Source organism: Rhinolophus ferrumequinum, chromosome 10 (assembly GCF_004115265.2).
Source record: "Rhinolophus ferrumequinum isolate MPI-CBG mRhiFer1 chromosome 10, mRhiFer1_v1.p, whole genome shotgun sequence".
Taxonomy (NCBI): domain Eukaryota; kingdom Metazoa; phylum Chordata; class Mammalia; order Chiroptera; family Rhinolophidae; genus Rhinolophus; species Rhinolophus ferrumequinum.
In genome coordinates, this window is record NC_046293.1 from 58,002,180 (window position 1) to 58,290,537 (window position 288,358).

At 35.6% G+C, this 288,358-nt stretch overlaps 1 protein-coding gene across 4 annotated transcripts; it reads left to right on the forward strand.

The window, feature by feature from the left end:
- The first annotated feature begins 67,799 nt into the window (after positions 1-67,799).
- Positions 67,800-220,931, forward strand: SLC16A7 (solute carrier family 16 member 7). 4 transcript variants are annotated; one of them, XM_033117194.1, is made up of 6 exons: positions 67,800-68,009; positions 151,475-151,606; positions 153,927-154,170; positions 213,153-213,296; positions 216,708-217,523; positions 220,152-220,931. In XM_033117194.1, the coding sequence occupies exons 3-6, from the start codon at positions 153,957-153,959 to the stop codon at positions 220,418-220,420; spliced, it is 1,443 nt and encodes a 480-aa protein (XP_032973085.1). In that variant the 5' UTR covers positions 67,800-68,009; positions 151,475-151,606; positions 153,927-153,956; the 3' UTR covers positions 220,421-220,931. The 4 variants fall into 4 exon arrangements, with proteins under 4 accessions (XP_032973085.1, XP_032973087.1, XP_032973088.1 ...); XM_033117196.1 differs by lacking the exon at positions 67,800-68,009 and adding an exon at positions 68,415-68,525; XM_033117197.1 differs by lacking the exon at positions 67,800-68,009 and adding an exon at positions 72,288-72,308.
- The last annotated feature ends 67,427 nt before the right edge of the window (positions 220,932-288,358 follow it).

Genomic DNA, 288,358 nt, shown 5'->3' on the forward strand with positions numbered 1-288,358 from the left:
AATGGTCAAAAAACTTAAGGTTAGTAAGTGGGAATATGTGACATTTTTATGCTACCTAACAGTTTTTATTATCAAAAATATTGTCAAGTACCAGATACCTTGCTACCTATTTCTGATCCCTGCCCACCTTTTTATTCAATCAGGCTTGCAGATAAAGATGCTGGTTGGAGAGGTCTGTTACACACACATTAATTGGGGTTATATTCCAATATTCTTACACTTTGATGCCAAAATACCTATGCCAAAATATCACATTTGGCTCTGATAATTAGTGGCACATTAGAAAAGAAATATGTCTCCTGGCTCTCAAGTGACTTCCCCATATTCCAGAAACTGGTGTAAACATAGCCTTACAATCAAATAATGCTATTTCTCTATCTCTCGGCCTGATCCCTGTTCCCTGGTAAGCCCATCACTAAACCTCGTGCTGAAGCAGTCCATACTCAGTCCTCTTCCCAAAGTTGGCTCATTTAAACAAATACTCTAGCTGTATATCATTCCTCAGTGGACGCATTTCTCAGATAGCATCTTAAGGGCATCCAGCTCTGGTTTTCACCAACCTGGGGCTGTTGATAGAAAAGTGCAATAACTGATTACGATCTACTTTCCGATGGGCAGGTATTCATAATTGGATGATTCAAAGAGAACTGTGGATTCTGCCCTTATCGTTACCCAAGGCGATGAATCATTTCGGAATAAAACAGGTCCGGAGTAGGGCTGTTCCTATGCCCCCACCATGTCCCTTCTGCTGGCAGTCTCCTTAGTGCCTGACAGCTTCCCTTGCACACAGCTCTCCCTCACTAAAGGTTTGCTTAATGAACACTTAGACTCTGGATAGAGAATCTTCTCTGTAACAATGCAGCCTCTGATCGTACCTCTCATCTTAAAGTCATATCCCCATTTCCAGTGAGTATGTAGTGCTTAGAACTGTATAATCTTCTGACTCTATCGTGAAAGATATTCCTTAGGTACAGCTTTAATAATAATATGTAACTAATATCCTTTTCACCTACTGCCATATTCCTGGTGTTGGTATATCTGACCCTTGAAAAAATTCTTGCTCATTTATACCTTCTGATTAAAAACCGCTGGTTGAATTTAACTTGATGTTTTCATTGTTACCTAATAGAGGCCAGGTAGGCACAGGTTGATAGTTTGGGAAATGAGTACCCATTATTTCAGGAGCTATGATCATGAATGTCTTTTCTAAATCATTTGGCCTTAAAAGAAAATCTGAATATTTCCAAAGAACAGGATAGAAAATTTTGATTACACCGTATGATTAGTGGATAATTATTGTCTTGCCTCAATGTAATGTCACCATTTACTGTTAAAGTCAGAAAACATAAACAGAGATAAAGAGAAATGCATATGCACATGTCAGTCAAATATCCCTGAACTCATTGACATATTTGGGCATATACACTTCCGGTTTTCCTAAAAGTAATCAACTGCAGAAATCATCTTTCATATAGCCTCACCTAGAACGGCTCCATAAAAGTAAATGCTTATTCAATTCAAGCTTACAGACAATATATTCCTGACTTACTGTCTGAATCAGGCTACTATCACGAAAGACCACAGGCGGGGTCGCTTCTAAACAACTGAACTTTCTTGCTCACAGTCTGGAGACTGAGAAGTCCAAGATCCAGGCACCAGCTTAGTCCTCTTCTTGCAAGGGCCCTCTTGCTGGTTTATGTGTCCTCACGTGGTAAAAGGAACTACGTAGGGATCTCTCTGGAGCCACTGTTATAAGGCTCTAATAATACCGTGGTTCCATCCTCGTGGCTTAAGCACCTCCCAAAGGCCTCAACTCCCAGTACCATCGCACTGGGCATTAGGATTTCAATATATGAATTTTAGGGGGACACAAACATTCAGACCATAGCACTTAACCAAAATACTTAGTGAGTGAAACTAGGACTAAACCAAGGATTTAAACAGCCAAACTTTTGTATGTGTTTTGGGGTTACGTTAATTACATTAAGGTGAGAAATACCTATCCTGATTAGGAACATTTTAAGTGCCAATTTACATAAGTATATTGTGCCAGATTGTGTATGTGTGTGTATGCGTGCACAAGCATGCATGTGTTTGGCATCTATAATGTAGGTAAGGGAGGAGAGGAGGTGTGGAAATAGATATGAATAAAAACAATTCCTGCCTTAAATACTCTTTTTTGCCTTAGAAGCAATTAAATCAATAAATCTTATTTTCAGTCCTATCCAAGTGGTTTTGATTAATATTTGCTTAAACATTGAAATGGAGAAACAGTCATCGTATGAAAAATTCAGTTGCCTTCAGTGCAACTCAGCAGTTCTTTTACCCACACCTAATTGACTTACTACTGAATTTCCCACCAAAGTAATTTCAAATTTTCTGTGTCTTCTCAAATGACCTGATCTATCCCTGTTTTTCTTTCCTCCAATCAGACAATCACTGTGTTGACTTTCTTGAGGTTAAGATCATCAGATAAGAGCTCCCTTAACTATCTTTTCCTTCCCCCAAAATAGTCCCTGAATTATCACCCATGCGTTTCTTTAGTTCCTCTTTTGAGGAGAGGTGCCCTTCCTGAAATAAACTTTCTCTGTTAATAACAGTCTTGTGCTGATAATCTACGTTTGCTCCTCTCCATCTCTGCATGATTTCTCTGCCTTTCTCTGTCTTGCTCCGAGTTGCAGAAGACTAGCTGCTTCAGACTAACTACATCACAGCTACCCACACCCTGTTTCCAGTTGGGTTTGGACAAGGGCAAGCAGAGGAAGGAAATCAGAAGGTGAAAGAAAGAAGATGCCAGGCAGTTTATGTCCCACCCCTGTTCTTTGCCCTGTGACCCTTTCCTGCTTCACTGCAGTTTTAACAGGGGCTGCAATGGGTTCTGGGTCCCTCTTCCTCTGATTCAGCTCTCACTTGGACTTGGCTAAACCTTTCATTCCTTCCCTTGCTCCATCAGGCCAAAGAGTCATAAGGATTTTCTGCTTTTATAAGCCCCTGGGTGCCTCACCAGTTTTTCTTGTTCCTTTAATCCTGTTCACACCTCTTTAGATAATCCATCTCTTTCAAATAAACCCTTTTGAACATGCCAGCTGTGTCTAGGTCGCACTCTGACTGATCCAGGTTCTTTCACCTCTTTAGGTCCAATCCGAAACTCTTTTTCCCCTTGCTCACAATTTTACATTTTTTTTTGAGTCACACGTGCTACCCTTGCGTCACGAGGTCACAATTTTACATTTTTTTTGCTTTCTCTGATTTCAAAATATGTTCCAATCTTATCACAATGGGGATACCCTCTCTCTCATCCTTCTTACTCTTTCAAGGTGTTGCCCTATGGCAATCTTCCAAAATGTGGTATCTGCTTCCATAACTGTTTTAACAGAATTACATCTTATTTTCTTTACTGATATGTAACAAAGAAAACATAAATGTCCAGAATAACAAATTGATGGTGGACAAACACCCTCTACCCCCATCTCAGATCAAGACATAGAATGCAGCAGATCGCCAAAAGTTTCCTCTCCTTCCTGATCACATGCTCCTCCAACTTCCTGCCTTATTGATTATCCTGAATTTTATAGTATTTACTTCTTTACTTTAGGTTTTACTAGCTACATATGCATCAAAAATGGTTAATTGTATTGTCTTTGAATTTTACATATGAAATCATAGCAGTATTTTTCTTACCGCATTGGCTTCTTTACCTTAATGTTATGTTTTCAAGATTCAGAAATGTTTTTATATGCATCTGTAGATTATTTTCGTTGCTGTTTACTATTCCATCATATGAGTATACTATAATTTATTGGTACGTATATATTAGTGAACATGAGCAAGCATTTCTGCGGGGCTTGTGCCTAAGCATGAAATAGGATGTGTCATATTATGTCTGTCTTCCAGATCTATTAGATATGGCCAATTGTTTTCCAAAGTGATCTTAACTGTTTACACTCCCATCAAGAAACTGTGAAAAGTCTGTTGCTCTATATCCTTGGCAACACTCAGTATTATCACACTCTTGGTTTTTTGCCATTCTCTTCATTGTCAAATTGTATCTTATTGTGATTTTAGGTTGCATTTATTTTCCTGATTACTAGTAAGATTGTATATTCCTTGAAGTGCTTGCTAATATTTTTGCCCATTTTTCTATTTTTTTACCTTTTATGAATTTTTAAATATGAGATTGTATTGGTTACATGTGTTGCAAATATCTTCTTCCTATCTATAGGTTCCCTTTTTTACTATCTTAAGTACTATTCTTTCATGAACATGAGTTCTTAATTTTAATATAGTCTGTTTATGTCTTTCTGTTTTTGCCTAATTCTTTTTGTATCATGTTTAATAACCCGCACTCCACACTCTGAAACTCATTAAGATTATATTGAGAGAATATTATATTCTAGAACTTTCATTTGGTGCTTTTCACATTTAGGTCTATAGTGCATCTGGAATTAATTGTGTGTGTATGTGTGTGTGTGTGTGTGTGTGTGTGTGTGTGTGTGTTATTAGGTGAGATAGGGGTTTGTTGAATTTTGTGTTTTACTTACGGGTAACCAGTTTTTGCAACAATATTTATTAAAAAAGACTCTTTCCCTTATGTTTGACAGAACTACCATTGCTAAAACTCAAATGTTTATATTTGTGTTGGTCTTTTTCTGAGCTTCTATTCATATTTTTGTCCTTTTATTAATACCACCTACTCTTAATTACTGTATCTTTATAGTTATCCTTGATAATTATAGAGTAAGTCCTATAACCTCAATCTTTTTCTCTAACCACCTTGGATATTTTTGGCCCTTTGTATTTCCACACAAATTTTAGAATTTGCTTTCAATGTCCTAAAAATAAATAAATAAACAAACTATTTGGTATTTTGATTATAATTTCAGTAAATCTATATATCAATTTGTAGAGAGTCTACAATTCCAACATAAAAATACTGATTTATGTATTAGCCTTGCAGAGCCATGCTAATCTCTGTATTGTTCTAATACAGATTTGTTAAATTTGGAGAATCAGAGTAGGTGAGTTAGAATTAGAGATGGTAGTCAAAAATGGGCTCCTTGAATTTGAGCTTTTGGAGGTGATTGGTGATAAAAAGGTCAGGATATAACCAGGGGAGTGGGTAGCTGAAGGACAATGGAAGAAATAATTATTAGAGAAGAGAGTCTGACCAATTAGAGTACAGGTATGCCAGAGACCATTTTCAAGCTGTAGAATGAGGATAATAGAAGACCCTACCACTGAGTATCATTGTAAGGTTTAATTGAAATAATCCACATAAAACACTAAAAGTAGTGGGTGGTATATTGTAAGTGCTCACTAAATATCAGCTCTTTAAATCTATATCTATATCTCTAGATCTAGAGATATACATATATAGGTATTCTTATGTAATTAAGTTGGATTTGTTCCTCAGATAGCTTCCTAAGTTATGTACTGTTCACATTTAGGTTTTCTCCTTTGACCCTGAGCTAGACAGCTATTCGAAAAGGGACAAATGAGACATACAGAGGGTACCAAAAAAATGTATACACATTTCAAGAAAGGAAAAAAACTGTATTAAAATTATGCTGATGGTAACCACTTTGAGTACCTCTTGTAAATGCAGAATTCAAATGTGACTTGTATTCATCTTTTGTTATTGTTATATATTGAGTATTACCATTTTAATACAGTTTTTTCCTTTCTTAAAATGTGTATACATTTTTTGGCACCCTCTGTGTGTATATGAACTATATATTTTTAAATATGTGTTAAGCAAAAGTTTAGGGATAGAACTAGATATAGTTTAGAAGATATGTGTTAGACAAGTATACATTCTGTGTATGGTCAACTTCAGTGAACCATAAATAATAACATTAATTCAAAAATATTAAACTGAAAACTACAAAATATTACATAGTGAATCATTTAATATTCAATGTATTACAGAATAGCTTTTTAGATGCAGTGTTCTAAAATAGCATAATCTGTATAAACAGAATAGTTACTAGTGTTTACTCCTCAAGTGATTTTGTTCTTTCTAAAAATTATAAAACAAAAAGACAAAAATCAAAACTCAACTCCTCTGAACACTGCGATAAAAAGACTGATACACAGATGATATAATTTCACTTCACAGCAATTCTACTTTCTAAACATTCTGATTCCAGGTAAGATTAATCTATAATTCATGTAGAGCAGTTCTTAGAAGGATGATCTAAGAGACATACATGCTGATTAAACATGTACCACCATAACAGCCTACAGCTTTCTTAGAAGCATCCCATTTATAGTGTAAATTTAGTGCAGCTTCAGGAAAGCCCCTAAGAATTACATAGAAAGATGGATATTCTAAGTAGTGTCAGCACAAATAAGAAAAACAAAAACAACAGACGAGGTAAGGATATTAAGATATCTATAATCTATCCAGAAGACATACAGGTAGGAAGTTAGATGGGGAACACCAATTTTAAATCCTTTCTACTAATGCATATGGCAAAATCTTAGAGCCACATGTCTCAATGTACATGACTTAAACCTCCCTAGTCATTCTTGAGATCACCACGGGGAAAAATAACCACTGTGAAAATTGTTAAATCAGGAACCAATTTGTGGAAATTAAGGCAAATGATTTCGAGATTAAATTCTCCAGGAGGATGCAAGCATGACAAATTTGGTGGTAACAATTTACTGGCACGCATACTTATTAGGCTGGATTTTCCTTCCTGACCACATTCAGGCGACTACTTGTGAAGCAAATAGCAGCCTTGCCTGGGGAACGTACTAGCACCTTTCCCAGCAACTGGAAGGAAGGAACTCTAAATGTCCTTCTCACCCACGGGTACATTAATATCAGAGTGCCAGCTATATTGCCCTCAAGTCACTAACAAGGACATGTTTGAACCTCATTTAAATATGTAATAACTTTCTTTGTTACTTATGTCTTAGAGCTTTCAGACTGGTAAGTAGCATGTAACTAAATGTCCGACCCTTGTCTGAGTTATTCAAACAGTCTCAGTCCCTTCTGACATTGTTTCTTACTCATTCATTCCTCACCAAATCTGTATTAGGCACCACCAATGTGCTAAGCACGATGTTGGCTGGTAGGTACGTTGGTGCATAACATAGACATTCTCCATGGTTTTACAGAATTGATAGTTTGGGGATAATTCCTCAGTTCTTGTAGCTGGCCTCCTCTCTTACTCTCTTTAGTAGTACATCCTTTAATACGTATCACTACTTCGCAAAGAGTAAATATTTCAATAAAGTTTTGTTCATCTGAGGAACTCAAAATAAGGGGTTGAAAGGGCATTTGGAGCTCAGAAATTAAAGTCACTGAAAGAAAGTTTAAATTGCTTTTCTGAAGCTAGTGTTTGCCTCTTTTTTTTCTTTCTTTCTGTTTTTTTAATCATTCTCTGAGGCTTGGAAATCTGTATTAGGGATGTCAGTGTTGCTCTCCATTAGTGCGGAGAACCACATGCTGACTCTGTGCTCAGACAGGGAAAACCAAACAGAAGTGAGTGTGATTAGGAGTTATTAATTTATTAGTGGGACAAAATAGTCTTGTTATTTTTGCTGATTGCTGCATGCATCTAATAGCAAGAGTCCAAGTACCCATCATTTATTCTTCCCATGGCCCTTAATCTGACTTCAAGTTTGTTAATCTTTTAACATGTATTGATTGTATTTTAAAGCAAATTAATTTTGGTTAAGCAAGAAACTTTCATGAATAGAAAAACATTGCAGGATAGTGATTTTATCTATGGCATATGTGAATTACTTTGTCATTGGAATGCACTCAGGTCTAATCTATTTTTTAAAGTGAAAAATAATGTAAATGACTGGCCTTTGTAATTTTCTATCTGAATATACATAAATATAAAATGAGCTGAAATCAATTTATGTCTCTTAAGTTATTTGCTTTTGTAAAAAAAAAAATCTAGTTATGTTGAATTGAAACAGATGATACAATCTCCAAATGAAGGTGATTTTTTTCTTCCGCCTTCCCTCCTCCCAGAAGATGATGATTTTTAAAAATCAAAGATGTAAGAAGATAATGGAATGCCAAGAAGAATAGTGATCCTACACCCACAGACCTGTCCCTGTGATTTGAGGCCTATCCCTGCATAGACATCCTACACCCTGGGTGGTTACAGGATAAGATTATCCCTGAAGTTGAGTCAAGATCAATTAAACTTGGAAAAGACGAGAGTATTCTCTGGAGAGTTTAAGAATGTAAGGTAGTTTATTTACTATGTGAAAGAAGTCCCAAACACACAGGGGAACGAGTAGGAATAAAGAGAAGCAGAGAACTAGAACAAATTAATTTGTCGATGAGAATTGGTGAAAGATTGCAAAATGAAGCAGCTTATAATTTCACAGAACTAAAAATGACTGGGGCGTGAGGCACAATGGGAATATCTAGCTTCAGCTTCCCACATAGAAGTCTGTCACGTTTTAGGCCCTCTATTAATATTCATTATTCATGAATGAATAATGTCAATTCACTTGTAATGTCAACCCAGACAGTGGCAGACTACAAGTTTTGACTAGTGGCCCAAAAACAGTATAAGTAAAATGATATGAAATGCTGAGAATAGTTGGCTGACACAGGAAGTTATATGTTAAACATTAGTATTGTAGCTATTTTTATCATCATTATTAGCATTACTAGTATTCTCTTGGTTTGGAAAAAAGTAACGTTCTCTGGTGGAAAATACAGTGGCTCTAAAAGGAGCTAGAAGGGGCAACCAGATGGCTCAGTTGGTTAGAGCACGAGCTCTGAACAACAGGGTTGCCAGTTTGATTCCCACATAAGTCAGTGAACTGTGCCCTCCACAACTACCCTGTTTCCCCGAAAGTAAGACGTAGCCAGACCATCAGCTCTAATGCATGTTTGGAGCAAAAATTAATATAAGACCTGGTATTTATTTTATTATATATTATATTATATTATATTATATTATATTATATTATATTATATTATATGTCCAGGTCTTATATTAATTTTTTCTCCAAAAGACGCATTAGAGCTGATGGTCTGGCTAGGTCTTATTTTCGGGGAAACACAGTAGATTGAAGACAATGAGCTGCTGCTGAGCTCCTGAGGGGCGGCCGGATGGCTCAGTTGGTTAGAGTGTGAGCTCTCAACAAAAAGGTTGCTGGTTCAATTCCTGAATGGGATGGTGGGCTGTGCCCCCTGCAACTAAAGATTGAAAACTGCGACTGGACTTGGAGCTGAGCTGCGCCCTCCACAACTAGATTGAAGGACAACGACTTGGAGCTGATGGGCCCTGGAGAAACACACTGTTCCCCGATATTCCCCATCCCCCAAAAAATAAATGAATGAAAATAAAAAATAAAATAAAATAAAAGGAGCTAGGATTGATCTTGATAGGTGACATACAGAAGGAAAACTTGGCTAATTTGGCAGTGTTAGCTAATTCACAGGACCTTGAGCTATATAGTAAAAGTACACTAAATTTCAATACTTAGAAAAACTGAACTTGATTTTTCCACCTATACAATCACCTCATCAGATACTGGATGTATCTTTTGCAAATATTTTCTTCCAGTCTGCGCCTTGTCTTCTAATTCTCTTGAGATATATATATATATATTTTCCCCCCACAGAGCAGAAGTGTTTAATTTTAATGAAGTCTACCTTAATCATTTCTTTTTCTTTTTTTTTTAAGTTTATTGGGGTGACAATTGTTAGTAAAGTTACATAGGTTTCAGGTGTACAATTCTGTAACACATCATCTGTATATCACATTGTTTTATTTCTTTCATGTCTTTAGTGTTGTATCTAAAAAGGTATTACCATACCCAAGGTTGACTATATTCTCCTATATTATTTTCTAGGAGTTTTATCTTTTGCATTCAGATCTATAATCCATTTTGAGTTAAGTTTTGTGAAGGGTGTAATGTCTGTGTCTAGATTCATTTTTTGCAGGTGGATGTTCAGTTGTTCTAGACCATTTGTTGAAAAGACTATGTTTGCTTCATTGTGTTGCCTTTGGTTCTTTGTCAAATATCAATTGACTATATTTATGGGGGTTTATGTCTGGAACGTCTGTCTGTTCCATTGACCTTGTTGTCCATTCTTTTGCCAATACCACACTTTTTTGATTTCTAGAGTTTTTGTAGGTCTTGAAGTCAGGTAGCACCATTTCTCCAACTTTGTTTTTTAGTATAGTGCTGGCTTTTCTGGGCCTTTTATCTCTCCATAGAAACTTTAGAATCAGTTTGTCAGTATCCATAAAATAATTTTATGGGGTTTTTATTAGGATGTCATTGAATCTACAGATCAAGTTGCGAAGAACTGACATCTTAACAATATTGCATCTCTCTATCCACGAACAAGGAATATCTCTCTAGTTTTTCTTTGATTTTGTTCTTCACTTGCACTTTTCCTCATATAGATATTGTACATATTTTATTAGACTTATACACCAGTATTTCATTTTTGGGGCTGCTAATGTAATAATATTATGTTTTAAATTTCAAATTCCACTTGCACATTGTTGGTATATGAGAAATCAATTCATTTTTGTATTGTGTACCTTGCTATAATTGCTTATGTGTTCTAGGGATGTTTTGATCAATTCTTTTGAATTTTCTACATAGATGTTTATGTCATTTGTGAACAAAGACAGTTTTATGTCTTCCTTCCCAATCTGTATGCCTTTTATTTCCTTTTCTTACCTTATTGCATTAACAAGTACTTCTAATACAACATTAAAAAGGAGTCGTAAATGGGGACAAAGCCTTGAGATCCTTACCATTAAGTATAATTTAACTGTAGGCTTTGTGTAGATAGTCTTTATGAAGCTGAGAAAGTTCCCTTCTACTTGACTTAGATTTTTTGGAGCATTTGCTATGCACCAGTCACTAAGTTCTTTACTTGATGTGTTCTGTTTCACTTCAATTCTATGATTTTGGTAATATTATCTACCTTTCATAGTTACTTAGAGATATTCAACCATTTTCCGAAGGTACCAGAGCCAGTAAATTGATCTAGAAAGTTGGCAAACAATACCTTCTCCCCATCATAGTAATCACTGTGTCAACTGTTACATTAATTTTCTGCTTTTATTTTTCCCACTAGAGCAATAAAAAAATATGAAGGCAGGTACTTCTCCGTTTTGTTCACTATTTCATCCCCAGTGTCCAAAATTGTGTCTGATCTTTAAATAGTTACCTAATGAATCAATAAATAGCAAATTGCATGTAAGTCCAGGTATTCAATACTGGTATCTAAGCTCTTAATTCTTGTATACTACCTGTGAAATAGAACCATGAAAGAGTCTCGCTGAATACCATCACCCTATGGACCAAAGGTAATCAGGTAACAGTGCCTTCCTTAGGTTCCTGTGGTTAAAGGTATGGGGGAAGATAGATGGGTCCCTATTGTAGAGCCAGACACCTGGCTTTGGCAACATAGAATTACACCTAACTATTGGTATTGTTGTTTAAACCAGACTGTTCGGATCAAAACACAGAAGGAAAACCTGAAATTAAAAAAAAAAAAAATCCCTTTACATATTTACAAACTAGTTTAATTTAAACCGAAGAACAAAGCAACTTTTGCTATTACTCTAAACTTGTTGGCTGCTGTATATCATTATTACTCTTGAGATCTTTCTGTCATTTCAGAATATGAAGTTAAAATTAGTAAGGGGATTTGAGTCTCTCTATTTCCCAGCTGGATTTTTTTTTTTTATACCTGAATAATTTGCATGTACACACTCAGGGTTTTGATTCTGTAATTTTACTGCCAGTTATGAAATGGTCAGATTACAGCATTAAGTTAATAAGTAGAGACCACAGTAATGTTACAACAACAGGGCCTTAGTGGCATTCCAAAGAAATCAAAGGTAAATTAATTATGTTTGGTTAGATTCAAACTGGGTGGCTGTTTAAGTGAGTTCGTTCTATAGACCTTGCCAAGGTTAGTATAGGTATCTCCCCATTCATGTGTTACTTACTGGATGGCACCTTATAATCATAATTAGCTATGTTGTACTCGATGCAATGGCTGTGTAGTTTCCTGCCAGCTGATACTATACAAAGAAGTTTGTTTAGGGTTAGTTCCATAGCAAAGAGATTCAAGAAGAAATCATCCCTATTAGTTTTGCAAAGTAATGCATGTCCTGAAAGATGTCTGTGGGAGAAAAAGAAGCATTAATAAAACTTGAAATATAACTCATAGTACTTATGTGCTTTCCCAAATAGTTATGCATGGAAACATCTTGACAAACTTAAAGTCTGATAATATAATTCAAATTTATCCTATTAAAAACTCACTTTCTTCACACAGCAAGCCAGAGAGGACATCTCCTTTGTTTCCCACCATAGTAAATGCCAATTACTGAGGACTTATTTACCAATGATTTAATAATGTTATTTGTAATCCTCAGTACAGACATACAAGTAGCAATAATTTTGGTTATTCCTAAGAGGAAGCTAAGGGATTTGCTTAGAGTTACCTTACTGGATTTGGAAGTCTGGTTTGTCTGACTGCAAGGCATATACTCTAATTGACATTCACTTAAATGGAGAGCAAATAGTTTATGATTAGTAAAGAATATGGTGAGTTTTTGTTGTTGTTGTTGTTGTTTTGTTTTTAATTAAGGTCTGCTTCTGGGTAACCTGGAAGATCCGCTATGCATATCTTTTGATGATGATGAGGTCCATGTCAATCATGTGGGGTGCTTTTCTGAAAAGAAACCTGCATTCTCTTCTTATACTTGTTAAGCTATATTTTTAGTATATAACTTTCTTTTAATAATCACACTAAGAAAAGTTAAGACATCAGGGATTGCTTTTCATGAAGAAATAAAATCCAACTGTATCCAACAGATTGAGGAAGAGAGTGTGGATTATTCTGTTGTCACCACACTCCGTTCCTCCATTCATTTAGAACACTCAGTGCCTGCTGTGAACCAGATACTATGCCAGGAAAAAATGCTGGTGATCTAACGTAAACTGTCTCATTCCATCACCTCATGGAAGCTCATGCTGTCAGACAAAATTAGGTAAATATCATTCAACATTTAAGTAAGTATCTATTATCTTGCAAAGTATTGTGGCTTTGTGTTGTAAAATTTTTATAGCCCTTAGAGCTAGGCAGACCTAAGATCCAGTCACTTATAGTTTCCTTTCTTTCTTTCTTTTTTTTTTTTTTTGAATTTCTTTTCTTTTCTTTTTATTAGTTTCAGGTGTACAAAGCAAGGTCATAGTTAGACATTTCACCCCTCACAAAGTGATAACCCTCCTCCCCCAATCTATTGCCCCTCTGACATCGTATATATCTATTATAATTCCATTGACTCTATTCCCTATGCTGTACTCCATATCCTGTGATTTTATATATATATATATATATATATATATATATATATATATATATATATACGCATATATATATTTGTATACATATATAAAATTATAGTTGACATACAATATTGTTCAACTTCAGCTTCAGGTGTGCAGTGCAGTGTTCCAGCATCTGCACTATCTATGAAATGGTCTCCCTAATAAGACATATTCCCATCTGACACCCTACAAAATCTTTACAACATTATTCATTATATTCCCCAAACTATCTTTCATATCCCTATGGCAATATTGTAGTTATCAATTTATGCTGTCTAATCCCTTCCCTGCTCCCTCATTCCCACACCCCTCCCTTCTAGCAACCATCAGTTTTTCCTCTAGATCTCTGAGACTATTTCTGTTTATTTTGCTCGTTTATTCAGATCTTTAGATTCCACATATATAAGTGAGATCATATGGTATTTGTCTTTCTCCGACTGACTTATTTCACTTAGCATAATGTTCTCTAGGTCCGTCCATATTGTTGCAAATGGTAAGCTTTCATTCTTCTTTATAGCTGAGCAATACTCCATTGTATAAATGTATCACAGTTTCTTAATCTGTTCCTTTCTTTTATAAGGTCAACTGAGATAAATTGTTTGACTGCCCTAGCCCTCCATAACCTCATCTATAAAATAATGCTTATAGAATTTAACTGGTGTAATCATTAAATGAGATAGTGTGTGTAAAAAAACCTGGTATGTAATTGATGCTATCATTATTGTAATTAAGATAGAACTTTAGACAGATTCTAGTTAAACTTTCTAAAATTTTTTGGCAAACGCGGTGAGAACCAAAGAGCTTCTTGGTGCTATCTCTAAGTTACAAAGCAAGACAGAGATAACATGGCCTAGTTAGTACCCACGACTTCTAATCTCTATTAGTTTAATGCTGAGCATTTTGTATTTAAAAAAAAAAAAAAAGAAATCTGATGGAGATAGCATGCCTTTAACTAGGGCCAGATTCTGGTTTCTTCTTCCTTCCCCACCTCCTGCCCCCCCACACCATACCATTATACAGAAAATTGAAAGTTGCATACAAATTATCAAGGGGATGTGAGTGTTCGAGTGATTTTTTTTAAATTGACAAACTAATGAGTGACTCACAAATTAGAGAAATAGCTGAAATTAGCTTGCCTCTAACATTGGTGACTCCTACCTTTTTATCTGCCTTCTCAATCTCATATTAACAAGAACAGGCTGCTTCAGAACACCATTAACTGCAGAGGTAATTCACAGCCACACATTATCACTTAAATCTTTCTTTTGCTTCAAAACCCAGGAATGGCAGTCAGTTAATATTAAAGGATCATTTGGAAATGTCTATATAACCTTGATCTCTTCTATCTCAGGGAGATATTATCACTATACTGTCCCTGAATGCACACTCAATTTCAGAGATAGTTTAATTCCTGGGGATCTGGGGAGGTCGTGGCATTGGGGCAGCCATTCTCTTAGAACTAAAGCTTCTTATCCTCAGACCTCTTGCTTCCTTCGTTAGTAAGCAGAAACCCTGGCACTTTCACAATGGAGTCTATTAGGTGCTGCCTTTTCTGTAGATGTTATATCCTTTCTTTTTTGGACTTCCTTTTTTATTGTCCTGATCCATATCTTTTTTTTTTCTCCTTGTAATTATTCACAGCAAAGATTCAAGCCAGGCTCATCGTGCCATGATACATTTTGTTGCAGCATGATATGATGAAAAGTGATGTTTCTAAATTCTGAATCAATATACTACATCCAGACTTGATTGTTAAAGTTGAATTAGATACTAAGGCTAATTTTTCATCTAAAATGCTAAATAAGTGGAAGCTCCAATGAATAATAATGTTGCCAGATCAGAAAATTGTTTCTGGATATAATATTCCGTTTTGGTATTTATTTATTTATTATAGACAAATATTAAGTTATAACTAAGATGCATACTTTAGACATGCCCTGGTCCTTTAATAATCTATTTATTTTTTAAAAGAATATTGGCTTCTTTATAGTGTTTATGGTTAATAAGAGCAATGAAGTTAATTTTTTAATATAGTTTTAGAAATTTTGGAAAAATGCATTCCAGTGATTAAAAGAAACAATTGAAAAGAACAAAATAGTTTTAAGAAGCTTACATTATATTTAGATGAATGGCATACCATGATTACAAAGTAAAGAGAATTCACTTCCATACCTATTCTAATACTCATTCATCAAATGATTTGGCACCTCACATAAAGACTGCAGGCCACCCATCTGCAAAATACATTTCTCCATTATATCTGGAAGCTCAATTTCATTATATTTGATACAGTACTACAGAATGATTTCTTATGGAAACTCTTTAGTCTGAGTTCAGTGACACACATTGTGTGCAAAAAAGTCATCAGAGAGTAAATTGAATTAAGTAAAAAAAAAAAAAAGAAACTTGTTTTATCTATTGGCATAATAGAATGCTATATACTGTGTTTCCCCCAAAATAAGACCTAAGCAGAAAATAAGCCCTAGCATGATTTTTCAGAATGACATCCCCTGAACATAAGCCCTAATGCGTCTTTTGGAGCAAAACTTAATATAAGACCTGGTCTTATTTTCGGGGAAACATGGTAACATAGTGAATGGAAAAGAGCCTGGCTTTGAAAACTCAACTTTGCCACTTAGAATTTGGTGACTTGGGGGAAAAAAGAAATCACTGAACTTCTCTCAATATCATTTTCCTCGGTTTTAAAAATGAGGATAATTGACAATCACTTTTATCTACAACTGTGTTATCCTATGTGCTTTCAGGTTGTACCATTAAAGAAAGAAAAGCAGAGTAAAGGCGTATTAGAGTAAATGCACAGTTTGTAGCATATATATGTCAATCCTTTACTATTGTTCATATGACAGTATTTCGAATACTCAGCCCATTTACTCAAATTTCTGTCCAAAGAATATAAAAGGAGTGAATATGTAATTTCAGAGTAGATTGTCTGAAATTCAGTTAGATCAGGAATTCTACATAAAACAAAGTAATTTTTACCTGAAGCTAGCTTCACAATGCTGCAATCCTTAATTGTCTTAATTAAATGTCTTTCATTCAGTCAAAATTTTACACACATATAATTCTAAGAATGAAAATGCCTTATAAAGGGCATACTGAAATTATCTTCTATAAATAATAATTGAAATAAATTTCCTAGTTAGTCATGCATGAGATGCATATCATTCTTCTTAAAAATTAATTTTAAAATATTGTGTCTACCCAAGTTTAAAAATAAAAATGTATTACTATGTTTATAATGTTAGTAGTAATAAAATATCTATCTTGAAACTTCTTTTCTGGACTGTCCTTCCCTATTTACCAGTATTATTACACAGGGACAACCACTCTCAAATATTTTAGCTATTTCTTCTCATACTTATATTTATTTATTTAAATAAAATATTTATACTATTTCTTCTTAATTTAATTTTAAAAAATCTATTGCCTTCTTCTTATGGTAGTTGAGAAGAGATCTCTCTCCTCCAACTTCACCTCCCCCATTCTCTCAAAATATTTTTATCATTTAGGATTTTTCTTTTGGTTCAAGCAATAGCCAGAATTTACATGATTAAGACAATGTATAATCTGTTCACTCCTTGTTCAAACTTTTCTGTTTTTCCTGTAGTTAACTACTTGATTTTCTCATTCTGTGTTATCATTACAATAGTTTTATGATGCTGTGAATTTGTCAAATATCTATCAATAATTTTCTCCAAATATACAAACACATCAAATAACCTATGATCTGTGTTTGCTTCCTGGAGGCCTCCCTTCCTCATGCAGCTTTTGGCTCGATTTGCAGGTGTTGCTCCCTAGATTTAGTGACCAGAGGCTTTGCAGGAACTTCCTTTTGCTTATTTCCTCTCTTGGATCCTTCTTTTCTGGACCCAATGCCTTCCTTTCTTTGGATTTAATCTTTCCTTTTGCTGCATGACGAATATCCTCTGGTGACTTTAAAAAAAAAAACGATGCTTGGGTTGTTCTTGTTTTTTGTTATTCTTGGATGTCTAAAAACATTTGTATTTTACTCTTAAACAGGATTAATTTTTTTGCCTGGGCATAGAATTCTAGGTAAAAATATGTTTTATTTTTTTGTCTCAAAAGTTTGAGGGCTTGTCCTTTTTCTAATATCTAGTGTTTTTGATTAAAAGTATTATGACATACTGAATCCCATATTTTGCTACTTGATGTATCTTTCACTTTGGAAGCTGCTAGTGACTTCTCTTTATTGTGGTGTTTGCCTTGATGATGTGTCTTCATAAAGGTCGTTTTCATTCATTTTTCCTGGGACCATCAAGACTCCCTTAAGAATGATGCATTTTCCTTGATACATTTCTTTGATAATTCTGTCCCTGTCTCTTTTTCCCTGGTCTTTTTCTGGACTTGTACCTACTCTTAGTTAGATATTGGACTCCAAGAGCAGAATACCCATTCTTTTATTTCTCTGACCTATTTTCCATCTCTTTGTCCTTGTGTTTCCCATTGGGTAATTCCTTGACTGTATATTCCCTGGAAGGGAAGAAATTGACTCATGCCGTTGTGGGCTGTTAAGTCTGAAATTCACACATCAGGCCAGCTGACTTGCAGGTTGGAAATCCTCACAGGATTTGATACTGTGTCTTGAGTCTGAAGTCAGTTTAGAGGCAGAAAAAAAAAAAAAAAAGACCTCAGTCTTTTCTCTTACAGCCTTCAACTGATTGGATGAGGCCTACTTTCATTATAGAAGGTAATCTTTATTTAAAGGCTATTGATTAAGACAGTAATCATATTTAAAAATACCTTCACAGCAACATCTAAATTTGTGTTTGACCAAAACAACAGCGTCTGATAGCCTAGCCAAGTTAACGTTTCCATATGTTAATCCTATCAGGTTTCTCCAGGGATTCTATAGGGGTTTCAGCTCTTCTCTTGTTAGAATCTTCTTGATCTGAAGGTATACATAACTTCTACACTTACCTGACTCATCCACTCTTCTGTCTTCCAAAATGTGTCCAAATTTCTGGACTGCTCTTTTCTTAACTCTTTTATTTAAAATAAATAATAGTATCAGCCTGGTTGTAAGACAAAGAAGAGATTACCTAGTGTCAAAATTGTTCCTGGTTTAATTTGAATTCTTTCTCAGTCCTGTTTAATTATCTCAGTCCTCTTCAATTATCTCTCAAATGCAAAAGAAAATATCTTTTCAAAGATCTCTATTCCCCCCCCCACGCAAACATTAGTGACGTGAATGTCAAATGAATCCAGTTCTACCCTTTGTAAATGATCCCAGCTTAAGTGAAGTTCTCTTTTAGCATATCCCCTTATTTGTAATGTCATTTTAGAAACATCCCATTTATTTTAGTATGATCACAAAGTGATGTTCTAAAAACATTTAGAGAATAACAAACTTTCCCACATTAAACAAACAAGCAAGAGCTTCACAAATCCACTTTTATTTGGCAATAATTTCAGACTTACTTAAAAGTTTCAAAAATAGTACACAAAACAACTTTTACAGTTTCCCTTGATTCACCAATTGTTAACATTTTGCCCCATTGATTTTATCATTTGCTCTCTATACATGTTGTTTTTGTTTAAAACAACTTTTGAGAGAAAGTCGCATACAGTATGGCCCTTCTTCCCTAAATAATTCAATGTATTTCTAAAATAGAAAGATATTCTCTTTCATGACCATAGTAATCAACTTCAGTTATTTAAAATCGATGCAATAATTTAATCTGGTGTTTATGTGCCAATTTTGACAATTGACCAATAATGTCACTTCTAGCATCTTTTTTTTTTTTCCTTTTTTTTTTTTTTTAATTCTCCAGTGCCAGATCCAGTTCCGGGTGATATATTAGATTTAATTGCCAGGCTTCTTTAATCTATACAATTCCTTAATCTTTCTTTGTCTCTTATGAAATTGACTTTTGTAAAGAATACTTCCCTTATTTTTGCAATAAAACACTTACCTCGTTTTTCATTTGTTTTAATTTTTTTTTTTTCATTATTTGACTTCGATAAAGCATTTTGACCTGGAAAGCTACAAAAGTGATGTTATGGCCTTCTCTGAGCATCGAATCTGGAGGCTACTGGTGCTATTCATTTTGATCACCTGTTCAAGACACTATTCAACTTCTTCACTTCATAGTTACTATTTTTCCCTGTAATGAATAAGCAATCTGTTGTGAGCCATTTTAAGACCATACATATCTCACTCCTCATCTAATTCTTCCCACCCAGATTTAGCCTCCATTGGTTTTTCTCGATGAACCGATCCAATGATGGTTTGAAAATGATGGGTTTACAACTCCAGTGTTTCCTCCACATTTACCATTTGACACTTCTCTCCAATTTATTTTTTTTAGTTATGTATCTATTTAATATTAACATGGGTGTTTGAATTCCTCTTTCTTCAATAATTTATAATTATTTCTTTATAATTATTTCATTATATTCTTTAGTTATATCAGTGAGCAAAGTGTCCCAGATTTTGCCAGTTGGAGACTCTTTGGGGTCCTGTGTTCTTGTGACATGCCCCTCTCATTTCGTTGGACAGGTTTTTCATTTCTTACATAACAAGATATTCCCAGCTCGTCTTACTCCTCCCCTGCCCCAGCCCTAGAGTCTGTCATTTTTCTTAGGAACCCTCGTTCTTTGTAGCAAGGAATAGTATTAGAAACCAAGTTCTGGGTACTAGGTGTGCTCATTGTCACTGGTGTATCTTTGGCTGTAATTCCTTTCTATGGAAACAACTAGAAGCTATATGGGCATAATGCACACAACCAAATATATCCACATAAATACATGTATACATACACACATAAATATGTAAAAATACACATGCAATTATACATACATATATATTTTAATGATACCTCCTATTCTAATTCACTATCACAGGTTTTTCTTTTCTTGTCTTCTTCCTACCACATTTGTATCTCCCTTTTTCTACAGTGAAAACCTGGTTTCCAAAAGCATCAATATCTGTATTCACTTGCTTATACTCCTGTAATATATCTAAAATAGATTCCAAATGGCTTCGCCCATACATGGCTATGTAGAGGTTCCCTTTCTGTGCTGTAAGTCAAACTTCAAAGCTAACATAGTTACTTTTTCCAGGACAGTTAAAAATGGTTTTATCAGTTAGTGTGCTTTCAGCAAAAACCCTGATTCAAGTTGCCTTTAAAGTAAGTTTGTTCTTTACTGATTCATTTGACAAATATTGAGTAGTACCTACCATATGCCAGCTACTGATCTCGGGTTTGGAGACATGGCTGTGAACAAAATAATGTCTTTGCTTCATAGAGCTTATGTTCTAATGGGGATGAAGACAATATGTAAGTAAAGAAATGAATATAATGCTATATTATGTAACAGGAAATCCAATGTGAGGTAGGTGCTCCAGGGTTGGCATTTGAGCCGTCAACTCTGCTGCCACTTCCCTTGATCTACCTGTGGCTCTTGGTACTGGTTTCATATTCAGGCAATGTTCACTTACAGTGGCTTTACAGTAATATATGAGTAATAAATAGATCTTAATTGTAAAGATTGTCTTTAGTTAATGTTTTTTATTATACTTTCTCTATTTTAGAAGTCTGTGGATAGAAAAAAATGGATTCAAAGGATTTTTTTACTCCTTTTTTTTTCCACAATAAGCAAACATCTCTTTGAGAAGCTTATTTGTGTCTTGTTTTATTACAATCTTCCTGGATAATTTTTCCTTCCAGTTTCTATTAATTTGAAAGCAATCTAGTCATAAATTTATTACAAGGAGAAGTCATAGATTCAACTAACTTTTGTAATATATTTCAAATATTAGAATTATGTAGAAAATACATTCATAGAAAGGAAGTCATTTAATTTCTAACATGTAGACCATAAGGCAAACTAATTAAATTCAGTCTGATAAACCTGAAATATAGCTGTTTTTTAGTAGGAATGGGTAAGTTTTCTGTATTTGTTGCTGAGAATACATGATTTGTTTTATGTTTGTTTATTAGAGTCCATGCCAATTGAAATAGTTGAAAACTTCACTTGTTTTGCTTGAGTCCATGTTTCATAAATATTACGGTTGGTTTCGATGAAGTATATTTATTACTAAGTATTTTTAAGTAACACTGCATTGGTTACATCTAAGTAATGCTACATTTTGAGGGAAAACAAAACATTGATAATGTCTAAAAGCAAATTAATAATTTCCCACTTTTTAGAAGAGAGTATCTAGTAGAGATATTTAATATTTATTAGATGTCACTCATTTTTATTTCTGGATTTAACATTTATAAAATATGCTAATAGGCTTAACTCTGAAAAATATACATATTTAAGATTATAGGAAAATATGTAGGGAATATTTCTGAGTTTCACTTAATTATGCTTTTCGAGTACTGTAAATGAGTGAAAGCTGAAAATCGAGAGCATGTGAGATCTAAGGAATTGACTGACATATGGATTTGCTTCTAAAATCAATGCACCAATGAAAACCAACATGAGAATACTATACGTATGAAGTCTTCAATGCCGGTAATATTCAATTATCTTTGTTTTGCTTTTTCATGTATTACATTTGAGTTGAGAAGATAAATAATGATATTAATCTTATCAGAAATTTCTAAGTTAGTGCTGTTTTCTCCAAGTAGCCATCTTGGAAGGCAGTGCCCCTCCTTTAGTGATGTTGCTCTTTTCCATATTACTGTTTGCAATGCCTCGTTTTAGAATCCTTTTGGTATACATGAGAAAACAATCTCATCACTTTAAAGTCGTATCTTTTCCCCCACAAATGCTATTTTCCATGCTGATTACCACATGATAATTAGATCTGGATCCAAGGGATATTCAATTCAGTTGGACTCAAAAATAAATATGTGAAATCTATCCTCAGTAGAGGAAAGTTGCTTTTTTGGTAATTTTTTTGAAGAGAAAATACTAATTTGAATCTAATAATATTGAGAGTTGTTGGTAAAAGACTCATTCTCAAATAGTCAAACACGGGACATATAAAAAAAATCAGTGCCATATGTAAATAATTATACCACCAGGAATATTCCATATATGCATATTATTCAGAAGAATGTAAATTATGCTGATAAGGATTAGGTGTGATTTTTAGTACTCGAGACAAATACTAAATAAATCTGACAGAAAACGAATTTGCATGTCTCTTGCTTGGTGTTTTCTTGGACAGTCTTCCAGCTTCTCTGGGGGCTGAGAGGTTTTTTTGTTTTGTTTTGAATACATTTTAATATTTGTGGCATGGAAGTTGGGGAGACAAAGCAAGGACTTCTTATTCTAAAATAACACACACTTTTTTTTTTTCCTTGAAAAGATAGTGCAACAAGATGCAAAATAGGATGATTTCAGTCTCCAACTCAAAATTTCTATTTACTCTACAACAAGACTGTCTATGCAGTACTTAGAAAGGAAATGATGGAGCACTGATTTTGACCCTTAGCTCCTCACTCACTGAGGATTTAAAGTATAGAAGCTAAAATGTTGGTTATTAGAAGATTTGTCCGGCACGTCATCTATGGACTGTGAGTTCCATCCTACCCTCTTAAAGGACATTTGAACCTCATTTTAAGCCTAGAAAAAGATAGTTTAAGAGACCATGTGTTTCTTGGACCTTGAGTGATAAACTCATTAGTGTTGGACTCAAATCTGTAAAATCTGAAGCTTGAGAGTTCTTGCTCTTCAGAGAGCTGAGTAAGATGTTGGAAATAGCCTGCATTCCCAGAGTCTGTTGAGATAAAGGACGCATGACTGTTTCCTGTAGAACAGAAGTGGGTCTGTCTTAGATCTTGTCCAAGGCCACGTGGAAGTATGAGATGCCCCAGGCAAAGATCAGCTGGGAGTGAACTACTAGGTGCATCAGGAATGAGCAGAAAATGTAAATGGCTAGTTGAAACAGATAAAATCATTCATTTCAAGGGATCTGCAAGAGGGAGATTCCCAGTTCTGCGGGGTCTCTGGAGAACCCCAAAATCACCACACCAAAAGTAGCAGTTTTAAACCACTGCCAGACCCAGAGAAGACTAATTCCAACTCATGACTATATCAGTCACATAAGAACTTACCTGCCCCTCACTTCTTCAGTCTCGGATGCAGCCAAATGGTGGCGGAGGGGTGCTGTCAGCAGGAAAATAATGACGAGAACACCAGGCCCCTCTTTCCCGTTGCAGTTAAACTACCTGGCACAGGTATATGCTAAAAGTGATCAGAAAAGGCCTGGACCTTTTTCTGGGTTTTAATCAATGAGGAGTGGCCAAAAAAATACTTCCATGGAACAAGTTTTAGTGTACAGTAGGAAAAGTTCTCAATACTTTTCTTATCACCTTTGTGAGTTCAGCTTATTCTATTTAACTGTTTCAATAGTCTTTTTATTGATATAGTGCCAGAATTATAGTTCTTATACCCAAATCCCAAAGTTATTTCCAGAAGAAGATAATAACGGAAATCAGTGACATTAGTGTTAAACAGCCAACATAGAAAATGGAAGAAGACAACTTGTCTCAAATGCCTACTTTTTGCCAAGTCCTGTGCCAACAGTTTATAGACACTATCTGATCCTTGGGGTAATTTTAGCGAAAAGGTGCCATAATGCCCATATTATCATTGAGGAGATCGAGGTTCAGGGAAGTTCAGTCGTATTTTTTAGGTCAGACAGCTGGTTGGTGATAGAGGCAGGGATTCTAATCTGTGCGATGCTGTCTTTCTTTTTGCACTCTCTCAGGGAACGTGTGAACATTCACCCACAGCCTTTCTGCTCTCTACTCATCTTACCGAATCAGATTTTTACTTCTTTCCCTTACCCTTGGATTTATGTGGTGGTGCAGCCTATCATGCTAGAGCCCCTTCCTTTTAGAACTGGAGAAAAGGACATGGGCAGTATAGAGAAGAAGAAAGCCACAGAAAGACAGCTCTGCCAGAAACTCTCTGACCCTGTATCCAGGTGCCGGACCCTGAGTCTCCCTGACTCTCTTTACTCCAGACACACTGATCCTTTCTTACCAGCAAGTCAGCCACAGCCCCAATTCAGAGCCTTTGCACAGAGTGCTTTCCCCAAAAGTCTGCATGGCTCATTCTCTCACCTCCTCCAAGGTTTTGAAATGAAGGAGGCCACATCACCTGCTACCACCTTCTCTTTTATACCTGTACTGGTCATCCTACTTAAAATTGTAACCTGCTCCACAGTCCTCAGCTCTGATCCCTCATCTTGCCCTGTGTTTTCTTTTAATTTTTTCTTAGAGCATTTATCACTTATCAACAGTTACTTATCCGTTATGTTTGTTATTTATTGCCTCTCCCTTTACTAGAATGAAAGGTCCATGTGGCCATGGATTTTGCCATTGCTGTACCTCAAGCATCTAAAAGATTGCCTGGCACATGGTAGGCATGTCCTGTATGTTTATTGAGGAAATGAATTACTGAATACTGACTTTTATCCACCACTGAAGCTATCACATACCACTTTGACTTGCACTTACTTTTTGTTTTTTTGCTCTGTTCCACTTGCCAGGCTTTCAATAATCATCTTGGAAGGGTCCGTTCTTAAGTCTGCACTTTATCCCATCAGACCTGCCTGGGTTTTGGTTGTAGAGCCCCTTGATGGTGTCTATCCAATACTGACTGAGCTCCTGTCCTCATATGATAGGTCTTTGTCAGAGTCAAGTGACATGAAAAAGATCTGAATTGTCATAGCATTTATATCATCAACCTATTTTAAGGTTTATAAATTATAGCCACTTCTTCGATAGGCACATGTAAATTTCAATTAAAAAATACTATTTTTGATCACAATGAATTTTGATATGTGAGTAAATTCTGGTATTTATTAGGTAGGCCCTTTCCAAAATTTTACATATTGACTTCTGATTCTACTTTATAATTAAAATATAGGCATAACCCAACATTTGCATGTAATATATGGTAGCTGATTTTGCATGAAATTCAGAAATAAATATTTGTATTTGAGATTGGAATAAAATAAATTTAATGTTGTCTATAGATGGGAAATTCATAATCCTTGCTCCTACAATGAGAGATTTGCAGAGAAAATTATCTGTTCAACATCATTGCCATGTGGATCCATTGAGTGAAACTTTACTTGCAAGAATGTGTAAAAAATGCTAATAAACCACATTTCTCACCAGTTTAGGCCTAGCTCTTTATTTGTTTCTGGCTTTGAGATAACTTTGAATAGGCAATACAGTGTCACCATAGGTAATAAATGATGCATGCATGAAATAGTGACCTTAAAACAGCACATTTCTCTTAAAGGAATCAATTTACACACTGTCGCTGCTTAAATTTTACGAGCAATTATGTATCATGTCTTTACTATATAAATGATAGAAAATCTATTTTAATCAACATTACTTTCCATGAAATTGTAACTTGCTAGTGTCCATTAACAGAGGTGAAGTAGATATGGGAAACGGTTTTAAGAAAACAAAGATTAAGGGAAAATATAGAAAAAGTATAGGGAAAAATGCACTTTGCTTCAAAAGTTATCTTTTGGAAAAAATACAGAAAATCCTAGCAATGTGTCTGGGGTATAATTTTACTAACAATCTTGGAAGATTCTCTAAATGTAGTACATACGGAACATACTTGTAAATTAGAAGAGTCTGTAGTACTTCCCTAGTCAGGGAATATTATAATATTACAGGTAACTAGCTTTATAGCATTTTTTTGTTCCCTCAGTTTAAATACTTTCTTTCTTCCAGTTTTAATCTTACAGAATTATGGTTTGGTGCACCATTATTAATTTTGCTTACTCATACTAACTGCAGTAGTTCCTGGTGGCAATCCAGTGGAAGTAGATAAATTGTAGATAAAGTTTACACTCTAGATCTGCTATACTTTTGCAGATGTCCTCAACTTCCTTGCCAAAACAAAACCAAAACATTCTAGCCTTAAATGAACCCAACTATCCCCTTTATTTTGCCTGGATTCATACAGCAAATTATGGAAGAGATTCAATCACAGACTAGGCAGACTGGTATCACTATGCATTTGTTCTCACAAAACTCAAATGAGCACTTATCATCACATGAAAATCCAACCATGTGCCTGTAAGTTTACTCTCCCATTATCTCCAACCACTACTGTCTCTAACCATATGTTTTAAAATCTCCCCTTATCTCCTTTACTATCACCATCCAAGCATCCTTCAGTTGATGACTTTGCCTTATGCATCATGTAGGAGGATGTAATCCTATAGGAAGAAACTCATCTTTCTACAAGCAAGTCTGCAATTCTGAGCTCAGGCTCTGGGTCAAATCCCATTTCATCACTTACTAGCTGTGGGAACTGGGCAAGTTGCTTATACTTTTTGTACCCATCTATAAAATGGTGATAACAATATGAAATGTACAAAGTTATGAGGGAGATTAATATATTAATTTAGTCATTTAATAATAGATGTATGTATAATGTAATTAATAACACACATGTATATCAGAAGAGTCTAGCATATAGTGAAAACAATTAGTGTTAGCTATTATCATAATCATTATCATCATTTGTTATTCTCTCCTATGAGAACAGGAAAAGCGTCTATCTTCTATCAAAGGTGCTCCACATAACCTTATCTTCTCAAAAACTTTTATCCTTCCTTTATATGTTATTTTTCCAGATTATCAATCTTTCCACTTTTTGTATCCTTCCCATTATTATATGACTAGCTCTACTATATTCTGTCTCTAAGAAGTATCCTCCCCTGACTACAAATCTCCAAATTTTACCCTGATTTCCTGTCTACACTGTTACTGCCAAGATTTTCAAAAGTTGATTAGACCTGAAACTGTCCATTGGGTTTGAGCATATGGAGAACACTTTTACTCCTACTCTTGTCAGCCCTTTCTGAAATACTCAACACAATTGACCATCCCATCCTTGAAATTCTCTCTTTTCTTGGTTTCCATAACACCATCATTCTTCTGATTTCCTTCGTATCTCTTTGACGCTGACTTAGACTCACTTCCTTGCTCCTTTGCTGCTTAAGCTCTTGGGTTTTCTTTGTTTCTCATTCTACACTGTCTCCTTACATGAGCTCCTTTATTGCCATGGATTGAAGTACCATATCTATGCTCAAAAAGCCAACATATATATTTTTTTCATCCAAGTGATCCCTTCTGTATTTCAACCTGCTCCTTTATCATGTTCCTTTTCTCAGCATATGGCCCTCCATTATCTCTTCATCCAGTTGTTAAAGACAGAAAATTAGAAATCATTTTCAACATAGCTTTATTCTTATGTTGTCCCCCATTCAGTATGAAGCTCAGATGATTGTAAATCCAAATTTATTTTTAAAATTACTCTCCATATCTACATCTCTGTTGCCACTATCAAAATGTCTTATTCATACTTAACTACTCCATAACCAAGCTGGTCTATCTACAGAATACCCAGAATGACATTTTAGAATGGAAATTGGACTTTCCCTTTCTCTTTTTCCATCTATGTTTTAATGTAGAAGAATTGCCAAGAGTCTTTAATTTTGCCATCAAAGGCCTTAGTGATTTTGTCACTGACTGACTCCCACATCATATTGTACCATTCACTTTTTGTCATCTATGCTAGCCAAACTGTCTCTTTCAGTTCTGAAAGGACCACGTTTTCTTCTGCCTCATAGACTTTTTACATGATATTTCCTCTACCTAGAATGCTTTTCCTCTGACTCTTTACTTTGCTTTCCTCTTCACTCATACCTCACTTATACTACGCGATAGGCCCTCTTTGAATCGCAAATCTAAATTGGATTTCTCCTGTTATTGTCACTCTTATAACATTTATCTCAAATAATGGTATATCTCAATGTATCTATTAATTTCTTAAACTAGTCTGTGACTCCATGAGGGCAGACATGAGGTATACTTTGTTCAACCTCATGTCTAATCCTTTGTAGTCATTTAATATGTAAATACGTGTGAAAATATATAAATATTTGAATAAATGTGTATTTATAAGCAACTTATTTAACCTCTTTGTGTCTCAGCTGTGAAGTTGGTATAAGACTTTCTTCCTTACTAGTCTGTTCTATTAACCAATAGACAAAATGTTTATTATCTTAGGTTTCTGTTTTAAAAAAGCATTGCTTCTTCTGCCCCACCTACCGCCTCCTCCAAGCCATCAGCCTGACATAGTGGCAAGAGTTTTCAAGTTTGATGTAACTAGATTTAATTTCTTATTTTACAGTTAGTACCTGTATAACTTTGGTAAAGTTATTTAATATCTATGAGCCTGTTCTCTCATCTATGAACTAATATAATAATACCTATCCTCATAAGATTGTACTTAGGGTTATATTAAATAATATGTACAAAGCATCCAGCATGTGGACATTCCATAGATGTAAATTCCCACTTCCTAAGTACTTACGATACCATATATAGCGCAATTACCCAACATTTTCATCCAAAATCACATCTGTTTTCCACTTTTAAGCTAAAATTTTATTTCAGAGAGCAAAGAACCTAAGAAGTGTGTCAAATCTCCATTTACAGGAGGCATATGGAGCACCTGGGGAGTTTAATCAAAATGCAAATCCCAGGGCCCACACTCACTGACATTTGAGTCACTAGATCTGGAATGAACCCAGGAATTTGCATTTTGGTAAAGCCAACAAGGTGAATCAGATGTTCCATTAAGTTTATTCTGAATACCAGTTTTTTAATGCATCTGAGTTGGGGACAAATATTTTCAGCCTTCCAAATGTTTCAGTGAACTACAAGTGACAAATGAGCCTATGCTTCCTCAAAGGGCACATTTATTTCATTAAGAGTTGAAGGTTTAGTCATGCTACTTTATGAAATGACTGTAATGTTGAACTTAGGAGATATAGAGAAATTTTTTTCCCAAAGGCTTAGGAAATATGCCTCCTAAGTTGTACATGAATCTTAACTCTTATACCTGTGCTCACTCTCTAGGGAGTCTGTCTACCAATGAGAAGAGTGATATTATAGATTTATGTATGTTTTAGAAATAATGGATTTCCACACACACACACAAAAAGACGACTATATATTTTTTTTAATTTTTTTATTGGGGAATGTTGGGGAGCAGTGTGTTTTTTCCAGGACCAATCAGCCCCAAGTCAAGTCGTTGTCTTCAATCTAGCTGTGGAGGGTGCAGCTCAGTAGCCCATGTAGGAATCGAACTGGCGACCCCAGTGCCATGAGCACTGCGCGCCAACCACTGAGCCAACTGGCTGCCCATGCACTCCATCCACTCAGCCAACAAGCTGCCGATCGGCAGCTCAGCTCTGAGCTCAAGCCATTGTTTTCAATCTAGTTGTGGAGGGCACAGCTCCCTGGCCCATGTGGGAATTGAACTGGTGACTTTGGTGTTATGAACACTGCGCTCTAATCAACTGAACCAACTAGCCGCCCCCAAAAGGACTATTTTTTATAAGCTTGACATGTAAGCTTACATTTTATAAAGAACATACATTAGAAGAAGTATTATTATACAGTAGTAGCCATAGAATATAAAAAGGTCAAGAAAAAGCAATGGAAGATTGATATAAATAGACATTTTATGTAACTTTTCAAAAACAATTTCAAGAAAGTCACAAACATTTATTTATAAATCAGTGCCAAATACACCTTATTTTTCTTTTAAAATAGTTGATATTAAACGTTTTAAATCTCAGTGGCTTTATATGTATAAGCCCTTTAGTTGTCTCTTTTTAAATCCAAAACTGAAAAAGAAAATTGAATATCAAATTAGTAAGACATCCACGGCATAAAAGCCTATAAAGACTATAAGAAATATCCCCCTGGTGCCATATGTAGGCAGCAAACATGCCAGAGTTGCTTCAGCTTTATAAATATATGATTGCTTTCTCTCACTCTATAAAATATATTTAAAAATGAATAAAATGCATAAATGTATAATACTTACATTGGTAAGTATAAATTTAAATTGTAAAACATGAAAGATGAAATTTATATCCTGCAGTCTCGCTGTATAAGGTATGTTTTCCTCCAGATGGGTGGGAATAGTGATCTGAGTTCTGCATTGATAATTAAGATGACTCAAAGACACGTTGTCTTTGGTTCTTGAAGTGTCAGAATCAATATTTGAATTTTGAGAAGTTATCTTAGATTCTTGCTTCTTGCTGCTGAAAGTAAAGCAAATTTCTCTTATGTAATTAAGGGAAATTGAAAAGTAGGGCTGAAAAGAATCAGTTCCTTTAGTGCTTGCTCTTTTCCACAATGCCTGGCTTTGGAAATCTACCTGTCCTTTAGGATTCCTTTAGGATCCACTGTAAAGGCCCCTTTCTACAAGATCAAACCAGTCAAAAGTATCTCTGAACATCTTTGACAAATTTTTTTAACACAAATGCCAATGAGTTGTTCTAAATATCCTAAATGATCCTGTCTTCATTACATACCATGTTAAATTGGTCATCAAACCTGGAACCTCAAAAATGTCTCATCTATGCATTCTCCACTTACCATTCTCACTGGTGTGACCTTTGCGCCAACACTCTCCATTGACTTCCTGAAATAGAACACCAGTCTCTTACACAATCCCTGGGTTTTTGGTCTTCCATATTACCTATTCTGTCCTCTACACTCCAGTCATCTTAAAACTATCTTGAAAGGTGAAAATTGCCACAACATTTCGTCTTTATGATCCCACCCATGCTTCATCCGTCTTCTAACGTGCTCACACACACCAATCATCTTTCTCATCTCATAAAGCTACTCACCTCCCAGGACACCCACAATTTTTTGCTTATTTTTTATTTTTAATGGGTAACTTTGCATATTACATTTTGTCTTCCTGGAATGCCCTTATTTATTTTATTGTTATCTGTCCCCCAACTCTCTTGGGAAGTTCCAATTAATATTTCAAGACCAACCTCAGAATTAGTCACTTGCCTTCTGAGAGAAGCCAAGGGACCTCGTTCAATGAGGCTTATAAACCAGTTATATGTACACTTGTGACATTATGTTGGAGCATACCTATTTCTTCCACAAAAGACCATACATTCTTCCAAGACAGGAAATATTTGATTCATTTTTATATCTTTATAACTATTTCCAGGATGGTGGTGCTAGTTACCATCTAGTGATGACAGCACATTGACTGTAGTCAGCATATTCCTGTTTATTGCCCAGTAGAAGTTACACAAATATGTGCTCCAAGATGTTTCCCAGGCCAATCTAATCAACTCTGTGTAGACAATGACTTTTTCTGGAGCCTAGAATGGGTGTTAGCATCTGGAATATAAAGTGGATACCTGAAAAACTGGTGGCATGGAGGGCAAAGACTACTCACTTAGCCAGAGGGAACAGGAAGAGCCAGCTAAAGATCCCTGCCATCCTGGAACAATTGTTATGGCAGATAATGTATTTAAAACCTACTCTCAGTCCTTCGCTCTAATCTTAACCTACTACAGACGCTAGAAAGCAATGTACTCAAATTCCTACCTTTCTTCACATCGTGGGTGGCCATGGAATATCAGTATGATCAGTAAAATGTAGGTAGAAGTTGCTGAAATAGATTTTCCTTCTTAATAAAAAATGACAAAGTCTCATAAGAAGCATTTGAGTTTTTAAACTTTCTTCTTTCTGCATTCAACATAAATATGATGCTTGAGTCAGTTGAGTTATTTATGGATCTGCTTTACCCTTTAAAAGCTTTTTGTTTTTTGTTTGTTTTTTTTGTTTTGTTTTAAGTTCATTTATTGGGATCTAAAGTAGCCTTCAACTACGACATAACCTATCTGGAATCTTTACAGAATACTGTAAGGATTCAGAGATCTTCTCCTCTTTAACTAGTAAGAACACAAATATTGTTCAGCTCTGCGTGACTTGTGAAAATTCTCTGACTTACAGGTTTCTCATGATTGTGTTTTTCTTAGCAGTTGTTTTTTGCCTGTCCTAGTAGAGTTTCAATGTACATGAACAGATTAACATTTAATCAAATAGTGTTTGGAAGAGAATGCAAACAGACTTTGGGGATTTTTTTTTAATGCATAGTTTCTTCTTGTCTGGTTGTTTATTCCACGAATTCTAGTCATCTTTATCTCTTTAAACAAACATCTTTGTCTCTCAACTCAGCAAGTCCTCTGGGCTCTCTTGTGTTCCTGTTCATGGAGTTCTCATTTGGAAAATATTTCTATTTTCAGGGATTATAGTTCTATGCTACTTTATGTTCAATATCTGAAATCAACTATACATGTATTTTTTCCAGTTTCAAGTTTTTCAAAGTTGAAGAATGAGTCTTGTATTAGTTACTTCAAAGTTTCCTTCTATTTAATTTTTAATATTATTCATTTTGACCTTTGCTATTTTTCAGGTTATCTCTCAATTCTGCTCCATATTCTACAATTGTTAGGATAAATATATATTCCAAGATCTGAGGGTAGATGAATTAATTTGGATTAGGCAGGTTTGGGAAGATGAATTCTTACTTTAGATTTTAAAGGAAGTCAACTAAGGAAGTCAATAATTGAGGAATGATAGACAATAGCTAATCATCTATGAATGACAACAGTGTTTGGAGGAAAATAACTAGAGGTGATAGAGTTTCTTGAATAAAATGATGCATTCAAATATATTTTGTTCATAGTAGGCCTATGGAATTAATAAATTTACTTAAATAATTTAGTTGACATTTACTTAAAATCTTTAAACTTTTTAAGTAATATGTGGGGAGAGGATTTACTGTGTTCTTTGATTGGCTTTAAACTCTCTGACAGAGAGTTTAGGAACAATGTTAAATCTTATTCATCACTGTATTTTCACTATCTGCCAAAATGCCTGATCAACATTCAGCAAAGATGCAATGTCCTTAAAATGGCCGATAAGGTCCTAGATGATCTTTTTGACCTTATTTTTTATTCTCTCCCTCCTTTACTTCAACCACATGGGCTCCTTCTTTATCTCAAATACAGCAGACTTGCCGCTACCTCAAAATCTTTGTATTTGCTCTTTCCTTCCCCTAGAACTCTCTTCACTCCAATATCTATTGACTCCCTTACTTACTTTAGACACTACTCAAATGACACAATTATCACAAGGTCTTCTCTGAAAACTCTCTCTGCATAAAAGCACCTATCATATACTTTAATCTTCCTTACTTCCTATTCATCTTACCCAGTTTTATTTTTCATAGAGCCTATTAACATATGATATATGTGTTGGGTGCTAGTTCATTTATTCATTGTATACTGCTAGAATATAAGATCCATAAGGCACACTATTTGTTAATAGAGTTGTCTGTATTATTGCTAGTAAATGGCAAAGCCAGGATTTCAGTACAGGCTTGATTTCAAAGTGTGTGTGTGTGTGTGTGTGTGTGTGTGTGTGCGTGCGCTCATGTGCCATTTATTTATGAGTTGTATGAAGGAGCAGTGCAATATGCTATTGACATTTTTCTCAATGTTACAATCATTATTTTAACATTATTTCATAATCTGTTTTATGGATGTACCATGATTAACTTCACAATTTCCCTAACTTGGGATATTTAAGTGATACTCAAGCATTTCCCCCCATAAATAGTTACAGGTAGTTATGTAGTCATTAGATTTCATAACAGCCACAGCAATATTCTCATTTTGGTAATATTTATATATCAAGATAGGCTACAAATCCCATTGGTATAATGATAATGAGACTCGTGGTCAATCAGAAAACCAAAAGAACCTCAAGATAGAAATTAAATGAAGCACATATGACCCAAGATGGCCCCACCACTAATTCCAGATTTATTCATCATCTGCCTCTCCAACACCATGCCTTTTGTTCTCTTACGGGGCCATGATCTTTCATGCTTCTGTGCTTTTGTATATGTGACACCCCCTTTCTTAGAAATCACTTCCCTGCTCCCCCACTCCATATGGCAAACTATAACTTACAGTTTAGCTTAAATGTACCTCCTTGATTACTTTTCAGTTCTCCAAATTGATTTAATTACTTCTTCTTCTGTTCTCTTCCGGCAGTTTTTAACCTCAATATTATAGCACTATATGTTCAATAAGAACTAGGACCAGATTCTTCCAAATATCTTATGTACAGTTTGAGACTAGTGCTTGGAGCTAAATAAAATTCAGTGAATTTAAATTGAATTTAATTGGTATAATGTACTAAATACTTTTTTTCCCCTCAAAGTTCGTATGTTGAAATCATAACTCCCAATATGATGATATTATTAGGTAGGGCTTTGGGAAGGTAATTAGGTCATGAGGGTGGATCCCTCATGAATGGGATTAGTGCTCTTATAAAAGAATCCGAGGGATCTCTCTTCCCCCTTCCACCATGTGAGGACACAGCGAGAAGACAACCATTTATGATCCAGGAAGTGGAATCTCACCAGACACCAATCTGCTGGCATTTTTGTCATAGAAACCCAAACAGACTAAGACAATTGGGGCAAAAAAAAAAAAAAAAAAAAAAAAAGGAAGAGAAAAAGAAGGGGAAGGAGAAGAAAGAGAAGAAGAAAAGAAAGAAATGAGATAGGGAGGCACAGAAAGGTCTCATCTTTGAGTATCCTACAGGATGGAGTCATTCACATTTCCTCCAATCTAATTCTTAAAATATTTTTGCTTGTTTTTTCAACATAAAAAAATCTACTTTTTCTGAGCTTTGTGAAAAGCTGTAGCCAATTCAGAACTTTTTCGTCATTGTTGACAAAATGATCTAAAACACGTACAGAAAACTATCTTCTGACATTAAAACCAGCAGAGCACAAACCTGGGTGTGAAAGTGAGGCTGAGGGTGGGGACAGAGCAGGGGAGCAGAAGCCTAATTAAACACTACAGGCCAACTTTCCTTTCTAATCTTCCAGAAGAATGTGTGTGTCAAGAACAAAGCCTATATTAACAATTGGATTTTAGAGTATTGAGAGAGGACTACTTGGTATGATTATTAGGACAAGAAATAACAATTATTTCATTTATTACAGGCAGTAATGAAGGCAAAATTAGAACTAAAAAGAAGACAAAGTCAATATGAAATTAACAGAAGTAGCCCTTCCCACTCTTAGACCAGTCTCTGGGATGATACGGTGTTCTCAGAGTTGTATACTTTGCTTTAGAAATAACAATAAATGAGGGTGCAGCTTAACCCAAGTCTTTAGTAAAACAAGTTACACATTTATTTTTTTATAATAAACTTATTATTTGTTTCAATTTAGAGTTCCTATTTAAGAACCATGTAGGTTTAAGTTTCTTAATACCTAAATGTGTAAGACCCAACCTGATCACTACAATGATACCTCAGAAAAAACTAATTGCTTCCATTTGGTCAATAGTTGTGGAAGACCTAAAAATTGATCAGTGGCAGTTATGAAAGCCTGAAGACTTTTGCCAAGAGAAGCCATATATCTAGATAATTCTCAAGACATTTGAGTTTAATAAGAATGAAATTACTACTGAAAAGTTTTGGGAACTAATGGCATGAGCTAAAATGACACATTCTATTATGTGAACAGCAAGCACATAAACTCTGTTCATAGGTCAGAAATTAAGATGGGAAACAATGAAATCTGTTTCTACTGCAGGATCTTACAGTATATTGTACAAACTAGAGAAAATCTCAGGTCTGAGATTTAAATTCCTTGTGTGTTCTAAAAAGTTTTGCCTCAAAATCATGCACTGTTATGAAAAGTCTTTGGACAAAATGTGAACCTTAGAAAAGGAATACTGCATATTTATGGAGAATAAATTTTATACTATAATTATAAATAATGTCGTATAAATTAATTTGCTATTATAACGTTTTAGTATATTTCTCTGTAAATAAAAGTTCCCTTTATTATGTGTTACATAATACATCATTTTAATATAAAAAGACAAATAGCTTTTTAAAGATTGCTCACCCATGAAGGATTAAAGGACTTTATTTGTCCTTCTCATACACAACTGCTACTTTTTAAAATCTCAAGCTAACATATCTGTTAAAATCTCAAGCTAACATATCAAATCTATCTAATGTCTACAATTTTACATGGTTTAATCTAATAACAATAATCTAATGGATATGATTAAAAACAATATACAATGAATCCAATCACAAACGATAAAAACAATTTTAGAATATATGAAAAGAAGATGACTTCTAAGGAGAGACAAATAAGAATATTGAGGCAGTTAAGCTGAATAATTACAGAAAGCTAAAGGCCAAAATATATTCACTAATATTTATAATATATTCTTGATTATTAAAGTCTTATGGTTAACAGTGTTTTAAAAAACTTAATTATATAGCTGAATCCATGGGTTGCATTTTAAAGTAAAGAATAACTTGATATAAATCTAATTTTCAGTATTTCTTCTGCTTAGGGAATTTAGTCATAAAACTGTCAATATCATCATTAAGTCAACATCAACAACATGATACATTTGTACTTTATGTATTATGTCATGAAGTGGATTTATTATAAATTTCTCAGTGATAATGAATTCCAAAGTATCAGATATGTTTAACGTATTTTTCCTCATATACTATAGAACTTATTTGCAGACATAAGTAAGAAAATTGTACCATGAATTGTGTGAAAAAAAAATGGCTAAGCCATCCTTTTATAAGTCAAGTCATTCGTATTATGAAAAAAATAGAAATCAAATCCCAAATAATAAAAAAAAAATATATTTGGGTATCTGGTTATATATGGTTTAAGAGTTTTTTTAACCCTAAATAAACAGTTCATCTTTCACCTCTCATATTTAGATTTGCGCTATCATCAAAGGTCCTCACCTAAAATGTCCTAAGAAAGATATTTTGTTTTATTTTCACCATATTATAGAAGTTTGAAAGTTTTTCTTTTGCCATTTTTACAAGAAAGAATACCATCACATAGCTACAAGAAGAAAGATAGTATGTGACAGAGATGGCAGAGTAGGAAGGAGACCTTCTGAAATCAGTCAGGTCACTTTCATAGGAAAAACATTTCCTTCATAGAAAATAATAATAGTAAAATTCTGGTGACATGTCACATTTATCTAGCACTAAGTCTTCAAGATATTTTCTTGTACTTTATGTTATATGCAGAGGATTAGATGTATAGTAAGTTACCAAGTGTCAAATGTCAATATGGCAAATGACAGACAAGGCAGTGGACTGAGATGCAAAACAAACTAAGAGAAAGATAAGTAGGTAGGTACGTGATCGATAAAGGACATTTCTTTTATGGATTATACTAGTACATAAAAATTGGTTTACATATATTATGAATTAATGCTCTTTTTATAGACTATATGTAGTCACCAACAGTTAATTTTCTATATTATGTTTTAACACTTACATGAAATAGTTTCCTTCCCACAAAGGCAATTAATTGTCCTTGGTATTAATCATATATCATTAATCAAAACTATCTAACACACATATCATAATCCAGTCATTATAATTAAACATTAAATTTAAAAAGGCTATTTGTGATTGATTATAAAATATATTAAAGCGATTTTCCATTCATGAAATTTATCATAAATATTTTAGAATATCAAAAAGTTGCACCTTGAGAGATTGACTTTAAAAATAAAATTACAATCTTTACTGTCATAGATGAAAAGAACAAGTAAGGTATTCTTCCACTCAGTAATATCACATTTATTTTCTAAGTTAAAAATAATATGAGAATATTATCTTAATAATTTCCCCATTTTATAGATTTAATTTTTTTATTGTGACACTTCTGGGAGATTTGGTCTGTTATAAATCTTATTTGAGAATTTGAAAATATACATTAATTTGATAAACCAAAGGTCTCAATATTATTTTTCCATGATGCCCCACTGACCTTTAGAAAAGATATGTTATTTTCTTTCTAATGTCTTATCTGATCTCAAAAAGAACATGAACAAAAGACAAAAAGCCTTTGCACTCTGAATCTCAAGGTGACATTTAAGACTGACATCCAGCTAGCAGAAGATCTCAAAATTTATTCTTGTCCTGTGGGAATAAGCAAATCATTAATATAAGCAGGTATCAGGCCATTAAGTGCTTTAAACGTCAACCGTAAAACTTTAAAATCAATACAAACCCTGACAGGAAGCCAATATGAAAACTGGAGGACAAAAGTGATGTACTTTGACCAGGTAAGTAGCCTTACACTGTGAATGAACTGAACCTTGGCGATTGATTTATCAAGAAATCGAAACACAAGATGTTGAACCAGTCCAGTCTTGGAGATTATCACATTGCAGTGGGTTCAGTTGTTGAGACCATCTATACAACACACGTGACCAAACCCAGTTAAGGCCTGTATATAAACTTATAAGATTCTGGCAGGTGGGTGCAGAGCTACTACTCCTCATGTGGCCACCCAAGACAAGCCTCGTAATAAACTTGGCTTATTAAAACTTCCACCTACCTATTGGCATAAAAACAGACACACAAATTAATGGACAGAATAGAGAAGCCAGGAATAAACCCATGCCTATATGGTCACTTAATCTATGACAAAGGCAGCAAAAATACAACGGGGTAAAACGTCACACCTCTGTACTCAAATGATGTGCTGAAGAAGGTAAGTAGTCCTTCACAGGACCATCATTTTATACAGAAATCAATAACTGTACTCAAATTAATAATAACATTAACCTTTGTGCAATACTGTAGAGTTCACAACATTCTTTATCAAAAAGAATTCCAAATTCCACATGATCTAGGAAGAAGGAGACTCACAATTAAAGAACATATTCACATGGTTTTGTGCTACTATTATTCCATTAATAAACCTAAAATTGTCGATACAAATATTAAAAAGTGAGAGTTACATGATTCTAAACCTTACTTCTAATTGCAAAATCTCCAGTTTATGGAGAAAAGTTTGAATTCCTTTCCAATGTACTTTTGTCCTTTTGATATCCTACATAAACATAATAATAGAATCAATAATAATAATAGTAATAATAACTAACACTAACTGACCACTTACTATGAGACATGCGTAGACTACTAGTACTACTGTCCACATTTTACCCCATTGTATATTTTTGCTGCCTTTGTCATAGATTAAGTGACCATATAGGCATGGGTTTATTCATGGCTTCTCTATTCTGTCCATTGATTTGTGTGTCTGTTTTTATGCCAACAGATAGGTAGAAGTTTTAATAAGCAAAGTTTATTACGAGGCTTGTCTTGGGTGGCCACATGAGGAGTAGTAGCTCTGCACCCACCTGCCAGAATCTTATAAGTCTATATACAGGCCTTAACTGGGTTTGGTCACGTGTGTTGTATAGATGGTCTCAACAACACCTTATTCTCAGAATGCTGTGTCCTTGAAAACAGCTTCCACTGTGGAAATGGTGGACAGAACATATATTCCAAAGACAGGCAAAGGGGTAAGGAGGGAGCCTCCAATTGCCTGGGTCCAGCTTGTGGATCAACTGGTAGTCATGTCCTCCCGATGACCTTCTCTAACAAGGAGTTTCAACCAAATAGTTATTTATATTTGCTCCTCATTTAGGGTGCAGAGACTCTCATAAATTTTATTGTCTGCATTTGATTAGAACCAGCTTGAATACTACACTCTTTTCTGGGAGAAAAGCCAGTACCAAAAGCTAGGAGCTAGCAGCCTCCAATTATCTCAGAGGCCTATCTAATACAAAATGGTGTTGCTCAGGCAATGAGGAATGTTTGAGTTTGTCAGCCCACATCTGCCAAACCTGCCTTTGCATCTTGCTGCCACACAGCTCTGCAGTAGAAAACTGGCCTTCTGTCATCTCTCCAGTAATGCTGTCTGCACTGTAGTAAAATCATACTTTCCTCAGCTTCATTCTAAAAGGTTCTTCTCTAGAGGATACTTGAAAAAAAAAAAATGAACCCTCTCCTTTTGTGTTATGTTCAACCCAGGCTAAACCCAAACTCTAACTAACCCTTAATGCTTCATCCTCTCAGTGCTCACCTCCAATAGTTATTTTCCTCTGAAGTCTCACTGCCCAAGAAATTCTCTGCCTAGAAAAAGTTCAGTCTAATAAAAACATTAGCCACTATTCCCCTTACCCAGGGATACCACCCAAGGACCTGCTTTCTTATCAACCACTGAAACAGAAAGAGTCCATTCTGCCTCCCTTTCTCCCCTTCAATAAATTGTTCATAGAGGAAATTAACCATTCTTGATTTTAAGGAAGACCCGGACCTTAAAATGTGGAGCGTCCAATTTACTTTAGACATGAGGGTCCTTCTGAGGTGTCCTTTTCTTTCTTTCCATACTTACCACTGTTCTCAAATACTCAGACAATAAATTAATATATAATAATGCTATAATACTCTTGTGATAGAAATAATAGGCTGTTGTAAGACAAGTTAAAGGCCCTGAGGTTGGAATAAGATTGGAAAATTTTGTAAGGATAAGAAGGTCAGTGTTGCTGAAGCAAAGTGAGCAAAAAGAAAGTTGGTTGGAGAAAACTGGAGAAAAACACATGAGCTGTATTTGTAGGACCTGGTAGTCATTGAGAAGCAGTTTGAATTTCAGGTGAGTGTTTTGAGGAAGGACAGGATGTGATGTCAGTTTGTTTTGAGAAAGGCACTTACGATTGTTACTGTGAAATAATTCAGACAAAAATTTGCGAACAAAATGATTATTTCTCACATTTGTTTTAGAAATAAGCTTCACCAATATAGTTGAAGACCCCATGTACATTTTCTTGATCACATCACCTCCTATCCCCTATATAGGTAACTATTATTCTGAATTTGGTGGTTATGGTTTTCATTTCTTTCTATTTTTGGAATATATTGACTATGTTGTATTTTACTCCACTTATTGTTCTGTACAGACATATCTCATTTTATTGCACTTCGCTCTATTGAACTTCACAGATGTGTCATTTTTTTACAAATTGTAGGCAAGACCCTCCACCAGCAAAAAGATTATGACTTACTTAATTATAATACTTGCTTTATTGTGGTGGTCTGGAACTGAGCCTGCAATAGCTCCTATAATTGCTCATATTTACTCAATAATCATCCGTATAGATGCAAGTAGCTCTGGTTCATTCATTTTAGCTGCTACATATTATTCCATGGCTAAATACTAGAAATCCTTTCTCCCAATCAATAATTCTATGAATATTCTTGTATGTCTGTTTATGAACTATATTCTATTTGTGTGTCGAACTATCTTTGCATCCCTGGAATAAATCCCACTTGATCATAGTATATGATCCTTTTAGTGTACTGTTGAATTCAGTTTGCTAATATTTTGTTCAGGATTTTACGTCTATGTTTATTAGGAATATTGGCCTGTAATTTTCTTTTCTTGTAGTGTCCTTGTGTGGTTTTGGTATTAGGGCAATGCTGATCTTGTAAAATGAATTTGGAAGTACTCTCTCCTATTTTTTGAAAGAATTTGAGAAGAATTAGCACTAATTCGTCTTCAGATGTTTGGTAGAATTCACCAGTAAAGCCTTCTGGTCCTGAACTTTTGTTTGGGGGGAAGATTTTGATTACTAGCTCAATCTCCCTGCTAGTAATTGGTCTGTTCAGATTTTCTATTTCTTTATGATTCAATGTTGGTATATTGTATGTTTATAGGAATTTATCCATTTTGTCTAGGTTTTCAGTTTGTTCATATATAATTGTTCATGGTAGTCTCTTATCCTTTGTATTTGTGTGGTATCGGTTATAATATCTCCCTTCTCATTTCTAATTCTGTTTATCTGAGTCTTCCTTTTTTTTTGGTAAATCTAGCTAGAGGTTTGTCTATTTTGTTTATTTTTTTAAAAAAACAGCTCTTTATTTTATTAACTTTTCTACTGTCTTTTTATTCTCTATTTATTTCCACTCTGATCTTTATTTCCTTCCTTCTACTAACTTTAGGTTTAGTTTGTCTTCTTTTTCTAGTTTCTTGAGGTGTTAAGTTAGGTGGTTTATTTGAGATCTTTCTTAATATGGGTGTTAAATATTCTCTTGACATAGGTAGTTTAATTACTATTTGCTTTTTTAATAATTTGAACTGTATATATTTATGTTTTATGTACTTTTTTGTGTGTAACTTAGTACATTTTTAAAAGATAAAAAATTGATGGAAATAACTAAACTCGAAATAAAATGGTTAGACAAAAAGCTGAAATGACAAGAAAATAAAGGAAATTAAGAAATTATATGACATACTTCAAAAGAGATTGATAGACCTAAAAAGATAAATTAATACCTATATGAATACAACATTTAAAAGACCCTTAGGATGTCACAGGAAAATTTTAAGACTTTTTTTGTTTTTGTTTTTCAAATTTCAGTCATCTGAATTATGCTAATATTAACTTCCCTATAATAAGAAACATGTGGGAAGAATATCCTACAACCTGTAGTTTTAAGTGCACCAAAGAAAATTAATTTGTGTTTAACAATGGAAAAGGATTATTAGGAAGTAGAATGAGAGGGGAAAAAATAAAAAAGCTACAACTAGGGAAAAAGTGTTTATAGCATTAATATTACTTTTAATGGTAAATGCAAATGAGGAGTAATAAAGAATCATGATTTTGTGATTAAATAGTGTCTGGAGGGAAAATTGTAGACCATAAATGTGCTGTCCAAAATTGATTAGAGAAGGTAAAAATACATTAAATAAAATGAGCAGAGACTATACTATAAGAGAACAATGAAAATCTTTATATCACATCTTTAAGAGATAGAGACCTGGAATTAATAAAAATTGTATGTGGAATTTCTGTCCATTTCTTCAAGAATTAGAAAATAATTATAAATGTACATAATATTAAATCTTCATTTACAATAAACTGTGAACATTGAATGAAGATGAAAGAAGAAATGATATAGTAGAGGGCTATTAAAAACAAGACAACAGGCCCAAAATGGGGCCTCTTACTCGTACGCTAATCCCAACATCACCAAACTGAGACTTAATTACAGTTTCAGCTCTCCCAGAAGTGGACTGGTTTATGAAAATCAGTCAATCAGGAATTGCCTGATCAGCATGAGTTGACCTGCCTGATAGACCCCTGCCATCCCCTATAGGGAAGTAATCTTGCAATAACCATATTACTTTTTTTGCCTAGAATAACTTCCTTGTTCCCACTCCCTTCTGTCTATAATAGTCTTTCATTTTGTACAACTCCTCGGAGCTCCTTTCTATTTTCTAGATTGGATGCTACTTGATTCATGAATCATTGAATAAAGCCAGTAAGATCTTCAAAATTTATTGATTTTTTTTTTAATCAGGAGTAAAGGAATATTTTCTTTGTTTTCCAAGGCATCAATCTCTATCTTCTCCAACTTCCATGCAAATTCCTTATTTAAGGGGTTTCTGCTCCTCTGCTACCCCTTAAATATGTATCTTTTATTTTCTCCATGGTTCCATTCTTAAGCTTCTTCTATATTTTCTCTATATGCTTTCCTTGGTAACCTCATCCTTTCTAGTAACTAAAATCACCTACATGTCACTGATTCCCAAACACAGTCCTATTTCTTTCTGTTGTTCCAATTGCCTGCTGGACATTTGTAACCAATGCCTCACTTTTCTGTCTCCAAAAAGGAATGCATAACTTTTCTGTTAAATCAGAATTTCTTATATGCTTAATTTTGGCAAACAGCATAACTAGTATGTAGTCATCCAAGTAGAAATCTTGAGAATTTTCTTAGCTCCTAATTCTCCTACATTGTCAACCTTCTCCTCCTGCACACGCAAGATACCACCGTCATCAGCAGCAGCAGCATCACCATCATAATTTGTGATTATCGTCAGCAGTCTCCAAATAATTTTGCTCTCTATAATGCTGCCAAAGTTCCCTTCTTAAAAAGCAAGTCTGACCCTATAATATAGTTGCCTGTTTAATATTCTCTCCTACTCCATAATTCTTCCACTTGACACTTGAGAGAATTTTTAATACAGCATGTAACAACCTCGTTTTCTTTCTAGTTTTATACTTCGTTTACCTGTCTTCATCATAATACAAATTCTTTAAGAACTAGTGATTGGCTTCAATCCCTAGAATGAGCATTATAAAATACAATAAATGTTTATGGCATGAATGCATTTTTTTTTTTGCATAGCTGCTTACTATAGATTGAGCATGGTTTAAAGCAGGAATTATTAGTCTAGGATCCTTAGATCCCCACAGGATCCATGGACAGAATTCATGGGTCAGTAAACTTGGATTAAACATATGTACTCAATTTTCATTAACCTCTGACTAAAGTAATTGTTGTCTTTAAACCATAAACTACAGTAGTACCTATAACTTTGACACTAATAAAATCATAGATTTATTTATATTAGATATGAATTATTGCAGATATTTTGAAATATCCTTAAGCCCATAACTACTTTGGAATATGGCAATTATTAGATCCATGTTATACCATTCTGTGTAATATATTAATAAACACGTGCGTATGTTACTGTATGATAATTTTAAATATTTTGGTAAACATATTCTAAAGGAATACATTTCTCTTGATAATCTTCTGCAGTTCATTTTATTCTTTTAAATCTGAGAAAGAAGGACTCCATAGGCCTTGAGAGATCAACAAATGATTCATGACACCAAAAATGTTAGGAATCCCTGTTTTAAAGATGAAATGCATAGAACATACCACAAGAGATATCTTTTGATTCTTCTATTAGATAAGTAGTTCTTCCTGCTATGTAAGAAATCACTAAAGGTGGACCAGCAAATTAATTGAGGGAAAATAACCCAAATCCAAAAGAATATGAAAACCAGCAGCACAAGCAGACAGGAAGGAAATCAGTGATTGAACACGGAGACAAACAGAAGCATGAGAAGAAAGAAAGGTAAAATATAGAATTAAAGTTAATACATAAGAATTTATAGTAAGGCCTGGAAAACCTTTGTGTAATGGAAATGAATGGACCTTGAGCTATTTGATAAGAATATCTCAGTCTTCTGGAAAATACATAGCAAAAGACAGAAGTATTACCAAAGATAATGGTCTACTGAGATAAAAAGATAAACAAAAATAAAAAATTGAGACTTAAGAATACAAGTGAAGACCAAGAAACAAATAAAATAAAAGACAAAAAAGGCAAAACAAACACAGAACCTACTTGTAAGTTAGTGAGCTGTTATAAATTCCACATGGAAAAGAAATTGGTTGCCAAAAACCAATCATAATTATATATCGTTTTCTTAAATAAAACTGTTATTTTATGCATTTAACTGAACTTTTTAGTAAATTCAACATCTATTTTATTGTCAATATGTTATAGAATTATTTTAAAAATTCCTGTTTTAATCTTTATTAGATTTTATTCACATTTGAAATATAGATCAACCATATGAAGCATCTGGTATTTACCCTGTTTACCAGAAACTAGTAATGAAGTATTCTTGAGTCTTTTACCTGCATCTCTTACTACCAAGGACAAACAGAGAATGAGGAAGAGATGGAAATGGATTTACATAATGAAATGGGCTATTTCAATAACATTAGGAAAATATGAGTGACTATACTATTTCAGGGAAGAGAAAGATGCCACATACGATTTTTTAAATATTATGTGGGCTAAAACAAAATTAATACTTTCCCTCCCACTTTCTAAGTTCTTCTAGCTGGCCTAATAATCAAATTACCAGAGACAGATTACCAGGAGAAAATCCAAATTTTAATACATACACGTGGAGAATTCAGATAAGCATGAAAATTCCAAAGGCAATTTTGGGTATATAAGACATTTTAGACAAAGGAAAAATGGAGGGAATGGGGTCTTAGATTTCAGAAGTGAGAGTGGGAGATTTAGAGGTGGTTGAGGAAGAGTAGGGCATACATGACAGGAAAATTCTTGTAGGGCAACTCAGAAACAATGGGATACAGTGGGTATCTAGCCAACAGGCTTGGAGTCTTCCTGACTAATATGAGGGTGAAAATTCTTAAGGCGATTAAGCCCAGGCCCTCTTCTTCTTCTTCTTCTTCTTCTTCTTCTCCTTATAAATGACAGAATTTATTTCTCACAGTTCTGAAGGCTGGACGTCCCGATGCCAGCCTGGTTGAGTTCTAGCGAAGGTCCTCTTTTGCGTTGCAGATTGCCAGCTTTTCTTTGTGTCCTCACAAAGTGAAAGCACCCAGGTCCCCTTCTTAAAGCAGGTTTTTCTGTCTGAATCTCTTGGGCAGGCAAAGGAGGGTGGGGCTCAAATGTTCCTTCCGAATCTGATTTCTTAATATACAACTTAAAGTCCAGATCCCAAAAAGCAGTTTCAGGGTGGCAAAATTTTCGTTCCCTTCAAATATCGCAAGGTATTTGTGTTGGTCAGTCTCTGTGTTAATTACTGAGGATGGAAAAAAAAAATGACAGACACCATCGGTATCTTCATGAACCTGATATCTAGGGAGAAGGCAGATTTTAATCAAATTGCCATACAATGTATAATTTTATATGATAACTACTACAAACACTATGTAGGAAAGATAACATGGTGTAGAACAGGGAGAATTAGCCTAGTCTGGATCCCTAGGGAAACGATATTTGAGCTGAAATCTGATTGATGAGTTGGCAGGGGGATAAGGAAAGCAAACTAGAGGAGGGGGCAGAACAGATTCAGGATGGAAAAGTACTTGATAAAGACAAAACATGAAAGGTAATTAATGATGTGGACCATGCATAGGGAGGTGGCAAGAAGTAAAGCTGGGCAGATCACATAGGGCTTTATAAATAGGCTGACTGTATATTCCAGTTGCCTACAACAGTCCAGGTTTAAGATAAGTAGTAATTAAAAATAATAATTAGTAAATGATGTTGCCCTTTCCACTCTGAGAAGTGTCCCAGGTTGGTGATATATCATTATTTTACTTCTCTAAATAGGTAGGGTAGGATCATGGCATCAATTAGGAATTGCACCTGGCTGCTAGTTTCCCATGTCAGAAACAGTAAGAGCTTAAAAAACAGATATAGGTTTAATTTTCTCTCATAGAAAAAAAAAAAAAAGGTACAGAGGTAGGAAATCCTGGCCTGATCCCACACAGTTATCTACTATCTTTGTGTCTCAACATTCCTAGGTTATGGCTTATCCTCATGTCATCTCATGCTTCAAAATGACTTCTTAAGCCCCATGTATCCTATCTACATCCTAAGGAAAACATAGGAAGAATTACGCAATGAAAAAGCTCTATACCCTGTTAAGGTCTATACCCTATTAAAGAACCTTCTCTGAAGATTCAGACGGAAAAACTTACATTTACATTTCATTGGCAGGAATTTAGTCATATTGTGTCACTTTGCAAGTCATATTGCAAGAAAGGATAGAGGTAGTTGAGGAAGAGTAGGGCATACATGGCAGGAGGAAAATTAGTGTTTAGCTAAGCATATTGCCACCTCACCAAATAAAATAGGGGTTCTATTATTAAGGAAAATGGAAAGAATAAATATTGAGTAGGGAATTAACAATCTCTGCAAAAGACGTAGTAGTAGTTTTTGTTGTTGTTTGTTTTTTTTGTTTTTAAGTAGTATTCTAAGTGAAATGCAAGCGATGAAGAGATTTATGCAGGGTAGTGTATAACCTGATTTTATATATATATACACACACACACACATATATGTATATTTTTATGTATATATACATATAGATTTTATGTATATATATAAATTTATATACATATTTTAATACATTTTTTAATCCTTTGGCTTCCTTATGGAAAATAGACCATTAAGCTTTCGTTTCATTCAAGTTCAAGATTTTTCTCTTCCTTCAATTTAGGCCTATCTTTTTTCCTGGGGCCCTGCTCTGGTGAAGAAGTAACTGATCTGATCTTCCTTCACTTACCCCTCTCTCTGCCGGTCGTCCTGCCAGGGGCAGAGCAGTGATTGGAGGAAGTAGGTAAAAGTCTTACTTGACAGTGCTATTTAATCCAGCCCTAAGTGAACTTTCTCAGTTTCCAGACATGGGCAAATGCACAGGCTGACCTCTTGCTACCTTTCGTCAGCTTCCATCTCCTGGAGGTACATCATAGAGCTTCTGAAGTAGGATCCCTGTGAGGAAACTCAAGCCCAGGTGCACTCCCTGGCATCTGACTGCCTTGTAGCGTCTTCTGTGTCTTTGCTTTACCAAACGGCAGATGGACAGCTTCAGAAATTAGCACTCTCTCTCTCTCTCTCTCTTCCCTGCTGTTCAAGTTTCTTCACCAGCTCCAGTCTTCAGATTCCTGCGGGCAAGAAGGAGGCATGGATTTCTATGTTTCTGAGTTCACGTATATTTCTAAATATTTGAGAACCCATATCAAACCCTCCCAAAGGTACTCCCCACAACTCCCACAGTGTTCCATTAAAAGATCAGGGAAGGGTCAACAAAAGTCCTCTACTTTTATAATTCTCCTTAAGAAACCTCCTTATACTTTCTAGTCTTTTCACTAAGCTGTGAGACTGTGGCTACTGTGTCCATTTTGTTCATTTTTGTGGGAGGTTTTTCATGGATGTATTCAGTGTTTTTTCCAGAATTCTGAGGCTGTTAGGAAAGTCGATTACATCATGTTATAAAAACAGTCAAGGTTAGGGGTTGACTAAACAGCAGACAGAGAGTACAACAGATATATCAGGCTGCCAAGCATGTGCAAAGTGGAATGATTTGCCTTGGAGAGTCAGAGTCATTCTGTGAGGGATTAGACACAGATGTTTTTGTTTTTAATTGTATTCTGTTGGTATTGTGAGGCTTTTGAATATATGATGGGTGAAGTGACAGATTCAAATCTATTCTTTCAAATGAAAACGAAATTGTGGGTTTTAAGAGGGAGAGTGAGTGTGTGTGAGAGAGAGAGGTTATGGGGATAATTTAAAGGGAGTAGAGAGTGGCAATCTTTAAGAAAGCAAAGACATTTGGATAGTTGGAAATGAGAAGAGAAGGTAGATTCAGGAAAGATTATGGAGGTACAAATGACAGGACCTTGTGACTGGTTAAGGTGAAGAAAGAAATGGGCTCGGTTACAGGCCTGGTAGATACAGGGAACTTCAGAGTTAGTTTTGTGAATCACTATATGGTATGAATTAGAACTGGTTTTGTCACATGTGTGCTATGAATTTGGGTGCAGATATGTGAACCTCTCTGAGTCACAGCATCTTCATTTTAAAATTTAAATCATAATAACTTCCATAGTGATTTAGAGCATCTAAGTCCACCAAAAAAAAAAAAAAGAAAAAAAAAAAAGAAAGCTAATCTTTACCTCTTCTCATCAAATTTTTCTCCATGTTAAAAGGCATTTTTACTCCTGTCTTTTAAGGTCCTGTTCAAAATGTTTCGTTTTGCATTTTTTGTTTTGTTTTTTTTTGTTTTGTTTTTAAACAAATAGACAAATAGTACTCAGCGTGTGTCAGGCATGATTATATCTGCTTTATGAATATTGGCTCTTTCAATTTTCACAATAGCCCTGTAAAACAATTATTATTATCTACGTTTTATAGATGAAGAAATTGAGTCCCAAAGGGATGCCCAAGATCATACAACTAATAAGTAGCAGAGCTTGGATTTGAATCCAAGGAGTTCATGCTTGTAATTACTATACCCTGCTACCTTTCTCTCTCATAAAAAGCCATTCTTGGTTCCTTCACGCACAAGAACTTGCTATCCACTCTAGCCTGAATTGCCAAACTGCTTGATCTGGACTTCTGTGATGGTTATTTTTTCCACCTTGACTTGTAATTACTTATATAAACGTTCTAACTAGATTATCTAGTAGGTGGTAAGTTCTCTGAGGCAAGGACCACTTCTCACTCATCTTTTTACCTACAGCCTAAAAGAGCAAAGCATTATAGCATATTGAGTAATAACAGCACAAACCCTAGAATGAGACAGACTCCAGTAGACTGGATGTTACTGGTTTATTGTGTGACTTGAGCACAATTCCTAAAATGTATATGCTTCAGTCTCCTTAACTGAAAAATGGAATGAAAAATCTTCCTCTTGTGTTTGTTTTGATTAAATAGGTAATGTACATAAATTTTTAACATAGTTTCTGATGTGTAGTAAGCACTCGTGATATGTATATTATTTCCATTTTTTGTTGCACATAAAAAATGCTCAATAGATGTTTATTGTATTAGTGGTTCTGTTTTTGAAATTCCATATGGATCTGGCTGGTAAAAAGCACAGAAAATAACTTACCTATTTAAAGTCATAGGAGAAGTGTCTTAAAATATAATTGTAAGCAAATGTTTCTACTTACAAGTATATTGACTAATCATCCATTCCAGTTTTAACTTGTAAGGGGACAGGTATCAATTATTACCATGTAGTTTTTTCTTGTGCGTTTAAAAACAACGTTCATGAGATGATATCAGATAGGAAAAACATAGGGACAGCTTTGTTTGAAAAGTTATCCAGAATATTATAATATGTCCATCTGAAAAATGAATAATAAATTAAAACTCAAGATTAAGGCTAACTATATTTGTAATTTAGGAAATGAAAATAAGAAATGTTAAGCATGATTGTTCAAATTAAATCAATTGGGACTGAGAACAAATGGGTTCATGAGCTGTTTATTATTCTAAATAGCAATAAGAAAACCTTATATTTTCTAAGAAATGATAGCAGAGCTTGGATCCAAGCTCTTAAATCCAAACTCTTCATTCAACGCTGATTTTTAGACATTATATGTTGTCCTCCTTGGCTTCTTATGTGAAAATCCTTAATAAAAGATGTTATGACTCAATAAGGTGTCGACGTAAGAAACATCCAAACCTGCAGAGAATTTTTATGAGTTTACTTGAGACAAAACTGATGACTTTTCAGAGAGCAGGATCTCAAATATTCCCAGAGAATAACAGTTTTGCAGCTTCTTTTCTTCATTTGAAATTAAGGAGAGAACATAAGGAAGATTACCTGAAGATGGGAGAAAGCAAGGAGGGGATTGTACTTAACATGATAGTTAAGATTATGTGCTCTCTTGAGGGTGGTCACATTTTAGAAGGAGAGGGCTAACAGTGGCATTTCAAAGGTGTGTTAACCTAGATGCACCAAAACAATGGACAGAGCTGCTTATGGCAAAGATAAGCCTTTTACTAAAGAAGGTATAAGTCTGGAGCATGACTACCCACCATGACCTACCCAGTTAGAAATTCATGATCAGATCATCCTGTGAGGTTACTTTCCATGGAACCCTTTTTCATCCACAAAGGCAAATAATATCGCATGATTGTATTTCTTTTCTCAGACGATAGAAAGGTACAAGAACATATGACTTCCTTAAATTTCAAATTACACTCTCCTATTATATTTACTTCTGGCTGTATAGGAAAGTATTATATGAACTACAGATTGTTGCTATAGTGGAAATGCACATATTATATGTCTATATTGTTTCTTCAAGGGACTTCCCAAAATAAAAGCTAGTATATTACATTGGGTGGGGAACAGAGGCATTACTTTAAATGAATCTGCATATCATTTAAAATGCCATGCATGGGACTCTTTAGCCTTCACCTTCTAATGATCCTTCACATTTTTTGGAAGATTTTAACAGGAAGAAAGATAATACTGATAATTTTGCAAAGGATGAAATGCTGAAGGTGGAATAAGATTAGAGGTAGGAAATCATTTCAAAGAGTATTTCAATCATCCAGGTGTAGCTTGATGAAGGCTTGAATTAGGATTAGTTTCTGTAGCTAAAAATAAACTTTTTATCATTTATAATTTTTCAGTTCAAGTTCCAGCAGTAAAGGTATTTCCCATTAAATGGCCTTACAATTTAATGAAGCAGTAAGCCATTTAAATCTAAAACTTATAGGGAGAAAGTAGGTGATATACTCAGAGTTACTAGAGTTGAAACATAAATTCATTTGATTTCATGAGTCCTGGAGCCTCTCTGTGATTACTCAGTTCAAGTGGGGAATCTGAGAAGAGAACCTTAAAGCAATGATCTCTGAGAAGGAGGGAGCTAGCTTGACTGATTGGAAAAGGCAGAAGGTAAAGCCCCAGAGCCAGGTAATGTGAAAGCTGGATTAACACATCATGTCACGCAGCAGCGGAAATTCTCCTCAGGTGAATATAAGATGTTCCAGCAGAAGCAAGTGAGCCATTTCCTGAGGGGCTGCCTTATGTCACTAAATTGGAGTCAGGCTGAAATTCCAGCCATGATTGTGAAGGAGGATGAAATGTCAAGAGAAAGAAAAAAAGTTGCAGTGTGAAAAAAAAAAAAAAAGGAACAGTTAAAAAAGTATAAAACAGCAAGCTAAGTCAGTGGTTGCCAAGGGCTGGGAGTGGAAGGAGTGGATTGACTACTTGATTCTGGTGGAAGTTACAGGACGTACTCATTTGTCAAAACTCATAAGACTGTTTACTTAAAAAGGGTGAATTTTCCTGGAAGCAAATTATACCTCACTAAACTTGAATAAAATATATTAAGAACAAGCATGATTCACTTAGAAAGGTGAGTATGCTAAAAAAAAGTAGAAAAAAAAACCACACGTGATTTAATCCACAACAATTTTAAATCACAGTATGTAGTTTAGGAATTAACCAGGGTTTAAAAAGAGGAAGGGGATGGGAAATTGCATATTAACTTCATTTGTTTTATTGCTGGCTTAGTGATAGCATGTATTCTTTATCTGCAGGAATTTCACATAGTTTTGTGTCTTTAATGTGGACCTTGAAGGCAGAGAGAGATTGCACCTGGTTTGCATTTCTAAACTGGTAGGTCACAGGTCAGGTTTTCCAAAAGCACACAATGACAGTGCATTTTGTGGGCAAGTTTTTTATTAGAGAAGGGAAAGGGGAGTAAGCAAGATTGGGCAGAGGAAGAAATCCACCTGTGATGTGGACCCAACAAAGCCTTGGCCAACTCATCATGGAGCTCCAGAGAGAAATCAGGTGACCCCTATGGCCTCTACTGACCCTCCCTTTACCAGCTGTGACAGTAAACAGGCAGGTACATCCATCCCAGGTCACCTAAAGTGATGGGGTAAAATGGCCAGGCCTTCCACTCTTGCCTTGCTCAGTTACCAGGTGCAGGTGAAGCAGTTTTCTATCGCGGAGGCCACCTCTGAAGGAGGCTATTGCTGAGGACACTCCCTTCAGCAAGTCGTTCTCTAAAGGGTGTCTGGATGGTACATCTTTGTAGCTATCACATGTCACCCTTGGCACCACTGCCATCTACTTCTCCATATATGTTGCAGGAATAACTCTTGGTGGAGCAGGACTCTGGTGGGCCTCTCTTCCAGAGGAGACTCTTAGAAGTGGGAGGTTAGTGAGACAAATGACAGCACCTGCTACAACAGTTGTGCTTGGAGCCACCATTAATACTCAGGTGTAATCAGTCTGCAGTATGCATTCTAGGTTACCTCACTCTTAGCTACCCCTCTGCTGACATCAGTGACTAACCTGGTGGTGTGAACCAGACCCTCATTGTCAACAGGCCTCAGTCCCTGGTCACCATGCCCTTCTCAGCCTGGGGTTGGGATTCCTATGTATGTCACAATTAGGTAAGGGGTTATCAGCAGATGCCTAGGTGAATCACCTGAATCCCACATGTATTCCTTCCTGCTACCGTTGTGTTTCAGCAGCCTTATTTCCCTCTGATGATCAGAGTCGATTACTCCTGCCATGAAAGTGATTCCTCTTCTTTCCTGTTGGTCCTTGGAGATAAGGAAACCAAAGTGGCCAGGCAGTAACCGTAGGTTATCATTCAATAGGAACTTGGCTGTAGCCTCTGGAAAAAGGGAGTCCTTTTGGAGGATCAGGACCTCTAATACAGTACAGCGCAGCATGTGGGGACAGAAGCACAAAGTCTCAGTGTCTGCCTCATGGCCCCTGTATTTATGTACAGAGGACATGATCTTGCTCCAGAACCCAGGGACTTTCAATGGGATTCTCTCACTGGGGTTTGCCACAAACTTCATATGATGTATACTTTTTTTCCCACTACTAATACCACCAACACAATAGAGAGTATTGAATTGTGTTTTTCAAAAAGACCTTTCTGTACCTGGGCCCAACTCAAAGACAACAGCTTTTCAATCTCTCAGTCTCTGGGCCTGAGTGATTTCTATAGGTATAAAAATATGCTGCTTCCAAAACCAAAAGAAGCAAACAGATGGCATGCTTCCCTTTTCATGGTAGGAGGTGAGACGTATAATAATTTATCTTTCCTTTGCATGGGACAGCCTGGCTCACTGTGGAACATTAGACCCTTATAAATTTTACAGAAAAGGAGGGTTCCTGAATATCACTGTGTTTTATCTCCCTCCCACTGGAGTGATGCATCCCGCCAAGAACTCCAGTGTGCTTGCTACCTCTTGCTTATTCCACCTGATAAATATAATGCAATCAGTGTAATGGATCAATATGATATTCTGTTGGATGTCCAGATAGTCAGATCTCTTCATACTACATTATGAGAGAGGGCAAGAGAGTTTGCAAACCCTTAGAACAAAAGTCTAAATGTATATGGTTGTCCATTCCATATGAATGTGAACTGTTTTTCATCGTCTTTTCTGAATAGCATAGAAATAAATTTATTTACCCAATCAATCAGTTTCTAGGGCCTCCAGCTGACTTTTCCCACTTTTACCTCAAAGACCAAGGATGCAATATGGGAGCTGCTCCAACTATCCAGTGTTTAAATCCTAGACGGGAAACGAACACTGAATGGGTCCATTTGAAACCGGAGGCCAAACGAGTCTGGGGCTCGTGCTGCCCACGCATCTCAGCCAATAGACCCACACAGGAATGGGTCATAGAATAAGTGTTTATTATCAGAGCACCGGTGGTCTGAGAAGGCAGCGGGTTGACACCTTCAAATCTGCCTTAACATTCTCAGTCTGGTGTGGGGTATTTAAAAGAAAATCTGGGCCTTCCACCAGAGGCTATGTGATGGTTCCGGGGGTCTGCATGGAGCCTCCCCTGTGGCAATGTGGCTCTCTAGCGTGGTCACCAACACAGGAGCAGTGATGGCAGTAACCTGGAAAGAATGCTAGGCCATAAAGATTGTAATCGGCAAGCATAAGTTTCAGGGTAATTATCTACAGCAGGGAACTGGGACAGGGAACATTTCAAGTTCAAACCACAGGAAGGCGGTTGATCAATTGTTAAGCTCTAGGGCAGGGAGAGGCAAGGCCAGGGACAGCTCAAGGCCTCTTTTGTGGGGGTCCTCACCGGGCCCTGTTTCACACTGATGCAGTGAACCCCCTGTAAGCCGGACCCTGGCAGTACTCCATTTATTTTCTGGAGTCCATATGCTCAAACGCTTAGAAGGGGCGTGATGATACTTTGGGTCTTCAGGTGACAGTGTCCACTCATACATTCTTCCTACTATCTGGTTTCCTTTTTTCCCAGTGAAATGGCTATAGGTTCCTTTGGGGAAAGACGAGAGGATGTATTCAAGTATACTGGTCATGGTGGGGCAAGGTTGTTTTCCTTACAGCCACCTCTATAATCAAAGTGTTCCAGTTCTAAAAACTGGCTCGGATCTAAAACCAGGGCAAATGTGATTTTTATTATTCTTTTTCAGTGGCGTGACTGCTGCTCTCCTAATGATCCAACTTTGATTTCTCCTGCTGGTTCAAAATGAGTAGTGCCCTGTCAGCTGTCCATCTATTATACCCCTTGGTATGTCATGTTCTGTTAGTCATCGCAAAGCACTCTGCATGGCCCCTATAGGATGCCACACCATGTTGTTTTGAGGCCTGATTCATCCTATTGTTCACAGTGACCTGGTTAGGTAGCAGCCTTGCCTGAACTGCAAAGGGGAACGACCATGGAACATTCTAGTGATCCTGGTGCCCCTCTCACCAGCACATTCCTTATGACATTGTTAAATGCTGTGCTGTAAATGCTCCCTGTAGAAAAGAATCATCTGGGAAGTGTGTTGGTCGTGCATAATATATACATTCCTGCGTACTCAGTTCCCTGAGCCTTTTAATGCTTTTCTTCAACCATCTGCCATGGAAATTCTGGCATTCCAACTTTGCTTATTGTGATGCTTAATTTTAAGTATCAACCTGGTTAGGATTTAATAGACAGTTCAGTCAAACACCAGTCTAGATGTCTTTGTGGAGAGAGATACTTGTTAGATATCATAAACATTTAAGTCAGAAGAGTCCTTAAATAAATCCCAATCTCTCTCCCTCTCTCTCTCACTTTCTCTCTCACTTTCTCCCTCTCTTTCTCTCCCTCCCTCCCTCCTTCTTTCCTTCCCTCCCTTCCTCCATCTCTCCCTCCTTCCCTCCCTCCCTCCAGATATATAAAATTTCCTATTAATGCTGCTTCTCTGGAGAACCCTAACTAATACATTCATTATGGGTTATTGCTTTTCCATTTTTCTAGGAGGGTTTTTAATAGAGGGTTCACACCATGTCCTGCAATGGTTGCTAGTGTGTTAACTCCTGTATCTTGAGAAAGCACTGCTCTTTGGTTCCTGTACCCAATTCCAATGTGTGTGTGTGTGTGTGTGTGTATGTGTGTGTGTGTGTGTGTCTGTATGTGGAGGCTTCCCCACACCAACAAGCAATTCTCAGACACAAGCAGAGGTTCCGAGAATTCAATTCAATTCTGACACTTGTGGGCTCTGTACAGTAAGACCCCAGCTTGTTACCCATGCTTCTGACCAACTGACCAGTTTCTCATGACCCTCTCCTTGGGTTTGATTAATTTACTAGAATGGCTAACAGAACTCAGTAAATCTGTTTGCTCACTAAATTACTGATTTATTACAAAGGATTGTGGGAACTAAAAAGGAATAATTTTCTTCCCACCTTCTAAGTTCTTCTACTAGGCTAAAAATCAAATTAACAGAGACAGATTAAGAGGAAAACAAATATCTGAAGTTTATGATGTGAACGTACATTCAGGGGTCCATAAGCATATGAAAACTCCCAAGAGTCATTGGGTAGTCGAGGTTTATATGCCATTTCGGACAAAGGTGAAAGGGAGGGAGGCAGGGATCTGGGATTTCCAAGGGGAAAATAGGCAGTTTACAGGTAGCCAAGACACAGCAGAATGCTGTTGTAAACAAATTCCTGCTAGGCCACCCAGAAACCATGGGGCAAAGGGGGGACTCTAGCTAACAGGCCCCTGCTTGGATCGTTCTAAGGCTAAGGAGACTATGTAAGACCCCCTCCTGGAGGAGGCCTTTCCATTTTAATCTCTTAGGCAGGAAAGGGGGAGGATCAAAGGTTCTTTCTGAGTCTTTTGTTTTTTAATAACCCAGCTTAAAATCAATATCCCAAAAAGCACATTTTGGGGGTGGCAAAACGCTGGTTCCCTTCAGGATATTAAAGAATATGAATTAATAGCCAGATGAAAGGATGCATAGAGTGAAGGAAGTCCTGAACAAAGGAGTTTCTGTCCTCATGGAGCTTGAGGCCCAGCAAGGAGGCCTGCGGAAGTGTTCTGGTTCTCCAATCTGGAAGCTCTTGTTCTCTGAACCCTGTTCTTTTGGGTTTTAAGGAGGCTTCATTACGTAGGCATGATTGATGAACTCGTTAGCCGTTGGTGATTGAGTCAACCTCCTGCTCCTCTCTCCTCCCCAGAAATTGGGATGGGACTGGAATTTCCAACCCTCTATTCCTGGCTGGTTCCCATGGCAGCCAACATCAGTCCTTAGATGCTTTCCAAAAGTCACCTCACTGACATAAACACAGTTGTGGTGGAAAGGGCTTGTTATGAATAACAGAAAAGCCATTTCACTTTATGGGTCTGAAGCATTTTTAGGAACTCAGGTCAAAAGACCAACTATTATAAGAAAAGATGCTCCCATTGCTTTTATCCCGCAGGAAATTCCAAGGGTTTTGGGAGCTGTGAACCAGGAACTGGTCATCTGAATGACCAAAAATATATGTGTTTCTTATAAATCACAATATTGCAACTGCCAAGTCAATCAACTCTGTCCTATCTAATTTTACGTTTTAACTTCCTTGATTAAGCTCCTTCAGAATCCAGTCACACAAATACTCACCCAGCCCTACTTGCCAAATCTTGTCACTGCTTTGGGGTATAGTCCTCTATCCTTATCAGTACTGTGTACTCCACATGTCTAAACACGCTGATACTTTGCTCTCATTAGCATGTATCTTCCATATGCCCCCCAACGCTGCTGAAAAGTTTTAACAAATGAACTACCATGTTGTTTCAGAAGCTATTTGTGATGGGGTCCTCACTGGCAGCCCAGTGATAAACAGTGCAGCTCTACGTGCCTATAGTTACACCTGCTTTCTCAGACCCCTCCTGGTACCAAGTTCCAAAGGTTGGATTACCTAAAAACAGGTTTTGAGAAGTTTGGGGTGCCACGTATTTATTAAAAATCAACTCCTAAGAAGGGACAGGGGAGTCAGCAGGATTGGGCAGAAAAGGAAATCAAACAGTGACTTAAACCAGCAGGTATTTGGAACAAATGTGGCCCACCAGCATATCTCATGTTGGACCCAAATGACTGGGTTTTTATACATCTGCCACACTCAGTCACCAGATGCAGGCTACCCAAAAAAAGGAGGTGACATCAGAAAATGTGATGTCCTGCAGCTAAGGCAGAATGTGCAGTTGTTGACATGTGGAGGCTGCCTGCTAACCATACTCTACACCTGGGGTGCATGTGGAATCTAAGAGACACTATGTCTACCACATGGTACTACATGATATAAAGTTTTCAAAGGCAGGAGACAAAACAAAACAGAAAAACCCAAGAAACAGATAGGAAACCACCTGGCTCTTTCCCTGTATATCAGACCTGATTTTCTAAAGGAAAACTGTAGACAGGTCCATTTACTGTTTAGGAATTTTCTACTGGTATTCTTCTACTGGTTTCCACTTGGAGGAAATGATGCAGAAAAGAGCCAAGGAAGAAAGTGTGGCAGATTGTGTTTTCCCAAAATAGCTGCAACATCTCTCATCCAACATCCTTGCATAAAATGTATCCGTGCTATTCTCCTCTAAAGGTGGAATCTAATACCTCTTCTCTTATGTGTTAGGTAAAATTCCTTTCCAAATATATTCACACTCTAATCCCTGGTTCCTGTGAATATTTTGTCACAGGGCAAAGGGACTTTGCCGATGTAAGTAAGGTTATGAGCCTTAAAATAGGGAGATTATTCAGGTGAGTTCAGTCTAATCACATGAACCCTTAAAAGTAGAGAACTTTATTGAGCCAGAGGCAGAAGAGATGCCATGGAAAGGAAGTCAGAGAGATTTGAAGCATGAGAAAGACTCCAGGAACTGTTGCTTTTTGAAGGTGGAGGGGCATTGTGATGAGGAATAGAAGTGACCTTCGGGAGCTGAAAACCACCAAGGAACTGGGGACTTCTGTCTTACAACTGCAAGCACCTGAACTCTGCAAGCAACCTGAAAGAGCTTGGAAACAAAATTTCCCCCAGATTGTGAGACCCAGAGCAGAGGAACCAGTCAAATTCATTCAGGCTTCTGACATACAGAACTACGAGTTCATAAATTTGTATTGTTTGAGGCCACTCAGTTTGTGATCATTTGTTAACAGCAGCAACAGAAAACTAATACTGACTTATGACCAGCTAGTTAGCATTAGAATGCACTAGAAGAGACACTGAGTGACTTCTGAGTGGAGGCGAACTTCCACCTGGTTCTCGGAAAGGTAGTTGTTAGCAGGCTGCCTTTAGCATAGTCATCATACCGTAAGAATCTAAAACCATGTTTCAGGAGAAATCATGTTTCAGTCACGAGACCCACGTGAACCTCGCCTTTGAGCCATTCTAGCCCAGAAAGGGAGGTGGGATCGGGTGGGGAAGGCCTGCCATCTGTTGATGTAAGAAATGTCCAAATCTGTACAGAATGTTTATAAGAGTTTATTTGAGCCAAAATTGATGATGGTCACCAGGGAGCAAAATCTCAAATGCTCCAGAGAATAACAGTTTTGCAGTTTCTTTTATGGATTTTAAATTAAGGAGGGAACGAAGGAAGATTACATGAAGGTGGGAGAAAGCAAGGAAGGGATGGAATTACAGGATGGTTCAGAAAACAATGTGTTCTCTGGAGGGTGGTCATATCTTCAAGAGATACTACTTCTGGCATTTCAAAAGCGTGTTAACTTAGATGCACAAAAACCATGGGCAGGGCTTGCTTAAAACCCTTTTGCTAAAGAAGTTTCAGGCTGGGGCATGACTACTCACCATGACTTGGCCCAGTTAGCAATCTACGATTCATTACAGCACTCCTTTTTTGCTGCCCCTTTTAACAGGATAAGACTTAAGATTCCCTAAGCTTGGACCCACAGCTGATTCGGCTGTCCACCAGATACATGACCATCCTCCAGCTGGAGGAGATAATAGACCATCTCTGGAAGGAGTGGGATAGACACAGAAAACTCCCTTGAGATCTTTTCATGGCCAGATAGAGAGTAAGGAGAACCTTGGCAAGTCTACGCTCGGGATGGTAGAAGCCAGAGAGAAAACATTCTCACTGGTCATAAGGTGAAGCTCTCAGGACATACAACAGGATAAAAAGAGAAAACCCAGACACAGACAGAGAAACATTAAACTCACTGAGTACTCATACCACGTAACCAAGAGACGAGCTTCACAAATATTTATCCTGCCAATCTAAATTTAGAAGAGAGAAAAAGATGCTCACCACTCGCTCCCACCAGATCCTGCAGGTAGAGATCTGACAATGTGTTGATGGGGTCAGAACCCTTAGCTTCTGCTGGCCTGTGTCAGACACCGTAGGATCTCATCACCTGCAGCAACTTTGTGGGGAAGTGTAGGGATCCAGCCAGTGAATTTATCCTGCTCACAGTGCCAACTGGGGGGAGGAACAAACTTTCCTCTACCCCGAAGTTTCTTCTGGACGATCTAATACTCAAATAGACATGAGATAGATTAGCAAGAGAGAATGACCAAAATTATTACATACATGTGTATGGGAATCCCACATACATGAGAGAGAGACCCCCCATGCAGGAGAGGTGCAGAGACTGAATGGGAAAATGAGTGTATAAAACATCCTGAGTTAAAGATGAGGTGATGCATCTTGGAGGCTTCAAAGGATCATTGCAAGCGGATAAAAAGAGCAAATATTTAGTAAATAGAAGTTTATTGTGCCCTATAGATAGGTCAAAAGAGGTAATCTCTGATAAGCTCTTATTATGGGCAAGATCCCTAATTCGAGTTCTTCTAGGTAGTTGAGGGAGGGAGACAGAAGTTACTTCTGAGCCAGTTGCTAAAGTTGCCTTTAGTTCAAAATGGCCCACATATTTCAGAGGCACGTGTTGGGCTGAGTCATTCTGAGCCCTCACACTTCCATAGAAGATATTTCCAAAGTAGCCTATATGGATGTACACAACATATAAATATAGAAGCAGTGGAAGGATGTCTTTCATATTTTGTACATTCTATGAAACCAGGTCAGAACAATCATATTCACAGCAGCTAGCCAGATACAATCTCAGACACAGTATGCTGCCACTGGATGGCAGGTGCACGTTTGTTTTCACTCAGGCTGAGGGGAGTATTGGTACATTGGCTTTTTTTGTCCTGAGTAAAAACCAATCTATTGTGTGAAGTTTCCAACCTCCACCTTCCCCCCTGCCTCCTCCCCCTTGCCACACACACACACACACACACACAGATACCTACTTCGGTCTCACAGTCTTTCCATAAAAGGCTGTTATATATCAGTTTTGTGTTGTGAGAATATATATTTTTAGCCTTGACTTAAGAACACATTACAGAATTCTCATAAGCTCAATGTTTCATTGGGTCTTTATGCCATTATGATTTATAATCTTATTAAGTAAGATCTTGTATTGGTCAGAATAAACTAGGTTATGTTCTTGTGACAAATAAAGCCTGAAATCTCGGTGGCTTAACACAATAGTGGTTTCTTTCTCACACAAAATCCAGTGCAAGTCAAGCAGCCTTTCTTTATCTTTCAGTGACTGCGTTTTGTAACCATTCCGTCTGAAACATGAGGCTATCAGAGCTGGGAAAGGCAAGAATGAAAGAGGTACACTGGCTCTTAATTCGCTTACCCAGAAATGGCATGTGTCACTTTCATTCGTGCTCTATTAGAACTAGTCACATACTATGTTTCCCCCAAAATAAGCCCTACCCTGAAATTAAGCCCCAGTTAAGATCTCAGCCAGATGGACACGTTTAGTACGCGTTTAGTACATTCTGACAATGTTCCAGAAGAAGACGATATGACTGTCTTTGAATAAATGCAGATTGTTGTACATGAAGAAAATTAAGACATCCCCTGAAAATAAGCCCTAATGGAGCAAAAATTAATATAAGACCTGGTCGTATTTTTGGGGAAACATGGTAGCCCCAAAATGACTGTAAGAAAATCAGGGAAACTATATGTCATGCAGATCACGGATTTTGTGAGCACCAACAGCCTGTCCTACTAGTCTCTTGCCCAAAGGCACACGATTATCTCTTTCCTCCATTTGGCAAACATTATTGGTTTCCTCTGTGGGGATCAGAAGGAGCCAGAGCCAAGATATGCTTCTGTGGTATGCAGATTACTTTGAGATTACTTTTAGCAACTTTAGCCTCAGGTTCAGGAAAACTTCTTCCCCTCTCTTTAACTACCTGGAAGAATTTAAATTAGGGGTCTTGCCCATAAGAGATATCTTTTTTTGATTTATCTATTGGGCAGGGTAAACTTCTATTTCCTAACCATCTGCTCTTATTATTTTGCAATGATCTTTTGAAGCCTTCAACAGGGTACATTGCCTCTTCCCTAGCTCAGGATATCTTATATATCCCAAACCCCCTTTCTGTCTCTGAACCTCTCCTGCATGTGGGGTCTCTGACTCTCTCATGTATGCAGGGTTTCCATACACATGTATGCATTAAATTTGGTTAACTTCTCTTGCTAACCTATATCATGTCTGTTTTATTTTACACCAGCCAGAAGAACCTTGAGGGTGGAGGAAAGTTGGTTCCTCCCCCAAGCCTTCTACCTGCAAGAATTTGTGCTGAATGTTGGAAGATTACAGAAATGAATAAAATGTCATCTCTGCCCTCCAACAGTCTAATAGATTGGGGAGATACACACAAAAAATATTATAGCCATACAGTGAAGCAGAAGGAAAATGCTCCCCAATTCAGGCATACAACAAATTCTATGGGAAGGAGCACAGAGGAAGCTGGAGTTGATTCTTACTGAAGGAATCCTTGAAGCTACAGATGTGATGACATATTTGCTGAACCTTAAAGAAATAAAAAAGCTTAGGCAACTTTGATATGGAAAAGAAAATAGGGAATGAGAAAAGAGAAAAATATGAGATGATATGGCATAGCGGGGAATGAATCAGGGCCAGAAAACCTGGAATATGAGGCTGTGGGTATATATGAAGTTTGCCAACTAAGTTTGTGAACTTGCCACCATGTGCTTACATTGGCAGCACTGTACAAAAAGCTCGGTAAGGTTTCATAACCTTGGTATATCAGTGTCATAGCTGTGTTCATGTTGACATGTGACAGTGTCTTGCTGAGTGGCGTTCATTATTGTTGTGTGTTTTTGTGTGCCATCGCAAGAATATCTCAGCTTGAATTAGAGCAACAAACAGACATTAAATTCCTTGTTAAACTTGGCAAGAGTGGAAGTGAAATCAGGAACATGTTAGTCCAAGTTTATGGGGATAATGCCACGAAGAAAATAGCAGTGTACAAATGGATTCACCGTTTTCCTGAGGGGAGAGAATGTGTCACTGATGAAGAGAGGTCAGGGCAGCCAGTAACGAGCAGAACTGACGAAAACATTGCAAAAATATGTTGAATTATGTGTCAAAATCATTGGCTAACTGTGAGAAGCATAGCAGACCACGTAAACATTGAAGAGAAACAGTTAGGAAAATCTTAACTGAAAATCTTGGCATGAGAAAGGTGTATGTAAAAATGGTCCCGAAAGAGCTCACTGATGAATGAAAGCAAAGGAGAGTTGAAGTTTGCCAAGACCTTTTGGAGACGCAAGATGATGTTTTGGGCCATGTTATCATTAGTGATGAAACATGAGTGTACCAATATAACCCTGAAACAAAGCATCAAAGTGCACAATGGAAATCAGCTAATTCTCCATGACCAAAAAAGTTCCATCAATCCAAATCAAGAGTCAAAACGATGTTGCTAGCATTTTCTGATATCAGAGGGATTCATTCATTATGAATTTGTACCAACTGGACAAACAGTTAACCAAGTTTACTATTTGGAAGTGCTGAAAAGGCTGCGTGAAAAAGTTAAACTATCTGAACTTTTCACCAACAATTCATGGCTCTTGCATCATGACAATGCACCAGCTCACACGGCACTGTCTGTGAGGGAGTTTTTAGCAAGTAAACAAATAACTGTATTGGAACACCCTCCCTACTCACCTGATCTGGCCCCCAATGACTTCTTTCTTTACCTGAAGATAAAGGAAATATTGAAAGGAAGACATTTTGATGCCATTCAGGACATCAAGGGTAATATGATGACAGCTCTGATGGCCATTCCAGAAAAAAAGTTCCAAAATTGCTTTGAAGGGTGGATTAGGTGCTGGTGTGGGTGCATAGTTTCCCAAGGGGAGTGCTTCGAAGGTGACCATGATGATGTTCATCAATGCGTATGTAGCACTTTTTCTAGGATGAGTTTGTAAACTTAATTGTCAGAACTTGTAGTGCAAGACTTTTGGGTTTTATTAGTTTATATGTTATATACTATTACCTAGTTTACTAATTTGTGGAACATGAGTTGTTAGAATATTAAATGTATTGCTATTCTTTGTTTCTCCCATTGTTATTTCACCTTATGAATAGAAATCAAGGCAGAAATTTTACCATAAAACTTTCAAATTCTGATCATATTGTTTACTTTTCCCCTAAATTATATGTATATATATACACACACACACACACATACACACACACACACACACACACACGTTTTTTTTTCTCTCTCAATATTTGAACAACATTGAGACAATAATTCATAGGATGAATAGACTGGCTTTATTCTCATCCAATTTGCCTTTCAGATTCCTTTCTAATCCAACCAAATATTTACATAGCATGCCTAGCCATAGCAACAAGGCGATTTAGAAATGAATTCCCAAATACTAACACTGGGGCAGTAGATAAATTGTAGCCAGAGTTTTAATTGTTGGAAAAACAGGACTTAAAAAGAAAGCTTGCTACAGTTATGATGTAATGCTATGGGGAGTGATGTTTAGGGGTTGGGCAATGAGTTAAGTAGAACTAGGACATGGAGCTGTAAAAAATACAGGACGAAAAAGAAAAATCAAAGATCAGGCAAAGAGAGAATTGGGTCAAAATTCAGGAAATACATGGTCTTTCTTCTTCTCTTCTTTGAAAGGACATAAAAGTGATGAATGAGCAGGAAAAATGTCAACAGCACACACTCAAGAAGATGACCTTGAAATATAGATTTTAATGTTTCTTTTCAAATTTAATTTTCTTTTGTAATGAAAATGAAGTGTTTATAGTCACTGCTAGACATTTTGTCATTATCACATGCCTATTGTATTTTATGCAAATGTCGATTTGCACGTTTTAGCGTTAAAAAAATATAAAGTCCTTTCTAGAATTTTCTGCCGTAATTCCTTAGTTTCCAATCTACCACTCTTTGTAGAGTTGTCTTCCAAACCTTTTGAAGTTATTAAAAATAGCCACCATTTATTTATCTCATATTATATACCATCCATCCACTTACCATACATCATCTCATCTAAATCTTATGATAGCAATAAAAAGTTAATATTATTTGTATTTTGTACCTGCAGAAACTAAAATTCAAATTTTGTCCAAGTTTACAGACAAGCTATGGCAGACGTAAGGCAATGTGAATTTAGCCAAGTGAATTAATTTATCTCTTTCCAAATTTGTAAAATGTGAGTAATCTAATAAGGTTATTGTATTAATTGAGATAATCTATATAAGTACTTAGAACAGTGCCTGACAATGATAAGCACTTGTGAGGGAGAAAGAAACTTTCCTCTACCCTCAAGTTTCTTTTTGCTGGTCTAATGATCAAATAGACATGAAACAGATTCACAAGAGAAAATAATCATGCATATGTATGGGAACTCCACATAAGTGAGAGAGTCAGAGACCCCATATGCAGGAAAAGTTCAGAGACAGAAAGGGGGATTGAGGTATGTAAGACACCCTGAGCTGGGGATGAGGTAATGTACCTTGGGGGTTTCAAAGGAACATTGAAGGTTGATAATAAGAGCAGATATTTAGGAAATAGAAGCTTATCTCGCCCAAAAGAGGTTATATCTGATAATCTCTTTTTATGGGCAAGGCTTCTAATTCAAGTTCTAGGTAGTTAAGGGAGGGGCAGAGGTTTCTTTTGAGCCAGATGCTAAAGTTGTTAGCTCAAAATGGCCCGCATACTTCAGAGGCACATCTTGGGGTGACTTGTTCTGAACCCACGCACACTTTTGGGTTTCTTTTGGGTTGTCTTTTGGGTTTCAAAGCTCTCATTATTTCAGCTAACTTATCTTGGCTTCTTGTAAATGATTTCAGTTCTAGGGTAAATAAGGATAGCTTCTAGAAAGTTATATTATTATCTAGTATTAACATAACATTTTATTTTTTTCACTCTTTAGAAGCATAAATGAGGGGTAGGGTCAGTTAAATTGACAAAAAACAAACAAACAAACAAACAAACAAAAAACTGCAAGATGAGTTCTCAAGTCCAAGCCCATGTTTCTTCTTCTGGATAGTTTCTTTTCCTCTAAGTAGTTATTAAACCTTAAAGACATCAAAGGAACAGAATCAGCTCTTCCTCTTTCCATTTTCCCCAAGAAACATGTTCTAGACAGGGGAGGGAAAATAAAAAAAAAAGGTATAATAAGCCAAACCGATGACTGAAGTTATCATTATCCCTAGCACTGATGTCAGAGAACTAAATCCTTCTTTGAAGAATGAAATAATTTGAGGGACTAAAAATGAAAGCATTTACAGATGATTTTAATTTCCTACCGATTTTCAAATTCTCGTGCTATTTTCTATGTGTTTCCTCTCCAGGTGTCAATTTTATTTCTTCTCTTAAAATGATTTGGTTGGTGAGCCTAATCTCTAGCACTGCCATCCTCACGCTCCCCTCAACCTTCCCACAAAATACTCAGCTGAAAAATGGCCCATCACTTTCCCTCCAACCTAAAAAGGGAATCTTCTAGTCTTCCTGGACTCTGCCAGGCTTCTCTCCTTTTGTATGCTTTCTTTTCCTACAGGGTGCACAACTCCCTGGGGTATCTAAACAGCGCTACTGTGCACCTGCTTCCTAGGTTAAGCTCCAGAGTACTTTGGATAAAGCCTCAGGACTGATCTGAACAACTTCTCTCTCTACCTGACTTTTGGCTTTCTCTCTTGGTCAAAATTAAAACCTGAAGTGGAGTGACCCAAGTCATAAACTGTCTACAGCGTGACATATGGAGCATGCTCAGTCCTCCCTGAGTCACTGGGCGGCAGTTTGTCCCACCTGCCGCTGCTGGTGGGGCTCCTGCGAAGCCGAAGCCGAGGGCGCTGGCCCGAGTCCACCTCCACCACTCCCTCCCCACCCCGCTACCCCCCCACCCACCCCCACCCCTACCCCCACCCTCACCCCCGCCAAGCGAGTGGCGCGTGCTCCAGGGCACCCACAACGCTCTCTGCAGCCGCGCCTCCTCTCCCCGGGGCCTCCTCCTCCTCCACAAGCGGGTGAGGACACGTCAGGGGACATAAATAAATAAATAACTCCATTCACCACCCAGTGACAGCGAGGCGAATCGGCTGCAGCTAGGGGTGAACGCAGAGCTGCAGCGCCCACCCTGTGCCGGAGACCAGGTAAAGTACACCCCGGGAGGCCGGGAGGAGGAGGAGAGGAGGAGGCGCCGGCGGAGAGGAAGGCGACGTGCGAGCGTCTGCTACCGGGCTGCCTCGGGAACCGCACGCCAGTGTAAAAATTAATGGCCCGCCTGTGACAGACGCGCCAACGCAGTTTGCCAGCGAGCCCTTATATAGACAAAAAACCCCAAAGCTGCCTCCGGAGGAGAGCTCGCGTCATCCTGCGCGCGGAGAGTGGCACTGGAGCCACGGGGGCGCAGCTGGGCTCGGGGCACGCGCGTCGGTGAGGGAGGACGAGGGGTCCCGGGCGAGGAGCCTCCTGCACGCCCGTGTGCTTTCGGCCAGGAAGTGCCCAACTTCTGGGTTTTTGCAAGGAGACTCTTCTGACTCTTCCTCCTCTCCTTGCCCATGGGTCTCCCAGGGCTGGTTCCTGCCCTGCGTGCTCTCAGTGCTCTTCTCACCAGCATCCCGCCCCGGGCCAGCAAACACCCCGGGATGGCCTGGCTGCAGCACGAGGTGGGACTGGGGGTTGTAAGAGTGTGTGTGTGTAGGGAGTGCCTTCTCTTTTCGCAGATGATCGGGCTGGTAGAGCTTGGGAGGAGGGGACCAAGTACCAAAAGGGGGTTTTCCTTCTTTTTCGGTCCTCAGGTAGCATGGCGGGGTTGGAGGCGGATGGAAAGGTGTGTGCGGCCAAAGCCTGCGCCCCAGCACAGGGGAACGAGACTTGACCGAGGGCCTGCGCCCCATACTCACACTGCGTTTCCTGGGCCGCTGCGCCACGCCGGGGGCGCCAGGCCAGGTAGCGCGGGAAGCTGGAGAGGCGGATCAAGTGCAAACTGCCTCCTCCAGGCTGATGCTGCCTAGGCAGCTGCTCTCTCCACCCCCTTTTTCTCCCGTACTTCCGCGAAGGGGATTGCAGACTGGCCTGGCAAGGGCAGTCGTGACCAAGGCCACTTTCCCGGTACGTCTGGCAAGAGCATTTTGTGGTCTATGCCAGGGATATTAAAATTACACACACACACACACACACACACACACACACACACACACACACACACACACACACACACACACCCATGCGAGAGAAAATGAGGAGCGGTTTCTCTACAAGTGTCTTTGCCTCCACTTCCTGAGTGGTACTGAGGAGGAAACTGGTAGTATGGAGTGTGCTGGATTGAGTGTGGGCAGGCTGGTGGTAGTAGGGAAACGAATATTTCATGTCCTCCCTTACCGGGTCTAGTAAGAGACGCCTCAGAGGGCATTCGCGGACAATGATGAGGGTAATGTGAAAAAGATCGGGCAGGAGAAAGCAGTGGGCACTAGATGCCTTTTCCTGGCACCCTGTGCTTTATGGCTGCACCCAAACTGAGAGCTCAAGAGGGTTGCAGACCTACAGCAGACACATTAGCTTGAATGTGCTGTGTCATTGGAACCACGAATTCTAAGTGTGCCTTTGGGGGAATGCAGCTGAAAAATCTGAGCTGGGTGGTGGCTGCAGAGAGAGCAGATGAGGCTCGAGCAAGGTGACTCTTATTTAACCCTGGTGAAGCAATCCTAGCTCCACTTTCTGCTTCTGAGTACATTGCATTTAAAAGAATCTAAGTGAGCAGACAATTGACTGATCTCAGTGAAAGGGAAAGATTATTACCTTAGGCAACTTAGTGTCTTGTATAACAACTCATAAAGTCAAAAACTGTTTGTTTTTTTTTTTGCAAAATTCACATCAACAGTTTGCAATTAGGTACTGCTTTTTTCTTTCAGGGAGTGCTTTTCATAATGGTAAGTGATCTGAAATTTTAACACCCTGTTTCCCAATGTCCAGTTAGTGCATCTTCCTATAAATGCTCAGTTTACTTCTAGACATGCATTTACTCGCTTATAATATCTGGCTTCTCTTTTTGTCCTTGAGCCTAACTGGAAGGAAGGAGGGCAAAGTGACCTAAAGAAATATCCTTTACCCAGAGTCATATTTTTGGTTCATGAATCTGAAATAAAAGAAGTACCCTACATTTGCTTTTAATTCTGTATTCATTCACCCAAAATTTTTTTGAGATAGTCACATGGAAAAGGGTAATTCACTTTAGAGATTTCAGGCTCAGTTCTGTACTTTTGTAAGATTAATTATTTAACAATCTTATCATCAGCTTTTCTTATCCATAAAATGGGATCGGTGGTACCTACCGTGAAGTGCTATTGTGACAAATAAAGTATATGAAAAACACCTAAAACAGAGACTAGCTATTTTCAAACCCCTAAAACCATTCCAGACACTGCACAGTGGTTATCAAGATGAATGAACTTGGAATTCTGCTTTCAGAAAATTCACATCTAGTCATCCAGATTATCTTCCTTCTACCCTATTTGCCTTCCATTTCCTTCTCAGTGGAACAGACATATATTCAAAATAGCTTGAAAGGGATTTAACAGTCTAAGAAATGTTTGTACGATACGCTACAAGGCAAATTTGAGACGGGGATCTTGTGTTAGAAACCTGGGTGTTCAGCCCCATCCCTTTGTGCATCGGGAATGACCCCGTATGAACCGATATAGAGGATTTTCTTCTTGTTAGGAGGGGGGACACTCCTTCCCTGAAGGTTATCGTTGCTAATGTATTGATTTCTCCTTCTTGAGGAAGAGACTGAGCTGCAATATCTTCCCGACTTTGGACAGACTAATCTACTCACTCTGAGAAGCCCAAGAAGCGTATCACTATACTAATGTCTCTATGATGCTCACCATGTTTCAGGCACAGTGCTACCACTTGCTGTATATTAACTCCTTCTATCTCTTTAACAACCTCATGAGGTCGGTCTGGCAATATCCGCATTTACGGAATAGGAATATAGGCACGAAAAGTAAAGTAACTTGCTCAAATGGCACAGCCAGTAAGTGACCGAGTTGGGGCAAGCACTCAAGCAGTCTGGCTTTACCCACCAGCTCGTTCAGCTTGGGCCTCACATGAAGCTCAGGGAGAGTGGGGACTTTATCATGTTCCCCATTCCCAGTGCAGTGCCTTTCATGGAATAGTTCTGAACTGATTACAGAATACGCGAAGGAAGGAGGGAGGGAAGGAAACAGAAGTGGAGGGAAGGAGGAAGAAAGGAAAAGTGAGCCTCCTTCCCTGCCTACTGCTCTTAACGTGTCCGGAAATCCCGCCAGGACTCGGCCCTGGGGGCAGGACAGTTGGCCTGCATTTAGTCATTTAGGCATCAAGTGCGAGTTAGAAAAGTATTCTTTCTTTGGACTGACAAATTAGCCAAAGGTGCCTATACCCCATACAGATAAAAAAGAAACCTCAACATGGAGCAAGGGGAAAAAAAAAAGGGGGACATGTTATCTTCAGAAGTTTTGGGGTTCAAATTTTAGTTAAGCCCCTGGCAGACTTTGTTTCATGCCACATGGGGTAATACTTGTATGGTTTTTCCTAAAACCGAAGAAGATAACAAATGTGTCTTCCCCTCTACCTGACAAATAGAATGGCACGCAACAATACTCATTATGTTTTTTTACACCCTTCAGTCCCCTTCTTCCCCACAATCTATCCCACAGAAAATATCCACTCCAGGTCCCTTATTTTAAAGTAATCTCTGTTCATTTGAACTGTCTTGTAACTTGGTCTGGACTTCTCTTAGGCCAGTTATTATATTTTACCTGAATTAGAATTATTTGGGTAATTATTCCCTCTTTCTTCTCTATATGGTCCTTGGGAGTAGAGACCACGTGTGATTCGTCTGGGAACTCCAGTGGGACACAGGTCCCTAGGCCAGGACAGGGCAGAGAGCTCTGAAGTCTGGCCTGTGTGGGTTCTGATCTTGGCTCTGCCACTTACTAGCTTGGGCAAATCGCTAAATCTCTCTAAATCTTGGTTTCTTCATGGGCAAGAAACCTCTCTAAATCTGAGTTTGAGTTTCTGTATAAAAAAGAGAATCATAATCAATTTCATGTATTGATTGTAAAGATTAAATGAGAGGATGCCTGTGAAACACTTGGCACTGTGCCAAGCACATGCCTGGGCGTGACTCAGCACATGGTAGCTAATGTTAGATGTTAAATATTTGGCCTTAAGCCTGTTAGATTGTTTTAAGGATCACTGGTTTATTCTTTTTAACTGATTTTTGGGAACCCTTTGAAATGCCAACTTTCCCCATTAGATGTTGAAACAGTGCTGGATTGCATAATAAACCGTTACGTGGACTCCTTGTCTGAGAAGCTATCTGGGTTGGTCACAGGCTTTCTCAACACTCTTTGGATGAAAGCAATTAGGAAATGTGTTAGAAAACAACTGCACACTAACTCTCAGTAAGTAATAGAACTTTTTCTTTTTTCTTTTAATTTTTGGAGAACCCTTTGTTTTCTCCATTGGTCCCTTAAATGGTGAGACTAGATGCCTCGTCTACCAGGCGTATACCTTACAATCATCATATGAGAGAATAGCCTATTAAGGACCTTTGTCTAGAGGAAGAAATAACCTGTACCACACATGTCTGGCAATTAGTAAACAAGAGGGTGTATGTACATTTAAGTATAAACTCATAGATAAGAACACTGGAAAAAAGTTAACCACAAGTTGAACAAATTGAAATCGACTATGATAAAACTAGTCCACCTAGGACTGAACTAATGGGTGTTTGGGTGCCCCAGAGATGTTTAACATATTCATAAATATCAATGTTAATAAGTGATGCATATATTTTTGAAAATTATTTTCCTGTCCTAATACTAAAACAGTCTTGCAAATGTTCTCATTAATATTCATTGAATCCTAAATGACTTTAGGAAACTCTTACAGGGCATTTGAGTGACAGCAACAAAATGCTGGTGTAAAGATATTTTTGTTAAAAGTTTTGTGCCATCAAGATAGCCCCACCAAAAAAAAAAAAAAAAAAAAAAAGTCTATGTGGTTCATTTCGCTATGTGGTTCAATTGAAATTAAAACAGCAATTTTCAATTGAAAATATTTAGTATGAGTGGTGAACACAAGAGCATGCAATTGTTTAGATAAATGAAGATGTATCTAAAATGTTGGTATATTTTGGAAAGCATTTTATTTCAAACATTGGCTGTTTCCTCACTAATAACACAATGAAATGTATTCTTAATTATCTATATCCCTACTCAGATTTTGGTTAGACCCAATATGTATAATAATTATAATTTACAAAAAGAAGGTGCCCTATTAAGTAATTTACTTAAAAACTTATTTCTTTTGCAACTAGATTAGATGGGAATAAACAATAAGACTAAAAGGAGTTTGTTTGAAAAGCTTCTAAGCAATAACATATTAATGGTATTTACCTTATTTTAAAATCGGTTCTCCAAATTTTCTGAACCTGAAGTTCTATCAGTTCTTCTCAAATATGCAAAAAGTGCATTTAGTGATAAACAGTATCCTGTGACAGTGTTTCTCAACAGGTGCCACCATTGGCATTTTTGTCAGGATACCTTCACCTTCATTGCGTGGGAATGCCTCTTTCCTTGCAGGACATTTGGTATCTATGGCCTCTGTCCTCCTTATGCTGATAGCTTCCCCTTAGTCATTGTAATTACCTAAAATACCCCTTCATTTAATAAACCCCTTGGAAGACTGGTACTAGCTGTGGTTGAAAACTATTGGCCAATAGGATCAAACTGAGAATGTCTAAGGAAATTATCCTTGAGATCAGAGTATCTTCAAATAAGAAATTATTTTGCTCTTCCTTCAAAGGATAAAAAAAAAAAAAAAAGAAAATCTCATGTGAAAAATACTTAGATTTGAATGAATAAGGTCTTTCTTGTGTATATAAGTATTAACATTTACTAATCAGGTTACCATGGACCTCTGCCTTTGCTTTAAATGGTCAACAGCCTGTGTTAGACTCCTCTTTTGGCTTCCATGAGCTCTTTGTTCTCTTACTTCTGACTGCTTATTTATAGCTCATTCTTCAGCTCTCCTTTCACCTCCTACTCACTAAAATACATGCTCCTCAGTTTCTGTTTGGAGATTTCTTTTGCATATATTCTATTGATTGGCAAAATTCATACTCTTTTGGCCTTGGCTTTCACTTCAGTAGGAATAACACCCAAGTCATTATCAGCCTCTGTAGGCTGACCTTTCCAAATGCCTGCTGGACAGCTCCCCTTTACCAGGGGGCCAACACCACCAGCACCCTGTGGTCTCCTTTGAACTTTCTGTCTTCCTTCTTCCTGTTCCCTCCATTGCTTTTATTGGTCTTATTAGTTTATTGCATTCTAGTCTTGAAGCTTTTGAGGCCCTTCGTCCCCCCACCTATCCCCCGGTCTTGTGTCTCACAGTCAGTTGCTAAGACCTGCCAATTGCACATTGAAAATACTTCTTTCACCAGTTTCCTCTTTTTTGATCCTGCCACAGAGTTAGGCACCTTTGATATACTGCCTAGAGTCATGTTGTAGTCTCTTAGCAGATCTTCTCACGTCTAGTCTCTCACTGTACCAGTTAATTCTGTATGTGTCACCAGATACACTAACTGAAGTACATCTCCCTTACCTACACGTAAGTAACACTTTGGTGACTCCCATTACCTGGGTCTAAGGACCAATATTTCAGTCTTTGTTATTTCAAAAAGCTTTTTCAGGGTTATCTACCATGGGCACCATACTCAAATCAAATTGAACTGTTTCCTGTGCCTCATTCATCTTCATGCCACTATACCGTTCGTCATACTGTTATTTCATCTTAAAATACTCTAACTTCTTGCCATGTCCATGTTTAAATTGAACCTCACCTTCACACTGAGTTTAAACACCACCTTCACATTTCCTCTGAAGCCCCTGGATATGTTAGAGAAGCTTTCCTAAAATTTTAGTAACATTGCATTTTTAATCTGTCTTATTCATTTTAAACATTTTATTATAGTTGTATTTGTATACATCTTTGGTTTCTCCATATACTACACATTTCTGGCTGTCAGCAATAATAATGTATTCATATGTACATATCCTTCAACACTTCAGTGGATTATGGAGTTGAAAGGAATTTAGAGGACATCTGTTTGCCCTTTTGTGTATTATTTCTTCAGCATTTTTAATAAACTATCATTTATTGTTTATTTTAAGTATGTATACTGAGACAGCCTATTCTCTTTAAGCCAGTTAAAATTGTGACTCAATTCTTGTTTCTACCTAAGATCCTTACTCAGCTTTCTGGGGCTACACAAAATAAATCCCTTTTTGGGTTGATTGACAGCCTGTACATATGTGGTGACAGCTCACATGTTTTGTATTTTCTCTATTAATCTAACACATTCCATTTTTCTACCTGTTCTTTACAGGACCTGATTAAGCTCTTTTTTAGTGCCACTGTGTTTTTGGAAGCATTTATGTTTAGGAAACTCCAGAAATGTACAGAATGGAAATGATTGTTTATGAATATAAACATTTGAACTCTTGTTCATAACTCAGCTAGCTATCAATATCATCAGATGAAGTCAGACGGTGAGAAATAAAGGTGTATGCAGGGATGTACCTGTGGCAGAACCCACTGTTACCTCATGATTGAACGTTTTCTCTCTGTGGCCCTCAGTGTAATGAATGAATAAATAAAAGGAAGCAAGGAAAGAAGGAAAGCTTACTTTAAATTTTGGTTGCAATTAGAAATTAGCCACACAGTAAAATGATCCACCTTTGTAGATTAAAAGGTAAAACAACAAACATGCTGCGTGTGTATAATGAATGAGTTTATAAATACTGGACCAAAAAAGTGGCTGTTAGGTAAAGCTATAGAGATAACATTTGAGTAAAAATAGTTTGCCTTTATTGAACACTTCAGGATGCTAGGCATCGTTTTACATGTTCATTTTACATATTTTAACTAATTTAATCCTCAGCACCTTATGACCCTCATTTTACAGTTGAGGGGATCAGGGCACAGAGGTTTCAGGATCTTGCCCAAGGTTACACATCAGTAGAGGGGTCCGGATTTGAACCTATTAATCACAATATACATTTTCAATATTAGTAGTTTAAAATATTCACTGCCATTGTAGATTTTCAGAGATTGCAGAGGAAGGAAGTTTGAGAAGTGTTAAAAAAGACTAGTCAACTATAATGAGTTTCGATCTGTTAAACATAGTGTCAGCAGAATGATAAGGCTTCCTTACTGTTTGAAGAAAGTATCTGGCACCAAGTATCTAGGAAGCTTGGAAAATAATGACTTCCTCTTACGGCTTGTGAACTCAGGAAAACTGGAGAACCAGTAGGACCTGAAGGAATGAAAAGTCCACGATATCATCCCTCTAGCGCCAGTTGCAAGGTGGTAGAGGTAGAGTGTGCATGGACTCCTGTGGAAGCCCCAGGCTGTGGACACCAGGGGGTGCATGAACAGATAGGGTCTGGTGAATTCTCGTGCATGTGCATATGTCATATCTGCAGAGAAGAGGGATTTTAAATAAAGCCTCTGACATTTCAAGCCAGAGAATACGATTGTTCTCTAACATCTATTTATTCATTTGCTATGCTCCAGGCACCATTTTAGATGTCAGAGAGATGGCTGGGAATAAAACAGGTGAGTTCTTTTTAGTCCCGAGTCACACAAATAATGGAACATATTCTCAAAGCAAGGTTAAGCAATTTATGTCCTTCAGTTAACTTTTGGTAGATCTCCATTGTCCTCCTGTCTCTGTAGTCTCTCATTCTGGAGTTGTCTCTTTTCCTTTTCTCTCCATCTCAGGGTCACATGTTGGATCAGAAGCTTTATAGGTAGATAGAATTTGATGGAATTTTGACTTAGCCATGTCTAAGCTCTTTAACCAAAGCCAAGACATGTAAACCTTCAGAGGCCCAATTTCCTCATTTTAAAGGATATAAACAATGAAACCTACACCATGGCATTGTTGGAGAGCAAATAAATAATGTAGGTAACCAATAAATGGTAATCAAAATCATTTTGCTTTTTTGTCTACTTCTGTTTTTGGCAGAGCCTCTTTATTCTTGAGGAATTCTCTGCTATGCACAAGTATTTATGAATTATAAGACTGCTGTTCACAGACTGAGCCAATTAAAAGATTTATAAAACAACAACAGTGCTAACTCATTGACTTTAGAATAATGTACATTTTCCCAATATTGGCAAAACTCTGGTTTTTGACACATTCAAGCACTGATATTGATGCTGCAAAAATATTTAAGTGCGGAGTTTTTTAGCCTCAAAGTTAGTAGTGTCAATTGGGATTCCATCCCACAGATATTTTAAGAGGGGAATTCTTTACTTTCCATTTAGATATCATAGTGCATAGAAGCACAGTTAAAAGCTACCTCAAAAAGAAAGACATCATTCTATGCTCATGACTTAGAGATGTATGTTCATATTAAGACACAAAATGTATGCCAAAATAATTATTGATGCCACTTCCATGCCTCCATTAGAAACCATATATATATGTATATATATATATATATATATATGGTTTCTAACCCTCATTATTACCATGTAGGAAGGATTATATTCATTATAGACTAAAGACTCAACAAGGTGAGGCTTCGCATTAAAAAACCCCAAAAGTCAATGCTTCAGTAAATGTTTCAATCAAGTAAGATACCAGTGGCAACTAGATCTTACTTCCGTATCTTAAATCAATTCAAATCAGTAAATAATCAGCAAATAATTAAGCATTGCTATATGAAGTACTCTGCATAGAGACCCCAAAAATAATATGTATAAGACATCTTTCCTGACCCCCTTGAGGAGACTGTAATTTCAGAGATATACTCTGTACGAGGTGTGATCAAAAGATACAGTGAATGTTTAAATTGAAAAAAATTATTACAGTAAAAGACACATTGCCATTAATCCCCCTCAAAATACTCCCCCTCACTTCAAACACACTTATTCCATCGTCTTTGCCACTTTCTGAAGCAGTTCTGGAAGTCCTCTTTCTTGAGTGTCTTTACTTCATCCTCCATCATGACAATGATCTGTGTCCCATGTCCTTCCTGGGATGTCAATTTCTGTCAAATAAAAACATTACAGTGTGTCCTCAATCCACCTTATTCACCGGATCTGGCACCGTCCGACTTCTGGCTCATCCCCAAAGTTAAAATGATTCAGGACATGGAGGCAGCCATGACAGCACAACTAAAGACTTGAAAGAGGACTCCAGAACTGCTTCAGAAAGTGGTAAGAATGATGGGATAAGTATGTTTGAAGCAAGGGGGAGTATTTTGAGGAGGATTAATAGCAATGTGTCTTTTACTGTGATTATTATTTTTTATTTAAACATTCACCGTATTTTTTCATCACATATTTCATGTGCTGGTTAAAGGTACAATCCAGAGTAAGATTAAGTGTCAAAATAAATGAAAGAGAGCAGTGATCTTCTATAGCAAAAGTTGACACACTGTAGCCCTTGGGGCATATTCAGCCAGCTGCCTGTGTTTGCAAAATAAAAATTTCCTAGAATACAGTCACATGTTACTTGTTTCACTATTTTCTGTGGCTGTTCTACTGCAGGGCAGTTGAGTAGCTGTGACTAAGCCTGCAAAGCCTGAAATGTTTACTATCTGGCACTTGGGAGAAAAATATTTGTTGACCTCTGTTCTAGGATTTCAGAAGAGGGAGACTTTCCTGTATGATGAGGTAATCAAAGAAGGCTTTAATGAAAGAAGTGGAAATGTTTTGGAGCTAGTTTTTAACGTGAAACAAGGAGATGGTCATTTTAAGTGCCACAAAACTCAAAAGCAAAAACAAACACTTGGATAAATACAAAAGTCTGCTGAAGTGTAGGAATCATATCATGATATATAATTCACATAATCATTTGTTTATGAGTGTACTTTTTGTAAGTATTCATCTAGAACAGTGATTATTCAACTTAATGAGACATTTGAATCAATGGGTGAATGGTCAAAAAAAAATAAGGTTTTTGTTTTGCTCAATAACCAGTGATACTAAAGTATAGTCCATGTGGAAAATCGCTGATTTAGAATATGTACTCATTTGATAAAATTGATTATTTTCTGTTGAAGACAGAGAATTGTTTTCCCCACATTGCCTCAACCTTGAAAAAGCACATGCATGCTAGACATACACTAATAATTTTTGCTAATCACTAGGTATAATAAAATAAATACTAGATATTGAGCGTACAACTAAGTGCTGGCACTGTGCCAAGAGCTCTTTAAGCCTTATCTCATTAAAAACTTGTAATAGCTCACAAGGTAGAAATTATTATGTCCATTTTACAGAAGAGGACACTAAGGATCAGGTAGAACAAATAATAGACTTAAGATTACAATACTGGTAAATAGCTTCTCTTTATCCAATATGACCAATAAATTGATTCTTTTAAAAAGAAACTTTTGAAACTAGGACATAGGTAGGAATGGACTACAAGTGTTTCTGGAAGTTTTTATTAAAAATACTGACTTTTTTATTGGACTAGAACTGTCATTTTTCTCTGCTTCCTTTCTGTTCTGTCACTTGCTGTCCCCTGCTCTTCTTTCTTTTCCTTGCCTCTTAACATCCAATTGTTTGTATTGTCTGCTTTTCCACTTCCTTTTTCCGTAGTACCCCTTCCTAATATTCATTTAGGTCCCAGTTACTTATTGCGTGATGTCTTCAATATAGCAGTCAAGTGCTTGAACGTATTTTTCCTAAAGGGATGGCATCTTTCAGAGGAAAAACACAGAAAGCATCAATGTAAGTGAATACCAGTTTCTTTTTCTGAACTTAAAAAAACAGCAGGTACTGTAGAAATATTTGCATATCACTAATTCATTTGACAAAATAATATGTAGTTAGGAAAAGGTGACTGATTCAGAAGAAGCCTCAGGGAGTATAAGAAAACCTAAGTCCAACTCCCACGGGCCACATTAGCATCTGTGTGGAAAGTAATCTGGCCACTTGTGCCACAGGGAGGATATTAATTACACACAGTGATGGCCTCCTACAGGAGGATTTACGCACTTCAGATCTAAAGGTCATCCAAAATTATTTCCCTTTTTAATCATTAATTTTCTAAGTAATATATGCATTAATTTAAGAGAAAATACTGTAGCGAGGAGACGTGCAAATTTTTATTGTTTCATTTTATTTTATTTTTATCAATAACACACATTTGTGATTCTATCTTAGTAAGATACTTGGGCCCATTATCTACATTTGTTTACAAATGTTCCCATAAAAGGGCAGAGACACTTCTATAGACCTATTATCAATTAAAACATATATACTTTAAATGCTCAGAAATCTAATTATTACTGTTCATTAGGATACTTCAGTATTTATGACCAAAATTATTATGCATATTTGGTCTATAACTTTCATTTAAGAATAAATGTTCCATCCAACTTTTTTAGTCGGTAAACTATTTTAAATTATTTCACATTTTATTGGGCCTCTTATTTACTAGCTTTTGTCTTGAAGCAATAATACTTAATGCCTCCTCAGCTATACCCTTAGATATTGAGTTGTGGTCTATACAATTTAATTTTAAAATGTATTTTTTTGGTATTCTCTTGGTGTCCTAAGGATTTTCAAAAGGATTTACATACTCAGATTTTGGAAATTGGGAAAGGGGAAGGAAGGCAAGTGACATACTTGGTGCTAGCTGTGTGCCAAAGATATGGCTGTGGGGACTGTATGTATCACCTCACGTAATCCTGAAAGTCATTTTCTGACAGCCTCAACATCCCTATAATATGGCTGTTATTATCACCAATTTAGGATGGAAATGAAGCACCTGGTGTCTCAAACGGGCTAGGTAACAAAGCTCTGTTTCCAAAATCTCCATTTCCCGTCCCCCCACCCCATTTCATGTAGTCTTCCCAGGTAAAGTCCTCCCTCTTTGCACACACATTTTATAGAAAAGGGAAATTATGGGGAAGATAAAAGAAAAATTCTTAGGATTCTACCCTTTTCAAAGGTGCTAATTGAAAAAAAATCATGCTTTTAAGTATCAAAATCACACTTGGAAGTTTTTCTCAAAAAACAAAAGACAAAATTAAAAGAACCAGAGAAATGCTGGCAACATTTTGTTTAGCCCCTTTTCCACATTGTCTTAGTCTGTTCGTGCAGCTGTGACAAAATACCACAGACTGGGTAGCTATAAATAGCAGACATTTATTTTTCCTAGTTCTGGAGGCTGGAAGTCTGAGATCAGGGTGCAAACCTGGCTGGAGGAAGGCCTCCTTCTGGGTCACAGTCTTCTCATTGTGTTCTTACATAACACATACAAGGCACTGGGGGGCTCTGTGGAGTCCTTTCCAAGGGCACTAATCCCATGCATGAGGCTCCGCCCTCATGACCTAAGCTCCTCCCAAAGGCCCCGCCTCCTAATAGCATCACATTGGGGGTTAGGATCTCAACACATGAGTTTTAGAGGGACACAAACATTCAGACCATAGCACAGATACATAATCCTTTTTTTTTCAAAAATGTTAAATGAACTTTGTATGTTAAGGCTGATGTTAAGGCCAAGAAATCAAGTAGACACAGTTAACACTATTGAATTAGGGTTATGTTTAACTAATTGGGATTTGAATATTGTTGTTTTTCTTTTTTGAATATTTGATTATACTTTATTAAGTAGGTACATTCACCTCCATTTATACATTTGTAAAACGGGTATTCAGATCTTTAAATAAAGTTAGTAATAATTGGTTCATTAAAATACCAGAACATTATGATTTGAAATTCAATGTAAAAGCCCATTTTAAACCCATTTCAAAGGGATTTAGGAAGCCCTTCGTTATACACAATTGAGCTCTTCTTAAACGTAGCTTTGTGATAGGACCCTTGAAGATGGCGCTATGATGAAATTCTAGCATACATGTTTAAAAATGTGTTTTTTTCATAGTAACACATAGCTTCAAAATATGTGGTTGAGATAGTACATGTTTCAAAATGTGAGGCAGTTGAGTTGAACGCTATGTCTTATTTATCAACGTTCTATAGTTTCTAATACTCTTAAAATGCAGTGGGACATTTCTTTACAGCTGACAAGAGAATATGTTTGATGTGTGCATTGCAAGTAAAATATCACTTTCTTGACTCCAAAAAGATAACCAAACAAGGAGGTGTGGGAATATCATCAGTTATTATTACTACCTACTGAGTAGCATTTTATAGGAGTTAGTTGATGGGGAAAACAGGAAATGCTCCATTGTTAATTGAACACTTTTATGAACAGATTTAGAGCATAGACCATCTATAGTATATAAATTGTAGTTTACCAAAGCTAAGAGTCTAAGGACAATAATTCAAATAAAGAAAAGTTGTTCAAATCAAGTATTCCTGTGTCATGGGGCATCTTTCATAAAAATGGAACTAGAGATGCAAGTTGAATACATGCTAGGATTATGACCAATAATTTTATTAATGATTATTAATTAGTCCTGAATTAAATAAACATGATATTGCCAGATAATCTACTGGGGTGAGAAAAGTTTTCACATGAATATTTTGGCTCCTGAAAAGGACCATCTTTTGTAATTAACTCAATGATTTCAAAGGGAGAGGTTCTGATGTGCTCTATATATTATTAAAAGGGATCAGAATAATATAAGGTGGTGAAGTGCCATAATTCTACAACTTTATTTCATTAGGGAATCAAACTTTGTTTATAAAAAATAATACATATTTTACCTATATGGTCATCTCCTTTCTACATTCCTGGGGTCTCTCAAATTCCCAGAAATATGAAATTCCCAGAAATTTGAAAATAAAAACACATGCAACCACAGAATTTCTGAATTCTTCTATCTAATTTTTGTTTCAAATATGCCAGTGGTCACTAATAAAAGCTTTCTCTATCTTCCTTTGACATTGACTTTTACCTTTTTTTTTTTTTTTCTTTACGTTACAATCTTTTGTAAGAGGAATTTCCCAATAGGGTTGAAAGCAGATACGTAAAGAGAGGTGTGTGCCAAGATAAACAAACATTCAGATGCTGAATCTGCCGCTTCTGTGAAATCAGTGCACTGTGTAGTCACACACTTGTGCCAGTAATGATACCAGCAAAGTTGTCAGGCATTCTTATCTTTGGTAACTATTCCTGTTCTTGGAGTGTCATGGTGTTGCCATTGCTCCAAAAATCTCCCTTTTGGCTTGTTGCTGAAACAGAGTCCTAATCAACATATACTGACCCTTGGGTAGTTGACACTTGTGTTTTCTGGAATTCTCCTTGTCATAAGATGTGGCTTTATCCTGTGATTCTAAAGTGGCACAGAGTCTAAAACAATGAGCTTGTTGGAGCCTGCTTATTGCCTCATCTTGGAGCTGGGCCTGGTTCTTACTTCATGATTTGACTCTGTTGGTTCTTGGCATTGATTCTGGCCGAGACCTAGTGACTGCTCCCTGAAATGTCCTTCAGTTTTACTGGAAGGGGAAACTACAAATAATAGTCATGGGAACCTAACAGTTGCCAAAAGCAGACTGACAAAAGCATAAAGGACAAGCAACAGCATGATGCCTATAGAAACAGGCTTGTAGCTTTACCACCCTGGGCCTGTAACCTTTAAGTATAAATACATAGAGTAGCGATTTCATTGTACAGCATTTTGCTTGTCATATAACAGAAGAATTGGAGGCACTTAGTAATGTATTTACTGGAGGTAGGAAGTACCTAAATAACATTTTGTGGGAATTCTCTCTTTTGTTTCTGACGAAAACATTTTATCATTTATTTTGAACCAAGCTAAAACAAATTAGACAGCAACAACAAAAATCATTTGTAATTCAGATATTCTGGGTAGACTACTAAGAGTGTCTAAATTTGCTTATATCGTCTGTAAGTAAACTCTTAGTTTTTCCTGAATTTATTTTAAATTTTGAATGTTATTTTAGTTTCTTTAATGAAAAAGTATTGAGTTAGATGTTTTTCACACACACACACAATTCTGAGTTTATTTTTAAGTTATGGTATTTGGATTTTATTCTGTAAAAATAACACCATCATTTTCTTAAGACTAGTTTATTCTGTTCCTTAATTACTTAAATGTCTGAAGTCATTGTTTGGAAGGGCACAGAATAAAGAATGTTCAATAGAATGAGAAAGGGGGACCAAGTAACTGTTAGTCTAGAGAAAAGTGTAGTCCATGGAAGTTAAAGACATTTCAGCATTTCTAGAATAAGCCCATTATATGAGGAGAGCTAAAATACATGCAATGTATTTCCACAGTTCCCCTAACATATATTATTTAAACTGTATCTAGAACTGGTACATTTTTTAGTATTAGCCTGAGAGAGAAAGTTCCTGTGAATTGTGTTCTTTACATTTTTATCCATCTACGAACTGGCAACATTGTTTCTAGAAAGGCAGGTCTTTGACTCCCTGCTAACAGATTCCAAGGGACTCTATCCCTATCCACAGCCCTAGGAAGGTAGCAGCATATACAACACATGATGTGAGCTGAATAAATCAGAAGTGGGGGACATTGACGTTGTATGATATCCTTAACCCTGACCTAGTGACTATGTTGGCAGATGTGCAAATGGAAGAAGCTGCCAGGCTGAGAGAAGAATGGAGATGTGCTCGAAACAAGCAATTATAATATTGTTGCTGCAATGACTTTTAGCATTTATTGAGTGCCTACTATTTCCGGCACTATCCTAAATATTTTACATGTGCTATCTTGTTTAATTCATACACTTAAGAGAGATACCATTATTACTACTTTATAGAAATGAGAACCAAGGCACTGAGACATTAAGTGACTTCTCCCAACGTGCACAAACTTAGTAAATAATAGAGATAGCACTTGAAACTAGACGCTCTAACCCCAGATTCCACATTGTAACACTTGAATCATACTCTTCGCATCTGAACTCTTCTGGGCCCTCTAGAGACAGAGCTGCAGTTGAGTTCTGTGTCGAGACTTTGTTTTTCTCCCCTTTTTCTTAAGCTATGTTGAGTGGATTTTGATTTCTTGCAATCATAGATATATGCCTATGAAAAATAGTTTGAAAAAAAGTAAAAATCGTGTTACTTTAATTTTTACCTACATAGAGAACTCTGAGTGTTATAGATTAGTTGTTGGGATTCTAGATGCAAAGCAAACTTGGAAATTATCTACTGTTTCAAATAAACCCTTTCCTCTGAAAAAGTACAAGTAGTTATTGAATTTATAATGAGCTATGTTTATGAAATATTGCATGTGAAGACAGTACTAGAATTAATATTAAGGAGGCAGGTATCAACCAAGCGGCTTTACCTATGGGTTTAGAACACAGTTTTTGCCATCTGATGCTCACAAAGTTATAATGTTTTCTCTTGGCATTTTCGTTAGCCTGGAAAGTCAATGACTAAGGCCCTTCTAATCATTTTCTGTTCTTGGTTTTGCAAAAAGAACAATGTCTGTACTTTTACCCCTGTGACAACAGGGTAGAATTAGGGACATGTGTCTCCTTTGAGAGGAACCGAAAATGGGAAATTGGCAAGAGACAATGAATAAGAATCTGTGTAGCAGAGGAAGTAGGAGGCACACATTTGTGAGGAAGTGTATAATAAGAATGTACATCAAAGGGGAACCATATGGGATTATTCATCAAACATAAAATTATGCACAAAAGTTTAACCCCTCCAAACCAGGAGAAATATTTATAGTTTTTATTATTCATGGTATTATTTTCTTTTTTTAAATTACCCTTCATGCTAGCGTCTGAGGTTATGGCCTTTCACCTGCTTTACTTAGTTGTGCAAAGTTGACCCACAGATTGTACTTTCAAACCCAGCCCAAATAAAATGTGGTTTGGCAGGCCATTCTGAATAGAATCAGAATATACAGAGGATGGCAAAATAATGTATACACATTTTGAAAAAAGAAAAAACTGTATTAAAATTGTAATACTCAATATATACCTTTTTTCCCCAAAAATAAGACCTAGCTGGACAATCAGCTCTAATGCGTCTTTTGGAGCAAAAATTAGTATAAGACCCAGTCTTATTTTACTATAAGACCCAGTATTATATTATATTATATTATATTATATTATATTATATTATATTATATTATATTATATTATATTATATTATATTATATTACATTACATTACATTACATAATATTATATTATGAAGACCGGGTCTTATATTATAGTGAAATAAGACCAGGTCTTATATTAAGTTTTGCTTCAAAAGACACATTGGAGCTGATTGTCCGGCTAGGTCTTATTTTCAGGGAAACACAATACCGATAACAAAAGGTAAATACAAGTCATGTGTATACATTTTTTTGGCAACCCTGGTATAATTAAACAATCTCTGCCTAGGATCCTAGGAAGTAGTGAGGCTAAGCTGGAATGGAGTTCCCCATACAGTTAATTGGAAGGATTAGCTTTTAGCAGTGTTTCTCAACAACAAATCTGGTTCAAGACTTGGTGTGCCGTGGCTGACCCATGGGGCTCCACTATTGTTCTAGCAAATCTAGACCTCTTTTTTTTTTTTTTTCTTTTCCTTATGATGGGAGTTAACATACCTGCATTCGTGAGCTTGAGTTTTCCAACCAACCCCATTTCCTTCTGTTATTAGGGCTATCTTATGCTTGGATCCACATACTGGTATTGATTGTAGATATATCTGGCTCTCCAGTCCTCTGAATACTGGGACACTGCTACGTTCTTTACTAGCACTTCTGGGAAGAGGAATCCTCGAACCTCAGCCTAGGATCTCAAGCCTTGCTACACTAGAGGGGATAACGTCTGTGGTGACTCCTCGCTTGCCTAGCCTTCAGGCTGTCACCCATCATGCACTCTCCATCCGTTGGGCTAGGATCTTGATTCATAGCATAGACTCTTAATTATTGCCAGTGATCGTCATATGTCCTGTAATATTTAATCTAACTTGATGTCCCATTCTCTGTGCAACCATCGCTATTCCCTTCTACCAGAATTGCCAAGTTACTGATTATTTCCCTCTCATTCTCAGATTATGAGGACCTCGAGAGGTGAAATCATCTCATTGTCTTTTGGGATCCACACACAGTGTTCCCCATTGTGTATTTCTTTCTGATAAATTGAGTCTATTTCTGGAACCATTGGCCCATACTCACACTGCCCAAACCACCACATGTTTCTGTTTGGTAATTTATGATAGTAATTTAGAGTTTAAATTATTTTGAAGTTGTTTAATATCACTAATATTTTATAATATGCCAGAGTAAAGGTCAAAAATCCTCTTAATACTTCTCTTAGAATTTGGTTAAAACTCAATGATAAATTAGACCACTTGGAAATGTGGTAGAATGTAGCTTTGTTTCAAATTTTAAGCTACATAAACATCAGTTTTCAACATTTAAGTTTTTTTAAAATATGGAAACTTTTTTTTTTTAATATATGGCAGCTAGGAAAGTGATTTTTTTTTTTTATCTCGTTCATACATTTTTTGAGCAAGGAAAAAGATGGTGCCCAGAGTAATACCCATTCATGCTAACTCAGAGATGGAAATTTTCTTTGCTTTGAGTAAACTATGTATTTTAGTTATATTTTCAGTATTTCTTCATATATTTATAACTTTATCTACTTTTCTTATTCCACTCTCCAATCACACATACCTTTGTAGTCTCTGGTGCTTCTGATTGAAGTAAAAATGAAATCAATGCCTCAGTCACCACCAAATTCTACACACAGAGTGTAAAGGTGGCATAAACGTACTATGTGCCTCTCAAGTACTCTATTGGGTCCTCAAAATAAGGTAAGGATAAATTGTTAGGTGAACTAGAAAACTATCTTTTAATGAAGGGTAAGCTAACATTAGAAGTATCTATTTAATTACATGTTCAAACATTATTATCAACCTACTTATATGTTGCTGGGCTGCTGTATTATCTAAGCCAGTATAATCTTCCTTCCAAGCTGAAAAATAGGTTGTTGTTCCCCTTTTACTCTTGGTGATTTAAAATAGAACATGGACATTGATAAAAATAAGTCAGGCTATAATTATCTTTTTCTGTCATCAAATAGAATGAATTACCTGATAAGTCTTTAGTCCCTTTTTCTGCATGATTGTTTATCTTTTTATTGCTTACATATGTTCCTTACATATCCCGTGTATTGTGTACATACATATTACAAGTATCTACCTTCGAATTACGGCTTTCCTTTTTTACATAATATATTTTGATAAATGGTTCTGATTTTAATAGCTGAATTTATCAGTTATTTCTATTTTTTATTTGTTTATTTTGTTATTTCTTGCTTAATAAACTTTTGCCCACCCCTAGGTCATAAAGATACTATCCTAAATGTCTCTCAGCACTGTCCAACAGACTTTTCTACGCTGATGGGAAATATTTTATATCTGGTACTGTCCAATGCGATAGCCACTGGCCAGGTGTCACAATTGAGCACTTGAAATTTGATGAGTGTGGCTGAAGAGCTAAATTTTTAAACTTAATTTAAATTAACCTATGTGGTTATTGACTGTTGGATTGGATACTTAAGTTACAGCTTTGTTTTATCATGACTGGTGATTCATTTGGTATTCATTTTTCTGCATGGTGTGAGGGGAAAAATCTAGTGTCATATTTTGCCACATGGTTGACCACGTGGCCTAGAGCAATGGCTTTCCCCTACTGATTGATAATGCCAGCTTTGAAATAAAAAAAAATAAATTGTGTGTGTGTGTGTGTGTGTGTGTGTGTGTGTGTGTGTATTTCTTGGCTTTCTATTCTCTGTTGGTGAATTCATCCATTCTGGCACTACCACCTGTCACTGTCAGCCTGCACAACTTTATAAGCTTTTATTAAATGTTGTATAGATAGTAGCAAGCCTGAGATGAGTCATGTTCCTAATTTCTTAAAGTGATAACATTGAGTACGATGTTATAGTTTTGGTTTATTATTGTTTTTACAGATTTTATTTGTCAGATTAAGGATTTTTATTTCTATTTTTAGGTTGGTAGGGTTTTAAGATGATTTTTTGACCCCCCCTCCCCCGTATTCTATTAATGTGGTGAATTACAGTAATTGGTTTTAAAATTTTGTTTATCTATTTATTAATTATTTGTGTTTTGACCCTCATATTTGTGATGTGCTCTCATCATTCATAGCTATCCTTAATTATTTGTTAATATAAAGAAAACTAATGAACCCACTAGCCAACTCAAAACTTAGATTATTATAAAAAAAAAATTTAAACGTATTTATGTGCATCTCCCTGACCTCATTCTTTATTGCTTGTCCCACCCCCCTTCCCAGAGCTAATAATTATTGGAATTTTTGTATTTATTATTTACTTATTTTGGGTAGGGTTGTTTGGTTTTAATAATAAGTTGTATATGGGCAAAAAGGCTTTTTTAATGTTTAGTTCTCATACAGTTCTCATATTCTCTTACTCTTTAATCATATTTTAATTCTTTCTTGTTTAAAGCATATTTAATTTGTGTTTCCTGGTTGATAATTTTGCTACCTACTGTCTTTATTGACCTGATTCTGCTATCTGTAGTTTCTCCTGGTTCTTGCTTCATATTGTTTTACAAATGAGCGTCACCTGGATCTTTATCACGTGGGAATTATTTGAAGCTTGGACTAGGCTGGATTAGTATTTGAGAGAATTTATATTTCCTTCTGTGAGGCCTAGAACATTACCCAACACTGTACACTGTTAGATGTTTGAGCCACCTTGAGAGTATGAAATTTAGCTGCAAATCATGTGAGGAATGGCTTGCTTATGAGTCCTCAGCTAATATTTTTTGTTCCCCTTCACTCGTGCCAAGTTTAGAGACAGACTGGTTTTTTTGCAATTGCAGTTGTGTATAGTGTGTTGTGTATGTATGTTTGGGTGTGTGCCTGTGTATGTCTGTGTGTGTATACAGCTGCAAACTTATGTCTGGTACAATGACAACACAGTTTTATTGAGTCACAGGAAGGCATATCACCTTTTAGACTTTCCATCTCTGGCTGGCTTTGGGCCTTGTGACCTACTGCAAGCACCCTTTGGGCTGTGAAGTCCAAGTTCATCAAATGTTCCAAGAGGAAACCTGAATAAAGTACTCCTCTTAACCATCTGGTATCCCCTTTCAGTTAGTTTTATTCTCTGGATATTCCTTTCTTTCTATCTACTTTTTGTATTTTATATTCAATTCTTAGTTGTTTTCAATGGAGGGAATTTTATACTACAGAGGACACAAATTAACTCAAGTAATAAACACAGTAATTGGAAATACAGAGGAATTTCTTGGAGCCTAATTTCGGGAAGTATAGTCAGATCTTGCTGGAATGGTTTTCAGGGCTGGTTTTCCCTGGGGCCTACCAATTTTCCATTCTGTTGCAATGCCAAATGAACTCACACTTCTAGTGTCCAACACAGTCCAACTGACTCAATCTCTCCATGCATACTTCAGATTTCTTGAACTAGAAAATAAAATTGTCTTAGCCTCAACTGTAGATGGTAGTAAGGTGGTCTACTATTTAAGGACAGTATACCATATGGTTAGAGCTCAGGTTCTGCTGCTGGACTGCCTGGATTTGAATCTGAGCTCCAAATCTTGCCAGTATTGTCATGTTGGCAAATTTTCTTAAGGATTCAGTGACTCAGTTTCTTTGTCTGTAAATGGGATGATAGTAATAGTACTACCTCATAGTTGTGATGAAGGATAAATAAGTTATTACATGTGGAAATTAAAAAGTAAAAGTAATGCCTTGGATATAGTGGCTCATCAGTAAATATTGGTTGTATTGTTCCCTTCACTTGATGTAACTCCTGGTCTAATTGGTTTGGCCTCGGGTTACGATCATGTGGTATAAGCTTGTCTACTTGGGTATATTCCTTCATCATCAGTGAGAAGCAAATTGAAAGGAAGCGAGGCAATAGCACATATGACTAATGTAAACTGGTGAAATAGAAACAAAAAAACTTGTCAATTTGGTGAAACATTTAATATAATTTCCTTCATAGAAAAAATATACTTGAGTGATACAATTGTTACCTAAAGAGACAGATGTTTTTAAAAAAACTTACATTGACTGAACTATATTATGTGTAACATTTCACAACCGAAAATTTTCCTGTTTCAATTTCTCATATACTTATTGACAGTCTATTGTGCATGAAACATTGTATTATGTGGGCAGAGCATAAAGGAGGTAAAAACAGAATATATTAGTAGGTACAATTACAGATTATAAAAGTAGAATGTTGAGCATTTTACAGAAAAGTGTCTCATTTTTCACCTAAGTCATTTTAGGAAAACCTTACACATTTCAAGGAATGATTTTTTTCTGTACTCCTTTTAAGTGCCAGAAGGTTTTACTGTTATTGTTTTGGGTATTTTTTTTTTTTAAGGGGAGAACATGTGACTTAAAAGTGAAGGTTGAGACTCAGCTAATGTCCACAAATTAATACATCCAGTTATGTTCCGGGTTATTTCCAGGCCCTTTGTAACTTAAAAATGAATAAATAAAACTAACAGTGCTTTTCATTTGTAGTCTTTTACAGTGAAAACAGTGGTTTCATTGATTCATCTAATTAATTCAGTGAAGCCAACCAATACAGTAAACCTCTCCATTATACAGATGAGTACAGCTGAGGCTCAGGGACTCTTCAGTGACTCACTCACAGTCACATAACAAATACAGAGTAGAGCCAGACTCAAACAAAGGAGTCCCAAATTCAAGTTTGAGATTCTTCTCACTACTTGCCATCAAACAATCCTGTCACAGAAATGAATATATGCTATCAATGTATTAGAATATACTCCTGAACTCAGAATGACTAAAATACTCATTTCTACTCATTTTCCCTTTGATTATTTTGCCTCTGTACTTTCAGGATCACAGTGGATGACAACTTGGTCAGACTGAGTAATAGGGAAGTCAATTTTGTATAGTAAAACCAAAAAAAGATGTAGATTGTAATCAGGACAGTTTTAATTTCTTTGCCACTGAGTAAAATCAATTTAAACTTTCCATCTGAATGTATATCATGTGGGAGTTCAACGTGTACCACTAAGAGACTTTGTTCTTAAAGCATTTATAAATATTATTTAATATAGCTTTTTCTCTACTCTCAAGAACATGGAGAGTTGTTAAAAGTACTCGACCTTTAAATGCAGTGTATAAATTAATTCATGTTATTACTTCAGTTTCACGCCTGACTTGTCTTGTAAATAAAACTTTCCTTCATTAGAAATGAAGCCCATCTTGCAGTTCCCTATAGGTCTCATATCGCTTACACCAGGCTATGCTTCATACATTGACCTGGAACCCAAGAGAATTTATGCACAACTGGTGAATTAAACCAGAAATAATTTCCTGTGGCATTGTGTCACAACCTCAATGATGAAAAAAATCCATTAATTTCTTTTGCATGTAATTAGGAAAATTTAAATGAATTCTTTCAGAAGTACATAAAATGATAGGCCACTATTTAGATTTCTTAGGTTGTATAAAGTACATGTCTATTTCTTATGTAAACTGTTGTCATGCTATTTATCTATATTTATATACCTGTCCATCTAGCTCTGTATGTACCCTCCTTTTGATTTTTATTCATCATTTTATGTCTCATTTTACTGTTAATTTTCTGGAGAGAAACTTTAGCCTCCTGAGGAAAGATTTTTTTTTTTTTTTTTTTTTTTTTACTTTTAAGTGAGGATGTCTTTCGCCCATAAAGTTTCAGAGGAAGTAAGATTAAATATGAGGACTTTCTCTGGATAAATCTATCTTTACTCAGTTTCCATTTTTTTATATACATTTGATAATCTTCCTCCCTACTTTTGTTTCCTTCACGGACTCTTCTTTTTCTATCACTTCACACTATTTCTGAAGCCTCTGCTTTTTTCTTTCCTTACTCATTTTTTTCAGTGCCACATCTGTCTTCAGAGTTTCAACTCAGCCCTTCTAAGCTGATGGTTTCCCTGCCCTGAACTGCAGCCCTCAGCGATCTCTTCTGCTGCCGTCCTGTACGGCCATTGCCTGTATGATATTTTCCCATTCGCAGTGCTCCACATCCCTGAATATCCACCCAGATCTCCCACGGTGGGAACGCTGGGGTCATTCCTGCTCTCTTCCCTGCTCTCTTCCCATCTAACATCCAAATTTTCATCAAACCCTTAAGGTTCAAGATATATTCTTGAATCCAACATCTTTGTTCCATTCGTGTTGCCACTGCTTTAGTTGAGCTCTTTAATAGCTTACATCTGAACTATTCCACAACTCCTCTCTGCTCTTTTATATAATTCTCCACATTGCCCTCAAAGCAATTTTACTAAAAAAAAAAACAAAAAACAAAAAACAACCTAATCATATGCCTTCCATGCTTGAAAACCTGTACTGACCTCCCTTTACTGGCAGTGCTTTCACTGTCAAGCGCTATCATACATGGTCAGTCTCTGCCCCTTCTGATCATCCATCCAGTGATTCAGGGCCATCACCTGTGAGGCCCATCAAGAATTGTGTCTTTGAATATTCTGTTCTTTATGTGTGAAATGACCTGTCAAACCTTTTCCTCTAACTGCTTGTCTTTCATGACTTAATTCAATTTTTACTTCTTGTATGAAATGATGCCAGAGTCCCATAGGAAGCATTTATTGACTTCATAGGAACTCAGCCTACTCTTGATGTAGCTTTTAGCACATGTGACTACAATTAAATGCTTATATATCTATCTACCCACTCTAGTATGTAGTGAGGGGGAAACACAGCATATTCTTGGGTGTGTGTGTGTTTTAACCCCAGTATATAGCTTAGGGCCTACCATATGGTTGGTTTTCAATTACTGAGTAAATAAATAAATCAATTAATCAATGTCCCACTGAACATTCAGATTAAAATTTCCCATCCTTAGAATAGAGATAGAAATAATCTCTTAAGACTACAATGATTTTTAAAAGACTAGAGTCTACTCTTCATATCTCCAAGTCATCTTGGAGGTCAATTTGTTTGTTAGTTGGTCTGTCTACTTACCTATTTATCTGTCTTAGCTTGGGCCATTAAAACAAAATATCATAAACTGGGGCCTTAAACAACAGGCATTTATTTTTCACTATTCTTGAGAGTGGGAAGTCCATGATTAGGTGTTGGCTACTTTAGTTCCTGGTGAGAGCCCCTCTTCCTGGCTTATAGGACATCTTCTTGCTGTGTCCTCACAGGATGAGAGGGGGTAGAGAGTGGGGGCATTTGAGAGCAATAGAGCAAATTCTCTGGTCTCATTAGGGCAACTGATGCCATCATGAGAATGTCATCTCCCCATGACCTCATTTAAACCTATTTATCTCCAAAGGTCCCACCTCCTAATGCCATCACATTAGGGATGAGGGTTTCATATGAATTTTGTGGAAGACAAAAACATCCTTCCTGTAGCATTTTTCATCTAAATGTATCTATTTGTCTCCATCTGCCATGTACAGTGGTAGAATGGCATTTGGAGAACTCAGTTTTCTCAAATGATAATCAAATTTTTTATTGAGAAGCTATGTGCTGAACTATTAAAATGGTATGTTCATCTTGTACTCGTTTAAAATATTATATTATGACCAGTGTACGTTATACATTAAATGATGAAAATGATCTACTCCTAAGTAATAAGATGGAAGAAAATAAATTGTTTTTAATAGCAACTTTTAAATGGAAGTGGTATTTACATCATTGATACACAACCCTTCTGCTACAAGCATTTAAGAATGTGTACCTAGGTAGACTTTCTGAAACTTTATATTTTATTATTTCCCAAATATGCTATACGAATATGCCTTTCTGTGTGCAAACTTTTGATCTCTCAGTTTCGTATATTTTCTCTTATAGCGTTTACCTATTGATATTTAGCTTGTTCTTCAAGAGCAGCTCAAATTCCACCCTTTTTAATAGTGCTGATCCTGATACTTCAGCTACAATAATCTGTTTTCCCTTTTGAATTTTCTTAGTAGTCACTAATGGAATAATACTTTTGAAACTCATTGTATATTATCTTGCTTTTTAAATTTTTTATGTATTGCATGTAAGCTTTTTGAAGAAAAACATGTTTCCATCTTTTAATGCTATATAATAGGTATTAAAGTGTTTCATATCTAGTAGGTCCAAATCATCAACTGTTGAAACAGAGAACGAAGAAATGAGAACTGGATTAGCATTGTGGGAATCGTGATACTTCCTGATTCTTCCTTCCTTCTCTTTGTTTACACCACTGAAAATCCAGCTTTCCTTGATGTGGTGCATTTCCTCTTGGGGAAGCTCATCGTCCTTGTTGGACTTTGAGCATTACTGTAGCTTAACATCAAGTTGTATATATTGGTTCATTAGTAGAACACTCTTAAAACATGAGCAGATTTTTCTGCCTTTCATAAGTTAAAATGCAATCCGGAACACTTTGTGGATAGTAGTAGTTTGACATGGCCGGAAGACCATGCTTTAGAAACACTGTATGCCAGTGGTATAAAAATTGGCAACTTGCTTTACCACTTTGAGGCTATTTCCTCATCTACAAAAGGTGGGTGGTAAAACCTCTCTTAGTCGCTCTGTGACCTCAAGTTCCCAGTATTGAATGAAGCAAATATGGAAATTACTTGGCTGATGCTGGTTGCTCAAAACAACCAGCTCCCTTCAGCTCCCTTCTCCCAACTAATGGCTGTGGACCAAACAATTAAAATGGTTCTTACTTATCACAGAATCAAGTTGCACCCTGAGAAAACCTAACATAGTAGCTCAAGTTTTGAAACTTATTATGTCAGTGGAATGAATATATATGCATTTAATTTTCAATGCTTATTTTTTCCACACTAGCTGTTTTGTAATAAACTTGTAAGATTAGTATTTAATCTTTCCAGGTGCTAGTTAAAGGTTAAGCTCATTCTCTGATAAGAAGATTAAATGATTAAAATCAGTGATTTCATGGTATCCATAGGGGGAAATCCTTCAGTTTTCTTTTGGAAGTCACATATTTAGAAATAAAATATATTACATTTGTTTCCAGGACAAATAGCTGAAAAATTTGACTGTATATGTATTGCATTCTTTTTCAAAAGGAGTTGTTTGTAGTTATATATTAATGACTTAGGTGATCTTAGTTTATTTTTGGTTAAAATTCAAAATCAGAAATGTCTCAGAATAGTTTTAAGGTCAAGGGTGAGGTAGAGATTGATGGAAATATGCTTTTAAGCTGCATCAATTTGGCTTCCTGAAGAGTTTGACGTACTACAAGGCTATTTCTTCAACTGTTATTAGGAATTGGATTTATTTTCTTCTTGAATTTAGGCTTATACCTCAGGCAAAGACATGAGCTCCTCTGTTGCTGTAATAGGCCTTTGGGAAGAAAATACATTCTGTCCTATATTTTTATTTGTAGCAAAATGTCAAGTCAGTTACCCACAGAAGACAAACCTCAAGAATTCTGGGATATCATACTTGAAATAGATGGAGACATCTGCCAGGAAAGAAAACTGGTACTGGCTTTTAACAAGGCCTAATAAAGCAATGTTACATTTAGATTCAGGTTGATACTAAGAAATTGTACAGTTAATGCTGTCTGTTTTGTATTATTATGTATTTCTGCCTCATCGATCCATTTTAAACATACATTGAGTACTTTATATGTTCAAAGCCCTGTTCTACATCGAGATGGTTGGGAAAGTAAATATAAAGAAAACCTGGGTCCATGTCCATACGGATGTTAAGTATGTGTGTATTTGTGTGCATATTTGCACGGGTGTGTGTGGGGGAGTTAAATAAGCAAAGAAATGACTGTAATGTAATACAGGACAGAATATAAGGACCACAAGGGAGAGAGACAAATCTGAGAAGTGAAGGGTGACATTTTGATGGGAAGATGTAAACCAGCAGGTACTTTTGCTGGACCTCAAAGGTAGATGGGATGCATGAGTGACACAGGAGCAGAGGCAAGACTGAAGCCTGAGCACAAAGGCTAGGAAGGAAAGGGCGGGGTTAATTTAACTTCACTGTAGGCTATATGACTAGGAATAAAGTCCATGAAACCTAAATGCTAGAGTTTGGGATGATTTCACTCTTAGGCACATTTAACATACGTGTGGTTTTTAAACTTGCAACTTTCAAGTGGAATAGGGAGGGAATCAAAAGTTTCCATCCCTGCTTTTCTTTAGCTTCTTTAAACCAGTGTGGGTTTCTCAACCTCAGCATCATTGATATCTCGGACTGGAGAATTCCTTTTGTGGGGGATGTGTAGCTGCATCCCTGGCCTCTACCCAGGGCTGGGACCAGGCTGAGGCTAGGCCAGCAGCTAGGGCACAGCCTTAAGGAAGCACTCATTCTCGGGGCCATGTAAATTGTACTCTTGCACAGGCATGACCCCACAGGTGAGTGAATGCCTCCTTAAATTTTGAGCCCTAGGCACCTACCTTGCCTCTCACCACAGTTCAGGCACTGTCTCTATCCACCAGAAGCTAGTAGCACTCTCCCAGAGGTGGCAGCCAAATATATCTCAAGCAATGCCAAATATCTGTCCCCCACCCCTTGAGAACCACTATGGTCTAAGTGGAATAACTCAGCCTATTTCTTTTTAATTTGTAAACTACCAAGAGGAACAGGTAATTAGTGTGACCTTTTTTGTACCCAACGTAGCAACTAAATACAGATGTACTTTGAAACCTGCTTTTGTATTCATTCAAGGTAGTAACTAAATACAGATGTATTTTGGGCCGTGGGTAAGCAGCTGAGGCACACTTGGGGAGTAAGAGTTTGAAGAGAGAATTGTGGAAAGAAACTGTTGTGATTGATGGGGTGATGGGCATTAAGAAGAGACAAGGGTTTGTGTGAAAGTTACGTCGTGGAGGAATCCCTCCTGCTCTTAACACACCTGACTTCTAGGCCTTGGCTGCACTGAAGGATGATAATTCTCCTATCTGTCTTGGGGTGGATATGACAAGATTTCAAAGAACCTTTTCCTGGTCTTGCTTAAATGCTCAAAAAAACTCTAATGCACTTGTACTTTATTTTCTTTTCACAAAAGGAGGCAGTCTTCTTGGTTAATCCTCACTGTGCTATTTGTACTTGCTATTATCAATTCTACCCTGCCTCACTCGATGCTCTTTTCTTGGGCTTTGGGAAAGCTGTGGCTCTTGGGGAGCCACAGTTTGTGTCGTGTAAGTGCCAGTAAGATTATAGACACATCAAACTCCAGGGACTACTGATCATATCAGTTAGTCTGAGGTCACAAAGCCGCGTCATACAGTATGCTGTCCATTTTCATGGTAAGTGTGAAACACTTGTAAGAGTGATATGGTTATGCAAATGTTTAGCAAGAGAGTTTTAATCTCTAAAATTCCAGTTGTCTCTCAATCAATAATATGTCACCCAGCACGCTGCTCCCTATTTTTTGTGGCATATACTACAAAGGTTGGTACATGGCAATAGTAACAAATTAAACAGCTGACTTTCATAGCTCGCTAACCTCTGCCAGGCAGTGTCTTATGTGTTTTATTTGCATTTATTGCTCAGTAACCCTTGGTGGTAGTTGATATTATCATCCCCAGTTTTCTGCGTATGGTAACTAAACTTAGGTTCGTTAACTTGCCCCACCATCACATGGTTAGGGTCATTTGATTCCAGATCTGCCAACTCTGGAGTCTATGTTCTTAAATATTACTTAAGCGCTGCCTGTAAGTGGCCTTGCAGATTGCGGTGGGTACCACTCCAGGTGGCGCCATACAGACTTACGCACTGTGAGGACACAGATTATATTGGTAGGTGTGCAATAAGTACCAAGTGAATTCCACTGCTTAATAGTGTTATTTACTCTAAATTTTTGATTGAATGGTATACAGTAAGTGATGGGAAGGAATGTGGGCAGTGATTTCTCTCTCTCTTTTCTGCAAGGACATGTCTAGATGTAAATTCCATGAATGAAAAGATGAAATTCAACTGCAAGGTTGTTCCTTGCCTTTTCTGATTTTACATATTCTAGTGCAGCTGAGGCACTTACAAGAATGAAACTATCCCTTTAGAGCTCCTCCTTCAGCTAGTGTTAGTGAAAATTGTATAATGCCACCGGAGTTTTTTTCCTGAGGCCTGAGGCTAGAATATTCCGTCACCATTATTTATTATTGTCACGGAGCCATTAGCTTTTGGCATTAGAAACTATACTTATACGAAAGGTGTTACAGCTGGATGTATGTGCTCCAAATTCTCATTACATGCTGCTGACCGCTCCCTATAAATCTCAGCTTGGAGTTATCAGCTTTCTACTTGTTGGCCCTAATTGGAAAGTTCTCTGCTATATCCAGGTACAAAATATACTATCAGAGCTTGAATTTCTGCCCCTTATTAACATTGCCTTTGTGACTTATTTCCACAATTCTCTTCCCATTGGCAATCTGGCTGAAACAAATTCCTCGGTTTTATATACAAGTGAGCTTATGGTAGAATACATTACAGATCATGCAATGCAATGAACGAGCACACAGTCTAATACTTGCACCTCTGGAGGATATTAAAATGTCCTTTACTTATTAATTACTTGCATACCATCTTCTCACTTAATAATCTAGAAATAAATTCATGTATTTTTCAGCAGTTTGAAATTCATTTTAGTTTGAAAATCCAAGCATCAGCTACGCGATAGTAAATTTCATGAAGAGTTTGCAAGGAGTTGTGTTACAATTACCTGAAACCTATCTACACTTAAGACGGATTCTTATTTGACAAAACTCACTCTTGTCTAATCCAGAGGTAGCAGAGTGAATATTTGTGACTTGATTGATCTAACAGAAAAAAAAAATTTTCCCTAGGAGAAACCTTCAGATTTCCCATATGTTTAAACTGGTGGATTTCCCACTGGCCTATCCCCTTAAGAAGGTGGAAGCCGATATACTATATACTAAGAAACTCTCCAACGCTCAGCATCTTTATTCTAGATTCCTTACATAAATTAGTAATGACATACTAAAAGTCAGCATTGCTCAGAAAGATTCATCTTAAGTGCATACTTCAAAGTATTTTTGTTTTCAGTACATATTTAAATATTTAAATAGTTACTTCACTAATTTCAGTTAAATAGCTCTTACTTTGATACAATTGTGTAGAGTAAGCTGAATGTGAACTTTGTTCCCTTTAGGTTTTCTTTTTTCTATTAAAAATTGATTAAACAGTCTTCAAATAAATGAAACTTGAGCTTCATGAGTTCATGAGGCAAAATGATCAAAACTATATAGGTTCTAAATTAACGTCTATGTAGAATTATGATATTCCCAAGAAATTAAACATGAACACTTCTTTTTTTCTCAGATAAACTTATTTTCCCCCAAAGCTAATGTCAAGAAACAAAGAGGAAAAACTTAATTATAAAATTTTCATCATTGAGATTTGAGGTTAAATTATCATCCTCTTTTCTCTAATTATGGAACAAAAGTTGCAGCCCTTTTCTGATTAAGTGATTCTGCAGAATATTCAGACTGTGGTTCTCTTGATTTGGTGACAAAAATATGTGTAGTAAATAGTAATTTATTATTAGATACGTTACTTTAAGAGTTATAGGGGTAGTGGGTAAATTCAGCTGGGGAGACGTGAAAAGATAAAATGTAGCATATTAAGAATTTTGAGTTTATTTGAGCAAAAATGGATCTGAATTGGGCAGCACCAAACTGGAAATGATCAGGTTTGCCCCACCCACAGGAGCTTGGGGAAAGTCTTATAGAAAAAAGGCAGAAGCCAAGTAAAGAAATTATTTGATTGGTTTTAAAGCCTAATTGGCTGTTTGTGATTGGCTATCCTAAGCATTTCAACATCATAACCTTGAGGCATTTACAGGCTTAGATTTTGGTATGCTTAGGTAGACCACCATGGCATTAGAGCCACATCAGTCTAATGGCCTCTGTGTTTGGTTAATTTAACAGGTAGTACATACTTTTGGATATATATTATGACTTTAATTATATAAATTTAAGATCAGAGATTTCAACTTTCAGTAGCAGCAGACACACTGTGTTAATCCAAATGTTACTCTCTGAGCACATAGACTTGACATATTATTTTTCAGATATTATGTAGCTTATGAGAAAATAATTTCTGATTTCAAAGAACTTAGACGATTTTGTTCCTGTTTCCAATATGGGTCTGTACCAGTAAGTACCACTGACTTCTTTGCTCATTCATTATAAAGTAAAAGGAGACTAGGATAAGGAGAAAAGGTTAAGACTGGTCAGCTTCCACTTAAAGAAGGAACTAACAAGTCACACCATTCAGTTGTAAATGTAGTCTTTCCTGGTTTAGCAGAAAGGTTATTTTTGTTTCAACCTCAGATTGCCCTTAGTAAAAGAAGCAGCTACTGCTTGACTCTTTTTGTGTACACATTGGAAGACAAAGAAAGGTGTCACAAATACTTAAATTTTTCAAAGGTATGTCAATTTAGGATAGCAGAAAATGTTAATCTCAAATCTGTAGTATCTTGCCCACATGCCTAGAGCTCAAAGGACACTAACAGAATGTATTTTGGGGCAAGAGATTTTTTCCCCCAAATATTTTGAATAATAACCTGATATTTTATGGTGACTGGCCATTTCCATCTCTTTGTCTTCTTGTGGCCTCCCTGCTCTATTGTTCTCTTTCTCTGTTCCTCCCTGTTACTTTCTCTGTTTCCTCCCTGTTTCTGTTTTAGTAACCCCTTATGTATAAATATAAATGTATCCTATTTTCATGGTCATCACCATTTTTTTTGTAAGTTGCCATTATTTTCCAATCTTGGGTTTCTTATTCTATAGGAATTAGAATTCTAGGCAGAGGAAGACTTGTAAAAATAAAGCTTTTAAGAACACTCTCTTTTCTGTTGTATTTCAATGGCTTAGTCTCTTTGTTACTGGAAAAAAATATATAATTAATAATGCTACTATGTGTCAGGCAAATGCTAAGCTGTCCACAAGTGCTACAGTATATTGTTTTATTCTTTCTGTAACTTATGAGGTAGTCCTATTTTAGAAATCAAAAAACTTTGATTTTCAGAGGTTAACTAAATTTTCTGAATTCACAAAGCTCATTAGTGGTTGACCTAAGAAGAAACAGACCCTGACACTTAGTTCTTAAATATTCTACAAGTAATTCTTAGATAGAATTAGATATCTCCTAAAGATTTTCTCCAGTCCATTAAGTATAAACACTAAAATCTCTTCCATGATAATCTTCTAGAAAAAAAGTTTTACAGGTTTCTAAAAAGTGGACTAGAATCTCTGATAACTTTGTTTGGTTATAATTAACACAGGAAACATAGTACTTAGTACTTAATGAATATCAAATTATAAAAACAGTATAGGTATTTTCATGTGTCCTGATGAGTTATTACATAGTTCTGTACCTTTTCTATTAATACTTGAGGAACATTATACCTTAGTTATTGGACATGATCTGACTTAGAATAGTTCATTCTTATTTCAGTATCAAATACTGATTTAATAGCTTGTGATCCTATCCAGTTTTTATCTATCATTGGAGAGTCTGAAGTCAGTGATACACACATGAGCAAATTTTATAATCCTTTTGGCTCATGGGTTTTGACCTTGAAGCCTTAAAAAATATGTTGACTTTATTTTCTAAATATTCTTATTAATTCCAAGACTTGATTCAGGAGTTGAGAGCTAATTTTTCATAATGCTCTTGTAATGTGTCCATCCTTCTTTGGTTTTATCATTCTCTATTCTGGGAATTTGTTTTTAGTTTGCTCCATCAATTTTTGTTTGATACAAAACCGCGTGTTTTGCTCCTGTCTTATTCCTCCTCTTGTAATGTTCTTACAGATCTTATTGTTTATAAGCAAGTAAGCAAACACAAAAACAACCTGAAACTACAATACAAAACTTTTTGTGATAGCAAAGGAGTTGAAACCATTTTGTATAAACAAAATGGTGTAGCAAAAGGCGGTATTGCCAATAAAGAATGCCAGTTATTTTCACCGGATCATTCTCATCGTGGGTTTACAAATTTCATCCCTACTTGGAGCAACATTAACAGATGTTGACCTATTTCTCAGCCTTCTGCCAAGTTTAAATGGTTTTAAGGAAATTCAAGAATATTTCTAGAAACAAAGGAGGCACTGGACTTACATAATTAGTAAGCAGACCAAAAGGAAAAATCTCTGATTTACTCTTTGTTTTTTATAATTGACTTTTGGGAAGAATTTAATTTCAACTTGTACATTGTCTTTAAATTTTGGTGAATGTTCATTTTTTGTCATTTGAAATGAAATCTTACGCTAACTTGACCTCTGTACTGTGACAGAAAAAAATACTTTAGAATTTCATTTTTCCAACCATTGTGATTGTTACTTTTGTTTGCTATAAGAAATTAAATGACGGAGATGTTGAAAAACAAAAACAAACAACCAAAAATAAAAAGTGGTGCTTTTCCTAAAATAGTCTTGGATTCTATTTACCCCCATAACGGGAGGATCCATGCCACTCTTAGTTACTAAAACCATTTATCATGCCAAGTTTGCAATTGTGTAGGATTTTTTTCAATGATTTTATTTTGTTTTTACCATTTGATTGACAGATACAATGAATATCATTGGCAGCCCCTATCAAAATCAAGTGCTGCCATGTCCCAACAATTGAAAATACCCACCTTTCTTCTTGGCAGCCTAATAAAGAGGCTGATATTCTAAATGTCTTTTCCAAAAATTAAAAAAAAAAAAGAAGAAAAAAAAAGAATATTTTGATACTTAGGCAAAATTCCTTCAGGAACCTGTAAACTAATATACAGGATTTTCGAGAGACACTGTATGTATGAAAAATAGACTTCTTAATTTACCCATGTAAGTCAGAAAGATTTCAAGTTGAACAGAACATTGAAGGCAACATTTGTATAGAATTTAAATATATATATATATATATATATATATATATATATATATATATATATATCTCCAGTATAGGTCCATTGGATAAATATATATATACACATATATATGCTCATATTTATTTATATACAAAACATTATTTGAAACAATTTTGTGTAAACTCTTTAAGCTTTAACTTCTCTGTCTATAAGTTGGAGATACCGTGTGATAGCCACCAGGATACGCTGTACTGAGAACTGCATGATACAGCACATACAAGCTTCTTACCTAGGTAAGCCTCTATCCTTCCACCCCACCTCTTCCATCACACAGACCTTCCTTAAACACATTAGCTAAAAGAGCCATTTTCCCCACCCTTTATTTCTATGATCCTTTTTCTTTAAATTTCATACAAAGCAATTCTTTTAGTTTGTCTTTTAATTTAATGTGTATCTACTGCTAAAGCAGAGACATTGTGTGTTCATTTGCTGCCAAATTCTCCTGAATCTAGTCTTACATGCAACATTCATTCATTCATTCAAAAATATTTCTTAGAACTTACTTTGCTTGAGTTGTGGAAAGTGCAATTAACAAAAATGAAGTCCTTGCCCTGATGGGACACAAAACTACTTGTTGTAGTAATAAGTAAGTTTTTTTTTTTTTTGATGAGTTCAGATTTATTCTATAATTGTGTAATAGTTTCTAGGGCTACTATCATATATTTGTGAGAATAGAAAAAAAGTCTGTTTTTTCCAAAATGGTGCCTTTTATACTTTCTACATTTACATTCATGATAGTCATTTTAGCATGGATATTTCTGAATTGGAGAGAGTCACTGAACATAATCAGGTCTCACTGCTTCTTACTTTCTCCACTTGTGGAAAGAGGGAGCCGATTCCCATGCTTTTCTACAACCTGTGGCTTAATGAACCATTATCAATTGTGCCTTCCAATGGATGTCAGTTTGTGACCTCTCTTAGATGTCATTAGTAAGACAGTTTAGAGCTTGTCTTTGATGGGAAGGTACAGTAAAGCTAATACTCCACCACTTTGGAATATCAGTACTGTTCCCATGTGTCCTGAAACACTGAGTAAAATCTAACAAAGCAGATGTTTCCTACTATTGTTTTATATGGTGTGAAGAGAAAAGTGTTTGAATTTACAGATTTAAAAAATATTATAATAATTCATTTTAACTTAAACACAATCCAAAATAAACCCTTTCCTACACATTTCCATTGCTGCCCACATACTTTGTGAACTGGTGCACCTAGAGCTTCAAAACAAATTTGCTGTCTTAACGTTTCCTATGTGAATACATTATAATTTGTTTTGGGGCTTCGTACTGACGCTCAGGCCTGGAATGCCCTTCCTCTTGTCCTTTTAGTCCATTGATTCCTCCTCATCTTTTAAGAAACATTGCTTTTCTAGAATTCTCTGTCTGTCCTTTACTTACCCCAGCCTGGGGAGCTATCCTTTCTTAGTGTTTTTATACAGCTATGCGCATGGTTATTTTGCTTACCACGTTTCATACTTATCTATTCCTAGGTTTGTATCCCTTAATTAGATAGTGAGCTGTTTGATACTAGAGACCTTATTGTGTTCATCTTTGTTAACTCTATGACCCGACACAGTATCTGGCACATAGATTGTTTGAGTTTGTTCAGGCTTTTGTAACAAAATACTGCAGAGTGGGAAGCTTAAAAACAACAGATATTTATTTCTCACAGTTCTGAAGGCTGGAAGTCTGAGATAAGAGTGCCAGCATGGGGCAGCTGGTTAGCTCAGTTGGTCAGAGTGTGGCTCTCTTAACAGTAAGGTTGCCAGTTCGATCCCCACACGGGCCACTGTGAGCTGCTCCCTCCACAACTAGATTGAAACAACTACTTGACTTGGAGCTGACGGGTCCTGGAAAAACACACTTAAAAAAAGAGAGTGCCAGGTGAGGGGTCAGGTGAGGGTCTTCTTTTAGGTCACAGATTTCTTGCTGTGCCCTCATGTGGCAGAAGAGGCGAGCGAACTTTCTGGAGCCTTCTATAAGGCACTCTCTTAGCACCATGCCCCACTTCCTAATACTATCACCTTAGGCATCAGGTTTTCAACATACGAATGTTGGGGGACACAGTCATTCAGATCAGAACATAAATGGTGCTCACTATAGGTCCATTGGATAAATGAATGAATTAATGTTAAGGATTGAGATTGGACCTGATTCTTCCATGTAGAGGATGGAGCCTCAAGGAAGGTATAGTCCAGAAGGGAGACAACATTCAGAGAAGATTGCTTTCTGCAATGTGATAGTGGTTGACGTGATGGAATATAGTGGTAATGATAAAATGACAGTTGATTGAGGAAGAGCATGCAATGTAGGCCAGAGAATTGAAGTAACTATGAATTAAGATTGTGGTTATGAGACCCAACTGAGACAGATTCCCGAAATTCTGTGAAGAATTTGGAAATAGTATACAGAATAAAGAATGATGAAAGTAACTTGATGAAACAGCTTATTATAATTGGGGAAATAGGCATGAAGATGTTGAAAACCTCATTTTAATGCCATAAATTATTGATGAGGTATCACTGCCAACATGTGCTCAAAATAGATATTTTGTCAATTTTTAAACGCTCTTGGATACTTTAATATAATACATGTAAAAGCTATATGAAATATTAATAAGTAATATTACCTACCACATTAAGGCCTTACTCCATGCTTTGGATTGTGCTGCATATTTTTGTATTTATTATCTTTACTACTTAGTACAATGCAATTGTTTACATTTTACAGGTGAGAAAACAGAGGCTTAGAGAGTTCAGTCTACCTGTCTTTGATCACAGAACTGTCAAATACCATTTTGTTTGAATTGAAAGTCTGTGCTTTGCTATACTACACTGTACTAGGTCCCAACGAGTCTCCGAAATATGTGTATGTTTTCAGCATGAGTATAAAGTGACAAGCATAAGTGTATGTATACATTTAGTTCATTCATTCATTCATCAAACATTTATTGGCCCTGTAGGCACTGTGCTAGATACTGCATATACAACACATTCACATGCCCTTGTGGAATTTATGTCAAAGAGACAGGCATTAGAAATATAAAGAACTGTGTAAGAACAATTTTGATAAATGCCATGAAGAAAAATACAGTGAGTGCCTTTTGTTAAGTAGATTACAGAGCAGGGTTTGCCTGTACTTATTTTCCTGTGTGCAAGTGTAATTAGATTTGCAATACAGCTTACTGTAACCCAAGAAGATGCTTAAAATAGCTTTAGATAAGTGGTACCACACCAGTGTAATCAAGCTGAACAGTTTGAAAACATAGGTCTTCCAAGCAGCCTTTCCACAGCACAAAGGGAATTTTGGTGAACTGAGAAAACTGTGGCATTATACCTAGCAGGTTTTGAAAATTTACCAAATGCCATGTCTTTATTTCAGTTTTGGAAGGTGACTTTGGAACTATCTTAAGAATGACCTACTCTGTTCCCCCAAAACAATACATATCCATGGAGATGATGATGTTGACATTGCCCTTTAGAGAACAGTATCTCTCTTGCTATATTTCTGAGCATATGAGAGATTTTGTACTAGAAATATTTAGAGTATTTGATAAATTTGAATATTTGACTTTATGCATTGCTTACATTTGGCACAAAATCTAGCTGTAAAACAGGAGAATTTATGTCATTTAAGACTTGATTAAGCTGGATGATCAAAATAAAACAACCAATCAAACAACCAAAAACCAAAACAGAACAAAACAAAGACAAAAACAAAGCAAAACAATGACACTTTACCAAGTATTTATACCCTCTAGGCTCTGTCTTTATTGTAGTTTATAGGTTATAAAAGGTTATAAATCCTAAATTTCAGTTTCAGAAGTTACCTTACACTTGTAATGAATGATATTGTAAGTAACTGGTACGTAAGGAATTTGTGAATATTGCAGAAAAATCAGTCAATGAATGATCTCTGTTTATTTGATTTTGCTTGTCTTGCCAACAAATGTGTGCTGTAGCTAGACTTCTCTTTCCACCCTTCCCTTTCAAAAATCTCTATAATCATATGAAAACTGGTAATTTTCTTACAGTTGGAGACATTTTTGTAATTATCTGCACATCTGAAAGGCTTAAGGCTCTATTTCTTATCTGTCAGGGAGCAAATGAAATGCTTTTCATGAAGTAAGTATAAATGTATGTGAAAGATAGAAAATAATCAAGAAATCTGATATCATAATTGAAGCTCATTATCGCAATACACATATTGTGAGGTTTCCCTATTATCACCTTTCTTGGAATTTCCTTATCCTGTCAGTACCTCTCATCATCCTTGTGTACTGCTCTCACAAAGGAGGACTCTTACGTTGGGTCTTGGGGAATAAATAAGAGCTTGTCTGATAGAAAAGTGAGAAGAGGATTTTTTATTTTAAATAGTATAAAATAATTGTATTTTATTTTTCCAGAGGGTACCACATTCTTTAATATCATACAGGTAAAGAGAGCATTATATTTTCAAAGTACTTTCATGTGTCGTGTGAACCACAAAACAATCCTAGTGACCTAAACTGTCTTATCCTAACTTTTTAAAATTATTATTAAAGCTGATTGGGGTGACAATTGTTTGATAGGCATTGACACGCACTAAGACAATAGAGACATGAAGGTATGAAATAGCATAGGATGAGCTGGAAATGAGTTAATTCAGTGTTGTTAGAGCATATAGTGTAAGGGAAGAAGTGACATTAGAGGACTATGAAGGGGAAAGGGCTAAGATCAGATGGCAAAACCATCAAAGGTCAAGAAGAAATTATCCCGAAGTAGGTGAGGACCTATTTGGTGACTAGAAAGGGCCTTACCTCCACTACCAGGGCAGGAGTGAATGAATGAAGGACTAATAGAGATATAGGAATGTGTACAAGTCAGAGCAAGACATTGTGAGATTTTATGCCTGGTCTGATGGCTTTCATTTTCTCTGTGAACAAGAAGCCAGCTTAAGTGGTAGAGGAGGGTAAACAGGGTCAAATATATGGTGATGGAAGCAGAACTGACTCTGAGTGATGAACACACAATGTGATGTACAGATGACATATTACAGAATTGTACACTTGAAACCCATCTAATTTTACTAACCATTGTCACCCCAATAAATTTTAATTAAAAAAAAAAAAGATGAAGAAGAAGCCATGTCAACTACAAGTGATAACTAAGGAACATTAGGGAACTTGAGGAGAGGGGAAAATGTTTAGAATTGTGATGGAAAGGAGAAGATACCAAGAGGTGTGAGAAAAACTTACTGGAGAGACATTGAATGTCCTGCTAAAACCTGAAATCTATGAATGTGCAGTGGCATCAATCTGTGCAGTTAATCCATTTTTCTTTTCAGTTCTACTCAGTACTATAATTGTAGGGTCCATTCTGAGTTTGGAAGTTTCGGGGTTCTTTTTGCAGGAAAATAAATGCATGAGCGACTCAAGGATGTGGGTGATTATAGGTGACATTAATATTTATTGAATACTTAGAATGTGCTAGGAAATTTACTTAGCACAGTATGTAGATTGTCACGTTTATTCCCTTCTTTCTCATGAGGTATAAAAGTATCATTCCCATTTTAAAGAAACAAATTGAAGATCTAGTTAAGTAATTTTACCAATAAGTAGCAGAACTGTGATTTGAATGAAATCAACATTGCAGCTGAGTAGAGAAAACATTGAGGTTAGGAAAGGGCTACTAGTTTTGGAGAAGATTTAAGTGTCAAAAGAGTGGGAAGTTTCAAGGCAATTCCAGAACAGGATTGATGGAATAATATTTTTATGGTTGCATGAAAGATAGGAAATAGATTTTCGGTGTTCAAGACTGCAGTAATAGAGGCATTCAGAATGGCTATGAAGTTCAAGTTGGAAGCGAGTTACTGAAAGGAGAGTGGAGATGGAGGTCATGAATTCTCTGACTAGGTTACTGATTGCAGTGCATGGGTATTGATATGGATATTGATTATGGTGGGATTTTGGAATGAATAGAAATGAATTTTGAAGAAATGACTTGAAAACTTATGAGTCCCAGTATTCAGGTTGATATAGCTTGGTGAAATGAACTCAAATAAAGAAAGATTTCTTTGCCATGAGTTGAAGCAGTAATGATAAGAAAGCCACAAACTGGAACTGAGATTATGCTGAGCCTTTTTTCTGGACATGAAGGTATGGAATTAGCATGTGTTCAAGAGGATTTCACTTAAGTCAGGTCCACAAGGAGAAAAGAATGTGGAGACAACACATTTTCCAGGTTAGGAATAAGGAAGTATGTTTGTTTTAAAAAGTGGGAGCTCTAAAGGATACAATGGAAAATGTTGGGAAGGACATCAAAAGGAGTGTGGTAGTGTGGAGACTATGATCCAAATGGGAAAAAAAAAATACACAGCTGTATTGGAGGAGATTGAGAAAGAGAGGATTAGTGATTAGAGGAAACAGTCTATTTAGAGCTTGACAGAGAGACAAGAGGCATCAGTGGAATTTGATGGCTTCAAATTTGTAAATGGAGCTTTGGTTTAAAGGTATTTTGCTATTTTGTTTTGAAATAGTGCCGTGACCTGACTTCAATTACATTGATGCTTGAGCTAAATGAAGGTTGCACTGTCTAAAGTTCTGTAGGTGTTGGGCTGACACACATACCTTGTTGGTCAGTTCAGTATCAAATCTGGATAAAGTTAACTGGATTTATTCCTCTGGTTTTGTGACCTTGCTTAATAGTGTTTTATTTTAAAAATTCTAAACGACATTAGTGCATATGTTATAGGCATAGTTTTCTAATGTTTCAAATCATTATACTATAATGATTTAATATTTCCTATTTGGGATTTATATATCATTATCTTTTGATTATTAGGACAGCTTTTTGCTTAATGATATTTTAATGGAACATTGCTATATTTAAAAACGACACAGTCTTACCTGAGCCCTTTGATAACTGTAACACAAATTTAAAAATTTAAATTGGGTCTGTAGATGTACCTTCCACAATGTATGAAAAAGAAATGTGGCTTATATGAAATGAAAGAGATATGCCATTTTCAAGTGCATTTTCTCATAAGAGTCATCAAAGTTTAGCACTGGAAGTGTTTTTATACATCACATAGTCCATCAGTCATCAATGGCTGATGCATGCATTCAGGGGCTTCTCATGAAAAAGATGTCATCTGACTGTATGGCCATTGTGGAAAGGGTGAGCAAAATCGAGGTTGTAATATTTGTTCCTGCCCTTAAAATTGTATAACCCTGAGAACTTGGTTTCTTCAAGCCAAGTATTTCCTGTTCTTCAAAACGGAGATGCTAATATTATGAAAGAATAATTGAGAGGATTGGAACAGCCTATTTAGGTTTTAGATTATTCTCTGACTCTCAGAGGTTATATTTATATGGAACAAAAATCCATCTAAAAAAATCTATCTCTCTGTGAGGCAGCCAAAATAAGAAAACAAATAAATACATCCCAAATGCAACAACAGGAGAGAACTCCAGAAAAAGAACTATACAAAATGGAGGCAAGCCACCTACTAGATACAGAATTCAAAACACTGGTTATAAGCATGCTCAAGGAATTTAGTAAGAACTTCAAAACAAAAAGATAGCAAGCATAACAAAGGACATAAAACAAACAAACAAAAGAATCAGCCAGAAGTGAAGAATACAGTAACTGAAATGAAGAATGTACTAGAAGGAATCACCAGCAGACTAGATAAAGCAGAGGGTTGAATCAGTGATTTGGAAGACAAGGTAGTATAAAGCACCCAGTCAGAACAGCGAAAAGAAAAAAGAATTAAAAAGAAAAAAATAAGGATAGTTTAAGAGACCTCTGGGACAACATCAGACATAACAACATTCGCATCATAGGGGTACCAGAAGGAGAAGAGAGAGATCAAGGACTTGAAAATCTATTTGAAGGAATGATGGAAAACTTTCCTAACCTGGTAAAGGAAATAGACATGCAAGTCCGGGAAGTGCAGAGTCCCAAACTAGGTGAACCGAAACAGGCCCACACCAAGACACATCATAATTAAAATGTTGAAGAGGTTGAAGACAAAGAGAGATCCCTGAAAACAGCAAGAGAAAGGGAGCTAGTTACTTAAATGGAGCTCCCATAAGATTGTCAGCTGATTTCTCAACAGAAAATTTGCAGGCCAGAAGGGACTGGTACAAAATATTCAAAGTGATGAAAAGCAAGGGCTTACAGCAAAGAGTACTCTACCCAGCAAGGCTATCATTTAAAATTGAAGGACAGATAAAGAGCTCCCCAGACAAGAAAAAGCTAAAAGAGTTCATCACCACTAAACCATTACAAGGAATGTTCGAGGAACTTCTTAAGATGAGAAAAAAAAAAAAAAAGATAAAAAATATGAATAATAAAATGGCAATAACTACATATCTATCAATAATTACTTTCAATGTAAATACATTAAATGCTCCAATCAAAAGATTGGGTGGCTGAATGGATAAGAAAACAAGACCCTTACATATGCCTAAAAGAGACTCATTTCAGATTGAAAGACACACAGAGACGGAAAGCAAAGGGATGGAAAAAGATATTTCATGAAAACGGAAATGGAAAAAAAAAATGGGGGTAGCAGTACTTATACCAGACAAAATAGACTTTAAAACCAGGGCTATGTCAAGAGACAAAGGAGGACCCAATAATCCCACTTCTGGGCATTTATCTGAAGAAACCCAAATGCTACTTCGAGGGGACATGTGTATCCATATGTTCATTGCAGCATTGTTTACAATGGCCAAGATGTAGAGGCAGCCTGGTAGTCCATCAATAGATGAATGGATAAAGAGGAGGTGGTACATATATACAATGGAATGCTTGTCCAGGAAGGGAATGGGTTCTTGCCTTCTGCTGTGGCATGGATGGACCTGGAGGGTATTGTGCTGAGTGGAGTGTGTCAGACAAAGACAGATGCAATGTGATTTCACTTATATGTGGAATCTAAAGAACAAAACAAACAAATAAAGTACAAATTAGTTGTTAACAAAGTTGCCATGGGGATGTAGGGTATAACAAAAGGAATATAGTCAATAATATAGTAATAACTATGTGTGGTGTCAGATGGGTACTAGATTTGTCAGGGTGCTAAATGGGAAATGGGTTGGGGTACAGGGTGAAAAAGGTGAAGGGATTCAGAAGTACAAATCTGTAGTTACGGAATAGTCATGCGGATGTAAAATAAAGCATAGGAAATATAGTCAATAACATGGTAATAACTATGCTTAGTCCTAGGTGGGTACTTGACTAGTCAGGAGGATCACTTCTTTTTATTATTATTATTATTAGTTTCAGGTGTACAAAACAATGTAGTAGTTAGACATTTACACCCCTTGCAACGTGATACCACCCCCAATCTACTACTCCTCTAACATCATATATAGCTGTTACAATTCCATTGACTATATTCCCTATAGGGAAATCACTTCTTAAATTATACAAATGTCTAACCACTGTGCTGTATACCGGAAATTAATATAAAATAATATTGAATGTTAACTGCAATTGAAACATTTAAAAAGGGGGGGAAAGATAAAGGAGAAAAAGAGATTCAAAGTACCAGGTATAAAACAAATGTGTTAGGGATGTAGTGTATAGCATAAGAAATATAATCAATAATATTGTGATAGCATAGTACAGTGTCAGATGGTGCTGGACTTATCATGGTGATCATTTCTTTAGGTATATAACTGTTGAATAATTACGGTGTGCCCGAGCCTAATATAATATTGTAATTTAGCTATATTTTTAAAAATAAAAATCTTAAAAAAAACAAAAAACTTTTTCTTTTTAGTTTTCTAACTCATTTGCTGTGGTTCAGCATCCTGAAACTACATAAGGAAGCTGAAAATCGTCCTAAAACTAAGTTTCACACTGAGTTCATTTTTTTCCCCTTTTTTATTAGTTTCAGGTGTACAAAACAATGTACTAGTTCACATTTACACCCTTCACTAAGTGACAACTCCCCTCCCCCAATCTACTGAGTTCAATTTTTGATGTTTATTTAGCTCATGGGCTTGATGACTGAATAATAAGAGTAGTTTATTTTCCCCATAGATAACTAATGAATATCCAGCATATGCCCGGCAAGGTTAAATCAGTCATCAGAGGAGTCCCCTATATTCTAGGAATAATCGACGTTAGTGTCCCTGTTGGCTTAGGTATAGGCTGGGAGCAGCCGGCGGAAGTCTGTGCAAATCCAACAGTGGATTTCATAGCTGAATAGCTTGGGCCCCTGCTCAGTTATACTCCCTCTCTTAGAGGTCTTTAAGGCACATTCTTAAGAGCACCAACCCATAATTGTGCACCCTAATCATATGTAAAATTTTTGCTAAAAGCCCTGGTGTACAATTTGCTTCATAGAATAAAAAATATAAACTTTTCTAATGTGGGGGAGATGGCAACTAATAGAAGCTCCAATCAGTTTGGCTCTCTTAACATTTCCCCATGCAAGCTCCCCCGCCCCCCTTCACAGCCCCCACCTTCCCCTGCCTCACAGAGGTATGATAAACAACATATCAACAAGACAAGCTCAATAAGATGCTTTTGTAGTGTGTTTTGGCTTTGTCCCTCTTCATAGTTAATTTTCAATATGGTACTAAGGAAATTATATTAATATTTGTTTTCAATGCTGATTGATTTTTCTTTCATCTTTGACTTCTGCAATGAGAGGGGCAGACGATTTATATCTCCGTAACAAAGATGTGTTAACAAGATCAGTGCTTTTAATATTTTTGCTAAAGTTCTGCGATCAAAACTATTTATCCTAGTGTTTTCTCACTTTATTTTCACTCTGAGATGGTGTAAGTCATTTCCTTAGATTCCACTCAGGTAATTTTATTGCACTTGTTCAGAAATCTTAGGTTATACTACTCAAGAAGGAGTGCATTGCAACTTCTGGAAGTTGGCCATGAACATGGCTGTCTATAGTGGTTGTGTATAGTGTTTCTGTAGTTGTATGTAACAAAGCTTTGGAGAATCTGTCTCCTGTGACTTTCAAAATCACCTTTGGTGGTGGTGTAAACTTAAAACAATGGATTTGTTTTTGGATATCTAAGAGCGTAACGTGGTGTGTTGTCGTGTGCCTGTCATGTAACAGCAAAATAAATGTTATTCTTCACCTTTGCTGTAATGTCCTCACATGCTTCAACCTTGGGTTAGTCAGCCACTGATCAGCTGATGGGATTTTACATTTTTGCCTTGGTCGTAATCACCGTTAAGTTTTCTTTTGCTTTCAAAACAGACATGTTTCCTGGGCCTGTGAGGTTAGAAAAAAGAAATTTAAAATGTTAGATGGATCTTAGTTATTTTTGGCTTTATTACTAATGCTAATTACTGCCATCAAGTATGGAATTATGAATGAATCTTTTATTCAAGAAATGTTTTCTTAATCTCTAGTGAACACTGACTATTTACAAATATGATTGGATGGTGCTGTTAAGTTAAAGAGAAAAAATTTCACTTCTAAGAAAGTAGGATTATCTGCTGTTTCTCCTAAAAATTTGAGTGTGGATTTACATAGTGTTAAATATTCCTTTTAACTTTATGTTGATTTCTAACACAGTTCCTCATTTTAGGAGAATTTTTTGTCTCTCTTGTCAACTATATCAATAAAATTATTTCAGCTGATAAAATTTTTCATTTTTATCACTGGTGGTAATAACCAACCATGTGTAAACTTGAATAATATATTTCTCTCCTCTACATCATACATATTTAGCTTCTTTAATAAACACCTTTATAAAATATATTTTATTTATGTCTTAATTAAAATTTGTTCATGTTAGACTAGATCATGAAACCTGGGTAATGCGTTTGAGTTGCAGCTAAAATTCCTAAGTCGATTAATTATGATATGACCATACACCAGACATAGAACTTTATGATACCACAGAACATTAAAAAAGCAGTATTGAAGCAACTGTTGGTTCTTTCTAAAAGCATTGCCATTTAAATCACCTAAATAATGGCCTCTGAAATTACAGAAATAAAAATATCATATTTTTTCCTACCTGATATTTGGACAAGAGATTGGACATTAACATAATTTTCTAGAGACTGAGAAATTCCTGTGTTTACTTATTTATTTTTTTGCTTCCTCTTTTTATTTGTGTTGATTTTGAGCATAATGCATCAAGGAATTTCTCTTAGTTTTTGGACTTTCCTAAGCTTTTAGTATTGGGTTTATATTAAGGGAATTATAAAACAAGTTGTTTTTTTCAATAAGTGAAAGTCTTGGTAAAACTCTTCCATGATTTAGACATGCATAATTCACAAGGTCATGTATACTAACTTTTGTACAAGGTGAAAGTAATTCAAAGGTCAAAAGGCATGCCAAAACAAATAGAAAACATTTTATTTCTTTTTAACTACCTCTCTTATTAGAAAATCCTTATTTAATAGATGTGATCATGTAACTATAAAATTAGTCCTTATTTTTTTACATATCAATCCACATACACATACCTTTTAAGGTCTTTTTTTTTGTTGTTTTTGTTTAAATAAGTTGCACATTAAAGCAAATGAGAACTTTTGCTGCCCTATTTTTGTAAATAGCAAATAATGCCAATATCACATCATCCCTGTAAATGAAATGAATTTAGAATTATGTATTTCAGGAGTAGTCACTGAAGCAAGAAAGAAAATTAGAGTAAGATGTTATGTCCTTAAACATGCTAACTTTCTTATATAATTTTACTTTTTGTGGTATAATAATATCAGTGATTTTGTAAAATATATTTTGATTTGATTCTACATTCAAATAAATTTGATTATCATTACAAGGACGTTCTTGGCTTGGGGAACTGACAAGTTTTCATGTGATATGTACTAAATGAGATAGTTACGTGTGCACAGTCTGCTTATTATAGTCTTGGAACATCCACAGTAAGCAGATTCACTGCCAGTTTAAGGTTCCTTTCATGTTAGACTACAATGTCAAGTGTCAAGGTTCTCTGGTCAAATCAGGTCATTGCAAGTGCTATTTAAATTACATTGTGTTACCTCTTTTCTCTCCTCTTAGTCTCTGTTCCTGTAAAATATATTTAAATAATCTTTACACTGAACTATGCTAGTGTAAAACAATCTGATTTTTCTGGATCATATCTGAAAGTTGATTAATTATATTGGTTTAATAATAGACAAGTATCTGGACTTGTACACTTAAGTCTTGTATTTTTTAAGTTGGGAGTCAGCAAGTATCTTAATGTTTATTCATCTATGTAAACTAACAGTTTTTCACTGTCTTAAGTAGCAATTATAAAAAAGAATTGTTCTTATTGTCATTCTTCTTATTATTTTGTTGCCAAACACTGTGCTAGCATTTTACAAATATTAACTGACTTAATTTAATAGTAACAATTATGAGTTAAATACTACTATATCCTCTTTTTTTCCTAAGAGGATTACAAGAGAAATCAAAGGCTTGTTTCAGAGTTCGTATAATCAAAGAACATATAAGAATTGATGGTCAAACTTTGATGATCTTTTTAAAATGTTTCTGTTTTATTATTATACCTTAGAAATCTTACTGAAATGCTGGCTCCAATTTTTGCATTAAAATTAAATGTAATAGAGTTTTAATGTATTTATGTAAAAATTTCAAGTTCTCGTCTTATAAATATACACATATGCATGCACTTATACATTATCCTACCAAAAGTGGAGGGAAAAGTCTCCCAAAAGTTAAAAACAAGTTATTGTTTTGGAATCCCAAATACACTGAATCGAAGTGAATCTCTTTGATGTTTTTGTAGGATAATCCTCTCCACTTTGGGAAATATAACTTAGGACAGAAAATGTAAAGACAGGCACAAATAAAGACAGGCACCATAGTTACAAATGGGCTTAGTGGTGATGTGAAGTGATTTAACAATTTGTCCATATATAAAGGGGGCCTTCAAATAAAACTTCGGAGATTTAGAGAAGGCACACAGCAGTTTCAGCAAATAAAATAGAAAGCTCCAGTTATTAAGAGATGGCATTGAATACCTTTTTATTATTATTGTTTTTGGCTTTAAAAAGATACATTTATATTCTCAGTTCTGGATGGAGGCATGACCTTCAGGATCAAGGTGTTGGCAGAGTTTGGTTTCTCCTGAAGCCTTGGTCCTTGCCTGCACATATCCTCCTGTCACTGTGTCTTCACATGGTCTTTCCTCTGTGTATGTACATCCCCAGTGTCTCTCGAGTTGGATACCTTTTTCATTGTTTTTTCTTTTCTTTTTCTTTTCTTTTCTTTTTTAGCATGAATCTCAATATTTAATGGTTACTCTATTTCCAATTCTTCTAGGAGTCAATCTTAAGATGTGATGCTTTCCTCTGAAACCTTAGTCGTGGGAATCTTGGCCACTAAAGCACTCTAGGACTTTGTGCCCATAGAAGTGCATTGTGAGTACCCACAGTGGGTAACACATTTTCTTTGTTCTTGTTATCCAAGTCGTACCCAGTTTGTGCTATTGGCGGATGGTGACGTGAATGGGAATTTTGGCTTCTCTGGCATTTAAACGTGTGTTCAAAAATAGAATGGATTTTCAAGTTGTCACTTTTATCCTTTAGTCATTCTGTGAGTTCATATTCTGTGCAATCTTGATTGAGAGATTAAGCTTCAGTTTTTCTGTATATAAATAGAGCTAAATATAAGCCCTTCATTAAAAGGACACTATAAAGGTAATAAATGATAAAGTTCAATAATAGAAGAATTATATTATTATTACTAATGTGAATGCTGGCTTTATAAATAAATGTGGAGGCTATAGGTATTAACTTGTGTTATTTATCTTTATCCTTGGTGCACTTAAAAAAATAACTTCATTTTAAACAAAAATGATGATATTTGGATTTCTTATAGTCACATTTTATTTGTATAGGGCTTTGTTACTAAAAGAGTTTCCACACTCATGATTTAATCTAATTTGATCCTCAATACAATCCTGGTATAAAGCAGATCAGAAATTATTATCCCTATTGTGCAGATGAGAAAACTAATGCTCAGAACTGTGTATGTCTTGTTCAAGATTGCATAACTTGTAAGATAGAGAATTTGAAATCAGATGTTCCCATAGCATGATTTTTTCAGAAACTATATTTAATTTCTCAAATTTCCTTTTTGCATTGGATTGCTACATATTTTAACTGTAAGAGTAGTGTGATAAATTCACCAAATTGTATTACCTGTTTGTGATGAACAACTCCTAGACTAAGTATACGGTTGTATTCCATATACTTGTACTTCAAGATCATGAGCAAATCTTGGTATGCCCATGAGGAAGGCAGAATTAAGGCACACTACATCCTAATCGCTGCACTCTATGAAAATGCTATGTTCCATGGTGAGGGAGAATTAAAGTTGCTAATTAGATGTCCTTGAGACTATCTTTGATTAAGTGCATAGGACCAAAGTAATCATCAGGGTCCTGATAAATAAAAGAGAGGTGATAGCATGAAAAGGATTCAATCTGACCTTGATGGTTTCAAAATGGAGGAATGTAGACTTAAGCAAAGGAATGTGGGTGACTTTTAGAAGCTGGAAAAGGTAGGGAAACAAATTCTCTCCTAGGCTTCCTAGTGATAACTTGATTTTAAACCTGTGAGACTTTTGACCTACAGAATTATAAGATAATACATTGAGTTGTTTTAAGCCACTAAGTTTGTGGTAGTTTGTTACAGTAGCAACAGAAAACTAAAACACTGTGAGATTAGAAGTTTGAGAGTTGAGTGGTTTATGCCAGGGTGTCATCAGGTCAATCATGGGGTATTTGGCCCTTTGATTTGTTAATTTTTGTCTCATTCTAAGCATATGATTGTTGAGGTCCCTTGTAATGCGTCATATGGTTCCTTCGGATGCATGTTTATTAAGGAAACTGGTTTGTCCCTGCCTATTCCTTATGAGCTAAGACAGTAGGTTGTGTATCTTGAGCATCAGCTGCAATCACAGGCCTATTGAGTATGTGGTTAAGAAACAGATACAGGTAATCACCTTGTGTGCATTTAGTTAAATGAGATTTCCGTTTTTCCTCAAATACGTCTTGCATCTTAGCGGTGCCCTTCAGTCAATTCCTTCAACTGGTATTTTACAACCCCATTCCTTTCACACTTCACTAATTAGCATTTCATCTGCCTGGATACAGCTAAAAATCACAGAAAATTAAAAAAAGGTTTTCTCCAGGGCACTTAACTGTGTGGAAATATATGTAGATCTTCATGTGGTCTCAGAGAAACTTTTGAACACTGACCCTACAAAGGATATCCCTCTTTCTTGTTTTTGCCTTAACCTTATCCAGCAGTTGACAGAAGGGTAGCAGGAAAAAAAGAAAAAGAAATTATTTGAGCAAAATAAGTCACTGGAATGAGAGGAAGGTTTTAAGTAAATTACACATCAAATACCTCCTTGACTTCTATATGTCTTTCTACCTTGAAACCACAAAAAGAAATCACTAGGGAGGTAAACAGAGCATGCACAGCAATATTTTTCCTATTTAAAACTTCCACTAACCTACTCTCTGTGTTGTCATTTGTTTCACATAGATTGTGGATTCTGTGGGTTGATGTCAATGCTGATGACCAAATGATTAGGCTTTTTCTTTCAGTCTGAATTGGCCAGTTTTATATACTTTTGGCAGTGTCTGTAACCTAGGAAAAAATTTAAATTGAACGTTTAGTCTTCTCCGTACATGTTGTGGTCCAGAAATAATGAATTGAGACTTCCTGTTATGACCAAATCGGTCACACTTGCTAATGTGTCCGTGGAATATCTGGTTAATAATGAGTACATTTGTTTCATATACAGGGGGACTTTTCTATGCTATTATCCTAATAATGAAATCTTAACATTGCTAAACAGCTTTATGATGTTATGGCAGAGGCCTTGAGTAGCTTTTATGATTTTGATTCTTACCTGTAGGATATGTGAGGTGATGGGTTAAAGTATGCAATATACTATATTATATGGCAACTCTAGTAATACTTTATATCTCTATTTTACCTTTAATGATTTTGGCTTGTTAACTGTATATGAATCTATCTTTCATCCTTAGCAGAGTGACTATTTGAGAAAAGAAAACCTATCTTATTTTTTCTGGCATCTGTACTATTCATAACATAATAGCTTTTGTATGCTAGCTGCTCACTAAGTGTTGGTTAAGTTGATTCATTAACATAAGGGAAGAACTAGATTCAGCTAGCCCCCTCGTCTCATCTATTTGATTCTTAAAACTGATGCTAAAGTGGAGAGTATGGCTTGGATATATGGTCAAATAGAGATTCTAATTTGAACTTATGTCCAAACTTTAGGCTTTCCTTTTGTATGAGCAGAACCTTCTCTAGCAAAATTACCACATGGTATTGACCAAACCAGAACGCACCTTCCTCCATAAGAAGGCACATATAGAAAAGAAATGTCTGTACTTAGTTTTTGTTTGTTTGTGTTTTTCCTTTCAAATTCGTTAGTCAGACGTGGAACAGACTGAAGTGCTATTTGATCAGAAGTGTCTACATTAGGACATATGAAACCAATAGGTAGGTGAGAAGTCTGAGACTCAGAGAGGTTAAGTAATTTGTTCAGGGCAAGAAGTAGAGTGTAGGTCTGAACCCAAGCTTTCTAACACTAAACACAATACTTTTTCTTTTTCTCAAGAATCCTTTAGAATAGAGTGAAGAAGGACAGCAAGGAATTACGCTACACAATGTGGGAAATAGCTTGTTCTCCAGGGGATGAGGCTGGAGTCTGTCACAGGGCCAGACAAAGGCACAAAATGTCCATATGTTCGTTGTGCTGCTGAGGACGACACCAAGAGCATCTATTTCACACAGGGAAACAGAGAAGAATAAAACAATTGAAGCCATAGGACTTTTATCAAGTCCTAGGGCATAGTTACGACTCCTACAAACTGCTTTTGCCATATGACTTCACATTTCTTTATTTTTCCCCAGCTTTACTGAGAAAGAGATGACACATAATGTTGTGTAAGTTTAAGGTGTACAATGTGATGACTTGAAACACATGTATATCGCAAAATGTTTACCACAGTAGGTTAGTTAACCATCCATCACTCACATGATTGCCGTTTTGTTGTTATGGTGAGCACATTAAAGCTCTACCGTCCTAGCAACTTTTGAGTATACAATACAGTATTATTAATTATAGTCGCCGTGCTGTGCCTTAGGTTCCTGGAACTCACTCATCTTATAATGGAAGTTTGTACTCTTTGACCAACATTTCCCCATTTCTTTCCCCATCCCTCAACCTTTGGCAACCACTGTTCTACTCTGTTTTCTATGAGTTCGATGTTTTTAGATTTCATTTGTAAATATAGTATTTGTCTTTCTCTGCCTGACTTATTTAACTTAGCATAATTCCCTCAAGGTCCATCCACGTTGTCACAAAGGACAGAATTTTCATCTTTTTTACATATCTTTATCCATTTATCTGATGATGGACCCTAGGTTGTTTCTATATCTTGGTTATTGTGAATAATGACGCAATGATCATGGGAGTGCAGGTATCTCTTCAAGATAGTGATTTCATCTTCTTTGGTTATAAACCCAGAGGTGAGCCTGCTGGGCCATACAAGCAGTTCTATTTTTAAGTTTTTGAGACACTTCCATACTGTTTTCCATAGCGGCTGTACCAATTTACATTCCTACAAACAGTGCACCAGGGTCCCTGTTCTCCACATCCTCGCCAGCATTTGTTATTTGTGGCCTTTTTGACAATAACCATTCTACTTTTCTTATTTATATTCCATGGCATAAGCATTTGAAAGCTTTATACTTTTATTTAAAATAACTCAAAAACATTTAAAGGTTTTATTACCTTTTACTAAAGATAAAAACTTATATTGAGGTGTGTAAGAATCTCATTTCTGGTGAGGAGTGAATAGGTTAGTAGATGCAATGTTGCCTTACACTCTATGTATTCACATTCTCTGAATTTCTAATGCATTTGTAGTGTTTTTAAAACCAGGAGAAATGATGGGTTTTAATAGCAGTAAAAAAACAAAACAAAGCACATTAAAACAACTATGTTGGTATTATTGGCTATAACAATAGATAGAAACTAAACACTTGATCACATTACAAAATAACACACCCCTGTTATTTGTGTGTGAGTGTGTGTGTGTACACACGTGCACACACATGCACACGTGGTGGTGTGTGGGTGTTGGAAAGGGGAGGTGAGAAGTTACCAGTTTTAACTAGGAGCATGTCATGGTCGGAGTTTATATTAACTATATGATTTAGGCAAAGATACTGAGGCTTTATTCAAGTTGAGAGATTGCATGCTGGGACAGCAATTGGGAAGATACAAATTTATTAAAATTAAGTGGTGCCCGTGGGAAAGAAGGAAAAGAAATAGGTTTGAGTCCTTGTGGAATAGGATCTACTAGGATTGGCAACTTTGATTTGATAGCAGCGAGGGGGAGAAGGTGTTGCTGGCTCTGAGACTTCCAGCCGAGTCACTGGCAGAATGTTGGTTCATGTAATAGGAAGCTGTGAGGCCACAGTGCATACGGAGGGTGATGGCAGGGAGCTAAGAGAAATCAAAGGTTCCGGGCTAGAGGATATTTTTAAAGAATTCTCTTTCTGAACATGGCTCCTGTATTGTCTGAATATAGTAAGATCTTCTATCGACTGGATAACAGTCGAAGAAGAAAGGGTCTTAAATGTTTCATGTACTCAAATCACTTCTAATAATTATGTTCTATTCGAGAGCCACTGTCGTCAGCACAAAGGGGGAAATCTGTTGAAATGGTAGAATACTTTGCTCCCATTCTATGTTCCTGTGATCATAAAAGAATTCTTCCATGAAAACAAATGTAACGAGACTTTTTTTTTCTTTTATGCTTAACAAGGTTAAAAAAAAAAAGTCCTTTTTACATTATAACTCTAAGGGTTAATTAAATCAGGGAATAAACTTGGAATGCTTTCTCCTTTATATGCCAACTTATAGCTCCGTTATAATTCTAGAATTCATAAAATAATATGTTCACAGTCAGTTTTGCTAAATGAATGCTAAGATTATGGTGCTTTTTCCAGGAAATGAATATGGAAAAAATATGTTATCCCGATGAGAAAAGCAATGCATTAGAAGAATCCCACTGTATTTGTGAGGAATTTTATCTTTGTGTCTTCTGACTAGTTTACTGCATTTTCTCACCCAAAATATGCACCTGAAATTTCTGCCCTGTGGAATATTTTTGCACTTTTATTCAGATGAAAAATTTGGGTTTTCCACATTAATTCCGTTCTCACTCCTTCTTCATAATGCAGAAAACATCACAATCTTACAAGGAAAATGTGCAAATGCCGCCTGGAACTTGGGAATAATACTACAAACAAATTCATTGCCAAGAACTTATTGTTGTGTTTCGAATGCAGAATTAGTAACCTGTTCCAAGAGCACACAAGCTATTCATCAAGGTTCTCCCCTGAGACTTTATTTCCAATCTCTCCTGTGTACCCACATTATTGGAGAATTTTGGAAATTGGAATATAAAAAAAAGAAAAAAAATCCAAACTCACATTATCATATTTTTTTGGAATTGCTCTTGAGAATTTGTAACCTTGGCAAAGGTTAGTTACCTTCAGATCTTTCCTCCCCAGGGCTCGTGGTAAACAAGCCCTTTCTGCATTTGGCTTTTCCTTTTTTAAAGGTTTATGTAGCAAACAAGACTGTCTGTATTTATTTCACGTCCCACAGAACTCAGTTCTTTAATGTTCATAACGTGATTTCTCTGTGATTTAACTAGGTATATTCCTTATTAAAAAAAGTGAGCTAAATTGTAGTTTTACTGTGATTGCACAGGTGTCAAACGTTGCATATTAAAGTCAGTTAGTTGTATTTGCTATTTTTTTCAACTTCAGCAAACACTAATTTAAAATTAAATAATTTTGAATTTTTGGTAGATGTGCTAAAAATGTATATTTAAGATGTTAAAATAACTTAGTAGGATAAATATCTTATGTGAAGAAAAAGAAATTCTACGTGTAGAAAACAAATATGTAATTTATAATTAGAGCTCTTTAAACTTTTCTAACAGGCTCTGTAAAGTTAACAGACCATGGTTTCCATCACTTGGATAGTAAGTTTTTAAGGGTTTAGTATTATAATAACAATAAGCAAAATCAGTCCCAAGCTTTCTATATAAAATGTATCAAATAAACAAATAAATTTCGGGGCTATTTTAAAAAACAATAAGCAAAGTGAAATAAGTCAGACTGAGAAAGACAAATACCATATGATCTCACTTATATGTGGAATCTAAAGAACAGAATAAATGGGCAAATAAAACAGAAATAGACTCAGAGATATAGGGGAAAAAAACAAAAAACACTGGATGATTGCTAGATGGTATGGGGGTAGGGATGGAAGAGAGGTGAAGGGATTAGAAAGTACAAATTGGCCGTCACAATACAGTGACGGGGATATGAAATACAGTATGGGGAATATAATCAATAATATTGTTAAGATTATGTAGCGTGCCAGATGGGTACTGGGCTTATCAGGGGGATCACTTCATAGACTGTGTAGATACCTGACCGATGTGCTATACACCTGAACCTGAAGTAGAATAATATTGAATGTCAACTATAATTAAATATACATATAGTCACGAGATGTGAAGTACAGCATAGGGAATATAGTCAGTGGTATCGTAACGGCTATATACGATGTCAGAGGCATAGTAGATTGGGGGGGTTATCACTTTGCATAAATGTCTATTACATTGCTTTGTACACCTGAAACTAATAAAAGAAAAACTAATAAGCAAAACATACAAAATAAGTAAAAAATATATTGTTGACACTCCTACATTCTAATTTTTATAGATCTTATGTTGTCATTACTTTCTTGATAATATAATTTTTATATAAGCAAACTTAGGCATATCTTTGTGTTTGTCTTTTAACTTTAAAACTTTTATGATAATACTAAGAAATTAATTATACATATAAGAGCTTTATAAATTTGCACTCTTGTAATTAATAACAGGTTTACTTAATAAAGTTAATAATCATTTATTTGCATAAAATATAGTCTTATTGTCATATTTACATTATATCCAAGTAGTTGATAAAGCAAACAACGTCACTGAGATTTTATTCCTCCACTTTTTTTGGTAAAGAAACTCCTTTGAGGTGTCCCTACAGAGTACAAAATGGAGTTATAGTTAGTCGATTAAACACCTAAATTATATCAGCTAATTTTACCCCAAATAAATGTATTGAACACTTGCTAGCTACTAAGCACTTTGCTGTGTTGGGACAAAGGTATTTGAAAAGTTCTCAGTAAAGGTGTTGTCTGTTTTTGATTGTCAGATGTGCTATATAATTGTACAATCCATAGCACGATTTGTTTGGTGTACGAGTATTACAATCAGTGTATGTTTAATTTTGTACTAGGCAAAATTTCCTGATGCTTTTATTTTATTTTATTTTATTTTATTTTATTTTATTTTATTTTATTTTTTGAACTAAAGTTTTTAATAGAAGAGACGGAAAAATACTACATCTTCTTTTATAAAAAATATTTGCTTTATTTGCTTAAATTAGATGAAGTGTCCAGAGATTATTTATGATAATACATATGATATTATTGTAACTGTTATATACATTTAGATACGCGGCTTATTAAAATCTTTGGGAGGCATATTTTACAACTATTGCTCAATGCTAAATATTGGCATCTTTCACATGAAAAATCAGATTCCCCTCACCCACTGACCACAGAAAGCCTGGACTGATGTTCAGTGGAGAGGAACATGGACCTTGGATCCAGACAAACTAGGATTGGAATTCAGGACCTAATATCTAGGCATGAGCTACCTGACCTTACATAAGTAATCAAAACTCTTTGAGTTTTTAGTATCCTCATACTTAATATGTATCATAATGTCTATCTTATATGGTTCAGAGAATGATCATGGATGTAAATTGTTTGGTAAAATACCTACCTAGAATACAAGAAATGCTCAGTAAACAATAGCTCTTTATTTTTCCAAAGGTTACTGTAATTTCTTCAAAAACAAAAGTGGCAACACTGACCTATCATCAGATTCACCATCACTCTTAGGGAGGACTGTTGTGATAGGAGCATGTATTTACAGAATGATTGGCCAAGTTAGGAGTGACATGTGTGATTAAGCAGCAAAATGAAACTATTAATAAATGACTCTCAAGGGATTCAGCATATGACCTTGACCTCTTTATTATTGTTTATAATGTACTGAGTTATCTAGTCTGAGACATGGTGAAGATTCACCGACACATTCATGTATATATTATAGTGCTATACTTGATATTAAATCATGCGATTGTACATACACTTGAAAATGTGGCTATATCAACATCAGAGAATCAGAAGATTAAATTTAGCAGTTCGGATCGCCAGACTTGCTCACCTTCTTTGACCCAGAATATAATTTAAGCCAAGTTAAATTTAACTGTGAAAAGTATGAACTAATTGTGCATGTCAAAGTTAAGTTCAAGAAGAGAGAGAGCTACCTTTCCCCTATTTGAGAAACGAAAGAGGGAAGGGCAAAGCAGAGAGTCTCTTGAGCTATGTATGCAAGGTTTCTTCTGGCTAAAAGTTAATGATCAGTTGCCTCTGTTTTCAGCTCTAAGCCCTGAGAAAAGTGCCAAATCCATGTTCTTTATCTATTCAGGTAATTTTTAAATTATACAAATTATAGCCATGTTAAGCTATACTGTAGATTATAGACATGTTTTTTTTTTTCAGTCCTTTAATATCAGTGTTAGATTTCATGCTCTAAGCTAACAAAAGAATAATAAAAAACTCTATAAATGTTGGCTGACAAAAAATATTTTGCTTTTGAGTTGTACTGAGTTAAAGCTAATGAAGGATTCTATGCTTGTATTAGGGAAACATAATTTTTAAATATTTTTTTATGAAACTATTGTCATTCTTAAACCTCTTGGCTAACAGATGTATTAATCACAACTTAAAATAATATAGTATATTATATAGTCTGCCAAGTCTTCATTAGTCAGGATAATTTTAAAGTTTGCCTAACATTGAAATTTTGAAAATAGCACTGAATCTTGAATCACTAAAATTTCATGTTTACTTGATGTTATATGACAATATCAAAAGTAATCTTAGTTTTCTTTTTCTAAATCATAATAATTTATAAATATCTATGTGTACTTTGCTGAAAAAATTGTAAAATTAAATTGGGCTTTATTATGGGGGTTAGGCAATTTGTTCCCCAAACATTTGGGATTGTATTATGGCAAGATATATAGTTATATTTCAGGTGATGCCATAATTTAGATGTAATTAAAGACATTGCTTACTAAATTTTTCAGTTTTCAAAGTTGGTTTCTAAAAATAAGAGTATCTGCTTTATACAGAGTAATCATATTCTGTATCAAGTTCCCAACATAAAGAGATACATTGCTTAAACCACCAAAGCCATCAATTAGATGAATTCATATAGAGAATTTCAGTTCTTTCTAGAGTATCTGGTTATTGTTATCTTTATTCAGCAGGTATCCAAGGCCAGGGAAACTTGTTTTGGTTGTATTTAGACTCAAGTGATAAAGACAAGCAAGCATCAAAAACTAAATGTTATTGTGGTTAGATATGCAGTTTTCCATTTATATTTCTCTTGAACTGAAATTAAATGTCAGACAATGATTGATGATTATATAATTGAAATGTGGAGCTAGCAGGAACCTTGAAGAACATCACATTTTACAGACGAGGAACTGAGTCCAGAGAGGGAAAGTAACAACAGCTACTGGGAGTGCTGGGACTAGAATTAAAGTCTCTATTTACCAGCTGACAAATAGAATTAATGGTTTATTAGTCAATGTTTATGCTGTTTTTGAAAGGGAAATCATATTTTATTCCTTACGACATTTCCATTTGGAGGTGTAGCTAAATAAGCACTGGCATTTAAGGTGTAGTTGTGGAGTGATATTTTCCAGATTCATCCTTGGCACTGCTAAAATTTACACATATTAATTTATTATAGTTTATTTAATCTAGTCCTAATATCTGTATATAGATTTGCTTATATATTTATGTTCTCAAGATTAGAGAAGAGAATACTGCCAGTTTTTGTTTTGATACACACTAAATCCATGCTGACAGATTCATAATTTATAAGTTAAATGTTTAGGTGGCTGAAGTTTCACTAATTAAGGAACTTTAAAATATGAGTCAAATCAAAGTATACAAATAAATATGAAGCGTCTTCATTTAAAGTTCGAAGCTATCTGCATACAGTCTAAATCTACAACAACTATTTAACTTAACGATGATTACAAAATTAAGTTTGAGATCGTATCTATTAAGATAATGTTTTTTTAAGTTCAATATGTATACATTTCTTATCATGTTTTTAGTAGACTCTTCAAGTCATCTTTTATTATTAGATACTTACATTCAGAACTTGGCTTACACATGTTACTATGTAGGTGCTACTCACTCCGTTGGATAGTCACCTATTTCAGTTTTCTATTAAGACTATGCAAATCAGGTTACCATCAAAGAATTTGCCTCTCCTCTTTTAGCCCATTATCAGATGTATTCCATGAATTGCTAAAAAGTTTACCAAGGCCCTCTGTCAGTTACCCTTAAATATCTCTCTCTCTCTCTCTCTCTCTCTCTCTCTCTCTCTCTCTCTCTCTCTCTCTCTCTCTCTCTCGCACGCACACGTGCATTCGTATACAAACACACAAGGTCTATCCAAAAAGGAGAATGACCGAGAGTACCAGTATTTTCAATGTTGTAAAGGTGTCGGCAAACCGAGCTCAAAATCCCAGCATCACAGTTAAGTTGCTTTGTCGACATGGGGAAATCACATAACCTATAAAAGCCTCTGTTAAGTGTGCTATGACTAGGAGTTATAACAATAGTAGTAGTGCTTCTCTCATTTGTTTAGTATGAGAATCACGTGGACATATATAAAACTACCTTGTAGACTATACATCCTTATGGAGCCCTTCCCTGGGCTGTCATAACAAAGAACCACAAACTAGGTGGCTTAAAACAACAAAAATTTATTCTCTCTCAGTTCTGGAGACTGGAAGTTTGAAATCGAAGTGTCGGCTGGGCTGTGCTTTCTTGGAAGCTTCTGGGAGAGGACCCTTCCTTTCCTCTTCTACCTTCTGCTAGCCCCGGTTTGTGGCAGCATAACTCCAAACTATGCCTCCATCTTCAGGCGACATTCTCCGTGTTTCTGGATCTTTACATGGCCATCTTCTTATGAGGACACCTGTTATATTGGATTAGGAGTCCACCCTACTTCAGCATGATCTGATATTAACAAATCACATTACCTATTTACAAATTACGTCACATTCTGAGGTATTGAAGTTAGGATTTAAATATATCTTTTTTGAGGGACACAATTCAACATAGCAGTCTGCTTTCTGACCCATCTCAAACTCAAGTTCTCCCCATGCAAAAAATACGTGGACCCAATCCCAACATCTCCCAAAGTCTTAACCATTCCAACATTGGCTCTAAGTCCAAATTCTCAGTCAGTTTTGGGTGACACTTGGGGTATGGCCCATCCAGTGGCAAAATTCCATTCCATCTATGGCCTTGCAGCCTAGAAAACAAGTCGTCTGCTTCCAAGATACAACAATGGGACAGATATGGAATAGACATCCTATTTCCAAAAGGGAGAAATTGGAAGGAAAAAAGGGTCACTGATCTAAAGCGAGTTTGCAGCTTAGCAGAGCAAATTCCCTTAGGTTTAAGGCTGGAAAACAGTTCTCTGTGGCCAATTCTCTCCCTCTCTGTTCTTGCTGGGGTGGTCTCACACTCAGCCCTGGCGGCTAGAGCTGAGGAGGTAGCTCCACCCTCTGGGACTGAAGAGGTCCTTATCCTAGGTCTCTGCACCTATGCTTCTCCCTTCAGTCACTCTTTCTTCATTTCATCCTGTCTCTGTTTCTTTCAATCAAGGCAGGCAGTGTTTGTGCTGGTATAACTTTTTTTTTTTTTTTTTTTTTTTAAAGCCTTTTCCACCTCTTGTGCAATTCATGGGATCCAAGCCATCAGACCAAAGGGTTCGCCACAGAGCTTTCCTGGATACTTGCATCTCTCTCCCTCACTTCTGCTAAGATAGATGATTGGACCCATGAATCACACACCAAATCCTTTTAGCAAATGGTTGTTCTTGACCCTGTTTTTAGAGCACACTGTCTGTATAGGCTGAAAATTTTCTAAATCGTCAAGTTCCGGTTCCTTTTTGCTTAGCAATATCTACTTCAATTTATGTCTTTCATCTCCCATTTTATTATACACAGCAAGGAGAAACCAGGCTAGACCTCACGCGTTTTGTTGGAAATTTCCCAGCTAAATATCCATGATCATTACTTACAACTTCTACTTCTACCCAGAACACAATCAGCCAAGTTCTCTGCAACTTTATAAGAAGGATCACTCTTCCTTCAGTGACCAATAGCATGTTCCTTATTTCTATCTGAGACCTCTTCAGAAGTGCCTTTTAATGTTCATATTTCTAGCAACATTCTGTTCAAGACAATGTAGGCTTTTACAATTAAGCTCCTCAAACTTCTTCCAGCTTCTCCCCATTACCAAATTCCAAAGCCACTTCCACATTTTTAGGTACTTATTACAGCATTATATCCAAGTTACAGTACCAAAATCTGTATCAGTCAGGGTTCTCCAGAGGAGGAAAAATAAGATTAATTTTAAGGACTTGGCTCATTCGATTATGGGGGCTGACAAGTATGAAATCTGTAGGGCAAGCAGGCAGGCTGGAAATTCATATAAGAGTTGATGTTCCAGTCTGGAGACCAAGTGCATAAGATCAGCCAGCAGTCTAGAAAATCAGGCAGGATTTCTGTTACAGTGTTGAGGCAGAATTCTTTCTTCCCTGGGAAACCTCAGTTTTTGCTCTTAAGGCTTTCAGCTGATTGCAGGAGGTCCACCTACATGGTGGAGGGTAATTTTCTTTACTTAAAGTCAATTCACTGTAAATGTTAATTGCATCTACAAAATACCTTCACAGAAATATCTAGACCAGTGTTTGACCAGACAACTGGGCACCAGAGCCTAGCCAAGGTGATACATAAAATTAACCATCACTGGTGGGATGTGTAGAAGAGGGGATATGGAGAAGCATTTCATATTTTTCTGCAGTGTTTCTTTCTTCCTTTCATTTATCTTCTTTCTTTCTTTCTTTTTTCAGATAAAAGAGAGTTGACTGAAAATTTGGAAAATTTCTAGGGAAAACTAATATTTCTGCTTTTCATAGTTTGTCTCTTCAACTTTCCTTCCTTCTTCTATGACTTATTCTCTTCCTTCTTCTGTGACTTAGAGGCTCTTGGAGACTTGAATTCATATACTGAAGACCTGAATCCATGGGTCATACATTTCTCTGTTTCCCACTTAACCAGATAGTTTTGTTAAAATAACTTTAACATCATAACTATTCTTTGCATAGCTTTTTATTGTTTACAGTGTGCCTCTATATCGATTTCCTTTTGGGCTTGCCAGGCACACTGCAACCTCAAGGACTGCGTATGTTCTGCCACCTACCAGAAGCCCTTCCTCCAGACATCTTTTATTTTTGTACTCACACCTTTCTAGATATTTGTTTAAATGTCACTTTCTCAGTGAGGCTTTCTCTGTAAGGCGTTCTCTGACCAACCAGGTTTAAAATAGCACCATCTTACATCCAGCTCTTACTATCTCCCTTTTTGGTTTTATTTTACTTCATAGTGGTTGTCATCATGGGAAACACTTTGCATTTTCACTTATTTGTTTCTTTTCTGCCTTCTCTTCTTTACTAGAATGCTCTGTGAGAGCAGAAAGTTTTTAGTCTTTTAGTTGTTTTGTTTATTACTTATTCCCAATGCCGAGAATAGTGCCATGCCCATAGTGTTTAGATAACATAGTTATTGATTAAATAATTAAATCTTATTTTAGTTACATAAGTACTAATGATTTATGGACACAGACGGAGACCCATACTTTTCTCCTCTCTAATTGCTCCCCTTCTCTCCTTCTCTGTTCCTCTGAATTTCAGGATCATCATTCTCATTCATGGTTTTATACTATTACTATAGATGCTTGCTTTCACATAATATTTTTTAAAGTTTTATAAGTTATCAGACTGTATATGTTGGTATACTGAATTAGTCCTTTTGCCACATACTTTATTTGAGATGGCTAAAACATATAGCTTTAGCACATTCAGTTTAACTCTGTATATTTCATTCTATGAATATAGAATGGAATATAATTCTTCCATTGGAATACAAACTTTTTCTATTTTGTTATTGTTAAACAGTTAAATTTTTCTAATTTTCTAATTTTTTGAAACTCTTGTGTTTGTGCTGCTATAAACATTTTTTTAATTAAATGTATTGGGGTAATATTGGTTAGTAAAATTATTAAGGTTTCAAGTATACATTTCTATAATACATCATCTATATCTCGCATTGTGTGTCCACCACCCACAGTCAGTTCTCCTTCCATCACCACGTATTTGATCCCCTTTTCCCTCTTCTACCAGCCCTCGCCCCCTGTACCCTCTGGTAACCACTAAACTGCTGTCTGTGTCTCTGAGTTTTGTTTCTTTATTTGTTTGTCTTGTTCTTTTGTTACTTTCAGTTTTATATCCCACATGTCAGTGAAGTCATATGATTCTTGACTTTTTCCTGTCTGACTTATTTTGCTTAGCACGATAATCTCAAGAACCATCCATGTTGTCACAAATGGCAGTATTTCATCTTTTTTTTTTTTTTAACATGTTTTCCATGTACACCTAGGAGAGAAACTGATGGTTGTAATATATGCACAGCTTCAACAAGGTGATTTTTGAAGTGTAGCAGAGTTCCCACTGCTCCACATCCTCTGCTTGTTTGGAAGCTAAAGAAACGTAGGATTTAAACCTGGAAGGCAGACCCAGACCAGCACCTGGCCTGTATCAGTGAGCCAGATTCTCTTGTGTCCCATCTTACTTGGAACACTCTGTCCCCTCCATTATACAGAACATGAACTTCTCTGCTTCACGGACTTCTTCTGGTTCCAGATTCCAGCAGACTCATTGTTTTACCACAGTGTGGAGATGTTTGTTGTTGTTATTATCATTTTGGTTAGTTATTTAATTTGGATTTCTCTTTTCAGATTTTACTTTTCATCACCTTCAGCAGAGGGGTTATATATATATATATGTATATATGTGTGTATATATATATATATATATATATATATATATATATATATATCCAAATACAAATTTAGATCTGCTTTGTATTCTAATTGGATCAGTTGCAAACATGGCATTATTATATAAAAATTAAAGAGCCTTACTTGTGTTCTTACCTAGATGCAAGGCTGTGCCAATCTCTGTACCAATATTGTTCTGCAAGGGTGCTTTATAGTAGTCCAAGGACTTTAATTCAAATGTGGTTTTGGATCTAGTCAGCGATTTGAACTACAGCTTTAATAAAACCATGGAATTCTGTACTATGAAGCATAAACTATTTGACTATGACTAGGGATATTTTGTAGGCAGGAAGATTCCATTTCTGTCACCTCTATTATAAAATAACTTACAAGGCTCTTATACAATTTAGAATCTTTAGCAGTATAATATGTATGTCAGGATGATTTTGCTCCATAATACTCCACCTATAATGAAGCTAACCATTAGTTAGAGAATTTTTGGCATTTTATACGTGAGTATAGAAGAACATCTACCAAAAATGAGTTAGTTTTAGCATAATTAATATGGAGCTGTTCTTTCTGATAGTAATTGATTCAGTTGTTACTTGAGGCTAGATCTGAAATTTACTAGTAAGACCATGTCTTCAACTTAGACAAAATAAATATTGAAGATGAGAATCCCATGATGTTGAACAAAATTAAACCTAACTCAGTGAGGTAATTCACTTTGTTACTTATAGACTAGACAAGTTGCTAGTGAATATGGGTTTTTGTGTTTTTTTTTGTCCAATGGTAATCCTTATCGTATTTAATTTTTTTAGCAATAAAACATTTACATTAACATTTAATTAATATATTTTCTTCTCTTTGCTGTAGGTTAAAATCATAGACATAGTAAATAACTGTCTCATATAAGGTAGGAGGGCATCCACAACAGTGAAGAAAATAACACAATATCCATTTCTTACCCATAACACAAATTTAATATTGGAGACATTTTATAAGGATGAAACTATGTGTTTCATTTTGTGTATCAGTTTTTTCGAGTGACTTCAGTCTTTGTTGGACTTTATTGTAATGTTTTCTGGGGCATCATTGGTTGTCTAACAGAAAGAGTCAGTTTTATTTGTTAGTTCTCCAAGTATGTCAGCAACTCTCTTACCAGGAACCTTTGCAAAAAATATTCTTGGATCATTTTTGTCTTTTCTTTTCACTTGATTAAATCAAGTTCTTCATTCAAAACTCAACCAAAATATATTTATGATCTCCTCAGGCTGGTTTAATTGTACTTGCTAATACCGTAGTTATTACTATAGACAGATTTTCTCATCTAGAGTTTGATGAGAAAATTGCACCTCAATGCCATATGTTTCAGAATGGATTGAATTAATTTCCCTCATATGCATCGAGGTGCATAATATTTATGTATCATCATTGGGGAAACAGAGAGTAATCATTCAAATCATTTTCTGTGCTTGATGGTTCAGATAACTCCAGTTGAGTACAGCTTCCACAGAGTATTATAATCTCTCCCCTAATTTGTTGTTATCTCCCACAGAATTTTATATTCTGGGAAGGCATGGACTGCATCTTGTTCTATCATTGTACTCCTAATTCTAACACATTGAACTCCTTCTGTGTAGGAGTTGTTTGATAAATATTTGTGAAATAAAGGATAGAAGAAGGAAGCTTCTTCTAGCAGAATTTTGATGGTAGACCTGTTTGAGGTGACTAGTAATTCATATCACAATGTCCATGAGGGATACGTGAGCCTAGATCATATGTGAACTAGTGTTACTATTTGGAAGGTCCAGCAGGTGAAGAAGAGTGGGGCTAATCTGTGCTTACAATTGTCTCAGGGAGTGGTTGGACTGATCTTCAGCTCTAAGGTCATTTTATACATAACTGAGCCAGTGTGGGACAGCAAGGGCAAAGATGGGACAAGACCGCATGTCTCTCACTATCCAGCAGGCTAGCTTAGGTTATTTATTGGGTAGTAATGACAAGGGTCCCAAGAATAGCAAGAGAGCAGGGGCTCACATGCACAGATGGTTTTCAAGTATCTACTTCTTTTCATATTTGCTTTTGTTCCATTGGACACAGTGTTATGGACTGATTGTGTATGTCCCCCCCAGATTCCTGTGTTGAAGTCCTGCGCCCCAATGTAGTAGTATTTGGAGATGGGGCCCTTGAGAGATAATTAGATTATGAGGGTAACAGAAGGAGCACTGTGACACAGGCATGCTAGGAACAAAGTGTGCAGTAACCCACACACATGGAGACCAAAGAACACTGCACCCCAGGTCTGCTGCGCCCAGGAGTTCTGTGACCGAGACACCCTGAGCCCACAGTCCAAGGCCCTGATCTGATGGAATTATTGCCCTTATAACAAGAGACACCAGAGGGCTTGGTCTCTCAGTCTGCACGCATGCACAAGATAAGGCCATGGAAACATTCAATGAGAAAGTAGCTTTCTACAAGCCAGGAAGAAAGTTTTTACCAGAACCCAACCATGCTGGCACCCTAATCTCAGACTTCCAGCCTCCAGAAATGTGAGACAATACATTTCTGTTGTTTAAGCAACCAAGTCAATGATCTTTTGTTGTGGCAGCCCACACAAACAAATAACACACAGCACGTCTCATGGCCAAGCCTAGAGCAAATGTGAAAAGGAACTATTAGAAAGGTGGGTACAAGGAAGGGAATAATTTGTGGCCACTTTTGCAATCTACCATAATTGCATCATATTTTTTGAATAAATATGATTTATTGTGACATACTTAAAATTGTATAGGTATCACAAATTAATAAATTATGCTTCTTTTGATATAAAACATTAGGAAAGAAAGCTATCCCTTCAGAAAAAATGACCTGGAGTCAGACATTCTGATGTTATTCAGGACTCACACCATGCACTTAATTATTAAGTGTACTTCAGTGCTCTCATATGTTTTACTAGCTTTGCAGGCTATGTCATATTTCCCAGTGGATATATTCATGAGGCCAAATGACAATGCAGGCTAAATATTCATTAAATTTGCCTTCATATAATCTGTTCAAAATTTAAAATTTCTATTATTTCATTGTCAATTGACCTTCAGGCAAATTGTCAAGAAATTTATGAGGGTAGCAGCATGAATATGTGTTCCGAAGTGTCTCTTGGGTAAAATATGACTCATGGCTTTCTTGCTCCTAAAATGATTAAGCCTCAAACCTGAAGTTGACAGCAGAATCATTGTACAGATTGATGTTCTCAATGACTCACATTTGACAGAATTTGCTTCTGATTTATTATGCTTCTAGGTAAAAAAATTTACCTCATTTTTTTTTCTTATAGTATTTTTACTATGCTCTTTCACTAATTGGATGAAAAATTCAATTTCTCTTATACTGAGGACATATACATTTAGAATTTTAAAAATTTTTATTAAACTTTTATTTTTTAAAATGTGTAATTTCAATGTGTTTTTTTTTTATTTTTAGTATGCTGGTATCCTACTCTTTTCTTTTTTGAAGTCAAGTAGCTCCTGATTTTTTAAAAATTTGTATCGAACAGTAACACTAATACTTAAACAAAAATCCATTTACTAATTATTGGATTTGTATTACCATTATCTAGTCAAGCACAGCAAATATACTTGAAAAACAATCATAGATAATTAGGTGCAACCCCCCTAACTGAGGTTGTAATTTGTGGAAAATAGAAAACAAAGAAACCACTTTTCTCTTACTCCTTAGGAATACATTGAATAATTATAATATTTTAAATTTAATTTTTAAAGAATTAAAGTATGTCACATTAAAGAAGGAAACAAAACACAATAAATGGAAGCAGGAAGGATAAAATACAATTCCTTTCTACAATATTTTCATCTATGGAGCAGATCAAAGAACATTACTATTTATTATATATATATATTATATTTCTATATCACATATATACTTGATAAACACGAACAATTTTAAGTAACATTTACTTAAATTAGAAAACAGATTAATATAATGAATATCCTGCAGCCTACCATTCAACTGAAGAATTTACTAGAAACATTACTGGAAATGGTTTTAGTCCTCTTCTGCTTCATCCCCAACCTACCCCGCCCCCAAAGAGGTAACCATTATTCTAAACTTTGTATCCATCCATTGCTTCTGTGTGTATGTGTGGGGGAGTATATCTGTGCTTCCCAGCTTTGTTGAGATATAACATTGTATAAATTTAAGTGTAAAACAGGATGATTTGACACACATATATGTGGTGAAATATTAGGGCAGTAGGGGTAGTTAACACCTTCATCCCATTACTGGATGTTAGTACCCTTCATCCAACATCTCCCCAATTCCCCAACTCCCCAAACCCCTGGCAATCATCATTCTACTCTGTTTCTGGGAGTTTGATGTTTTTAGACTCCACATATAAGTGAACTCATATAGTATTTGTCTTTCTTTGATTTATTTCACTTAGCTTAATACCCTCAGGGTCCATCCAGGTGTTGTCATAAATGGCAGAATTTCCTTCTGTTTATGATTGAATAATATTCCATTACATACACACACACACACACACACACACACACACACACACACACACACACACACTCCACATTTTCTTTATTCATTCATCCATCATCCATCAGTGGACACTTGGATTATTTCCATGCCTTCGCTATTGTGAATAATGCTATAGTGAACATGGTGTGCAGATATCTTGTCAAGATAGTGATTTCATTTCCTTTGATTATATACCAAAAAGTGATATTGTTGGATCATATAATAGTTCTATTTTTGATGTTTTTGAGGATATTCCATGCTGTTTTCTCTAGTGATTTACTAATTTAGAGTCCAACCAACAAAGCACCAGGTTTCCCTTTTCTCCAATCCTAGCCAACACTTGTTATCTCTTTTTAATAATAGCCCATCTAGCATGTGTGAGGTGATATCTCATTGTGGTTATGATTTTCATTCCCCCAGTAATTAGTGATATTGAGCTCTTTTTCATATATCTGTTAGACATTTGTATGTTTTCTTTAGAAAACTGTCTATTCAGGTCCTTTATACGTCTGTGTTATCAGTTATAATGTCTCCTCTTTCATTTCTGATTTTATTTATTTGAGTTTTTTTCTCTTTTTTCTTCTTTAGTCTAGCTAAAGATTTGTCACTTTTGTGTATCTTTTCAACAAAACTGCTCTTAGTTTTATTGATCTTTTCTATTTATTTATTTATTTATTTATTTATTTATTTAGGTCTCTATTTTTGCTATGATCTTTATTTCTTCATTCTGATAATTTGGAACTTAGTGTTTTCTTTTTTGTCTAGTTCCTTGAAGTATAAAGTTAATTTGTTTATTTGAGATCTTTTTATTTTCTCAACATAGGTGTTTATCATTATAAATTTCCCTCTTAGACTTATTTTTGCTACTTCCCATAAATTTTGGTATGTTGTGTGAACATTTTCTTTTGTTTCAAGATATATTTTGATTTTTCTTTTGATTTATTTCTTTGACTCATTGGTTGTTCATGTATTGTTTAATTTCCACATATTTGTAAATTTTCCCATTTTTCTCCTGTATTTCTCTCTAGTTTCATTTCTTTGTGGTCAGAAAAGACATTTGGTATGATTTCAGTCTTCTTAAAATTGCTAGGACTTGTTTGTGACCTAACATATGATCTGTCCTGAAGAATGTTTCCTGTGCAATTGAGAAGAATGCGTATTTTGTTGTTGTTGGATAGAATGTTCTGTGTATGTCTGTTTGGCCTATTTGGTATAAAATATATAGCAAGTCCAAAGTTTCCATATTGAGTTTTTTGTTTGGATGAGCTATCTATTGTTGAAAGTTGTATTGAAATCCCTCATTATTATTGTATTGCTGTCTTTTTCTCCCACAGATCCGTTAGTATTTGCTTAATATAGTTAGGTGCTCCATTTGGGGGTTCATATTTATTTAAACTTTTATGTTTTCTTGATGAAGAATAGTTTAGTCCATTTACAATCAGAGTAATTACTGATAGGTAAGGACTTATTAATGCTATCTTATTGTTTGTTGACTATTTTCTAGTGCCCTTATTCCATTTTTTCCTCTCTTGCTGTCTTCTTTTATGAATTAGTGATTTTCCTTAGTGGTATGCTTTGATTTCCTTCTCTTTATCTTAGTGTATCTTCTGTAGGTTTTTGCTTTGTGGTTACCCTGAGGCTAACATAAAACATCATATAGATATAATTGTCTAGTTTATGCTGATAACAACTTCGATCGCATACAAAACACTACCCTTTACTCCCTCTTCCGCCACACTTTATGTTTTTGGTATCACAATTTACCTCTTTTTATATTATTTATCCATTAACAAATTATTGTAGGTATTGTTATTTTTAATAAATTTGCCCTTCTCCTCTCTGTCCTCATGGCTACTGTTTTGTCATGGCTTACTGGATTACTGCAATAGAATTTCACTACTTTGTTGATATATCCTCTGTCTCTTTTTATCTATCTTCTTTACCCTATCTCCAGTATCATTTCCTAAAATGTAAACTGACTAAATCATTCACTCACTCAAAAAGCAGAATAAAAATTTTAAAAAAACCTTGAATTCTCTGAAAAGCATCCCACCAAATATTTCTGAGTCACATGAGATCAGAGAGAGATCAAATGAATTTTTCCGCTACTGTTTCTCTGGAAACAACAACAACTACAACATTGCCTATGTAAAGGATCATGTCTGATGCTCTCAAAGTAACTGATTCTCAAAGACACAAAGCTGAGGAGCAGGCAGTAATGGAAAAAATGCCCCCTGTCCAAATCTACACCAAACTTTATCTTCTGAATCTTAAAACATCACTGCATCAGAGCCTCCAGTCTTTCAGGAAAACAGTTTCTTTAGCTTCTGTCTTTAAAATCTTTGTCCACTGGAATCCCCTTATTGCTGTTGGACCCAGGTTTGAAATGTTGTCATTCTAGTGAGCAGGGCGGAAAGGATGGCAGCTTGTTGTTCCTATCTCAGCTGCTTGTCACACTGTCTGTTAGGCTGGGGTGTGTGGTATGGGCAAACAAAAGGTCAGAGAAACAGAGTGCTCTCTTGTGGAGCATAAAGGATGCAAAGGAAACATTAGGGCAAGGAAGTGAAATCTTCATCCAAGCTGCAGCAAAGTCAGAATAAACAGGAATGAATGAATCACCTGGAGCAGAATGGTACCCAATCAGGCAGGAGAATCTCTGGTATGGGGCAGTGGGTGGATGCCAAGATGGATGAGGAAAAGGCAAGGTGGAAACAAAATTAAACTCATAAAATAATTAAAAGGTAGAGAAATTAAATTAGGATCAAGATGATGCTTGGAAGTATGGATGTCTTCTCTGCCCAGGTGGCAGCCAAACCTGAAAGAGGGCAGCCTACAGGTCTTTAGGAGAAAGCTAATGGGGAGGAAAAAAATGGATGCAATGTGCAAAGGTGAACAGTTTGTAGTAATTTTGTTACTTCTAAGTTGCTGTGGCACAAGTATGTCATCGATTCCCAGAGAACTGTCTTTGTTTGTTTATGTAGTTTGTGGCATTCGCCCTTTCGACTAGTCCAGTGAGAAAAGGGGAAAGAAGCTTTTCTTTTCTCTGCCTTTGTGGTGATGCTTCTTTCTGCTGCAGGATTGGACTAACTGATTTATTTTCAGCAGCTCCTGTAACTCTCATCTAGGCTATTTTAGCTTTGGGTTCATTTTTATTCCAGTCAACACTAACCTTATTATCAGTGTTCAGTGAATGTTACAGAACAATAACATCTGATTTTAAGTACAAGGGCTTGAAATTGTGAATTCTGTGGAACTCACAGTGAGGATCTTTCGAGTGAATCTTGAGCCTGTCATAAAATGTGATGAAAGTGACCACTTTCTGCTCCGCCTCCTATTTCAGCTAGCTTGTATTGATCTTTTATAAGAAATGACAGCAGTTAACAGTCTCCACTGATGTCAGTCTCATAAAATTTATATATAAGTTTGACAAGAGCAGTACCTTTTGGAATGTTTGTATTATAAATAGCCAACTCTATAGATATCAGATATGATATCTGTAGTGACTATTTAAATTCTATTTAACATGATATTTTTATCGAACAATCTTTAATTGACATGATTCCTGTTTGGTCGTTGTATAGCATAATTTTTTAATTTAAGGGTATATAATTGAGACAAATATGGGAAATGCAAATGTACAGTTTATAAATTGAAATATTACATACTTCTTTAAAACATTTTGAATATATAATATGCTGTTTTCATTCTGTCTTTGAAAAGTATCCTCATGTGATTTATTTGCAACATTGAACTAAACTGTCCCACTTTTATGGGAGTATATTCTGTTAAAGAACGTGAAAATATGCTTCAATAATTTAATCTTATCTGATGAATGAAAAACTGTTCAATCATGCACCAGATACTCTGAGGATCCCATACAATAACTTTTATGGAAACAAAACTGTGATTTGGGAATTGGATAAAATTCTAAGCACACTTGAGGAACTAATGCTTGGGCCCTTCGTAGCCTCTCATATTTAATTAAGCACAAGGACTTATCAGCCTGCATAATGGAAGTCCTTCACTTGGTTCTTTCAAAAGAACTTTTCTCATTCAGCCTAGTTTTTAGAATCTTGGAAACCCTGCTCAAATAATGTCCATCTGTTTATTTCTAATTTTTTGAGTGAGTGGCAGTAGCATTTTCCCAGAGAAAGGGAAAAAATTGTTTTTCACATGCTAAGAAAGTCTATAAATAGAACTATTTTAGTGTCATAGAATCAAATATGAGCTGAAAGAGACCTCAGAGAACACTTAATCCTACTCTATTTTTTAACAAATAAGGAAAATAAGAGCCAGTGTGAATGTCACTTGATCAGAGGGTTACTACAGTTTATTGTAATACTTTGACATTTGTTGTGATATATGTATTTAAGTTTCTCATGGTACTATATCTCTGTACATCACATAAAGCAAGCTACCGGATATTGGAGTCATTTTAATCACTCAGTCATTTTACATTTCCAGCATTCACTGTTCCTTCTTGTGCAGGCTGGTAGCACATTTTATGGTATAACCTTTTGAAGAATATTTTTAAATTATTTGGCTCCAGTTAGTGCAAATAGTAACACTCAGTTCTTTGTGAGACATGTCTCTTTAAATATACTTAATAATAGAAAATTCAAGTTTATTAGACCTTTAGGGGCCACATCATTGATCTCTTCTCCACTCCCACTCCCAACTATTTTTCAAACTGAAAGAATTTACTCGTGTCTGACTTAAACCTGTAAGAGATTTTAAGAGAAGGTACTAAGGCTATGCCCCTGAGAATATTTTACTTGACTAAAGATAGGGCGGAAAATGTATCTTTCAACCCTGCAAGTCCTGTAATACGTAGGTTGTCCCTTTTTCCTTTTCATCCCTGCTTGCAAACAGGTCTCAAATTTACTATGACCTCATTACCTCTTCTAGTACTTATTAAACATAACTAATAATAACCACTTCATGGTACCAACATTCTTTCTCCAAATCTCTTGCCCCAGAACCCCAAATACACTGTGCATTTTCTGCATTTCAAGGTATTACAAGCAAGAGTGTTACCAAATATTTGGCTACTGCCTAACAGAAGTCATTTTTCTAACTTCTTGGAACAGGGTCCTCACCACCAGCTGTCTATCCCTAAAGCCAATGTCGTATATTTTAGGATTTTGTTTTACACACTGAGCCTGAGATGTTGTTGGTCTGCCAACCAACTCCAGTATCTTAGGGTTTACAGCAATGGCTATGTATTTCTTGTCAATGCTACTTGGAGGCTATGGGTCAGCTGTAGCTATCGTTGGCTCTGGTGGGTTCGGCTGAACTTCAAACATATTCTTGTTTTCAGGGATCCAGACTAAGGGGACATGTTCTTATATCAAAAGATAAGAACTACAGATGTAAAGTCGGAAGAAACAAACTCATTTTAAGCTTACTCTTGGATATGGCTTATATGTCATTGGCTTAGAATCCATTGTCACATGGCTTAACCCAAAGTCAGTGGGTAAGGAAGCATGACAAGAATAGGTAGGGAACGAATAATAAAATTCCTGATTTAATTCACTCATAAATGTATAATAGAAGACACAACTCATAACTTGATTAGGTTCCTAAGAGTTCCACAGCCCTTCCCCTGGAAGTGCCCCTGACTGATACCATTTCTCTGAATTCGCTGGATGAAAATTCACTGGTGAATTTTCATGGGCCTCAGTTTTAGTTTCTTCTTCTTTTTTGTCAATTACCAACTAACTGAGTGTCTCCTGAAGTCTCTGGGGAAGCGCACAGAGGGAATGGGTGGAGGGCAGAAAACCCAGGCAACTGACCATATATATGCAGAGCAAGTATTAGAACAGGCAAAATATAGTAGGGTAGTGACTGTAGGGTGGCAATCTGAACACTTCAAGCAGTTCGTGATGGAAAAGTAACATAACAAGAAGACAGTAGGAAGGTGTAGCCCTTAACTCTACAGGAGCCTAATCCTAGAGTGAAACAAATGCTGCAGGTAGACTTAATACAAGATATTTGACATGGTTGAATTTCAGTTTCATTGTTTGCAAAATGGAGGTAATAGCTATGAAATAGAATTATGAGAAAATGCATGTTAAAGTGTCAGGTGTCTTAATCAGTGATGTAACATAAGATGTAAGGTAATTGTAATTTATATAGGTAATTAGTAATCAGCAAATATAATTTATATCTAAATTTATGCACGGGGACCATCTCTGGGTACCCTCTTTACAACTTATATGAGAGTCTCATAATTTTATTTAGGTATAACAAAAAATAAAACAATATAAAACAAAGAAAATGAAACTTAAAAATAGAAGTAAGATCTCTAAATAAAATACAACTTCTAACTTTGCTCTATTACCTTACAATAACCATATTTGAATCAGTTGTAGACAAGTTAAAATTAACCCATTTTTCAAAGCAGATATAGAATACAGAATTAGAGCAAGTAGGTAAATATATAATATTAACTTAAAGTTTATTTTATGTATTAAGATATTATAATAGTATTATCCCAAATTATTATAATTAAGGAAATATAATTTTTTATAAGCCTTACCCTAACACTATGGCATATACATATATACACACACACACACACACACACACACACACACACATATATATATATATATATATATGCATCTCTTTTGTCACATACACTGTTTTGAATTTTGTTATCATACAAAGGTTAGATCATCCTTTTTTTCCTGAACATTATATAATAGACATTTCCCATGTTATCACATAATTTTTATGATCATTTATGTATATATGACAGTCTATCAAGTGGATGACAGTAACATATTCAACCACTTCCAAAGGTTGGGCATCTAGGTTTTCTTTATTTTCGCATACTATAAACATGATTACTCAAGGGAGTTAGGGGACAGAGGTCACAGAATGAGAGTAGTAAAGCTGACAGTGTTGGGTGGCACAGAGATATGTCATAGATAGAACTAAATATGTTCACGATTTTGAAAAGAGTGGTGGTTCATAGGAAGCTTCAGCTACTTGGTAGCCAGAGGAGCCATAGACCCAGGAAGCTTATCTTTGTGAAATGGAAGACCATGGTACTCGATGCCTCTGGCCAGATTGATTCACCTTGCTGTGATACCGTTTCTTATTCCTGCCCCCAATGCTATTATATTTTATAGAAATTTCTAAGGGATTCTAGCATATCTTTGAATCTCATCATTAGTATCAGGAGATCTTAGGAAAAAATATTTTTCTTATTGCATTTTTTTTTTAATGGGCTTTTAAATAGAAAAGTGAGGAAAGTATTCTCTGGCCCTGTAATTTTCCTAGAAACATCAAAGTTGTTTCTTTTTTTTTTTTTTTTACTTCCTTTCCCTAGTGCCAGTTAATGACCTTCTTTTCAAATTGAGGAAAAAAAGAAAACACCAGAAAACCTTTGAAGACTAGATGCAAAATGGAAGACCCCAAATCTCTTAAATATAATTCCATTTTTCTTCAGGTTGCTCAGAGAATGTCACTAAATATGAGTGGTGAGAAAGATATTATAAATGGCTTTCCAACTGTGCTCCAAGGAATTCTAAGCATTTTAAGAGGAACCCCCAGGACTATTTCAGGGAAGGAGTCAGTAATTTTTGAACATTAATGTGCATCAGCATCACCTGGAGGACTTGTGAAACTACACTTTTCTAGGTCTCACCCCAGAGATCAGAGATCGGTAGATCTGAGATGGTGTCCCAAAATTTAAATTTCTAACAAATTACCAGGTAACACTTATGCTGCTGAACTGGGGCCACACTGTGAGAATCCTAGATAAGATTTATGAGCAAGGGTCACTGTCTTTTACCTTAGTATAACGAAAATTTAGCTAACAGGATGAAGCATCAGAAATGAAAGATATGAAACATTAAACCTTAAGATTCAAGAATGATCTTCTTTAGTGGGATGCTACTGGTTCTCAGGGATAGCCCTGCCCCCAGGGCTCCACTGGGAATCTTAGCTGGGGCTCCCTGCAGTAGCACCCCCCCTGCAGTGGTTCTCTGCCTGGGCTGTGCCTTTGCAGGATGGGGTCGTGTATTCATGGCTCCCTCTGAATGGCATCCTGAGCTTGCAGCTCTGTCAGGCACCTTTTGAATCTAGGTAGAGGCAGCCATGCCCGATGGCTCTTGCATTCTGCACAGTGACAGAGATGGTGAACAAGTGCAGAAACCACCAAAGTTTGCAGTCTGTGTCCTCCATAGGGGTTGCCATCTTGGCACCATACTGGGCAACTGTACCTGGGGCAGCCAGGGAGCTCAGTGCTGGAGTGCAGAGAGCAGAGCCCATGATTTGAGGCAGCACATACCGAATTCCCACGAACTCAGATGGCCCCTGTGAGACCGTTCTGCCCTGGGGCCCTGGTGGTCTGGGGTTGTGATGGGAGACACAGCCCTTATGATTTCTGAATTGTCCTGGGAGTTATTCTTCCGTTGTCTTGCAACAAATAGATCCTATTTCTGTAGAGATGTCTGACTAATCTTATCAAATGGTGTTTTGTCCACACCCTTAGTGTTCTCTTCTGATTGCACTTTCTCATTCTTTTCAGTATGGATGGGCTGAATGTTCTCAAACATTTAAGTTCTGCTTCCTTTTTTGAGTAGCACTCCTATCTTTTCATTTCTCTCTTCTAACTTTTTACTATACGGAGTCAGGAGAACCAAAGCCACTCCTTCAACACTTTGCTTAGCAATATCTTCAGCTAAATGCCTGATTTCATCACTCACAAATTCTACAGAAGTTAGAAGATGAACACAATTCAGCCAAGTTCTTTTCTACTTTATAATAAGGATTGTCTTTCCCCCTCTGTCCAAATAACATGTTTCTCATTTCCATCTGAGATTTCATCAGAATGGGCTTTACCTTCCACATTTCTACCAACATTCTATCCAGGATGACTTAGGTATTCTCTAAGATTGAGGCTTTCTCTACAGCTCTCCTCTTTTCTTTCTGGGCTCTTACTAGAATCACTCTTAATGGTCCTTTTATGGCAATAACCTTTTTCTAACATGCACCTCAGAACTTGTGTTACACAGTTCCAAAGCCACTTCCACATTTTTAGGAATTTTTACAATAGCATCCCACTCCTGGTACCAATTTTTATCTTAATCTGTTAGGGCTGCTAATAACAGAATGCCACAGACTGAGTGGCTTATAAATAACAGAAATTTATTTCTCACAGTTCTGGAGGCTGGGAAGTCTAAGACTATGGTGCCAGTTAATTCATAGTCTGGTTAGGGCCATCTTCCTGGTTCACAGACAGCCATCTTTCACTGGGTCTTCACACGGCGAAAAGGGTGAGGGAGCTCTCTGGGGCCTTATTTATAAGGGAACTAATCTCATTCATAAGGGCTTCACCCTAATGACCTAACTGCCTCTCAAAGGCCCACCCCCTAATACCATCACCTTGTGAATTAGGTATCAGCATATGAAGTTGGGGGGGACACAAATATTCAGTCTCAGGACCATATAAGGCATATTACAGGTTCTGGGAATTAGGACAGGACATGGACACACTTTCTGGCAGGCACTACATAATTCTACATAATTCTAAAAGTATAGTATTAGAAATCAAGGGTATGGTATGGGATGTTAATTTCCAATTTTTCATAAAAGATTATGTGCTGGTTCATATTAGTTTTCCTAATTTGCACATTATAAAAACATCTTTAGTTAGTTTGACTCCTATTACAATTAGCATTGTCAGATCCTTTTAACTACAGTAATAATTTGCATCTAAAAATAGGTTTTTTTTATTACTGACATTTTGCAGGCCGTGCACTATTGATATCTCTCTTGTCTAGTTGTCAAAGTAAATCAGTCAATAATATTTAAAAGATGGTCCACTTTGAAAAATAAAATAACCTCCCAGGATTGGATTCCAATTTTAATTCAGTTACGTGTTGGAAAAGAGAAGATTTGGTTCAGTTTAATTCCTGTTATAATATTGGGTGAGTTGTCACCTAAACTTAAATATTTTACATTAATTTGACATTACTGTATCCTTTTATATAAGAAAGAGGAAATGGCAAAAAGACTAGTGACTCATTCTTTAAGGAACATATTAACTCCTTTAGATGAAACCATAGTCCACTTTATAGGTAGGTTGTGAAGAACAACTCCTGCTTTCTAGACTATCTAGAAGAATTTATAGTGAAGGCAATAGTCTCCTAACAACTATTGATTTAATTTGGGACTTAGTTTGCTGAGCACATTGTTTCTGGGCTGTATTTTGAAACATAAACTTCTGGATGGCATAGGCTATTGATAAGGGTTCATAACATTGATGTACCCTGATTTAGTTTTGGGAAGTTGAAGAAATAATTATTCACAAAATATATAAACATCCTGATATTCTGTACAACTGAATGAGAAGGGGCCTGGAGAGTCTAACCACTGACCATTGCTAATCCTACATCTTGTACTCCACAATGTCTCAACCCTTATTGATTTCTAGAAGATAAGACATAATTCTTGGGCTTCAGCTCATCCCACCACATAAGTTTTTGAAAAATACTTGAAATAGCTAAATGTTTTCAGTAGTCATCCAGTGTCCCTTTTGTTAACAACAGTGATATAGTACAGTCTATATATTCAGAAACATTATAAAAAGACAGATACAAATAAACTGGAGCAATGATGGATTTCTAAAGGCTTGGAGCGATAGTTGGGGTTTAGAATACCAAAGGAGAAATATTTGAATTCCAGTGGACAAGACAAGCAAGGATGTGTGCAAGAACTGAAATTTGGGAGTCCACTATAGAAATAAAACTGAAGGAATATATTTGTAAGCAGAAAGAGCAGCCTCCAAGCTGGTGTGTTAAAGTGGACCAGTAACAATGGCCCTATCAAAAAGACGCCAGTCCTGGCACCAAGTTGATAACTTACTGGACATTAGTTACAGTTTTGAAAAGTCACTTGGCCCCTCTGATTTTTTATGCTCTCATCTGATTAATGTGATTTAAACTGCCACTTCCTCGTAGGTCATGAGATTATGATAATTTGAATCTTTAGATAAACATTGAAAGTTCTAAAGCTTTTTTTTTTTTTCATGTACCCTGAAAAAAGTAAACCCACACGTAAACCAATAAGTAAACCCATCATAAAACATGTTGCATAAATGTGAACTGCTACTAAACCAAATCCGCTGATACCATAGCCCAGCTGCTAGCTATGATAGTTAACACTGCTTTTGTAGGAGCGAATAAGCTTAATACTACCTGGACTCCAGGAAACAGTTTCTAAAATGGTTGCTTTCTCAAATTAAAGGAAAGCCTTCCTACTTGCTTTAAGGATTGGTGGTCTTTTCCTGTTTTCTTCATCAGGCACGCACATTCTAAAATACTACCTTTCATTTTTAAAACTAAAGACCAATATATGCACTGTGTAACTATATCTGCCTAAATGTGTATAGAATATACTATGTTAATTGATGCAGAGAAAGAGATGTAAAACAGATTATTATTGCTATTGCTACCAAGTAGAGGGTTTCTGGTTTATTGGCCAGTTTGTTGAAAAAAGCCCTGGTATGGATTGGTATTTCTGGAAGAAAATAGACCACTTCGGTTAAGGCACTGTGAAAATTTGGTAGAAATGTTGGTGAGCACTTAGAATGCGGACTTGTCCAGATCTCTGTTATTCTGTCCCCTGTGCAGGCCTCCATGAACCCTAGTAATGATCAGCATAGACTGGAAGGTCAAAGGCAAATCTTAAATGCCTCAGGCTTTCCTGTGTGGCTTTGCCCTGAACGCAAGGCAGCTCTCTCTGCCAGAGGAAATGGACAGAAAATATATTTCCCCAAAATATAAACATGGTTTTCTAGTTGTGGATGGGCTGGTTACTTGTGGTAGGACGGAGCTGCCAACCTTGAATTATCCAGCTTAAAGAAGTCACAAAGGCTCCCAAGACTCCTGGTAAGACAAGAGTGGATGTGAGCCACTCCCCACTGCTGTTACCCCAGACCTCGGACATCCATTTATGTGAATTCTTCGTTCTTAGCAAAAGTTAAAACTTTAATTTTAGCTTTATCTATTTCTCAGATTTTATCCATGACTTTCTAATTGTTACCAGTCTTCATTCTACTCCTTACCCTCAGTTTCTCATTGGCTTGGTAATTGGAACACAGACTGGCCTTACCCTCTCTTACAAACCTCATCAGACCTGGTGGCTGCATTGCCTTCAGTAAGCACTTTAGGGTTGGGGGTCTGGATGCAAGGCAGGCAACTGGCTATTTAATTGAAAGAGCTGACTTGTTCTTAGCTTTAATCTAGACAAAAGAATGCTTGGCCCAAACAAAATAAACTCTTAAGTTCTAGCAGCTATAGGCTCATCACCAGATTTAAGGTGAAATAAAGGTATTTGATGTATTAGCAAGATTTAGCAGGGTCATATACCACCCAGACCTGATTAGGAAGCGTGAATTCTAAATCAGAAGATCCCACAAATACTTTTTTTCCCCTTGTCTCAGACTAATTGTAAGATGTGTATATTAATTATAGTATTTCTAATAATTATCTTTTTAATTTTCTTCTTTCTATTGTCAATGGATATTTTATTTAACTGAATTTTAGAGCAAATTATTTGAAAGACTATAGGGAATTATTTGAGTGACAGCTAATGAATGCTAATAAATTTTCTTCTCATAATGGTAGATATGTAATCTATTGTTATTTATTAGAAAACCCTAATTCTTCATTTTATATTTTTCATGTTTATCTCCTGTATACATGTTGATCATTTTGTTTAAACCTTTATAGTCCTATCAATGGATTGAGAAAGATATATATATATATATATATATATGTATCTATATCTATATATATAGACCTATCTATATATATATACACACACATAGATATATATAGACACACATATATCTATGTATATATTCTTACATATATGTGTGTGTGTATATATATATTCAATTTTGCTAATTATTAAACCAGGGTCACAATTTACTGGGGTGAGTTATTGCTAGGGGCCCCAGTGAGGCTTGTGGAATTCTAGTATATATGTAACCCTTATTTTTCTATTTCTTTAGATAATCGAGAGTTTGTTACACCTCTCTTCCATTGTATTGCCTTCAAATATCACACTTCAAGGACTAGTGACTGGACTTAATAATTTCACATATAATCCAAAGAAGTCTGTTCCAGTGAGCATCTGTCAACAGGTAAAACTATACTTTCAACTCTATTTTTCTTGATTATGCCCACAAATAAAAGCCATAAGTTGTATAAAATATTCCATAATTGTGCTCAGGGAAAAAACCATGATGCCGGTGAGTGTGTATGAATGAGATCTTGACTATTAGTCTACTCGAGTTGTTAATAATGAACAGGTGACAATCTTGGAATTAGAATTTTTTAAGGCTATTATAGTTGGTTCTGGGTTCACTTTGCAATGATTTAGTTAAGAGATGATAAGATGTCAATTTATATGGGAGAAACAAAACAGGTAGGAGACAAGGAAGTGAAGAGGTATGAGGAGAGACTGATAACCTGGAGTATGTAGTTTTAATTAAAATTTAGTAAATATGCTGGGAACAGAACAAAAGATCATATACTGAGATAAACTGGTAAATTACATTAAAAAATAACCGTATAAAAAAGAAAAAGGATTGAGAAAAAAATAGCTCAATCATATAATGCTTCTTTTTAAAGGTCCCTTTCTGTGAGCATAGATTTCTGTCTTAAAATGGAAATCTCAACATCAACTTAGCTCATTAGTCAATTTCAATATTAATACTCATAGCATAATTTGAATATTAGTAAATTTCAAGATTCATATTAATATAGTTATTTAAAAATATAAGATTATTTTAAAATGTTTATGATTTTTGAAAAGGTTGAAAAATCATCCAGTTGTATTTTTAAGTATTTACCATATAGCAGATGTGATAAAAGCTACAATAATTTAAACTCATGAATTAGTAATGAAAGATTTTTTTCCCCCTTTATACAGCAGGAAAATTGCAGTGTGAGGACTTTAAATCTCATAATTGTTTTTACACTTTGCTAATAAAACAAAAAGTGGTTTACCACATAAATGCTCTTTGGTAGTTCCTCAGTATTCTTCTAGATTTTTAAAAAAATATTTTCAAGGAATAAGAAAGTTGACTATTTTATAACAAAATTCAATAACATATCAATTCAGATTCTTGAGACAACTTTCAAAGACTTCTGCTTTCAGCTGGTTTAACTAATATGTACAATCTGTCTCTTTTTTTCTTTCTTTCTTAAGTTTTATACTTTTAAAAAGATATTATTCCAGTGCTCATGTACTGTAAATCTACCGTGTTGGGTTAATTGATGGCCAAGGAGAAGGCTAACTTCAAATTAAATATATGGTTAATTTTTGTTGTTTTCAAGAAAGCAAAAATTATTACAAAAGCAAACTGTAAATATACTGAAGACTTGCAAATCTTTTCATTTAATCTGCATGTATCAATTAATAAATCAGGACAAGCAAATGGTGATTAAGCACTGGAAGTCCTACTCAGAGCAATTAGGCAAGAAAAATACATCAAAGGCATCCAAATTGGATTGGAAGAAGTAAAATTGTCTCTATGTACAGATGATATGACCTTGTATTGTAGTAAACCTTAAAGACTCCACCAGAAACCTGTTAGAATTAGTCATTGAATTCAGTAAAGTTGCAGGATTCAAAGAAACATTGATGTTAGGGAACAAAGATGTTTTTAATTTAATATCAATTGAATTAAATTGTGTATGATCATTACTTCCACAGGAGAGTGGGTACTCTATATCATAAAGCTAGCCATTAAGTGTTTCTAGCCATGTCCAAAAAGAAACTATCATTCTTTTAATGAATAATAACATACCACCCATTTGATTGAGAGAATTTCACTGCTACAAAAAATACGTAAAAGGTATTTATAAAACGGGTGGAGGTGGCACCAGTTTTGGATGTGCATTAAAATTAACTTAATTCGTTAGAACCATACAATTTCTAATCATACAAGTTTAGAAAAGAAATCTGTGCTGAAATATTTTTACATATTCTCAATTATTAAAAGTGGAATTCTAAATTATATATAATTTAATTCTTTAAAATTTATTGGATTAATAAATAGTTATTTTTAACATTTGTATTAAAAAAAAACCTCAAACATTTTGGATTAAAAAGTGTCCTATTCTAAGTGATGACAGCTCCATTTCCTTATACTTAGAAATCGGATTGTAATAGCTTTTATTTTTTGGCTGGTACTTCAGTACAGAGCTGAACACTTAACTTCTTGAGTAATTTTGTTTCCAACGCTTTCAAGTTTTAGCCCATAGCAGTCAAAGTTACATACCTAACTCCATTTTTTTTCTTTTTTTGGTAAATTTTCTGAGTGTAAGAGTATTAAAAAATATTCATGAAAAATTCTATAGTTGTAGTTATAACTGGAAAATACAATTTTGGTGACTATTAAGAGTGATAAAAATGAAAATATGTTTTAAACCATTATTTTATTATTTTAATCGTAGGTTACTTGAATTTCAAATAGAAGAGCAGAAATGCCACCACCAGCAAGTGCCCCACTATATCCACCTCCTGATGGAGGATGGGGCTGGGTAGTGGTTGGAGCATCTTTTATCTCAATTGGATTTTCATATGCATTCCCCAAAGCTGTCACAGTATTCTTCAAAGAAATTCAGCAAATATTCAATGCTACCTACAGTGAAATAGCATGGATATCATCCATTATGCTGGCTGTGATGTACGCAGGAGGTAAGATTCTTTGGAATAAATAAAATTCTGGATTAAGAAGACAATTCCTCCATGCCATAGTTTTACATATAGTGTCTTGGTATAGTAAAGCCCTGTTTTCATATTATTTTCACTTACAATCAACTAAAAGTGTAATTAGAACTGAATTTATAATAATTTCAGTGATTCAGCATCTTGAACTACTCACATCATTCTGATACTGACAGGAGTATCTATTTAGATGAGGATTTCTTTGTACAAACTAAGATTTACTAAACTATGGAACTTCTGAAAGAGGCACCTTTCCACTTTATTTGGAATAAATTATGTACTGTGGTAGAGCATAATTTGTTACTATTGCTACAGTTGGTAGAAATGTTTCCTCTGAATGAGAAAGAAATTCAAGTAATTGACAATCTATAAGCCTAGGAAGTATGTGAAGTACTTCACTTTAAGTTATAAAAAGGGAATGTTGTCATGTACGTTCTGGATCCATTCAGGTTTGTGTGATAGAAATAATTCCTTGTATCTGTAGTACTTATTAAATATGACATTTAAAAATTTAAATGGTTGCCTGACAGTTATCTTGTTACATTCCATGTTCAAATGAAGGTATGATTCATGAGGGATAATGAATAAATCAAAGTACCACATCACTTCTGAATGCTAAATATATACATATATTGGAATTAGTGCATTATTATGTCACCTATCTTTTTAAAATCGATCTCACCAACAGACCAAACTGTCTTATAGATTTTTTAAAAGTCATTACTTAAAGTATTTAGATTTTTTTTTCATTTTTCAACTATATATTTGACTTTAAGAGACAGGTATAGACTCAACATATAAACACTTAAGGAAATCATACAAATCATGTACAGTGTACACTGTAGTGCAATTTCTTACTTTACAGGGGAAGATAGAATAGCTCTCATAGTGATGGAGCTATACCATTAGAAAAGATATCTAATGTTTATTAGTATTTACTTTCAGCTAAGGCCTCTCTAAATTCTTGTTATGTGTCATATGACCTAATCCTTTAACAGTCTATAAAATAATTACTATCTTCTCTCCATTCTATAGCTGAGGAAATAGATAAAATAGTTTTCTTAAGTCAAATAGCTCATTACTGACGGTGGAAATTGATACCCCAAACATTTCATCACTATGCTCTTCTGCATTTCTCATACCTCTAGGAAGTGACAGCCAGATCTAGGCCAGGCTTTCTACAGACCTGATGTAGTTGCTTCAGCCACCAAGGTCATTTATTTAGTGACCTTGTTTAGTTATTCTTTAGAATATTGTCTCTTCGTTGTACTACCAAGGTAAAAATTTGATCCTCCAGTAATTCCGTGTGTGTGTGTGTGTGTGTGTGTGTGTGTGTGTGTGTGTGTGTTTTCCACTTTCTGTATATCAGCAATTTTACATTAATTCAGTATATGTCTCCCTTACCCTTTGGTTAGGTTAAATTGATGCGTTTTTGTTTCCAGTACCAACAGGTATCTTTAAAATGCTATTTTGGTATGTCAATGAAAAATTCTGCTTCTCAAATACTTTCTCCGATTCTGCTTTGGACTGTTGCTTTAAGGATTATAACTGTTATTTCTGATGACTATAGAAATAGTAGATATTGTGCACAGTTTTGTTCCTTTATCCCATGGGTCAGGTGTTCTTTAATAATGCTCTGCTAGAGCAACACTCAAAGCCATCGTGCCCATGAGCTATAAAATGTGTTAATGTTAAGATATGTAGTTTTCCCTTTCTTAAATACAGCTGAAACAGATTCCTATGGTGAATTAATTTGTCTGTTAAATTTGGACCTCAGGTCCTATATATTTAAAATTTTCTGTTGTGTAGATAGTTGACTAACTTATAAGCAGGACAAAAAATTTATATAACTTTTTAGTTAAGTCAAGCCTTAATTGACTTTATTAGTTTTAAGCCAACAATCTCAAAGTTCCAGGGCCTTAAAGCAATACAAGTTTATTTGTTGCTCAAGCAAGGTTTCATCCAGTGGCTATGCTATCACCTAAGGCTTTGTAGTGTTACCTGAATCTGATCCACCCAGCTGGACAGAGAATGAATGTAGGTGTCATGGCAGATCATATGAGATATTTTAGGGGCCAGGCCTACAAAGGATAGACATCATTTCTACACTCATTCGACTGGTCAGAACTCTTATACTGCCCTACCTAGAGGCTGGGGCTGCAGTTGGGGTTGCTGGAAAATACAGGAAGAAATCTTAGAGGAAGAAATGGAATAGGATAGCATCTAGTGAAGTCTCCGACAGCACTTGATCCCAATAATCATTCTCCATCAAATGAAAGCAAGATGTGTTTATAGACTTGTCATGGTCATTTGACAACCTGCTATGCCCTGGATGGATTTAAAAGGAGGCTGAGAATGAAGAATGATATAAATTTCTCAAACCATTAAATCTCGGTATCAAATTATAGTAAGTAAATACCTGTAATATATTTATCATTAAATAAATGTTTTCATTTTATTCATGTTCTTACTTTTCTGTTTTTAATACAGTATAAATGTTCAAAAACACAAAACAGAACTCTTTTGAAGTTCATTAAGAAAGTGGTAGTTTGGTTAAATAGTTATCAATTTAGAAGAAAAAAACTACCTTAAAATGTTTAGGGTGATAGATGAAAAAAACATATCCAGATAAAAGATCAAGAGGGATTTTGTATCTGGTTGTTTCAAGAAAGCAATACCAGATGCATGAAAATACTTAATATATGGTAATTGATAGTAATATTGATAGTGATATTCCAAATAATTAGTTGGCATATTACTTGGAACCCTTATTCATCAAGGCTGAGATATTTTGTATGTCATCTTTTGCCATAGAGAAAAGTCAGGAATTGCAGAAATTCTACTACTCTCTGGTCTTTCTCTTAAAAGTGGAAAAGCAATTCCAGGCCTACTGCATACTGGATAGAAATGTCACTACCTACTATGACCCTGGTGAATGGAAACCTCATACACTTACATGGTTTGTTGGAAATAACGTCCATGTCTTCTCTGGATAATTAATTTTTAATCTTTTATCAAAAAATATTTGGTACATTTAAAAATATAATCTTAATATGAAAACAATTCCTCTTATATAGATGCAGATAATTTTTTTCAGGAACATACTAACTATTTTGAACAAAGGTCTGATAGATTCAGTTAATCTAAGACACCAATATCGGTCCTGCTACTCAGGTGGAAGTGTTTTTTCAAATGTGGTCCACAGATTTTTCTGCTTCTGAACATGGGTTGCTTGTTAAAAATGCATAGTCCTGAGTCTTATCCCAAACCCCCTTTTATCAGAATTTCTGTTGTTCAGAAACTTGCATTTCAATAAGCATCTCCAAAAACCACTTCCCTTTATATGCAGCATAGGGATTCACTTTTGTAGAAGAAAATCAATATTTTATGTAAAAACATTTAAATTTTCCTTTAATATTTGAAAGATCTCTATTCACAGAGGCCTTTTAGGTTGATGATGATAAAATAAATTCAAAGACCATAGGGTGACAAGGCAGATAATGTACTATAAAGTATGAATGAATCTCTCTACGAAGTGACTGAAATACTCTGTTTAATGTAATGCTAATTACATTAGCTTAGAGAACATCTAAGATCTGGCACGTTCATTAGGGCTTAGCATTCAACCTATTAATCTGCACGGTGGGGTCACCGGGTACGATGGAGGGTGCGCAGAGGCCTGGCCTGTGATGTCAGGGCTGGAGTCTCTTGTAGTAATTAGTTGGCATCTGGGCCTTGGTAGCAAGGTATTATCTTCCGTTCTGATGTCTGAATTAAAAATGAAACTAATAAAAGGTATGCGGGAAGGACGGAAAAGAATGCAAATTATGTTTATCCCTTGTTTCATCCTTAGAATAATGGCATTAAATTACACAACCCATCTGGCCATCCATATGGTCTGCTGGAGCTCTAACGGATTTCAGCAAATAGGTCAAGCAGAGTGGTCACCCCATTAATAAAGCACTAAGGAGAGGTAGAAAACATATTACAATTTAAACTTTCCACATTGTTTAGATGGATATAGGGATTTATTTTGTAAACAGTAATTACATAGGATTATCTTTTACTGCAATGTTTATCTTTGTTACTCTATCAAAAGATAATGTGAACATGCTTAGCTATATAATTACTGAATACAGATTTGAGACTGCCAGCCTCTGTGAGTAATACCTCAGGTTATGTTTCTGTTAATATCTTTTATGATTTGGAAGAATCAGCCATTCTGGAGAGAAGAGTTGGCTTTGTCTCCATGGGAACTTACTCTTCTGTTTTATGTAAGCAGTGACTGCCAATTGTGTTAAAGTCATGGTGATGGTTTTATGACGGACTGCTTTACACAGGGGACCAAGCATTAGCCCACCTTTTCTGAGGCCAACAATCAAAAGGTTTTAGGCATAGGAGGTTGGTGGCCATAATACACAATGTGTATTTTTCTATTCCTTCTTAAGTCTAAGTAAGCACACTGTATTATTTTGCTTTGTGCTCTAAATATTTTGCAGAATAAAAGAGACCATTAAAGTAAGTCATATAGGGCTGTATCTTAGCAGCAATGATAAGTTCCATTTCTGTGTTTGAGATAACTAGGGCTGTCATCTTAGCTTTACATAAACCAGAAAGTACTGGGTACACTGGGACAGTCCTGTGCGCGCAGGCTGGCTACTCCTTATACCTATGCCTTTTTTGATTTTTTTTTTTTTTTTTTTTTTTTAATCCATGAGCGTGGATATTGCTCAAGTTTTCCTAGGAAATACAGTACGGTGTGGCAGAAGCCATTATGCTCATCATCGATCCATGAGCTTCTGTGCATTTTCCAGCTTCTTTACGCTTAGGTTGAGGCCAAGTGACTAGTTCTAATCAATAAAATGCAAGCGTGTGTCCACCTGGACACCCTGACAAGGCAGTTCCAGCTGGTGCGCATCTTACGTTTCCCTCTTCCCGACTGCGTCAACTTTTCTTCACATGACGTGGCTACTGGGGAAGATCCTTGGCCCACCTTGTACTTTGAATGAGTAGGAAAGACAATTTTATTAAGTTTCTGTGGTGTGTTAATGCAGAAAAACCTAGATCGTACTGAGTAATACAAACATGAAAGCTTCAATTGTTGTATAACTATAATAACAATTATGTAAATTATACGTGGGCCCTAGAACAGACTATGAGATGCCATTTAGCATATACTATGCCATAAGAAGGTTGGTAGATGTGTTACTTCTTCAGATCTCTGTTAGGGAAGAGGAAGCCTTTAGAATCTCAAATGAAAAAGGAGGTGTAAGTGGAAATCATCACTGCCAGTTTCAACGGGAATAAAAGTGAGAGGCAGGTAGTTCAAGGCACAGACTTAGGGGTCAACCAAGCCCATGCAGCTTCTTGTGATTGAAGGTTCATTTTCCATCTCATGACAGGGATGGAAGGAGGCAGAGATCAAGGGCAGATCGCAAGTACATATGCTTAGGTCTGTGAAACTTTGCCAGGAGATACTTTCCCTCTGAAGCGCTGGTAATCAGGTCCAACTAATATTGGATTATTATTGCATGTTATTTTCAGCAGCAAATAATTTAAGAAAGTGTATTGAAATCTTTTTTTTTTATATGTGTGCTTTAGATAGTGAACATTCCACTTACTGATTTATAAAAAGAACCTCCTTAGTAATACATGGCCTGTCAAGAATGCCTTTTCTGGGTTTTGGCTTGAAATTCCTCTAAAATATTATTATATCATTACCTATTTTATGCAGATGTGTTTTGGTGGCAAATGACAGAAACCTGATGCAAAGGCCTTAAGATCTAAGAGAAGTGTTTCTGTGTACAAATCAGAGGAGCAGCACAGGTACTAGTGCCTTCCAGGTCAACTAACACCAGTGACTTCTGTTTGTCTATCATGTCACTCTCCCTCCTGTCTCCTCTGCTCCTTCTAGGGAGAGTAACTTTGCTTATTTATTTTGATATCCTCCCCCTGACACAGGAAAGATGATTACCAGGATCTCAGTTTTATGTTTCAGTCTCAAATTTGACAGAGAGAGACTGGGCCTCTTCCCTAAGTTGTAATTTGACAAATTCTGGGGAAGATTGCTAGGACCTGGCCTACTTTACATCTGCCCCTGCAGGCAGTGGATGAATGGGGGGCAGCCTGATCATTGGCAGCCTGAGTGGAACTATGCATTTGGGTTAGAAAAAGAGCAGTCCCTTCAAAGAAGGATGAACGGCTCCCAGAGAGGAAGGAAGGTTTTTGAAGAGACTAAACAGGTGCTCGCTACTCGACTTTTTTAAAAAAACAGACTAATACATGATTTCCCAAGATTAAAACTATGTGTTACTTCTTATACTAATAACTCATGGGTAATTTTGCATTTAGATAATTTCTCTATAGCCAAGTAGTTAGCTAGATATATCTAGTTAGCTAGATATGTCAAAATGCATATACTGTATTTAGAAACTCAATCGCTTAATGAAATATAATACTTAGAAGCCATCCAGAGGACTCAGTTCCACCTTACAAGCGTTGGTCCCTTGAGAGGAACTTAGATATGGTAATTCCTGGGATCTCAGGAGGGTTTATTAATAGTTTAATAGTCCAGTGAGAGGCACATGAGCATTGCCACTAAAATAATGAGCTCCAAAATAACATATGAAATGTGGGCTTTGTTGTTTGGGCCACCCATTTGACCTTTGGACCTTCAGTTTCCCCATCTGTGAAATCATAAAAGAAAAAAATACATTATGTATTTGTACATGTGGTATCTATTGCTCGGGGTCGTTGTCAGGAATTATAATAGCAGGATTATGGTGTATATAAAGTACTGAGTTTCATGCGTAGGAATTTTTAGTGTTTGATTCATGGTAGCTGTTTCTTTTGCTGTCTCCAGAACTCTGAGAAATAAATTTCTATTGTTTTAAGACATTCAGTCTATTATTATACTATTTTGTTATGGGAGCACAAGCTGACAAGTGCAGGTAGCCTTCAGCTTGATTTTTTTGATCTTCCTTAATACTCTGAGTTATTGTTAGTTCTCATTGAGTGCTTTCTTCTTTAAGTAGAATCCATATATGATAGATATGTGTGGGGTTAAGTTCCAGAAAGGTCCTATTGAGTCTTAGTGAGGTTTAGCATGAAATAGTTTCCTGAACTGTATAGGTTAATTTGAAAACTATTTCTATGGATGTTTCTTTCAAAAGAAGGAGCCATTGTACACCCCCTCAAACAGCATTTATATTAGAATTGAGAATATGTAACAGGTTTTTAAATTAATTATTTTAAAAGGACCTTATAAAAATAGAAATTTTATATTTTCATATGCTGTGAGTGATTTAAGTTTGATAGATTATATCAGGGAATTGGAATACCCTTTGAATATGTCTTTCTTCCTGTATTATAACAGTAGTGACTGTGGCAGAGTAATTGCACTATTCCAGAGACGTTTTTAAATAATTAATCTAGATGTCTGCCCTTGAGTAAGAATTTGCTCATCTGGTTAGAATTACATATGTACATATGGGGTAGATAGATGTAACCCTAAAAAAGGCCTCTGGCTATGGCAAACGCTGATCTACCCAGTTATTGCACAAATATTTATCTGTGATCATCAGAGGTGGGGATGCCTAGGTAGCTGATTGTTATAACTGGGGAGAAAACCTTACGTAATTCCATTCATTCATTTATTTACCCTACAGATATGCATTGAGCATCTGTTGTTGCAAAGCACTGGCTTGGCACTGGGAAAACTACACCAAACTATCAGACTCAGGCTATGCTTTCAGGATATGAAATAGCTATTTTCACCTTTCTTTATATAACTGTAGTTATGATACATATGAGTAAAGGAACACAGTAGTGCCATGAAACTATATAAAAACAAAACAGATCTTAAATCTGAGCGATCAGGAAATGTTTCTTTGAGCTGAACTTGAAGGATGAGGATGCTGCATTAATCAAATGAAGGGAAGGATTTGAAGCAGAAGATATCGTATATGTGAAAGCCTTAAAGGGGAAGGGTTAGAGAAGTCTAGTAGCCCAAAGGAGGTGAACTGAGTATATGACAGCAAGATGAGGAGAGGTGTAGTTGATGACCTAAGATCTACCAAAATTATCCTGGGCAACATATTTTGTGTCCATGCAGATACAAGAGAAGGGAATCAGAAGATGGGAGTCTAGAGTACCAAGACCACAACTCTGTGTACTGTCCCCCATTTTGTTCTATTTTAGGGGCATATTCATAATTCCAAATGTGTTCAAGTACAGTCAGTTCTCATTGTTTTCCTTAGTTATGTTCTATGGAATTTCCATGGACACTGAGTTAATGAGCACTGAACTCTTACTCCTGGGGCAGTGCAGGGTTAGGTTGCTATGAGGCTCTGGTCACATTTTCATTAACCGATCAACACCTAATCTTGTTTTATGTGTTTCTGTTTAAAGATACTGTATTTAATATATACTTTTGATTCCCTTACATTGAACTCACGGCAAACAGCACTGTAACTCATGCCTGAACAGAAGGTAACATATATATTTTCTCCACAGGGCACATCACAGCCTGCTAGTGCTTAGGAACACCAGCTAGCATTTAAACACTGTACTTGAAGGCCATTTTAAACAGAAAACTCACCAACAAAAAGTACAAAAATGTGGGAAACATGGCACTAGGTAGAGAAAAGGACACTTGTCTGCAGTATGAGAACTGAAACAAGTAGGTGGAGTGTCACCTCATTAGACCTCAGCTGGGAACATGCATGTCAGTCAGGTGGTTCCAATTTTTCCCCATTCTGCACATCTCCACACGTGACTGAGAAAGCACAAGTATTGATTTGGGAGTTATGAATAAATTTTAGTGCATAAGCGAGTTCAAAAACATGGAATTGGAAGACAATGAGGATCAGCCACACCTGTAGACTATTCCTCTGATAGAACTAGCTTCCGGTGCTGTATAAAAAGATTTAGAGTTATGGTTTTATTATGGTTTTATTTGTTGTTTCTAAGAGTGGGATAAGTGTGCACAACCTCAAAGCTTATTTACATTAGGATTTATGTAGATAGACATTGATTAGCTCCCTGGATTTTACTGGTTCTTAATAAAGGAATACAGCTTTCTCATGCTTTTAAAGTAACAATAGTGACGCTTAGAATCTTTTTAGTCACTATGAGGGCATTAAGTGTAAAGCTTTGGAAAGCTTCTTTGGAAGCTTTGATAGATTTTTGAAGACAGATGCTAAAGTGATGCCCCATAGCCTTGCACTGTTCTGATTAAAATGTGCTCTGCATACTATGGAAATGTCTGATGACTATAGTATTCTGTTGGTCCGCGTTGTTCTTTGGCTTCCCCTCTCATGCAGTCAATGATTAGTTTAGAAATTCATGTGAGAGACCAAATGGAAGCAAGCTTTATGTTTTCTCAGCACTCCAGGAATGAATGAATGTGCGTTCCTAGAAGGCTGAAAAGGAATAAATCCAGTAAATAGAACTCTGAAATGCTTCAGACTCATCTGTTCTCTTCAGCTGATGAGTAAAATGAGTCTGTAAATAAGACTCTGGGTGAAATCTAAATAATGAACAAAGGGGAACAAAAAGGAAAACATTATGTTTAAGTTTCTTTTGGAGTTTCTTTTAATTTTTCCAAGCTTCTACCAGATAATCCAGTGTTCATGTCCTTAACTTACATTCATATAGAAGCATAAGAATCATCCATAGACCAAAATCATGAAAACATCCTTTTAGTCCTTCTAATTAAGAGAAAAAAAGTATCATACAGTAAGTTAAAAATATTTGAGATTTTTTTCTCAACTGGTGTAAGCTGTTGTAATACTGATGGGAAGATGAAATGGTGTGTGCTGTGCAAATGAGAGTTGTGAAATCTATGTGGCTCACATAATAGATGGTTGCTTATTTGACTTTTGGGCAAGAACTGGGCTGCGGAAACTGTTTTTGAAACAGAGGTCTGTCTCAATACTTCAGATTTCTGTCTTCTTCCAAAGCGTGGACATGGATGTAGAGATTGAGAAACTTTTTAAAGCCTCTGTACATTCCCTGTCCCTTGTTGTCTGGGACAAACTTTGTTTTTTTCACCTCTCAGAAATATGCAAAGGGTTGAATTTTAATAACCTCAGTTAGAGTGTCCTTGAGCATTTAGAGGTTGTCATTAACCTTCCAGATACTTCTTGGGCACAAAGAGTATTTCATGATTAGCTTAAAATACATGTAAAATATCTATGTAGAGTTAATTTTGCCTTTTTAGACAAAGAAAAACAAGTTTAACGAGATGACTCAGATAAAATGAACTAAAGCCTTTCTCATGAACACTGCTCCTATCAAGAAATGATATTAAGTAACTTTATGCTTTAGTATTACTTAGAAGTGTTCCTTCAATCAAACAGGATATGTTTTAGAAGCTGGGTAAAACTTTACAAGGGCAACATAACCTCTGCTTCTTAAAGTTGGTTCCCATATTATTTCAAACACAACTGAATAGAAGCTTGAGGTAATTCATGAGTGCTTGTGAAACTGCTTTCCCTGACAAAATAGCTTGGTCCATGCAGACTATTAACATTCCAAACTATGCTTGTGGCACAAAACAGGAAAACGTTTTTATTCATTTTGTGTTTTAATTTATTTTTGTGACCTCTTATTTTGTCTCTTTGACTAAATTTATTCTTTTACAAAAAAAAAATGAACAAACTAGCTGTTAATGTTGGATAATTATTGTATATAGATTTTTAAAAATCTATCTACTTGTGAAGAAACAGTGAAAAACAAATGCTTGTTGTCTTCTATATTTTCAGCATTAATTCTCCCTTGGGGAGTCAGTAGTAGTGGCAAAAACACATCTGACAAAGAATTTGAATTCCTGTTTGGTTTCAGACAATACTTTTTTGTTGCTTTAGCTAAATCATGTTTATTTACCATAGCGTGAATTTAATAAGATTCAAATTAAATTAACTAACCCTTTTAATATTATTGTTACCTTCAATGATATTTATATAACATTCATGATTTTCCTACTGTAACTTTTTTTAAGAGGTGTTTTTTTCCTACCAGCAGTCCATTTCACTTATTCTTTTGTAGTGTATAATAATTTTTTTTTCTACTCTTCATTTTTTAAAAATTAGTTTCAGGTGCACAAAACAATGTAATAATTAGACACTTATCATTTATATCCGTCGCACAGTGTCAACCCCCCTCCCCCCATCCGCCATCCCTCTGACATCATACACAGTCATTACATTTCCACTGTCTCCACTCCCAACGCTGTACTCCGCTTCCTGTAACTATATATATATATGTGTATATATATGTATATATATGTATATGTATATATGTATATATATATATATAAACTTGTAGTTGACATTCATTATTGTTCAGTTTCAGCCTCAGGTGTACAGTGCAGTGATCAGGCATCTACATCATCCCTGAGGTGGTCTCCCCAATGAGACAAGTGTCCACCGGATACCCCACAAAATCTCTACAACGTTATTGACTACGCTCCCCAAACTGACCCTCGCAACCCTGTGGCAATCTTGTGGTTACTGACTGTGCTTTCTAATCCCCTCACCTTCCCCCCTATCCCCACACCCCCTCCCATCCAGCAACCCTCAGTTCCTCCTCCATGTCTCTGAGACTGCCTCTGATTAGTTCATTCATTTATTCTTTTCTTTAGATTCCACATATAAGTGAGATCATATGGTATCTGTCTTTCTCTGTCTGACTTATTTCACAAAATCATTGGTTTTTTAGTAAACCTGATTTTTTTGACTAAATTTCTACACAGAGGCACCTTTTTTTTTCTTTTCTTTTTTTTTTCTTTTTAGAGGTAATGGAATAGTGGTTTAGCATGGGGCCTTGGATTGGCTGAGTTGAGATTCCAGCGCTGCCCCTTACTAGCTGAGTAGTTCTGGCAAGTTTCTTAATGTATCCCTCCTTCAATTCCTTATAAATAAAATATCCAAGCTTCTTTTCATGAATATATATTTCTGAACTCTCTGTTGATTCTTTTCATCTCCCCTAATTAAACACAAGAAAGTATAGTGTGATTATCTGGGCAAGCATAGTTATCACTTAAACCTGTGTATATTGAGGTACTGTTCCAGCATTGAGCTTCCTCAAGGTGTTTTGAAAATTCAAAATTATCCAAAGAACTGGACAGTATCTCCAGTGTGGAAACTAGGAAAAATGGAATTAAGAAGAAAAGAATCATATGGTATTGCCAATGTTGTCTTAGATTTCAACCTAAAAGAATTATAGAAATAATAACATCCATCTTTCTATTACTTAGATGACATTTTGCCAATCTTTCTTCTAGTCATTGTCTAAATTTGATGTTTTAACTTTTAGTCCTTGCTTTATTCTTTATCTTCTAGGTTTCTTTCCCCAAATTTCTTATTTTTTTAGTGAAGTGGACTAAGAAAATCTACCTGATGTGGGAATAAATAGGTTGCAAAATCCATTGTAATTGTAGAGACACCATTATTTTATCACCTTTTGCTGTGAATGGCTGTGTATTATTTTGAAGAGACTTGAACACAATATGTGCACAAAATTAGCACCATACTCAATAACACAATACAGCCAGAGAAAATTCAAAATAGAGAAGCTAAAATGATCAGAAACACATATTTTTGAGTTTGTGTTTGTTTTTGAAATAAAGAATACCTCTTCTATCAAGACAGACAAATCAGATTTTGTCTTTACAGGGTAGAAATACCAAGTCTAAGAAGAGATATAATAAAACAATATGAAGTCCTGAAGGGTATGGATTATGTGAATAGATGTGTTAACTAAATTCCACGATATTGGAATTGCAGTGAGAGATGAGAAGGAAAAACAGGGCCCAAGATAAGCCTGAAAAATATAAATTTTACAATATAAGAGAATGATAATCCAATAGAATTTATGATCCCAATAAAAAAATGAATGAGACCAAAATTTTAACAGAATCAAATAAAGTTTTGATAAATTTATGAATGATAGATCTAGATATAAATAGAAACAAAGGTACATAATATATATATACCTTATCAACCCAGTCTTATTGGAGATTGTTGAATCATGAATTTATTAAGAATAAGATAGCATGCTAATTTTTAAAGGAAATACTGTAAATAGGATTCAGACCTCTGTTTGACTTTAAAGTTCATATTTCTGTTCACTTTCATGTTTAGTGATAAAAGAATTTCTTGCCACTGTACCTCATTCTTTACTTTCCTAATTTTCGGGTTTGGGTAACGTGCAACAGCCATATATTCCATCAAATCCGTTATGGCATTGCTGTCAAAAGAACACGGAATTGGAAGGACAATAGATTTGTCCTAGTTTGGAATTTTCTTACATTATTGTTATTTACGTATTTGTAGTTGACTTAAATTTCTTATTAGGTCACCTTTTTATTTTCCTTTCTTGTAGCACACATTCATGAATTTGGTCTATGTTTAATTATGCTTTAAACTTATGAAGGCATAATTAGTTCTTATGTTAATAGAAATGTATCTTTCTATTATTTAAAAAGGTCCAGTCATGGTAATGTGAACTTCGTATGTTACTAAAATAAAATAGAAAAAAAAAGTGATATTTTTTAAGTCAAGTGGACCGAGGAATGTCCTATTTCCAATATCTCCTTAAGCATGTTATCTATCCCCTCTGAGCTTTAGTGCTTTCTCTACAAAATGGGAGGAAATTATGAATTCCAACCCAGACATTTTGTTTAATAGCAAAGGTAATACACGAAGTTGTCATCATCACCATCACCATCCAATCCCTCTTCAGTGAGAGACTAACTCCCGCGCTTACATCCTTAAACTTGTCATTAACAATAACTTTTAAACCCTTTATAATCTCAGTTTTTTAATATCCTACTACTCACCACCAGGTCCTATTTTCCAGCCCATTTCCTCCAGGTACCCCAACTCTACTAATCCTTCAACAACCCTGGTGCTATCATCTATTGATACTGCCACATTTATCACTGCTCCCCTCATGCCGTCTTTACCCTCCTTACCTAACGAGATGTCAGATTCAATGAGTATCACTTCCTTGCATACATTCTCAACTTTCATACCCACCACTCATGTTCCTGTATCCCTAGCTGAAACCAGAGCTGGTTAAAGCTTGTTGTCACCTGCTCAGTGCCTACATCTGCGCAGCTGAATGTAACTGAGGGAAAATGTACTACAAGGTTGAATGTTTTTGTTTTGTTTTGTTTTGTTTTAATTCATGATCAGTAATCTCAAGTAGTCCCTTAAGCTGCCTTGTAACCATACTCTATATTTTGTTGCTCTAACCCATTTTCTCTCCCATTCTATGAGATGATTATTTGTTTATTGAATCCTCATGCATAAAATCCACTATCATCTCTTTCTTCATTCTTCACCCCAGGTGATAAATTTAATTCTTATTTCATTCAGAAAATCAAAGTAATCAGAACCATCACATGTTTCTTATCTGTTTACGTTTGGGCCTATATACTTTACCTTCTCTCCTGTACTGTCTGCATCCTAGCTAAGGCCAACTCCTTTACTCATGAGTTTTATCTTACCGCTCACCTGTTGAAGGTCATTACTACAGATGAAATTCTTTTTCCCTTCCCCAATAGCAATAGGTCCTCTTACAACAGGATAATTCCCATAGCACATAAACGTGATGTTATATCTTCCAACTTAGGAAAAAAAACAAAACAAGACAAATAAAAAACATTCTCTAGACCCATATTTCCTGTCAGCCACAACCCTATTTATTTCCTTCCTTTTATGCAAAACTACTTGAAAGTGTTGCTATATTTATTATCTCTAATTTCTTTCTTCCCAATTTCTTTACCCCCACTTTCCAATCATATGTTTGCTCTCACCACTCATCAGAAATTGCTCTTTTTTAAGATCCCTCATGACTTCTCTTATCAGTTTAGTGGTCATTTCTCAGTCCTCATCATACTGGACCTTTCAGCAGTATATGATATACTCTGTTTCTCCGAAAATAAGACCCAGCTGGACCATCAGCTCTAATGCATCTTTTGGAGCAAAATTTAATATAAGACCCGGTCTTGTATTATTTTATGTAAGACCCGGTATTATATTATTATATTATACTATACCCGGTGTTATATATTATCTTATATTGTCTTATATCATACCATATCATATCATATTATATCTGGTCTTATGTTAAAATAAGACCGGGTCTTATATTAATTTTTGCTCCAAAAGACACATTAGAGCTGATGGTTCGGCTAGGTCTTATTTTTAGAGAAACACAGTAGTAGTAGATCACTCTGTCTTTTATTAAATACTTTCTTAATTTTGCTTGTAAAAGACCACACTTGTGTTTTTTTTTCTTTTGATGCAATTAGACATGTCATTGTAATATTTTTTCCTAGTGTTTCTTTATTTTCTTAAACTATCAACATTGAAAGATCAGCTCTTGGATCTTCTCTTTTCCATATGCACTTGCTCCATAGGTGACTCATACTTTCTCATGACTCGAGTTATTATTTATAGGTGAATGACTCCCAAATTTATCTCTCTACTCCCAGTAGTTCCTGAACTCTAGTCCTGTATGTAAATCTCCTTTCAACATATCCCACTCAAATACCTAATAAGCATCTTTAACTTAGCCTATCTAAAATTGATCTGATGATATTCTCCCCCAAACCTGTTGATCAGACCAAAAAGGTTGGAGCGATTCTTGATTTCTCTCTCTCTTTTTTTTCTTAATCCCAATTAGCACATCTTTTGGTTCTATCTTATAAATAAATCCAACATCTGATCATTTCTCATACTTCTACTGCCATTACGTGGTTCAAGGCACTATTACTTATTTATTATTTGTAGCCTATGATTTGGTTTCCCTGTTCCTGAATATGGCTGCCAGTAAGATCCTTTTGTAACCTAAGTCTAGTCTTGTCCCTTGTGCAAACTTACCCAAGGATTCCCATCTCACTCTGAGTATCTAATCTCCCCCATTACTTCCCTGACCCTATTATTCTCTGTCCTGCTCATTCTGCTGTAGCTATACTGTTCACCGAGTGTTCTGAGAAGATGCCAGCCATGCTTTCCTCTCAAAGATTTGTCCCTATTCTTCCCTTTACATGGAATGATATTCCCTTGAATTTATAAATGGCTACCCTCGTGCCCCCACTTCTTTCAGATTTTTACTCAAAATTCACCTTCTTAGAGTGGTCTTCCAGAGCTATCCTATCCAAAATTTCAACATCAAATCCACACAGTTCTACGCTCCTTTCTTGCATTAATTTTTCCCTGTGTAGCACTTATCATTACTACTTAGTTTTTATTAGGATGGCATTGTCCTGTAGAGCAGCTTTCTGTGATGATACAGATATCTTTAAAATTTGATTGTCCGATATATGTTATCTACTAGCCACATGTGGCTATTATTAAACACTTGACATGTTCAAATTAACTTAAGAAAGGAACTTATTTTTTATTGTATTTCATTGTAACTAATTTAATTTATAAAACCCTCAGTTGGCTAATGGCTATCATATTGGACAGTGCATATTTGGAAGGTAAACTTTCAGTCCACCACTGGAATATAAATTTAAGGAGCACAGGGATTCCCCTCCCCCCCATTTTGTTTGCTCTTGTATCCCTAGTGAGTCCATATGCCCTGGCACATAGTAGGTGCTTAATATTTTTTGAAGGAATGAACAAATGGATCATTATCAACATTTTTGTAATAATCATAAAATAAGCTGGAAAGACTGGGTTCTGTTCCTAGCTTATGCTACTGTATAATGGTATGAGTTTTCAGGAGTCATTTCCTTTCTTGGAAACCAGATTACTTCATATTTTTTCTTTCATTTCGTAAATAGGTATTGAGTTTCCCCTATGTGCCAGGAATTATGCTAGATATCGATGTACAAATGTGAAAAAGACATGGTCCCTGACCAGGAGTTTCATCCAATGAGGAAGAAAGAGAAGTGAAAATGATTAAATCTATGTGATAAATTTAAAGAAAAAAATATAAACTGCTTTTGGAGAAAAAGAAATAAAAGGCAGCCTCAATGGTCAAAGGAATACTTGGTGAGAAGAGGAATGGCAAGACTTCCTGCAGGATAGTGAGGATTTGTAAGGTTTAGAGTCAGTCTCTTAATTTAAGGGTGACAGAGACCATATTTGAAATTCCTTCCTATAGCATAAAATGTGGAAATATGGGATATTTGAGTGTGAGGCATTGCATAATATGACTTTATGTGCTATTATGAGGTTGCAGTGTAAATGTGCAGAAAATTCTCTTATAAATTCTGAAATCCTTCAACTACTTTTATTAGAGTTCGAAAATAATAGTTATTTGTTTTTAATTGTTGTTCCTCTGTTTGCACTGCTTTTTAAATTTCTGTTGCCTTTTCTTTTCATGTATATCAGAAGTATTCTGCTTATAGTGAATATTTTACAAATCCTTCTTTTTTCATTCCTAAACAGTCATGCAGGTTATGAACAACTGACAATAAAAAATTTAATTATGGAGATAAAAAATACATAATATCATTATATATAACATAAGGCATATACTATATATGACCTTAATATTACAGACACTGCATTAGCTTCTAAGCAGTCATGACACTTTCCAAGAAAAGTTTAGCGCAGAAAAGGCTGAAAAGTCCTGGAAGTGCTGAGCAGCTTCTTGTAGATGATCAGGGGAATACAGCTTTTGTGTCCGTCTCTTGTTCTAGTGCTGAGGATTGGGTGACAGTGGAATAAAGAGCACAGTGAATGTGGTAAAGCTGGGTGCTGTTTCACCTTTCACACCAGCCAAAGAGCATATCAGGTGTCTCCCCTGAAAGCTTAGCTTGTTGTCATAGTTTAATTATCAGTTTTCAGGTGCATATATCTATGAAGAAAGACGAAAATAAGATTATTAAATAAGAATACTAACATTGATATTCATAATATGCTTAAAAAGCACATGACATTTTTCTCGAGGTTAGTCTTCAGGTTTTTGAATCAATGATAGACAAAAAATTATGATTGAGCTTGCTAATCTAATGTATTACTTACCAAATAAATACATGGTGTGCTTTATATGATAGAATTTATAGTAGACTTGCTGGAACCAGTTGGGTGCTTATATCTGAGATGTTTGCCAAGCTGCAAAACAGAATAAGGCTAGAATTTAAGACATAAATGTGACTCTGTAATTTAATTATATAGAACATTATTAACTAGTTAATGGTGTCATTTTCATTAAAAGTATTTCAAGAGATGGTGGAGATATTTTTTTATTTGAGGAATAATTTCTTTTTATAATTGAGATGTATATAGAATTTCTGCATTTAAGAATATAACAATAACAGAAAGTCCATATCAGTTTTTTAACCTGTGAAACGAAAGAGAAAATAGAAAATTTTTAGTTTAGGAAAATACCAATAGATTAGATAAATTATGCAAAGTGTAGTATGCTTCCTCCTGTATAATAAATTACTCAAAAAAATAATAGCTATTGATATTCCAGTGCTCAAGAATATCAGTATTGTTGAATAAATGCTTTCCCTCAGGAGCACATCCATATATATTCACAGAGATACAGGGAATAAGTTTTGCTTATAACCGAAGAGATAGAATGTTGTGGGTGTGTACTTAGTGTCATGTTATTGGTATAGCTTATCATTAAACAGCTAGAATCCACTTCCAACTCCATGAATTTAATATTATTTAAAAAAACACTTCAAACTTTGAATCATAATTATATGTATTCATATGTGTTTACAAAGTGAAGTCAAGTCTCCTCCACTGGACTGCTGCTTTACTTTACATATAAAAGACAAATTAAGAAAGTTATGAGTTGTCCAAAAACCATAGAGAGTAGAAGTGGTAGGATAGAGAGCATCTGTTTCTGACTTCCAGGCTTTTGTGGTGCCATCTTTCAGGATTATTTCTCCTTGTTAGGCCAGTCTCCATCTTTCCTATTAAAAACATTACATGACATTGTTCCATTAGAAATAACTGTCCTTAGTCAAATTATTTTCACCACAGAAAATGTTTTATGGATTTAAAATAATTTCTGTGCTGCTTAATTACACTCTGAGATATGTGAGATGTATTTTGAAAACTGTACTAAAGAGACGTAAGCTACATAGTTATTATGATTACCATCCTACTTGGTGAATAATAATCCTTTAACTTTTGAACATGTTTGAGCCTTTGAAAAAAATATGAGCAGGTATTCCATCGCCCTTCTTAGTATCGTTTGACCAAGCCACTCATTTTTTGTTCTTTTAATCATCTCTCATAAATCAGTCCCTTTGCCTTTTAGACATTTCACTTATTTCTCCCTGAACTGCCTCCTAGAAGTTCTTATTATTGTAATTTATTTTTTGAGTGTTGACAGTTTACTTGGCACTGTTCAAAACATAGCATCTTTCTTTTTAGAGAGGTGACACAAATTGCCATATTGTGTTTGGTGTGGTCTCAGCAGACCATAGAAAGAATGTGGACTAAACTATTTCAATCAAGTTCAGGTTATGAGGAAGGGATCAAAACTATTAGTTAGTAGGTAGAGTTCAGAAGCATTTCTTCACCTCAATTTCATTTTTTCCCTGACAGTGTTTAAAGTTATCTCACTTATAGTGAAGAATGAGTCTATGTGGCTAATTTGGGTTGCCTTGAATCTATGGATTTCCAGACTGCCTCCATGAACTCCAGTGGCTTTCATGTAGGAAAAAAGAACAACTTGAACCTCTTTAGGGAAAGGCCTGTGGAACATAAACAATGGCTATATTCAGTTAGCCAAAGTGTGTGGTTCTTATTCATTATTTTAATAACTGTTTTGAATACAGAATATCTAAAGTTTTTAGGTATAGATTGATAGATAGTCTCATCACTATTTTCATGGCCCTTGAATACTGAAATATAAGGTCTAAAATCTTATTGGCCAATTTCTGATCTACTGGATTTGAATAAATCTGTTAGTAGTGAGCAAGTTAAGACATGACACTGAAAATGAAAAGGGTACAGAACTGGGCACCAGGAAATCTGACTTCTAGTCTTGGATCCTCCATCTTTCGTCTGTCAGAGTTTTGGGCTGTGATGGTATCCGTTGTGATCTGTGTCACCTTCCTGTCCTAAGATCTAGCACCCACAATTCAACTCCTTCAAAAGCTTTCCACTCAGTAATCATTACCTCTTAAAAAAAATTAGCAATTTTGTGATACAATACTTTGAAAATAAGATTGTTCAGAGATTTGTACTTTATGGCCAGTGCATAAATGGATCAGAATTGAGAGATACAAAGGTACCTTAAATAATAAGAAAGGGTCTGTATGTAGTCTGTAATAGTAATTATAGTAAATCCATTTACTTGTCCAAATAAGGAGGATGTTCAAAAGGAATGGTCAGGAGGCAAAATTATTAATACCTATCCTAACACTGTCCTGTGGTGTAGGAACTTTAGCCAGCTAATATTGAATAGCAATTCTGTTTGCAAGATTATTGATAATAGGTAGTGGATATAAATGTTGTAGTGAGAAGGAATAAGAGTGCATATTCAGGTAGAGTGAAGTATTTGGTTATGGAAAGATGAGCTAATCCTTGGTGATGACTTCTCTGGTGTTACCGCAGACTGACTGTGAGAGGTGGGTACTGGCAGAGTGAGGATAGGTGCTTTGAAGACAGAGGGAGTCATGTGTGAAATCTCAGTCAGTGGCAAAGCTAGAGTATTTGAAAATCATATAGCAGTATTGGCACACTGTTGAGATTATATTTGAAGCTTGAGATCATAGAATTTAAAGACAGTCATGGAATGTATCAGTCAGTATAGTTCTGTGATTTTTCTAATTTTCAGGTGTTTAGTGTAAGTGTATGAAAAAGGTTATCCTGGTTTAGTTATTTTCTAGACGATTTTTATGTAGGGAGAAAAAAAGTGCATCAAGGATGCTTTCAGAGGAGTTGTTGTAAGAATTAGCCATCCAACTTTAAGTTCTACAAGGGAAAGAAGCATTGGAAAACTTGATATATGTTAGAGGTTGGAGGGGAGCTTAACATCTTTAAACTGGAAACCTGATGAGACTGACAAATTGCTAATAGTGAGAGTGAGAGCGAGTGAAATGAAAGGTCCCAGTTGGTGAGGGGGATATTTACATTTGTATGGGATGGGAGAAGTGTCATGTTGGTTGATGACAAATTCCAACATATGACTATTCGGTCCATCATTGAAGTAGAATGCAACAAAAAAGAGAAAGACAAAGGATTAGAGGAAGTGAAAAGGTCAAGAAACCGAGAAGCCACATATATATTGATGTCCCTAAGAAAGATGACTGGCATTGAAGTAGAGCTAGACTCTTGGCCCCAAGCCAGCCATGGAAGTGTGAGTGGGTGAAAGACCTGGGTGCCAATGGATAAAAGCAAGAAGGCGGTTGGAGAAAGTGCTATAACTTGATGGTAATAGCTTGAAAGAAGTATGAAGACTTATAAAAGAAAGGGCAAAGGTAGAGAGGGAGTTGAGAGGTTGACAGAGAAGAGAGAGAACTCTTATGCCCCTTTCTGGCCCTGGGTGGGAGATAAAATAGTTCCCAATGGAAAGAGTGGCAGGGAAGGAGTTTTTGTAGTGAAATAGCCATGACACTCCAAAAAGCCTAAACAACAAAAAAACAAGCAAAAGATTTGGAGCTCCGTATTGTACAGTACAAAGGTAGAGAGTAGAGAGTATTGGGTAATGGCTTTGATAGACCAACATGGATATAAAAGATCACTTGTGGGAGGATTAGAGTGAACAGGAATTTGAAGCATAGTGGGAGTAGGCCAGACAGAAGAGTGTGGACACTCACTCAGATCTAATTCTCTGCTCTAAATATTTCCTATGGTGACATAGGGGCATCCACTCTGTATTCCCCTCTTAACTACGAACAGGGATATGGCCCTGATGGCTGTGAGCAGCTCTTTAGGCAGAATGTAACCATCTGTCAATAAATGATAATTTCTTGAACTAGCACGGCAAATGGTGAATACGAGTTTGCCCCAAAAAGATGAATATGCTCTGAGATTACTGACAAAAATAGTATTTGAGCTTTCAAGACTAAGAATCTCTCATTCAACAATATTCTAGGTAATGAATACCACACTCACACTGTGCAACCTATGAAATGATGTTCAGCCATAGTTTCCCCAGAAAGGACACACACTTCTATACATTGTGGTGTACTTTTCTTTTTCTATAATACAGGAAAATAAAAACCTAGAAAATCTGAAAGTTCACTAGCTTCTGAAATAGGGAAGTATCTAATAGGTAGGTGTCCTATGTAGATATTTGGCTGAGGTTATTTTTCCCGATATGTCACATTTTAATCTTATAGTTCATTTTTTTGTCAGTTAAAAATTGCAAAATACATTTCCACTTCAGATTATTAGTAGTGTCATTAAGTTGGGTGAAAGTCATGCCCCATATATATCATCACGGATACTCAACACGTTCTCATTAATCATGCCTATGCGTGGTTTGGATGATTAAGTTCATAATTACCCACTTTTCCCCTTAAAGTCATTGTTTCTTAATATTGAGCATACTGCTAAAATCTACAAAGTTTCATAAAATCCATAGAATGTGAGGGCATCTAGTAGTATTATAAGTCACCATGTTCATTACCATGCAGATCAGGGGGACATTTCCTTTCCTTGTCCCATCATCTCTTTATAGTTTCTTCCTTCATGTAAGTCTTCTGTGACAAGAAAAGAAAATGTGGAAAAATGGTGTCCTTTCTCTCTCAGTCTCACTGTCTGTCTCTCCTGTTTCTCTTCTTTATTAAACGGCATTTTCTGATTCCCGTGTCATTACTCATTCAACATTTTTATTCCTCTCATTTGATTATAATTTTATAGGCTTAATTCTTTAATTAATTGTGAACACTAAAGCTTTTATGACTCACCTTTCTCTACAAGAAGCCCAACTTTTTTTTTTACATTATGAAAAAAAAAGTAGTACGTTGTAGTACAGTTGAAGAGTTGTGTAGATAGAGGGTTTTACTAATCACATGCTTTTGTGGTCTTATTAATGATTATATAACAAGGGGTTGGATGCTCACTTTGAATGAGTTTAGTTTCATTAATTTTTTGCCTGGTTGTTACTTGTCATTTAAACTTGGCCTGTTAAAAATGTGCAACTGAACACAGAATGACAGTTTAGGAAAAACTAAACACAGCCTTCAAGTAGCACAGTGAGGCTTGTTGACAATGTAGCTCACTTTCGTATCTGAATAGTGCTATCCAGCTGTCTGCATGTGTGGAAAAGTTAAAAGTTCTAGGACGAGGATCATTCTTTGAGATTATTGATAATTGTTGAAGATCTACTTTTGTTGTAGTAGCAGGTGGCCTGCAAGCTTTCATGTTTGCAAAGAGACTCTTCATTGTCTACACAGAGCTCCATTATGACCCAACTACTTGTGGAATTCTAGATTGCATTTTCAGGACAAAGGAGCTCTACCATTAGGTCAAGATCTCCCAGGAATTATTGAAGATTTACCTTGCACGTGTCCATAACATTTATTGCTACCACCTTTCCTTATTGCTGACCGTGGTCTTTGAGATCCCTAATACAAAAGGCGAAACAATCCTCTGACACTTACTTAGGTACATCTCTGTTGGCACCACCTACCAAAAAGAACTCTTAATCTTCTATTCCTATCCACATTAATAGTCTTATGTCTGCTCTAAAAGATCAGGCTCTCTACGATTAGAAATAACCATGAAACACGGCTCCTAAAATGATCAACTGCTGGAGTTTCTATAATTTCCCCGATTTCTTGTGCTAGTATATAAATACATTTTAAGTGTGGTAATTAGGTATGTTAGCATATAGATATATATTAGATTTACTCTTCTGTAGTTGTAGTTGAGTAAAATATTGGTACAACGAAAGCAATATTATTTAATAAACAAACAAAGTCACTAAAAGACAAAAGGAATGAGTTAGTCAAGGAGGACTAGATTGGTGGCCATATTGCAGAGAACATTTTCCCTGAATATCTGGGCAAAGTCTATCTATTTTACTTTTATTTTCGTAATTTAGTTTGAGATGTATGCAGATTCCAGGTGGCATTTTTGTGTTGAAATACATGTTTTTCAGAATGAAATGTTTTAGTAGTATTCCATTCTAAAATATGACTGTTATTAGGTTGGTGCAAAAGTAATTGCGGTTTAAAAGGTTAAAAATAATTGCAAAAACCGCAATTACTTTTGCACTAATCTAACAATATTATAGCTCTAAGCAACTTTCAAACTCTGAAGTCTCTTCATCACCTATGCTTATCTCTGCAGCCATGTTTATCCATCCAGACTTCCCACGAATATCCCAAAACCCATAGAGACCTTTTTAATAGATTAGAAACAAAAGGAGAGGAAAAGCATATCACTCCTCAAAACAAATAATCAACGAAAATCTAAAGCAATACATGTATTAAATTTCTGCCCAGACAGGTCCTAAATATCTTTATGCCAAGTGCCTTTCTTCTTGACCTTGTCTAACTCTTATGTAATACATTATTAATAATGAATACTGCACATTAAATTAAACACAAAATATGCAAGCTCAAACATGTTTAGATTTTTACATTTCATCCTTATGTAGGTTCAAAACTTATGAATCAAATAAGAAACTACCCTTAAGACTTTTTCAGAAAATCTGAAATGACAAATACCAGTAATAGTTTATATGTGTGTCATACTTTAAAGTTTATACTGTTCCTTAACATGTCTTACCTCGTTTGAATTTTAAACTACTTATGAGTTTGGGGAAGGATATAATCATTATTTTCTAGATTACAGAACTGAAGTTCAGAAAGGTTAAGTGACTGGCCGGAGATCACAGGACCAGTCCGCAGGAAAGCAAGCCCTGTCGCCCCAAGCTCAGTGCTTTGAAGTGTTTGACAGCAGGATAAGAGTCCGAGATACAAGTCATATTAACTTTTATCTCTACTTTTTCAAATCCTTGAGTTCATTGGCTATCTAAGCACTTTGATTTAAAATAAAAAGACCACATTCTAGTCTTTGCTCCATTATTTGTTACCTACGTGACCCTCACGCAAGTCACCTAAGCTCTCTGAGCCTGACTTCTTTATCTGTAATGTGGTTATAATGTAGCTCTTGGCTCAGTGCAAAGAGGTCATATGACTCACACCCAAAAGGGATAGTGCTTGGAAAATGAATGAGTGCTGCTATAAACTACAAACATATACTGTTTCATAATATCGTGGCATTTTGTGATGAGGATTTCACCCATAGGTAAAGACAGAGGGTCAAATCTTAAGTCCACCATTGGGAGCTAGATCCTATGCAAGTTCTTGAACCAATATGAGAATCTGTTTTGGCCACTGTAAAATAATGATTTTTGAGTGATATTTATATCACTAATATAATGATATTTATATATCACAGATTTTTATGAGAAGTCAGATGGGTTAAACAAGAGTGTGAAGGTCTTTATACACTGAAAAGATACTATGCAAATACACATATAAAGAGGGTGCCAAAAAATGTATGCACATTTTAAGAAAGGAAAACTATATTAAAATTGTAATCCTCAATATATACTGATAACAAGAGATGACTACAAGTCACATTTGACGTCTTCAATTACAAGAGGTGCTCCAAGTAGTTTCCATCAATATCCAGACACTTCTGATTATGGTGAACTACTGCTTGAGCAACGTTGACCAAAGTGTCCACTTATATACATGTTTTTTGTCACCCCTGGTATATGGAGAAAGCCTCATTGGCATGTAGTATACTTAAACATGTTATACTTTTTAGTCCTATGTCAGAAAATGTAGTGGTTCCTGAATCTTTATCAATTCAAAAAGAAATGAGGCAAAGCAGATATATGAAAGGGTTCTATGTACAAAAAGACCAGATGAGACAAAAACTGGCTTATGTTCATACCTTTTCTTTTTTGCCTTTCTCAAGTTTCAAACTCTTTTTTCTTTATTTCTTAATATTCTCAAATACTCAAGATTCTCCTTTTTTTGCTGCTTTATAAGGGACTTCATAAAAGTTGAACTGACATTCCATACTGACTCCTGGCTTCATGTATAATTCATCACCCCATGCACTCCATGAAAGTGACTGCATGCGTGAGCTAGATCCAGTCAGACTTCTAGCCTCATCAGTCTAGGCCTCCTTATCCCCTCCCTGCCAACACCAATTTTGCAAAAGAGGGTATTATTAGATGAAGGGTTGACTTCTGTGAGAGTTGACCTAAGAGATCACTTTATAAATTTATTTGTTGAAAAAGTATGCAGTTCATTCTCACAGGTATGTGAAAAAAATCCCCGAGGTTGCCAGAACAAGGGAGACCTAAGCTGGGCTCTGGGAGGTAAACAAACATATTTAATAACTATATACCCTCAATGTGAAAATTCTGTGGATTGTCTCAATTCAAACCTGACTTTCTAGTTATAGAGGGAATCCACAGAATCACCTGGGAAATTCAGGTTAGAATCACAAATATTCCACATATCAGTGAAATCATATGGTTCTCTACTTTTTCTGTCTGACTTACTTTGCTTAGCATAAAAATCTCAAGATCCATCCATGTTGTCGCAAATGGCATTATTTCATCTTTTCTTATGGCAGAATAGTATCCCATTGTGTATATATACTACATCTTCTTTATGTGGTATGTAAAACTAAAAACAACAAAGGAACAAGACAAACAAATGAAGAAACAAAAACTAATAGACACAGACAATAGTTTAATGGTTACCAGAGGGTAAGGGGGTTGGTGGTGGTAGATGACGGTAAAAGGGATCAAATATATGGTGATGGAAGGAGAATTGACTCTAGGTGGTGAACACATAATGTGATATATAGATGATGTATTACAGAATTAGACACTTGAAACCTATGTAACTTTACTAACCATTGTCACCCCAATAAATTTTAATTAAAAAAAAAAGAGGAATCACAAATATTCCTAACATTCCTTTAATATTGTACTTGATGATGTGGATTTGAGGACTTCAATGACTTCAATAATTATAATTTTTAATTTTATTTATGCAATTAGATATTCTTTAAATGTTATATTCTAAAGAAAAGTTATGAAATGAAGAGATTAGGAAACGTTTCATTCAGTTTATAATATTCTTTAAAAAATCCTCACACAGTGCTATAAATTTATACATTCATGCAATACTCTGTAGAGTTTCTTAAAATTCATCTTCAAGTTTCCTTTTCTGTGACACCAACAATAAAACCCAGTGCATTTCCTGTATAATTAAATCATCTTGAAAACATTTTAAAATATGATATAAAAATGAATGCAAATTTGTCTTTTATAGCTCATGAATATATTTTGAACGTTCCCTTTGTGCTTTGTGATTCAGGTGGCAAACAACTGAGGTATAAAGAGTATACCACTACAAGGTTCCTGAAAAGTCATTTTGATTTGAGACATATGTAACTTCTACCTCAAAAACATAGTCTTTATTCTGGAATAAGTGTATTTTTGATACTAGGAAACCTAGATAATATTCTCATCACAAGCAAAATATGCTGCACCCTTCCTGAAGTCAGTATGTTCCATTGGATCATTTTAATGTGCTTTGGCTTAAGAATATCAATATCACTCTTCAGATGAAAGGTAGCTCCAGTAATGCCTGATGTCTCAACATCATTTGTAACATGTACAAATGGTGGGGAGCCTGTGGCTTAATGGCCACTAACTTAGTTTGAATTTATGATGCATTGCGGCCATTAGAAAGAAATAAGCCACTTTAAAACAGTGCATGGAGGATAAGAGTTCTATTTGTGGTGGATTTTATTTCTTGATGTCAGATAGGAAAATATACCCATTTCAAAAGAAAAAAAAAAGGAAAAAGTCTACAATAAGATGGGTTTAGGGTACAGTCTGCTAATTTTATGTAACAGTTCTCATACATCATGCTTTATGACACATCATTCACTGTGCCTGATCATAACTGACCATGAGGGTGTGGCCCTGTTGGTTTTGCATTATATTCAAACTTAAGTTTAGGATGCAATTTCCACTGTTTTTAAAAACACTTTCTTAATAAATATTTATCATGAAATATTTCAAAATAAGTAAAATATTATAATTTTATGGTAATGAAGATTGCCATAAATTTAAATACACATCAACATTAGAATAAATTAAAACTCTGAAATAACACTTATCAAGTATAAATAGTGCTCTATGATTGGTATTATAGAAAAAAAGAGAAGCAGAATGCATTTGTTGGCCCTTCAAGGAGATTACCATCTACCCGAAGTAACAAGATTTTGGTAGAAAGAAATATTTTAATGCATAGCTTTAATAAGAAGTCAAGGCAACAAGTGGCGAGATTTATTCCCAATAAACAATTAAGAGATTTATTCCCACATCCCGCAATAGATGGCATCAGTGGTTAGAAATGTGAGATTAAGGCTCCAAAGACAGACCCTCATGGACCATGTGGAATTTAAGATGGATTTAAACGAAAAGCAGAATATGAGCTAGTACAACATGTGCATAAAACGTGGTGGAGGCAAAAGAATAAGAAGATTTGCTAGAGGCTTGATGTGATAGCAAATGGTTTATCTGGGAATAGCTATTTCATAAATATGGAATAATAGAAGACAGAGAGCAGGCTTGGGTGAAGCAGGCTTTAAATGCACATGAAAAACAAAAATACAACACGGAAATTCCGAACTACAGTAGCCACTAAGGTCCATTGAAGGGGAGTTCCTGTAGTGAATTCATGCTCTCCCCACCCTGCTCCAGCATCACTTTAAGGCTGAATTGGTCCAGGAACCTACAGATGGACCCTCATTGCACTATAAACTGTCACAGACACTGCAGCCATTGCAGTTAAATACGTAATCCCATCGAAACAGCAGTCTGAGAAGACATCAGTTTAGGACCCTAACAAATGAACTTTTGACCAGCCTTATTAGGATCTCTCAGCCTAGTTCTGCCTGGCAATTAAAACCATTTGGTTCCTTATCTCTGTCTGACCTTTAGTACTAAATATAAAATCCTTCTGATCACTTGTCCTCCTCGTATCTTTCTCCACATACTGGCCTATGTTTCTCTAGTCATTTTTAGTATCACATTGACATCGCTCCCAGTGCCTCCCACTGAGCTCTCTGGAACTGCTCTTAACTTCTTTTACCTCATCCTCTTTCAGTGAACAAGGCCTCTGGCTCCTTTTTCTAAGCAAGTCCTGGTTTCATCGCTGACTCCACTTCCTCTCAAGTGGAAGCTGCATATTGTGCCACAGTATTGTAACAGAGAGCCATCAACACCCCCATAATCACCCCAAAACTCAGTGTTTGAGCTTGTGTACTGAGGCACAATTGCAGGTGTGATAAGCGGGAGCATTGCAGGTCAGCATCAAATAGGATGCCTAACTCCGTTTAACTCATCTACCTAATTCTCTCCACGAGGCTATCTTCTCTGAAAGAGCTTTGGTACGTACCTAAAAGCTTCGAGTATAATAATGAGGCTGCTTATTATCCTATGAAATCATTCACAGTTGTTGGAGTTCTCAGAAGGGATTAGTGCTTAGTAATGGACCTTTATAAAACACTCAATGCCGTCTCTAAAAACCCTGCCCTCTTGTAACATCATTAAATAATTTTATTGCTAACAAAGTGTTGATGTTCCTTAATTGCTCTGGCGAGGATAAAAGTGAGCTGCCTTTTTGAGTAACTGGGAAAATTGAATGGGAGTTTTCCTAGTGTTTCTAATACCATTGCTGTGATATGAAGAGACTGTCCTTTGAGGTGACTTGGGCTCTTCACCTTAAGATTTTTCCCTGTCGCAAGCTTTCCCGTATCGCTGAACTAATGTTCCTGTCCCTCGTAGAACCATATAATTACTGATATTTTGGCTATGATTCTGTTTCCATCTTGCCAACTCATGGACCAACACAATCAATGAAATAGATCCTTGCTTCTTTGGTGTTTTAGTACCTTAGCTTCTGTCCCATAGTCATTGCTATAAACTAAGATAAATACGAGGTATGACAATTAAGTTCACAAATTTGTTGCAACGATGTTGCTAGCCTTTTTTGATATCACAGGAATTATTCATTACGAATTTGTACTCACTGGACAAACTGTTAACCAAGTTTACTATTTGGAAGTGCGGAAAGGGCTGCGTGAAAATGTTAGATGAAAACGACCTGAACTTTTCGCCAACAATTCATGGCTCTTGCATCACGACAATGCACCAGCTCACATAACACTGTCTGTGAGGAAGTTTTTAGCCAGTAAACAAATAACTGTGTTGGAACACCCCCCACACACACACACTCACGTGATCTGGCCCCCAATGACTTCTTTTTTCATTTGAAAATAAAGGAAATATTGAAAGGAAGACATTTTGATGACATTCAGGACATCAAGGGTAATGGGACGACAGCTCTGATGGCCTTTCCAGAAAAAGAGTTCCAAAATTGCTTTGAAGGGTGGACTAGGCACTAGCGTCAGTGTATAACTTTCCAGGGGAGTTGTTCGAAGGTGACCGTAGTGATATATTCAGCAGTGAGGTATGTAGCACTTTTTCTAGGATGAGTTCGTGAACTGAATTGTCCAACCTCATATAAAGAGCTCATAAATGGCAAAAATTAGTAATGCTTTGCCTCTGCAGTATAAGTTAATGATCATCATTGTCATATTTCAATTCACTATTTGTGAAATTTTTATCAAATTATACCCTTAAAGAGCTCTATTCTTTGCATTCTCCTGGTGCAGATATTATCACCAATATTACATTTGGGGAAAAAATGGGTTTACAACAATCCCATGATAGATATGTGGCCTAAGCTGGTGAACTTAACACACCGACCACATTTGATTTGGGAGGTTTCAAGTTGTACTTGAAGAATCACTTTAGCAGTCTAGGTCACACCATCACAGGAATGAAATTTTTCCGCCAAGGAATAAATTTAAAATTTATTTACCAAGTATGGAACTATAAGATATTCAAAGATAGTTCACTTTTTACTAACAAATCTTTAATTCTTTAAAGCATGCGTATGAATGATTATGAAATGCAATTATAAATTGAAACTGAGTAAGTAAAATAGGTAAACTGAAAAATAAACTAGGGTGTTAAATATTGCAGAATACTTAAACTTCAATCTTCTTAATATTTTCTGAGTTGGTAGGTTGCAAGAAAGTTTGTGGGTTTGTTCACCGGAAGTTGAAGTATTTCTTGCTTGATGTCTTCTATTTTCTCCAAGTATTTAGGGAAGGTCATATGCTGAGTAATGGCAGAGTGGGAAAAAGAGAGGCTTTTACATTGTGAGAGACTTGGCAAAAATATTATAATAGCAATTGCATATAATTTGAGTGGAATAGGGTGGCCAAGCAGCTTGGAAATAGGCACCCCTCTATGAGATAGGTGACCATGAATTTCAATTGATAACAATTTCTTACTAAACTTAAAAGAAGTAAATATTAGTCAACATGAGATGACTACCTCAGTTCTAGTGAGTTAACTAGTGACGTCAGAAATCTGAGCAGGGCAGCTTGCTATTGGCAACAGGACAAAGAATGCATTCAAGCTGCATTTGTAAAGTGAGGTGAGTCAACAATGGGAAGACTTTTTGCTTTGAAAACTTTCCCAGATGCATCAAATTGGAGGATTAAATTATTTTCAAACAATAGCACTGCACTGGCTTTTAGATCTGATATGGGATACGTGACTTGCTTAGTCATACTCTTCAAATATAGAAATGCAGTATTGGTCAAAATGGGTATCTTACCCTAACAAAAATGCAATGGCTCAAACAAATATCTGGAAGAATTACTCTTGGCCCATGTTCTCATTCAGATTTTCCTTCCTTATCTTCTTATTTTCTCCTGCAGGTTTTAATTTTTTAAGCGTAAAATGCTTTTGAATTTTATTTTATTGTGGTGAGAACACAGCATGAGAAGTACCCTCTTTGAGTGTATAATACAGTGTTGTTACCTATAGGTACCGTGTTGTACAGCAGAGCTCTAGAACTTGTTCATCTTGTTTAACTGAAACTTTATGCCTATTGATTAGTAACTCCCCATTCCCCCCGTCCCCAAGCCCCTGTCAACCATGATTCTATCCATGTTGTCCAATCTTACAGAATTTCTGTCGTTTTATGAAGGCTGAATAACATTTCATTGTATGTATACGCCACGTTTTTTTTAGCCATTCATCCAGCATAGGACATTGAGGTTGTTGCTGTATCTTTGCTATTGCGACTAGTGCTTAAATGTATATGAAAGTGCTAATATCTCTTCAGTTTTCCAATTTTAATTCTTTTGGGTAAATATTCAGAAGGGGATTGCTGGGTCATATTGTAGTTCTATTTTAATATTTTGAGAAACCTCCATACTGTTTTTCTATAGTGGCTTCACCATTTTACATTACGGCCAACAATGTACGGGGTTCCAGTTTCTCCACCTCCTTGGCAACACTTGTTACCTTTCTTTTTTTTTTTTTAATAATTGCCATTCTGACCATTGTGAAGTGATCTCATTGTGGTTTTGATTTACATTTCCCTGATGATGAGTGAGGTTGAGCACTGCCAGAACCTTCTCCTTCTTTGCTCATGTTTCTGGGTTAGTCCTAGGACCAACGGGCTTGCTTAGGTTATGTAGATGCTTATTAAAAATAAGACCGAAAAAAAAATAAAAGAGCACTAGAGATCTTGTTTCCCAGCATGTGTTGTCGTTTGGCTCTCATAAACTCTTATAAAAATTGAATAACAACAACAACAACAAAAGAACAAATAGGGCAAAAAAATTCAGAGGTACAATGAAAGGTAGGTTCTTTTTTCTTCCAAGAAAAATGAAGGTAAGTTGTCCTAATGCAGTCACTCTTCTCTGCTACCACCATCCTTTCCACTCAGTTTCAGAGCTCTTTCAAGTAAGAAAGCATTCACCCGAACCTCAAAAAAAATCCCTAGGGACTTTCGAGGCCAGCCAGTAGCTAAACGCAGTAACTTTATGCTATTGATTAGTTGGTTCACAGCTAATTTTAGGGCACAGAGGAAAGAGGCTCCTTATGTGCTCACTTTGCTGCCAGCCAGTCCTCCACAGTGTCTCCAGACAGTAACTTAGGAGGGTAAGTGAGAGATTACTGTGGAAGTGCAGAACTCCAAAGAGTGTTTTACAATGGAAAGAAAAATTAAAGACAAGGGGAAATATCCTAAAGAAAATTGATGGAAATGGAGAAGTTTAAAACAATCAAGCATCAACAGAGATTATCATGATCTAAAAGATAAACTCTAAGGGGAGACATACAATATGAAGAGTTTATAGAACAATAACAATTATAACAATTATAACAATTATAAACAATTATTATTGTTATTGTTCTATATGAGCTTCTATAGATAGCGTCTAGGCCATAGGAAAAGTAAGGAAGGGGAGTGAATGATGTCCTTGGGCTGCATCTTCATCAATAGATAAAAATACATTTTGGAGAGTCCCTCTTTTCAGCATATATTTTTCTCTCTCTATAAATCTTCAGTTATCTTCACAGTTAACATCAATTAATATTTTTTTCCACAATTTTCCTGTTTTAGTTTTGTTTTGCTCGCCAAAGCCACATTTATTGGATGTTTAAGAAAGGATCTTACCACCTGTAAGAAAGCACATGTAATATGTCTTTAAATTGTTGAACAAGTAGATGATCTAGTTTACAGAAATTATTCTGACAAAGAAGGAACCACGCTTTCAGAGCTTAATACCCGGGGTGCCAAAAAAAAGGTATATACATGACTTATATTCATCTTTTGTTATTGGTATATATTGAGTATTACAATTTTAATACAGTTGTTTCCTTTCTTAAAATGTGTATACATTCCTTTGGCACCATCTATATGTAGCACACTAGGCTGCAGAAGGAGCAATGCTTGATACCAGAGTGAAAATACATATGAATACCAGGTGGACTCACTATGCTATTTAACTAGTAATTAGCAACATTGCTTCTAAGAAAAATGTAGGAGCTAGCATTAGAGAAAAATAAGTTAATATATTTACTAAGGAATCAGCACAAAGCAAACTTTGTAACTTACTTACCTCTACACTGAAATACAGTTTTACTGCATTGATTTTCAAAATCACCAAAGTTGTATTCACAAAACGTGTCATTTTTCATTTAATTTTATTTGTCTTTAAAATTCATTCAGGCAATTTATTATGTCTGAACTAGAGAAACATGTGAAGAGAAAAGTTGACAACATCATAATTTTGCATGACAAGCCCTGCACTTTTAACAGCATTTTACTCTTGGAGCCCTAAGTAACTCTTTTCTCCCATTTCATTGGATCTAATTAGTTTAATTACAATCCTCCCCATACCATACCCGCAAGAAGGAGGAGATCGCTGTCACTGGCTTACAGTCCTATGCTACTGGTCTGGGGTGGGGATGCATGTTGGAGAGTTTATTGCAGTGTCCATTATAGTTGTGACAGTGACAGTGGGGGTGAAGGGCAGTGGCCCTAAAAATTGAGACAAGTCATTAAATTTCAAGTTAAGATTTAAGTCAACAAATACAACAATGGAAGAAACACTACATGAGCAACAATGTAGAAATTCTATGGGTGAGTCATCAAACCTACTATGAATGACACTAAATAATTCACATTCTAGTGAGGGAGGCAGATGTATCAGAACCAAAGTAATAGAGGTCATAATAAAGAACTGTACCAATTATGGTACATGCACCAATAAAGAAGCAAATATGTCTCCCTGGGAAATAAAGTATACATAGAGGTTACCTTTAAGATGGGTTTTGGAATTTATATAGACATTTTCTATGTTGTCAAGAAAGGCATTCCAGGAAGAAATAATTAGAATGAATGTGCTAGGAGAATAGGACGTTTAATTTTCTTTTGTTCATTCTGTATCCTTAATGCCTAGAATTATGTCTAAAACAGTAGGCTCTCAATATTTATAAGATGTATTAAATGAACAACATTCCCAAAGATAATAGATCATGAGAGAAAGTAAAAAACAAAGTGGAAAATTGTGAAGATGAAGACAGGTAACACGATGAATGGGCCATACCTCTTTTTAAACTATTTAGTTTTTATTTTGAAGCTGATAGGCAGTGAATTAAAGGTTTTAAGAAGAAAAACCATAATCTATAATATGCTCTTTGGATGATCACTCTGGTCATCTATTTGTGTCCAGTGGAAGGTGGTGTGAACTTCACGTTAGGAACGAGAAAAAGGATGAAAAGAAGGAAATGATATATTTAGGAACTAGAATTGCCAGTACTATGTAATTAATTTTATGTCAGATATAAAACACAAGGAGTAATCTAGGATGATGTGTAACTTTCTGGCTAGATTGAATGGATAGAAGTGACACTAAATGAAATCACGAGTACAGGAGCAGAGCAAATTTTATTTCAGAGGCTTGAATGAAACAGTATTTGTGACTTGACTGATTTGAGGTGTCAGTGATACACACAGTTGAAAAATACTAGAAAGGCCTTGTTCGTCTTGTTTTATAATCATTAAAGAGTTCTAGTGTAGAATTTTGAATTTGGTAGTTAAAGTCTGAAGAAAACTTAGAGAGTAGAATGAGAAGATGGTTTCACATTCAATGTTGAGCCAAGCCAAAGATTATGTTCATGTATCATTACTATCGTTTCCTTCATCAAGAGCATCCTTAAGAATTCCCCAGTTTAGTTCTGGCCGTACTGGCATTCCTGATAGACTTTACCCCATGCATCTGAATCTAGCAGAAAATTATTTTTATTTTCTTTCAAAGAATATTGACAAAGTAGACAGCAAGATAGTTAGGGATTTTATAGATGAAGATGTCCTTGCCATCTGATCTTTTTCCTCAAAATCAAGTAGGCAATATCTAATGTTCTTTATGTTTAAAATGAATGATAGTTCACAATCGAGAAATATACATACAAATTGTGACATAGTAATATGAAAGAAAGGCCCTAAAAATTAAGTTACTATTTAGGCAGAAATTACTACCACTACTAGACTGTTTTATAATAAAGTTATTATTGTGCTATACATTTGAATAAATCAATTATTAAATATTGCTATAGACATACAGCAATAAAATTATCTTTAAATATAAGGATTTAAAATATCTCTGTACAAAAACATAATACAATATAGTTTTAATTATTATTTTCCAATTATAAAAATTGTAGGAGATGTTTCTAATTGTTTTCTCTTTATTCCAATGAATTAACACTAGATTGTAGCCTGTTCCCTGGTCCTAAGCACATATATAGATCTAGTGATCTTACCCCCTTCTGGCTAGCTAAATGGAGGAACAAAGTCCAGTAAGAAAAGGAGACCATAGAAGTAAGACATCATAAGTAGAGGGGGCCAGGTGCTTGGTTCACACATTTTTTTATTTTTTTCTGATTAGTGGATGAATTAGCCGGGACTAAGATTAGAATTAGTTTTTTGTGCATATGAATTCTCTTTATGCCCTTTATACTTAGCAAATTAAAAATAGACATATCCAGTTGAATATGAACTGAGTCAGTAATGATTATCAAATTTATATGTACATAAGACATACTTGAAAACCATAGTCCTCTAATTTGAGTTTTTAGTAGTATTCCTAGACTGTACAAATTTAGCACATTTTTCAACTGTGATAATTGTCCATCGTTGGAATTCCTTATATGCATTTTTGTTTCCCTCTGTCTTCAAATAAGTCTGTACTTCATAGTTGACTTGTTCTTGGACATTGATTTCTGAAAAATAAACACATTCATTTGTCAGACTGCTTTAGAATAATATTTTAATGAGTATTTTTGTTTTCATTTTTGAGTCTTTTTGCCATTTTTAAGGCTGGCAAATTTATTATATAATTTGATATAAACTATATTCTTGGGTCAATCATAAATTTTTATAACTCTTCTGGATGGATCTTTAATTTCAGAAATTACTGCAAAATGTACTTGTGTTTGCAGGTAGAATATGTGAAACTTTTCTTGATCTCTACAGGCTTTATTCATTGCAGCTTAGAGTAAGTCTTAGGGACTCATTGTTAAATAATCAGTAGATAGGATTTAGTGTTTTTTTATTTTCCTGTGTTAGGACTATTTGTGATCTCTCAATGCCTGATAAGTTTCTAATTCTTTTAATATTTGTGTTGATACATTTACAACTTAAGTTCAACTTGGGGGTTATACAAATTCTTTATTATTTGTAAAGGAACATACAAAATCTCAATGCATTTGTGATTCACTAGTAATCAATGTTATAAAGATGTAGAAAATAGTGATTTACCTTAAACTCTGTTGTATCTGAGTCTATTTATTCAATACTTTTACTTCCTTTACCTTTGTTTGGCTAACATAAATTGTTTTATTTCTTTTTAACAGATCATAATGATAACCAATCTTAGTATACAGTTTTATTTGAAGCATAGATTGCTCTCTAAAAAGCATACAGTGTGTATCAATGAACGCTTGTAATTTGGCATTTCAAGTTAAACAGTTACTATTTCAAGTGAACAACACACATTCTTGGCAAGAAACAGAAGGAAATGCCTGATGCTGAGCCATAATTCTGTGGAAACAATGCCAAAGTGCCCAAGGAAACTCTTGGCAAGACTATACATTTTCACTTGTTTCTCTATTTGTTCTCTTGGTGTCAAGTCTCTAAACAGAAACTCAGATCATTTGCATGGTGTCTGGGCATAGTTCCAATATGTACTCAAAAGAAGTCCTGAAGGTAGTCATTCTGTGAGAATAAGTAGGATGAGGCGTAGGCTATAGGCTGTTTGATCTTACCAGTTGCGCTCTGTACTCTCTTAAGGGGCTTCTTTCTGTAATCCTTTGGGCCCTCTCCAGGTTGCCATATAGGATAGGTGATGCACTTAAGCTCTGGCTGAATTGTTTTCTAACATAAGTTAACTCAAGCTAAGTAAATGAAGAGGGTCTTTACCGATTTATTGCTTTTTGTGAGTTGTCTCTAACTCTGGAGTCAAAGTTGCTCTGGCCTTCACCTGTTATTGGGGAAATTCCATGAATTAAGTATCTTAAACAAGAATGTCAAGGATGAGTAAGAAGCTATTCTCTTTATATCCTCCCTTTGACCTCATCATGAATAGCTTTCTTATTAAGTTGGTTCAGTCTACCTTGAATATCCAAATGGAATGTCTCAAGATAAATTCATAATTACATTTCCTTTATTATATCATGTAAGGTCTGACAATTAAGTTCATGAACTCATCCTACTAGAAGTGCTACCTACCTCATTGCTGAATATCACTGTGGTCACCTTCTAAGTATTCCCTTTGGGAAGCTATGCACTGACACCAGCACTTAGTCCACCCTTCAAAGCAATTTTGAAACTCATTTTCTGGAATGGCCGTCAGAGCTGTCATCGTATTACCCTTGATGTCCTGAATGTCTTCTTTTCAATATTACCTTTATCTTCCGGTAAAGAGAGAAGTCATTGGGGGTGAGATCAGGTGAGTAGGGAGGGTGTTCCAATACAATTACTTGTTTACTGGCTAAAAACTCCCTCACAGACAGTGCCATGTGAGCTGGTGCACTGTCATGATGCAAGAGCCATGGATTGTTGGCGAAAAGTTCAGGTCGTTTTCATCTAACATTTTCACGAAGCCTTTCAGCACTTCCAAATAGTAAACTTGGTTAACTGTTTGTCTAGTTGGTACAAATTCATAATGAATAATCCCTCTGATATCAAAAAAAGGTTAGCAATATCAGTGCAAAAAGTTTGTGAACTTAATTGTCAGACCTTGTATGACATTAGCTGAATTATATGTAAGATTGTATAAAATTTTGAAAAGCTGTGTCTTTGCTTATGTATTATTTCAATGTATTTTTAAAATTAGTTAGTGGTCATTCAGAATTCACCAGAGACACAATCACTATCAAGCAACCGTTCCCAGAACTCAAACAAGTCTAGACGTTTTTCTTTCAATTTTCTTCTTGCTACAAATTTTTGTACAAGAAAAGTATAGAAATAGTGACTTCTTTCTGAAACAACAATGTAATCTACATATTAAAATGATCTGATGACCACTATCATTTATTTAAAAAATAAATGAATGAATAAACATAGGACCACAAAATGGTAAATTTTGCACTCAACTCTTATTTAAACTTACATTTTCATTATACTTCTGTAAATTATTTTCATGTTTTTAAGTACTTTTAATCCCTTTTTTCTTTCTTTACAAAAGTATTACATATAAATATAAGTTATTATGGTTTTAAATTTTCTGGGATAATAAGGCACTACATGTTAATAACATTATTCTGATTGAGCTTCATTATAATATTGTTGCAGCAGATTTGATAAAATAAGATAAATATTTAACAAAACAAACATCTAGTGGAAAGGTGTCTTTTTAATGAAATAAATGTGTACCTACAGATGCGTATGCTTTATTGATAGCTAAGCAGATACAGGTTTTGGTTTCAATTATATTCCTTTTTTGTTTTTTTATAGATGTAAGCATTAAATAAATTGTCCACATAATACGTCCACAACACAAATACAGTAGATAACAATGAGAAATATTTGATTTTATAAACATCAGTCAATTCTTTGAATTTGCCCCAAATCACATAATGATATATTATCAAAAATTGTCTGTAATGATCTATTAGCTAACAACTCAATTAAGTCTTCCCTCAATTTTAGAAAAGCAGGGAATTGGAAACCATCTCAATGACAAAAGGAATATCTTCCAGTCAAGAAATTTCTCAACTTCTGAGAAGTCTACCAAAAACGTTTACCAAAAGTCAAATAACTATACTTGCTCTTGCATCATTTGGTGCAAATTTTTAATCCAATAAACTCATAAAGTATAGAGAAATTAAAACACACATTTTCAATACAGTATTTGTAAAGGTTTTGTCTGTGACATGTTTGAAGTATATATTTGTGAAAACAGAGATGCAGACTTAGTTCGTTCATCCTGTGGGAAAATGATGCCCTCTAAATTAAGTAGCAAAGCCAGTCCCTACTCTCAGACTAATCAGCTAAATCAGATTAAATTTCAGTCAGAAAATGTCTGAATTGATTTTTAAGTTCAAATAAATATTTTAATATACATTTGGGGATTATTGTAAAAGTACTGAAAATCAATTATAGGATGCATATTGTAAAAGTTAAGTCAAAATAAAATGATGTTGGTCTAACATTTATGTATTTTTGCAAAGCTTAAAAACAAAAACAAATCTATAGGCTGTTTCTAATACTTAATTTGAAATAATTCAGTGTAATATGCACCGAAGATTATTATTTATTTGTGAGGTAAGAATATCTCAAAAGGCACAATATTATATTAGTAAATAATTATCCAAAAGTGTTTTAAGAATCAGGTGTAAATATGCAGAAATGTCACTTTATTTTTATATACATTATTATGAACTTTGCCTGTGAATTTAATGAAAGAGAAAGTATATGCTGCTAAAATATAATTAGTCCATTGGCTACTTTAGTATTTATTCATGAGTTTAACATACAAATTTGGGACCCTAGTAAACATTTGAGTTATAATTAAAAGAATCAACTTCAATGATATGAACTGCTCTAGCTGTTCAAAGGTGCTTTTCTTTCCAACTAATGACATATTCTAAGAATGAATAAAGAGAGTAGCTGAAAATAATTAAGTTTTGAAACGATCATTTTTATCAATGCTTTCTTCTTCTTTGAGGATTTTTTTTTATTAGTTTCAGGTATACAGAACAATATAGTGATTAGACATTTATATAACTCACAAAGTGATCAGCCCAATTAGTCTATTACCCATCTGCCATTGTACATAGTAGAATATCATTGAGTATATTCTATATGCTGTACTATATATCCCTCTATTTTTTAAAAAATTATAGCCGACATTCAGTATTATTTTATATTAGTTTCAGGTGTACAGCATGGTGGTTAGACATTTACAGAATTTATCTGTAATGATAAATTCATTTACATTTGATCATTCATTTACATTTGATCCCCCCAATCATTTACATTTGATTCATTTACATTTGATATTTACAGAAATGATCCCCCTAGTAAGTCTAGTATCAATGCTTTCTTTACATTGTTCTCATCAGATTCTCCCTCAAGGACAATGCATTCTTTGAGTACAAATAGAACTGAAGTCATTGAACAAGAATTACCATCACTTCTGTTACCCACACTACAATGTATATGATTTCTGAATACTTAGATAAGACCACATGTCCCCCGAGTATAAAGTATGCATATCTTCAACAGTAATATGCATAAGACAGGAGGCATCATAGTGTTTTTTTTTTTTTTTGTGGGGGGGTTAGGTGGGTGGGGGACTTTGTTAATCTTTAAAAAGCATCTAAGACAATTCTGTAATTGTCTCTGAGGCCTTGGGGGTTTTAATACCTCTGAGCAGTGGACTCTTGGGAAAACAGAGGTAGGAAAGAAGAACCTACATGATACTTGGATTTAGTACATATGGAAATTGTGGACTGAAATCATTGAATCCTTAAAATACCAACACCCAATATTTTTGGGAACATTTCCTTTACCTTCAAGAGTAAGTACACCTCTATTTGACTACCGCTTGCTAGAGCAGTTTTAGTTGGTTGACTCAAACCACACGTTGCTCTATCTAGAATGCCTTCCTTCTTACACACTGTTGAGTTTCCCTGACTCCCGGAGGTGACCTTACATGCTCCTTTCATATAACTGTTTTGAGCCTTCCATAATAACAACATCAGATTGCCATTTTCTCTAATTATTTCCTTATGTGCCTGAACCATCCTCATTTACTAAACTCTGAGTTTCCTTAAAGTATAACCCCCAACCCTTTTTAGGGTAAAGTAGGGTCTTTTTAAACCCTAACAGCGAAGGAAGCTGTTAAAATGTCTGGCATATAAAAATCACTGTCTATATAGTATTTGTTGATTGAATGAATGAATTCCAAAACAAGTTACCAAACCAAAAGATTGTCAACATTTATAAAGAAAGCTTAAAAATCACTTAGTGTCATGGTTTTCAACAATCATTCAATCAAGTAAACCACTCTTTTTGACAGAAACACTCGCTTTTCCTGAGAAACTGTTTAGATGTGAGAACCTGCGTCTCTTTGAAAGTAATGTCTCCATGACTGCTTGAGCAAAGATGATTGATTGTTTGGTAACTGGAGATATTCAGAGATAGGCCAAAGCTGGAGAACCATAACCATTTTTTTTTTTTTTGCCACCTTACTAAACCACATTGTCATTTATTCATTTATTTCTCCATTTGCAATGAGAAATAATTTGTAGAGAAACCAGTCCTCTACTACATAATTTCCGGGAGTATCCCCCTCATACCTTACCAATAGAATGCTAAACATCTAATTTTTTTAATTAAATTTATTGGGGTAGCATTTGTTAATAACATTATCCATATAAATTTCAGGTCTGTATACTCAATTGTGAGCTCACACCAGAAGTCTAGACTTCCTCCATCACCTTGTATTTGTCCCCCTGTACCCTCTTAGCCTTTTCTCTCTGGTAACTATTATTCTGTTGTCCATATCTGTGATTTTGGTTTGTTTGGTCATTTGTTTCTTTTTGTTCTATATTCCATATGAGTGAAATCATATGGTTCTTGTCCTTATCTGTCTGACTTATTTCATTTAGCATTATACTCTCAAGATCCATCCAGGCTGTCGCAAATGCCAATATTTCATCTTTTCTATGGATGAATAGTATTTCATTCTTAAACATCTAATTTTTGATGAACAACTAGAGTTGATTCTTATTAATTTAAACAGGATTAACTGTGTTTGTTTCAGAATGTTGAGATTTACTTGCAACTTTTTAAATTTCTGTGCTTTTCTAGCATTCTTTCATTATCATGTTATTTAAAAGTGCTATAAATAAATTATAATACATATCATGAATGATGACTGTTAATACTAAAATACCAAAATCAACAAGGTAGAAAAGCCAGTTTAGCACTTTACCTGATAATGTGTCTACAGATTGCATGTTTATTGTAGGAAACAATTTTTGATAAGTAATATGCATTGCTTTTAAAGAATGTAAGCCTATCTGGTAGGCACCATAGCAATTAAACTTAAAAATAGTGTCAAAACTAGACAAGAATTAGTCATTTAATAAATTTGTAATTTAACATATTTTAAATTGTAGCTTTTATTTGTAAGATACATGAAATATTCTGTTTGGAAATCTTAGAATAAAAACAACCACAAATGTTTGACCAACCTGCAGTTCTTAAGTCACTCTCCAATATTCTTAATATGTGGTCACATAAATTTTACTTGAACAGTTTAAAGGTGAGTAACTACCTTTTAAAGAATTAAGAATATCTTTCTTATACGAAATCAACCTTCTGTAACTTCTGTCCTATCTAATAACTCGCTCAAAAAATTTTCAAATAATGAAAGGAAGCTATTATGTTTTTCCTACGTCATATTTTTCCTAGATAAATATATACATTTTTTTCCAACTATTCCTCATATAACATTGTATCAAGTGTTCATGTGTAAAAGAACTCCCCTCTTCAGGTAATCTACTTCCATTTATCTAGCCCAGAGTATTGCAATGGGAGCTTAATGGAATTTAGGATTAGGCAAATCTTTGTGTTGTAGGTCTTGCATACTGCAGGAAGTGTAGGATCTCTGATCCCATCTACCAAATATAATACTAGCAGTGCTTCAAATTTCTGTGGAAACAGATGTGTTCTCTAACATTTCCAAATGTCCCCTGTAAGAATAGATTTTACCTCAATTAAGAAGCTCTGATGGGCAAAGGACTTGAATTAGACATTTTCCCAGAGAAGACATACAAATAGCCAACAGGTATATGAAAAGGTGCTCAGCATTACTAATCATCAAGGAAATGCAAATCAAAACCGCAGGGAGATATTCTCTCACACCTAAGGTTTTCTGTGAAAATAAGACCTACCCTGAAAATAAGCCCCAGTTAAGATCGTCAGCCAGACGGACGCAGTTAGTACTTTATGACGATGTTCCAGAAGAAGATGACATGACTGTATTTGAATAAATGTAGATTGTTGTACGTGAAAAAATAAGACATCACCTGAAAATATGCCTGAATGTGTCTTTTGGAGCAAAAATTAATATAAGACCTGGTCTTATTTTGGGGGAAACACGGTATTTGAAGGGCTATTATTAAAAAGATGAGATAACAAAGGTTGATGAGTATGGGGAGAAAAAGGAACCCTTGTGCACTGCTGGATGGAATTTAAATAGTTGCAGCCATTATGGAAAACAACATGGAAGTTCCTAAAAAAGTTAAAAATGGAACTACCATATGATCTGGCGATCCCATGGCTGGGTATATTATATCTGCACTCCCACTGGGGTATTGTTCACAGTAGCCCAAATCTGGAAACACCTAAGTGTCCATCAATGGATAAATAAAAGAAAGTGTGGTATACATATAACAACCCTAAAAAAGAAGGAAACCCTGTTATCTGCAACCACATGGATAACCTGGAGGACATTATGCTAAGTGAAATAAGCCAGACACAGAAAAAAGAATACTGCATGGTATCACTTACATGTGGCATCTAAAAAAGTTGAACTCATAGAACCAGAAAGTAGAACAGGGGTTGCCAGGGTCTGGGGAGAGTAGAGAAAATGAGATGTTGGTCAAGGGTACAAACTTTCTGTTATAAAATGAATAATAATTCTGGAGAGCTAATGTACCATATGGTGACTATAGTTAATAATAATGCATTCTATATTTGAAATTTGCTAAGAGAGTACATCTCAAGTGTTCTCACCACACACATACACACCCACAGACACACAAAAGGTAACCGTGAGGTGATGGATATGTTAATTAACTTGACTGTGGTAATGATTTCACAATGTATACATATAGCAAAGCATCGTGTTTCACTTCTTAAATATATATAATTAAAAAAAATAAGCTCTGATAATGTGGATGGATTTTTTGGGGGAGGGGAGTATTCACAAGTTCTCTATTACATAAAGTCAGCATAAAAATGTTGATCTGAGTGAGACTTGCTGATTTTAAATGGTAGACCACTAAAACACTTCCTATAAAATTGGTTAATATTAATCATTAGCATTCTCCTAATACACTTATTAACCCTAAATTCAACACATATTTTCCATGTTGTGTCCTAGAATTTCATTAGAGATATGATAAAATGTCTAGAAAAAGATTGGTGTACTATTTTCTGTATTTCTTTGACCAAAATACAGAAAGAAATGAGTTTGGCTTTAATTGATAAACATGCTGGGTGCTATTAATGATTGCTTCCTTAAAAAAAAAAAAAAAAAAAGTCTTTTAATGATCTATTACAATTTTTCCTAGAAACCTTCAGAATTTATGTCAAAGTCATTAATCGATGAAAAACATTTTTGTTTGTTTCTGAAAAGTGGATTCATGTTTCCCTGACTCTGCTTGTCTCTAACATTTTCACTCTTTTTTATACGTTATCCTAACACATTGATTCGATTACCTCATCAGCATTTATCAATGCTTAGAGATACTCTTTTCCATATATTTTCTCATAAAAATTTTAATTTCCTGAGGTGTGAATCCCATAGCTATCCAGTATCTCAGGTGTTACACATTTGCCTGTCCTGCCCTTTTTCTGAGTTACTCTTCATGAATGTAGTTTTAATTCCCTCACCTGCGTATTATCACCCTGCTCCAGAGTTTCCATTTCTTTTCTGGAAATCTCCACTGGCCTTCTATTTAGTGATATTACACTTATTAAAAGTAATTTCTTACTTTTCTCTATCAAATAATTAATATAGTTCCAATTTTTTGGTTTTGGTTTGAACTTACATTTACAGTTACTCCTTCACTTTTTACATTATTTTCTATATTCTGGCTAGGATTTTTTAAAATCAAAATATACTGCAAGTACCTTCCTCTTTTCCTTAAGCATTTGACAAGCTTGTTTGTGGAAACCAAAGTTTGTTGCCGATGTGTCCAGTTACTCCTCTTTCTGTGGACCATCATTGCAGGTGTTGTTGGTACAAGTAGTATGTGGTATTCTTTGGAACTTGTTGATTCCTCATTCAAAAAGATAGGAATAGCATACACCATTTATTGTTAAACAGTGGGTTTCATTCATTCATTCATTCACTAAGATAGCTGGTTCTGCTCATAGAGGACCTAGATAATGCTGAACGATATGAAATGATTTATTGTGACTTTTCTTATAATATTGTCTCCTGGATTAATAGCAGTGTTACGTAGATTAGAGCATATATGTCCTATAATTAAGAATAAATGATGAGATACAGACCATTCTTAACCTTTCTTAAAATTTTATTGTGAATCGTGTGTATGGGTGTGTGTGTGTGTGTGTGAAGATAGTATGTTATTAAGAGGTTAAATATAAGTGAAACACAAAGACAGATCTAGACAACATCATATATTTTATCTAAATCCCATGAAGTTCAGAAAAAAACAATAAATTATTGCCAACTTAAAGTTCTCGTTTAATTTATGAATGCATGCAGTGCAGTGTGTGTGCCACTTATTTTGGGGAATCTGTAAAGTAAGCTGTTAAACAAAATACCCAATTCTTCAAAGTAAAGTTGAATGACAGCTTGTCAGTTAGACGTGATTGAACAAAACTTTTTTGTTATAATTACTCTTGGTCTTTCCAAATCTATCCTTAGTTATACCACACTATTTAAGAGAAAACAACCTATTTTACTGCAGGTTTATCTGCTGAGATGCTTTCAGTTTAAACACCCCATGGACTTATGCACTAAGTAAACATATTGCCTCATTTAGCAAGAATTTTAAATACAGGGTGACAGAACGGCATCATTAGCGCTCCAAGTCCACTTCACTGTGATGCTCTTAGAACTACTAGCTTCTGTGTTTCAGCTTTTTCTTCAGGCCAACTCTCTTTATGTTCACAAGACAGCTGTTGTGGTTCAGGGCAATCTAGCATATAAGATAATGTTTAGCAATTTCTTTGTATCTCTTTTGAAGAAAAGGAGAACTTTTCCTAGAAATTGCTAGTAGCTTTCCACTCATGCCTTAGTGGCCAGAATTGTAACGTAAGCCCAGCCATAAATCATTCAGTGGAAAGGGGAATGAGTTTTCCCTGATTGGTTCTCGTAGTAGTGAAACAGGATTGATTCTCACCTCAATATAGAATTTGATTCAATGAGCATATGGCTGCACAGAGAAAAGCAGACTCCTGCAGGGAATCCATATTCTTCCAAAACAGAAAGCAAGAGAAAAGGGATGCACAGTTGGTAACCAAGAGTATTAGCCAAGGGAAGACTCATTTAAATATTAGTTATTATTTGTTCTCTGGAATAAGTAGAGAATACTAATTGTTACTACTCTGTAGTACTTTATCCCTTATAGTATACTAGAACTTATGTCAAAGGTACACGCAGAATACTAAGAGCACATTCTCTTGGTACTAAGTCCCTTGGATTCAAAACACACACACCCACACACAGATACATCTATATGTATTTGTGATATATATATATATATATATGTATATATATATATATATATACACACACACACAGACAGGACAGATATTTGTACTATATATACACATATACTATATATACTGTAGTAGATAGTGGCAAGGGTGTTGGGGTAAGTGGACCTCAAAACTTGAGTGAGGAACTTTGTTTAAAACATCTTTACTCATAAACTAAGGTATTTTTAGAAAGAGGAGTTAAGATGAATGGAGATCCTATACACATCCTCTAAAATGACCTTTAACCTGGCATATGTATTGTATTTCTGTTTTATTTATGGTTTCAATAAGAAGAGAAAGCACTTAGTAGATTAAATATCCTCTTACAGTCTTGTCTTCTGTGATGAATACTGATATCATGCCATTTAAGTGATGGTAGCATATGACAATTTTAAATCAATTTAGAAAATAATTTAACATAGTTACATTTAAAATAATTACTATCTACTTTATGAAATAAGCTGTCTCCTATGCCTAAGTAAATTATAAATATGTATAAAATTACACCCCTCCCCTCCAAGAGTTGAAACTCTAGTGATTGATGCAAATATGCAAATAAATATACCACAAGGTAGAATATTATTACTGTCTTAAAAGAGGAACAGAGTAGTAGTTAAAAGCTTAGGGGTTACATTAGACAGATGGGTTAAGAGAATGCATTATGGCAGTATTATTTAAAAATAATTTTGAAGAATAGATGGAAGAAAAAAATATAAAATTTCAAAAGACTTCATGCAATATTCTATGTACAATAAGAGTTATGAAGAAAAAATATCCATGAATGGAAACGTATTTTAACATCCTTTGGAAATGGTCATATTGTTTATTAGTTGCCTAAGACAGATATGAATTTTCAATTTACAAATTGAATTTTCCTTACTGGTTAATGGAAAAAATATATATATATATATTTTAGGGTACATTCTGAATTACATATCCACATTTCAAAAATCTCATTGAGATTGAACTATTTCAACATTTCATTGAGTGTAACAAATTGGAAACATATCAGAATCACTTTAAACTTTCTGTAGTTAGGACACACTGAGATAATTATTTGAAACTAGGTAAACATTCAAACTATGGAAGAGAAGCAGGTATTTAGTAGATGTTGACTACGTTTTCCTGTGTGATAGTATTAACAGATTTTGTGAAATTTTTAATAGAAATTGAATTTTTTTCTCTTATCATCATAGTTGTGATATCTTAGACTGTAAGTAGGTACAAGTCCAGTGTCCATTGGTAAACTAATAAGGAAATTTTATGATATCGTATCACAAGAAGTCTACAGTAAGGCTGCTCCTGGCTTGGCTGACGTATTGGCTCTTTGATCTAATCACGGGCTTAGATACCTGACTAATCCTCAAGCGAGAACCTCCGTGGACCAAAGATGACTGTGGCACCTCTAGATATCACATTATCATGAAACATTCAGAGGCTTTATATTGTTTTATGAGACTGAAGAAATACTTTCTCAGAAGTCCCCAGAAAACTTTACCCTATAAAAATTGCCCCCAAATGCTGATGTTCAGACCAGTATTTGGTAATGGGAATGGTCCAATCAGGATTGGCTTATAGTGCTTGTGATTTACTCGCCACTATTGGTCCTGGGTCTCACAGAGGAGGTTAGGTATAACACAAAATCAAGATTCAGTTAGGAAGAAGGAAGAAGGCATGGCTCGGGGGGTAGGCAACTAATAGTTTCTGCAAATACAGTCTAATTTTTTTATCTTCTTAAACATTATTCCAAAGAGCAGGGAATGTCAAGTATAAATGTTGTGTAATGTAATATTACATGTACGTTTTTGTTTTTAGGAATGAGCATCATTCATGTAAAAGAGATTTAATCATTCCTCCCAGGAAAAATGACTCTTCGCAGGAGTGTACACAGCTAGCGTAGGCAGTTAATCGCAGAGTGCTGGAGCATTACTTAAAAGTTATTACTTTGCTCCTCAGTTTCCTGGTACATAAAATGGGAATGAAGAAACAGTACCAACTTTTACAGGGGTTGTAAGGATTAAGTGTGATTTTCTAATGTGAAGAGCTTAGAAATCTGCCAAAGTCCTCAAGAAATGTTATTTTTATTATGAAGCCATTGCACCAGCCTTAAACAAATGAGAATGTCTTTCGTGGTTGAGAATAATGTGACCTATAAACATGAAGTGCTTGGCACTTCCGTCCTTGGGCATAGAGAATGGTCACTTTCAAACCCTTTGATATATATTAAAAGATTTTGATAAGATGTCAATGTGATATATAAAATATGGGAAATGAGCTATAGATTTATAGATGCATTTTTAAAAAATGGCATTTAGTACCTCATTAAAGTTTGATAGCTTCATCTATTGGAATGATGAGCAATCTCTCTGAAGAGCTGTTATATCTGCAGATACCTGCGTCTGAGAAAAATAAACCATTTACATATAAAGGGGAAAACATTCCAAACAGAGGAACAACAAATGCAAAATGAGCTTGTAGTGTAGATCATGTCACCCTCCAGTACCCACTGTCCCTGTTACGCACCAAGTATATCTAGCATATTAATCAATCCCTCTATTGATTTCTACAACTACTCAGGCCACTGAGTCAAAACCTTTATGTACTTAAAATACTAGTGGAATGCCGAGTGAACACACTATGAGTGTCTTCAGCTGAAAAAGATTCCTTTTTTGGAGCTGGATCAGCTCTAGTAAGATAAACTGGGGCATTTGTTGAACAATGTGCTAATTGATGATTTATCTGGGTTACATTTATGTCTTCATACTTTCTACAAGCAAATGCAATACAGATGCTTCCTAAGTATCAGAGACTCTCCCCTCATGTTTTTCACGAACTTAAATGAAAGGACATCACACGGAGAGAGAAACCAGGTGGATTTTTTTTTGCTTAGATTTCAGCTTTTTTCTTTTTTTTTTTTTAATTAAAATTTATTGTGGTGACAATGGGTAATAAAGTTACATAGGTTTCAGGTGTACAATTCTGTAATACATCATCTGTATATCACATTGTGCGTTCACCACCCAGAGTCTTTCTCTTTCCATCACCATATATTGGATCCCTTTAACCCTCCTCTGCCGCCCCCACCCCCCTCTCTCCTTACCCTCTGGTAACCACTAATCTATTATCTGTGTCTGTGAGTTTTTGTTTCTTCATTTGTTTCTCTTATTCTTTTGTTGTTTCCAGTTTTACTATATACCACATATCAATGAAATCATATGATTCTTGACTTTTTCTGTCTGACTTATTTTGCTTGGTGTAATAATCTCAAGATCCATGTTGTTGCAAGTAGCATTATTTCATCTTTTCTTATGGTAGACTAGTATTTCATCAATCTCAACTCCAGTGCAAACATAAACCTCAGGCAAACAAGTAGCTAATGAAGAGGATCCTGCCCTCTGCCCAACTTTAAATAGTAACAGTTTTCTAATTCAAAAAACCTCTTGGAAAAATATTTCAAGTTTAGAAAGTCTCTGTTAGTAAGAAAAATACCATGGTAGTAAACACAGATAGATTTCTGAAATTGCAAACAACTATCTCCCAGTCCTGCCCTAGAGCTTTCTATCATTTGATTTGACAGGATACTACATATACAAATTGGAAATAAAGCAAATGAAAAATAAATTATAGCAGTTTATCATTTCTTCTGTTAGTGTTTATACTATGCATAAAAATTTTTAGGTAGCTCAAATTGATAGTCAATTTCAATTCATGGTTTTAGATTGATCAAATATATTTTATGAAATGTTCATTACATAACATACTTTCCAAATTTTCTCACAGAATTTATTATGTACTCATGCAATGTACAAAAGAAATAAAAACAAGCACTGTGAGTTTATGTCTACAGAACAGAATAATAATATACAAAAGAGTAGACCTGTGTTTATGTGTGTGTGTGTATGTGTATGTGTGTACGTTATACATTTTTTAAATGTGAATTTAAAAAGCCATCTGTTTATAATTCGTTAGGAAGATTCATACAACTGAACAACGTCTTTTTCATGGCCATAGTTTATTACAATGAAAGGGTGCAAAACAAATCAGGAAAGGGAAAAGCACATGGGGCAAAGTACAGAGGAAACCAGTTGCAAACTTCCAAGAGTCTTTCACAACAGAATCACAAAGGATAGGCTTAATTCCTTCAGCAACTAGTTGTGACAACATGTGTGAAGAGTTGTTTAACCAAAAAGCTAGCTCATTAGAGACTCAGTACTTAAGATTTGTGTTGGGTTGCTGGTCACACAGGCATTCTCCGTCTGATATGTACCAAAATTCCAGACTTCCGGAAGGAAAGCAGATATTAAGCATAAACCACATCATCTGTAACATGTTTTAAGCACCGTGAACCACTCTTATCAGCTAGGGAATGTTGGGAACACTTCTGAAATCCATATTCCCAGATGCCCCGCAAGAGCCCACCTTGCAATCAGACCTTTTTTAGGGTGGTAGGCTTAGCCCTGCCATGTCAATTCTTTTCTGCACAGTGGTTAAAAACACAAGTTTTATAATCAGATAGTCCTGGGCTAACATTTACATTCTACCACTTTTTGCTGATGTGATCTTGAACAATTTATCTAAACACTTTGCACATCTCAGTTTTATTAACTGTTACAAAGATTTAATCAGGCAGTCATATCATTGGATTGCCATGAAAATCATATACAATAATGCACATACAATTCTTAGCACACTGCCTGCAAAGAGTAATAACTCAATAAATGTTGATGAATAATACCAGTATACATGACAGCTACCTTCACAGATCTTAGAATAGAATGTATGAACAATATTCAAACAAATGAAATGGAGAGTAAATTAATGCTTTATTGTGTGTGTGTGTTAGCAACTATAAGTGCAATAGGAGCTCTAAGAGTGGGCAAATCCTGTAATTTGTAAGAACCCACAAAAGCTTCCTTGCCAGAATAAATATTCTTTTGCTAAGTGTTATGGAGCCACAACCACAAAGGACAGTAGTAGCTGACAGAAGTAGCTTTCAGAAGATAAAACCGTAGCTGAAGTATGGTGACAGTATTGGGATCTTTCACCTCTCTCTGATGAAGCTCTCTTTTACAAATTCATAGCTAGAATGAACATGGCTATTACACTTGACACAAAAACTCTTAGAATAGAAAACAGGATCAGAAGAAATAGTCTGATTTAGATGGAATCTGATGCTTCTGTGAATATTTTGGAAATAAGACATTATTATTCTTACACACCATTTTTTAAATAATTGCTTGACAAGTAAATAAAACGAAGAACTTGGATGAACAATAACTGCTCGCTTAGATATGGGCTCAGATATAACTCTTATCAGGTAGAGAATTCTCTTTTTTGACATAACTAATGATTAAACTTCACGATTACTTGAAAAACACATGCTGAATAAAAGCTTCCGGAATGACTAAATGAATGAATGCATGAGCTCAAAATATAATTAGGCCTATGATTCATTAAAAAGGGACCCCCGTGAAGCTAGCTCATGTTTAATAAAAATCACATGTGATGAGAATTTATTGATTTATTTTTTTGAAATTTCATCTGTCTTTTTAATACAATAAACTAAGCTGCTTGGAGGATGGAGCGAGGTAATGGATGGTGTTGTGTTTTACAACTAATGTTAGATGCCTCTTCAAGCTAATGCACATTTAGATGTTGTTCACAAAATAAATATATTTTTATATCATAATTTTAATTTTTATCCACAACTATTACAAAGTAGAAATATTTTATGACATTTTATAAGTATTTAATATTAAGGACCAAGGAGCTTTGATTATTTCCGAATAATCACTTATAAAATATTTTTTTTACCAGAAAAAATATTATAGATGAATTGTATATCCTTACAAGATATCATTTAACTAATGTATATAACTTAAACTAAAATTATTTGTTAAAATTAGAACTCTTACTGTATCTTGACTGCTGCCAATGTAGAAATTATCAAAACCTCCTCAAAAAAGAAAAATAAAAAATGTCAACCCCTCTAAACTTTTTCTTTAGTGAATACCCTGAATTACTCACAGTAATGGGAGAAAGCCTTAATGTGGTTATTCCAATCTATAGATATAATTATTTCCTATAAATTGCAAATTTAGCTGTGATTCATAGCCTATGTTCCACTTTAAATTTACACATTTTGGGCAGACACATTTATAAAATGTATTAATCCATTTGTTAGTTATCCAGGCACCACATACTCATAGAAAATAATATACATAATATCAATGATCCTGAGAAGAGATTGTTGTTATTAACCTAACTGGAAAATGCCCTTTAATTAATTCTGATCGTCTAGTATTTATCAAAGCATCCATCACCATTCTTAAAATAATTTGTTGATTATTTCTTCCTCCAGACTATAATGCATTGAGGATTATAGTTGTGCTTTTTGTTATTTTACCGTTGGTATGTATCAACTAACTTTATACTAAGAGCTCAAGAAATATTGAAGTGATTTGAGTTGAATTGAATTGGTTAAATAATTTTAAGAAGACCAGTGTCCCTCGTTTCAGATAAAATATAATTTTAAATTAAGAAGGAAATGTCAAATCAAATCATTTACAAATTGACAGGTTTCATAAAATAGTATTGACTTTCACTGACTCTAAGGTAGCCTCAGTGTTCAGTTGCATTATTCTATAAAACACCATTGGAAAAAAAATGCTATGCATTAAAATAAGATGCAATACTTTATTTATATTTAGAACTTTAACTTTATAATTAGAAAAAGTATTTTTTATATAGTTAAACAGATTATTTTAATAACTCCTGAATATTTTACACACACACACACACACACACACACACACACACACACACACTGGAAAATGTACGTCAAATAAATTGAGTCCCGCATTCCAAAACCTTCTTCCCATCCAGTATCTAGCGCTTCTAAATTAGTTTTTGAGTCTGAGTCCTTGATGTTCATGTTTCACGCAGAAGATTGTTTTCTTTGCTGGTGAGGAAGTACATTTTAATTGAGAGATCCACCATTTTCTCTGGTAATTTCATTTAAACTACTGCATCCATTTGGTAAATTTGATGCTGGTACTTTCTTGACCTTAACAGAATGTGTCAACAGATGATTTTTCAGACAATAATGAGGATTCCATTTTACTTTTTCAAAATGTCCTTAAATGGTTGGATTTAATGTGAGATATTATCATTATCCAACCAAAATAACAGAAATAACAACCAAATTTAAGCATGCATAGGCCATGATAGCTACATTACTACCTTGACTGCCATCTGATGGACAGGGATTTTTAAGAGACCATTAAATGTAAGACATCTTTATTTCTAATATAATAAGTTATGGAAACAATTGGTGTCTTAGAATCAAAGAAATGTGGTATTAAGGAAAAATCAGGAATTTGATCCAAGATGGCAGAGTAGATAAATGCTGTGCTTGCCTCATCCCATAAACACATCAAACTTACAACCAAGGTATATATCAACCAACCTGGAGAACCATCTGAAGTCTAGCTGAACAGAAGTTTTATAAATAAGGATATAAAGAAGAAGCAATGTCATGGCTTGTAGGAGGGGTAGAGATGTGAAATGGTCTGGCCCCAAACCTCCGTGTGGTGGTTGAGAATCGGGAGGGATATCTTAACTAAGGAGGTTCCCCCTGGAGGAGTGAGGGATCCCAACCCCATACAAGGATCCCCAGCCCAAAGTACTGGTGCTGGGAAGAAGAACTCCCACAACATCTGGCTGTAAAAAAACATTTGGGATTGCAACTAACTGGGTGGGATAGAAGGCTGTGAGAAACCCAGACATCCTCTTAAAGGGTCTGCACGCAGACTCACTCACAGGTACTCACCCTGGGCTTTGGTGGAAAGACAGTGACTCAAGGGGTGGAAAGACTGACTTTGTAACTTTGAGGTGAGGACTGTAAGGAGAGTTGCCATTTTCCCTGTGTGGGCTCTCTCTCCCATGAAGCCAGCAGGTGGGCACCATCTTTCCTTTGATGAATCCTCCCTCCACTCCTAGGGCCAAATCTGAATCTGAATTAGTCTAGTGAGCTCTGTTCGCTCCACTCTGGTGACTCATTGAGACTCTGCCACACCCAACTCATATACCACAGGAGGCTTTATCAGTGGCTGAACTTTATGGGAGACAGTAGGTGGCAGCAAGCCTTGGAGTGTCCTGGCTTTTTGTGGAGCTACTCCAGGCCTGGTACTGGTGGCGTCCATCCTTGCTTTGCAGCATGGTCTTTCCCATGCACCTCAAAGTCCAGCACAAGAAGCGACCAACTGTGGATTGCTTTGTAGTTCCTACCAGGTAGTCCCCGTCTAGTCACAGGCAGTGGTCATAGGCAGTGGCTGATCTGGACCTGCACCAGAGCACTTCCCAAAAGGCTGCAGAACCAAAATACTTGGAGGTTGGCTTCAGACCACAGCAGAGTACCTCTGAATTACGCCCACAAATAACATACCTGAAAGGTAGTCTCAACAGACACCAGAGCTAGCTGGGGCAAATCCCACTCCATGGGGTAAGCCAGCTACACCGTAGCCCATAAGTTGTGGACATGTCTAAACCACCCAGCCAGTTAGTCTGAGGGTCAATTCCATGCACTGATGTGCCAACAGCAATCAAGGCTCAACTGTAACAGGAAGGCACAACAACCCATACAAGGGACACTCCTGGAGCACCCAGCATGGGAGACTGTGCCAGGGCCCCACAGGGCCCCTACTACATAAGGCCACCTGGCAAGACTAGAAGACATAGCAGATCTACCTAATACATAGAAACAGAGAGAGGTGGCCAAAATGAGGAAACAAAGAAATATATCCCAAATGAAAGAACAGAAGAAAACTCCACAAAAAGAACCAAACAAAAGGGAGGCAAGCAACTTACCAGATACAGAGTTGAAAACACTGGTTATAAGGATGCTAAAGGAACTTAGTGAGAACTTCAACAAAGAGATAGCAAGCATAAAAAAGGACACAGAAACCATAAAATGGAACCAGTCGGAAGTGAAGAATACAATATCTGAAATGAAGAATGCACTAGAAGGAATCATTAGCAGACAACATGAAACAGAGGATTGAATCAGTGATTTGGAAGACAAAGTAGCAGAAAATACCCAATCAGAACAGCAAAAAGGAAAAAGAATTTTTTTAAAAAATGAGGATGGTTTAGGGACCTCTGGGACATCAAGTCTAACAATATTTGCATAAAAGGAGTAACAGAAGGCAAAGAGAGAGAGCAAGGAATTGAAAACCTGTATGAAGAAATAATGACAGAAAATGTCCCTAACCTAATGAAGGAAATAGCTATACAAACCCAGGAAGTACAGAGAGTCCCAAACAAGATGAACCCAAAGAGGCCCACACCAAGATACATCATAATTAAAATGACAAAAGTTGAAGACAAAGAGACATTTCTAAAAGCAACAAGAGAAAGTCTGCTAATTACTTACAAGGGAGCTCCCATAAGTTTGTCAGCTGATTTCTCAATAGAAACTTTGCAGGCCAGAAGGGATTGGCAGGAAATACTCAAAGTGATGAAAAGCCAGGACCTACGATCAAGAGTACTCTATCCAGCAAGGCTATCATTTTAAAATTGAAGAAGAGATAAAGAGCATCGCAGACAAGGAAAAGCTAAAGGAGTCAATCATCACCAAACAAGTGTTACAAGGAATGTTAGAGGGACTTCTTAATGGAGGAAAAAAAAAAGATTAAAAATGTGAATAGTAAACAACATATTTATATGCAATAACTATGTATTTATCAACACTTTGTTTCAATGTAAATGGATTAAATGTTCCAATCACAAACATAAGGTGGCTGAATGGATAAGAAACAAAAGCTTTACATATGCTGTCTATAAGAGACTCATTTCAGAATTAAAGACACACACAGACTGAAAGTAAATGGATGGGAAAAGTTATTTTATGAAAATGAAGACAAACAAACAAACTGGGGTAGCAATACTTATACAAAACAAAATAGATTTTTCAAACAAAGACTGTAACAAGAGACATAGAAAGACCCAGTAATCCCACTGCTGGGTATTTATCCTAAGAAACCGAAAATGCCACTTTGAGTGGACATGTACATCCGTATGTTCCTTGTAGCGTTATTTACAATAGCTGAGATGTACAGGCAGCCTAGATGTTTTTCAATGTATGAATGGATAAAGAGGAGGTGGCACATATATACAATGGAATATTGTTCGGCCATGGGAGGGAATGGGTTCCTGCCATCTGCGGCGGCATGGATGGATCTGAAAAGTATTGTGCTGAGTGCAGTATGTCAGACAGAGAAAGACAGATGCGATATGATTCTGCTTATATGTGGAATCTAAAGAATAAAATAAACAAACATTCAAAACAGAAACAAACTCATAGATACTGAGAATATTTTCATGGTTGCCAGATGGGAGGGGACTCGAGGTGGGCGAAAAAAGTGGAAGAGATTAAGAAGTACAAGTTGGTTATTACAAAGTAGTCATGGGAATGTAGGATATAACATAAGGAATATAGTAAATAATATTGTAATAACTGTATGGTGTCAGATGGATACTAGATTTATCAGGGTCATAGATGGGATGGGATTTGAGTGACAGGGTGAAAACGGTGAAGGGATTAAGAAACATAAATTGGTAATTACAAAATAGTCATGGGAATATAAAGTAAAGCATAGGGAATATACAGTCAATAATATGGTAATAACTATGTATAATGCCAGGTGGGTACTAGACGAGTCAGGGGGATCACTTCTTAAATTATACAAATGTCTAACCACTATGCTGTACACCTCAAATTAATATAAAACAACACTGAATGTCAACTGTAATTGAAAATTTTAAAAAAGGGAGGGGGAAGATGACAGGCAATAAGAAGTCCAAGTTTCCAAGTATAAAACAAATGTCATAGGGATATAATGTACAGCATAGGGAATATAGTCAATAATACTGTGATAGCGTGGTGCAGTGTCAGATGGTTGCTGGACTTATCATGGTGATCACTTCTTTAAGTATATAAATATTTAATAACTATGGTGTATACCTAAAACTGATATAAGGTTGTATGTTAGCTATATTTTTTAATAAAAAATATTTTTTAAAATAAAAATCATAGTGGGTTATAATTAAAAAAATTTAACTCTAAGAGCATGTATTGTATGTTTGCATGCTCACACACATTATTATTCTAAAAAAATAAAATTCTAACACAAGTCATTTATATAATCCCTAGATTTTTGTTACATAAATTTACCTGCACTTAAGATATTTAGACAGTTTAGCTATGTGTTGTTGAAGAACTTTTCCATCAAAAGTTGAATGACTATGTTCATGAAAAACTGTATGTTAAACACTTCTAACTTACGATTTTCTGTGCTTTCACATATATGGTTAAAGATAACCAGTCAAACTGATTGGAAAGTATTGAAAAATCTTCATTATATTCTATGTGAACTATTATTTTTCTTTGGTCATTACAATACGCTTTCTTAGCCTTCAAAATGAACAAATATTAAAAATAAATGACCCAGTAACTGAGTGTTTCTTAATCTCCTCTCTCCCTCAGGTCCCATAAGTAGTGTTTTGGTGAATAAATATGGTAGCCGGCCAGTGGTACTAGTAGGAGGCTTGTTATGCTGTCTGGGAATGGTCACAGCGTCTTTTAGTACCAGCGTAATAGAGCTTTACCTCACTGTCGGATTCGTTGGAGGTAAGTTTTGTTTTCCGCTTATTGTCTTCTTAACACTTACCATGTTTCCCAGAAAATAAGACTGGGTCTTGTATTAATTTTTGCTCCAAAAGATGCATTAGAGCATATTTTCAGGGGATGTCTTATTTTTCAATGTACAACAATCTACATTTATTGAAATACAGTCATGTCATTTTCTTCTGGAACATCGTCATGACGTACTAAATGCTTTCATCTGGCTGATGATCTTAACTGGGGCTTATTTTCGGGGTAGGTCTTATTTTCGGGGAAACATGGTATGTTGCTTTCAAAGCTCTGTAGGAAGCATGAACAATAGAACATTATTGTTTTCTCTGAATTTCCTTTTTATAGCAGATGTGATCTTAAATTATTTTAATCCAGTACATTGAGATACTAGCTATTGACGTCCAATTAGACTCATTTCAAGTAATGGAAGAAGAAACAAGTTATCAGACATGTGATGTGCTATGATATAAATATCGAAAACACAACAGCTTTGGTCTGCTTTTACTGTTTCACCCTTTTCTCTTTAGCCAGTTAAGGTGGTTTTGTGGACAGAGACTTTCTGGCATATAAATAGTTTTATTTTTAAAAGTTCATTTTTCATTGCTTGTTACTATTTAGAGTATCTGACATATCACTTAGAGTAGGTTAAAATGGTGTCAAAAAGATGTTTTTCTGGATGCACTATTCAGCTTTAACAATAGAGTTATTGGAGTCTGTTTTCTGATTATTTGTAGAACTCTGTATTGCTACCTCATTTTTTTCCTTACTGGAGGATTCTGTTTAAAAGCTCCTAAGGCACATTTCCCATTAAACACAAATATTTTCAAATGGCATACTGTCATTTGATTATGTAATAGTTGTTTCTCATGTATAATGTCTCTAGACCTCAAACTGGCTGTACTATGTAGTTTGGAAACTACTTTTATTAGCCTCAACAATAAATTGAATCAAACAGATCTATACTCAGTTTTAAGAAAAATTAGACTTTAATATGTAAAGGAATTAAATATTTTTCTTATGCCCAAATATAAAAAGACAAATATATTTCTCCTTTTATCATGATTTTAGATCAGTCTAACCTAGGACTTATGTATCATTTGATGAAAAAAAAATTAGATGTATTAAAGCCCGCAGTCAAGATGTTAAAATCTTTCTCTTTACCTGGTGGCAACTCTTTCTTTTTGATATGATGAAACACCTTTTGTAAATGAAAATCTTATTATAGTTAAGAATTGTCATAGTGAGAAAATACTCTGTCCTTCGTGCAGAAATACTATATATTGCATTTAACCATAGAAGTCAGACTGGGCCTACGAGTAGATGCATTAGGGAAAAGATGATTTTGATATCACTGTATCACAAATAGCAGCAGCATTATATGTTATTCTAACTTCAATTCCATTCCTTTTGATCTTGAAGGCCTTGGTGCTTCTAAAGTCAACCACTAAATATACCTACACAGGATTTATCTTTTTTTTTTTTAATTAAAGTTTATTGGGGTGACAATGGTTAGTAAAGTTACATAGGTTTCAGGTGCACAATTCTATAATACATCATCTATATATCACATTGTGTGTTCATCACCCAGAGTCACTTCTCATTCTATCACTATATAGTTGATCCCTTTTAAGATTTATCTTAAGCCATTATCAGCCAATATTTTTGGTATCTGATATCAGACAGGTCTTGTTTTTAAACCTAACTCAGCACATATTAGGTTTGTGATCATGAGCAAATTAACCTCCTTATGCCTCAGTCTCTTTGTGTTTAAAATGGAGAAAATGATAGGTCTTTGGGAGTTGTTGGAATGATTAATGTAACAAATTGATATAGAGTACTTTACAGAGTACCCAGCATTTTGTTACTTTTAAATAAATGTGAACAAATAATGATAATCACAATGTCTGTTATAAAACATCTTACAGTTCTAGAATTTAGTTTTTTGGCAAACCCTTATTTTAGTTGTTGAGGGAATTAGAGCTTAAGAAGTCTAAGTGTTTTGCCCAGTAGTACACATAGTTAAGTAGCTGAGACAGATTTAGGTCTTTTGATTTCACATCTCATGTTTGCTTTGCCATGCCAGAATAGGAATTAGATGACTGATATCTCCTAAGGAGAACTTGGATTAACATCTGAAGGCAAAATTTCAGGTGACAGAATGGAAATGGGGGGAGATAGCACAAGATAAAGAAACTTAAAACACAATTCAAAACACAATTCCTGGGTTTTCATTTCGGTTCTTCTACTTACAAGCTGCTGGTCAGTTTCATTATTTTTAAGTTGGATCTAATTCTATTTTTTATGAGATAGATTCAGAGATCATACTGCCCTGTTACTCTCCAAAGCATGTTCTTGGTTCCTTTCAGTTACCTTTTAGAGACCCTCCTACCCAGAGAAAATACTTGTATTAAATGTTTGCAATAAGTATTTGTAATCAGAACTGAGTGTCCCAGAATCTAAACACTTAACCACTTCATAATATTGTCTCAATTTACATAAATTGGTAAATGCAAAAAAATTTCCTACTTCTATGGCCCCTAAAATAATATAGAGTAAGACCTAAGCTAAAGGGGAAAGAGAGATAAGTTTATATAAATCATTTTCATGTAATTTTTAAACAAGCGTATTCATTACATTGCTAAATAGTACCTTGGCGAGCTATAAGAAGCAATTCATTTTTCAAAGGCTATACTTAGCACTGCCAAGGAGTTCCCTAGACAGTAGGAACTTTTGACTTTTATAAACAATAACGTTTAATCTCTGAAATAAGAATATATTTGAAGCCAAAAAATTATATTTTATTTAACACACATGTGCATCTATATTCATGAAATGTGGAATGTGCGGGATGTAGAGCATGAAATTAATGGCATGACTTTATTATTCCTTTTTATTATTTGCATGGCTTTGAAAGAATGTCTTTGGGGAGACCTAAGACTGTTTATAAGGGACAAAGTTTTTAGTCTGTTCAACTCTGAAAAGAAGGCATTCGCATTTTAAATGCAGGCTTTCCCACAAGGGAAAAATATCTATCCTATATATGTGTATGTAAATAAAGAAAGGTTAATTTATCTGTGGAACTAAATGATAGTAATTAAGAACTAATAATTTTGTCCTAGTTTCAACCTATTCTACGATTATTGAAAAATCAGTAGAAGTTCTTGGTTTTATTTTTGTGCTTTAAAATGAAAGGAATATGAAACTGTCATACATATCAAGTGTCCAGTTATGGGAACCTTTTAGTTTATGCGCCATTCTATTGATATTTATAATTAGGAAAATCACTACCTGCTGTTGCATTTTTAGGTCTGCATTACCCACTTAAATGTACATTTTGAAAAAGTAATTGATTTTGTGAGTGGCATAATGTTTGTGTTTTTCTTCTTTTTGTTTTGTTTTTCTCAGGTTTAGGTCTAGCCTTCAACCTGCAACCTGCCTTGACAATCCTTGGCAAATACTTCTATAAGAAACGACCCGTGGCGAATGGACTCGCCATGGCAGGAAGTCCTGTTTTCTTAAGTACCTTAGCTCCTTTCAATCAGTTCCTTCTTAATACTTACGGCTGGAAAGGAAGCTTCTTGATTTTGGGAGGTATATTTTTGAACGCCTGTGTGGCTGGGTCCCTCATGAGACCCGTTGAACCCAAACAAACTAGTAAGTCTAAAACTAAGGTTTGCGTAAGAGCAGATGATTCAAGTGTGAAGAAGAGCCACATGAAGAAATCAACATGGGAAAGAATTAATGAGTATTTAGATTTTTCCCTCTTCACGCATAGAGGATTTTTGATATACTTATCTGGAAATGTCATTATGTTTCTAGGATTTTTTGCTCCCGTTATATTCTTGGCTCCATATGCTAAAGACAGAGGAATTGATGAGTATTCTGCAGCCTTCTTGCTGTCTGTGATGGCTTTCGTTGATATGTTTGCTAGGCCTTCCGTAGGGTTAATTGCAAACTCCAAACTTGTTCGACCCCGAATCCAGTACTTCTTCAGTTTTGCAATTATGTTCAATGGACTGTGTCATCTTCTATGCCCACTGGCAGAGGACTACACAAGCCTGGTGCTTTATGCTGTATTTTTTGGCCTTGGATTTGGGAGTGTTAGCAGTATCCTCTTTGAAACTCTCATGGACCTTGTTGGTCCTCAAAGGTTTTCCAGTGCTGTGGGACTCACCACAGTCGTGGAGTGTTGCCCAGTTCTTCTTGGCCCTCCTCTTGCTGGTAAGAATATTCCCCAATAAGGAAAGCAAAAAGCATAAAGTCAATAGCCATTAGTCTAGACTTTCTTTGTAGTATATAATATGGTTTGTAATAATAAATACTAATAGCCTGAAAGACTATGGGTGTGCTAATTTTAGGTTTTATTATGTATTTTTAAACTTTGTAATTAATTGATTTCATGCCTAAATTTGTTTCAGAGCCGAAACCTATGTACTTAAGAATTTAAGTTAGACTGATAATTAGTAGCATCATTTTCAGGTTTTTACCCAGATCAGTTATTTTGGGCTTTTAAAAAAGTATCATAAAGTTAAAATGTCACTTTTTCTTTATTTTATCATTGGTGAATAGCTTTCTCTTCTGCTTATATTAAAATGAGTCAAAATTTTAAAATAATGCTCTCAAAAGGACAGGATCTATTTTCGTAGTGGAGTGCATTGATTATATTAATATGGAACTTTTTACATACCTATGGAAGAAATACTTTTATAATATCACTGATAAAAACATCTGTACTATCTATATCTATATCTATATGTCCATCATGGCTGTCCTCTGGTATCTAGCACAGATGTTGTGGGTGTTATGTCTCTCAGTGTGGATATACCATGGCACCAAAACTGTTGTCAAAAAGGGTGAAAACCAATTGGTCTTATTTGTTAGCCTCTTGATTATATAAGACAAGTACAATAGACCTATCTTCTCATACAGAGGCAATTTTACCAAATGGGTTTTAGAAACCTATTCATGAGCAATAAAATTTGCAGTATCAACAGAGAAAATTGTATTTCACCAGCCATGGTGGGATTAAAAAAAAAAAAAATCAAGTCAGGTCAACAGATGTAGTGAGTAGGCTCTAAGGATAAAAATAAAGGAATCTGATTTGGCTACTTCTACTTGAGCTGAGAACCTGTATCAATAATATTGACATCAATTTCAGTGTCCTTGAATGCTTATTGTGTTAATAATGCCAAACAATTGCACCAGTGGTGCCAATGGCAGTAATTGTTCTGTGGCTGTCTGTTGAAGTTCTAAGACTGTAGCCATAATATATCCATTCTTTTATTTCATCCTTTTTCTGCCTTCTGCTTCCCCTGACACTCCATGACTTTCAGACTGGTTTCTCCTCTACAGCATTTGGTATCAGCTAGAGTGGTGTCTGGCATATCTTAGGCACTCTAAGTAATTCTGAATGAGTGGGTATCGTTGTAGTTACTTCTTACAGTTGCTGTTCCTCCTACTACTCTTATCTAGGAAAGCAGCAAAAAGTAGGGAGAGTGTGATTTTTATTTTTATTTTTTTCAGCCCAAACTTTTACTGATGCACTCACAAAGAACTGAAGCTTTAGTTTTGGAAATCATATGTGGTTTCTTGAGGATGATAAAAAATTCCCCAGTCAGAAAGTATGTTGAGATGGCAGCCTAAAGTGATATTCACTCTGATGGTTATGTATTTAGAAGTATAACAATCATTGCATGGATAGAAATATTTGACTTATAATGGAAAATTAAATTGTGCAGTTTCTGTTAGGCTTATGTATATGTCATATTTACTCAAATAAGCCTATTCCACCATTTACCTAATTAAAACAGGGAACTTTATTCAAATAGATAATTTCACACATAGCAAAATTTAATACTGAGCCGCTGACTAGATTTTAGTTAGAATGAGAGAGATGATGACTAAACAAATAGGTCTATATCAGAATCTCCTGAGATACACAAATGATAAACAATATAGATTTATGTAAATTGAATTTTGCTGATAATGGTGTTAACAATTAGGTACCTGCATAAGCAAGAGGCAAAACTGTAAATTGAAACATTTTAAAAAGTCAATGAACCTTCAGATGATTTGGCAGCAGGCTAGTTCTTCAATGTTGTCAAAATCGAATGGAATAAATATTTTCATCCTGAGTAGTTTGGCCTTAATAATTTAGATTCATGTAAAGTAAGCAACAACAACTGTGATTAGCCCAAGAAGTGACATAAAAATTAAGAGGTTTGGTGAAGCCATTTGAAAGAGTAGTTAAGAATATCACATTCAGAGAAACATGGTTAAAATCCAGATTCTGCCACTCACTGGCTCTGTAAAAATTGTTTAGCCTAGTGCTGGCCATAGAAAAAGCATTTGGTAAACATTATGCCCTTCAGGAGCTTTATAAAAGCCTTTGGGTCTTTCCTAAAGAACGTAATGTTTCCCTCTTTATTGAAAAGCTAGGCAGCATGGAAAGGATGAAGTAATGTTAATGTGTTTCCTGTAAATACATAGAGAAATATATCTATTTCTACATTTACAGATACAAAAAATGGACCTCCTGCATGTATGTATTTATGAATATGTACCTCAAAACATATATATACTTACTTTCTCTTGGTTGTAGATTTTTATTCAGGGAAATCGTTTTCAAGAATTTTAATGTGCTGGTAATATGAATATAATGCTGCATGCATGCCCTTATTTGCGTATATAGAAGTCATAATCTAGAATATTTGTTTTATTTGTTAAAGTCTCATTTATATTAACTTAAATAAGAAATAAGTACATACTTTGTGGAAGAATTTATTTGAAACTTTTATCATTTATGACTCTTTTATTATGCTACCTTAAAAGATGCTTTTTGTCTCTTAGGTAAATTGGTGGATGAAACTGGAGAATATAAATACATGTATATAGCCTGTGGAGCTATTGTGGTCCTAGCAAGTGTGTGGCTGCTCATTGGCAATACTATAAACTACAGATTGCTTGCAAAGGAAAAGAAGTTGGAAGAAGAAAAGAAGAAAACGCATAAACTTGAATCTGGAGAATCTGAACCCTTGAGCAAGTCTAACCAATATGATGCTAAAGTCCAAAGCATGAGAACAGGGAGTAATCCCTCAGAAAGAGAAACTAATATATAACAAGAATCACACCTCTGATTTCAGTGTTTATGATTTTCTTAGGAGTATTTTTTCCCCCAAAATATCTGAAAGGTTCTTAGTTGAAATAAGGCATCATAATTAAGGATGGAGATGAGATTTTCCTCAATGGATAATTTTAAATGTTTCATTTTTAAAATTAATTTGGGCAGTAAAATTTTGAGATTATGTACATATAAAAATCAATGTAACCGATTTGTTTCCATACATAACTCTGGTTGTGGTCGTTAAAATAATTTTAAAGTCTATGGTTTAAAGTCTTGGTTATAGAGATCTGAATTCCAAAATCCTGGTTTAAGTAGTTAGAAGGACTATGTTTAATCCTATAAGAATGCCCTCTCCACATTTCATTTTTTATTTGATATTAAAGTGTGAGATGGAATTAAGGGAAAATGAATTTTACACACACCCATGTGCGCATAGACTATCTGGAGAACAACAGACATATAAGTTAAAAAAAAGTATTGTCACCGTACTACTTTTATTTTTTAACTTAAAAAAAAAATCCATGGAGAAAAAAAAAGTATTACATCTGCATAGTACTTTGCAATGTGGGTTTTAAAGATAAGGACATGGATGAAAATGGGATGATCTTATTATGAGAAAATGCAACTACTGTTGTAAAAAAAAAAAAAAGCATTCGCATGTTTATAATAAAATTGAAGAAAAGAAGATACTCCATTTTAAGCCATTATTTCTGAGCACTGTTAGATTTGATTAATGCCGGCACATGATTTCTTTGAGGGGGCCATTAGTACCTGGTGCTAGAGACTAGCATGCTCCAATAATTTTCAGAATATTCACCTAATACGTAAATTAAATTAAAAGCCTAAATAACTCCAAGCAATGAGCTATGTCCATTGATTTTAAAAAGGATTTTTGTTAGTAATCCAGAAAGTAATAACCAGGGATTTTTCTTAACTCATCAGACACACTTTCACAGTGAGACATCAAAGTAGAATCAACCAGAATTCTCGTGGACAGGCTTACAGATAGGCTGAATTCTAATTTTTCTCAACACATACACAGTGGTGACCAGGAGGTTACTGTTATGAGTAATCCATGTGAGTAAAGCTAAGAATGGGAGGTGCTTTTAATCAGCTTTCTAAACGCTCTCATTTCCCTCCCTTCACCAAAATGCAAAAGCGAAAAAATAGAAACCACGAATAGGCTTTTTACTCAGCCACTGAAAAATATCTCATTATAGGAATGGCAGCCCTGGAAAATTCTGCCCTCTACTGGTTGGACTTCCTGCTGCCTGTGAACATAACCAGGAGACTGGTAGAAAAGGCTTCTAGAACTGGATGGAGGCTGTGTGTGACTTGGTATACACGTGTGAAGTGTAGGTATCATGTATAACAAGATAGCAGGAAGCTTTCAATACTGTAAGCCAGGTTAGTTTAGCAGTTTCTCATTTTCATAACTGTATGAAAACATCTGGGATTCTGAATCACTCTTGAAAACGGAGGCATATGATAGTTGTGTGCATTCAGAACTACAGATACCATTTTGAGTGAGAAAGTAATTTTAAACAAGAAAGACATTGTGCAGCATGGCTAAACTTATAAATATTTACATCTACAAATCTGAAGTTTAAGATCATGATTAATAAAAAGCATTTAGTGCTTGATTATTGAAGTGATGTCACTCTTAAGATGTCAAAAGGAATTTGCCGTTTTTTTTTAAAATTATTATTATTGCAGTAGAGGCAGGTGCTATTCTTATTTCCTATAAGATTGTACCTGGATACCAAGCTTTTGTGATAGTTAATGTTAAGGATTTTATTTGTAAAATTTATGCACTGTTTAAGCATGAGGCTCATGTTTAGGAAGCTATATACAATTCCATATTTCATTTAACATTCACTTTTTGCATGTGAATAGATATTTGTATTTCTCCAATATTAAGGAAAACAATATGTGCCAATACTATAGGTCAATCAATCAGGGAAACGTGGCAGTGTATGGCTGTATTTAATTTGATTTCACTCAGTCTTGATTCTGGAACGAGTTATTTTCATATTATTAGTGCTTTTGTATTTAACTCTGACTCATCATGAGAATTGCAACATTAGAAATTGTGTAGTAGATCTCCAAGTTTAAACATTTTCAAAAAATATCTTGAATTCTCTGAAGACACATTTAAATTAATATAGATATCAGACTCCCAGGGGGAATAAACAGCAAAGTAATGATGGTGGGGTTTTAGGTCTAAGGCTGTAGTCTGTTTTATCACCTGCTGGTAGAGACATGCTGGTGGGTACATTGCAGTGGCTTTCTCCATGAAAGGAGATTTACATACTGATGACTTTCTTGTCACGTCAAATCCAGTTCATAAGTATTCCATTGCTCTTTGGTCATTTTCATTTCTAACACTGATTATATTAAATTGTTAAAAAAAGAAAAGGAGGGAAGTTGCACATTCGAAACACATGATGTGATGTATACAGTGATGCTTGGGAGCAGTGCTGCACAAAGTTGCAGATATGCACACATATAAATCCCCGTACATAAATGTGGAAAATTAAATCAGAACATACTGAAAACAATGACATCAACTCATTCATGTACAGGGTTCAGATTGTTCCAGGGTAACAGAAATTTTGCTACTTGTTCACTCTTCTCACACCCTTGAGCTTGTTAGAATATTTGTTGCTTTAACAGCATCTTTCAAAGATTGAGAAGAGAATATCGACCTAGAGCATTCATTTTTCTATAGTCACATAAATGGAGGAGGGAATATAGTTGACTTCTGTGTCTGTAACAATTTCTTCCCCTAGGGAATGATACATTTTAGGTATTTAAGATATCGTGAAGTAAAAATCACAGAACACCAATAAAGTCCCTGTCAGTCCCATTCCTCTATCATGAAATTGTACATAAAGAAGGTTATCATAAACCGGGATACCAAAATATTCATGGTCACTGGCTAGTTTATTTTTCCATTTGGGATAACTGATCACCCTGTATTTTTCACCATTTAGCCTTAAATACTTGTATGCCTTCACTAATTTATGAAGAGAATATTGGATATAGATTTGTACTAACCTATTTCCGCCCTCTTTCCAGATTATTTTTGGGTCCAATCAGCACACATTTAGGAGGCAGTGAGTCAGGCTTTAATGTACTTCACATTGGAAGACATGATTTCTCAATGCAAATTCATCACTCAGATGCAAATTCATCACTTTCTTCCAACCACCTTATCTCACACCCCCCCACCCCACCCCAGACACTAGGAAATAAATAAAATCATTAGGTTTGATATATTTGAATGTGTACTTTAAAAATCTCGGGATTTTTTACACAGCCTTTTCTGGCTATACATGACAACTGGTATAGAAAAAAAAACAAAACACAAGATGTATGATGTAAGTTTTATATTGATGTTATAAAATGTACAGATATCCTTAATCAATTAGTTGAAACTTATTTTCCATCCAAAGGTATCTTTAAAAAAACCCAACAACCTCATTTGTATAATGTTGCAGACTTTAAATAAAATGAAAATCATGATTGTTAAACTCAATTTAATAGGGAGAAATGATAAAAACAAGGAAGGGAACTAATATTTATGTATCATGCATTTTGCCTACCTTAATATTCAAGCCAAATCATAAGTAGAGGCTATTGGCCTGATATCATAGATGAGCAAAACCAAACCTAAAACAGACGAACAAAGAAGTTCAGCAAATTGCCCAAAGTTAAAAGGTAATACGTGACAGAATCAAAACTAAAACTCAAGTTTATCTAAAAGCAGAGAGAGTCCCTGGTGTGTTCACTATTATGTTGCCTTCAAATAGAAACTGTAGAAGCAAAGCTAGATAAAATATAAATACAAAAAATGTAACCCTTATATGGTAAACCAATTAATTTAACTGCAATTTGTGTTACATATGATTTATATAGTGCTATTAGAGACTACATTGCTATAACCTGAATATATAGTTTCAAGTTGCCTGCTTTTCTAGCCAATGGAAATTATTCTAAATCATGGTAATGATTATATAATAGCCATAATTGTTTTAATGTGATTTTTTTCGTATAATGACATATTTATATGACTCAAGCATAGTATGTTTTCCCTGAGGTTGGATTTAGAAGAAAAAAATTATTTTCTTTATGGATAAGTAATTCCCATATTGCTTGCTGCTTATTATGATTCAAAAATAAAAAGTACTTACTATGAAACATTATTTTCAGAATTATAGTGATTCCCATTTACAGGTGTATCCTAAATTACAAACAAAACAAAAACAAAAACAACCAAAAATCTTTTAAAATGTCATGAGACACAATTGATTTGGTTCATCTGTGCAGCATGTATTCATTTTCATCATTTAATGCAATGGCCCCTACACCTTAACTCATTTTTCAAGTTATCTTGAACATCTGCGTTATCATTTCTGTCCATTTATCCTATATAAAGAACAAGCGCCATTGCTTCTGCCTTCTCCATCTAGACTTTCGACATCCTTAGAATATTGTTCTCCTTAGCTCTATTTCAGATGGTACACTTCTCATGTCTTTCATTTCTCACAACATCACCCGGCTGCATCTGCTTTTATTTTTATTTTTTTTTATGTGCAGCAATGGCCATATTCCTGGAGTCAACAGTATATACTTTTGGCAATGTGCACTCATCTTCACAAATAAGGGAACTGGTGTGACTGTAGGTTTGAGGTTTCTTGAATAAGGAAGGTGCTCATATTCTGGAAGATTTTTTGTTAATATGAGTCTTCCTTATGCATGATAAATAAATAATTGACTATGATTTTTAAAAATATACTGAAAGTGATCTTTCTGTCCTTGGCCCTTACTATCCCGAATATTTCCAATTAAAGTGCCTGACAACTAGGGAGAAACAAGGCTTACCCTCAAGCATAGCACCATAACGTCCATCCTGTAGGCTCTCTCAATGCAATGACATCACTGATACATCATACCAGATAGATTCCTTCTCACAACAGTTCACCATACCAAAGAGCATTAACATTATTGAGATAATTGAAATTATAATCTTTCCTCATGTCATTTTTTTTTTAGGTTTTGATTTCTACATATGACCTCATGTTTGAGAAGAGAAATACACTTAAAAGCTGAGAGGCCTAATTATCAGTAACTATAACACTTATATACTCAAAATCATAAACTATCTCTGTTGATAACTGAAAAATGAATAATTTGCTGAGCTCATTTTTTTTGTTTTTTTGTTTTTTTTGTAATTCTGATTTTCTCTTCTTTGCTGTCACTTGTTTATACACTCTAGCTTTTAACTCTTATGGTCCCACGATCTGGTTTACTTTCGTCGTCTGTCCCCCACTGCTTTCCTTTCACCTTATTTGACTTATATGCAACCCATGAAAAATTATTATAGTAGTATTGAGAATCATAATTTTAGGTCTCTACCTTAAGAGGAAAAGTAGTATTGCAAAGAGAATATTTGACTTTAGTGGAGCATATGGGAGTTTTTTAGAGCACATTATTTCTTCCATCCCAATTCCATGCTGCTCTACCTTCCCTCCTTTTTTTTAATAATTATTTTTAAAAATTATTTTCTTGTAATTGTTTTTCACAATGTCTATGTCAACTTTAGCATTTTTCAAATAATTATGGCCTTTTTCAGTACAGAATTTTTGTTTCTTTGGCAGGTTTAGTTGACTACTTCTATTTTCATTACCTCCATGTTATTCACTCTTCATATGTACTTGTTAGTAAGGTCTGTAATATTCAGTATTAGAATAGGCAGTTATTCAGTGATCATAGATTCTTTCTTTACATGGTAAAACAAGCTTTTTGTTTCTTTATTTTAAATTCAAATATGGCAAAATAAGCTAGAAAAGTTCTGTATGAAAACACTGGTACTCAACACTCTATTGAGGCGTAGGTTGGTTAAAAGTTTTGGTCAGGTGAACAAAAGAATGGCATTCTTATCTCATATGATTGTCAGAACAAAACTTTAAAACATTCTTCTAAGTCTGTAATTCTAGGTGTGTTGTTTTACTTTCATATGCATCTAAAAAAAGTTTTAAGTTAGTCCCAATTTATATAGCTTGTTCATTAGAGTATAAATTTCTGACAGACTATTTAATCTTTATTTTCCTACCACATGCTATTCTAAGTATGGATATTTCTGGATTTAGTGAGAAAGGACATGTAAACTGCAGTGTTTACTTTCGAAACATTATATGTAATTTTGATTTTTATTGTATTTTATTTTGAATGTATCTATGTATCAAAGATATATTTAATTAATTAGTCTCATCTTCTCAGCCCTCTAAATTAGGTTTGTTAGATATTCACAGTTTTATAGACTAATACTAGAACAGGTTAAGGGCTTTGTCTAAACATATATCTATCCTCGGAGTAAATGACTGCATAAACCATCCTATTTGTAACAGTGAATTTTGTAGAGTGAATACATACTTTCCTGGAAACGCATTCTAACCTCACTTGATAAATCTTTTATTTCTAATGAATATATTTCTCCTAACTGAATCATAGTTTACAAAATCATAGGGAAATGAATGATTTTGCACAATATATATTTTTATAGCAATATATAAGTCACTAAAAATACTCATCAATAATTTGTTTATAGAATGCATGTGTCAGTATTCCATTAATTTCTTTTTTTGGCTTATGTTCTCATGTGATTTTAGAAGAATTATTCATTTATTTGTTTCCTAAAAGTATAATGCCAGAGCACAGAATACACAAGTTTGTTAAATGACTAAGTCGTATGCAAGAAATTTTTGCCTTTGGGGAGAACACCCCAACAATATTTCTTGACCTAAGAATCTGAGGATGGGTTAATAAAATGATTAGCATAGGATCTGTGTCAAAAATTCTTGCTTTTTAATTAATCATTTCTCCTAGTTAAACAATACTAAAATCTATAAGAGGTATCTGGCAACAGTAAAACTAGAGTTTCTTTTATCTTAGAGAAACCATCTACCTCCATCCCCATTTTATCTAGATAGATATTGTTTCCAGATTTTTCCCTTTTGATTCCATACCAGAAAGAGAAAGAAAAAAAAAGTCACTCCTATATAAAACATCCCTGGTGAATGGGAAGAATACTTGCTATTCTCACTGTGAAAGTATAAAAACAGTAATCTGTACTCGGTATTTGTTGCTTAGTTCATCAAGGATATTTACCCTAAGGACATACTTTAATAAAAGTTTTGATAAACAGATGTGTCACAGTAAAATCTTTCATGAATAGGACCCTAAACACATTTTCAGTCAGTGATGTGTTTGGTTAGATTCAGCCAAATTGACATTCGTATACTGAGTTTGCATTGTCCTTGTGACCTGGGAAAAGCCTCAGTAGCTGCAGTGAGTCTATCAGCTAAATATAAGGTTCCTTCTTTGTCATGAGAAAAATGAAATCACATGTTACATAGATATGAGTCACGTATAGAAATTCATATACTGTATTAAAAATGGAAGAGCAGTATCTTTCCTTTCATTGGCTAAAATTTACATTTGATTTAAAGCTTTTTATTTACAAGAACTTCCCTCCAAATATTTTAAACTAGTGTGTTGATTAATATTTTCTAGAATGAATAATTTCCCATTTTTGAGGAATTAAAAAAAAAAACATTTTATTTACTACTTGTATTTCTTCAACAAATGTGTTTTTCTCATCCCACAATTACATTTGGGCAAGTATTTAAAGTAAGGTTATTAGGCCAAAACTTATACATAATGACTTGTTGCTAATACAGATATAAGACATTCCTTGGCAATAGCCACACCTAGCTAACTCTTGCAGGGATTCTTTAGGGATTGGATTTAGGGGTCAATCTTAGAAATTTTTAAAAGTATAAATTATATCTTAGGCTGTAGTTTTATGATTTTTAAGTAAAAAAATATAAATGTAGTTGATTTCTTAATAAGCATCTTAAAGGCCTCTGAACAAATGACCATACATACTATCACATGGTCTATCAACTATGGTTACTACGACAATGAAATAAAGAGAAAAATAGCTTTGTCTGACATCTAAAATAATCCAGTCAGTTGTTTTTGTATGACTTAAATCATGGCTATATACATATTTCATTTTCAAAAAATCAATAATAATTGAAAAAATCAATATAATTAATTTAAATGCCTGTAAAAGTTTAAAAATATATGATAAAACCCTCTACTTTTGCCTTCTTATGAATGAATGTACTTAAAATGATTGTGATCTGATCTTGGAACATATATGTCTGTTATTTTTGTATATGTAGTAGTACTAAACTTGGCATATAAAACACGTGGAAAAAAATTAACCAAAAATGAAAGAACTGGCATTTTCATACAGTATATGTTATGTCTTTAATTAAGCATAATGTAGATTTATTTAAATCAGGAATATATGGTTGATCATTTAAAAATTCTATTCAGTTTAATATGTTCCTACTTCTTCATTTTTAAGCAAACTTGTTTGAATAACTGAATCATTTACCACTTAACTTTCATTTACACTACAGTATTAATTGGACTTAATATTTTAGAAAAATCTCTGTCCTAGTTTCTAACTTTCACTACATAACTAATTTAAAACCCAATGTTAAATTTCTCTGTGAGAGTACATATTTGCCAGTGGTTCTGAATATATTTCAAAGTGATCCCTTTCTTAACTAGACTGTGAGCTCCTTGTGGACGAGGATGTTATCTTAGTTACAATAATAACTTGAATGCCTAGCAAAGTGCCTGGCACAGAATAATTCCTTTGTTGAAATAAAATGATGGATATAGATTAATAAATGAATACTACAGTATTCTATGATACAGGCTGAAGGTATATTAGAAGAATTCTCTGACTAATTTTCAAAGATACAGAAAGCAAACACTTGTTGCATTTTATCTTAAAATTGATAGTCTCTTTTGAAGATTTCATTTTTATTTTGTCAGTAAACATTCTATGCAAATGCTGAATTATTCAGGAACTATGCTTCATGGTACATGTTAACTAGTTTTATTTTCTTTACAAAATCAGAAATGCTCTGTTTAGTCTTCCTGAAGATAAATGTTGACAATCATTTTATTGACCAAAGGTGCTACTTATTTTTCAATATTTACCTTGATCATAAGTCTGCTGAGCTTTATTTCTTTTTTTTGCAGGGGGTAGGGGGAGGAGTGCAAATAAATAAGAATAAAATTTTTGCCTGAATTATGCAATTTATTGCTGTATATCTTTCTTTGTACTCTATTATTATGGTATTTTCATTATTTCTTACTGCTCACTAATTTTTATTGTAGGCCTATGCTGTTTCTTAGAAAGTAGATGCATATATATTTATATAATATGTAAGAAAAAAGCTGTATTGCTTATTAAATGAAAATTTAAATGACAAATAAATGTTCATGTTAATTTTTTGAAATGAAATCTACACTGCTTTTAAGACCATTAAATGCTATGCTTCTCTATGCTAATCAAAAGATAATTTCAACAGCTTAAATGTCAGGGAGCTACTTCTTTTTTTCTGAATGTTCATAATTGATTAATGTCAATGGAAGTCAGAAACAGTCAAAATATAAGCCATTCTTAAGGGCTGAAATGAATGTTTACAGTTTGTTTTTTCATGAGTATACAGTTTAATGGGTTTACAGAGAAGGAACACACTCAGTTCAAAAAGAGAACATTACCTGCACCACAAAAGTTTCCCTCAAACCACTTTTCAGCCTATTTTCCTTCATTAATTTTTTAATAGACTTTATTTCTTAGAGCAGTTTTTGGTACACAGCAAAATTGCGTAGAAAACACAGAGATTTCTCATATATGACCTGTCCCACACGCAACTGACACATTGTTATCACCCAAATCCCATAGTTCACACTGGGGTTCACTCTTGGTGTTGTACGTTCTATGGGTTTGGACAAATTAACAATGCCATGTATTCACGTTTATAATATCATATGGACTAGTTTCATTGCCTTAAAAGTCCTCTCTGTTCTACATCCCTCTCACCTAATTCCTGGCAAGCACTGATATTTTACTGTTTCCCTGGCTTTGCCTTTCCCAGAATGTCATATTGTCATATTTCGGAATCATACATAATATAGCCTTTTCAATATGGCTTTTTTCACTTAGTCATATGCATATAAGGTTTCCTCCAAATTTTTTCAAGACTTGATAGTTTTCTGTTTATTTGTTTTTGGGTGTTTATGTTTATTTGTTTGTTTTAGCACTGAATGATAAATCGTTGACTTGATGTAACACAGTCTATCCATTCACCTACTGAAGGCCATCTTGGTTGCTTCCAAGTTTGGGCAATTATAAAAAAGTCCCTATAAACATACACCTGCAAGTTTTAGTGTACAATAAATTTTCAACTTCTTTGGATGAAATACCAAGGAGTGTAATTATTGGATCATGTGGTAAGAATATGTTTGCTTTTGTAAGAAACTGTCTTCCAAAGTGGCTGTACCATTTGCATTCCCACCAGCAATAAGTGAGGGTTTCTGCTGCTCACATCCTCATCTGCATTTTTTTTTTTTTTCAGTGTTCCAGGTTTTGGCCATTCTAGTAGGTGTATACTGGTATTCCGTTATTTCAGTTTACATTTCCTTGATGACATACTCGAAAGGCCCTATTTCATTCGTCTATATGTTGATATTCAGTTTTCCTACGACTATGTATTGAAGAGACTATTCTTCTCCTTCTGTATGTTATTTTTACCATTGTCAAAGATCAGTTGGCTGTAGATGTGTGTATTTGTTTCTGGGCTCTCCATTCCAGTTTAAGACACAAAGCATCTCCTCCTAGCAGCTCCCTTGTAAGCCCTGGGATTCATTCTGATTGTATGAATTTGGATCATGTGTTCATCTTTCAACCAATTCCTGTGTCTAAAGCATCTCAGGGCTTTGTTTGGCCAGGCTAACTCTTGAATGCAGTCTTGGATTGAGCCCCTTTTGAACATTGTTGTGTGAGTATAGGTGGAGTATATTTCCCCAAAGAAGAGTTGAGATGCTGTATCAGAGAAGAGAGGATGCTGGGTAGGCAAAAACAAAAATACCTACTATATATTGAAAAAGAACCAAAAAAACTGGTGACTTCAAGTTGCTACATTTCTATTTTTTCATTTCTAATTTGCTTTAGATGTGATAACTGAGACCTCATGAGGTTCAAATTAAAAACATCATTATATTATCATTATTGTATCAACCTTCTTGACTTCTATATGAAAGTCTGGTAAAATGAAGTTTGCTCATTACCCGAAGTTGAAACTCATTTAAGCATTTATTTTAGGGAATAATTGACTACAAAACATAACTATATTCACTATCACAGAGAGAAATTTCATATTGTATTTTACTATTCAAGCTTAATTATCAACAAGAAAATCTTTTTAGAGCAGTTTTCTACGTTTTATTCTTCATAGAATTTCCTTTATAAATATTGTTTATACAACTTTTATTTTAAAATCAAGAAGTGAATTTAAAGTTTGGGGTTATTAATTTTATATAATATCAAAACTTGATATTCTATCAAATGAAAATTTAATGGAAAACATAAGGATATGACACAAAATATTTGAGTATTATTTTTAGAAACATATAACCAAAATTTCATATTTACATTAGGAAAATGGTGATACTGCATATTACTGTAAAGTGCTAATATTCTGTCACAGATTTTTTTATATACTATATTAGGTAAAGGATGCTTTTAACAAAATTAGTATGAGAAGAATGAAGTTATCTAGAGGTATCATTAACAGAGCAAAGTATCATAGAAAGATGCAGCTACTTCATGTTTATATGTATAAAAAAATAACCTGTGAAATCTAAAATAAAAAAGCCAAACTCAGAGAGTAGAAAAGTGTTCTTGGAGTTGGAGAAATAGGGCGAGCTTGGTAAAATGATATAAACTCTCGGCTATAAGACAAATGAATAAGGTCTGAGGATCTAATGTAAAACATGGTAACTATAGTTAATAAGACTGTTGTATTATTAATTTACTAAGTGACTAGAACTTAAATGTTCCCACCAAAAAATTTTTAAAGATAAATATGAGGTGATGGTAATTAACTAAATGGAGGCAATCTGTTTTACAATGTGTACCTATATCAAATCACCATCATGTACTTTTGTGTGAGAATTATACCTTAATAAAACTTAAATTAAAAAAAAACAAAACAGGCAAACATATGAAGTATAATGTATGCTTCGTCCTCAGGAAGATTTTCCCAGTGATTTTCCCAGTGTTTTGCAGATACCAAGGCCTTTTTGTAGAAAGAGGAGGAGTCACCTCTGGGACAAAAGAAAGTCCAAGAAGGCACCATGTATAAGACCAGAACTCTCATTACCTGCTTGAATCCAAGCAACATTTTTTGGGGGGTGGGGTGGGGTGGGGTGGAAATCCTCCTACTATTACATTTGAAAAAGGTTCCTCTGCTTTAAACAAAAGTTTGAAGATCAAAACAATAATAATATTAAACTCTTAGTCATTGTATTAACCATTTCAATTACAAGTGATTGGAACCCAACTCGATCTAGCTTGAGTAAAAATAAAATTTATTGACAGGGCATAGCACACTTCATCCAATTGAAGTAAGACCTGTAGAATTGTTAGGGAATCTCTGGCATATGGATACTTGACATTCTTAGGCTCGTCTCTGCTGATCCTCATCTCTGTTTTTCTCTATTTGCATCTTCATCCTCTCTGTGTGATGCAGGAATACCCTCTGGTGGTATAGCCACACAACTTATGACTACAGAAAACAGAGCTACTATCCTCCACCCCCTACCCATACATGTGTATAACAGCCCCAATTCCAACACACGGACTTGTTTAGTTCCAGTTTAAAATCCTGGGGGGTGATTCCAATTGTCCTTTCTTGGATTCCTGCCCACCCCTGGATTAATCTTGAATCCAATTTGCGTGTTATAAATCTCTCAACTTGGGTCACATGACTGCCCCTGGGATCAGAGAGCAGATTCTGTGAGCAGAAGGAGGGAAGAAAACTCCTGGGCAGACAAAGACATTAGGTACCACAATCACCAAAGAAAAAAGGTTACTTATAATAATTTGAGTAACTTCTTTAATTCTCTATTGTTTTTGCTTTCCTCTGAGCCAGAGGTATAAAAAAATAATTATTTAAGTGTGTAACAAGCTTTAGGGTTAATTAGGGCAAGGCACGTGGGAAGTGAACAAGGAGAAAGGCATGTTGGAATCTTTAAGAGCCAATTTAATTTCGAAAAATGTTTTAAAAATTGTCAGTACCTTAATGTTTATTCAAATATTTAGTATCTTGCGATTTCAAGTCACATTAAATGAGAGATTAATATTTTTATCGCTTATTAAAATAGACCACGGGCTTGCAAAGATTTAGAAAATTAGCGTAATGGGACTTGTTCTGTTGACAAAACATAAACTCTGAAATTGATTCCAATGTAATGCTTGGAAACAAATTGGCTACAAGTCAGCAAATGAATAAGGATTAATTTTCAACTCATCTGCCATCGTATATCTAGGGAATGTTTAGTAAATCCTTTGGATATTGCTCAATGAACTCTAATTTCTAATTGGATTTGATATAACATCTTCAATCTCTTGTCTTTTGTCCTAGTTTCATCATTACTAAGAAAGATAGAAAGCTCAATATTAGCAGAGTTCCCAACAGATAAGATTCTCAAATACTTTTTTCCAGTGAAAGAACATTCCTTGCCCTTCTCTGCAAAATTTCTAACTTTACCAATTTACTTTAATTTTTATTTATTGAAGATACATACTATGGGAAATATTTTAATGAGTCAATCTATCTCCTGAAATAGTTAACAAATTTTTATGCATATGTTTGTGCTTGCTTTTGCACACATACATGGAGAGGGGACTCAAAGCTTCTGTTAGAATTTCCAAGGCATTTGTGCACCAAAAAAGCTTAAGAAGGGCCAATAAAGAATATGAGAAACAGAAAGTTATCACTTATTTGAATAGAAACATATCAGCAATTTTAACGTTTTGGTCTTAGTTCATTCCACTGGGGACCTACTAAACACACTGACATCAGTACTAGCAATACTCACAAAGACAGATCAATTGCTTGCTGTAAGCTGGCCCCTTACATTCCATACATTACATAATTTAACACGTGGCATCAGCACCCTGTGAAATAAGTGTGATCATCCCCACGTTGTAGTGGAGAATACTGTAACTCAGAAAAATGAAATACTTGCCTAGAGTCATATCATAGTGAATGAAAGAGCCAGAATTAGAATCCATTTCTGGTTCTCAACCCCATTATCTTGCTAGGAATAGGGTAGACACTCAGAAAACATGAATTGAGTTAAATTAAAATTTTGACGTAAGAAATGCATGCTACGATAAGAATGGAACATATTCACCTGTCATTAAACTGTCCTTTGAGTAAATAAACTATAATATTCCTTCTACTTCATCCTCATCTCATATTCTTTTTTTCTAATCACTGAAAAAGTACGCGATGCTGATTTTATTGAAAGTCATCTCATCATTTTGATATCTTAGACAAAATGTGTCCCCAAAGTGAGGCAGAATTGCTTAGAAGTGCAGAGAACAGTTAAACTGTCACATTCTTTCTTCTGGGCACTCTACTTCTCTTAATGGTGCATGGGCCATATTAGCCTCTCAGTCACACATATCACATTATTAATTATAATCAAGGAAATCTAACTCATTTTCATATGGGATTCTGTAAAACTACATCTTCTTCATCTATATACTTGCCATAGATTTTTGGACATAGTTACAGTATTGAACACTTATTTTGATGATGTATTAATGTTAGATTCAATTCAATTTAATGCTAACCTATCAAGAAGTTGAGATGCTGACTGCTACATCCATGATATTCATATTCTTTCCTTTTTTAAAAGCAAAATGATCAGATTTATAGATTAATCCAAATCAAATAAAAATGCAAAGGGAGAAATTATGATGGTTATCTTTTTCATTTTGTAACTACTAATGATGAAATTAATAAGCGTTTATTTAGATAACACCTCATTTGCCATCAGAGGAAGAATGATGAAATTTCTTTACCTAGTAGAATTAGCCAGAAAACAACAGATTTCATTTCTTCTTGCTGAGGACAAAAAAAAGAAAGAAAGAAAGAAAAATTGAAGAAGAATGAGGAGGAGATGGAGTAGGGAGAGAAGAAGGAGGAGAAAGGAACACACTGTTGGAGAAAATCTTTATTACTCTAACCCAGCAGTATATATAACCTGCTGTCACTGAGGTGAGAGAGAAGGCTGTGGTAAGGATATCACCTATGACTATTTTCTTTCAATCCCTGCTATAACCCTTGAGGAACCCAGACAATTGGAGCTGATTAGACTTTGTCACATTTTAAAACTATGTGAGATGACCTCTAAGGTCTGATTTTGTCACTGATTCTCTCAATGTCTAACACATGAATTCAATTCAGAGGGCATTATTTATATTATACAACAATCATCATTATATTTGATGATAAATGATGAAATCGGGCACATTCAGGGTGATTTGGCCATAGACTTGGTGATAAATGAAACCACAGTTTAGGAATATTCTGGTTGCTCCTCTTAATACACATTTTCAAATGTGTAGACACTCCAGAATATTAATAAGGTAGATGGAATAAATATACCAAAATTTGTCTATAGGAATACCACGTCATGCTGAAAATAATCATCATGATAGATTTTAGATTTCCATAATGTAGTATATGGAAGTGAAATTTTTCTATTACACCGTGCTTATAAAACATTACATTTTGTATTTGTATTCTATAGACATAATGTGTGACAAGTGTCATACAGACAAAGAGAAGAAAGAAAGAGACAGGTATTGTAGGAAAAGGGAAATGCATAATCATAAATCTTGCACCGGGCTAAGAAGTGAAGATTATCTCTCACTCAGACCTCCCTCCTATGCAACAAAACTAAACTTTTCTAAAAATATTTTGTTTTTCAATTACAGTTATTAGTTTCAGGTGTACAACACAGTGATGAGACATTTACAAAGTGATCACCTCAATAAATCCAGTACCCATCTGACACCACACATATTTATTACAATACTACTGATTATGTTCCCCATGCTATAATCTACATCCCCATGACGATTTTTTAAATACCAATATGTACCTCGTAATCTCCTTTCCCTTCACACATTCCCCCAACCTCTCCATCTGGAAACTATCAAAATGTTCTCCATATCTATGAGCTTGTTTCTGTGTATGTTTTTTTTTTTTTTTTTTAATTATTCCCAGTCAAGAAAAAGCTAAAGGAGATTGTAACCACCAAACCAACATTACAAGAAGTATTAAAGGGACTGCTTTAAGAAGGAAAAGATACAAATATGAATAATAAAATGCCAGTCACTACAGATCTATCAACAATTACTTTCAATGTAAATGGATTGAATGCACCAATCAAAAGACATAGGGTGGCTGAATGACGCTTACTTATGCTGCCTACAGGAGACTCACTTCAGATCCAGATCAAAATACACACACAGACTGAAAGTAAAAGGATGGAAAAAGATATTTCATGAAAATGGAAATGAAAACAATAAATGTTTTCACAGAGTTTTGAGACCCTCTAAATCCAAAATGATGTCTTCATTACATGAAAATTAAAATTAAAAAAGCAATGCTTATCTGAAAAAAAAAAAAAAAAAAAAAAAACTATGTGAGAAATTAAACTATTAGAGTCTTTCCTGGAAAGCAACTGAAACAAAATAGGAGATCATTTTCAGTACATCCTGAGAAAAAAAATGAAGTCACATTTAGAAACCTGAAGAAAATCTTCCAAAATTTTTCTTACGCCTTGCAATAATATGGTAGGGCACTAAAGCATGTCTTATGAAAATCATCACTCTGGCTTTTATAAGTTTATATAAGTTTATAGAAATCTGACTGGAAATATCTTATGCCAACTTGAATCACCAAAATCTCCTGCAGGCAATAATGGGAGTGGAGATGAGATCTGAATCTGTCATGGGCCCAGGGGCTCCCCCAGCCCAAGACACAAAAAACACATGTAGGAAGAAAAAAAATCCATGGAACTAGTGTGAGAATCACATTTTACCTGTTAAATAGTTGTCGGTTGTCAAGGGGCGAGAGCCAGAGAGGAATAAAATGGGAAGGGTTATTGTATCAACTTTTTAGGTGCCTCCTTTTAAGCGTGACTAGGAAAAATGATTTTTTTAAATGCACCCTGCCAAGATAAGATAGGATGTTGGAGAGACATAACCTTTGGGCATAGATAGTGAAGTATTGTCAATCTTAAAATGAGAGATTTAAAATCCACAAAATTAAGAATACATTTTATTAAACATCTTCTAACTCTCCTTAATATCCTGTCTTAATACTTATCTGAAAAACTGGCTTGGAATTGGGAAATGAAGAGGCAGATGGTTGAGACTTATTTTAATTTGGAGATAAAGATAATCTCTTGATTTAAAATGAAATTGGAGCGAACAGTAACTATAAATTAGCCCTGTAATGTGATATTTCTATCTAATCTTGGTATTTTAAATACTATTTACCTTTCAGCATAACTGGATTTGGGAAGGGACAATTGAATACCATATGGAATTGCACATGTATGAAATATGTAGCAAGTCCACATTGGTTAAGTCTTTTAATCAGTTAGAAATGGTCAACGGCCTATTTAATAAAATCAAGGCTTTTAGCACTGTGCCTGTGGTAGATGCTAAAAAGATATAATCTCACATATTTCCTTCACATTATTTTAAGATGAGATAAATAAAAAGATTTCACTTATAGGTGAAATAAATGGAGCAGAGAGTGGTTACATGGCAAACCATATTTGTGAATCATGGAAGAAAAAGAATTTAAATATCCAGCTTTCTCCCAGTACAAAAAAAAATTTCCTCAGTTTCTTCATTAGTTGTATATAGTTGCCTTTATTCTCCATTAATTGCATATTAGAAAAGGATAAGAGAGTGACATTATAAAAAAAAACCCTGATCTTTATTTATAACTCATAATTGACAGAAATATTTGCTTTGCTGTCTAAAGGAAAATGTTTACGTTCTTTTGTGATGAAAGAAAATAGTAATAAAAAACTAGGATGATCAAGAAAAGAGAATATTGGGAAACTTTAGAAAGAAATACATTAAAGGAAAATTTCTACATCAATTAACTTTTGTTTTTGTTTTTTTTTACATCTATGTGTATATAGCTCTAACAAGAGCTATTTGTGTAGCCACATCAGAAGCAATGTATCTATAAGTCTTACCTCTTAAACTCTTACTGGGGAGCCAAGCATTAACACATTAATATTAAAAATCAAGTTCCTGTGGTGCTTTCCAGGTAATAATCTTTTGAATTATCATCTATTTCATTAGTTAATAACACATCACTAAAAAGAATTATCTTGTTCAACTCTTAAAGCTTCATTCTGTAATGCAAAACTGGTGATTTAGAATTTGTTTCATCTTTCAGATCTCTCCTCATATACTTCAGAATTCTACTGATTGATTTCATCAATCAGATATAAGTAAAATGCTCAAGGATAAAAAGACATATCTCTAACTCATGAGTACACAAGAATTGTGTCTGATATGAGGCATAACCTGTTAATAATAATGCTCTATATTACATTTGAAGGAATAGAGGAGGGAGAAAACCTTTTTCCTCTACCACCTTAGGTTCTATGGCTGCATTTTGCAAATTAGACTGACAAAAGATTAACAAGAGGGAAAAAAAAAGCAAAAAAAATAGAGTTTACAAATGCAACACACACACAAAGAATTCAGTGATGAGTAACTCCAAAGTGTGGTTAAAATTTGAAGCTTATATACCATCTTAACACAACGTGATAAATTTGTGGAGAGGTGACAAAACAAAGGAAAAGGAGTCTGGGCTTCTAAGAGCTGTAAATCGTGGGAAGATAAATATATGGGGGGAAAAAGAGAAGAGACGCAGTATTTTAGTATTTTAGTTTGTGCAGACTTATTTGATGCCAAGTTTCTGTCTCCAAGATAAAGGTTGTTTTCCTCCTCCTGGTATGGGCAAAGGGAGGAAGAACACCTTCCCAAAGGGAAATTTATGTTATAGGGGAAAATCAAAGAGCTTTTTCTACATTTTGCTGCTTCTTAATTGCCTTCAGCTCAACATAATTCTGATGCCAAAGTGGCACATTTTAGGGTAGTAGTGTATTCTGATCCCCTTCAAACCCTATTTCTCATACCTTTTAAGAAGAGTGAGTGGAGAAAGGTGAAGGACATGACAGTTAAATTATGTGACATTGAAAGTAATATGGTGTCAGTGAATTCTTCTAAATGATTGTATGTTGCCAGAAGAATTCAATTTATTCTTATGATCTAAATCATAATAGTCTATATGTTCTCTTCTTGGTGCCATATAACAAAGTAAAGAAAGAATGATGGGGATTATGATGAATTAGATATGCAGATACTGATAAATCGGATACTGGAAAAATTTTAGAACAAAATAGATGTATTGATCTTCCAAACTTTTCTTGGAGATATGCAATAACTAATAGGAACAGGAAAACATCGAGTTATAGATATAATTGAATGTGACAAAATACTTAAAATGTGAGATTTAAATAGTTGCACATTGTATCAGTCACTAATTATGCTATAGTAGTAAACAACCCTCAAATCTCTGTAGCTTATTTCCCATTCACATGACATATATTTTTGGATTGGCTGTGGCTCTGACCCACAATTATTTTTCATTTCAGGATTTAGACAAGAGGAGAGCTCCTATATAAGATACACTGTTCTGACAGAGGGAAAGAGATTGATGGAGCCATAAGCCGGCTATTTAGGTTTCTGCTCAGAAGCAGCATATGTCACTTCCCTTCATATTTCACTTCTCAAAGCAAGTGATATGATCAATACTGAGGCTAATGAAACAGGAAAGTAAAATCTTCTTAAGAACATAATTTTGAACAATAATGCAATCGGTCACATAAAGACAAAATTATTACTCATCACAAGTTAAAATTTATTTCCTTCTAATTTTCATATAGTTAGTAAAGTCTATCATTTCTCCCTACAAATGTATTCTAGGATCTTCTTGTTTACACTGTCACCATCCCTGTTCAGCAAACTTTCATTGCTTTCTTCAACCATGAAAGCAGCTTCCTAGCTGCTTTCCCCTCTTTATTCCTTGACCCCATCTCTGATATACTCTCTATACTCAAGGGTCACCTCCTTGAAATATGATATAATCATGCTAGTGTTTAAAACTCTATAATCATTTTCTTTCACTCATAACAAGACAAAAATTCCCCCCATAATGAACAATGCCCTGTATGATCTCTTTCCTGCTTCTTTCTCTATATTCTCCTCCTGTGCTTTCTCCCTGTCTCTAGACTCTCAATATACACTAACATTTTCCCTCTTGACTCTTCAAATGACTCGTTCCTTTCTTTTATTTTGTTGTCAGTTTAAATGTCACCTGATCCAAAAAGTATTCCTCAATGGCTTTATCTAAATTTGAACCCCTTCACAGTTGCCACCTTCCCTGTTATTTTCTATTTTAACCACTATTTATTTCTTTTATAGCATCAATCACAACTTATAATTATTTCATGCATTTGATTATTTTCTTGTTTTGTTTTCTCTCCCCTAGGAAGTTTCCATATTAGCAAAGATCATCTCTATCTTGCTTAATCATTCTATCTAAGCCTTTAGAACTGTGTCTAGACTATACCATATTAGTTATTATAAAAATATCTGATAGTTTAATTAATACTGTAACAAATTCTATGCAATTAACACTGATATAAAGGAAAGATATTTTCTTAGAATACAATGGGATACAAAAGACAATTAGTAAATGACAGATCATCAAAGTTAAGATCTTCCAAAAAAAAGAAGAAGTGTATAGGTAATGTCGATCTTCCACAATTACACTTGGATAGAAGATCAGCTAATGCTATAAAGATCCACTCAGAAAACTCTAGAATGGACTCCAGTTATAAGGAAGGAACAGACAGTTACTAGCATTATATTCAGTCCCATTACATTTGACCCAACCACCCTGAAGTTATGAAGCGATGAATCATGACTCTGAGGGTAAGCAGATAATTAATTAATAACCCAAAAATGCTACTCAACCTGCAATAAATGTAAAAGGATCCTAGGTTCATAGAAAATTTATGGATGCTTTAATAGCTCAAAAGATCCAGAAATCAGTTTATGCGGGTCTGGTTGAAATTTGAAGATGATTTATTCAGACCCCATCTGTTTGCCTTCCTCTTTGGATGATAGAAGCAAGCAGAATGGGACAAAAAAGTATAGAAAGAGTAAAAGGTACAATAATACATATCTCTATATTTACCAGTATCTATGTGGAAGTGAGACAGGTGTTTGCATTCTTTGTGTAGTCATGGATCTCGGCCATCCCAGCACACACCTGGTCTCTTTATTGCTGTACTCTCTCATCGATACCTTCCTCCTCTTATAACCAATAACCATTACATTTTTTTCCCCAGAGGACAAGTATGCAGAAAGGAGAGTGTTCTTCTTAATTTCAGGTCTCAACAATCGTGCTCCCATTAGTTACTCTATATATACCTCTTTGTCAATAAAACAAACCAGGTGATCATAGTAAAATAATAATAATAATTCTTTTGTAACATGTATTTTTAAATTTCTTATTCTTTTCTTATCTCAATACCACTGTGAGATAAATAGCATGTGCATACCTCATTCACTAATTTATTTGCAGACTCCCTAATATGTGTCAAACACTGTTCTGAGGACAACACATGTCAACCAGACATGGTTTTCTCATCCTCAAGGAGTTAATGTTCTAGCAGGGGAGGTAGAGCACAGATCATCATGATAGGACAATATTTAAGCAGTTGGCCTTTAGTTCTCCACAAACTCCCCTGAGAGGAGGCATTTGTTTATTTGGTGTTTACAATATAAAATCAGATGGAAAAGAGGAGGCATAAGACGAATGTTTCCTTAAATGCAACAATGATCAAAGACTGAGCCACAGGTGCACAGTTTCAACTGGGATACACAAATAACAATAACAGGCAGTGGTACTGCAGAGGCAGAGATAAGGATTACGGATTTTCAGAGAAAAAGATAAATATTGCAACTTGAGGTAATGGGGAGGTCTGTGGTAGAATACAGAAGACTGATGTGGGAAAGAGAATAGCGAAAGCTTGATAGGTAAGGTAGCATTTTACCAGTCCTTGAAAGACCTGTGGTAAAGCACTGACACAATACTGTTGTGCCCCAAATTGTCATAATACTTTGATCTAGGATCAAGGCATAAGTATAGAATTAGGCCTTTTGCCATTACTCCCAGAAACCCACTTAGAAATACGAGGTTGGACAATTACCGTGTTTCCCCCCAAATAAGTCCGGGTCTTATATAAAGGTTTGCTCCAAAAGATGCATTAGGGCTTCTGTTCAGGGGATGTCATCCTGGAAAATCATGCTAGGGCTTATTTTCTGGTTAGGTCTTATTTTCAGGGAAACATGGTAAGTTCACGAACTTATTGAAATGATGTTGCTAACCGTTTTTTGATATCTGAGGGATTATTCATTATGAATTTGTACCAAATGGACAAACGGTTAACTAAGTTTACTATTTGGAAGTGCTGAAAAGGCTGCATGGAAAAGTTAGATGATCTGAACTTTTTTGCCAACAATTCATGGTTCTTACATCACGACAATGCACCAGCTCACACGGCTCTGTCTGTGAGGGAGTTTTCAGCCAGTAAGCAAATAACTGTGTTGGAATACCCTCCCTACTCACCTGATCTGGCCTCCAATGACTTTTCTTTACCCAAAGATAAAGGAAATATTGAAAGGAGGACATTTTGATGACATTCAGGACATCAAGTGTACTATAACAGCTCTGATGGCCATTACAGAGAGTCCCAAACTTGCTTTGAAGGGTGGACTAAGTGCTGGGGTCAGTGCATAACTTCCCAAGGAGAGTACTTTGAAGGTGACTGTGGGGACAGAGCCAGGAGAGCAGTTTCCAAGCTCTCAACCTCACGTGGAAATGTGCTGGCTTGGGTAGTAGATGGCCATCAGCAGTGACTAGTTGGCCATCAGCTGTAAGCAGTTAGCCATTAGCCACTGATATAATTGCCATGGCTATGCTAAGGGGTTGGTTGGTTGGCAGAGAAGCGGACAGCAGATTGTGGCTTCTGCTTCCTCTGTCTCCAACCCAGCCACCAGAAAGAATATAGTGGTATGACTCCCCTATCTATGGCTCCGTTGGTGTTCCTTTTTGGCCTCACCATATCCTACGTTCTTGTGCTGGGAGCGGGAGCTGAGAACCTGCATGATAGTGACCATAGTGATATTCAGCAATGAGGTATGTAGCACTTTTTCTAGGATGAGTTCGCAAACTTAATTGTCAGACCTCATATGTCTTTTCCATCCCCACAACTTTAGTTTCTGCTGAATTAGAAGTCCTTATTTCCCAAGACAGGAACAATTTCACCACTGGACATATTTACTGAAATTGTCCAGTGTGAAAGTGTTCCTGTCTTGGGAAATAAGGACATTGAAGTTACGACAGTCCTATGATCATTTGATGTATTATATGTCAGTAGTCTAGTGGACAAAGCAAACAGTTACCCTGCCCATAAGGGGAAAATTAAATCTCATTATCAAGAACAGCTAGACATACTGCTACATAATCAGAATAGAAACTTGGAGAGTTATTAAAACATCTCTGGGAGCTTCTATCCCCGATAAGAGTAAAAGGAAAATTGCATCTTCCACAGCTTGACAAGAGCAAAACAGCCAAATGTTTGGACCCCTCAGGAAGAAAGGTCTTCATCAGCCCACCTGGAATATAAAAACTTAATAGAGCATTTCTCAGCAGCCAGGCTTGATAAGAAAAAGGCAACCAAAGTCTTAGACTCCTCAGGGAGGAAGACCTCCATCATCTGACTGGACAAATACCTAGACCAGCTACTGGGCTGGACAAAGGTAAGGGCAATCTAGAATGGGTGGTAGAGAACGGAGCTAATGAAGGTTATTTATGGCCTCAGGGAAAGCTGCAGCAGTAACCCTAATTACTGAGTCTTGTTAAGAGAATGTGGTTGGTTCCCACCTTGAAGACTAATTGAGTTACAAGTAGATCTGAGTGGTGTAAGTATAGGTTAGATCAGAAGCTTTTGCTGGCCTGAAACATCTCCTCTTACCTCACCCCTACTTTTAGCTGCAGTCATGGTTGACCCTTCCATGCATGCTGATAGCACCCCTCCTCCAGCATGAGCTGTCCATTGTGCTGTATTTCTGCTTCATAATTGTCACTGAAGATGCAGAAGCTCACTCAGTTCATATGTAGTCATTGCCTGGTGGTGCAGGAGTGTTAATGCTGGAGGGGTTGGGACCCGATGCATAAATACCCTAGCTGTCCTCTGTATGGATGCTGGAGGCATTCTGTTTATTTATCAGACAACCTGGTGGCTGAGTTGAGCCCCTGTTGCCTACAGCTGTGACCTCAAGAATATGCCCTTTATTGGCTTTTCCTATCTCATGTTATGTTTTCCCTATTCTCTCCAGCTTTCTGGAATGGACTTCCAAATAAAATACCTGCACCAAAATTAGCATCTCAGGTTCTACCTATGGGAGACTCAAACTAAGACAATTATGATGTAACTTTTGAAAACACATATCATTGTATATATAACAGATTGCGTATAACAACTAACTCAAGTGTTTAGGTAGCCAAATAGTACAAAGAATAGCAAAGTGCAATTATTCAGCTGCAGTAAAAAGAGTTTTACATTACATAAGTTGGATAGCCAGGAAGAATTTTAGTGTTGGGAAAAAGGCCCATCTGTCATTTGTGTTAAGATGCTTATTATTAGACGTCCTACATTGCTGTGCTTTATGTACCAAATTAAAGTGGATTGAGCAGAACTGTATGACTCACTTATCTCCAGTTTGTTGTTTTTTTAAAAAAATTAGTTTCAGGTGTACAAAACAACACAGACATTTAAACCCCTCATAAGGTGATAACCCACCCCAAGCTACTACCCCTTTGACATCTTATATAGCTGTTACAGTACCATCGACCATCTTCCCTATGTTGTATTCCACATCCCGTGACTATATGTACCTATATATTTAATTATAGTTGACATTCAATATTATTCTACTTCAGCTCTTCAAGTGTACAGCACATTGGTCAGGCATCTACATAGTCTATGACGTGATCCCTCTGTTAAGTCCAGTGCCCATCTGGCACCTTACATGTTCTTTACAACATTGTTGATTATATTCCCCATACTGTATTAACTATCTATTTATATCTCTTAGTGCCTTCACCTTTTTCACCCTGACCCCAACCCTGTTCCCATCTATCACCCTGATAGATCTAGTACCTATCTGACACCATATTTAACTATTACAAAATTGTTTACTATATTCCTTATGCTATAACCTACATCCCCATGACTACAATATAACAACCAATTTGTACTTCTTAATCCCTTCCCCTTTCACCTGTCCTTTACCCCCCTCCCATCTTAAAGAAGTCCCTCTAAGAGTCCTTGTAATACTGGCAATGAACTTCTTCAGCTTTTTCTTGTCTGGGAAGCTTCTGCCCTTCAATTCTAAATGACAGCCTTGCTGGATAGAGCAATCTTGGTTGTATGTTGTTGCTTTTCATCACTAGGAATGTTTCCTGCAACTCCCTTTTGCCTGCAAAGTTTCCGTTGAGAAATCAGATGACAGTTTTATGGAAGCTCCCTTGTAGGTAACTAACTGCTTTTCTCTTGCTGCTTTTAAGATTCTCTCTTTGTATTTAACTTTGGAATTTTAATTATGATGTGTCTTGGTGTGGGCTTCTTTGGGTTTATCTTATTTGGGACTTTGTGCTTCTTGGGCTTGTATGTCCATTTTCTTCACCAGGTTAGGGTTCATATAGGTTTTCAATTCCTTACTCTCTTTCTTCTCCTTCTGCTACCCCTGTAATGTGAATGTTGGTACGCTTGATATTGTCCCAGAGGTCCCTTAAACTCTCCTCAATTTTTTGGATTCTTTTTTCTTTTTGCTGTTCTGGTTGGGTGTTTTCTGCTACCTTATCATCTACATTGCTGTTTAGATCCTCGGCTTCATCTAATCTACTATTGATTCCCTGTAATATATCCTTTGTTTCCATTATTGCATCCTTTATTTCTGACTAGTTATTTTTCATGTTTTCCATCTCCATTTTTAGGAGATCATTGAGCATTCTTATAACCAGTTTTTAGAACTCGGCATCTGATAGATCACTTATATACATTTCGCTTTGTTCTTTTTCTGGAGCTTTGTTCTGTTCTATCATTTGGGACATGTTTCTTTGTCTCCCCATTTTGGCTACCTCCCTGTGTTTGTTTCTATGTATTAGGTAAGGCTGCTATGTCTTCTGGTCTTAGTAGAGTGGCCTTATGTAGTAAGTGTGCTATGGGGTTCAGTGATGCAGTCTTTCTGGTCACCTGAGCCACGTGCTCCAGGTATGTCCCTTGTGTGTCTTCTTCTTGTAATTGAGCCTTGATTGATAATTGCACATCAGTGTGAGGGATGGCCCTTGGACTCACTGTTTGTAAGGACTGGCTTTGACTACAGTGGGAGAGTTGTTGTGCAGGGGCTGATCCTACAGAGCAGAATCTGCCTCAGCAGGACTCTGGTGCCTGCCTAATCTGCTCCTTGGGTGTGTCGTACTTGGAGATGGCTAGGTGATGCTCCAGCTTGTTTTGAAGCTGGCCACTGGGGGTGCCAGCCCCAGGACCACCTTGGAGGGGATCTGCTGTAGATCTACTTCAGCCGCAGCCCATGCCCCACCTGGGGCCACCTAGCAGGAGCCAGAAAGAAATTCGCAGATGGCTGCCACCCGTGCTGTGCTTGGAAGTGCCTTTGAGAGGCCAAGCCATGAACCAAGTCTAGCTGCCACTAGTACCGGCTTAGGGCTGCTCAGCCAGAGGTACAGGACATGCTCAAGCCAGATGCTGCTTGCCTGGTTTCTGTGAACCTTTGAGAGACCCTAGGAAAGTGCAGCTTGAGCCAAGGCAAGTGGCAACTGAAAGCAGCCTAGATGTGCCTGAAAGTTGGGCGGGGCCAGATAACTCAGTTCCCTACCATTTGTCCCTCCCTCCTTTCCAGCTGCTGCCCCAGTGCTGGAGCTCAGAGCAAGTCATTTCATTGGTGGGTAAGTCTGCACGCCGTTTCTTTAAGAGGAGCGCCTGCGAGTGCAGCTGCATTCAGTCTCACTCAGTCACAATCTCCGCTGTTTTTCACAACCAAAAATGATGGGGAATTTTCTCCCCAGCACTGGAACCCTGGGCTGGAGTGGGGCTGGAATCTCTTGCTCCTTTAGGGGATAGGGAGACCGTCACAGCTGAAATAGCCTTCCCGATTTGTATGGTCACACTTGGGTGTGGGACCAGCCCATTCTGCGTCTCTGCCCTTCCTACCAGTCTGGAGGTGGCTTCTTCTGCACGTCCTTAGTTGAAAGGCTTCAGTTCACCTTGATTTTAGGCGATTCTCAATAATGGTGGTTTTGTAGATTTGTTGTAATGTTGATGTGGTTGTGAGAGAAGGTAAACACAGCGTTTACCTGCTGCGCCATCTTGGTTGTCCCTCCTCCAGTGTTTTTTTTTTTTTTTTTTTTTTTTAATACAGCATTTATTGCTTGTTTTCCTATATATATTCATCATAGAAAATTGGGATATTACAAAAATATATAGAAATATTACTTGTAAGCTTACCATCCAAGAATTACCATCAGGTAGTGTGAAACAAGTTTAAAGTTGTATGATATATATACCATGTTTCCCCGAAAATAAGACCTAGCTGGACAATCAGCTCTAATGTGTCTTTTGGAGCAAAATTTAATATAAGACCCAGTATTATTATATTATATTATATTATATTATATATTATATTATATTATAGACCGGGTCTTATATTATAGTAAAATAAGACAGGATCTTATATTAATTTTTGCTCCAAAAGACGCATTAGAGCTGATTGTCTGGCTAGATCTTATTTTCAGGGAAACACAGTATGTGTATATATAGATATACATACATATATATATATATATATATATATATATATATATATCAAAAAAAAAGTATACACATTTTAAAAAAACGAAAAAACTGTATGAATATTGTAACACTCAATGCATACTGATAACAAAAGATGAATACAAGTCACATTCGACTTCTGCAATTACAAGAGATGCTCAAAGTGATTACCATCAGCATATTTTTAATACGGTTTTTTCCTTTCTTAAAATGTGTATACAGTTTTTTTGGCACCTTCGGTATATATTATGTATGTTATATTTATATTATATAATATTTGTATCATATATTGTATATAATATTATAATTATATATATATATATATTCTGTAAATATAAATCTATGACTGCATTTATGCTATGTAAATAGGAAATAAAAAGTCCACATCTCAGACTGTTTGTGAATGTGAAGCTCAAATAAACTAGTCCTCTTCTCCTTTACTCCTTGTCTAATGGCTCTTCCAAAGGGTCCAACTGTCATAAGATTGATAATAATATTTCATCCTACAAATTTGTTATGGTTTATTGACCTAGTCTTAAAAAATCAGGATTGGTTTTTTTATTTTACTTTATTGTTATTATATGGGCAAATCCACAAAGAGACTAATAGGTGAAAAGTTAGAAACACTTCTTATTTTTAACATTATTTCCAAATTGCTTTTCTGAAAGACTAAGTCAATCACCTTTCTACCCACCAGCAGTGAGTGAATCCCTCCACCCTCATCAACACTAGGTTTGGTTTTGTTTTTTAAACAGTGATGAGCCTGGATCATCAGGAGAGACACATTAAGAAGATATTGCAGTAAAAAATAATTTTAATAGTGCACTACTGGGCCTTACCAGGTGCCTTACGGAGAGAATGAATCTGAACACCTGATGAGATCTTCACATGGTACTACCTAGACCTGAACTAATCAATGGGATCTACATCTAATTCATAATTAGCCATCTTTGCATGTATGTTTTTGGTTTTACAACACAGAAATCTATTTTTAAATGTGACCCTTAGAGGTATTATATTTTAATAAGAACTGAAACTTTAACTTAAAAAAAAACAACAGATCATCCTCAATGCTTTTAGCCTACTGAGTCAAACCCAAGCCCTTCCTCATGAGTAATACTGTCCTCATTAATTTGTTTTCTGCCAGATGGCTTGCTAATTTAAAATCCCTGAAGTGATAGGTGTTTTATTATAGACAACCCACTTGGCTGGGGAAAGTAAGACTGCAGCCTTTCACACCTTCACTGAAGTTAATGAGTTCATATCAAGTTTCTGCTTTTAATCTCTTGCTTCTCCAAACCACTCTTCATACGGTATCACAATAATACCCCACCCCCCAAATGTCTCTAATATTATGTAACAGATAAGTATTTAAGGTCCAATGTCCTTGGCCTATCATTCAAGTCATCCATCCTTAACTTACCTTTCTCGCATTCTTCTGCGTAAACCCTGCACTTTTGCCAAGATGAGTCCACTCACAGTCCAGTTATGTTAATTTTGATCAGTTTGACCCTTTTGTGTATATTTCTGCTCTCAGTTTACCTCCTTTATTTCCTCTTCTAGTGGTTATCTACGCCTCTTCTGAGCGCTTACAGAACTTGTTTTCTGTACCCCCAATGGGCAACAATTTATGTGTTGTCTTTTATTGTAGTTAGGTAAATTGACATGTGATTACTGCAGATTACAAGTTACAGGAATGCAGGAAACACGGCTTATGAATTGTGTACTTACCTTACTGTACTTAACAAAGAACCTTGCAAAGAGTAGATGACAAATGAATATTTATTAATTACAAGTCTAGATGTATTTTCCAGGTAATGCTAATGAATATTAATTGACTTATAATAACACCAGTAAGTTGCTTACCAAGAAACATTCCACTAAAAATTTAAAAATGTACTTTCTTACTGTCACTGCCAAGGTGCATAACTTAGTTTTCTAATAACAGATCTAATTCTGGCATATGACTAATTTTAAAATTAGAGTTTAAGTATATGCTTAAAATAGCTCTGATCAAGATATGGCATTAAAGGAACAACATACTATGAAATTAAAGCATCATATGAGCTTGTGTACCTCAGTGGTTACAAGTGGAGAAGGTCATGCTTAAGAAAATTATACTATTTCAGTTAAAGGAAATTGTGTTTTCTTTCTTTAGTTTACTATAATGGACAGGTTCATAATTTTTTCAGAAAGTATTTAGAGGGCCTATATATCTTTCAAACCATTTTGGGATAAATCTATTCTAATTTATGTATTAATAAAATGGTTAAACATGTAAGGGTTCTGCCTCTTTTTCCTACATCATTTAAATCATTATTCAAAAATTGCATAACATGTTAACTGTTAGTTCTTAATGAAATATCAAGGTGAAAATATAGGAAACTATTTCTTTCTTTCATGAACTTTGAAATATTCTCCTTGTTTATCAAGAACTTAGAAAATTAAGGTTGTCAAAAATTCATTTAACAACAAATAGTTATTGAGCATCTACTATGTACCAGATAGTATTTCAAATGGCAAAGTATTTCACATGTAAACAAATAGACAAAATTTCTGACCATATGGAGTATACATTGTAATTGGGCAAGACAGACAAAAAAGTAAAACATAATAAATAAGTAAATCGTATTATAATATGACAAGTACTTAAAATAAAAGAAATAGAAATAAGGTTAAGAATTTAGGAGACGTACAGCTTACAAAATATCTCATTTTAAGTCTTAGTTGATGAACTCACATAGTAACCCAGTACGAAAACAAAGTGAAAAATAGCATTGTTATGTTATGTTATGCTATGTTATGTTACGTTACGTTATGTTACTTTATGTTACGTAGTCCTGAGAACAGAAATTAGTCAGCGAGATAAAAAAATTATCTTAATCACTTATAGTTTATTTATGAAATATTCATTGAACACTTACTTTGTATTTGGTACTGTCGTAAGTGTTTAGAGTGGAGTGGTGATAAAAAGACAAGTTGTCTGCTCTTCTCAATCAATAATCAGGAGAAAAACATAAAGACTTAAGTAAATAAATAAGCAATAAAAAATCATAGGAATAACAATATTGTACCATGAAAAATATTATTATGTGTATAAGATAGAGAATAATTAGATTGTTACCTAATTTCAGATCGTTAAGGATAGACCCTTCTAGTGAGTGAGAGGGGGCATAGTATCAGATCAAGTCAGACAGTTAAGCAGGGTCAGATGCCAGAAGCTGGTAAGCAGGGGTATATAATTAATATAGTAAATAATTACATTTATCTTTTAAAATATGACTTTGACTGCTATGAAAGAATAGACTGTTGGGAATATAGAAGGCAACTATAATTATGAGGCAAGAGATGATGGTGGCTTGACTAAAGTAGAAGTTAGAGGGAGAAGTTTTCAGATTAGTATTATGTTTTGGAGACAGAACCCATAGGACTTGCTGTCACGGTGAGTAACAATTAATGAGAAATCAATTAAGACTCCTTGGTGACTTAAGCCAAAAAAAGTTGCCATTTTTACTATCCACTGGGAAAGACTGAGAGAAGTGAATAGAGGAGTTTGGTATAGAAATTAAGAATTCTGTTTTACATAGAGTAAAATGGTGGTCACCAGGGGATAAGAGGTGGTGGGATAAGACTGATGGTGTGTAGGGAATACTAGACATAGAGATCTAATGCACAGTATAATGAATATAGATATTATATTGTACTATAATTATGTGATGTGACAAATATCGCTACAATGGCAATCATAATACGCTATATATGCATAAATGTGTCAAAGTAATACACTGTACACTTTAAATTTACAAAATGTTATATATCTTTTTTTTTTCAATTAAAAAGAAAGAAATTTGTTTTAGCTGAGTTCAGTTTGTTAAGCTAGTAGATACCCATTTCAACAGGTCAGGTAATGAGTTAACCTGGCTTCTGGGAAGAAGATAGAGAATGGAATGCCATACTGAAATCAGTTTTCTAAACTAACTAAATAAATTGACTTCAAATTTAAGTTAGAGGTTTTGTTAGAAATTATATTACTCTGATTATATACTCCCATAACTGCACAGTATGTGGGAAAATGTGAGCAAGAGGCATTTCCTGGGAGAAGATAATCAAAGGCTATCTTTTAAATTGAAACCACATGGTGGAACTGAAGAAAGCGGTTTTACAATCTGCAATTATCCTTATCGCACTTATTGCCTCAGAATATAAATGAGTTATTTGTCTAAATTCAATCATATTTTATAGAGTCATTAACAGTTAGATGGAAATTTTTAATTTAAACAATCTTTAAAATTTTTTTGCAGGGAAAAAAAAAAGATCTTAATTGAGGAAATGTAATCAGTATTATCAAGACCAATGGAGAAGCATAGCTAAAGCCTTTTTGACCCTATCTTATAATGGTTAAATCTACCTGCTTTTCTTTTCTTTTTTCCTTTGAAAGAAAGTATTACATTCTAAACTCATCAAGGGGAAATTGTGTTCATGTATGTGTTCATTATTCAGGATATAAGAATTACTAATACTGTCAGGATTATTTTTCCTAATTAATCACATTAAGTTTTATATTCATCAGATGTATCACTTTTTTTTTCTTTTTTTTTTTAAATACACTCTCTAACCACAGACCAAACTAGTTTGGGAACACATCATCATTATTCTACTCCTTTCAGTTCACTTCTGTTTGATTGACTCCACAAAAACAAAAAATCTCATTGCTGCTAATTTTCAAAAACTTAATGGCTGTATACTCTATCACTGTCATAAAGAAAAAAACAAACTGTGGAATATATTTAGAAATATAGCTACCCTGATTTTGGTAACTGATATCATTAGCTTGCAAAAGTGAAAATTACATCTTTTATATGTGTTATGATTTACAAAGTTCTCCTTTTAACTCCCGAACATTCTATAAACTGTAAAACTTGGGGAGGGGAAGACCTAAAATAGATGCGAAAGAAATAATGTGTTTGATATATTTAATTCCTTTAAACTTACTATCACCAAAGGTATAGTTATGCTAATTAATTAATGGCTATGAAAAAAGATCTGAATAATGGTAAAGTGCTAACACTGCAGCACTCACCTTGAGTATAGAGCTAATGGAGCATTTTAGATTCATTTTGTGAAAACATGGATGGATCTTGAGAGTATTATGCTAAGCGAAATAAGTCAGACAGAAAAAGTCTCACCGTATGACTTCACTGATATGTGGGATATAAAACTGAAAGCAACAAAGGAACAAGAAAAAGAAACAAAAACTCATAGACACAAACAATAGTTTAGTGGTAACCAGAGAGTAAGGGGAAAGAAGGGATGGTAGAAGAGGGTAAAGGTGATCAAATATGTGGTGATGGAAGGAAATCTGACTCTGGGTGTTGAGCATACAACGATATATAGATGATGTATTATAGAATTATACACTTGAAACCTACGTAATTTTACTAACCATTGGCACCCCAATAAATTTTAATTAAAAGAAAATTCCTTTTAATCTCTGCAGCAAACGCTTGCTCTAGCATTGTCTAGCTGGACCATGCACTTCTACCCCTCTTTCTATTTTTCAACATTATGCGTTCTATATTCTACTACTTTGAACCCATTGTGAAACCCTTTGAAGAATCAGGACAATGCAAATTTAATATGTATATGAATGAGTCCTATTTTGTATAGAGATAGATATTTTTCTGCGAATTTTTATTTCAGCTACTCTTTTTGTGTACTTTCTCCCCACAGAAGATATCAATTTTAATGCAAGTCGGTAGTATAGGTACAGAAAATTTTAGTTTTTTTTTCTTTTTCTTTTTTCTTTTTTTAGATATCCTATTTGATTTTTTTAAATGTTATCTGAGTAGCCTTAAAAGTCTTATCACAGATGTCAAGATATGAGATGTTAGTGAGATATGGTATGTTGGATATGCAAGAGAAATTAATTTTATCCCTATTAAAAAATAAAAATGACTTTTGTAGTTTACTTTTCCTGAGGAAAAAAAATCAGAGATTTAGACATAGCTTGCTATTTATATATCATCTTTTTTCTTTTCATAAAGAATACAAAATAACATGTTTCTATTAAATAACTGGCTTAAGTCAAAATACAATTTCCTATTTCTAAAGGTAGATTTAAATTAAATAAAGATTGTAAGTTGATTTTAATTTGTATTATTTACAACAAAAATATTAAAATTGTCAATATTAATATTACTTTAATAATTAATCTACTAAATGCTTTTCCAAATTAATATGACTAAAAATATAATGTTGGGCTAAACTTTTTACAAGACTGTAAAAACAGTTTTTTAAATCAGGTTCAAATATAAACCTAGCAATTATACAATTAATGTGTATATATATATATATATATATATATATATATATATACATGCCAAAAAAAATGTATACAAGTGGACACCTTGGTCAACGTTGCTCAAGCAGTAGTTCACCATAATCAGAAGTGTCTGAACACTGATGGTAACAACTTTGAGCACCTCTTGTAATTGCAAAAGTCAAATGTGACTTGTATTCATCTTTTGATATCAGTATATATTATTACAATTTTAATACAGTTTACAATTTTAATAGTGTTCCTTTCTTAAAATGTATATATGGTGCACATATATATACACACACACACACACACACACACACATATATATACACACACAGATATATCTGTGTGTTAAAATATCTTCTATAACAACACACACATACAAATATAGAAAGCACTATTTTTGAAACCAAAAAAAATTAATTTACATCTCTGTTAAGAAACCCGAGCATGTTTTTTGCTGCATAGACAAGTATACAAAGATCTCATTTTCAACTGAAATAAGATAATTTTTATCCTAACACTTGATTGTTGTTAAGAATACTGTTTTTCCCTGAAAATAAGACCTAGCCAGACAATCAGCCCTAATGCGTCTTTTGGAGAAAAAATTAATATAAGACCTGGTCTTATTTTACTACAATATAAGACCAGGTTTTATAATAATAATATAATATAATATAATATAATATAATATAATATAATATAATATAATATAATATAATATAATATAATATGTAATATAATATAATATAATATAATATAATATATATAATTATAATATAATTAATATAATATAATACCAGGTCTTATATTAATTTTTGCTCCAAAAGACGCATTAGATTGTCCAGCTACGTCTTATTTTCAGGGAAACACGCTAAACTTGCTCACACTTCTGAGGGTTGTACACTGCAGCAAATTGTCCAGTGCTTTCCTGTGAATGGCAAGTTACTCTCCTTTCACAGAAATTGAGAACTTGTCTTAGGACGGATTGGTACATTTCATCTTAAATGCATGAACAGACTGCAGTTGACAAAGTTTTTCCTCTTTTCTCCAAGTTCTCAGGCTGAGAATATTCAAAGGAAGCGTCGTCACCCTGGTATGCACTTATGATGAAATGGAGTCGTTGGGAAGTTACATTATTTTACAAGAGGTGAACTGTTCCTTAAAGCCAATCATTAAAAGGGCCCTATCACTACAGATGCCAACCTAGTTCCTCCAAGACAAATCGTTTGTTTAAAAACTTTAAATATATCTTGTCCTTGCCTGTTTCAGTTCAGTTTTAACTGTGGTTCCTCTGGTTTTCAATAAGACTTGAGATCTACCAGTATCTTTCTTCACTCTCAGGACCAAGTGGCAGTGTAAACATTTCAAGATTTCCTTTTGAAACATCATTTTTTAAATATTCTGGTTTATTTTAAATCTAAGACTCTCATCACTTGAAGTCAAAACATTTCCTGAAGGGCCTATGGGGACTTGTTCAACTGGTTCATGTGATACACACACACACACACACACACACACACACACACACACATATGTATATATGTATATATATAATATAATATATATGTATATACATATATGTATATATATATACATATATGTATATACATGTGTATACACACACACATATATATATATAATATATATATATATATATATATATATGCTAAGCAGATAGGTTTCTGTAGCCATTTTTCACCTTCAAAACACTCAGCAACATCTACAATTTACCTTTCAATTTAAATACCCTGTTAAGAATTCTCTACTAAACCACCAGCTTTTTGTATGCAGCAGGAGAGTAATTAGCTTTTTTCCAGGTTTTTCCAAGATTTTTAAACCATTCACAAGTGAATTTTCATTGTTTAATAAGATTAGTCATTTTTGTAGCATCATCCAGAATTTTTTAGAAATTTCATTTCTAAAAATTTTTTGGCAGTAGCACCTGTCTGTGAAGGAAGCAATGACATTATTTCACAAGAGGTGAACTGTCCTTAAAGCCAATCATTAAAAGGGCCCTATCACTACAGATGCCAAACTAGTTCCTCCAACACAAGTCTTTTGTTTAAAAACTTTAAATATATCTTGTCCTTGCTTGCTTCATGCAGTTCTTTGCAGCAGAAAAGTTTTCTTGAGTTTCAACATCATTTACAAATCCTACAAATGCTATAGCATGACATTTATTGGTGAAATCTGTTGACTCATCAACCTGGAGAGAGAAGCTGTTGTTTTTCAGTTTATTATATCCAACCTTTTCAGCATGATGTGACACACCATCAATACATTAATTTATTTGCTGTTTAAAAGTGGAACCTTTTCGTTTTATCATACTGCATCTTAGCATTTTACTCACAAAAATTTTACATGTTGGCAGTATTAGTTTTATTTTTCTGAGCAATAAGTTTTGCTGCTACTAAGTAAATTGCTGCCTAGGCCTTTCAAAACTAGGCTTTATTCTGGTTGTTTTGGAATTCCAATACTTGTTTAAAATACTCAGCACCATTATTTGTCAAATTGCTGTGAGTCTGGTGGAGCCACTCGTGTATTTGAAAGTTGTATTCCATAGACAATGGACAATGGAATGGGAATACTTGTATTATCAACCCAGTAAAATGCATTCCTAAGTAAAAAGGTGATTTTGTGTCCCCCATTCAGGTGATTTTGTGTCCCCCATTCTGTTACTGCAGTGAAATGACACAAGATTTTAATTTTCCATCATTATGCTCATCAAAAATTCCCCAGAGGCATAAGCCTAGAATCCTCCTCTTCTATCTCACACCTTATCTTCAAAATTTGCCTCATTGAATCTCAGATATATTTGCAATATGTGTGTCATATGATATGTAGCTAATTAAATGTAAAACGAAAGGGCATAACAACAACCAAAACAACTGCAAAAAAAAGAAGAAACGGAAACGAAAACAACCTCACCAAATCTTCAAAATGCAATTTACTTTTAACTTACACTATTTACATTTTATAATATTTGAGTCAACAATAAAGAAATAGAGAAAGGATGGGTAGGGAGAGCAGCTGAATCATGGCACTTAAGAATTCCTTCTTTACAATAAAAAATTCTGTCGGGCCTCTACTCCCACAAAGCCCCTCTTAGTTGCATGCACTTTGGCTAAAATCAAATATATCAGTGTCCTGTGGGTCTTGCTACATTGATAAACGAGTAATGGAGGAAGACAGGCATTTCATAAAGAAGCCCCAAGTATTCCACATTGTTTAAAGGGAGACTACTCTAGAAGTCGATGGAAATTTATTATACTAGCAAACACCTCTTAGTTTCCATTGCTTCAATAAGATGGACTTGGAATGTACAAAATTCCCTATAATTTTGCTCCTTTGTCTCAATAGGATATGTAAATATATCAAAGGGAGTAAATTTCTCCCTTTATTATAAACTCAGATTTTGTAAAACATCCCACCTGCTGCTGCATTAGAGAATTTCACCTCATCCATTTGCTCTTTGTAAATAAGAAGACATCTTCTTTTGAACTGTGGTATGCAACCTGAAGAAATGAATGTTTTGAAGTAGCATAGAGAGGAACAGTAATAAGTGAAGAAGTGTCACAGAAAATTAAACAGAATAAATATGATGATAAAATACTTGGAATCACTTCTTTCTACTACAGTTGTGCATTAGGTTTCAGATTCTGCATTTTCTCATCCTGAAAAGGATGTGGGGAAAATATCATTTGAAATGTGCCTTTCACGTAAGTATTCAGCCTTTTTATCTAGGACAGTCATATCGTGGCCCAACCCTCCTGCAATACCTCAGAATCCACGAATAAATATTCAGCATCTGTTATACTCCCCCACACTTTATTGTTGATTGGAAGCCAAAACAATCATGCCTTCCTCTCTTCACACAACAGAAGGTATACTTTTGGCACTCAAATGTTAAATAATGCCATTATAAAGAATGTTATGTATGAAAAGTAATTAAAAAATAAACTCATATGGTACTTAAAGAGATTTTTTAAAGGTTGTGCTTTGGTAAAAACAAAGAACTGCTGATCACATTTGAATCTCTCCTAGGTGTATTAACCAAAAAAGCAGGAGCTTCAAAGTTAAACTTCATGTTCTAAACTTACTTTTTGACCACCAATTCAACTCAGATTCGCCCTTTAAAAACACTGAATTATTTATATTCATTGACATGAATAAAAGCTGGAATGTCACCTCAGACATCCCTTTCTAGCTCTAAAATCTAACTTTTAAAATTAAGAATTTAGTAGTTGAACTTGGATGATATTCTGACAAGTTCGTTTATAGTGGCTATACAGAGGTCAAGCAATGATAAAGGTAATATCCTGTGTGTTTTTATATTAATTCGTTAATTGGTGACTGGAACCTCCATTTTAAGTCATAGTCTTTTAATAAAATTTGCACCAGTAATTGTCATAATATACACGTAAACTCAAGTATTAGAATGTTGATAAAGGAGAAGTTTCAAGCTTATAGGATAGCAATGAAGAAAAACTCCGTTGTCAGGTATACTGGGTTTGAATCGCAGCTCCATCTCTTGCATGCTGGACAAGTTACTTATAGTTCTCTCATCCTCAATTTGCTCTTTGTAAAAGAGTGTGACTAAGTCCCTCTCATTGGGTGGTTTGTGGATTAAAGCACATATGTATCTAAGGCAGGGAGTATACTTCCTTGCATGTAGTGTGCAACCTTTGGAAGCCGCTTTTATCTGCTGCTCCAGATCACAGAGCTTTGTAAAAAGAGCCAGTCGCCCAGCAACTGTTGTATTCTCATTGTATAATGCTGCCTGGCACGCAGTGGATATGCCCCTGGTGTGTTTTTCAACACACTTTTTCTATTCTTTCGTTCCATTGACATGATATACACTAAAAATAAAAGTACTTGCTGCTACTATGCTTTCTTCATCTTTTCTCCTCCGATGGAGAAACATAGAGGCATATTAGAAAGGCAAATGCTTATTTTTCTAATAAGGGGCATTCTAGAGGTGTAGCCCAGCAGTTGGTCTCTAGCAGCTTCTGGATTCACTTTCTTGAACACTAAGCATAAGAAATAATATTCTCACAACTCGATGCTGATAAGGACAAGAAGATATTACATTTCTCCCACCTATACAGCTCTAATAATTGTTCTTTTAAATGTTACCTTGATTGTGAATCTTAGATATCAAGTGTAACACTTGGTTACAAACCTGCAACGTATACTTAGCAGCAGCAGGCCACACTACTTCTGACACCTAGAAGCTCAATGTCAGTCTAAATGGTAACAAATGACAAAAGTTAATTGGTAGCCAAAACCCCCTTTCCTCTTGTGTACCCTAATTAGCATCCACACTTTATAGATAAAAGTCTTTTTTTTTTTTTTGGAGGGGTGGGGTTCCTGGGCAGTTATTTCTTAAACTTTCATGGCCAGTGCTATGATGGCCAGTGCTTTCATGGCCAGTTTAATGGCGGAGCTACGGTGGAGGCTATTAGGACTTTCATCTAATCACTACTGTTAGTAAAGATGGAGGAGTGTTTCTCTCCCCACCCACTTCTGGGTTCTGTAATGTTCAGGTCTGTATTCACAGGTGCCTAGCAGAGCATACGTGCATATGGAAATCTGCCCCACACTCCACCAACCAAGATATGTGTTCTGCTCTAGGCTGTGCCAGCTTGGAAGGAAGACACCTTGTTGCAATTTCATAAAGGTGCCTCCTGGGCTAATGATGTGCCCGGATTCTCTCTCTGGGACGTCAGCAGTGGAGTAAGGCTATCTTTCAATGGATTGGCATTAAAATCACAAACCACTATTTTTATCTAATCTTTCTTTGTAACTCATAATGAAAGCTTTTCCTCCCCCATTTCCTAGTTTGTCTCAGTGCCCTAATTTTAGAGGCAGAATTTTTCTTATTTGAGGGAAGTTATTTGATTAAACGCTTTCTGACACAAATTCCTAGTGCAAATGTGCTTCAAAGTAACACAATTTCGTAATTTTTATTGGAATTGACATTGAAGATATTAAATATGTCTTCTCAGTTTCCTTCCTAGCTTGCCTTTTCTCTTCTCCACAGTAAGTTACATACAAAAATAGACAAGGAAAAGATTTTGGACATAAACTTTTTAGGTTAATTCAGAATTCTTGATTCCACAAATGTTTTATAAAATTATTATGTACATTTTGTTCTCATTTCAAAAATTAACAGAGGTGATACCTCTATCTCTATCTCTATTTCTGTCTATCTATCTCTGTTGTTTTGCTTTTCTCAGTTAAGCTCCTTAACACTATAATTTTGGACTCCCTGAGAAAAGTGTTTTTCATTATAAAAAAATTGTACAGAATAAACAAACTATTGTGTAAACCAAGAATTCGGCTCCATGTGGATTCTCGGTTGAAGTTCAGCAGGATAGAAAGACAGCAGTTCAAATTGGAAACCCACAATTGTATGTCCCAGTTTTTAGTATCCTTACCTTATCCTCTAACCAAGATAAGGGGGGCATTTTTTTAAGATGGGAAGGCTCCATGTAAATGAGAAGCTTACACTGAAAAGAAATTTATACATGTCTTTAAACATTCCACTACATGCATCATAGAATGCTCAACAGATCCATTTACTGACATAACACTGCTCTCAGCTTGCACACTTGTAGCACTCTTAGAAAGATCTTTCATATTCTACAACTTGTGTCATTAGTTTGCAATACAAATAATATTGTACCTACTTATTTTTACTTGATCATTCACCAAATCCTCGTCTCTCCTCGAGTGGGAATGCTTCTTTTCCCTCCTAAGGATCCCTTTCCTCAAGATAATCGAGAGTACATTCTTAGAGGCATCTGTATTTCATGAGAAAATCCCTAGACTTTGTGCTGGAGAGGGAGGTTTTATTTGTCCCTCTGGGAATGGAAACCTGCTACTAGAAGCTGGCTGCCTGTGGGATGCTCTTGTGGTTGCGAAGCCTGAGGCCGATATCACTGTTGATTCCCAGAGTTCTACAGAACCCCTCTGCTCATCATTGGCTGGAAGGCATGATCACCATCGGTAAGATGTAAAGAACGACATTCCTCCCCACTGAGGCTGGGACGCAGAGGGGTGCCCTGCAGCTAGATGACTCACCCTGGCTACCTGAATCTAATTGTTCTATGTCACAAGTGGACTAATATCTGAGTGCCCTAGTTCTTCAGGGACACATCACTTTCAGTATGATCTATCTCTGCCCACCCCCTCTACCTCACTTACACACACACACACAATTTTTCCCATAATTTTCTGTGACTTGTGACCTCAAGTCTACTACGTCTCTCAGCCGTGGGAGCCACACTGGCCTTCTCATTTCTCTCTGAGCATACCATGCATTCTCCTATTTCTGGGCATTCCACCCAAAGCGTCTCCTGGAAACGTGCTTCCACCAGATATCCATCCATACCCATTTCTACCAAAGATATTCTTTCTTCATCTTTGTTAAGCCTTTATTCAAATACAGCTTTTCAGTGAAGCCTACTCAGATCACCCCACTTAGTTTCAGTAGTCTCAATATTCTCCTTTTGCTTTATTAATTTTAAATTTATGCATATTATTTAATTCCATAAGTAATGGTACATATATTGTACAAATAAGGTTTTTACACTGTTTTTAAAATTTTTGATAGACTATGTTTTAGGTTTACAGAGCAGTTTTAGGTTTACAGAATTGAGAAGCTAGTCCAGAGAGTTCCCATGTACTCTGTAGAGTTTCCCCTATTAACATCTCCCATTAGTCTGGTACATTTGTTACAACTAAAGAGGCAATAGTAATTATTACTAGCTAAAGCCCATACTTTACACAGATTTCCTTATCCAGTATCCCATAAACAGTACCACATTACATTTAGTTGTCATGTCACTGTAGGCTCCCCTTGGCTTTGACAGTTTCTCAGAATTCCTTATTTTTGATGATCGTAACAGTTCTGAGGAATACTGGTCATGTATTTGGTAGATTGCTCTTCTATTGAAATTGGTGTGATGTTTTTCTCCTAATTAAACGAGAGTTATTGTCTTTGAAAAGGAAGACCACAGAGATAAAGCATCATCTTCATCCACTCCTTACAAGGGTATATACTATTCACATGCTTTATCACTGTTGCCCTTGATCACCTGGCTGAGGTGGTGTTTGTTAGGTTTCTCACCGTAAAGTTACTCTTCTTTCCCTCTTTTCATACTATACCGTCTGAAAGGAAATTACTATGCACGGTCTTCACTTGTATAGTACTGTTGTATGTATTCCCCTGTTGTATGTATTCTCCTTGATTGCTTTTGGCCTGTCAGTGCATGGGATTGACTCTTGGGCTGATAGCCTTTGGTAGTTTTTCACCATTCTTAGGACTCAGCTCAAGGTCATCAGCTGGCCTGGAGAGTCTTCTCTGACCGTGCTCCAGCAGGGCACATGCATACACACACCTGGGATTGTCTTTCTAATGAAAATGGCCTAAACTTGATTTGTGATTAACATTGTGCATACTTTCTTTCCTCAACATTCTATAAGCTTTCACCCATTTCCCACTTCCAATTTAATAATCTCTCTTTTCTCACTCTGGCAAAAAATTCATTTTAAGAGCTTGTCAGGCAAATATCTGGAAATATATACACTATTTATTTTATCTCAGCCTTGGGTTTGTGAATTATAAGTATAGTAGTTTAATATTTTATATTTAAATGCATACATTTTCTTGACATATCCTTCTCTCCCTTGCTTTGGATAAAAAGTAGAGAATTGACATTCTTCCAATTAAGTGTATTCTTAAAGACTGTTTATCTTGTAAGTGTCCTTAGTCAAGAGTTGTGAAAGCTTTATTTGGTCTTGTAACTCTTCTATATTCTTTCAAACTCGGGTAGCAATCTCCACCATGCTCAATTGTATTGCCCTCTATAAAAAATCACTCTGTTGGCTCAGTGAGTTTTCTTTTTAAGCATTTCCCACTAAAACCCAGGTTTTTATATCGAAGATCCTAATTTGGTTTTCCAGTTCACTGTCTTACTGACTAAATATGCTTATGCAGCAAGCTTTTTTTAACACAGCCTCTTGCTTAAGTCTGAAGCCTTTCTCCTCCTTTCATAACGACCTAATTTGCTGACTTCATTCTGAACGATTTGTTTTCATAAACAGGCTACCACATAAAGGTCAGCAGTGAGAGCCTACACATTTTGAAATTGAGCACATGATTATTATTTAATGCATTTCTTTTTCTCTTATTTATGTATGAAACAATCCTAGTTTGGAGGTAGGATACAAGAATGTTTTGTTTTACCATATGCGACAAATACATTTGCTAAGAGCTTGGGGCCTGAATGCCTTTAATCTCAGAATCAATTATAGATGGGCAGAGTATCTCCATTCCACAACTATCCTAGACAAAAATAATAATGCACAAATTGATGCTTTCTGTATAAAAAAAAGTATTTTAAAATAAGAAAAAAAACTAAGGGCTGGGAATAAATGCCAAATGGGCCATCATTTGGCCTGCCTGTCTTTAGACTAGAATGGGCACATAACACTGAAATCCGTAAAGCAGGCTGTCCTGCACTATTGTGCGTTATGCTTGAGTCCTGACCCAGAGGGACCATTGCAGAGAATTAAAGGTCTGTCCATTTTCAGTGACTGTTGATTACTTAGCTGCTCTGTTGAGGACTTTCAATTACAGTGTCAGCTAGAAGGCACACTCCAGTTCACTGGGTCCTGCCTTAAGGCATGTTTGATTCCTTCAACAAGTCATTAAACAGGTATCTGCTAATATGCCACTATTTAGCCACTATTGCTCTCAGACAGATTTAAGCCAAACACAAGCACTTTGGGAGTGCAGGACCTGTGTCAATTGTCAAGGAAATTTATATTATTCAGTTTTGATAAAAATAGATATTGTAATGGTCAATGGAAAAGCAAAGTCTCTTTAACATACAGTCAGACAATTAAGTTTGTGAAGTTTTTCCACAGTGTATGCACTTGGTGGAAAGTTCATGAAATTAATTGTCCCACCTCGTATGAAAAACTAGAGTGATATAAGTGAAAGTATTACATTTCACATTTGCTTATATTTTTGTTTGTTTGTTTGTTTTTGTTTGATTTCCCTGAGGAGATCAATAGATTGAAATGAGATTAAAATAATTAACAACGGGGCTGAAATTCTGTCAAGTAAACATTACTAGCTATTATTTCTCAAAATAATCTTTGCCCTTTGGCATCCATGGTGTCTTTTTCTCCCACATTCTTTCATCTGCCTGAGCTATCCTTATATTCCCACCTCTTTCTTTCTTCTTCCTGCTGATTTCCCTGACCTCTCTCCTCCCTTGTTTCTGTATTCTTTTAATGTTTATTACAGGGCATAAACATCCAAGATGGAGCTGATTTGGATGCTCTTTCAGTTGCTAAAGTTGGGAATTGCTTGTACTGATAATTAAATTTAAGTAATAGCAATAATGATAGCTAGCACTACAAAAGTACTGCTCTAATAAGCATTTTGCTTTATTCACTCATTTAATCTTCATACAAACCCATTGAGTACTTATTATTATTTCCCCTATTTTACAGAGGAAGACAATGAGACACAGAAAGAGTACGTGTCCCCCAAGTCCACACATCCATAGAGTGGCAGAGCTAGGATTTGAAACCATTTTTTTTTTTTTTTTTTTTTTTAGTGGGGAATATTGGGGAACAGTGTGTTTCTCCAGGTCCCATCAGCTCCAAGTCATCGTCCTTCAACCTAGTTCTGGAGGGTGCAGCTCAGCTCCAAATCCAGTCACTGTTTTCAGAGTTGCAGGGGGCGCAGCCCATCATCCCACGAGGGAATTGAACCAGCAACCTTGTTGTTGAGAGCTCACGCTCTAACAAACTGAGCCATCCAGCCGCCCCTCTAGCACCAAAAGTCTTGCTTGTAAGCACCACACTGAACTAGCAGTTAAGTAATGATGGTACCTATCCGATATGCGGCCAGTCAATACATATTAGTTCTCTTCCCATTTGCTTTCCTCTTTCTGAACCTTTAAAAATGATATCTTCGTTCAGCTAATTCAAACAGCAAATGTTTACTGAGTGACTTCTATATACCAAGCACTTTTCTCCGTGCTAGGGTAATGTGGTGACTAAGACAAACATGTGAGTATCACTCATTAGATCATTCTTGTAATATTTTTATTCTGATGAATGGCACTTGTTGGATGGTGTCTATTTCTTTCCTACATTTTACCCACAGTCCAGACTCTGCATTCAGAGTGCAAGCTGTGTGAAAAATGGGCAAGTTATTTAAGTTTTGTTTCTCAGTTTCCACATACGTAATTTGGGGACTATAGGGCCTATCTCTTAGAGTTGTGAGGATCATTAATGAATTAATTCATATAAAGCACTTAGAACCATGACTGGTTTCTAGTAAGTGTCCCGTTGCTCAATTGTTCAGCCTTCCTGCCCCCCTACCCCACGTACTTTTCATATATGCTTCCCTCAGTTATTATTTGTTGAATAGGTAGACACAAAAAGAGAAACTACTCCCTAGTCTGCTAAAGATAATGTTCTTTGAAAGCTCTTTCTGCTTGACTAATTTGCTTTGATTTTTTTTATTTCCTTTAGCACATAAAATGCTAAACACAGTCCTTATGTGTGCGAAGGTCTGCCTTTGGCCTCTATCCACTATTAGTAAAACGTAAGCTTTCATCATTATTCAACTAATGAATAAAGGGATCAGCCATTGCTGGAGAGACTGGAACTCAAAAAAGAAAAAGGTTATTCTTTTTTCCATTGTAATGAACCTATTCATATGCGGATGGATCATTATGTCTTTGGTATGAAGTCTGGGCTTTTTGAAGAGTTTCTCAAATTTTATTTCTTTTCTTTCTTTTAAACAAACCATTATCAGTTTCTTATTCATTACTCATTCTGTTTGAGAAAGGATAATTTTTTTTCTAATGTCAGACACAGTTTCAGACTCTTGCTTTTGCTATTAGCAAGATCACATTGCCTTAGCCTGAGAATTTGGTGGGAACATATATAAACTTGACTTACACTAATTTATTGTACAAATTCCACAACGTTGAAAGAACTCACTGTAAAACTTCCATCCAAATCTCCTCTAGGAATGTTCATTGCAAGGCAAGCTCTCAAGGGGTCCATCTGCATTTATGTATAATGCTATTAAGTCTTCTGTAATGGTTATGGTTTTACATTGGACTTGAAGCAAAACATGAATCAGCTATAAATGTAAGAAATTTTAGGAAACCATTTATAATCAACCAGAAAACAAATTTTCTGGCAGATTATGCCATAAGTATATTCATGTAATTCTACATTAACTGAACGTCTCCTAGGCATCATGCCCGGCACTGTGCTAGGTGCTGAGATCAATGATGATAAACATATATCCTTTAGGAGCTCTCAGAGTAGTCTTGGGAAGCAGACCTGTAAATTGTTTCATTTTCATTGAAGTAATAGTAGTGACAGAGATATGCACAAGATACCATGGAAACACCTAATCAGCCTGGTGGTGAGAGATAGGTTAGGAAGACTTCTTGGAGGAGGTAACTCCAAAGCTAAATATTATAAGATACAAAAATCTAGCTAGGTAGTATATAGCGTGCACAAAGATATGGAGGTGAGAACTAGTATAGCATGTATACAGAATTGCAAGTGGTTCCATGTTGTTTGAGCATAAAATATAAGGAGTGGCAGGAGATGAGGTTGGATACTCAGGAAGGGGTTAAATTATGGAGGCTTCCTTTTGGTTTTTGTCCTGTTAAGGAGATTTAACTTTAGCCTCAGAGCTATGTGGAGCTAGTTATAGGCTGGAGATGACTTGGTCAGATTTGCATTTAGATAGATCATTCCATAAATTGTGTGGAGACTGGATTTGAAAAACCCAGAAGATTGATTGTACAGGGTTCTATAGGAAGCTGTAGTTGTAAGCGATGATAAGAGCTTGAAATCAAGCTGTGTAGTGTAGGGGAAGAAAAAATAATTTCTTTCCACCCTTCTAAGTTCTTCTGGTTGGTCTAACAATAAAATTGGCATGAGTCAGATAAGGAGAAAATAACCAAAGTTATTACATATATATGCAAAGCGTTTCCCTATGACTAATGGGACTGAGAACAAATGGGTCAGTTGAGGAATATATGCCATTCTGGACTAAGGAGAGAGAAACAGGGGTCTGGGACTTCAACGAGAAAATAGACAGTTCACAGGTAGATGAGAAAGAGCAAACAATTGTTAAATAAAATTCTTGTTGAGCCACTCTGAAGCAATGGGACATACAGGAGAATCTAACAAACAGAATTTGCTACAAGTTTGCCATGCTTAGATTATATTATGATGCTAAATTGACAGCTCCCTTCCTTTAAGCAGGTTTTTCTATCTGAATTTTCTATCTTTAGGCAGGTAAGGGGGAAGTAAAAAGCTCTTCCTGAGTCTTTTGTTTCTTTAAAAATAACCAGCTGAAAATAATTAATATCCCTCAAATGCAGAGATTTGGGGTAGTAAAACATAGCTTCCACTTAGCAGTGAAGATGGAGAGGAGAAAATTTAAAAAGCAGTAAAGCTGGAGGGGGGAGAATTCAAAAGGCATTTAGTAATTGAAATCAGCAGAACTCAGTGCTTGTTTGGATTTGGGGGATGATAAGTGAAGGATGAATCCAAAATTTATCATATAAGTGGTTAAATACATAATAAAAAGGAATCAAATATTTTAAATTAATTCCTTTTAAGTTACTTATGCAGAGTATATTTCTAAACCTTGTCTAAAGAAAACAACAAAACATACACATAATAATAAGCAGACCACAATAACAGAATTGTTTTTAGTTGTTGTTGTTTTTTTGTTTCTTTTTTTTTTGTGGCTCTAAAATAAGTAAAAACAGACAAACTGAACACTTAACTATATTTAAAAAGCAGAAATTGAAAAATAGTTAGTTATTTTGTACAAATATATGTAAATGTATCCTTAGCTAATTGAAACTAAGACGTGAACTAGGTGGATTTGTCCTGCCAAGTGTTGCTTTAATGCCATGTTGGCAATGAAGCCAGACTGTCTAGTCTTGGTTTTATATTTCTGCTGCATTGACAACATAGAAAGCTAAACAATATACAGAGTTTTGATCCAATTTCATGATAGCTGCAGAAACTTAGCCTGAGGGTTTGTTTACTATTGTTGGTGTCCATAGTTTCTGCTGATGCCCCAAGTCTGGCTGAATTAGATACTATTTTAGTTGGCTTTAGGATTCCAACTGTGCATTCTTTTCCTCTGATGAAAGGAAATTATAGCCTCTATTTTTAATCTGGGTGCAGTAGACATTTATTCCCTTCATTCTTTATACAAACTCCAGTAGTAGCATATTACACAGATAAGTAAATGGAAGCCAGAAGGGTCATAGAGCAAGAGTGAAGTAAAGGATTGATCCAAAGTCCTTTCAGAATGAGTAGAAATGTCCTTCTGACACTGCCTCTAATAATCTTATGTGTTCTAATCACTGGGCGGATAGAACAAGAGATCAGTTATCTTGTCAGTCTTCATTTGTTATAATTTATCACTCAGTTCTTTCGGGATTTTTTTTGGTTATTTTATTTATTTATTTTTATAGTAAATACATTGTTTAAATAAGGGGAAAACAAGATAGGAACTAAAATGTTCCTCACCAGGCTCCTCACACAGGAATTAGGAAGTAGAAGTAGCAAAAATTTGAAATCATGCGGACTTGGGTTTTATTCCAGGTCCCTTCAGGCAATCATTTAAATTGAGCTGCAGCCTCCTTTTCATAAAATCCAGTTTTTTAAAGAGTAAATGCAATGTTCCAAAAATACTGCATAAAATATGTAGCTTCTGATAGTATTTTTTAACCATTTTCCTGGGTTATTTCGCACACACACGAGTCTACAAAACAATGCAATGAGATAATTTTTTTTAATTTGAACATTTAGATAACAGACTGAAAATTTAAAGAAAAAGTCAACATTATATTATTAGAATAAAGCAGAAACAAAATTAAATTTCAAATTAATTCCAAAAAGTACATTTTTTCTTATTCTAACATGAATTAGAATACATTAATTAAAAATGGTAGATCATATTTATTGTTTACTTGAACCAAACACTTTGCTTAATATTTTATGCATATATTTTTAATTTAACTTTAAGAACAATCTTTTGACGTCAGTAGGATTTTTGTCCTTTTTTGTAGATGAAAGAACTGATGTTTAGAGAAGTTAATGAACCTGCCCAAGGTCACAGATTAAGAAAATAGTGGATAATCCAACACTCTAAACACATTATTAAATACCAGAGGTGCCAAAAAAATAAATGTATATATATGGCTTGTATTCATATTTTGTTACTGGTATATATTGAGTATTACAATTTTAAAACAGTTTTTTCCTTTCTTAAAATGTGTATACATTTTTTTGGCACCCTCTGTAGAAAAACATGCTTTGAAATAGATATCTTCTGTGATCAATCTATTTTGTCAATTCATGTTTAAGACCAGTAAATACTCTAAAGAAGCATAAAATTGAGATTGAAAATTGCTGCACAAGTGTCTGTGACCATATATATTATATATCTATACGTGTGTGTATGTGTGTGTGTATATATGTGTGTGTGTGTGTGTGTGTGTGTATACATAAAATGGATGAATCCAGAATATTACTTGCATGCATCATAAACTGGTTCCAACCCATTAAAGCAGCAAAAGAAATTTATGGAAAGAATATTGAGTAATTTACAGTCTCACTGAGAAGGCTAAAGACATGGAAAATTGTCAATAATGTAGCAGGCAGAGCAACATCCATAACACCACAAGATCGGCTCAGTGGAGACCAGGCTGCTGTGAGCACTGAGCCCAGCCGGTTACAGGCAGCGCAGCAGCCACACCTGCACTGCACACAGGCCGTCACTGTTGCACCCTTTCCCTGAATCCCCAGGGAAGGGAGCAGACTCTGAAGTTGCCACTGCCGACCTCGCGATTGATTCTCTGGGAGCTTCTGGCCAGCATTAGGCGGAGCCTGGCAAAGCAAGTATCAGACAATTTCAAATTCTAATTTTAGAAGGGGTTTCTGCTTCCCTCCTTCCTCACACAAAGGGAAAGGATTAAGATTCTGAGAAACAGCCCTGCCCCACATAGACAAAGATCTACTCCATTGCAGAAGCAAAAATGATCAGGCAATTTACTTTAAATTTGTGCTCAACAAGACTTTTTGTAATATATCTCTCTATGCCTTAAGTTTTTTTTTCACACTAAGTTAATAATGAATGTACAAAATCATTCTGTAGCATGCATTTTTAATTGACCTGGTGTATATTATGCTTTGTTGTTGTTTTTTTAATATAACCTGAGAAGTTTTGAAAATTTTGTGACTCATAACCACTAATCCAAAAACATTGATGAGTGATATTTATAAGGCAATTATGTTATGTATTAGTCTAGTGACTCATGAAATTTAAGAGTATAAGAACAACAACAAAAAAAACATGAAAAGCTGGTCATCCTATCCCAGCACGATATTTTTCAAATAAACAGAAAAAAGTCCAGAAACGTAAAGTAAAATTTTCTAAAGCCTAGCTAGATAAGGACAAAGCAAGAAGTTTATTATATCTTTGTATATTTCTATCTAACCTCATACCTATCACACTAGGTGCTTCTTGATTTAAATTGACTGGAGCCAAGTTTTCATGCTTCTCCAACCTTTCTATTATGGATACTGTAGTCCTTTCAATTATTTTCGCAACTTTTTAATGTTATCATCTAGCAACATAAACTGAAGTGACATAATTAAACTAAAGTCCATTTTGAGAGTTCATGATCAGTTAAACCAGTCACATATATTATCAAGCTAATAAACTTACATATGGGGAGGACAATTATTGTTTCTATAAAATATTATATTCTTGGACTATCTAGCTTAATATTTTCACCGTGAAAGTAGAAACTTAAAATAAGAGGGGTCTGCCAATCTATAGCATGTTACTAAACAAACGTGTGTGTGAGTGTGTGTGTGTGTGTGTGTGTGTGTGTGTCTCCTTTGAATATTTGGCTAACAAACATTATCATAAGCTATAAATTTCCAGGTAGGTCACAGAATGCTGAAAGATGCAATCTAATGCTTGAAGGTTAGCATTAAACCTCCTTGGGACGAACCAAACATCTAAAACGAATGAACAAAAAAACCTTACCTGTGGGGAAAAAGTTGAGACAAACTGGCATCTCATCCAAGTGATATTTAGTCATTGAAGAACCCAAATTTCCTTCTTCTGAAGTATTCCGATTTAAAACGTGACATCTTCCCTAGGGACAAAGGACTAACACAGTGCCTTTGAATTTGAATTTGAAACCATCATCCTTGATATTATTAGCTTTGTAAACTTCATACATATTAAGATTGGTAAAACTTGTCTTAATATTTCATTGTGTCTGTTATGGTTACTGTAATCATGCCTAGTTCACACTTAGTGATAATTCCAATAGTTTAGCTTTATAGAAACAACCAAAAAAAACCCATTATTGTGATTATTCTAAAAGTCTGTCTTTTCAATACATTCTCAAGAAGCTTTATCATTCCATCCAAAAGTCTTTAGTTTTAGTGTGTGGCCCTGGCTAGCTATAATAATTCTTTGTTTTTATCTGGAGTCAGCACACTAGGAACAGACTCTTTGAGCTCTATTCTTAAGTTCGGCAACTGCATAATCAAAATATATTGATTCAGCCTTCTTCATTTTCAGATTCCAATACAAATCCTGTCCACAGGCGTGAAGACACTTAATGCTCCTGGGCCAATACTACCTCAGTTTTGCTTTTAGTCCTATATAATTTTACTGTTTCTCTTTCTTAATGACTACGTTTTTCATTAATTCATTCACCAAAAACTGTGAGAATGTATTATATGCTAGACTAGAGAGAGCAAATATATAACAGGCATGTTGTTATTTCTACTAGTGCCCAAGACAGGCATCCTTCAGTAATCAATCCTGCCAGGTTTCTAAGTAGTATGATTCTCTCCACACACTGTCCTAGATAGCTACTGCCTGGGAGTTGCATTGCAAGTTGAAACCTACTTAAGATCCCTGTGCTAAATATGACAAGTGATAAATGAAAAATACTCAGGCTGACCACACAGAATAATGAGATAGACTGACCAATAAACCATTCGCTATTATCTAGTAGTACCTAATATGTTACTATAAATTTGAGCCTAAAAGGCAATAGCTAAGAAAAGTCAGACTTGAGAACGAATATGAAAGAGTAAAATAGTCTCTTCCCAGATGAGGTAACGCCCAAGTTTAGTTTAGAGGAACAGGTAGGAATTGACCCGGGTAAAATGGAGGTGGGTGAAGGGCCCTCCACTGAGGCGGAGACAGTAAAATGTGTGAAGCTCATTAGACTTGAGAGACCATGGCTCTTCTGGAAAACACCAGCACACGTAAACATAGGTGGGGATAAGATGCTGTGAGGGATTCATCACAGTCAAGGTGATACAGGAAAAGAAAAGAGCATCCTGGGCTTCACATAGAAAAGAATTCAAACGTGAGCCAATACAGAGTTTAAAGTAAAAGTAAGTTTATTTAGCGGAAACTAAGCAAGAAGAAAGGAAAGGCCAGCCCACAGACAGAGTGGTGGTCTCTAATTGCTAGTGGAAGAGAAACCCCCTCCATTCCCTGGGCATATAAACACATTATATTAACATATAACATATAAACACATTATATGTGTTTTCTGTTTTCATGGAAAATTCATTAGTATGGGGGAAAGGAGGATACAAGAACAACGGTAAGTTTAACTTCAGTGAGATGCAAAAAGACTAGTGGCAGGGTTTTTGTTTTTTGTTTCTGTTTTTGTTTTTCCTCTTGTAAGGTACAACCTGTGTTTAATTTGCTAACCACAGGGATGGTCCTAATGGAATCTCCAATCTTTCGAAGAGTTTGTTCTGTGTTATTAACATCTGCCTGAGTTCTGTGTCTCGGAGCACGTAGGCAGCAGGCTTAGCATCCAACCTCTTACATCCTTCTTCTGTAAAAATAGTCCTCACCTTTCTCTGTATTAATGGCATACATAGCTAGCTCCTGAGTGTTCAATATTATTCTAAAGGCAATGGGAAGCCATTGATGAATATAAGACAAGGAATTCCTCATGTAGAGAGATCATTTCCTAGCAGTGTGAAGAACAGATTAGAAGAAGGTAAAGCGGGAGTTAGGGAAGCCTATTGAGGGGCTTTTGTATGAACAGAGGAATGATGAGCGTAGTGATCACACAGAAGAGTTTTTAAGTTCTAGTTGATAGAACTTGGTGACTCATTACCTATGGTGTGAAGAAATGGAAAATAAAAAATCAAAGGTGAGTGTCAAGTATGCACTCTCTGGTTTCATTTCTGTCCCTTAACTTCAGTATTCTTTATACTGGTCTCTGACACTTTGAGTTCCTAATATCATCATAGCACTTGCTCTAAGCCCTTAGGGTTTTCCCACCTATTAATTAGAATCTTGTCATTGGAAATTCTCTTACTACTTTAAGAGTCTCCACTAATCTTGGACTTCATTTAGACCTAGGGGTAATGAATGGTACACATGATCTGCTTGCCCTACGGTTAGGTATTTCAACTAATGTTGAATTTCCCGACAGGCACATTTTTTAAAATTCAAGAGATATCAGAGACTCAAATCTCTGGTCTCATTCTGCTGTTGCCTCCCCTCGTCTCTGCCTCACATGGTATGTTTGTGAAGACTCCCCATTCTGGCCCACGTTGAATTTTTAGTCCATCCAGTGTTCACCTCATTCTGCAGCTTTTGAAAGGAACACTTCTATTAAAAAAAATTGGAAGTAACTGGTCTTTACAATATTTTTTTTTTATTAAAGGATAAGGATAAGAATGAGATAACAGAGGCAAGCGACTAATGAGCACATTTTCAAGAACTGTGTCTTACTTTCATAAGAAAAGTCTATAGAGTTATAAAGCCATTATAGAGAGTGATGGACAACAGTTGCCATCATCTCCTGCAGGCAAGTACCTTGAGGGGAAAACCCAAAACTTGCGGTTCCCACAGAGGAGAATGTATCTTCTTGTGTCATTTAGGCTTTCCCTGGATTATTAGCTATAGCTGCAGATAATATATTTAAAACATGGCAATGCATGTACCAAGTACAAGAAAGCAAATGAAGGTTGTTTTATAATTCACTGCAAGCTTTTCCAGCCAGGTCATTCTTAATCCCTCCGTTTTCGTGTCACCAGCACACTGTGCAGAAGCCAGAATTTCCTAGGGCTTTGATTGCACTAACTGGGTAAATTTCTGGAAACCCTGGAGCAGTTTAAGAATACTCCTTTGTTTGAGGTTGAAATCTAAGAAAAATCTCAAGAGAAGCAAAAATTTTGTTTCTCCTGTAGCTTCTCACATGTACAGAATATGCCTGACATACCCATTTAATGTTTAGGAATTGTTTCATTCCTGTTAACACGAGTGAATGGAACACAATGCACATCTGGATGAGGCAGGCATGCAAAGGAGATGAAGGTGGAGCTAACAGGTTGGCTTGCAACCTAGGGATTTCCCTGGATGAAACCTGAACCTGACCCCTGTGAACGGAGGGCAAGGAGACCGAAGAAAGAGGCAGACCACTCCAGATTGGTAGGTTGGAGATTTAATAAGCATGGGAACTTGCATATGAAACTTGTTTTAGGCAGCTGCAAGACATCAGAATTTTACAAATTTACACAGGAGCTTTAACAGGGTTCACTCACATATATTATCCAGATGGTCTTACTCTCTCAAGGCTTTGTCCTTGAAACAGCTCCTAGTGTGGGAATGGTGGGTGGAACATACATCCCAAGGACAAGGATGGGGATGAGGAGTCTCCAAATGCGAGGTCCACCTTGTGTATCAACTGGAAGTTATGTCCTCTCGATGAGCTCCTCCGAAATAACGTTGGCTGGAAGGTGCTTGGGGAAGTAGGAAATAATCCAGGCCATCTCAGAGGAACAAACTATGTACCATTTCTCAGAAGCACATCTAAGTGATCCTCAGAATTATCTTTTGAGAGGCAATGTTCTATATCTAATAGGGCACTAGACGTGAGTCAACATGGAAAAAGTTGATTCTCCCTTCAAAATCCAACACCGTTATAGCATCCTGACCTTAGTTACCTGGGTAACTAAGAAGTTGCTTCTAATAGAGAAATTAGTGAACAGCCTCAGGTTGAGTCTGGCTTTTGAAGGATATTTGAAACTCTGGTCTACTCTATGGTATTACCGTGTTTTCCCGAAAATAAGAGCAGGTCTTATATTAATTTTTGCTTCAAAAGATGCATTCAGGCATATTTTCAGGGGATATCTGTGGGGACAGAGCCAGGAGAGCAGTTTCCAGGCTCTTGACCTCCCATGGAAAGGTGCTGGCTCGGTTAGTAGATGGCTGTCAGCTGTGACTGGTTGGCCATCAGCTGTTACTGATTAGCCATTAGCCATGAATATAACTGCTATGGCTATGTTGTTGTTGGTTGGGTGGCAGAGAAGCAGACGGCAGATTGCGCATCGTGTGGAGTCTGCTTCCTGTGTCTCCAACCTGCCGCCAGCGAGACTATAATGGTATGAACTCCCCTATCTATGGTTCCATTTTGTTCCTTTTTGGCCTCACCATACCCTGCAATCTGGTGCGGGGAGTGGGAGCTAAGCCCCTGCATGACAATATCTTATTTTTTGATATACAACAATCTACATTTATTCAAATACAGTCACAGTGTGGGGACAGAGTCCCAGAGAGCAGTTTCCAGGCTCTCGATCTCATGTGGAAAGGTGCTGGCTCGGGTAGTAGATAGCCATCAGCTGTGACTAGTTGGCCATGAGCTGTGACCAGTGAGCCATTAGTCACTGATATGACTGCTATGGCTACACTGGTTGGTTGGCAGAGAAGCAGAGAGAGGATTACGGATCGTGTGGCTCCTGCTTCCTGTGTCTCCAACCCAGCCGCCAGTGAGAATATAGTGCTATGACTCCCCTATCTATGGCTCCGTGGGTGTTCCTTTTTGGCCTCACCATATCCTGCATTCTTGTTGTGGGGAGCAGGACTAGAGGCCCTGCATGGCAGACCCAGTTTTATTTGGGGGGAAACATGGTATTAAATGTGTCCGTCTGGCTGACGATCTGAACTGGGGCTTGTTTGCAGGGTAGGTCTTCTCTTCGGGGAAACATGGTAGCAAGCAGCATTAACTAAATTTGCTCCTGGGGAAGTGTCTGTAGACCGAACAAAAGACACAAAAGTGAGAAACAGTTCTGCTTCATTCTGGGCATCTGGGAAAATCTGGCTAGGTGAAGGGGCCCAGATACTAACTAAAGCCCGTGGCAGTCAGGTCTTTTTCCTTAATCAAAGGTAAGTGCCAGAAGTTTCCTTAGATTATCAAAGTTCTTTGTTCTAAACCTGTGTTTATCAAGCAGCCTTTTGATTACAATTTAATTTGCCATGTACTTTCCCAGAGGGCAGAGAACATAACTGATATACTTGTATGAGCATTTGAAGAAATATAACTTTTTTATTTGTCCTGCCCCAACGCTTGAGTTTTTTTTAAACAGTGTCATGACAGCTTTATTGAGACATAATTCACATATCATGCAATTCAACCATTTAAAATGTACCGTTCAATGTTGTTGTGATTGTTGTTGTGCATATTCACAGAGTTGTTAAACCATTACCAAAACCAAATTTGGATTTTCTACTACTTTTATCACCCCCCACAAAACCTCATAGCCATTAGCAGTCACTCCCTTTTGAGGATTTCCTTATCCAGTTTTATAGAGATATAATTGATATATAATATTGTATGTTTCATGTGTACAATGTAATGATTTGATATATATATATATATCAAATCATTACATTGTACACATGAAACATACAATATATATATATATATAGCAAAGTGTTTACTATAAAAAAAGATAACATGACCTTCCTCTCACATAACTACCATTTTTTTCTTGTTATCATAAGAATATTTAAGATCCACTTTCATAGCAATTTTCCAGTATACAATAAAGTATTGTTATCTATAATCACCATACTGTATCCTAGCTCCTCAGAACTTACTCATCTTATAACTAAAAGTTTGTACCCTTTAATCAGCATCCCATTTTTTACCCATTCATCAGTTGATACACATTAGGGTTGTTTCCACTTTTTAGCTGTGAGTAATGATTCTATGACTATTCATGTAAAAGTTTTGGTATCAAAATATGTTTTCAATTCTTTGGGGTATATACGAGAAGTGGAATTTCTAGGACATATGGTTACTCTATGTCTAACATTTTGAGGAAATGCCAAACTGTTGTCCAAAGTGATTTGACCCCTTTACCTTCCCACCAGCAATGTATGAGGGTGTATGAGGGTTCCAGTATCTCCACATCTTTGCCAACACTAGCCAAAATGTGAGTTTTTTTTTTTTTAATCATAAGTGCCTGTCTTTTCTATCATAGACATCTTAATAGTTGTGAAGTGGTATCTTATGTGGCTTGTGCTTATTGGCCATTTGTATATCTTTTTTAGAGAAATGTCTATCCAGATCCTTTGCCAATTTTTAATTGGGTTATTTATCTTTTTATTTTGAGTTGCAAACATTCTTTATATATGCTGGATACAAGTCTTTTATCAATTATGTGACATATAAATATCCAATTCTTTCACCTAAGTCCACACCTAAGTCTTCTATAAGAGCCTGGCTTGTAATAAAGGGTTAATGGGGAAAAAAATCCAATTCCATAGGTATTTTTTAAATTTCTTGATGATATGGATTGATCCCCAGACTTTCAAAGCATACTAGACTAGTAGAGGACTTTCAAATGATGTTCATTTTCAGTGTTCAATTAATCAATGTTCATTGATTAATTATTTTGCAAGGGTTGACTAAGCATCTAATTTTGCAAAGACCTTTGATTTGGCAAGCAAAGACAAATAAGATATATTCTTTTTTCAAGACATTTAAAGTCTTGCAGAGAAGAGGAAAAATACAAGTATATACTTACAAATAATGTGGAAAATGTACTCATGGAGATTTGGTTCATTATTATAGGAATACTAAAGATGAGATGTACAACTCCAACTAGGGAGGTCAAGTGTGGCTTCCTGGAGCAATTGATGACAAAACTGAGTCTTAAGGTAAATCAGGTAATTTAAATGAAGAGAATTTAGGATGAACAAAAGCAAGAGAGAAAATCACAAAATGCTTGATGCTGTTGTGTGATGACATAAAAGGCAGGGAATGCTTGCAAAATATGATTATAGAGGGATTGGTAGAAGCCAGATACCATCACACTATATGGCTAGTTATAGAGCTTGAATTATATCCTGTGGTTAATAAACTGAAACCTCCAAAATTAAAAAATTGCATAGTTGAAATCTAAATACAAATGCATATATACATATAAATATAAACCTGAAAAAGTGCAATAGAGAACAGCATAAATTCAACAAAAACATTAAGCTCTTTCTAAATGTAATATCTTCATTTATAAAACTCAATCTGAAAATGACTTTAGCTAAATCTACCCTGCCATATGTGACTACAATGAATTTATTCACCTTTACTCTCTTGATAATTTCAGCATTTCTCATATTTCTCTTAACTTTTGCATATGTCCCTTGAAAATTAGGGCCAGAATCTTCCCATTATTGTATATGGTTATTTTCCTGCTTATTTTGGGGTCTTTGAGAGAGCAGATAGTAGTGTGTTAATTTTGGTATCTGGTAAAAACAAGGTACTAGGGCAGGTAAAATAAATCGTTGGAGCAAGATCTCTAGAGGATGGAGATTCAACAGATTAATTCTTATTCAAAATGCTATTTGCCTGAGTGACATCAGCAAGATGGCAGAATGGGAAGCTCTAGACCAGGGGTGTCCAAACTGCGACCCGCGGGCCAACTGCGGAGCCATGATCCATTGTTAATTGGCCCGCAGCAAATTCCAAAAATACGTTTAGTTGACTTAAATAAACCAGGTGAGGCAATACGTACTTCACCTCGAGTGAGTGGCCCGGCTGTTTGTGTATTTTACCGCACATGGCCCTTGGTGAAAACCGTTGAAAAAAGTTTGGACACCCCTGCTCTAGACCCTCCTTGCCCTTACAAGCACACTGATTCAGAAAAATTCGTGGACAGATTTACCTTTATGAAAAGTTTTTGTTGAAGATTATTTGACTATATATGTGTGGGTTTATTTCTGGACTCTGTATTCTCTTCCATTGGTCTATATGTCTGTTTTTATGCCAGGACCAGAAAATTTTGATTACTATGGCTTTGTAATAGAGTTTGAAATCACAAAGTATGATGCCTCCAACTTTGTTCTTCTTTCTCAAGATTTCTTTGGCTAATTGGAATCTTTTGTGGTTCCATATGAGTTTCAGGATTCAGAAAAGTTTCTTAAAAGCAATTTGTATTGTTCTTCCAATGCCTCCACATTCTGTTTATGATAACATTCATTCTCTTTAGTTAATCACCCATCACTTGTTATCTGCCTGCTGCTTCTCCCTAGTTTAAACTCCTGCTACTTCTGGGCATCCGTACTCCTCTTCAGGAAAAGTCCACCACATGCAATTCTTCTTTCAATGAGTGGCTTCATTTTAAACCTCCATGCTTTGCACCCACTATCACATACCTTCAAACCCTTTGGTGGCATATTATTATTTAGCAAAATATAACTTCCTCTAAGAAGTCTAGGCCTGAAACTTAATGTAAACGTACTGAACACATACTTCGTATCACTATTCATGATCATGCTCTGTTGAAACCCTTATTTTATTTATACGGCCTCTCCCATTAGATTCCTTGAGGGGAGTTTCCAAACTATCATATTGTGCCTTCCCAAGGCCTCGTGCAGAGCTTCATACATTGTCAGGGCTCAGGCAATGTGTATGACCTACGCATAAATAGGAATGAATGAATGAATTGGTTATGGTCCAAAAGATAGTGAAACAGAACATTTATGTTCATACTTAAAGTCTTTTATGCTCAACTGAAAGATGTCAACAAGATGTCTGTTTCATCCTAAAAATACTGACACATAATAAGTATTTCAAGTTTATTGAATTGAAAACGTTTTCTAAGTTGGCAAGAGCTATATGAAATTTAAGAGAATATTTATTTATTTATTTAGGTGGCTGGCAGTATGAAAAATTTGCTGACCAAAAACTGGCTACTCAATCTTTCAATTGCAACTGAAGAGACGATAATGGATTTCTTTCTCTGGAAAAGCTTTTAAAAATATGACAACTTATTTTTTATTGAAGGTTGAGCTATAAATTGGAATGGGTAGAAAATGACAAAACTGCTTTAAATTTATAAATTACAATGATTGTTTGTATGACAGAACCCTTCAGAGAATTGAACTTCTGTGTGCAAATCTGCATGCTCCAATGGATGAGAGAACCACCAGAACAGCATGGGCCCTTCTCACAGGTTAGCTTGGACATCAGGACCCATGACTCCATGCACTGAAATGTTATGAGACTGTTTCTTACATAATAAAGCTTCCTGGGGAGTGCAGGGTAGACTTCTCAGTTTGTTCCAAACATGGCTAGAGAGACTAAAGAATGGTGACTGGCTTGTGTTGTGGTGCTACCACCTGGGGTTGGGGTAATGGCATTCATTTGAGTTGGGAACTTACAAGTAGTGCCTAGGGAAGGAGCACTCAGGCTTTACTATCAGCTTGTTCTGCCTAGGTTAGCAGAATAGGACGAGGTTGCAGTGAGGCTTAGAAGTGTCAGTAGTTAGACATTAAAACTGGATTCATACTCTTGAATATAAAACTGAATGTTTACTCTTGACACTCCTGATTTCTTGGTTGGCAAAGACCACAGTGTTCCTCATACTAATAATATATTTGCTATTTTTTTTCTTATGCACACATAGATCCCATGGCATCATATGATTGCTGAAAATGGTTGATATATATTGTTTGGATAAATTGCTGAAAATGTTTTCACACTTGTTTCATGAAAATTAATGTGTAGAGGTGTTTACCAGACAATAAATATGATTCAATAATTTTAAAAATAAAAAAATGAAATAAAATGGGTGAGATAAAAGGGTAAAAGTTACTGTTTGCACAAATGTCTCCCTATCTGGTGATTCTGATTTAATATTATATTCAAGAACACTATATATATATATATATATATAATTGGCTTCTTTTGTAATGTTACTAATAGCATCATGCATGAGAATAATACATTTTCATATAGAGAACATTTGTGAATCACAAAGATGATGCAATTAATATATATTAACTAAATAGAAATCTTTAAAAATTTTTACCTCTTAATTAGAATTAATCACAATTATGAGTTTTGGCTGCATGCAATTTAACTATTTACGAAAAAAAATCAAGGTTGTGATAAGATCCCTGCCAAATCCTAATATTCGTAGTAAAGTAAAACAGATAAAGGGTATAATGAGGTAGATTGTTCTTTTAGAGATTAACTGTTTGATAGGTTTTCCTGAGACTGGAGCATATCCATTTTGAATAATATTAATTGGTATTCAAAAGCTTTTACATAATTGTACTCTTTTAAATCACTTAGATGTATGTTTAGTGACTCTTTTAAAAAATAAGTGGAAAATTGGAAATAATCCCTGGAACAGAAATGTGATTTTTTTTTTTTTTTTTTTTTTTTTTGCACAACTCAATCCCGATGAACTCATCTGAGAGCAGTGCTAGTATCTGCTCTCAATTAAAGTAAGTGATGAACTGGGATCCATTTAATGGATCACAAAGTTGAATGAGAAAGGCTCTGAAGGGCTATGAGTAAGATTCAACTATATTGGTCACCTTATTCATCACTGAAAAGTAGGTGTTGGAGGATAAACTCATTCAACTCTGGCTACTTCAGAGAATAAAATCAGGTCTCAGTTATAGCTGCATTTTTCTTATAATGGCTAAAAATTAACTGCCCAAGTTGGGCAATACTGCTAAACTTTCCTAAATCACAGGCATGATTTGTTATGCCGCTATTACAGGAAATTTGAAAAGAGTGATAGAAACCAATAATACAAAGTGACAATTAGTATTAAACTGGATAAACTGTTTTCCCATACAAGTGGAACTCTTTTATAGAGTATCCTTGTTTCTTTGTTGTTTATTTACAAGAGGGATAGTTGTTTTACAAATATGTTTAGAAGAGGGATACTTGGTTTACCAATATGTAAATACTGTTTAATCTTTCTAAGTTTGAGTGATAACAATAGTTGTGTTTTCCCAATTGTCCATCTGCTTTACTTCCTTAATTATTCTTTCTCACCATTTCCTTTTCTCCTTCCATCTTGATCCCTTGTTCCACTCTGGCTTCTTTTTCTATTTTCCTTATAATCTTGCTCTGCACATACTATTTTTTCAGGGCCAATTTGTTTCCCAAAATGAAAGGGTCTGCTTATCTTGGGGAGAGGAACTTTGCCCCATAGGGCTGTTCTGGTCAGATAAGCAGCCAGCGTGGATTGGACAGGACAAGCCTGGCCAATCCTCTCCTGGACGACAGGGAGCAGCAGGACAGAGCCATCTGATGAGGGAGCAAGAGCCACAGTCAAAGCTGATGGTTGGACATGTTTGGGGGTGGGATAAACATTTCAGTGTCTGAACCTGAAATGTTATGCTTGAATTGGTCATTTTGTTACAGGTTTCTTTCCCTGGCTGCTATTCAGCATATTCCTAATGGATTCAGAATGGCAGCTAAACAAGTGCTAGCTCACGTAACTGAATTTTGAAAACATAAATCTTCCTCAATAGGTCCTTGTGAAATACCCCGTCTATTAGCAGCAAGCCTCCCAGGGTGTTCTGTTACTGTTCTTTGTTTTCTTTTTTGTTTTTTTTTAAATGGCTCCATATTTGATTTGATTTATTTTCAACATTTCCTAGTCAATAGGACTTTTCATAGTAATAAGTTAAATACTAGTGGTGTATTTTGTTTGGGTACACAACAGGCATTTTAATTAAGGGATTGTTTGTGTAGCTCTTTGCCAACAAAGATGATGCTTCTAACCCTGCAGCTGTGTGCAGTTGTGGCCAAATCTGCTAATCAGTGACCCTGCTGATCACATCATTGTTTGCACACATAAGTTAGATTGACAACTGAGACCAGCGCCTCTTTTCTGGCTGCCTTTCAGTAATGGTCTTTCATGTTCCCCGAGGATTAGGCTATTGCCATATGCAGACAAGACATATGGAAAGGTACAGGATTTTTTTAATGGAGGATTTTCTGAGAGGAGACTACATTAGGACGAAAATTGTAGCAATGATTTGGATAGATCAGTAGTTCCGAGATTTGAAAGAGCCTGAGAATCACCTGGAGGGCTTGTTAAAATACAGATTGCTGGGCTCCACCCACAGAGTTTCTGATTTAATTTGTCTGCTTGGGTGGGGAAGGATATTTGCCCTTTTACTACATTTCCAGGTGATGCTGAGGCTACTGGTCCAGGACCACACTCTGAGGAACAGAGGAGTGGATTATCCCACAGAGGCCTCAGCCCACACAGGTACACCTCACACTCTGGTCCATCGTAACTTTGGTTGCATTAACCATTATTAACACTCAGGACCTTTACTCATCAGCACTTCTGTGCATCATTTTAAAACTAGAGGGCGTGCTTCAGGCTGATTTTATAAATTCATAATCTATTCTTATCCTCCCATTTTCCTGACACTTGGATGTTTTACACTGATTCATTTTTTTTGAGACACTGTACTGTGTATGACTTTTCTCTCAGAGGAAAACAGTTATGTCCTTTGAAGATGGACGAGGCTACACGAACTTGTTAGTGGTGTTTGAAGGCTGAGCTGAACACACAGACAGGACTAATCACAATGTTTGAGTAAATGGGAGCTGCATGTCTATTATCTCAGTTCTGCTCATTGAGAAGCTTAGGTGACATTAGAGACTCTGATTTCAAGCTTGGCTTGGAGCTTGAAATCTCTGTTGTCTGACTGTAGGCCAGTATATAAAAACAATGTATTGATTTTCTTAATGTGCTTTTATACCTCCCTGTCTAGTCTTGAAAAGGTCTAATAAGGTCACTTCCTTTACTTTGAAGCTGTTGATGAGGATTTTGCAGCAGATGTGATCTGTCTGGGAATGCTCATATTTAACAATTTTGAGTTGTACTCTAGGCTCTTGTCATTTCGTTAAAATAATAAATTACTGGCTACTGTTATTCAGAGAATGCTACTGCCACGACACTGGGAGGGATAAAAAGTATCCCTTGAAGAATAATGAGGAGATAACTTTGAAGTGCCCAAAGTAACTAGATTTCAAGTTCCTTGAAGGCAAGAGCCATAGAAGAATAGCGTCCTCCTTTTTAAAGGTCATATCCACAAATTGTGACTACATTTTACCTTCAACACCCACACTTAATCCACTTATTAAACAAATTATATTAGCATAACCTTGAGGAAAGGAAATGCTGAGAGGTAATTTATCTTCATATTTCCCAAAGAATGATCCTTGAAAATTAGTGTCTTAGAAGTAGTTTCCATTATCAAAGAAATTTTGGAAAATTCAGAAAAAATATAACCAACCACCCCTGCTCAGAGTCATAATACACATAAGCAAAATAAAATCCCCAGGAGGTCCTGTGGGGGGGAAAAATAATAATGTCTTAAAATCAAAACCATTTATTTAAGGTTGTGTAACCTGAGATTCTTTAAATTTATTTAAACATAAACCTCCTTTTTCTATCATGATGTTGAAGATGTCCCTTGAAACCAATGTTATAACAATTACTGCTTTAGAAAACATTGATAGAATTTATGTTTGAAAACGAGACTGGAGAGTAAACAGATGTAAAAGTTATTGAGTACCGCCAGTACAGCCCATACCGCACGTGCATGTGTGTGTGCGTGTGTGTGTGTGTGTCTGTGTACATATGTATACATATGTATACACACACACACACATAGACATTCTTGCATTTGATTGCCAAATAACCCCTCCATTTAGGTATTATTATCCCCACTTTGCAGATGATAACACAACAGGAGAAAGAGATTCATTAATGAATGTGCGGTTTTGCACATGAGCCATCCCACCTAATCATCAAGGGGGGAAGCACGGCACAGAGCTCAAGTACTTGCAAGGCCCGCCGAGCCCCTGCTTAGGGAACTTGCAGCACATAACCAACCTCAGACATACCACACACAAAAAGGTTCTTTTCAGAAGAACTTGATAATATTACCATATAAGCAGTATTAAAGTCATCATGACCAAATAATGCTTTTTAAAATGCCTTCCACTTATTTAATAGATTAGAATTTTTTTATTTATTTTATTTATTTATTTATTTTATTTCATAAAGTCTCCCCCAAGCATTTGCAGTGTCTGGGATCTCTGACGTTCTTATTCTATCTCTGTCTTCCTCTTTCTCTTCTTTCAACATTTCAGTTTCAAGTGCACATGCTTAAACTACCAACTCCTATCTACCAATGTTACTCTCAGCATCACTCCAAAATTTCTTATCCTCATTGAGACCTTCCACTCACTTCCCCACGTAACTTTTTCACTGTTTATTACTCCCTCACATCTATAGCATCCATCATCAAAGACACTCCTTTGCAAACGACCTCACCACTGTCTTCTCTGGTCCTCAGGCCTTCACACTCACTGAAATTACACCACCAACTCTCCTGGGTCTCCAGCTTTCAGATGGGATTTCTCAGCCTCCAAAATGAAGGTAAATCCTTGGAAATAAAGCTCACTCCCTAGGAATGCTGAACAATTTCATGACCAAAAAGTAGTTTTCTTAAGTCCCTCTCTGTGACAGAGTCTAATGATGTGACCTGACCGTCTGTTAAGGTGGATCCAATTTCCTTTTCTTCATGTCCTGGTTCTTCCTATAAAAATCACAGTTTCCTGTTATGTTAGGAATTTGGAGGTCCTAAGTTTCAGGTTTTGCTTGTGGATTCTGGTGACAACGGCTGTGTGGGAGCCTGTTCTAGGTTACCACCTGGTTTTTCAGGGCTAGTGTGGCAGGGGTCTGGTGTGGTTCTGGTCTAGACAAGGGCTTGGCAACACTGTCCCCTGCATCTGGAGCCATGTTGCACATTTCAAGATTGTCTGTAAGGGAGACAACGCCTCATAACAAATCTTTCTCTCTCTCCGTCTCTCTCTGAATATCTTATTGGTTCTGTTTCTCCAGAGAACCCTGACGAATACTGTGTACCATTTGTCTCTCACTCAAGAATTCTAATGAGGCTATTTTCCCTCCCTTTTTCTACTGCAACATCTATTCCTACCACACAGATTATTTCTTTCAGTATACAAAATGAATGATCAGTTCTCATAAAAACGAGATGTCTCCTTTGACCATTTCTCTCCCTTTCACGATCCACTGCTCTGCTCCTTTTTACATCAAAATTTTCCCAAACAGTGACTTATAATCCCTACTTCACTTTTAAAAATCACCCATTCACTTTAAACCATGCCAGTTTTGCATATGTGCCTTTTCCCAGTGAAGTACCCTTTGTCCAAGTCATGGATAACTTCCACATTACTATATCCAATAGCTACTTCTTCATCTCTTATCATACTCTGCCCTTAGCTTTTTCTCTTAGCTTCGTTGATATTACAATTTCCTAATTTTCTCTCTCGCTGACAGCTCCTCAGGTCCTATGCTCTTTCTTCTTTTAACTGACTTCTAAATGTTAGAACGGTCCAGGGATTGGGACTCTGTCAGTTGCTATTAGGTCGGTGCAAAAGTAATTGCGGTGTTTGCAATTATTTTTAACCTTATAAACCGCAATTACTTTTGCACCAACCTGTATTTCTTCCAGGATTCCAAAGCCATATGTCTAACTGCGTATCGAGAGCTCCAGTTTTAAGTACAATAAAAATCTCAAAATTATCAAGATCAAATTTGGAATCTCCAAAACTCTTTCTCCCTCAGTTTTCTCCAACACAGTTAATGACATGAGCATCCATTATTTGCTTAAGCAGAGAGTTTTACCCGATTTTTCCCTTTTCCTCAGCACTGACCCCATCCAATCTCTCAGAAATCCCCATCAATTTTACTTCCAAAATGCTTGTTGAGCTGGCCTTTGTTTCTTCTATGCTTATTGCTGCCTCCTAAGCTAGGCCATTATCTCTTCCCTAAAATACTGCAATTGTCATCTCCTTTGGTCATTCTAATTCCCTTCTCACCCTTCAGCTCTCCCAGATCCTCTCTGTATCACCATGCTAAGTCTTTTAGCAACCTAAATAAGATCATGTGACCACCATACTCAAGCCTCACAATTACTTTTCAGAATGGTTCAAATAGAGTTCAAATTCTTTATCATGGCTTCCGCTGAAAACCCTCTAGGATGTGGCCCTTACCTACTTAAGTGATCTCATTTCATACAATTCTACCCCTCACTAAGAATGCTGTAACCACACTGAAGTTTCTTCAGGTTTTCAAAGAAGCCAAATTCATTCCTTCTTTATGCTCTTTGCAATGGCTCCTCTCTGTGCCCGAGATGCTTTTCTGCTGCTCTTTGTGTGGCCAACTCCTTCTGAATTCAGGTCTCAGCTTAGTTATGACCCCCCTCAGAGAGAGTTTCTGTGGCTACCTTATCTACTAATACATACTTAATCATCATCAAATCAACATCGT

Bases quoted from the DNA above. Each gene is read 5' to 3' on its own strand.
- SLC16A7 (XM_033117194.1), top strand. From the start codon at position 153,957: ATGCCACCACCAGCAAGTGCCCCACTATATCCACCTCCTGATGGAGGA. The intron at 213,297-216,707 runs GTAAGTTTTGTT...TGTTTTTCTCAG, and splicing joins CACTGTCGGATTCGTTGGAG to GTTTAGGTCTAGCCTTCAAC. The intron at 217,524-220,151 runs GTAAGAATATTC...TTTGTCTCTTAG, and splicing joins TCTTGGCCCTCCTCTTGCTG to GTAAATTGGTGGATGAAACT.